At 43.2% G+C, this 288,358-nt stretch overlaps 1 protein-coding gene across 1 annotated transcript; it reads left to right on the plus strand.

Annotated features, from left to right (window-relative positions):
* The first annotated feature begins 38,663 nt into the window (after window positions 1-38,663).
* On the plus strand, window positions 38,664-187,897 carry ofcc1 (orofacial cleft 1 candidate 1). Its single transcript, XM_067977282.1, has 12 exons — window positions 38,664-38,935; window positions 40,427-40,544; window positions 43,654-43,893; window positions 65,430-65,693; window positions 73,680-73,911; window positions 92,183-92,271; window positions 98,281-98,405; window positions 145,679-145,894; window positions 147,699-147,951; window positions 153,911-154,074; window positions 164,166-164,325; window positions 187,655-187,897. The coding sequence occupies exons 1-12, from the start codon at window positions 38,664-38,666 to the stop codon at window positions 187,895-187,897; spliced, it is 2,376 nt and encodes a 791-aa protein (XP_067833383.1).
* The last annotated feature ends 100,461 nt before the right edge of the window (window positions 187,898-288,358 follow it).

Here is a 288,358-nt window from a genome sequence, read left to right on the forward strand (position 1 = left end):
TTTTGTAACTCACATTCTCTGGATTATTAGTCCAGGCCTCTGGATCAGTAGTAACACAACAACTACACTACAGTACCCTACATGTCTCTGGGCTGGTGCTTGATAAGGAAAGAGTGACGGTATGTGGTCTGATGCGCTGACAGGGCTGGATTCAGAGCGATCTGCTTCTTGTTTCTTCTCTGCTTCATTGGGCATAGGAGGAAAAGAAGAGAGGTTAGAATGGGTTGCTCGGAGCTGAGTTCTAATATCACTTTCAGTAAAAGGAATGACATGGGGATTTCATTATATAGTTTGCTGACATGTAATACGGGGAACAATAGGATGAGAAGGAATAGCAGCGAATTGCCATTGCAAACCTGCAGCAGTCACCTGCCCTCCTACTTTTAGCCTCTCCAACTCCCTCTGTTGCCTTCCTTACTGAGAGCTCCAGTGTTTGCTAGTTGCAGAAGGCAGATGTTTGGGGTCCTCCACCTGTCACCGTTCTCTCCCAGCTATCATAGGTTGTCTTGGTCAAGAAAATGAAAGGCAAAAGAACAGATTAGCTTTACTAACAATGAGTTGCAGTAAAACCCAGATACCTGCATGCAGTCCATAATCAGGGTGCTAACAGGAAAAGGCAACACGTTCTGACATCCCACGTGAGGCTTTTAGTAGGCTGACTGAATGTAAGGATGTGAGTGAAGGAACACTTGCAGGTGAAGGCTGAAGGTGTAAAGGGTACCGCGCTACCTCGAGGGCATCAAAGATAAGCTCTTAATGCCCTTTAACACAGTGAGAGCTAAGTAGTTATACGTCACAGATATGCTTAGTACAGTACATTATGCTGGCTCTTCTGACTCTGCCTAAGCTGGTAAGGTATTTCAGCTTTTTGTGGCATTGACTATAGCTGTACACCAAATATTGGAATTGGCACTGTTTCCCCTGGCAACCTCCTTCCACTTCTCTGCTACCTTGGGATGTTACAGGCACTATATAAAAGCAAGTTGTTGTTGTTGTTGCTACTCTTCTTTTGATCTACTGCCTGTCAGTATCAAAAAGTGTCTCTCTCCTGCCCTTGACTTTCTGTAGCAGCATTTTACATTAGCATTTTTGAAGCGTTGGTGGTGGGGTGGGTGGGGGTGGGGGGTAGTGTGTGGGGACGTGGGGTGCCTTTGTGCCCTGCAACAGACCTGTCTGACGTTTTCCAAAGCAATCAAACTCCTGGTTTGCAGCAAAAAACCTTCTCATGATGCCTGGCCTTTTACATTGCAGCACTCTGGCCCCAGAGTCAGAAGGTCGTGGGTTCAAGCCGCTCTCCAGGGACATGAGCTCAAAATCTAGGCTGGCACTCCAGTGCAGTACTGAGGCAGTGCTGCACTGTCGGAGGTGCCGCCTTTCGGGTGAAATGTTAAATCGAGGCCCCGTCTGCCCTCTCAGGTTGTTAGAAAAATATTCCATTGTACTAATGAAAGAAGAGCAGGGGAGTTCTCCTGCTGTCGAAACCAATATTTATCCCTCACCAACACCTCTTTAAAAAAAAAACATTATCTGGTCATTATCACATTTCTGTTTGTGGGACCTTGCTGTGCGCAAAATTGGCTGCCGCATTCCCTACATTACAACAGGGACTACACTTCAAAGTACTTCATAAATGCAAGTCTTTCTTTTCTTTACTTTTCTTTTCCATTCTATCATTTAAATCCTGCAGCAGCACATTGTTTCCTGCCCCTAACAGGTGAGCTCCCAATGTGAGCTGTTTTGGCCCACAATATTCTAATTAAGCTGACCCCGCAAATATGGTGGAGTTAGCACCCAGGTTAAGTAACATGACCAATTGGTAGTATTTTTAAAAGGCAACAGAAAGAATGGAGCAGATGGAGAGTTTCAGAAAAATGATTTGAAAGACATCTGCACCAAAGCTGAGCATGTATATCAGAATAAAACAAAATTTGCTTTCATTAACGTATGAAGCCTGAATAGATTTATTTATGGCCACTTGTTTGTAAATAACCCAAGCTGTCCTCAGGATTCACCAAATTGTTGTACAGTAATCACCGAGGTGCACTATAAGTATTCAGGGACTATAAGTCATGAAACTAATAAGGAAATCAGTTTTGACTTCAATCAAGACACTGTCGGGAATATAAACTGCTCTTTGGTTCCATATGTTGCCTCCGTTTTTGCGTCACAATATTCAGCATTCAAAAATTCATAGAAGAGTATGAGTTTTGTCAGTATTTTGCTACCAATTGCATATCTCAAAAGTTGCTGTGGGAATTCAGGATTGGAAATCCGTTCAATCCATCACTGTGTTGGATCTCTTCTCTTGTTTGCATTTATCTGCTAGTCCATGAGAACACCTCGAACTACTTGGGTAACAAATGGCGTTAGTCCTATGATACAATGGCCATGGAATTTGCTGTGGGGTAATTACAAATGCTTAATAGGGTTGTCTGAAATTGCTCTCTCTACTGCTATTGCTGAGGCATTTACCCATTTATATTAAACAGGTTAATGCCTCTGCTGAATAACGAAGAGTGGAATTTCAGATGACCATGTGGGAGGAGCCTCGTGTGGAGCATTAACGCCGGCATGGACCAGTTCGGCCAATGGCCTGTTTCTGTGCTTTAAAATTCTATGTGATTCTATGTAAAGCGTTCAAATGCAGTGATCCCACAATGCAGTTTCAAGGCCGATAACAGGAAATGTATTTTTTTTTAGCAAAAGTTAATACTGAATTTTTATTGTCATTTATTTCTACTAAAATGGCGCTTAAAAAAAACCCAATAGATACAAATGAATGTTTGTGCCTGAAAACCCACCCCTACGTTAACTCAGTAACGTGAGCACTCAGCATATGGTATAGACATAAGTACCATTTTAATTGAATGCAAGTATGCAAGGCTGACGTTGGGAGAGCAGACTGTTTTGTTTTGCTGCAGAGACAGCAAGGTCTGTTTCCTACTGGGAAGAACAGCAGTGCTAGATGTAATAGCTTAGTGGTGTTATTACAGTACATAAGCCTTTGATTAGAACACAGACTGAAGGAGTTCCCAGCTGGATCTAGCCGCCTGGCCTCTCAGTAGCACTTGTTACTCGCTGACAGATATAGAAATGAAGTTTAAAAACATTTGGATTTTCAGTTTGTTTTTCTTTATTGAGGCCTGATAGCAGAGTGACTTTTACAACCCTTATTTGCTGCTGTTATGTATTTTGTGACTGATGTCCAAAATGCAGCTGTGCAGGATAACAGATTTGATGCAATTTGCCTTCAAACCATCTATTGATATGTGAAAAGTGGTGGTTGTTTACATCTACCTGCTTTTGTACAATATTCGGAGGTCACTGCTTGGAAATTATACCTGTGTAGCATACATGCCCTGGTCGTCCCAGGCAACATTTTTCTGAATTTGCTCAAAGAGTCCTTTGCGAAAACAATAACTTTGTTGCATAATTTTAAAGTTCTGCCTTTTCGTTCCACGATTATCACCACCCAGTTCAGTGGATGTCTGGTCTGACATCAGAATTTGTCTTTGATCTGCCCTGCATGTCTCTAGGCAACAAGGGGAGACCAGTGTGGTGACTCAATGTCGTCATGCTGCTCCCCCTGCCCTGTGCCTGCGTGATTAGATTGAGAAACGTTTTGAGGTATGCAGTATGGTAAACACTACTGACCTTAGATCTCCAGCAGGCATCCAATATCAGAGCCACTCCATGGACACAATGTAAATGTAATATTAGGATGGTATTTGTACTGAAACCAGGCATTTATAGCATATGGGCAGAGCTGATCAATGGAGTTCCAGGGTGGATGATTTCATTTATAGTTCTTCCATTATGTAATTTTCATGCGTTCACTTCCTAGTACTTCAGCGTAGTCATAAAGGTCAAGGTATTGTTAGTCACAAAAATAATGGCTGCACTGTAGATACAAACCAGTCTTTTATGGTTTAAAATGTTTTGAAGATTAAAATCTTTTTGGACAAAAATTAACTTTGCAGCTGCGAAATAGAAATTTGTAACACCCGAGTCCCAAATACGTTCATTTTCCAGCACACGTTTTGGCTGAGCTTTTTGGGTTCAGAGTCTGGGAAAGATGCCCGTCACGAAATCAATGCATGAATCATGATGCTTATGCACTTCAAATGCAAAGCTCTCATATGTAGCAAACGTTCCTTTCAACTGGAATAATGCTAATCTCTGATAAGATCAACTTTAAATTGTCTTGGAGATAGAGGGAAAATTTGCTTGAAAAAGAATGTGTCATGAGAAATAATATGGAATGACTATAAATCAAAGCAAGGACACCAAAGTTGATCTAAGTACAGATGATATGTTTTCAGGGATATATCGAGTAGTATAGATTCTACTGAAAATCAGCGATCTTAGATAAATGTTAAAAATCTATAGCAATACACTAAACCTTTGAATCCCCTAGGTTTTAAGGCTTTTTTTTCATACCGCAAGTTACGATCTGGTTTCAAAGATTGTCTTCTCCTACCTTTCCTGTTTTGGTAACTGGGGCACTGAGTTTGAATGCAGTGTGAGAACCATTAAGTACAGAATCTAAAACTTACAAGGTAGCAAAACTGACATGCTGTACTGGTGTCAGTTTCAGAATTAACATTTTGGTTCATGTGCTTCTAATAATCAGTGACCCTTACTTCATGTGCTTTCCACAGGAAATGAATACAGCAGAAATTACTTTGACCTACAGATGTATGAGGGAATAGACCCAAGGCAGTATGGGATAGAGGTCAGCACAGAAGATGAGTGTGAATTAAGTATGTAATTTCTTGTCATTATATTCTCTTCAAATCACTTTAATGAGGTGGGAATGACCGTTTGTAGTCTAGCCTACTTTTACGGTTTTTGAATTATAACTTGTTTTCTTATTAGAAGTGGAACTGGATAGCGTTAATACTAAAAGTGCATTTCTAATGTGTTACTTCAGATGTGTAAAATATCTGAAAGCATTATGTGGCATGGCGTGTGTTAGCAGTTAGATATTAATACATTTAGTGTTAAACTAAACTGAGTATTAGTTTCATTTCTTGTTTTGAATTAAACTAAAGTGTTTGATGTCTTCATCTAAAACTCATTGTCCATTTTCTCGAGGCTCTTCTGGGACGTTTTTAGCAAACCGTGGTATTAAAAATGAATTAAATTGGCCCAAATTTTAATTCTTGTAACATCAGTTATCTGTAACACATCATCTCATTCTTCTAGGTTTAGAACAAAACCTGTAAATCCTCAGAGAAATTCATAAACATTTAGAAGATTTGAATTAATTTATAGGATCTAATAGGACAATTTCTTTAAGCCAAAAAAAAAATCTGGTTTGTTGGTTAATGGCACGGATCATCCTGCTTCTAAATCACACTGGATACACAATGTTCCCTGGTTGATTTTGAGATTTTGAAACTGAAGCCTAGGCCATTCGAAATAAGCTATAACTTTGTGATCATTGAAATTTGACTGTGCAAAAAATTACTAGCTTTGCTAAGGCATGACTAAAGACTATTTAGCTTAGGAACATAGGAATTGCGAGATGAAAAAAGACCAAGGTCCATCTAGTTTGCCATCCACCATCCTAGTAGTTGCTTGATACAACGATAATGGAGTTATTGACTAATCATAGTAATCAATCTCTATCAATTAGTCTACAGCAGACCCAGACATGAAGTGAGGAGATTCCCCAGGGGTGGAGAGAGCTGTGGGAACCATAGGTCCAAAGTCACCTGTTCCTGCCAAGCAATCTACACTTACCACATGTCATGTCTTCCTTAATTGCAGGAAATGCAAAATGGAGTACATTAGAGATGTGACACATCATCAGATGAAAAATATTTGAGCACAACATTAGTTGAATTAAATAACAGTCGTATACAATTTTTAGAAAGTTTTTCCGTCTCTAGTTTCATCTCTGTGTAGATCACTTGCCACACGTTTCCTCCTCCTGCTAGGGAAGACCGCTCTGCTGAATTCTGGATGGTGACCAGCCATGACACTTTGGCTCCAAATTTCGTCAGGGCTCCCGGCCTACTGGGGAGTTATGAGGGTGGGCAGAGGCTGGTGGGCACGAAAATTGAGGCAGGATGTGGTTAACTGGGTCTCTGCCCCTGTAGTCCTGTTCCTCAGATGCTTCTTGTATCTGTCCCCTTTCTAGCTAACATCAAGAAAAGAGGCAGGGTTGTCAGGATGATATCACCATCCAAAATTCCAGCCAGTCCTGCCTCTGGTGCCACTAATGTATTGTACATCTTCATGAAGCAGTGTACATACTTTGATATGGCAGATGTAAGGAGTTAACCAAGGTGGAAAAGGCCGGTTTCTTTACAGCAACCAATCCCAAAGTAGCCATTCTGAAAAAGGGCACGTTTCCCCTGCTTTCTTCCATCCTCGGCCGAACCAGTCGGCACTGGTCCCCAGAAGCTGCCGATTGCTACTATTCCTCCCTCCCCCCCCCCCCCCCCCCCCCCGCCCCTCGCCCACACCCTTCCCAAGTGGGCAGCCCAGCTATGCCGCTACTGACGTGGACAATCACCCACTTCATTTCAATAGCCTGACCCTGGGAAATTCGATGGGACCAGGCGTGTAAATGTTTGATGGAGAAGAAGTCTCACTCTGCCATTGTTACAGCAGCAGAGCGAAGTCATGGATTTTCAGCCTGTTTCTGTTTGGCTGGTAGGGGCTGTGGTACAAACAGGACAAAGTTTTCCTCCCTCAAGAAGGAGTACCTCTCTCCTGAATTGTACTTCTTCTAGCAGCTTGGCCATGAAGTGGCAGAACGCACTCAACCATGGCAGGGGGTTGGGAGTAACAGAGTATTCTGTACTGAAACACATATGCTTTGAAATCAAAGTGCTTGAATTGAGTTGCTTTGTTGCATGCCTGTAAATATAAATAGTTGTTTTCCTCTCTTCCAATGTTCTACCTTCACCCCATCACTCCTGACGGCAATAAGTCAGTCAGAAAGACATGCTTTATGTGTGAGCACAGACATTGACTACTGGCAGGTGATTTAACCATGGGGCCATAATCTTGCTTGATGTTGACAAATGCGTATGTGCAGATGGGCTCCTGGATATCATTCGGGAATGAGAATCATGGCTAGTTTCCCCACCTTCCTAGCCAACAGACATTGAGACCAATTGTAGAGCCCTACATCTGGCCCAGTTGACATCAAGTAAGTCAGGATAGACCAGAAACCGAACTCAGGATTGTCATGGTCTGTATGGATTAATACCACAATGTCATTCATTATATTTTCTCACTAAGATATCAAGGAACTCGTGTGTTCAGCAAGACATCCAACTCAGATCATGTATACTGAGAAAATGAATGAAAGCTATGTGATTCAGTTTCCTCTGTAAATCAAAACTAGACAATGACTATGCAAAAAAATGAAGCTAAACAGGGGTTGTGGATGAGTATTTTAATTTGTATATTTTTGAGTTTACATTTTTTGTACATACCGGGAATGTTTTCTAGTTTTGGTATCCAGTGTCAGAATCAAGCATTTCCAGGTCAGCGACAGCACAGATAAGATGCAGAATAAATCTCCCTCTACTGCACTTCCAAAATATGCACTATCCCCAAACTCAGTACAGCATCCTGTACTACACCAGCCCTGGAGGGGAATGGAGAATATGCAATCCCAATCCTTCACCCAGTTCTGTTTCCATATGTTTCAATGGACTGATTGCAGTCCTATATGGATCGGAGAGAAGTTCCATTAGATATTGGTAGTTCGAGGAGTAATACCTAGCATTATTAGATTAAGTATTGATGGGTTATATTGAAACTAGATATATTAGAAGCTGGCGTGTACTGGCATGGTGGTAGTGCAATAGCTGAGCTTTGATTTAAACATGCGATATATTTGAATAATAGTGGTTAAATAGTTTTAATAATTGCCTTGTACTTGCTGCATTGTCATGCTGTGGCTTGCGTGTTTTGCTCACAGTACTTATAAAGCTTAGAGGGAAATGGTTTGTTCTATGTGGACTTTATCCACCAACATGTTAGTTGTATGTACTTTAGTAATGAACATTGTAGTGTGTTCTTGGGATTACATCATAGTCTACTGCACTGTGTTTGTGTACTCTGTTACCAACGGATTCTGCAAAAAGGACATGTCTTTCATTATTCCATCTCTTTTGTGATAGCATAATTTATTGCACATTTTTCAGAGGTATTAGATTTCATTAGTATACTTCCTCTGTCCATTATTAAGTACAAAAATGCCCTGAGGGTAACTTCCCAGCCTGTCATGTCTATTAAATATTGTGCACCCACAAGTAAAAATGGTTGTGCATTACTCGAGCCAACAACAGGTTTGAAATACAAGTGTATAATTACATCATCCTGTTTTGAATATGATGATACATGGTAGCTTCTCATTTTAATTAAAGAACTCAAACCTCGACCTACGTGCGTCGACAGCCTAATTATATGGGGCTTGATTCTATAATTTTTTTGCAATTAATGCTAAACTGTGTGTTTGGATCATGAATGTATTTTAGTAAATAAAATTCGATATAAATTAATTTTACCTTGTCACTTAAAATGTACATTTGGGGAAGATAGCTGATTCTATGGGGTGAATTTTCATCTTCAGCACTCCTAATGAAGGAAAATTAAATTAGATTTAAACCTACTGCAACACCAATTGTTTTTTTTTAAAGTTCCCTTTTCATTATCTGCAAGCAAAAAACGTCATTTAAAATGAGTGGAATGAATGGCCCAGTGCTCCACTCTTGAGCTTTGAGAATAGTGCTGGCATGTGGAAATGTTTTAAGATAATGTTAGCATTAAAATGTTGTAACATTAAACTGTGTATGTATATCATAACAAATTTGAACTCCAAGGCAAAGAATTGCCATTAGTATTGTGCCAATGCTATTAGTGAAGATAAAATCAGACTCACACTATGTTTGACGTAGATGAAAGCAAATGCGTGTGGCTCTGCGTGGGGGGAGTGGGTGTTGCAAGAGCTTCTTTGATAATTTATTTTTGCTCTTCAGCACCTGACAAGAATGATGACATGGATTTCTATCTAAAACTACTGAAGCTTATAGAAGATGAAGAAGGAAACCTGGAAGACGGTATACCAGGTAAAATATCAATAGATGGCTCACCTGTTACTCAGCAATGTGCTGTTAAAAAGTTATGCCATGCTCACATTTTGCAGTCAGCTCTTAGCGTTGATTGTGGGGATTTTGTTTTTTCCCATGTTTATAGATCAGCTCTTGTGCATTGAGTCCTCAACATATTTTATGGGTGGCCCAGTGCAACATACAAAAAAGTGCACATGCGATACAAATACTGCTATGTAACAACAAACACAAAGAGGGTAATCAAAGTGAAATGTTTCAGAGGAGAATGCCCTATGATGCCTCATTCAGGAGTATTTGTGGGAAAAAATCTCGTCTGTCTCCAAATAGTTAAAAAGAAATCTTAAGGAGAATTTAAGGAAACCTCACGGGAATGGGGTTTAGTGAATGTTACTGCCCAAATGCATAGTGTCACAGAGCAGGGAGCAACATGGCGGGGAAGTGCTGAGCAGCAGCAGTGGCACGTCCTGGGAGACGGGTTGTGGGGGAGAAGGAATACCACAGCGGTGGCCTGTGATAACTGCAAGGGGGCCTGGAAGCAGATTTTATTTCTGTCCTCTCAGCTGTTGAGGTGTTGGGCCCAGGTGAATGGAGGAGACAAATTACATAAAAAGGTGAAAAAAATTACCGAAGGTAAAACAGAAGAAGGAAGTTTAATAAAAATCTCACTACACAGTGGCTGGATGCCCAATTGGGATCTGCCATCTTTATAATATCTGAGGCTGGATAAGGAAACACAGATTTCTTCACTTAGCAATAGCTCTCAGCAGCCACAGCTGTTCCACTACAATAGAAACAATAATTAAAAACATCCCAGCAAAATAGATACCAGTCTAGTGGTATTTTTCCCACAATACTCAAGGAAGCATGAGGTCATTGCTGGGCCTTATCGTGAAGTATTCCTTTAAAACAAGGCCATTATTTGTTTAGGAAATATTTCAACTGGTAAAAAAATAATCTCCAGTATAAGTGATTCTGTACGAGTATAAGTGCACAGTAGTGTATATAGGTTAGGTGGTAAAACTGCATTCCATCACACACAAGTCCAAATTCTTGTGTAATTGGAGTGTGGATTTGTAATATTGTTGCTGACAAATCATCCATCATTTTTTGTTTGTGAGAGGTGGGGGGAGGGGGGGAAGAAGGTCATAATCCTGTAATCTGAAAAGAACATTATATTTTGATATTATGCCAGATGTTGTGTTGAGCTCATTTTAAAGACTATCAGACAATTACTTTCTTTGAAATCCATTTCTAGTATAAATACAAATAATGTGACAAAATAACAGCTTGTGTTTGACATCTTGCAATAAGATTTAGCTTTCGATTGTGGAGGCACAGTCCACCGCAGTTCATCAGAATCAAATGCATGAATACATTTGGCCAATTTTGCTTGATAGGTATCATTGGATATTTTGTTAAAAAGCAGCTTAAAGATCATGAATGCAGAACATTAAATTGTCATTGCCAGTGTGCTTTATGCTGAAATAGGGAGCACGGCAGCTTGTTCTTTAATAAGCTCAAGGCCCTTTTATAACCAGAGTAAATGTGACTTATTGTTCCAGTAACCATCATAGGGCAATTCTCCAGTTTGTTCATAAAATGTGCCAGTGAGTGGGTTACACCTATTAAAGGCGTACTATCGTTATTTCTTCAAGGGAAAATCTTGTAGTGCTTGGTGTCATCTTCCTCATGACAGTGGGCCATATTTTCTCCTTTTAGGAGCAGTGGCATCAGTAACCTTTTATCTGGAATATTTTACGTTAACACTGTTCCGTGGAAATTTACTGTTTTTCCTCCAGGATAATCCATCGCTCATTTCTCCATTATCGTTGGCACCGGAAATCTGGTCAATCTAGATAACACTGGTCTCACACGCCTCAAGTGCTTTAGGAAAAAATAATGGCAAAGGCCATTAAACTCATCATTGAGAGTGGAAAAGAGAAAGCTGTGGCTATGGCAGTGGCTTGGCAAGTTCTGTCCCATCCATGGAGTATATATGCCTTCTGTTTGTTACTTCTAATATATAGATCCTTGCATTTGTCCATGTTAAACTTCATTTGTCACTGAGCAGCTCAGGTGCAAACCCTGCAATTGTCCTTAATATGTAGCGGGCGCAGACTGAAGATCCAGAATCTAACTGGAACTTAGTATTGTTTTGACACGGAATAAAGCTGTGAATAATGAATAGTGCCAGTAGATGCTGCTATGGTTTTTCCCCCAGTCCTCCACCCATCGCCATGGGCGCTAACAGTGGCAAACGTGGCCACACGTCACAAGTAAGCAGAACTGTGCACTGTGACATTGTCATCCCACTGTGCTTGTCTGTGACGTAAACTATGCCTTCACGATGTGACTATTTGTAAAAAGAGGGAAGAGGCTTATAGTATGACTTTCAAGTGACAGCGAGCCCCCTTTAATAAAGTATATTTCATTCGCTACGCTTAATTTAGGAATGCAGTTTTTAACCAAGCATTAAAAACATAAAAACATAAGAAATAGGAGCAGGAGTGGGCCATATGGCCCCTCGAGCCTGCTCCACCATTCAGTAAGATGATGGCTGATCTTCGACCTCAACTCCACTTTCCTGCCCGATCCCCATATCCCTTGATTCTCCTAGATTCCAAAAATCTATCTATCTCAGCCTTGAATGTACTCAACGACTGAACATCCACAGCCCTCTGGGGTAGAGAATTCCAAAGATTCACAACCCTCTGAATGAAGAAATTCCTCCTCATCTCAGTCTTAAATGGCCGACCCCTTATCCTGCGACTATGCCCCCCAGTTCTAGACTCTCCAGCCAGGGGAAACAGCTTCTCAGCATCTACCCTGTTAAGCCTTTTCAGAATCTTATATGTTTCAATGAGATCACCTCTCATTCTTCTAAACTCCAGAGAGTATGGGCCCATTATACTCAATCTCTCTTCATAGGACAACCCTCTCATCCCAGGAATCAATCTAGTAAACTTTCATTGCACCGCCTCTAAGGCAAGTATATCCTTCCTTAGATAAGGAGACCAAAACTGTACACAGTACTCCAGGTGTGGTTTCACCTAAGCCCTGTATAGTCGTGGAAGGACTTCCTTGCTCTTGTACTCTAAATCCTTTGCAATAAAGGCCAACATGCCATTTGCCTTCCAATTGCATGGTGTACCTGCATGCTAACTTTCTGTGTTTCTTGTACGAGGACACTCAAATCTCTCTGAATGCCAACATTTAATAGTTTCTCACCATTTAAAAAATATTCTGTTTTTCTATTCTTCCTACCAAAGTGAATAAACTCACATTTCCCCACATTATACTCCATCTGCCACCTTCTTGCCTACTCACTTAACCTGTCTATATCCCTTTGCAGACTCTTTGTGTCCTCCTCACAGCTTACTTTTCCACCTAGCAAACCTGGGTACATTACAATCCGAACCTTCATCTAAGTAATTAATATAGATTATAAATAGCTACGGCCCAAGCACTGATCCTTGAGGAACCCCACTAGTTACAGCCTGCCAACCTGAAAATTTCCCGTTTATCCCTACTCTGTTTTCTGTCCATTAACCAATTCTCTTTCCATGCTAGTATATTACCCCCAACCCCATGAGCCCTTATCTTGCATAACAACCTTTTATGTGGCACCTTATCGAATGCCTTTTGAAAATCCAAATATACTACATCTGCTGGTTCCCCTTTATCTACCCTGCTAGTTACATCCTCAAAAAACTATAGTAAATTTGTCAAACACGATTTTCCTTTCATAAAACCATATTGACTCTGCCTAATCATATTATGATTTTCTAAGTGCCCTGTTAACACTTCCTTAATAATGGATTCCAGCATTTTCCCTACTATTGATATCAGGCTAACTGGCCTATAGTTCTGTTTTCTCTCTCCCTCCTTGAATAGCGGGGTTACATTTGCTACCTTCCAATCCACTGGGACCATTCTAGAATCTAGGGAATTTTGAAAGATCACAACCAATGCATCCGCTATCTCTGCAGCCAAATCTTTTAGAACCCTCGGATGCAGGCCATCAGGTCCAGGGGATTTGTCGGCTTTTAGTCCATTAGTTTTTCTAGTACTTTTTCTCTACTGATATTAATTACTTTAAGTTTCTCGCTCTCATTAGCCCCTTGGTTCTCCACTATTTTTGCTATTTTTTTTGTGTCCTCTACTGTGAAGACAGATACAAAATCTTTGTTTAACATCTCTGCCATTTCCTTATTTCCCATTATAATTTCTCCTGTCTCAGCCTCTAAGAGACCAACATTTACTTTTGCTACTCTCATCCTTTTTACATACTTGTAGAAGCTGTTAAGAAGAAAGAAAGACTTACATTTATATAGCATCTTTCACGACCTCAGGACATCCCAAAGCGCTTTACAGCCCATGAAGTACTTTTGAAGTACAGTCACTGTTGTAATGTAGGAAACGCAGCAGCCAATTTGCACACAGCAAGGTCCCACAAACGGCAATGTGATGAGGACTAGATAATCTGATTTCGTGATGTTGGTTGAGGGATAAATATTGGTCAGGACACCAGGGAGAACTCCCCTGCTCTTCTTCAAATAGCACCATGGGATCTTTTACGTCCACCTGAGAGGGCAGATGGAGCCTCGGTTTAACGTCTCATCCAAAAGACGGCACCTCCGACAGTGCAGCACTCCCTCAGTACTGGGCACTGGACTGTCAGCCTAGATTTTGTGCTTAAGTATTTTGGGACTAGAATCCAACTCAGAGGCGAGAGTGCTACCAACTAAGCCATGGCTGACACTTGTGCCTATTTTCCTCTTCATTCAAAGAATGCTTCTTTTTACTGCTCGGTACTGATAGAACAGGTCCATATTGTTTCAGAAATATTTGGTGGAATATAATGGAAATTGTGTGAAGAAGTCAGATTTACTGAGGGAAAAACATAATGGCTGTTTTCGATAGGTGGAGTTATCGAGGCTACCAGTATTACTAAAGGTCAGCTTCATAAGGCACCCGTGGCGTAACATGTTCAGGAATAGTTTCTATGTATCTGCTGACAGAAATCACTGGAGCTTTCGTGGGGTGTGAAAGCCCTGGCGTTCACAGCAATATATTGGGCCTGCAGCAGGAGGTGGAGAGTGAGATGATCCCTCCTTATGTCGAACAGTTTGAGGAAAGCGTACAAGATGACATGATTCTGGTTGGCAGCCTTTCACTGGAGCAGGTCAGAGTTAAAAACTAAATAACAATGTCATGTTACTCCTCTCTGTTATTATGCTGTCATTTTCCTGCACCACCTAGCAAAATTATTCTTGCCGTCCTCAAATGACTTAGGCAAGCTCTATATCACAGAAATCATGCCTCAGCATTAGAAATAATTTGGAAAGGTGCTATTCATTTTTTAAAATTGGTTTAGTATATTGCAACTAGTGTTGTATTACTATATTTTTGTTGCTGGCTTTAATCAGAAATTATTAATGTGGTTCGTGTGTATTTAATGATTAATGATGTATTCATTAAAAAAATATTTGAGAGAATGCTAACAGGTGGATTCACAAATAATCTCTCTTTTGTCGTTTATAAAAATATCCCAATGAATTATCTATTTATTGAACATATAAGATAGCAGGGAGCAGCTTTCTGATTATGACATTTCAGGCTAACAAGGCTTTTTGGGAGGTAAAATACATTTTACATAGGGGCAGCTTACTAAGCTTAAAAAGAAAGGGGAAATAATGTACAGCTAAAGGTACGTATATTAAAAAAAAACGAACAATAGAATAATTACCCTTCTATCATCTTTGGTACTTAAGAGCATCATAATCTATAATTTTTCTGCCTGAATAGGCCCAAGATCAACGACAGAGGTTTCCTGATGCGCACATGGATTGTCGGTCGCAGGAGAAGCATCTGGCTCAGCAAGAAAAGCTGTCTGTCAAAACACAGGAGGAAGAAGCCAAGCAACGAGTGATGGCATTTGTGAGGAAAAAAACAAAGGTATCCAGATCCCTTGCTGTGCATGTTTCAACTGTAGATTACATGTCTGTCTGTGTCTGTCTGTGTACTGTCAGAAGATGTTTGCCATTAATTTATTAACAAATTAACAATTATTGGGTCATGAACTGTATTCATTTTTTTTAATGAATAATAAAGGCTTTTGAGGCAAGTCTCCTCACTTAATAACGATTCATAAACACAGTCCATCTATTCTTAGCACTGTTACTATCATGGTTATAAAATGACCATCATTACATTAATCGATTTTCAGTGTCTTTATTGACAATTTTCAATAATACATTTTTATTCAAGAGAAAATCCAGTTAAAATGTAAAACTCCGAAATCAGAATAATGGTTGTTTTAAATAACCAATGTGAAGCTAGCAATGTGTGCTTCTGATCAACGGGAAGCTTTGAGTTCTTGTATGCTTTTGAGTGGTTGTTACATAATGTAATAGTTTATTTTGTAATCCCAATAAGTAACAGTTTAAGCTCACTTGAGTGGTACTTTTTCCCCCAGTGGAACACATTTTGTTACAATCAAATAATTTCAACAAATAACTGCTATGTGGGCATTTTTTTAGCAACAGAAATGTGATTTGGTTACATATAGTTAAGCGATTATGTTAGAACAGCAAAGCTTAAATGGATTGTGTGCCCTGATTAAATTTGACAACTCTGACGTAGGTAGCTATTATGTTGCATGACTTTATTTGAAATGCGTTTGTTTATTTGCTTATTTTCAATCGAGAGAAAACTTTGCATTTTTTTTCTGCTCCGTCTCCTCGGGGCACCCACAACTTTAGCTGAGAAAGTGGGTGGGTGGGTGGGCGACCTGCTCTCAGACCTCCACTAATGTCGCTTTAGGGCAGTATGAGAGCAGTCCAAAGCTGACTCTGCCCGTACAGCTTTCCCTGTCTCCCTTGGGTGGGGGGGAGCTTGGCAGCACTAGGATCACACCTTGCAACCCGTGACACTGCACACTGGTTATTCCAATAAACTGCGGAGCCTTCTTGAACATGTCAGGATAGCTGATGAGTGAGTGGGAGTTTTGATTGCGAGAAAAGGTGCACCCGTTGCCAGGAAGAGCTGAGACTGGCGGATGTGATGATCTTCTCATTCGGAGCTGGGAAGGAGTTTTTGGAGCTTTTTTTTTTGGCTTTTCACCTAGACAGTGCTGGGCTTGCCTCTAATGGCTTGAGGGACTATGAGACCACAGGGATATTTTTGCCCCTACCCACATTTACAGGTTCTGAGGAGTAGGTATGGGCTTCCCAATGGTAATTTGTCCACCATTATACTATAGGAGGAGAAGCAGCAGCAGGAGAGGATGGAAGAAAGGAAAGTGGTATAGCATATAAGGAGGATGCAAGATTTCCACCCCCCCCACCAAAAAAAAAAGAATATACAGGCCATGCAGATCCTATGAAGACCTAGGAGAGGACTTCTGTGTTAGAAGAATGCTCTTGTCCAAGGTATTAGGAGAACTGTGCAGCCTACGGACCCGTGGCCAAGTTCACCTGCTTTCCGAGCTTTGCTGTGGCTGTGAAAGTCACGACTACACTCAGCATTTATGACACTGGGTGGTCAATTCAAGCAGCCACAGGACAATGGCTGTGCAATACCAGCCAGGGTGCCATCTGTGCATGTATTTGTCACGTGACTGACACACTTTTCAGGAGAGATGGGGGAGTTCATCAGGTCGGCATCGCAACAAGGCAGCAGCATGATAGGCCCATGCAGTTTCATGGTATAGCTGACTTTCTCAAAGTGCTGTGTGCAATAGATGGCACCCATGTACCATTCCAAGCTCCTGCAGTTAAGCCCCTCAACTTTCTTAGCAGAAAGGGCTCCAACCTGCCCACTGTTCAGATCGTATGTGACAATGTGAGAGAATCCTCCACCTCAGCGAGAGATTTTTTTTTCATTCATGGGATGTGGGCGTCGCTGGCGAGGCCGGCATTTATTACCCATCCCCAATTGCCCTTTGAGAAGGTGGTGGTGAGACACCTTCTTGAACTGCTGCAGTCCGTGTGGTGACTGTTAGGAAGGGAGTTCCAGGATTTTGACCCAGCGACAATGAAGGAACGGCGATATATTTCCAAGTCGGGATGGTGTGTGACTTTGAGGGGAACGTGCAGGTGGTGTTGTTCCCTTGTGCCTGCTGCTCTTGTCCTTCTAGGTGGTAGAGGTTGTGGGTTTGGGAGGTGCTGTCGAAGAAGCCTTGGCGAGTTGCTGCAGTGCGTCCTGTGGATGGTACACACTGCAGCCACTGTGTGCCGGTGGTGAAGGGAGTGAATGTTTAGGGTAGTGGATGGGGTGCTAATCAAGCGGGCTGCTTTGTCCTGGATGGTGTCGAGCTTCTTGAGTGTTGTTGGAGCTGCACTCATCCAAGCAAGTGGAGAGTATTCCATCACACTCCTGACTTGTGCCTTGTGGATGGTGGAAAGGCTTTGGGGAGTCAGGAGGTGAGTCACTCGCCGCAGAATACCTAGCCTCTGACCTGCTCTTGTCGCCACAGTATTTATATGGCTGGTCCAGTTAAGTTTCTGGTCGATGGTGACCCCCAGGATGTTGATGGCATGAAGCATTCATCCTCGGGAATTCTGCCCTCCCTTATCTCTTTAATTGTAAACAATTTTATTTTAAATTCACAAGCTTTCGGAGGCTTCCTCCTTCCTCAGGTGAACGTTGTTGGAAATGAAATCCTCGAAATGAAATCGCATTTATAAATCACAGAACAATGCTTGGTGATTACAGACAGTTTTTTCAACTGCCCGTTGCCAAGGCAATCAGTGTGCAGACAGACAGGTGTTACCTGCAAGGTCTCCGAATATACAAATCACCAAAAAAAAACAGAGATAGAGAGGTAGAAACATAGAAAAGACAGCAACTGACCCGTTATATTAAAAACAGATAACATTTGTTCGCTGGTGGGGTAACGTGTAGCGTGACATGAACCCAAGATCCCGGTTGAGGCCGTCCTCATGGGTGCAGAACTTGGCACACTGGACTCCTCCGGAGGGTCGCTGCCCTCAGCTGGACATGTATGCTCAAGCTGTCAGGAAATGCGTCAATGCCAGATTCATCAGCCGCACTCAGAAGACAGTCCAGAATGTCACCCGAGCTCAACGCAACGCCATCAACGCTCTCAAGACCAACCGCAACATCGTCATCAAACCAGCGGACCAAGGAGGAGCCATATTCATACAGAACAGAACGGACCATTGCAAAGAAACATACCGACAATTGGACAACCAGGAACACTACAGACGGTTACCCGCAGATCCGACCAAAGAACACACCCACCAGCTCAACAAACTGATCAAGACCTTCGATCCAGACCTTCAAAGCATCCTACGCACTCTCATCCCACGTACTCCCCGCATGGGAGACTTCTACTGCCTCCCAAAGATACACAAAGCCAACACACCCAGACGTCCTATCGTATCAGGCAACGGAACCCTGTGTGAGAACCTCTCTGGATACATTGAGGGCATCCTGAAACCCATCGTGCAGGGAACCCCCAGCTTCTGTCGCGACACTACAGACTTCCTACAAAAACTCAGTACCCACGGACCAGTTGAACCAGGAACACTTCTCTCCATGATGGACGTCTCGGCACTCTACACCAGTATCCCCCACAATGACGGCATCGCTGCGACAGCATCAATACTCAACACCAACAACAGCTAATCTCCAGACGCCATCCTACAACTCATCCGCTTCATCCTGGATCACCTTCGATAACCAGTTCTTTACCCAAACACACGGAACAGCCATGGGGACCAAATTCGCACCCCAATACTCCAACATTTTCATGCACAAGTTCGAGCAGGACTTCTTCACTGCACAGGACCTCCAACCAACACTATACACCAGATACATCGACGACATTTTCTTTCTATGGACCCATGGCGAGGAATCACTAAAGAGACTACATGATAACATCAACAAGTTCCATCCCACCATCAAGCTCACCATGGACTACTCCTCAGAATCAGTTTCTTTCTTGGACACACGAATCTTCATCAAAGACGGGCACCTCAGCACCTCACTCTACCGCAAGCCCACTGACAACCTCACGATGCTCCACTTTTCCAGCTTCCACCCTAACCACGTCAAAGAGGCCATCCCCTATGGACAGGCCCTGCGAATACACAGGGTCTGCTCAGACGAGGAGGAATGCGATGGACACCTACAGACGCTGAAAGACGCCCTAGTAAGAACGGGATATGACGCTCGACTCATCGATCGACAGTTCCGACAGGCCACAGCGAAAAATCGCATAGACCTCCTCAGGAGACTAACACGGGACGCAACCAACAGAGTACCCTTTGTCGTCCAGTACTTCCCTGGAGTGGAGAAACTACGCCGTGTTCTCCGCAGCCTTCAACATGTCATCAATGACGACGAACACCTCGCTATGGCCATCCCCACACCTCCACTACTCGCCTTTAAACAGCCACCCAACCTCAAACAGACCATCGTTCGCAGCAAATTACCTAGCTTTCAAGAGAACAGCGTCCACGACACCACACAACCCTGCCACGGTAACCTCTGCAAGACATGCCAGATCATCGACACAGATACCACCATCACACGAGAGGACACCACCCACCAGGTGCATGGTTCATACTCCTGTGACTCGGCCAACGTTGTCTACCTCATACGTTGCAGGAAAGGATGCCCCAGAGCATGGTACATTGGCGAGACCATGCAGACGCTGCGACAACGGATGAACGGACACCGCGCAACAATCACCAAACAGGAGGGTTCCCTCCCAGTCGGGGAACACTTCAGCAGTCAAGGACATTCAGCCACCGACCTTCGGGTAAGCGTACTCCAAGGTGGCCTTCGAGACACACGACAACGCAAAATCGTCGAGCAGAAATTGATAGCCAAGTTCCGCACCCATGAGGACGGCCTCAACCGGGATCCTGGGTTCATGTCACGCTACACGTTACCCCACCAGCGAACAAATGTTATCTGTTTTTAATATAACGGGTCAGTTGCTGTCTTTTCTATGTTTCTACCTCTCTATCTCTGTTTTTTTTTTTTTTTTTTTGGTGATTTGTATATTCGGAGACCTTGCAGGTAACACCTGTCTGTCTGCACACTGATTGCCTTGGCAACGGGCAGTTGAAAAAACTGTCTGTAATCACCAAGCATTGTTCTGTGATTTATAAATGCGATTTCATTTCGAGGATTTCATTTCCAACAACGTTCACCTGAGGAAGGAGGAAGCCTCCGAAAGCTTGTGAATTTAAAATAAAATTGCTGGACTATAACTTGGTGTTGTAAAATTGTTTACAATTGTCAACCCCAGTCCATCACCGGCATCTCCACATTATCTCTTTAAAGAAGGTAAGCATGTGAACACTTGGCTTGTGAGTGATGAGGCATATCCTTTGGTGCCATGGATAAATGACCCATCCATGAGTTGCAAGAATAGCAACAGAGAGCACTACCATGAGGCACATGTTTCCCCTGAAATGTGTGTCAGTCACCCGATGAATACCAGAGTGCTCATCGAGAAGGCCAATGGGGTGTTAAAGGGGTGCTTTCGCTGCTTTACTATGCCAGGAGGGGCTCTGCAATATGCTCCAGATCTTGCCTCCTGCATATTTGTAGCATGCTGTGCTCTGCACAACTTTGCCATTCAATTGCGACTTGAAGGCTGTTTCCAGTGGGTTTCCGCAGGGCTCAGTACTAGGTCCCTTGCTTTTTGTGGTATATATTAATGATTTGGACTTAAATGTAGGGGGCTTGATCAAGAAGTTTGCAGATCATACAAAAATTGGCCATGAGGTTGATAGTGAGGAGGAAAGCTGTAGACTGCAGGAAGATATCAATGGACTGGTCAGGTGGGCAGAAAAGTGGCAAATGGAATTCAATCCAGAGAAGTGTGATGTAATGCATTTGGGGAGGGCATACACAATAAATGGGAGGACACTGAGAGGTGTAGAGGAAATGTGGGACCTTGGAGTGCATGTCCACAGATCCCTGAAGGTAGCAGGGCAGGTAGATAAGATGGTTAAAAAGGCATATGGGATACTTTCCTTTATTAGCCGAGGCATAGAATATAAGAGCAGGGAGGTTATGCTAGAACTGTATAAAACATTGGTTAGGCCACAGCTTGAGTACTGTGTACAGTTCTGGTCACCACATTACAGGAAAGATGTGATTGTACTAGAGAGGGTACAGAGATGTTGCCAGGGCTGGAGAATTTTAGCTATGAGGAAAGATTGGATAGGCTGGGGTTGTTTTCTTTGGAACAAAGGAAGCTGAGGGGAGATTTAATTGAAGTATATAAAATTATGACAGGACTAGATAGAGTGGATAAGGAGGACCCATTTCCCTTAGCAGAGGGGTCAGTGACCAGGGGGCATAGATTTAAAGTAATTGGTAGAAGGATTAGAGGGGAGCTGAGGAGAAATTTTTTCACCCAGAGGGTGGTGGTGGTCTGGAACTCTGTCTGAAAGGGTGGTAGAGGCAGAAACCCTCAACTCATTTAAAAAGTACTTGGATATGCACTTGAGGTGCCCTAACCTACAGGGCTACGGACCAAGTGCCGGAAAGTGGGATTAAGCTGGATAGCTCTTTTTCGGCCGGCACGGACACGATGGGCTGAATGGCCTCCTTCTGTGCCATAACTTTCTGTGATTCTATGATAAGAAGGCCTGGACATGGGCATTCCTGGGGAAGTGGCTCCACCTGATTTAGATGCAGAACAACATGGTGGAGGAGAGGATCAGGATGACTGTCATTTGAAGACTCCTCGGTGACTGCTGCAAAGGGGCACCAGAGTACAGTTGATCATTGAAATCTTTCCATCTGTTTGACATAATGACATAAATCCTTCTCCCCCCCACCTTCAATCCAGTATCCATCCTGCTACTCATGTAACCTCACATCAAACCTCTTTGGCCCTACATGTCCAATCACCTGAATTACAACAACAACATGCATTTACAGAAGTCAGCATGAAATAAGTGCACCATTTTGCGTATGACTATAATCTCCGTGAATAACAAAGCATAACGGAGAGACACATTCTCCTCTAATACAGCACAGCCAAAGTGACCATAAGCCAACCTGCTCTTTCCTTGCATGGTGATTTCCCTGGTTATCTAAACATCTCCTTCCTTCTCCTATTCTACTGCTTCTTCTAGGTGCAGCCTAAACGCCAGTACCACAAGAGGTGTGCTACAGAAGGCTCGTAGGACTGAGGTGCTCCTCCACTCATGGCAGGTTGCTTGTTGGAGGGAGCCTGTGCTGGTTCTGTCACTTGAGCTCGTGCCAGGTTGTCGCAACCTATGTGCCGCCTGCGTGTTGGTCTGAGGGGACAACCGGATGCCTGGTGCGTGCTATTGCTCTGAGAACCAGCAGCCTCATGCAGGTTGCCTCTAGCTGTCATCGTTCCACTGGGTTGTGGATCTGTATCCTTACTGATCAGTAGGCTGGCTGACCTAATGGCAGCTATCCGATCTTCAAAGCCCCGAGAGACAGCAGTTTGCATCCTGGCCCAATGGTCTGAAATCTGGCATAAAGAGTGATGTTTAATCTGTCTCCTACTGCTACCAGGGCAGCAGTCTGTGTTTCTGTGGAGGTGGCATCAAGTAGTCCAGGGCTGCTTCTCAGGTGGGGTGTTGCTGCATATTCCAGTGAAACTACCATATGTTCCGTTGACTCCTGCAGTGAAGAGAAAGCTTTGCTCATGATCCTGCAAATGATAACTACAGACTGCAGAGCCGCAGTTGTCAGTTGCTGCACATCCTTGGAGGAGGGGGTGACGTTTCTGGAACGTCCTTCTTTGCAGGCGAGTACCCATGAGATCTGGGTCCCACGTCTCCAAAGCCACGAGCAACCTTCTCCTCGGCCTTTGTTGGGAAGATGGCACATCCTCAACCACTCCACAATCCTTTGGCGCCCTCGTGAACCAGCCTTTGTCTTAGTCTCATTGGCACTATATAATTTCCCCCGGTTGAAAGTATCTGAGCTGATGTATGGGAGTGAGAAAATAAGTGACGCTTGGGTGAGATTGAGGGGGTTATGGCAGAGGAACATGGGGTATGACCGTGTTCCAGGGACTCCTGTGTGGCCTTGTCCACTCCCTCATCATCGTCATTTTCAACATCATTGTCATAGTCCATGAGAAGAATATCCTTCTCTCGCCCTCTTCTTTGCCCTCTTCCTCTCAGTTTGCTGTGATGGATCTACAGGAAAAGAGGTCTAAGCTAAGAATGGATGAGCATAACCCCCTTGGGATGAAAGAGAGAGGGAAAGGCGTTGTTGCTATGTGCTGCTTTGCAAGGATGCAGCGGCAACCTTGTGATGCCCTGCCCCCTTTTTTGGGTACCTAATGCCGAGTCTTGAAGATCGTACAAAATCACAAATGAGCCAACCATTACAGCTAACTGACTCGCTGAGTCAGACACTTCCCTACTTAGCTGCTCCTCTCCCAGCCTGCTGCTGCAATCCTTAATCTATTCTTGACTTTTTATAGGCCGCACTCCCTATTTCCTAGCCCCCATCCCCAGCACGCTTCTCCTGTTTTAAACAGGATTTGTGCTCCTGAACTGCCAGTGAATATTTTAATGAGCTCAAATCATGATGGGGTAAATGCTGGAGAGGATCAGTCGGCGCAGGAGCCAGCTCAAGGGCGCAAAACTGGCATACATGGCCCCGTGGAACTTTGGGGCCATTATCTATATCGTGTAATGAAAAGTTTCACATCTGGCACATGCATGAGGCCAAAACCCTCTGTAGGGCAGAAAGTGTCCTTTGGGCAGAATGTGTTGGGTGTGAGGAAACTGGTCGTCTACAAAGCCTGTTGATAGGCTAAAATGCTTCATTAGCCAACAATGAAGATAAACGAACACCACTCTGCAAATTTTCATTCACAAAAAAAAAATCAATGAGTCAGCAACAACTGTAAAAGCAGTTAATCAAATCCATGATTTCCTTCAACTCCTTTGAGCGGCTATGTTGATTGCTCACTCTTCCCACTATGTAACTTTAAAGTATTACGTGTAACATACAAACATAGGCCCTGAAATTGCAAGTCACTCAATCTGCCTTCGTAAGTCCGGTGGAGTGGGACTTCACTCCGATTCTCACCCTGCCAGAAATTCCGGGGTCAGGGACTTTTAATATTGCTGGGCCAGACAAAGATGCAATTTCTGCCGGCAATTGGGAGACCCAGTAACATATGTGGGGTGTGGAGTAAGCACTTGAGGATGCAGCTGCAGCATTTGAAGCTGAACTGCTCTTCAAGCAGAAGCAGCAGGTCGCCAAGCTGAAGACGTGGATCCAAAAAGGAACCAGTAAGAAGAGATCCTCAAGCTTCTTGGACAGTGACGTAACTATTGTTCAAACTGAAATTAGGCAAGCGGGTAGGGCGGGGGGATGGAATAGTCGGGACGTGTGGCAAGAGAAGTGTCAATACAGCAGCCAAGACCATGTGGAAGGAAAGGGCACTGGTAGTGAGTAGTAACTCCCTAATCCCCAGGACCCCTCTCCAATGTAGAATGAGGTTTAATGATCTCACAAGGTCTGCAAAGGTAGGTGTTATGGCTGTAAGTGCTGTTAATGTATGTTTTGTACATTTCAGACTGATGATCTATATTCAACCTTAAAATGCATCGACAAATCTAGGGGTTTCAATCTGTGCATTAAGTGATCTGTGGTCACATCTGCACGTGGAAGACTTCAATTTAATGTACACAGTATCCTTGGGAATTGGGCACAACCTTTTCCTCCATGACACAAGAGTTCTCGCTATTGTCAGTCATAGACTGTTTAATTTGACACCTATTTGAAAATTTGCATCACTTCTCTTACGGAATTCCCACAGAAATAATGAGGATTCAACAGGCATTTATGCATTTCAGAAGGACATGCTACATGAGGAGGAAGAAGTGGAAAAGCTAATCCTCGGAACTCACTCAGCTAATACTTTCGGGGATGGCGACGTGGGAGGGCCTGCACTGTGTTAGCTGAGTGCTAATCATCAAAGACTAGAAATGGTTTCTCATTTTTGACGCTCATACTCTGAGGAGAACCATAGATGAGCTTAACAGGAAGGAAAAAGTGGACAGCAGGAAACTCATTACATTTCTCATTCTACTTATCGTCACAGAAACTGGAAGCAAGAAAGATGCTGCAGAGAGAGAGAGAGAGAGAGAAAGGGCCAATGCTAGAACCGTCAACATTTGGCATGGCCAGCAGAAATTGGCCCATTCTGTCATGAACTCTATCACTTGCACTTACTAGCCCAGATAGGTTAACTCCATGTGATGCCTGGATGAAGAGTTAACATAGGGTGAGTCACAACACATAAAGAAGCCAGAGGGTGACTTATTCGAGGTGGAGCATGATGTACCTAAGTGAAGGCTTAGGAGACGTAAGATTCTGCCTGTTGAGCATTCAGACGACGATCTTGGGTCCTGTGGTGAAAAGAAAAATGCTTGCAGTGCATTAGATTTGTATGAAGGCAGTGCAAAGACTCTCTGAAGATATGCAGCAAAGTCCAATGCCATCCTTTACAGTACCATCAGAGAGCGTTTCTCTACAGTGCAGAGCATCCTGGAGCAAGTGGCAGCTCCAGGAACTTCTGCGTACTTTCCACAGATTGCAGAGGTCTTCTAGCTCATAACTGTATGGATATATTGAGGAATGATCTTCTGAGGCTGTACATCTTGGGGGCTGGGTATCTATAGGAGGGTCTATATCTTCTACCTAATGTGTCTGACATCCCAGGTTTCCTGCTGTTCCTCCTCCTCTTTCTCTACCCACCAAGAATTGATAAAGAAGAGAATCTCCGTTCAAACAAGGCATCTATGACGTGCAGGATGCAATTGTGCATTGGTGGTTTTGTGATTTGATGGAGCTTGGTGGATTGAAAGGTCAAGGCAGCTGTTACCTTGACAGCCAGTGGTAGAAGTATATTCCAGATGTGACTTCAGCAGTGAACAGATTTATGTGGCGGCTTGTTTGGGAAGTGTACTCTCCTTGTGAAGGTGACTTCCTGCATGTGCAACTAGGAATGTCTGACCATGTAATGACATAATGACAGATGAAGCAGGTGCAGTGAAGGTGCCAATATACTTGTCTGGCACGCTTCCCCTGATCCTCCTTCTCAAAAATCTGTAAAAATGGAAGAATGTCAAAAGGACTTCCTATAGAGGCAGAATAGTATGAAGTATCCAGGACAAACAGTCTGCGGTAGTAGATGCAATGCAGCTTTATAAAGCTCACTGCACCGATTCAAGTCCCTCTGTGCCTGAGTAGCGAAAAAGCAACTACCCAGACTGAGAAAAGCAACTACCCAGTTTGTGAAGCTTTAGCAAGGGGAGATAGGGCAAGAAGCAAATGCAGGCACTGTTTAATAAAAAATATTTTACATAAATGATCATGGGTCCTCCATTGCAGCACCTGCTGATAACAGATACTGAACGCCTGGACCACTGACAGTGCATCTGAAATGTATTATATCACACTGTGCACATCGAGTGCTGAATAGACCTCAGGTGTTAATGCCTGATAATGCGGGACAATCGCCACCTGAAATGCTGCAGCACTTTGAGCGCCTTTGATCGCGTTGTTTTGACGTTTTTGTTTCTTATCTGTACATTGTCGTAATCTATGAAGGCCAGCTTTTATCCTGGAGATAAATATAGTCAAGCCATTTGGAATTTTAATTGAGCTCAGCTAATCTATCCAATGAACAGCTGAGCCATATACTCCAGGAAGAGCCAGATTTGATGCCCAGCCTGCACTGAGTTACCTGATCTCAGCCAGGATCACATTAGGGGCATGTCAATTGGCCTCAGCATCCCAGGGTTAGACAGAAGAATATCAGCGAGGGTTCCTACTCCTGGTCACTGTGACCGCTGCTGGAAGTGTATATGTGTGGACATTGTATGAGGAAAGGAAAAGGGTTGGTTGTGATGTTCTCTCTGGAGGTGAATAGTCTGCTAAGACTCACTGTCAAGACTTAGATGTCCATAATGGTCACTTGGACATTGGTGTATGTGGAACCATATCCTAGCAAGGAAGCAACACCTTCTGGAAAGGAGGGAAGATGAGGAAAAGACAAAGAAGCAAAAATCATTCTTGTATAAAATCCAGGTTTCTTTCAATGGAATACAGTGTTCTCAGATAGAACCTCATAATTCATATTAAAAAAGTTATTAAGATAACAAACATTTTAGTCTACACACCTTTTAGTCTAGTGGATCAACTGGCAGAATAACTTTCTGTTGCTCCAATTTGAAAATAACGGGAGTGTGAAACAATGCTGCCCTCACTCACCCATTGTCTTCAGTGGGAGAACATTTGCAGATAGATTAACTTGTCAAGGACTTAATTTAGTGTAGGATTTTTTATTTACTATTCTGATACATTGGTTATAATGCTTTGATTAGAAGTTGGCTTTGTGCATGTGTGCTTGGATGTGCTTTACTTAAATAATTAGCCATTGTATGGTAATCTTTGATTAATCACTGCTGCTCTACTTTAGTGAGATGAAACAAGAGTCTCAAATTTTGTAAAATATAGAGATGGACTTAAAAATATAAAACTTACCTACACTATGATTTTCCATGTGAATCATAGAAATGTCAGCACTGAAGGAGGCCAATAGACCTGTTCTGTCTGTGCCAATGCTTGCTGCACATTAAAGCTATCTACTCTAATCCCTTTTCCTCTCTCATCCTCCGTACCTTTTAATATTACTCCTCTTTGTATTTATCTAACTCCCCCTTAAATGCCACGATTGACTCAGCTTGATAATATATTCTGCATTTTAATAATCCTTTGTATGAGCAAAATCTCTTCTAACTTCCTCCTTCACGCTTGTAGTACTAATCCTAAATTTAGGTCCTTTGTTACCGATTCACTGACCAGTGGGAATAATCTTTCACTATTTGTCCTCTCATAAACCTTTCTAAATTTTGAGGTAATTGCAGTACAATTTAGAAAAAAAGAAACATTAAAGTAATAAATACCACATAAGTAAATTTTTCTTTATGAAAAGCCATGTTTAAAAATTCAGTTGAAGTATTGTTTAGGGGCAAATTCAGTTGTCCCGGACTCGCTGTGGGGAACGTGCTTGAAGGGACATTCGGCGCTGCAGTGTCATAGTGACCCCCGTTCTTCTTGAGTGTGACTGTACTGGGAGCAATGACCAGTGAATTTATCCAATAGAATGTAATTTTGAGACTTTTCCATGGACATGAAATCATCAAAAAAATTATTAATAACATTTGTGCAACGTAACATAGGAACATAGGTATAGGAGGAGGCCATTCAGCCCCTTGAGCCTGTTCCGCCATTCAATTAGATCATGGCTGATCTGTATCTTAACTGCATTTACCCGCCTTGAGTAGATTTAAGTAGCCTTAAAAGTGAATGATTTTATACAGTTTAAAAAATGCACAATATCTGGTAAGTAGGGTTAGTGTTTATCGCTTTATTTATTGCACGACAGGAAAAATAGGTTTAGAATTCATTCCTAGTCAGCACGTGTAATATGTGTTCTATTTTGTAGAAGCTGCCTGATTTAATAAGCACGCACCCATACAAATTATGTTAGATTACCAGTATTGTAGCTACTTTATTAAAACTGTTATGCTTTAATGTTGTGTATTATTTGCTTAAAGCAGCTTAGATATAAAGCTTTTCCTTAGATTGTACAGATTTGTAGTTACATTAAAATGTCACGATAAAGTATATTTACTGATTTTCTCATTACATCTCCGCTGTACTTTGCTGTATGTGGGTGGTTTTGATTTTGTCTTTTTAAGCATGTATGTAGGTATGTGCCTATGTTTCCATTTTTAAGAATTAGTATATATTGTGTATGTATTTTGTCATTTTTACTTTATTGTTTTGTTTATTTCATATGGAAATTCATTTGAAAATTTAAATAATTGCAGGATATGTCATGCTGTACAGCATTATATCTCTCTATTAATATATTAAAAAATCTTGTGCACATTTCCTGCCCACATTAACCTTACTTTCTGTGTCACAGTTTCTGCATATCACTTTTTATGTCAACATTTTTAAGGGAAAACCCGGCTCCAAGGTTGCAGAGACTGGCACTTACCTCAGGATTGCACCTGCCGGAGACTGAATTACCCTCCAGCACTGACCCTGCCGGAGTGTATGGGGTCAGAGGGAGTGCACCTAATTGGCATGGGGCCGGTGGCACCCTCACCACTAGGGGCACATCTCGAGTGCCATCCATCCACAAGCTGTCGGGAAATCTGGCCTCAGACTGCCTAGGCTGGAAATGGGGGGGGGGGGTGGTGGGAGGAAGGGGATATCGGGGCTCCTCCCTCCAGAAACATTCCAATTTTGCCCAAGCTGCCGTTTTGCAAAGAAACTACCAATCTTCATCAAACCTCCAGGAATTCAGGCCGCTTTCCTGGCCTGGACGCCACAGGATAGGCCTCATGCCTGGTGGGTTAGTGGCTGGTACACCTCTTTTAATTGGGGCAGGCTGGGGCCAAGGAAGGTCCCAGCCCCGGATTCCCCGGCCCTGCCCCTCTGATGTGATCGACCATCTTTGGGGTGGACAGGTTTTCCACTCAAGAAACCAGCATGCAGGCCGTGACCCATGTATCTGGGACCTGGCCTGTTTCCTGGTCCCTCTACTTGAGTTAACGTGGCAGTGCGCTAGAAGAGTTGCACGTTGTCGAGGCCCCTGTGTCAGTGTTGTCAACATTTTTATAATGGTAAAGCTCCATGTCAGCATTTGGCATCATGCTGTAATTGCTGACCTCCTGACATTAGGTGGTGCTACTGTACGAGTTGTCTAGCTCTGCTGCCTATTTGTTTTTTAAAATTGGGATCTCCCACCTTAACAGAATCTGTGGGGTAATTTTAACCTAACTCGCCGGGCGGGAAACCCACGGGATCGGGTGGAACACTGGTTTTACACCCCCCCCCCCCCCCCCAAATATTACTCTCCATTTAGTTCAGTGGAGAGTAAAATCAGGCGGGGTGTAAAACTTGTGTTGCACCCGATCCCGTTAGTTTCCCGACGGGCGGGTTAAGTTAAAATTGTTCCTTGTAAGTCTGCTGCTTTAGATCATGGTCCTGCTTCTCCAGCCTGTCCATCGGCCCCATTCCTGCTTTTGCCTTCGGCATCTCTGCTGCTTCTGGGCCACTTTAGGCCCTTTCCTTTCCCCCTTCCCTGCTACCTCTGTGCTGCTTTCCAGCTCTGCCCTCTGGCATATATATCCACCACCTCCCTCCCCAAAGAAAATAAGAAAACAAGGGAGAAAGCAGCAGAAGAGCACAGCGAGAGAAACAAATAAAGAAAGAAATGGAATTAGAAGAGGAGAGACACAGAAGGGAAACAGGAACATGAGCACGATGGAGTCAGGCAAGAGGGGTTTTCCTGGTCTGCATAGCTCAGTACACCATCGTGTGGTGTATTTACCCTTGAGGTAATCAAGAGTATAAGCAGCAATCCAAAGAGGGGATACAGTAATTTTAAATGTTTTCTATTCTAGGCACTAATGACTTCGTCTACTTCAATTTACAGATGCAAAGGGCAGAAATTCCATGGCGTCATTGCACCCGTGGAAGTGTGGTGAGATGGAACTTCCTTCCGTCACTGCGACCTGCCACCGGCCATGTCAAAATGCCGTGGGTGGGGCCAATTAAATATTCAAGGTGTGTGCCCACCCCTGAAGTGACACAACAGGGGTTCCTGTCCCATGGAGGAGGGGAAACTTGAGACAGCGAGGAAGGGGGGGGGCTTATATTGGGCTCAAGACAAAGATAGCTAAAAATTATATTTGATCCTTCTCTCCCATCTTCTGGAACTGATTGCTGTTTTCCTCTTTATGAAGGCCAGAAGGCAACCCACACCCGCTCTCAAGAGACGTAGGTCTTGCTGGGCCTATCAAGATGTGGAGATGCCGGTGATGGACTGGGGTTGACAATTGTAAACAATTTTACAACACCAAGTTATAGTCCAGCAATTTTATTTTAAATTCACAAGCTTTCGGAGAAAAATAGCTGCCCAATAAAGACACATCTGCAGTGATACTTTCATAGCCTCGATTCTAATCTGGGGTGGATATGAGGCGAGCGAGAGACCTCCATTGACTCGATGGTGTGAGACCTGGGCGATTTTAACTGCCGGGACTCATTTTAGGGACATAGGAACAGGAGTAGGTCATTCAGCCGCTCGAGCCTGTGCCACCATTCAATTAGATCATGGCTGATCTGTACCTTAACTCAATTTACCCGCCTTAGTTTCATATCCCTTAATTCCCTTACCAAACAAAAATCTATCGATCTCAGTTTTGAAATTTTCAATTGACAGCTTTTTGGGGGAGAGATTGCCCCTTTATGTGAAGAAGTGCTTCCTGACATCACACCTGAACGGTCTAGCTCTAATTTTAAGGCTATGTCCCCTTGTTGTAGACTCCCTCGTTAGAGAAAATAGTTTATCGCTACACTATCAATTCCTTTAATCATCTTAAACACCTCAATTAGATCATCCCTTAACCTTCTATACTGAAGGGAATACAAGCCCAGTCTATGCAACCTGTCCTCATAATTTAACCCTTTTAGTCCCTGTACTATTCTGGTGAATCTGCGCTGCACCCCCTCTCCAAGGTCAGTATATCCTTCCTGAGGTGTGGTGCCTATCAAGGGTGCTTTGGGTGGGATTCCCATCGAGCGCTGGAGTTAGCGCAGTTTGGCATGGGTATAAGGAGTGCCCATGACCCCCAGGAGACGACTTGCTGGCAATCATCAATGGGGTCTAAACCCAGTGGATTCCCACCTCCTCCCCAAATTACAACTCCCTCTCCCCCTGGAATTATGGCAGAATTCCATTCTTCGGCTATATGGAATTTCTACCCCTGCACATTTTGGGCAACAGTTTTTCTTCTGCCTGAGCTGGTAGCTTCACCCATGGAGATTTCTGTTTTCTTTAGAGAATAAAACCTCTGGAGGAGATTAACCGCGAACAGTCAGAGATTTTACAGGAGAGGCTTCATGCGGCCTTCCAGAAGTAAGTCTATTACAGTACGACACAAGCCTCTTTGGATCAATAGAGAATGTGTGTGCATTGACAGACATTAAAGGCAAGATAACAAGAAATGTACAGAATTTGTTTATTTCAGAAGCTCTTATTAAAACAATGAGCTCTTAAAAAAAAAAACTTAATTTTCATTGCAAGAAGTAAAAGACTTTAAAATACAAATGTTGTTAACTGCCGAATAATTGCAACTGCCCTGACTGCCTGCTTTATTGTTTCAGATTTTTTTTTCAGGAGCTAATTATTTTAATAAAGACTCTTGAAATAATCAATTAAAACAGTAGTGTCCTACAGCTTTCAGGTATATATTTTTTTATGGATCTAGGGCTAATTATTCAGACATTTTAGAAATGAACAAATTAAAACCAAGGTGGTAAGTTTGATCAATTTGTTTTCCAAAACTTTCTCACAAATCAAATGCGTTTGTATCAGTGAAAAATAGCTGCCCAATAAAGACACATCTGCAGTGATACTTTCATAGCCTCGATTCTAATCTGGGGTGGATATGAGGCGAGCGAGAGACCTCCATTGACTCGATGGTGTGAGACCTGGGCGATTTTAACTGCCGGGACTCATTTTAGGGACATAGGAACAGGAGTAGGTCATTCAGCCGCTCGAGCCTGTGCCACCATTCAATTAGATCATGGCTGATCTGTACCTTAACTCAATTTACCCGCCTTAGTTTCATATCCCTTAATTCCCTTACCAAACAAAAATCTATCGATCTCAGTTTTGAAATTTTCAATTGACAGCTTTTTGGGGGAGAGATTGCCCCTTTATGTGAAGAAGTGCTTCCTGACATCACACCTGAACGGTCTAGCTCTAATTTTAAGGCTATGTCCCCTTGTTGTAGACTCCCTCGTTAGAGAAAATAGTTTATCGCTACACTATCAATTCCTTTAATCATCTTAAACACCTCAATTAGATCATCCCTTAACCTTCTATACTGAAGGGAATACAAGCCCAGTCTATGCAACCTGTCCTCATAATTTAACCCTTTTAGTCCCTGCACTATTCTGGTGAATCTGCGCTGCACCCCCTCTCCAAGGTCAGTATATCCTTCCTGAGGTGTGGTGCCCAGAACTGATGCGATCTAACGAGAACTCATTTGAGAAGCCAGCGGGTATGACATCAAGGCGGGAGCGGGAATTTGGGCGGGAGCCGTACGCTGCCAGGGACTCAAGGGAACGGCCCCCGGCATTAGGTAGGCGCTAGGGGAGGGATTGCAGAGCCGATGCCAGCTGGGGAAGGGAGAGGAGAGGCAAGAACCCTGCAGGGGATGTCCAAGGATTTCCTTGCAAAAAATTGAAAAATTGAACTTACCTTGGACTCTCCTGGCCACACTGCTGCCTCACGTGAGGTTTGACTGGAGGATTTGGTGCTGTGTGGGCCTTCCGCAATTTGAAGTTAAAATTGCGTTGTGGCACCAATGACATCACCAGACCACGAAGTTCACATTTTAGTTAGGGATTAGCATGTCCTGCATGTTTAACATTATTCCTTTAAAGGTGCTCCACTTGGCCTCTAACAAAGTGCTGTTGAACATCCTCCTCCAATCCATTTGCTTTAGTTATCCCTCATTTTTTTGAAATTAGCCATTTTTTAAGTTACATACCTGACTCCCTGGTTTTTGGTATAACTGAATTCCAGACCCTATTAGTGTGTGATTACTGTCCCCTGGGGTTATTATTACTTTCATTTTAAGTACAGTTTTTGGGTCATTAATGAATATCATGTCAAGCTTAGCACTACCTCTTGTGCCTTCCTTGATTCATTGGGTCATGAAGCAGTCATGCATTACATTTACCAATTCTGACTCTAAACCACATAACCAGGTTATGTTTGGTTGATTGAAGTCTCCAATTAAAATAACTTTCCTGTTCTTGCATACCCATTTATCTCATCATAGAGCAAACCCCTAATATTAACTTGAATTTTTTTTTGCATTAGAGACGTCTAAAATGGTTTTCCCCTCTTCCACAGGATCAACTTCATTTACCTTCCAGGTGTTCTTGACACAGAGGGTTGTACAGCCTCCTTTTCTAGCCACTATCTTTTTTGAATACTTTATACCCTGAATGTTATGTAAACTTCCATCCTCTGGGTTTAAGAATGTTTCTAATATTCCCACTATCTCAAAATTTCCTACTGCCAAAACAGCTTCCAGTTCCGAAATCTAATTTCTAGTATGTCTAGGATTCATGTATATGTGTCCTATTATAGATTTGCCTTCTTTCATATCCCCCTGTGTCTGCCTCTTCTAATCTCTGGTACGTGTGTGTGTCTCTGGGTTAATGTGTCTACAGCCACTGGGTTGACTACCTTCTACCCTACGACCTTTACAGGTGTTTATCTTCACACTTTATTTGGATTAGGTTGTGATAATTGCTCGGGAACTGAAGTAACCAGAATGGGGATACTTTGAATTTATGTGTAAAGGCTTGAGTTTAGCCCAGCTGAGGGCACTTTGATTTGCATGTGGATGTCCCTTGGAAACACACCCCTTTTTGTGCTTTTACACAGTTTTTTAATAAACATTTTATTTTTAACTAGGCAGTGGATTTGAGGTAATAATCAGATCAGCCATGTTCTCATTAAATGGCGGAGCAGGCTCGAGGGGCCGAATGGCCTACTCCTGCTCCTACCTCTTATGGTCTTATGGTCTAGCAAATATAACAGATTTTTGGTGTCCTGTTTGGGGATGGTCTGTTAATGTTCTATAATGATATAGTGAAAGGGTGATTTGTTTGTCTTTCCTGGTTGGTTTTGGCTCATTATCTACTCAAATGTATGAGCTCAGAAGTTAAAGTCTAAAATCTTGTCCCTTAGTAGATAGTAAATAATAAGATGCGATAAACCTGCAGTTCCCCATAATCATTCAAATAATTTTTTACCTGGATTAGTAACGCATCAAATAAAAAAATCATCACAGACTTTTGCTACTTAGTCTGAACTGCTGATTGTGGATAATTTGTGTGCAGCAGGTGAGGAAATCTCAACAGCATCAAATTGCAGTGGCCAAGAACTAATGCACCTTTCGGATGAGATCTTAAATCGACAACCCTGTCTGCCCTCTCAGGCGGATGTAAAAGATCCCATGGCACTATTTGAAGAAAGGCAGGGCTGTTCTCCTGGTGTCCTGGCCAATATTGATCACTCAACCAACATCATCAAAACAGATTATCAGTTCATTTATCTAATTGTTATTTGTGGGACCTTGCTGTGCATAAATTGACTGTCGCATTTCCCTACATTCCACTTCAAAAGTACTTCATTGGCTGTGAACTGCTTTGGAACATAGGAACAGGAGTAGGCCATTCAGCCCCTCTAGCTCGTTCCACAATTCAGTTAGGTCATGGCTGATCTGTACCTCAACTTAATTTCTCTTGATACCCTTACCTAACAAAAATCTATTCATCTCAGATTTGAAAATGTCAATTGACCCAGCATCCACAGACTTAAGGGGGAGCGAGTTCCAGATTTCCACTACTCTTTGGGGGGGGAAAAAGTGCTTCCTGATTTCACTTCCAAATGTATTAGCTTTAATTTTAAGATTATGCCCTCTTGTTCTGGATTCCCCCACCAGAGGAAATATTTTCTCTGTACCTACCCTATCAAATTACTCCATTAAATCACCCCTCAACTTTCTAAACTCAAAGGAATACAAGGCAAGTTTATGTAGTTTGTCCTCAAAATTAAACCTTTAAGTCGTGGTTTAATTCTGGTGAATCTGCGCTGTACCTCCTCCAAGGCCAATATAACTTTCCTGAGGTTTGATGCCCCAAAACTGAACGCAGTACTGGAGACAGGGCCTGACCAAGGCTCTGTACAACTGAAGCATCACTTTCTCACTTTTGAATTACAGTCCCCTTGAGAGAAAGGCCAACATTCCATTAGCCTTTTTGATTACTTTCTGTACCTGTGCACCAGCTTTTAGTGATTTGTGTACGTGGACACCTAAATTCCTTTGCTCCATCACAGCTCCTAGTTTCTCCCCATTGAGAAAATATTCCGATTTTATTTTTCTCAGATCCAAAATGGATGCCTTCCAGTTCCCCACATTGAACTCCATCTGCCATAGTTTTTCCCATTCACTTAGTCTGTCTGTGTTCTTTTGTAACTTTCTGCTTCCATCTACACAACTTACTGTGCCTCCCAACTTAGTGTCGTCTGCAGATTTGGATGAAACAATAGAGAGTTGCATATCCAAGTTATTAATTTATATGGTGAAAAGCTGAGGCCCCAGTACAGATCCCTAGGAAACACCACTTGTCACATCCTGGCATTCAGAGAACATTCCCTTTATCTTTACTCTCTGTCTTCTACCTCTTAACCAATTACCTCCCATTCTGTGCGATCTCACTTTTGTTAATAATTTCTTGAGCGGAACCTTATCAAATGCTTTCTGGAAGTCTATACAGACAACATCCATAGACATTCCCCATCCACCATGCTAGTGATCTCGTCACAAAATTCAACTAGTTTAGTCAGACATGACCTACCCTTCACAAATCCAGGCTGATACTTGTCCAAGTCACTCTGCCTCTGATGATAGATTCCAGTAACTTCCCCACAATTGATGTTAAACTGACTGCTCTGTGATAATCTGGTTTCTCTGTCCCTCCCTTCTTAAATAATGGAGTGACATTCGCAATTTTCCAATCCAAAGGCACAATTCCTGAATCTAGGGAGCTGTGGAAAATCATGACTAACACATCTGTAATTTCCTCACCTATTTCTTTGAATACCCTGGAGTGGAAACCATTAGGTCCAGCAGATTTATCGATCTTAAGTCACGTTATTTTCTCCATTACCATTTTTTAAATTGATATTAAATCCACTAAGTTCCTTCCCTTAACTTATTTTTAGGTTCCCTAGTACCGCTGGTATTTTGCCCTTTTCCTCGACTGTGAAAACGGATGCAAAGTACTCATTTAACAAGTCTGCCATTTCCTTGTTATCCATTATAATCTCGCCTGCATCTGTTTTTAATGAGCCGTCAATTCATTTCTCACCCCTTCACAGTTTGACTTACTTAAATTTAAAAGCTTTGGGACATCCCGAGGTTGTGAAAGGTGCTTATATAAATGCAAGTTCTTTCCTTTCTTTCTATCTTTACCTGAATCTCCTCTGGTAGCTCAATCAATTTTTGTAGTGAGCCGCTGACACATACACAACTAGGAACGTCCCAGCTTAACCTTGGGCCTGTACCGAGTTAGTTGATCTCATCTGTGGCAGTTGTGGGGATGCTACAATTGGCCTTAATGCCCTTGGTTTAGAGAAGGGAAACTTATCCAGGGTTCCTACTCCTGATCACTGTCCCTCCACCCTTGCTGGAAGCGGATGTTGGATGAAGGCAGACTCAGCTGTGATGCCCCTGGGGATGAATATGCTGCTAACAATCATTGTCAAGGCTTACACATGTAATCGTGGCCACTTGGGGAGGTACAGGAGGTGGACTGGTGCCTGTGGGAATGTATATCAGCACCGAGTCACAACATTCAGGAAAAAGGGAGGGGACAAAAATTGGCATGGTTTAAAAAAAAAAGCATTGTTTCATTTTTCTAATTCCAGTTTCCAGCCCTATCCTGTTACTAAAATCTTTTGTAAGTAAACTTTAAAAGGGGTTGTAATGTTTATTTACACTAAGTCAAATTAAATATCACCCTGAACCTTCTTTACCCAGTTACAACTCTTGGCCTCCTTTTAGAGATGCCAGTTGATACATGGACAGCAGCTTAGTGAATTGGATAGATGGTGACATCAGCATGCCACTGACATTCCTGTGAATGACAGCAGGACCTTTGTTCCCAAAACATATATGGCACAAAAATGCAACTGCAAAAATCCACATTTGGTATACAAAGCTTGTTTGGTGCTTATTTTCAGAACTTTTAAAATGCAACAATGGTGATGCACTGCAGTTGTAAAATTGATAGGTTTAGCTGAACATTGAAAAGGTGAAAATTGGAACCATTAAAATGTTACATAGCTGTGTGTTGTGCTTATGAACTGGAAAGCTATGTGCTGAATGAAGCTGCCACATTTACTCCAGCCAGAGGAATCGACAATTGCCTCCAACCAATTGTCTGCTACAAGTTGCTCCTGACAGAAGAGAAACTCACTTTTTGACATGACTTCATGCTGGGATCAATTTAGAGGCAGTCCACTTTAGACAGATATTGGGTACGTTACCAGTTCTGCCAACGTAGCTGCTGTATTCTGCTGGTCACGTGCCTAATAAACACATTTTTTCTTTGTTTGGGCATGCAAGGAGCATCCAATTTAAGCAGCACCCATATGTATGTTTGCATGCATTATGCAAACAAAGTAAAAGAAAAACTCCCACATATAGAACTTCCCCCTCCCCACCAACCCCCCACGAGCCACCTCTGAAATGTCTTTGTAAGTGAATTTGACAGTACCTGAACAACAAGGGCGTGAAGCAGAGGCATCAGAGAGATGTGGAAAGAAAGCTAACAAAAGCCACAAGGAAGGGCAACGAAAAACACGAATGGTCGCAGTCGTGAATGGACAGTATCTTAGTCTACGTACACAGAGTGATGAAGCAGGTTCACTCTGACAGCACAATTTTCTCCACTGCCATGAACATTATGAATTCCTTTGTGAATAATGTTTGCGAATGCACGTCGAATGAAGCTTCTTGTCTGGCTCATTACAATCGCACGACCTTCACCTCGACGGAGATACAAACTGATGTACGTCTCCTACTACTGGGTGAGTTGGCCAAGCATGCTGTGTCGGAAAGAACAATGACTGTCGCCAAGTACACCAGTTCCAAGTAAAACTCCACAAACGTACTGAAAAAAAAACACTGGGAGCCTGCATTACAAATGGAACAACTCCATCAAACCTGGCCTTACAGATTCACTGACTGAGCCCAGATTGAGGCAGGAGAAGTAAAAACAAGTCATTATATATCTATTAGATTTGGCTTCCTCAGGAGATGGTACAGATAAGCTTGAGCTTTTAAAAGATGATCAGTGTAGTTCTCAGCATCCTCAGCACTCCCACACCAATCTTTTATGCATTGTGTAATAAGAATGGTCGTGGCGTAAAATCTTTTCACGATACTGGTTATTTAAATTTTTCGGTCCAGAGTTTGTTGAAAATATCACGGTTGGGTAATTTTCATCTTGGCCGCCTGGGCAGTAAACTGGCAGAGCGGATCGCCCGCCTGTGGTAGAACCCACCCGATTCTCGTTCCAGGGTACCGTCCATGCGGTGAAGTTGAATACTACCTCCTACAGCTTGTCCGATAATTTCCGCGTCCGCCTCGATGAACAGCTTTTTGATCCTGAAATAAGGTGCTGACTGAATCTGCAGTTTCCATGAGCAGAAATGAATCATAGAATCATACAGCACAGAAGGAGGACATTTGGCCCATCCAGCCTTTGCCAGCTCTTTGAAAGAACTATCCAATTAGTCCCATTCACCTGCTCTTTACCCATAGTGTGCCATATTTTTCTTTTTAAAAATACTGTTGTCAATCAAGTTGAGTGTTTTTTTTTAAAAGCATCTCCAGATTTGCAGGGTCAAACTTTCTATGACTTTTGAGCTAGAGTGTTGCATTTCTATTTTCTAAAAAAAATAATTATAGTAAAATAAAGTTCTCTCATAAAATAAGTGTCAGCTTGTCTCATTTGGTAGCACTTACTCCTCTGAATCAGGAAGTCTTGGGTTCAAGTCCCACTCAGTGCTTGAACACATAAACCAGGATGACACTTTATTATTAGCATTGATGAGATGTTAAAACTGAGGATACGTCTCCCTCTTCCTGTAGTTCAAGTGGACGTAAAACGCTACATGCATTATTTTAAAAAAAAAAGCAGGGAGTTCTTTTGGTGTTCTGGCCAACATTCTTTGTTCAGTCACACCACCAAAACAGATTAACTGGTGATTCATCTGACTGCTGTTTGTGGGATCTTGCTGTGTGCAAATTGGCTGCTATATTTGCCTACACAACAGTCACTACACTTCAAAATTAATGTTTCTGAGATCAGGTGTCACATATATGCATGTCTTCCCATTTTTAATGGTTGTGGATCAATATTTTTAAATTAGAAGTGCTGAGATACATAAATGCTCCCACAACAATATAACTTCAAGTTTTAAAAAACATTTTTTATATTAAAAGATGGTAAATAGAGACACTGTAATCCTCTCAAAGTTATTTTACTATATGGTATATATAGCACGTTAACCTATATAATTTTTTTAATAGAAATCATGGACTAATTGTAAAATGACAAGAAAATCTATTGCATTGCAGTGCAGAAAGCGAACTGCTGAAAGCATTAGAAACCCGCAAAGGTGAAGTAATGGCTATGTATGGTGACCTGACTGAAGTCAAACACCAATACAGTGGTATGCAAGGCCATCGCTGGAAGGTAAGGGCACACAACAAGTCTCCTCCTGCAGCTTTCCTTAAACTCTTTTTCCAAATGCAGTATCGGAGCTGGGTCGAGTGAAGTCTTTCAGCAAGTGATGAGCAGCTATGTCGCCATGCAAATGAGACAGGCCCGGAGATGTAATGAATCTTCTATCAACCTTTCCTACCAGGGTGACAGCTTGCTTTGAGGAAGGTTGTAAATGCAAGAGAGATTGTGGTATAATTCCTCAGACTGGCATTTCTGCCCCCCAGTCACCATTCGATTATCTTCCAAATTGCTGTGTTTCAGAGAGATAAAGATTTTTTATGGCTTGCTGACTTGAAACAACCAGTACAGCCAGAAAAGCAATGGCAATACTGCCATGCATAGCAATTTCATTGATATAAGACAAGATCTTCATTTATATATTTCAAAACTTACTTAGGACAAGGGGGGGGAACAATAATATAAAATATCATGTTTTGCCATGCAAAATTATCCAAATATATTTCTGTACAAAATTTGTTGGGGGTGTTTAATTTAGAATGTGTTTAATATCCAAGCCTGCCTGCATCAGTAATCCTGCCTAGAGGTTTTAAAAAGATTACCTCCATTTTTCATATAATGTTAATTTTGGGTTTCAGCAAGCAAAATATAAAATTTGGATTTTTTTTTTGTTAATTAAAATTTTGTAATTAGAATGAAAATAATTGTCATGCAGCTCAGTGCTTTAAAAATGATATTCCAAAAAATACAAAAGAATCTGGATGTTGATTCTTGCAGACTACTTCTTGCTAAAATTTACAGATCCCCAACTTTGTAACTTTTAAACGTGCTAAGTAGAATCATAGAATCTTACAGCACAGAAGGAGGCCATTTGGTCCGTTGTACCTGTGCCGGCTCTTTGAAAGTGCTGTCCAATTTAGTCCCACACTCCAGCTTTCTCCCCATAACCCTGCAAATTAGTCCTCTTCAAGTACATCTCCAATTGCTTTTTGAAAGGTCCTATGGAATCTGCTTCCACCACCCTTTCAGGCAGTGTGTTCCGGATCTTAACAACTCTCTGTGTGAAAAAGTTTCTCCACATTTTCCCTCCAGTTCTTTTGCCAATTATTTTAAATCTATGACCTCTGGTTACCAACCCACTTGCCAGAGGAAACAGTTTCCCCCTACTTGCTCTATCAAAACCCCTCATAATTTTGAATACCTCTATCAGGTCTCCCATTAACCTTCTCTGGTCTAAGGAGAACAATCACAGCTTCTCCACTCTCTCCACATATCTGAAGTCCCTCATCCCTGGTATCATCCTGGTAAACCTCCTCTGTACCCTCTCCAAGGCCTTGACATCCTTCTTAAAGTGTGGTGCCAGAATTGTACAGAATACTCCAGCTGAGGCCTAACCGGTGATTTATAAAGGTTTAGCATAACTTCCTTGTTTTTGTATTCAATGCCCCTATTTACAAAGCCAATTATCCCATCCGTTTTCTTAACCGCCTTATCAACTTGCCCTGCCATCTTCAAAGTAACGCTGCATAAAATCCAAATTACATTTGCAAAAATTACATGATTTGCCCATGAAGTCCTGGAAGGAAATGATTACGTAGTAAACATTGTTCTTCACACAATGTTTAAATCAGGAATGCTGGCTCAGTTTTACAAGAGCACATATTGCGATGCACATATTATTTCCAAAGGAAAGTAAGTGCCTGTTACACGTTTAGGGTCTTGCCTTAGATAAGCTGTTGGGTACAGTGGTACCAGTCACTCCCATTGGTAGTCTGAGCATCTTACATTGAGGAGTCTGCCCAATATCTTAATTGTGTGATGGTATTACCTGGGGGTGTAACAGTAGTATTTGAACTTGTGATCTGAACTGGATATTTGTCTGTTTTGCACATGTGCTTCCTCAATCTTTTTGAGTAAAACACTTGGTGAGTCAAGGCGAGATACGGATTTTTGAGCTGCATTATTGTATAGCGGGTAGACATATAGAGGAACAGTTATGATCAGATTCACTTAATTCAATCAATGCAACTTATCTTCACAAAATACTAGAAAATAATGAATACGCTATGCGTCCCCTCATTAGTGAGTTAACTTACTTAATGTAGACAGAAAGGGGGTGATAGTGGTCTTTGCCAGTAGCGTGAAACGGGCTCATAGAGAGTCGACACCATGCCCGATTTTCTTTTCCATTGAAGCTATGCTACTGGCATAGACTAAAGTTGCTAAACTTCTGAGCCTGGCCAAATTTGCCCTTCTGTTTAAAGACCTCACTACCTTTTTTGGACCTGACTGTGTGCCTGTTTCTCTGTCCCTGTGCTTTTTTTTAATCTCCCTTTATTCACAGGAAGGGAGAGATACAAAAGGGTCCAGAGGGGCAATTTTTTCACTCAAAGGGTGGTGAGTGTCTGGAACGAGCTGCCAGAGGCAGTAGTAGAGGCGGGTACAATTTTGTCTTTTAAAAAGCATTTGGACAGTTACATGGGTAAGATGGGTATAGAGGGATATGGGCCAAGTGCAGGCAATTGGGACTAGCTTAGTGGTATAAACTGGGCGACATGGACATGTTGGGCTGAAGGGCCTGTTTCCATGTTGTAAACTTCTATGATTCTAAGGATGGAAGGCCTTCCAGACCATCCTTGCTGAGCTCCTGGGACCATTTCTCAGCAATTTCCCAACTCAGGCTCATGAATTGCTTATTATTTACAGTCTATGGGAAGCAACATCAAAACATAGCCCATTAGCAGTTTAACCCACAATGATTTCAGTGCCATTTTTAAAAAATATATATTTTTGTGGAAGAATGGTATAAAAAAATCCTGAAATGTGACAGTGCCCCAGTGTCAGAGTTGGAACTTGAAGGCCTTAAAATTGTACTGTGGAATTATGGGCATGAACACTTAATGCATTCACCTGGAATTTCTTTCTCACCTATGTATAATGCTTCTGCTAAAATGATAGAGGAATTCCAGATGAATATATTTAGGATTTCTGCCTGTTATGCCACAGCGTATGTTCTTCTGTATAAGCTGTTTTTATAAGTGGGTTTTACTGTTCCTCCTAATGCAAGCAGTATTTAGTTCATTGCACTAAATAGTGTATTTACACAAAGTGTTCCACTTAGGTTGAATGGTCTGGCACACCTCGGCCTGTCCAAATCCAACTGAAGTGTCTGCGGGGAGTGAAGGACAAATTGCCCAAAGGACATTTCACCCTCAGGGTTTCCTTGTACAGCTGGCTTGGAGGACATTCTCTCCAGTGGTCGAATTCGAAGGATCAAGACTGGGCTGGGTCAACTCTACCAGTCTATCATGATGGGAACTTTTACAACATCGAGCTAAGTTTCAACCAAAGCATTGCTATGGTAAGCAACGTTATCATTTTAAAGCGCTTACTTTATGGAAGAGATAGAATCAACGGGGGAGGGAAATTTCAACCCTCCCCTCCCCCCCCCCCCCACGACGGGCAGGAGAGGGTCAAGGCGGGGGGGGGGGGGGGGGGGGGTGTTAAATTGTTAAAAATGTGGTACCTGACCCCAACCCTCCACAAACGTGCCCAATTCCGACTTTACCGCGGCAAGTTTGGGGGCATCCGAGTAACCCGCCCTGGAGAGGCAGGTCAGTGATTTTAATATTTAAATGAGGTTCTGTTCCTCAGATTTTGGGAGCCATTTGAATTTAACGGCTCAGGGCTCGGGAAACCCGGCAGTTGAAGGGAGGCGGGAGCTGCCGGATCTAGCAGTTAATTTAGTTCATTTAGGTTTTCCAGCACTGCTTGTGGCCAGGAGACGTAGGAGTACTTACCCCCCGGACCTCCAAGCAAACCTTATGCCGCGATCTCTCTCTCCCCATGAACTGCCGACCCTCCTCTCCCCCTCCCATGATCTCTATCTCTCCCCCCCTTCCCCCACGATCTCTCCCTCCCTCTCTCCTCGCTGCAACGCTCCGAGCCCTCTCCCCCCGCCCTCCCACCTTCCACTATCCCCTGATCATCTCCGGTTGTCGGGGACCGTCCCCAGGGGTCCCTGGCTGCTGCCTTCTACCACAGGCGTTCCCGCCCGGAAGCTGTCCAGCCTTTAATCTGGCTGGCTGCCAGGTGGGAAACGGAGTAAAAAAAAATTTAATGTGGTCCTGCCGTTAAATTCGCCTTCGCGGTATTTCCGGGTTTCCTGGCCGCAGACACCCGCCCCCGCGCCCTCCCCGCCTCCCCAGAAATATTGGGGTCAATATTTCAGCAACTATTTTAATTTCTGCTTTGCTGCTGTACAGACAGGGAGATATGTATTTGGAATATTCACACTCAGATGCCTCGCAAAAACAATGAGTTACTGATCTTGGTTGGGTGATCGGAGAAATCACCAAGTTCAGGCACTGTGCTTTAACTAGGGAAAGGAATGCCTATTTTGTGAGGTTTTGTCCTGGGTTGCACTTTCAGTGCTCTTCCACCATGTTAAAGGCAGAGGCTGTAGAGATGTTTGCAGTGCCTCTCCCTCTTCGTCTTCCCAACTAGACTTCTCAGTGAGTAGCTCAGGAGAATACAAAGAGGAGAAAATAGAGATAATACTTATAGAAGCAAAGCAAATCCTATTGCCTCAAAGCAGGCAGGCTTACGAAACCCCATTAGAGCATTCAAGACTTGAAAAATGGTCTATTATCTGGGATGGGTCTTTCCGCACCTCTTTCATATTCCTGGCAGGATGCAAGACAAAGCTTTGCCATTTGGGAGACGACCCCTTTCTAATCTCTAGCCTGCAATCTGTTTGCATTGCCCCCTTTCTTGTCTTTTGTCAAAAACACTATTGATCCTCTAAATGTGCCTCTGTGGCTCTTTCTAAGCTCTAAATTCGCTATTCCAATTCACTGTTCCTCCTCCCTATAACCCCACTGTGTTGAAATCAAGACTGATTGCACAGTCTGCTCCTCTCACTCATTTTTTAAGACCTCAAGACTTTGGAATTTCGCTCAATCTTTCCTTCCTCCTACAATTTTCAAGGCCTTGAAACCCAAGCTTGACATCACCTGATTTACCTTGAATTTCTCTTTGACTCTTCTTCCATTTTAGCGGTGCCCTGCAAATACAATTAGCTTGGAGGCTAAACACTGACATAGACTGGTTGGGCTGAATGGCCTGTTTCTGTATTGCAACTTCTTTGTATTTCTATGGTGGGCCTTGGCTCTTTGCTTGGATTTTCTTTTTGTTAATTGAGCAGTTTGAATTTTGGCCATCATGATTGACATTCATACAGACCCACCCTCATTGTGCCATGCAAAAGTTTGGCTAATTCTTGGCCAGGTTGATGGATTGTGCAGTGCACTGCAGAAAGATGATCACTGGCAAGGGAGGATTGAGTAGACCAGTCCTGCCCTGCAGAAGCACATCTGCTTTTTTTTTACATAATTACATGGCAAGATTGACAGTGGCTGTGCAGAAGCTCATGTCCTTATCTTTTTCTCTCAACTGAATGGATAAGTGTTGGAAGCGATAGAAGGCAGCAGTGAGGGATAAAAAGTGATCGAATGGAAACAATCCACAAATTGCAAGAACTGAACAGATGCTTAAGAGTAATTTTGCATTTTCTGGATTGTTGGAAATGGCAACAGTCAACAGCACCAATAAAGCACAAATGCCACAGCTCCTTCATGCAGCATTGTTTTTATAGACTTGTGAACCTCAGATTAAGCGAAGGAGACTAACCACTGGCTGATAAACTCTACAATCTGGTCTGCTGGCATCTTGCTTTAGGTAACGTCCACTGCTGAAAAGGCTATAACAAATTACAGACTTTTTTCAGTCTGTTGTTAAGAAATAAAAATTGCATCACCTCTTCACCCTGCCAGCTATTATAAGTGGGATTGTGATACTTGGAACCTCCTAAATCAGCCTCGTTTCTTAACCAGTAGTGACAGCATCCAGGTAATCTTGCTAGAACCATAACGATCTTTCCAGACAAGTGTAGATGCCAATGTAAGGATGTGCTCATGCTTTCTTAGTAATTGATGTCCATCTCCTTCAGTGCATGACAGAGACATTTTAAAGCGGATGTACTAAAGGCAGAGGCCCCAAGACTGCGGGGCAGCACATCTTGACAGAAGTGCAGCGACGAGCCAGTCCCAGCCCTCCCCTCACTGTTAGCCCCACCAAGGGTCATAGAATGATAGAATCTTAGAAATTTATGGCACAGAAGGAGGCCATTCAGCCCATCCTGTCCGTGCCGGCCGAAAAAGAGCCATCCAGCCTAATCCCACTTTCTAGCTCTTGGTCCGTAGCACTGTAGGTTACAGGACTTCAAGTGCACATTCAAGTACTTTTTAAATGCGATGAGAGTTTCTGCCTCTACTACCCTTTCAGGCGATGAGTTCCAGACCTCTACCACCCTCTGGGTGAAAAAATTTCTCCTCAACTCCCCTCTAATCCTTCTGCCAATTACTTTAAATCTATGCCCCCTGGTTATTGACCTCTCTGTTAAGGGAAATAGGTCCTTCCTATCCACTCTATCTAGGTCCCACATAATTTTATACACCTCAATTAAATCTCCCCTCAGCCTCCTTTGTGCCAAAGAAATCAACCCCAGCCTATCCAATCTTTTCTCATAGCTAAAATTCTCCAGTCCTGGCAACATCCTCGTAAATCTCCTCTGTTCCCTCTCCAGTGCAATCACATCTTTCCTGTAATGTGGTGACCAGAATAGACACAGTACTCAAGCTATGGCCTAACTAGTGTTTTATACAGTTCTAGCATAACCTCCCTACTCTTATATTCTATGCCTCGGCTAATAAAGGAAAGTATCCCGTATGCCTTATTTGTTATAAACTGGATAGCTAGGTGGTGAAGGATAGAATACTAGAGCCTAGTCTTCAGTTGCTTCCAAGCCTTTATTCACAGAGATCCACACACCCTGGATCAGCTCTCATATAAATGGATACAAGAGAGTCCCCAGCTGATACACACCACCTGAATACAATTAACACGAATTGATATAAATCAAATGGATACAATTAACATTCTTAACCACCTTATCTACCTGTTTTGCTACCTTCAGGGATCTGTGGATATGCACTCCAAGGTCCCTCACTTCCTCTACACTTTTCAGTATCCTCCCATTTATTGTGTATTCCCTTGCCTTGTTTGCCCTCCCCAAATGCATTACCTCTCACTTCTCCGGATTAAATCCTATTTGCCACTTTCTGCCCACCTGACCTGTCCATTGATATCTTCCTGTGGTCTACAGCTTTCCTCCTCACAATCAACCACACGGCCAATTTTTGTATCATCTGCAAACTTCTTAATCATGCCCCGTACATTTAAGTCTAAATCATTGATATATGCCACAAAAAGCAAGGGACCTGGTACTGAGCCCTGCAGAACCCCACTGGAAACAGCCTTGCAGTCACAAAAACACCCATTGACCATTACCCTTTGCTTCCTGCCACTGAGTCAATTTTGGATCCAACTTGCCACTTTCCCTTGGATCCCATGGGCTTTTACTTTTCTGACCAGTCTGCCATGTGGGACCTTGTCAAAAGCCTTGCTAAAATCCATGTAGACTACATCTAACGTGCTACCCTCATCAACTCTCCTTGGTACCGCCTCAAAAAATTCAATCAAGTTAGCCAGACATGACCTTCCCTTAACAAATCCATGCTGACTGTCCTTGATTAACCTGTGCCTTTCTAAATAATGATTAATACTGCCCCTCAGAATTTTTTCCAATAATTTGCCCGCCACTGAGGTTAGGCTGACTGGCCTGTAATTACTCAGTCTATGCATTTCTCCCTATTTAAACAACAGTACAACGTTAGCAGTCCTCTGGCACCATCCCTGTAGCCAGAGAGGAATTGAAAATGATGGTCAGAGCCTCCAATATTTCCTCCCTTGCTTCTCTTAACAGCCTTGGAGACATTTCATCCGGGCCTGGCGATTTATCTACTTTCAAAGATGCTAAACCCCTTTAATATTTCCTCTCTCACTAGGTTTATCCCATCCAATATTTCACACTCCTCCTACTTAACTACAATGTCTGCACCGTCCCCCTCTTTTGTGAAGACAGATGCAAAGTATTCATAAAGAACCATTCCCACGTCTGCTGCCTCGATACACACAAGGTAATAGGCAGGTCCTCTGATTTGCACGGCCGTGGTGAGCTGGGGCTGCCACCTGGGGTGTCTCCTCTCCCCCACCGAAGATGATGGAAAGACCGGCCTAAGTGCCTCCCAGAAGTTTCCTTAAGATGCCCCTGTGGCCTCCTTACATAGGGGGCTGCTTCAACACTTTAAAAAAAATAAAATTGCAGGACAGATCTTTGGCAGTTCAGGCCTCAACTCTGGACTGGACCCCTGGTGGGCCCCACAGCTACCACGGTGATGGCCGGTATGCTCGTTTTCATGAGACGTACCGCCTCCAAAGTTCCTTTGAGGGACTTGGCCGTGGCCCTGCCGCAAACATCTACCAGAGTTGCAGCGGGAATGCACTGGAAGAGTGGATGGTTTTTGGGTCCTGAATCTTGAGTTATTTAATGTCCAGATCTTGCTTGAACAATCGGTGTTTAAACATGTATTTATTGTCCATCCCTAATTGCCCTTGAGGAGGTTGTGGTGAGCCGCCTTCTTGAACCTCTGCAGTCTGTGTGGTGAAGGTTCTCCCACAGTGCTGTTAGGAAGGGAGTTCCAGGATTTTGACCCAGCAACGAAGAAGGAACGGCAATATATTTCCAGGTCAGGATGGTGTGTGACTTGGAGGGGAACGTGCAAGTGGTGGTGTTCCTATGCACCTGCTGCCCTTGTCTTTCTAGGTGGTAGAGGTTGCGGGTTTGGGAGGTGCTGTCGAAGAAGCCTTGGCGAGTTGCTGCAGTGCACCTTGTGGATGGTACACACTGCAGCCACGGTGCGTTGGTGGTGGAGGGTGTGAATGTTTAGGGTGGTGGATGGGGTGCCAATCAAGTGAACTGCTTTATCTTGGATGGTGTTGAGCTTCTTGAGTGTTGTCAGAGCTGCACTCATCCAGGCAAGTGGAGAGTATTCCATCACAATCCTGACTTGTGCCTTGTAGTTGGTGGAAAAGCTTGGAATAAGAAGGTTTGGAATAAGAACTCCAAACAGCTGGACTATTCATCATGAACTTTGTTGCAGTACTAGTGTAGCTTATACTAACAATTAATTATATTAAAAAATCATAGTTTATAGAGCTGCTGGAAAAATGGATCCTGATACTGATAAATGCTCAGGGTAAGTATTCATGAAATATCGTTAGTTTTAAAAGTCTTAGTTAGTCAAATTTATTGCAATAATAATTCTGTGGCCACCAGGTAAAAAAAAATCCCTATTAAAGTAGTTTTAATTGAAAAAGAAATAAGAGCAATTGAGAGTCATTTTAAATAAGGTGCTAATTTTTGTTTTTTTTTTCATTTTGCATTTCTGCCACTTTTGTACTTCAAATTCACCCTGAGGTCACACAAAGTGACAGATGTAAAACCATGTTACATTTGTAGCTGTACCACTTTACGATCAGGGAAAACCTGGTCATGCTTTAGAGGGAGTGCGTGGCCATTGAATCTCCAATGTAGTGTAGCACTGAGAACGTGATATGATAGCTAGACAGAAAGACTCAGTTTTGTCTGGTTGAAAAAATAATAGCTTTATTTTTTTTTATTCCATTGTTTCCTGGTCCTAGATACACTGCACTATCACCTTTCAACCAAGAGACTGAGGTAGGGTTGCCAACTCTGGTTGGACATATTCCTGGAGGTTTCATCACATGACCCCCTGCCTTCAACCATTCAGCCCCCACACTCCCTCCATTGGTCGCCCGAGATGTCCATCCTCACAATGCAGCACCTTCCCACGCCAATCGGAAAGTGAATAGACTCTTCGTTACCCAATTGGATGATTCTTGACTGTCAGTCAAACAGCCTTTTTTCCCCATCTCTGATTTTGTTTATAACTAATAAACAAAAGCGTTCAAAGAAAATTTTAAAAACACAATTTTTTAACGGCCCTATGATTTTTCTCCCGGGCTGCTCAGAGCAGTGTCCTGGAGATTAATCTTTTAATTCCTGGAGACTCCAGAGCAATCCTGGAGGGTTGTCAGCCCTAGGCTGAGATCTGTGCAACCAAGGCCTTCATTGTCGTCTGGCCATGGTACCGTGTGAGTGGCTGACAGTAGGTTCTTTTCCGGGGTTGGGTGGGTAGGCTGGCAGGCAGGCCGGCCTAACTTTGTTACCTAACTTTCTTTCTTGTGATGGAGTGCTCTACAGCCAGACAATACTCCACCTAATTGCCCATCCAAGAGCTGGTAAAGCTCATCCATTGAAGGCAGTCAAGTTAGAACAACAGTTAAGACTCTCCCTCTATTGTTAGAGCTCTATACTCTTTCCTTTTTATGCTACTTAAAGAATAAAGCACAGGTACATTAAAATAGTTAGTGGCAAAATCCTGGATTAGAATATTAGCAACTTTACATTTTTCGCAACTGAATTGCACCTTGAGGAGAGGATTATTGGATTTTATTTTTCTTGCTATAAAGCAATCAGTTCCTGGAATGTTGAAATCACACATTTCATTCCTCATAGCTATATTCTCGTTCATAAATGTCACTGTTAGATCCTTGACACACTACACACGCCACTACACAGATCTGCTCAGCTTCTGCAGCAATGCTTGGCTGCACACATGCTCATAATACCTAACAAATGTAGTATCCTCCATATGTTATTAATATATGAAAAATGTACTATTCTGGGAGCCATAGTGCTGTTTTTAGATTTCACTGGGCATTGAGGCAGGTGGGGGAGGGGGGGGGGGGTGGGGGGGGGGTGGAAGGTACAAAACTTGTCCAGAAACAACTTTGTGCACTCTAAAATTACGTCGACATATGAAGCTGATTGCATAACATAATTTTATGTTTTCACCATTGCATGACGCACAGTAAGTAGTGCGTAATTTGAAAACCTTAAAAAGGGTTCATAATTTGTGCCCCCTTTTAAAAAATCAAACATACAAATGAGTTAGAAGTTAATTTTAATATTCTTTTAATATTCTGTCTCTTGCAATTAATTTAAATAAATCAGAGAATACTAATGCTATCATTAGGTGAAAAAGGGTGGAATGGTATGATGGAGGTGGTCACTGTAACTATTGTTTTTTCAGGGACTTGGACACAGCAGTGAGGTTCATTTCTAGAAGGACAGAATTGAAAAGCAGGGAAGTCATGTTAAACTTGTATAGAACCTTGGTTAGACTACACTTGGAGTACTGTGCACAGTTCTGGTCTCCATATTATAAAAAAGATATAGAAGCACTGGAGAAGGTGCAAAAAAGATTCACAAGGATGATACCAGCATTGAGAGGTTATACCAATCAGGAAAGATTGAACAGGCTGGGACTCTTTTCTCTAGAAAAGAGAAGGCTGAGGGGTGACCTGATAGAGGCCTTTAGGATTATGAAAGGGTTTGATAGGATAGACGTAGAGAAGATGTTTCCATTTGTGGGGAGACCAAAACTAGGGGCCATAAATATAAGATAGTCACGAATAAATCCAATAGGGAATTCAGGAGAAACCTCTTTACCCAGAGAGTGGTTAGAATGGGGAATTTGCTACCACAAGGAGTAGTTGAGGCGAACAGCATAGATGTATTTAAGGGGAAGCGAGATAAGCACATGAGGGAGAAAGGAATAGAAGGGTATGCTGATAGGGTTAGATATAAATGGGTGGGAGGAGGCTCGTGTGGAGCATGAACACCGGCATAGATCTGTTGGGCCGAATGGCTTATTTCTTGTTGTACATTCTGTGTAATTCTATGCAAGTTTCATCTGTCATTGTTCTGCCTTTATGCGTATCGGCCTAGATTTCCTGTCTGCCCCTGTGTATTTTTGGACAGATCTGGGGCGTGAGGATAGAAAATTGTTTTGAGAAATACTCCACAATGTCCCTGCTCTCTGCTGTGACCCCACATTTTCAACTTCCCAGGTCCATCATCGTTCAGTATGCCTATTCATATGCAGGCGGTTGTACCAAAATGACATGCAAGTAAGGGATATACATCCTCTGACGTATTTCCTTCTGTTTATGTTGGTTGAACGCTGGAGGCAGTGGGTGTCTGTTAGGCCCAAGTCGCTAACATTATGAGGTTGGCGGTGCAGGGGTGGTGGGGGTTGGGGTAGAATTTTTCAGAGAGCGTTGTCTTGCGCAGGCTAAAGAGGAGGGCATAAAATCTAAAGGAAAATAGCTTCAATTTCGCTGGCAGCATAGAGGTGCCCAATGTCTGCTGCACCAAAACTCCACCTCCAATCTGGTGTGACTTCCCAATGGAGGCCAGGGAGCTCACATCCAAAATGTAGATGACCCCAGAAGATCAGCCTACATCATGTGTGCATCTTTCTGGTGGGCAGAGGTCCCACAATGACCCCTGCACATGAAGGAGAAATGATGTGGAGATGCCGGTGATGGACTGGGGTTGACAATTGTAAACAATTTTACAACACCAAGTTATAGTCCAACAAATTTATTTTAAATTCCACAAGCTTTCGGAGGCTTCCTCCTTCGTCAGGTGAACGGTGTGGAAAAATAGTTCACCTGAGGAAGGAGGAAGCCTCCGAAAGCTTGTGGAATTTAAAATAAATTTGTTGGACTATAACTTGGTGTTGTAAAATTGTTTACAAATGAAGGAGAAAGGAATAGAAGGTTATGCCGAGCTGTGCCTGAAAGGAGGGCAGAAGATCCGACGCACTTTGTCTCACTCATGTTGCAGTTCTTCCTGAGCTACCTCCTCAGATTCAGCTGTCCCTCCTCTCTTGGTATCTTCTTCAAATTTGATCAGTTTGCATTAAGGTTGGTCATACGGATTCTTCTCCTTCCAGCTGCACGCTGATTGCTGTTTGCTGAGTTTGCAACAGAGTTAGTCAACGAGGATGAAATAGTACATAATATGGCCCAGAGAAAAATGTAACTGCCAAGACGTGCCTACCAGAACCCTCTGCCACAGATCCCGACAAACCTCCCGGAGTCAGGGGAAGGCTTCCTAATTGACCTACCATAGGTGAGCCCTTGTGCCACTAGGGGTGCATCTAGGGTGCCTACTGTGTTAGAGGTCCCAGGAAGTCCGTCAGAAGTAACTGGTTTGAGGAAGGGAGTGTTGATTTTCCTCTCGTCCCCCTAGAAAGAAGTTATAGCTGCCCTCCCGCCCCCAACCCCTCCATTGGAACCCTGTGTAAGGAAGTTGATGGAAAATGTGTTTCATTTCATTTTTTTTTCTTTGTGAGTTCAAGCCACGATTCTGGCCTAGGCTCTAAGGTGGGCCCCAGTTCCAACCTTTGGTGGGTAGGTATGTAAGATCTAATCAGGCATACCTCCCCTGACTCTACGCCAGCTCCCCGTGAGGGCCGGGAAAGCGGGAGCCCCCAACCTAGGGAGTCCCTGCCCCTGACCTTACACCTCCTGTATTGATGGCCATGTTTGTGGTAAGTGGAAGCTGAGCCCCAAAGAGACATTCCGGGAAAGTTCAATGAAAGGCTGGGGCCCAGTGTAAATGGGTCTTTGCCTAATTTGTGGCCCTTCTTGCAAACTCCTGCTGCAAGAACTCAGCCTCGCTCCTCAAGATTGTTTCTTCCCCTTCCCCCGTCCCAATGGCCTCCAGCGTTGCTCCCCTCCTGACTGTCTCCCGTTGGATTGCCTGTCATTTGCCTGCTCAATCCCCCACCCACTCCCAAAGGTCTCTGCAAAAACGGATTTCTCCATGTTGCCCCTGATCCTGATTACTTTGGTGCGGGTCCAGTGGCCACTTCTCATGTTCGTTATTTAAACCTCGACTCCCGCTTAATGCCTTTCGTTGCGGCAGTCAGCGTGCTCTGTGCTCCCCACCTGTTGAAATTCACTCCTCTGCTTTCGGGAACTGCACTCTTTCCAGTAGCTCCTGCAGCCTGCTCCCTGGTGACCATCTTCCTCAGTAAAGTTTACTAGGCTCCAGACTGCGTATCAGAAGGTAAATGGCGTCATGTTAGGGAAGGGAATGTTAATGAGTGAGGGAGTTAGGGCTGGGGGGATAGACGGAAGGAGACATTTGCACCCCCCAAGGGAATATAATGTTGGCAGAGGATCCCAAAGGGATATTAGGGCCATATATTCTCATGTTAGGTAGGTGGGGCAGGCAGACAGCAATATTAGGGTATGCTATGAAAATGAGGGTGTTATGGGGGGAGTGGGCGGGAGAAGCAATAGGGGTTAGGAAGACCAGCAATAGGGAGAGAGTAACAGAGGGGTGAGGAACATCTTCGGCATTGAGGACTACCGGGATATTAAGGACAACCAGCTATTGGAGGGAGTAGAATGGGATATTACTGGCAACAGGGAAAAGGTAATTTTGGATGAGTAGACAGAGATGTTTAGTGCCCAAGTGGGGGCATGTGATCATATTCTGTAACCACATGCAGGAACAGCAGGACCACTGGCGGGAGGACATATTTATAGTTTGGCACGTTTGTGTCTGGAGGTTCCATTATAACTGCAGACATAGGAATTTATAATGGAAATATAAGAATAAGGACAGAATGGCTGTGCTCTTGATGGTGTGAGCACCAGCCCAAAATATTTACATGTGTCTGACCCTGGGAAGTGGTACAGGGTCACGGGTGCGATTGGCGAGCAGCCGGAATTCCTGCCCCACAATACTTACAGTGGCGGAACGGGACCAGAGGAGATTCTGGTAATCAGATGGCTTAGTGGAAAATGCACTTTAATGCAAATTAGCATCAAGTTGCTGCTCTGGTGTCCTCTGGTTTTCTCAGCACAAATTGTGTTTGGGCTGCTCTTTGCAATTAGAATTGTGTCAGATTGTCCACTTCGTACTTCTCATAGCCTTGGAGCAGCTTATTTGCTCCAATTGATACATTAATGAGAGGGCAGATCAAGGCTAATTGAAACACAGAGCTGGGATTTCCCTCTTGGTGGGTATTTTTGTGGTAAATTGGTAGAGACTGTTGATTTTATATGCTTTATCATCAAAAGGACCGAGGCAGCACTTTTACACTTTTGATATAGTAGTAGATTTGAGCATTTAATCAAACCTAAATTGCAATAATGAAATTAATGACCTTGACAAATCATGAATTAGGCACTTGGCCTCTCTAAATTAGCCTGGCGTTTCCACCAGCTTTGAGTTCCAGAAAATAATGGGGGTCTGGGAGAAGAAAGCCAACCATGCTTTACAGAAGCAGAAGCTGCTCACAGAAGTAGTATTGGAATAGCTTGAAACTATATTTAGGTGTTGGAAGCATGCATGCTCACCTAATGGCTGTCATTAGCCATGGACAAAAGTGCTAAACAAAAATGAGAGTGTATGACCACAGAAAGTCTCTGAATAGCATGAAAAGGTCCACCAAGAACAAGACCACTTTCAACTGTAAATCTTTAGATACAGTGTCAGCTGTGGCATAGTTGGTAGCACTCTTGCCTCTGGGTTAGAAGATTGTGGGTTCAAGTCCCACTCCAGAAACCTTGAGCACATAATGCAGGTTGACACTCCATTGCAGTACTGAGGGAGTGCTGCACTATTGAAGGTGCCATCTTTTGGATGAGACTTTAAACCGAGGCCCCGCCTGACCTGTCAGGTGGATGTAAAAGACCCATGGCACTATTCAAAGAAGAGCAGTGGAGTTCTCCCCAGTGTCCTGGCCAATATTTATCCCTCAACCAATATCACTAAAACAGATTATCTGGTCATTATCACATTGCTGTTCGTGGGACCTTGCTGTGAGCAAATTGGCTGCCATGCTTCCTACATTACAACAGTGATTATACTTCAAAAGTAAAGTAATTAGTTGCAAAGTGCTTTGGGGCGTCCTGAGGTCATGAAGGGCACTATATAAATGCAAATATTTCTTTCTTTCAGCTGGGGTGGAGGATTTCCACAGCACTGGAGGGCAGAGAGGAGAGGAGAGAAGGTGGGGACGGGGGACGGGGGACGGGGACGGGGACAAATGGCCTCAGGCTATAGTGAAAAGCTCAAGTAAGTTCTAAAGACTGCAGACAACAAGGAATCACTACTGTAGTTTTGGATGAGGAGAAGAAAAGAAAGAAGGACTTGCATTTATATAGCGCCTTTCATGACCTCAGGACATTGCAAAGTGCTTTACAGCCAATGAAGTACTTTTGAATTGTAGTCACTGTTGTGACTAGGAAACGCAGCAGCCAATTTACGCACAGCAGTTCCCACAAATCGCAATGTGAAAATGATCAGATAATCTGTTTTAATGATGTTGGTTGAGGGATAAATATTGGCCAGGACACTGGGGAGAACTCCCCTGTTCCTCTTCGAAATAGTGCCATGGGATCTTTTACGTCCACCTGAGAGGGCAGATGGGGCTCGGTTTAACGTCTCCGAAAGATGGCACCTCTGACAGTGCAGCACTCCCTCAGTACTACGCTGGAGTGTCAGCCTCGGTTATGTGCTCAAGTCTCTGGAGTGGGACTTGAACCCACAACCTTCTACTCAGACGAGAGTGCTACCCACTGAGCCATGGATGACACCCAAGAAGGAGAAGATCGGAGAGAAACAAAAAGAGTTAGGTAGAGAGAAACAGAAGAGAGAGTAGCAAAAGAGAGTAAACAAAGACAGCTGCCCCTAAAGCTGATAAATCAGTATCCATGGTAATACTAACACCTGTCTTCTTATAGAATCTCTAACTCACCGTGAGCAACGCCATAAGAGATTTGCACTTATACAAAATTATGTAGTTTCCATAAAAAAATTTAAATGCATATTGAAATATTTATGTCAAAATGACATTTATTTCTCCCCTTTGGGATCTCTAAATGCTTCAGTCACTTTTGGCTTACCTTTGGGTAATTTACCACTTCCACTTCCTTCTGTCTCCTCTGATGGATTAGTTAAATTTGCACGGGAAGCACTTCTTCTTGATCTGTGTATGTGCCTACACAAGAATGAGTTTCAGGTGAGAAATTACAGCTTCGTTTGAGATATGCCAGACCCATTCTCATTGTAATCAGCTAAAGTTAAGCAATTTTCAGGTGTGTTGATTAGCTGGGTGGTGGGCTGGAGCACAATTCCCAGAAAACATGGTAAGCTTTAGTGATGTGCAGCGTGCCACACAGTGTTGTTGTTTTATATGAGATTTTTGGGGGCTGTTCCAGAGGATGAATTAAATGCTTCCAATAACGTGGTAAGCATCACATATGTTTAGTTCAGTTTCTGATAGGGACACAGTGTGCAGGCTGAAATAATTTAGTAGCATTTTAATTAAACACAGGCATTTTAATTGTTTTAACCACATCCTGAAAACAAGCTCCAGATTAATACTATTAATGTAATCAAACATGCAACATTTAATTAATTCACTATTGCAAATATATTCGAAATAATGTCAGATTGGATGTTTTTACTGTCACGATGATAATCCAACTTTAATGAATTGTTGCTGTTTTTTTCAACAGCCCAACTAACTTAACAGAGGTCTGAACAGATATTAAAACTTGTTTCTTAAGGCAAATAGCTTGAAATGTTTGCTGCATTGGGTGCCTAAACAATCAATAATTTCCACTCTTTGGTGTTTATTTTTTCCTGAATTTAGTACTTTTAGTTTTTTTAGCTTCATTGAATTCATTGTTCTTATTCTCAATATTTCTAATGCTAAGTTGTAAAATTTATCCTTGCAATTTTGTAACAAAAAAAGCAAAATTGTTGCTTTCAAATGTTCCCCTTACCTGCCATCATGGTGATCTCTGGTACAGAGAGAGGATTCAATGCAAAAAGACACACAAGAGTGACTCGCATAAAGCAGTTGCACTTGGTGTTTTACTTATATTTTTAACGTAAACGCTAACTTTAAAATTTTACATCTATGGTATTTTAGATTTTACGACTTAAATCCAAAAATTGGGAATGCGAACAAGTTTCCTGGCTTGAATTTTGTTTAAAGACAATGATTGGGGAAAATTGGTAATTTCCAATGGCCTTTGTCGTGGATACAGCTTTGCATTTTTAATCATCACTATAATGCTTGTGGCAGCCTAAAAATAGTGCTAGCTACATTATGGGGTTAATTACATTCACTATTATAGGCCTAGGTTTCCAATGTGTTAAAATAGTTCACTCGTTTTAGTGTTAGCAGTAGTATTTTGTTGGGGTAGGAAAATCGTATATGGTGTATTTACCACTAATTTAAAGCACCTATGCATACTAGTGGTTGCTGATAATATTTTCTGTCACCATGATGAGATTCAAATAACATGGAGACAACGATGGTGAAATGCTCATTGGTGGTATTGAGTTCAAGTTGAAGTTGGATTTAACATCACAGGGGCAGTATAAATCTGCTCACAACATAGGTATTTTTCATACAGCTATTTGAGGTGATGGCTATTGTAGGGCCTTGTTGTGGAATAAATTTATTTACAATTTTATCCAGCAGCAGAGTCATTCAAGAAGCAGTTAGATGCTGCGATGGGGGGAGTTTTAGGTTTAGGTAACTTAGAGGGGCTGAATAGCCTCCCTCACCTGTACTCATCCTTTTGATCTTAGTGAATATCTGTCTCTGCATCGCCAAGGTTTAGTTTCCTAACCTTTTCTTTAACTAATTTTTTTCAAAAACTTACTGGCAGCAGAGACAATGGTAATTTGATTTACAAAGGAGGAGAATTATTAAGGGAGATAATAGATATAATTATGACATGGGCTGGATTGGATGGCTGAGTTTATTACTTATGGATCTACCATTATACTGAAAGCAGATCATACCTTGTCAATACATTGGCAGTAAATGCATTGATTACCAATGATTCACTACCAGAAAAACACTGGGACAAGATTTCTTGTTGTTGTGTGCAGTGAAATTGTAAAAACATTGAAGAAAATTTCTCCTGTTGAGAAATTGTAAACTCCTTGGCCTAGAAATTGGGTTTCACATGTGCAAATCGGGCGTAAGAGCCCAATACAGCATGTGATGTGTGTACGCTCATTCTGTGCCGGGCGTCCGTCACCCACTGTATTGGTTAGGGTTACTCAGTAGACGTGCAGGGCTTGCACCTGAAACTGAAACTGGCCTTGAGCCCATTGCATATGGAAACCGTGGGCCTAGCGCCTGCTTCAGGCCCCTTTGCCAAATTGGTTTGTGAATGACCGCAGCACGAGCCGCGCATGACACGGTCAGTTTCTTCAGGCGCTCAGCAACCAAACCAGCGGTCCTTAAAATGATCGCTGTAGGCTGCCACCCAAAAGGCGAGTTTTAAGTTTTTTACTTACTTAACTGTGGAGCTCCACATTGAAACTGCGGGCAGCCGCCGGCCATCACTCGCCCTTTCCCGCCCTCCCCCCACCAGGGTAGGTGAAAAATGGCACCAGAAATTGAGGAGCAGCCCCTTTCAAGTAATGGAAAAGGACCTGCAGCCTTTAGTACTACAGGTCAAAACGGACATGCAGTCAGGACTTTGGAGAAGTGGCTGAAATACGAATTTGATACCATGAGTCGTGCAGCAATCTCCACCCCAGGTCCCCAGTACCGCTAGGGATGATCCCCCAAGACAGAGCTTTCCACTCGCCTACACCAATTGGCAGGATGTTCTTCCGTGATGTGTCAAGGCAGAAGACAAGGACATTCAAGTGGAGAGTGTACAACATCCATCCCACTCTACTCCTATCCATTATGTCCCTTACTGTGGTTATCTTGTAGCAAGTGTTTCTCTCTCTCTCTCTCTCTCTCTCTCTCTCTCTCTCACTCTCTGTCTCTCTCTTTGTCTATCTGTCTCCTCCCTCTCTCTGCCTCCCACGTGATGCCAGAGATGAACATGTGTAGCTGGGGGTTCTGGAGGAGCAGCTCAGCGAGACGTTCTGTCCACTCTTTCGGGAGAGAGTCCCTGCTGGAGGCAAGCAAGTTCCATGCTTGCTTTTGCCATTCCCTTGGTGCTGGGCACTCCCTTAGCATTCTCAGTAATCTGTGTGGGAGGAGACCGGGGGCAGCAATGAGGTTATTGAAGACCTATGTTAGTTGGTTTTCCAACATGGTGAATCCAAAAAAGACAGACTGTAGGTTGGAGCCCAAGGTCCCGAGAACCCCACTCAGAGCTATGCCTGGCTCCAAGAGGAACTGGACTGTAGAAGGTCCTGAAGTGGCCACACTTTCGGTACTGAACAGATTTAGGTTGTGGACTTCTCTGTAGTTGCTCCCAAACTGTAAAGGGTGCTTGGCACTCTCTCCAATGGCTGCATGAACTACTGATACTGAGCTACCAAACTCCGTAAGCAGGTTCCGCGAGGTCTCAATCCATGAGCTCAGCAGCTGAAAGAGCCCTTGAACTGGTCCTCTGGCCAGCAGGCTTTTGCAGTTCCACCTGTGCTTGCTCCTCCTCACTCAAGCTCTGTGCTTCACCAAGTGCTCCCTTCTGCAACTCAATAACCGTCCTCCCCTGTTGTGGATAAACCTATGCTGGCACTTGCCACTGCAGGAGTGGGTGACGCAAGTGATAGTGGTTGAGGCTGGTCATTGCACTCAACCACCTCCTCCTCTTGGGAGCCTAGAGCAACAGATGAACATATTTTTAGAACACTAACAGGAAGACAACCCTTGAAACAGAGCTATACACTGTAAGACATTGTGGTGTGTTGCAGTGTATGCATATGTGTAGGGAAAGAATGAGAGAGTGAAGAAGGAAATAAAGAATGAAAAGCAAAGGATGGTACCAACCATGAGATTGGGGGAGGCCTTCGACCTTACCCCTAATGCCACAATTCCGCAGAGGTTCTACTGGTTTTCTGCCGTGACCTCGGTGGGAAACTTGAGAAACCCCCAAGAAATGGGGGAGATCTGGTTATGTTAGGTCTCCACCATTTCTGCCAGTTTCTGTATTGTCTTGTAAGGAGCGGAACTGCCACCTGCCCCTTATAAGGCAAATAATGGGGTGGGGGTTGGGGGGGGGGAGGAGATTCTGTATTTCAGTGGTGGTCCGGAATGCCGAGAGAAATGAGATGTACAGAGTTCACGATGGTGTATATGGGCCCCACTGATGGAGTCCAGGCCTGGGCAATCCCTCTTCAGTGGCATGCAACCACCCAGTTTCACCACACATGAGGCAGGTGAGCGCTAAAATAGCTCCTGTTGGCCCTGCAAACTCTGATGGGGGTCAATGTTGGAGAGCACTGGTTGGCACAATCCTGGCACAACTGCAGGGATTGCCACCTGAGTATTTTCTGGGCCATTGTGTCCACGAGCAGAGAAACACTTTGCCAGTTGAGGTTTTTTTTTGTTTTGCTGTAAAATTGTACTGCAGCGTTTTACAATATTGCATTAACATGTCGTAAAGGCTTACCATATGTATAAAAGAAGTGTTTCATGTCCAGTGTATGAAGATGATTCTCATATGGTACATAAATGTCAGCAGTGGTTTACTTAGAGGCTTTAAACAAATTTTAAACATTAACTTCTCGTAGTCTGGAAATTACACTGAGTGATACCATCAAATGAACACTTAACATCGGAGATTCCTCTGTTTGCTGTTTTAAGAGATGTTATTCTACATTTATTTTGATGCATTTAAGGGGAAGTTAGATAAGTACATGGGGGAGAAAGGAATAGAAGGATGTGCTGATAGGTTTAGATGAAGCATGGTGGGAGGAGGCTCGTGTGGAGCATAAACTCCGGCATAGACCAGTTGGGCTGAATGGCCTGTTTCTGTGCTGTACATTCTATGTAATATAAGTTTAGAAATTGCAACATGTAATTTCCAAACTCATGTTTTTGAATGTTCTATTCCTATGTTTCATTTTGGACTAAGTGAGTTTGGACTTTGGCTGTTACAGATAGAAGAACTGCTGCATTTAGAAAAAAATATCCAATAATTTAAGTTATTTTATATTTATATAAGGGATCTGAACAAACGCTGATGATCAGATTGTATTCAGATACTTCATGTGATTCACCCTAGGGGGTCCACCATGATTTAAACAGCAACTTTTCAAACTTGACATTTAATCCTTGTCTATAAATCACTCAAGACCTATTATTCATTATTATAAGGGCACGGTATTTTTTTATTATGAATAAAATGAAATACAAATACAGTGAAATATGTAATGTCATTTCTGCAGATTTCTCAACACTGCCTCCCATGTTTCCCCGGTCTCAGATAGCTTAAAAGTGCTAGAGACAGGACTGTAATATATCGGAACAAGAAAAAAGTCTTGTTGATTTACAAATTGGTAATTTTTTTAAAAAACAAAGCATATTAGTAGATGAGCATGTTTTTATTTTTGATTTATACTCCAGCAGTTGTATAATGCCTTTAGACAGCTATGTATAAATAATATAGTTCATTTCCTTGTAGTTATTTGTCATGCTCACTGTTCAAGCCCATGAAGAACTTTTGGAAAACTGCACTATCAAGAACTGATTAATATCTCCTCAGGTATTCATTCCCACAGTGTGATGAGTCCAACACTTTCCAGAAGGTTTTTCTCTCTCTATCTGTCAACGTCTGTTCTGCTGCACACTTTAGAATTTACAATAACTATTTGTCTCCAGTACCGCTAGGGATGACCCCTGAAGACAGGGCTTTCTGTGGGACTGCTCACCTACACCAGTTAGCAGGATGTTCTCACATGGTATATTTCTGACAAAGTAGACCAAATAGCCTTTTTAATAATAATAAGTTTTTAAAAAAATTCATTTTCTGGATGTGGACGTTGCTGGCAAGGCTGACATTTATTGCCCTTCTCTAATTGCCCTTGAGAAGATGGTGAGCCGTCTTCTTGAACTGCTGCAGTCCGTGTGGTGAAGGTTCTCCCACAGTGCTGCTAGGTAGGGAGTTCCAGGATTTTGACCTAGCAACGATGAAGGATATTTGTCCAAGTCAGGATAGTGTGTGACTTGGAGAGGAACTTGGGGGTGATGGTGTTCTTATGTGTCTGCTGCCCTTGCATACTACTGGTATCACTTAAGGAAATGTAAGTCAATGGAGTAGATTTACAGTAATCTGGTGGAGCGAATTGCAATATGCAACCAGCCTGGTTTTCATTCTATTGATTTCAGCAGAATGAAAATCAGGTGGCGTTCTATAATGGGCGATCTGCTCCATCAGATTACCGTCCAGTTGGTGAAGACATAAATCTACCCTGATGTGTCTAAGAATCAGCAAGGACTGCATACAACCAAGTGCAACAATTGCCCAGATTTTGCTGGAGCGTGCCCTGTTAGTCAGACTTGTTTGTGCACGTTTAGGTTTTAAAAATCTTTGCCCACAAAGTTGCTGGAAGCGCGAGCTGATAACGGCATAGCGAAGGAGGGTGAATTAGAGTGGGTGAATTCAATGTCAAATCAGTTACAGAAAGAAATAAAGAGAGGGAAGGAAAGATTGCATTAAGAGATAGAAGAAAAGAGACAGAAAGGAAAAGTAATAAATTTTTTTTCAAATTTGGCATTTTCAAAATCTCCAACACCAATTCACAACCTGAAGGAATGAGACGCAACACTTTTAATTGTTCAATTTATGGGCAAGAGAGGTTGATTGGCAGTTATTAACAATTATCATGCTGTTAAAAGGGTACCTACGCTGTTAATTACTAGACTTAACTTTCTGTGCGTCGGTCACATGCTGTTATTTTTCCAGCAAATTCTGGACCATTGTGTATCTCATAGCAGAGTAAATCCTGCCGCCAAACCCCTGCAGGAGAAAGATTTTATGTTTTAACATCCACCAAGTGCATTTGTTTTATATACAGCAGTCACTTATACACTGGGAGCACTTATCAAACATTTACTGACACTCCATTACATCTTCACTCACAGCATGTCGCTATAGAATATTCTATAGAACAGTATTAATGATAACCAAATTAGCAGGTTGTTCGTTAAGCAGGTACAGTGTGAGTCATTGCTTTGAATAATGTGCACATCAAAGTGAACTTTCTGCTGTTCATGGAATCAGATATGATGGCTGAATTTAATTTTCCCTCTTTCCTTCTCTTCATTGGACACAGAGTGCATTTCACCAACCACAAAAAAGGAAAGTGAATACTTGCAATTAAAATATCTTGTTTATTTCGTGGACTGTCATTGATAGGGACTAAGACTGAAGCTTTGATGTTTATGAAACATCAGATTGACAGTGTTTAAGAGCACAATAGTATTTGACATATAACGTTAATAAAGTCTGTGTTCTTGATTTCTGCTGAATTACTGAATAATGCACTATAGCTAATTTAGAAATCGATCTTTGTAATTAAAAGTCTCTTTGTGGGGTCACCCAGTGGCTAAAACATGAGAATTCCGGAATTCCAATTAGGAGTCCTGGGTTCACTGACATAGGCAATCCGTTTCTCCTGGGGATCGAGTTTGCCCGCCTTGCTCAAGTTGTCCGGGAAGGCAGGAGAAATCTAGCTCGGGAAGATTGCCTTCCTGCATTGCACATGTGTGCCTTCTGACATGGCAGTCAAGATGTTGCAATAACAGTATCTATGTACATCTCTGCAAAATGAATCATCGGAGCCCCTCCAACCAAAGAGGGCAGCCTGTGAAGAGGGGAGAAAATGCAGGGGAGGGGGGTGGGGGGAAATGTCAGAATCTCTTTGTTAAAATAGAAGTGAAGCTAGAGAGAGGATAGGAAAAATGCAAAGCAATTGCCTCCCATGGCTATAACCCCAAGTGTTGGGAAGGGGGGAGGAGAGGAGAGGGATTTTATTGTTTGTAAATGCAACCTTTGTATATGTGTTAATGATTTCACTGTGAATAAGGAGCAGTGGAAATCTTCTCCCCAGATGAATTGCACAATTTTAGTTTACCAGCCCATTGAAGTGAGCTTGTGCCTTGTTCCCTGCTTCAGACTTTTCCATAATGTCTTTAGAAGCAATTTTAACATAAACGTAAAGCTGGAGATTTGTAATTGCGTAATATTTTTTTCTCCCCCTAGGTTTTACCTTCTGAAAATGATGTTCAACCAGAAATGGCCCTAATCTTTGAACTCTTTCTGCTCCATGGAATGAGTAGCAGTATTGACCGGGCAGTGGGGTGGGGTGCATTTCCCATCTGCAACAGCCAGCTTGAGATTTTAGAAGGAAAATTTAAATGTCCCTTTTTAAGGGGTCACAGGGACTCCAAAATAGATGAATTCAGAAAAATCGAGATCCTTATATCATCGGATATAGACCACTGGCTGTGCAACCTCTATTTTCAGGTACAGAATTGTGAAAATGGTAATTGTGATTCTAATGGAGCTGCATTTCAGTAACAGTTATAACACCGTCACCTTTGGAGGTCTATCAACTGATGAGTTTCAGTTACTATTAACACATTACACTATTCCTTAAAGGGTGTCTTTCATTGCTTAATTAATCTGGTACTTTGTGTGTTTAATCTGGCACTTTGTGTGTTTAAAGTTTTCTTTAAAGTAGCAGTTACATAATCCATATTAATATTAAGTTAAAGCTAAAGGGGTAGAATTTCCTCTTCATTGTCCCTCAATTCCCCAGGTACAGCAAAGGGAAAATGGGGGCAGACACCAGTTGTGTCTGCTCCATGCCCCCACAACGCTGCCCCAGGAATTCCAGGGCTTTCCCAAAGTGACGCACCTGACCTGGGCCAGTGCTTGTGTGATAGGGATAGGCCCAGCCAGCAATATGATGCTAATGAGGCAGGAGGGGGCATTCCTATTTTCCTGCCTAACTTTCCTCTAACTGTATCCATGGGGTGTCCAAATGGAGGAGCATCATAAAACACCTGGCAGTGGGGCTTGTGCTGGTATCCTTTATAACATGGAAGATTACGGGGTCCCAGGAACACCCGAAGATTGGAAAATCACCACTTCAGTTCAGATACAGTCTGCCCCGCCCTCCTATAGCCATGGCTGATCTTCGGGCTTGGAGCCCAATTGCTGTCCTCCAGCAGCAGCCAGAGGGCCCTGTTGCCGGGGAATCTCAGAAGTGTACTGGAGAATGGGGGACCGCAATATCTGCCCGTAGTGGAGAATGGGGGACTGCAATATCTGCCCGTAGTGGAGAATGGGGGACCGCAATATCTGCCTGTAGTGGAGAATGGGGAACTGCAATATCTGCCCGTAGTGGAGAATGGGGGACCGCAATATCTCCCTGTAGTGGAGAATGGGGAACTGCAATATCTGCCCGTAGTGGAGAATGGGGAACTGCAATATCTGCCCGTAGTTTTTTTTATTTTTTTTAAATTTTATTCGTTCACGGGATGTGGGCGTCGCTGGCAAGGCCGGCATTTATTGCCCATCCCTAATTGCCCTCGAGAAGGTGGTGGTGAGCCGCCTTCTTGAACCGCTGCAGTCCGTGTGGAGAATGGGGGACCGCAATATCTCCCTGTAGTGGAGAATGGGGAACTGCAATATCTGCCCGTAGTGGAGAATGGGGAACTGCAATATCTGCCTGTAGTGGAGAATGGGGGACCGCAATATCTGCCTGTAGTTGAGAATGGGGAACCGCAATATCTGCCCGTAGTGGAGAATGGGGGACCGCAATATCTCCCTGTAGTGGAGAATGGGGGACCGCAATATCTGCCTGTAGTGGAGGATGGGGGACCGCAATATCTGCCTGTAGTGGAGAATGGGGAACTGCAATATCTGCCTGTAGTGGAGAATGGGGGACCGCAATATCTGCCCGTAGTGGAGAATGGGGGACCGCAATATCTGCCTGTAGTGAGCGCAGTGGGCAGACTTTCAGCTCTTCTTTCTCTTTGAGAGCTTGCTGAATGGCTGACAAAGCCAGCAATGGGATCTGATCCTCAGCTTCTTCAGCACTCCGAGAATGGTGGGGAGTGACTTACCGCCCTATTCCTACCGTCACTGTCACTGCCGCAGTGTCCCTTGAGTCTACCGCTGGCCGGCTGGAGGGTCCACATAAGAGTGGCGATAGGCCCTTTTAATGTGCAAATCGCACCTTCTGCCCAGTATCATTTGGTGGTCCAGCCATAGTGGAGATCACAGGTAAGTTTTGCTGCATTTTTGTCCAAGCTCTATAAAATCAGCCTGGGCATCTGTCACTCCCCCTCCTGACATCGGACATCCCCCCTATGGAACTACCTTCTTCTGGCCTGGTGTCTGGGTGGGCCCCCAAATATTGCGGTGGCCTGGAGTCAGTGGGATGCCCAGGGCGCTTGATTTCCACCCGCAGCTCATCGGCCAAATGCTAATGAGGCCCAGCCCTCAAAATGGACTGGGCCTCCTGCCGGGACTATTGGGTGGCTGGTGGGCATGCTCCCCCAACTGGCCACCTGAAGTCTGTACCGGGGGAAATCTACTCCTGAGCGTCTTTCTTTTCCAGGGCCTCTACGGTGAAGCCTCACTGCAGCAGATTACTATCATCCAGGGTGAAAGAGATGCATTGCGGACTTGCTTAATACATACATGGACAAATGGTTGGCTTATGTCATTGCTGTCCTCTGTGGCAGCTTAGAATGATTTCAAAGCATTAAAGTTAAGGGTGTTTGTGACCTTGACAGCCTGTGAAGGAGTTATCTGCAAACTACCATGCAGCATGTAGCACAATTCTGCCACAGTCTCCCTTGTGAATCTGATTTGCAGCCTCCACAAATTGAGGTATGTGTGCTTCTGTCTGTAAATGTGACTCTGTGGGTGTTCCTGTGGGTGTGTGCAAAGCACCTCTGATGCACCCTAACTTGAGTGGTATCCCGCCATTGGTCTTCCTCTTATTGTTCCAGAAAGCATGTGCTGCTGTGGTGGTTGTAAGTGGAAAAGCAACGTTGCTAATGCAATTGTCACAAAGACTACTGGCCATTTTAGTGACCTCAAGAGAAAACCAAACAATAGCAAGAAATAGCCTTCTGAAGCTCTTTGAATCTACTTCTGTGAACAGCACTGCTCGTAGCAACCCTAGACACCCATTTTATATGAGCAGGCACGTGAAATGGGGCTTTGCCAGCATGCAAGCTGCGACATTGCATGCCTAGGCCAAGATACAATTCATCCCTCATGTGCATGGATCCAACGGCAAACTAGCAGGTTATTTTTGCCAACTTTGAAAACTGCTATTGAGAACTTGGACATGGTATAAAAAGGGTGGAGGTCATACGCCATGTATCTCTGCTCCTTTTCCTGATTGGTTATGCCCACTTTATCAGGCACAACTAATCTGCAAATCAGCTAAAAATTTGTGATGTGGGTTTATGAGATTTATAAAAGAAAGATGGGGAGATGGGAAGTGAGAAAGACACTAGATTGAAATGTGAGAAATCTATAACAGTACAGCTAGCTGTTCTTTTATAGTTTACTAGAATGTAATATCTACTTGGTATTTAAACCTGGTTCACTGATCTAATTTTGGATTCTAATTCTAAAAATATTATGAGGCAAAATTGTCATTTATTGGGGGAGGGTTTGGTCCTGGATTTAGATTCATTTCACTTAAGATCCTTGAATCCATCAGTCTGACTTTAAACCCAGGTCTAGAGGTGAAAGGGCAGTATTCTAAACCATTGTGCCATCTGGTTCCTATAACTGTGATGATTAACATATAAAAAATGCAATAGTGTCACAATCCCAAATCAATACAAATATATTTAATACATCAGTATTACACAGAGGACATATGAGTTAGTTTAAATGAGATAATTATCATTGAAACAAATATGTAATCTATCAAATTTATATCTTACAAAGATTAAAGATTTTAATAATAAGAAATCAAATTAACATAATATAATACCCTCTATTGATCAGCGATGAACTGTATACCATAAAAGCTTGTGTATAGGTTCCACCGTAATAAAGATTGGCCATGTGAATTTATGGTGGAAGGCTGAGTGGCAAAAGATGGAATCGCACCTCCAATTTCACACATCATGACAATTTGGACTTTATGGTCTTTAAATTGTATCATATTTTCATCTTCCCGGGCTGCAGTGGAAGGCCATTGCTTTGAGTGTGCCACTTTCTTTGCAAAGGGAAAAAACACTACTAGGGTGGGGCATTAGTTAGACTTTTTCTGCATCCTTCAGCTCAACAATTTTTGCTTCCTAACTTGCTGGAAGTGCAAGCTGATAACAGTGCAGCGAGGGGCAACGGGGACCTTAGTGAACGACAGGACCAACAGTCTATCTGCTTACCCAATGAGAATTAAGGATTGAGAAAGAAACAGAGGGAATGATTAAGAAGGAGGGTGAATTCAATGTCAAATCAGGTACAGAAAGAGAAATGAAGAGAGGGAAAGAAAGATTGGATTAAGAGAGAGAGAAAAAAGAGCCAGCAAGGAAAAGTAAGAAAAAAATATAATAATTTGGCATTGCATTAACAACGTTTTAAAAAAGGTACTTACGCTGTTACTTACCAGACTTAACGTTCTGCGGCGAGTTTAATGTGAATAAACATGCAAATCCAGCAAGTTCTTAAAAATAGCGGGGAGGCTAAGGGTGAGATGCCGCTTGTGCGAAGCAAATGGTGGAGCATCGTGAATGGACCAGCAATTTCTGGAGATTCGCAATTCACGGCGTATCTCTTGATACCCTGAATTTGCTGGCCAATTTGCACATGAACAACAACGTGTGTCGTTAACACGCCGTTATTTTCGCAACAAGAGCCGGCCTACTGTGTTAGAAAACAACACTGGAGAAGGTCTGACTGTCCCACCCTCTGGGATAGATGATACAGCACAGTGTCAGGAGGCAGCAGTGGGTATGAAACTGAAGGACAGAAGCCCTCGCTACTGTTATTTATCTAAGAAGTCTAACATAAGGGCCCCGATGTTTGTGGGGAGGGTGCCGGGGTGGTTGAAAACGGCTGAAGAACCCGGCAAGGCAGGGGACACGGAGATCCTGCCGACCTTTAACGGCAGGATCTCATTATCATATTTTTGATCCATTTCCCGCTCGGCCACCAGCCAAACTGGCAGCCAGGCCGGTGGCCGAGAGGGAAAACTAGCAGCAGGAGGCTGGAAATCGGGTGGCGGGAAGGTTGGCAATCGGGGCTGGTTGGGTGGGGGGGGCGGGGGCGGCGATCGTGGGGAGGGGTGGGGTCGCGATGTGGATGGGGGAGAGAGGCCATGATGTGGAGCAGGGAACAAAGGTCGGCGATCGGGAAGCGGGAGGCTGAAGGCTCCTCATGGCCTACAGGGAGTGCTGAGAGAGTCGCTGACCTCGTGGAGCTGGCAGCTCCCACCTTCCTTTCACTGCCGGATTTCCTGACCCCGGGGAAACCTGCGCAGCAGCAGTGAATTTTAAATCGGGCTCCTAATTGCACTGCACTGGGAGCCCGATTTAAATATGTTAATGAGGCGTCTCACCTCTCCACGGTGGGAGACTCGGACGCCCTGATATCTGCCGCCGTAAAAAAGGCGGTGGGTGTGTGTGCGGCGTTTTGGAGGCGTGTTCCCCGTATTTAAGTCTTTCACCCCTCGTTGGGAGGGAGGTTAATATCGAGCCCAAGGTTGCCAAGACGGTATTGAAATGTTTGTACTATTTTTCCCTGTAAGAATCAAATTTCCTTATTCTTAGAAACTGAATAATGTTTCATTTCCGTAGAAATGTTGTTCAACATTTTTCACTACACAATGATTAGATTCAACACAGTTTCCTTCAGTGCAGAGAATGGGTGGATCAGACAGAGCAGGCTTCCATGTAACTGTTTATATTAGGGGAGATTTTCCACTCCGATGGGCCAGCATATGTGTGTATTCCAGACGTGGAGAAGGTGCAAAACCAGAAGCTGAGTTGGTGCATCGAAAATACAGTGGGATCATGCTGCCCACTATTTTCCGACCAGGCAGTGATGGAAGCTCAAGAGGCTCACTAGGATGCGCGAGCATCATTATAGCCTCAAAAGATATGTAAATTTGGATGGGCCCCCCCCCCCCGCCCCCCTCACTTGCATTTCCCAATCTTTTGCTCCTCAAACATTGCTGTATGCCTGTATATTACACCTACACTTACAAAATTACTTCCTGGTCTTCAGAACTTAGGTTCTTAAAGCCAAATATCCCTTGGTGTTGGGAGTGACCGTGAAGTTGCATTTGTATGGCCTTTTCTGGTTAATTTTTGCTGTCGTTTTTTTGGTCATTTCTTTTGTTGCCGATTTTGCAGTTTACTGCTGATTTCTCCTTTTCATTTGGTCACTATCTACCATTCATGGGAATTGCCTTTCAACATTAAAGCTCCCCCCCTCCCTGCCGACTCTATTGGATGGGCATTGCTTTGGAATTCCTCTTGCCTTCAGAGATCGATAATGCGGAATGTCCTACAGACTTGAGCAGAGGCAGGTGTACCTGGATCGTAGGAGGATCAGTGGGACCTGCGTCTATATGCAAGGAGGCAGGTTATACATGCAACAGCGCAGTTACTTGGCACATCCAAGAGCTCTTACTTCACCACCAATGCATCACCAGAGAAACATAAGAACATAAGAAATAGGAGCAGGAGTAGGCCATACGTCCCCTCGAGCCTGCTCCGCCATTCAATAAGATCATGGCTGATCTTCGACCTCAACTCCACTTTCCTGCCCGATCCCCATATCCCTTGATTCCCCTAGAGTCCAAAAATCTATCCATCTCAGCCTTGAATATATTCAACGACTGAGCATCCACAGCCCTCTGGGGTAGAGAATTCCAAATATTCACAACCCTCTGCGTGAAGAAATTCCTCCTCATCTCAGTCTTGAATGGCCGACCCCGTATCCTGCGATTACGCCCTCTAGTTCTAGACTCTTCAGCCAGGAGAAACAATCTCTCAGCATCTACCCTGTCAAGCCCCCTCATAATCTTATATGTTTCAATGAGATCACCTCTCATCTAAACTCCAGAGAGTATAGGCCCATTCTACTCAACAGTCTCGGAACTGGCCGACTCCTGCATCAGATATGCAAACCACTTCTTGAACTGGGATGGTTTTGTCTGAGACAGTAAATGTTACTACTGTCTTGAACATCTATGTAACTGGTTTCTTCCAAGCTGCCTTGGGGGACATGCTTTGGATTAGCATTGCATTCATCAGCTCACTGATATACCGTTTGCTAGGGAGAAGGACTTAATCACTTTTTCAGAAGATAATGGTCAGCAGCAAGAGAGGGCGCTTCACTTTTTCAGATTGGCTGGGTTTCCAAGAATGCCAGGCCTCATCAATGGAACGTAGGGACAGTAGGCTATTCAGCCACTCATACCTGTTCCACCATTCAATCAGATCATGGCTAAACTGTACCTCAACTCCATTTACCCACCTTTGATCCATATCCCTTGATAGCCTTACCTAACAAAAATCTATCGCTCTCAGTCTTGAACAATTCAATTAGCCCAGCAACCACAGTCTTTTTGGAGGAGAGAGTTCCAGATTTCCACTACCCTTTGTGTGAAAAAGTGCTTCCTGATCTCACTCCTAGCTCTAATTTTAACATTGTGCCCCATTGTTCTGGATTCCCCCACCACAGGAAATAGTTTCTCTGTATCCACCCTATCGAATCCCTTTATCATTTTAAACACCTCGATCAGATCACCCCTCAACCTTCCAAGTTCAAGCAATACAACCCAAGTTTATGCAACTTATCCTCATAATTTAGCCCTTTATGCCCTGACATCACTCCGGTAAATCTGCACTGTTGGCTCTGTATTAACAGAAGCAAAAAAAAGTTAACTTACCTTTTCATCGGCGACCTCCAGTGGTCTCTTTAATGGCCATTGGTTAAGGTGCTGTTGGCCCGGAAACACTGAGTGGAGCATTTGCGGCACATGCTTTGCCCAGTTTATGCCAATTTTGGGAGAGGGGTCCTCACACAGGCGTTACTTCCCATTGTTACGTTTTTGTCACATTTCAACTTTACGATTATAAATTCCTATGTCCATATTTATAATGGTAACTCCCTATGTAAACTTGTCAGGCTATAATTACCTCCACTGCAGCACCTCCACTGGGAGGTGGGTGTAATCACAGAGTGACGAGTTTACATAGGCAGTTTCCATTATAAATGAAGACAGGGCATTAATATATAATGCTATTCTATTAGGTTTTCCTGTACCTATTATAGTATAGTTGATGCAGTTTAATACATTTTTTCTTCAGTTGCATCAACAACTACTTGCATTTATATATTGCCTTCAATGTTGTAAAATGTCCCTAGGTGCTTCACAGAGGCATAATCAGAAAAAAATATTAAAGAGCATATGATAAACTTTCAGAAGGAAAGCTTTTATTTTAAATTCTTCCACAGGTAATAAAGCTCCCCAAATCTCTTGTTGGACAGAAGGAGTATGGAGTGGAACTTCAGCTCCCTTCGCACTTTCTCAGATCTCCCGATGGCTCTTATGCCTCTGAAAAGAATGAAACCAATGAGAACATCCTGGACACCAACTCTGGCCTAAAGGTGGCTGGTAGACAGCAGCCTGATGTAAGATGTCTCAGTCTGCAGTCTAACTGCAGACGCGCCTCTGTTTCAGCACAAGGTTGGTAACCACGTCTGATTTCTGTGTCTAATTCATTCTAAAGGAAAACATTGTGTATTGTGCCTTTGCCGGTAGCTTCACAAAAAGTTCCCTATGAAGCCATATAGATAGTGTGCATTGAGCCCTGTATTAGAGACCATATTACTTGTGGGAAGGTGCACGATGAATAATCCATCTGACCAATCTTTCCATCTGACTGCTAAATGCTACTTCATTTTTCAATTACTTTTGCACCCTGTGTTTAAAGTTTTAAGTGTAGCTATAAGGAGGCATGCCATAATTTATCAGTGTCTTGCATGAAATAGAGATGAGTTGTTCAGAAATTTAATAATGGCTAAACAAACACATATTAAGACGTGTTAATTTAATTCAAATTAAAATGTTATTAAATGTTTGGTTGATGAATTCTTATCATTAAAATGGTAAGATGCAACAAATATTTGAATTAGGGCTTACCCAATCTAACCTTTTTTGGTAAAATCTGAAATATAGGCTGTTCTTAAATGTGCACTACCCTTGCCAATAAAAAAAAATGATCCTAGCACTTATCATTCCATGAGAATGCACTCTAATTGTATTTAGGCCACAGTAATTAATTCTAGTACAATCATATAATTCTTGACAGTTTTATGTGTATTGGAATGTGGTCTCAAGTAATAAATAATGACCAGTAAGAAAGAGGCAGACTTGTTAAATGAGTACTTTGTATCCGATTTCACAGTGGAGGAAAAGGACAAAATACCAGCAGTGCAAGGGAACCTAAAAAATGTCAAAGATGGAACTTAGTGGATTTAGGTAAAACAATAGTAAAGGAGAAAATAATGGGACTTAAGATAGACAAATCACCAGGACCTGATGGTTTCCACCCCAGGGTATTTAAAGAAATAGGTGAGGAAATTGTAGGTACGTTAGTCCTAATTTCTCTAGATTCAAGAATTGTGCCTTTGGATTGGAAAATTGCAAATGTCATTCTATTATTTTAGAAGGGAGGGACAGAGACCAGTAAGTTTAACATCAATTGTGGGGAAGTTACTGGAATCTATCATCAGAGATGGAGGGGGGTAATTTAAACCTAACTTGCTGGGCGGGAAACCCACATCGGGTGTAACGCCAGTTTTATACCGGGTCCAATATTACTCTCCATTGACTTCAGTGGAGAGTAAAATCAGGTGGGGTGTAAAACCAGCGTTGCACCTGATCTCGTCAGTTTCCCGATGGGTATGTTAAATTAAAATTGCCCCCAGAGTGACTGAGCACTTGGACAAGTATCAGTTGATCAAAGATGGATTTCTGAAGGGTAGGTCATGCCTGACTAACCTAGTTCAGTTTTTTTGAGGAAATCACTAGCATGGTAGATAGGGGAGTGTAAATGAATGTTGAATATATGGACTTCCAGAAGGCATTTGATAAAGTTCTGGACAAGAGGTTATTAGCAAAAATGAGAGTGCACGGAATTGGAGGGAACCTTGTGAAATTGGTTGATAATTTGATTGGGAGGTAGGAGACAGAGAGCAGGGATAAAGGTTCATTCTCTGATTGGCGGGATGTGACAAGTGGCGTTCCCTAGGGATCTGTACTGTGGGCTCAGTTTTGCACATATATATTAATGACTTAGATGAAGGAATAGAGTTATATATCCAAGTTTGCAGATGATACCAAGTTAGGAGGCACAGTAAGTTGTGTGGCTGGGAACAGGAAGTAACAAAGGGACATATGACAAACTAAGTGAGTGGGCAAAACTATGGCAGGTGGAGTGCAATGTGGGGAAGTATGAGGTCATCCACTTTGGATCAGAGAAGGACAAATTGGAATATTTCTGTGATGGTGAGACTGGGGGTAGAAATTGGTATGCATTGTGTCCAATTTTCGAACGTAAAATGGATGCAATTTGTACCATTTTAGCCGCAGAACAGCCTGTGCCCTCTCTGAGCAGGCATTGGTCCCGCTGCCAACTTCGTGGGGCCCATTTTTTAATCATCCCGGGCGGACACCTAAAACAGGTGTTAGGCCTCCCGAATATATAAGTTGGGGCCTAACGCCTGTTAAAGGACTCACTTGACAAACTGGGCAGCGATGTGCTGGACAGACATCAAGGGTCTCTCTCAGAAATTGTCAACAGGAGCTGGAACTCCCCAGCACCCAAGCCCAGGTGAAATTTCCAACTTTTAGATTGAAACAGAAGTTGAGCCTTAGGCTCCAGAGAGAGTAGAGTAAACTTTTTAGAGCTATGTCTAAACTTAATTGACTAATTTTATGGATAAATTCAGTGATTTTTTTCAAAATTTTGCAATTATGTGTTTATTATATTATGCTATAAATGTTATTTTTAGCTGTATATAATGACCTGAATGAGAAAAGAAAATATTACTGATAGCAATTTATTTAGTTTTGTTATCGTTGCTGGTTCAGGATTGCTGGGTTTAAGAAAAAGAGTAATTTGATTAGATGGCTTTGCTGTGCTAGCTAATTGCTGGTTGGTAGCTTTTCCTATGAATTGTAAATGGAAGTGGTTTTTTTATTTGGGTCAATGGAATATTCAAGCCAATCAGCACGGTTAATTTACTAGCTAGTTAGCTGAGCTCGTCATGATATTTCCTTATTTTTCATTGTGTGTTGTTGAGGTATAACACTATATAGATGCACTAAAGGCAGGCCTTTTAAGCCCAATGGTAGATATGCACAGATGCCGAGATAGATAAAACAACCTTAGTTAAAATGTTCTGGATCACTGTTGCGTCTTTAGATGGGACCAAGCTACTTTCTCTACAAGCTGTAGTAGTGGCCAGTCAACTTGAAGCTGTTTATTAAATAGATTGTAGTGATCTGCCAGAGACTCTATAAGGATAATTTTCAAACTTTGTGCTGTCAGGAGGGTGTCCTGGCTCACTGGCAGCACATATGGGAAATTCGAGCACGTGTTCTACATGGTTTTCGAACGATTAAATGAAATGGCCTGGAAATCGTGGCCGGATTTTAGATGTGGTCAGCCGATGTGCCAGGCTTCCACCGGCAGCACAAGGTTGGAAATGACCCCATATATGCTTCCATGAAGTATACGCTTCTTCACAGATGATAACAAAGAGGAACTGTGCAGGGGGTTAGCTTGGATATTAAAATGTTACATACTATGTGTTAAGGATTGTTTGTTTAAATGATGTTGCCTATGTCAGGTACTGATTGGATTAGCTCTTGTTTAAAGTTCCTTTTAAGTGATTTGTCCAAAGGTTATAATGCAACAAATACTAACTTTAAGTCCCTGGCTATAAGTTGCAGAATTGATCTCTACTGAGAGTTTGGAAGAGTAATAATTTGTAATCTCATAGGAGAAGCATGAGCCCTTGCAATATTATGTTACGTAACTCTCAAATATAACTAAAGAAAATAGTGGGATACAAGGGGTTATAAAAATGTGATAATCATCATCGGATTACTTTGTAATTATTGTATTCCTGATTGGTTACAAGGGAAATCTAAAATTACTGCTGCAGTACAGCTGCATCACAGAACTTAAAGTTTTGTTAAACTCAGGACCTTTCCCAGATTAAAGCTTCTGCAGACCAGACTACCAGTCATTTATATTATGCGTAGGTCCACTTAGGGATCATTACACTGCCTCTGAGGTTCAGAGGTCTATGCTAACTTGAGTAAGATCCCATTAAGATATCAACAAGGAGCCTATGATGTGTGTGGTCACTTGACATGAATATTACTTACATCCTCATCTATTTCAGTGAGGTTACAAAGCTGCTTCTGGCTGTTGGCTTTTATTCTCAAAGGACAGTTTTTCATCTTGCAGTAGAACGCTTTTGTAGATTTTAAATGTAATACGATTTTAAAATTAAACCCAGGTATGGTCTAATCAAGAGATACTATATGAATATATTCCTTTGGGTAATCTCTTAGCAGTTTATTAGAAACAGATTATTTGGGTTGGAGCTAAACTGCATGTGTCCGAAATGCTTTTTCTATCTTTGCAAAGGATTGAAATCATGCCCATTTCTGTAATTCACCACCATACCAGGCACAGTATCTCATCTCTGGGATTTGATCAGATGTTGTATGGCTACAAACTGAATAAACTGTTTTAAATTTCAGAGAATTCCATCTTCAGAACAGTCAAAATAAAATGTAACTTTAAAAAAATGTTCACTGATATCTTGAGTATCAGGATGTGATGCAAGTCGAACAGTCAGGAGTAATTCAAATAAAGAGTTTTATTGACATCAGTAGTCTGCCAGCAGGGTATGCTCTATTATGACAATGTTTGCTTTGCAGTATGGAATGCAAAGTATTTTTTTTGCAGGCACAATCTGCTTGACAACAAGCTTCACCAATGATTTATATTAAACCAGTTTTTTCATTTAATTTTATTTTTATTTATAATATTTATGCCGTTAGTATCCCTATTCTGTTGCTTTCTTACATCCAAATTGTCCTTTGTAAGGCAGGAGGTTGAGTATTATGGAACATCTGTATGGCCATTGCCTACCTTGTCCTTAATCAGCCAATAGGATGTGTGCTCTCCAGAGGAAGTATTTATTCAGAGAATCATAGATCATACAGGACTGAAGGAGGCAATTCAGCCCAACATGTCTATGCTAGAAACATAGAAACATAGAAAATATGTAGGCCATTCAGCCCTTCGAGCCTGCTCTGCCATTCAATATGATCATGGCTGATCCTCTATCTCAATACCATATTCCCGCTCTCTCCCCATACCCCTTGATGCCTTTTGTGTCTAGAAATCTATCTAGCTCCTTCTTAAATATATTCAGTGACTTAGCCTCCACAGCCTTCTGTGGTAGTGAATTCCACAGGTTCACCACCCTCTGAGTGAAGAAATTTCTCCTCATCTCAGTCCTAAATGACCTACCCTGTATCCTGAGACTGTGACCCCTCGTTCTGGACCCCCAGCCAGGGGAAACATCCTCCCTGCATCCTGTCTGTCTAGCCCTGTCAGAATTTTATATGTTTCAATGAGATCCCCTATATTCGCTTGAGTTCTTCTAAACTCGAGTGAATACAGGCCTAGTCGACCCAATCTCTCCTCATATGACAGTCCTGCCATCCCAGGAATCAGTCTGGTGAACCTTCACTGCACTCCTGCTATGGCAAGTATATCCTTTCTTAGGTAAGGAGACCAAAACTGCACACAATACTGCAAGTGTGGTCTCACCAAGGCCCTGTATAACTGCAGTAAGACATCCTTGCTCCTCTACTCAAATCCTCTTGCAATGAAGGCCAACAAGCCATTTGTCTCCCTAACTGCTTGCTGCACCTGCATGTTTGCTTTCAGTGATTAGTGTACAAGGACACCCAGGTCTCTTTGTACATCAACATTCCCCGATCTATCACCATTTAAATAATGATGTGGAGATGCCGGTGATGGACTGGGGTTGACAATTGTAAACAATTTTACAACACCAAGTTATAGTCCAGCAATTTTATTTTAAATTCACAAGCTTTCGGAGACTTCCTCCTTCCTCAGGTAAATGTTCAGGATCTCCTTGAAGCCTACGCATTTATACATATAGAACAATACATGGTGTTTACAGACTGCCCCTGCAACTGCCCGTTGCCAAGGCAATCACCGTGTTCAGACAGAGAGGTGTCACCTGCAGAACCCCCAAATACACATTCAACAAAAAAACAAACAGGGAAAAAAAACAGAGAAGAAAAACAGAGAGAGGCAGAAACATCCGGAAGGCAGAGAGAGCCAGCAAATGACCCATTATATTAAAAACAGATAACATTTGTTCGCTGGTGGGGTAACGTGTAGCGTGACATGAACCCAAGATCCCGGTTGAGGCCGTCCTCATGGGTGCGGAACTTGGCTATCAATTTCTGCTCGACGATTTTGCGTTGTCGTGTGTCTCGAAGGCCGCCTTGGAGTACGCTTACCCGAAGGTCGGTGGATGAATGTCCATGACTGCTGAAGTGTTCCCCGACTGGGAGGGAACCCTCCTGTTTGGCGATTGTTGCGCGGTGTCCGTTCATCCGTTGTCGCAGCGTCTGCATGGTCTCGCCAATGTACCATGCTCTGGGGCATGGTACATTGGCGAGACCATGCAGACGCTGCGACAACGGATGAACGGACACCGCGCAACAATCGCCAAACAGGAGGGTTCCCTCCCAGTCGGGGAACACTTCAGCAGTCATGGACATTCATCCACCGACCTTCGGGTAAGCGTACTCCAAGGCGGCCTTCGAGACACACGACAACGCAAAATCGTCGAGCAGAAATTGATAGCCAAGTTCCGCACCCATGAGGACGGCCTCAACCGGGATCTTGGGTTCATGTCACGCTACACGTTACCCCACCAGCGAACAAATGTTATCTGTTTTTAATATAATGGGTCATTTGCTGGCTCTCTCTGCCTTCCGGATGTTTCTGCCTCTCTCTGTTTTTCTTCTCTGTTTTTTTTCCCTGTTTGTTTTTTTGTTGAATGTGTATTCGGGGGTTCTGCAGGTGACACCTCTCTGTCTGAACACGGTGATTGCCTTGGCAACGGGCAGTTGCAGGGGCAGTCTGTAAACACCATGTATTGTTCTATATGTATAAATGCGTAGGCTTCAAGGAGATCCTGAACATTTACCTGAGGAAGGAGGAAGTCTCCGAAAGCTTGTGAATTTAAAATAAAATTGCTGGACTATAACTTGGTGTTGTAAAATTGTTTACATTTAAATAATACTCTGCCTTTCTCTTTTTCCTTCTGAAGTGGATAACTTCACATTTATCCACATTATACTGCATCTGCCATGTATTTGCCCATGTATCTTTGAAAGAGCTATCCAATTAATCCCAATCTCCTGTTCTTTCCCCGTAGCCCTGCAAATTTTTCCTTTTTAGGTATAGATCATGCACTAACAACTTGGTAGATAACTACATCAAAGTAAATGGTTTACATGGTCCTGTGTTTCCATACAGGAATATCTATATGGGGCTTGTGATCATAGATGTAAACTGCTAGCATAAGCTCAATATATGATAACTGTATTAAGCAAAATGGTTCAGCACTAAATATGTATATATATATTCTACAAGTCATTTTTTTCTATCCTCAGATTAGGGTGCTCACTTACCATGTGATACTTAATCCACCGATTTGCACTAGAACTGGCACTGGTACAGTCAAATTTTAATGTACATCACAGCTGTAATTTGAAACCTGGTCTACACTACAGGAGAGCTACTATTTAGAGCTGAATCACTTTGCTTAATATCGTTATCATATATTGAGTTTATGCTAGCAGTTTACATCTATTATCACAAGTCCCATATAGATGTACCTGCATGGAAACACAGGACTATGTAAACCATTTAATTTGATGTTGTTATCTACCTAGTTGCCCGTGCATGCTGAGGTGGATCATCCTATTTAAAGTAAGATCTAAACCACATAAACCCATGACCATACCACAGGAGATTTCCTCTGTTGCGTTATGTGTAATGTGCAATGAAATTGTAAACCCATCTATAAAGAATGGGTTTACGATTTTGTTTTGCGTAGTGCACAGAGGAAATCTTTCCAAGTGCCTACAAAAAAATTGAAATGCTCACCCAGCCCATTTTGTTATGGTCTTTGTCTCCCTACATCTAGTTGTAGCAGCATGAAATCATGTCCATGTACTGTACTAAATTGTTGATAGTAATAAAGAGATGCTGAAGATTTCTATCTCTATATTATCAAAGGCATAGGTGCAGTAAATTATATGTTTAATTATGGCATTAAACATTAGAGTAGTATTATGGCAAAAGCTCAATACAACGGAACAAACTAGCTGATTGCCAGTTTTAAAGTTCTCTTAAGTATAGGGGACTTACCAATGTGTTTTGTTGAATATACTTGAAAGTAAGATGTGACTTAGCATGGGTTTTGCTTGTAATACTTTTGCTGCAATTACATTGCCCATCTGGTGAATTTAAAAGTTGTAACATTTTTGTGAGATGCATGGAGGTAGCATTACCTTCTTATGAGTGACTGTACAACGCACTAACAGCAACCTTTCTCCACGGAGTTCTTTTTAACATCTCCCACTATAAAATGCAAATATATGCGACAAGGTACTGAATAAGATTATTCTTTCATTCACCGCTCTGTCTCAAAGGAAGCAACTAGATTGATTTATATCCTGCAGTTAAATGTGATCCTTGTGTAAAATGAAAATTTATTTTCATGTTTAAACAACTTTGAAAGTTTTCAAAGCTAACTTCAAGCATGTTTCACTGATATATGTGGTATGTAGATGTAACCTACTGGAACGGTAAAACTTTATAACTAAATACAGCTACTCTAATTATAAATTGAATTTGACAGGCATGTTATGTTGTAACCTGGTCCATTTTAAAATGATGTTGGCTGACAACCCCATACTGCTTTCAGTGCATAGGAACATGTGGAAAAAATTGCTCTTTTACATTTCGCAGCTTGTCACTTCCTCTCCAGGGCAACCTTTGACCTCCCAAAGAGATCCTATCACCCACAAGGGAAGTATTCCCATTGGTGTAAAGGAAGCAGAGAAAGGTTTTCATGTTGTTGAGGGAGGAGAGCAAAGCAAACACAAAGAAAAAGCGAAAGAAAAAAAGGAAAAGATCTTAAAGTGCTTCCATCAGGTTGGACATCTGATTTTATTTTGTTGTCGTACATGTTACTACATTCCTTTGGACTCCAAAGGGCATAAAAATGAAATGTGATTAAATTAGCACTGTTTCCCCTTTTTCTTATTCTATTAGAAGCCAACAACAAGGAATAGTTTTCATAAGGATGGGGAAGAAAAGGTGAATTTGAACCTTAAAGGTATTGTCAGATGAATTATATGCCATGCATGTGTTGACATAATCATTCTTGTATACAGTATTCTAAATCTGTCAACTTCATATTTTATCTATTAGGGATAAAACAACTAGAGTTAAAACCACTTTTATGTAGATAAACAGTGAAAATCCAAGACAATTTTCTGTCTGCACATGTTTCAGCCACTCGAGTTAAATGAATAATTTTATCTCTGCTATGGGAATATTTTGTCCAGATGTTTACATCTGGAGTGAGAATATTCTGCAAAACATGTTGCACATTTTGCGATTTCTGCAGCATACAAAACGAAAGTAAATTGATTATTATAAGAGTAAGCATCAATTTATATTTTACAAAGTCTTCCATTGCAATTAAAATTACGCAAGAAATCGTGTGACAGAAAATTCTCACTAATCATCACTGTGAATTCCTGGCAAGTGAGTGTTCCTGACGTGTGAATCCAATTTTGTGGCAAACGACTTATTCAGCTAACAGGATTTAATTTTTTGCCTCACCACATTGATCTTTATAACACAGTAATGTTCTCAATACTTCACTATTTCACACTAAGGGGATTCAAGGGGATTGTGGCTTAATACTTCTTACAATTATTTTTTTCCCCTAACAATTGGCTATTCAAAGTTTTGATTGATTCAATAGGAATTGTAAATCATGTCAGAAATCTTGTGTTTGTGCCATTAGTTCTTGCATAAAAATAACACCTATGGTAACATTTAGCGAGGTTGCTTTGATAATATAGACAGTGATTCTTGCAGTCTGGAATGTGACTCTATCCTAACACTTTCAGTATGCTAGAACTCAAGTCTCTGTTTCCCATATATTTGAAAGGAGAATGGATTTTTTTTTTGAGAAGTGTATTTATAGCTGCTTATAATGATTGCTTTCTAATATGAAGACTCCAGCATGCCCATACGGTCATGAACAAAATGAAATTCTAGCTTCTCCAAGCACAGTCACAATCTGTGCTTACTGTTTTTATTCAGCTAAGAGGGTAAATTGTAAGACTTTGGAGGGATAAGTGTGCCGAGTACAGAGAGAGCTAATCATTCGCTTCTGGAATCCGAAAGAGCCACTGTAGATCCAATCTTCTTTTTTCATCAGGCCTTTCTTTTTTTCCCCATTTTTCCATTTCTAGATTTGACCACTGGCATGCACCTCATCCCTGCTTAGAGGACAGACTGATGATTGACTTCATGTTCTCTGCTTGTGTGGCTCTGTAGTGCCTGAGATTAGTCTGCGCTAACTCTTCTAATTCTGCCCTTTCTCTGTTGGGAAGCACTTGGCTTCTGCACATCACTTCCCCAGGAAGACACAGTGCACCTGTCGAGATCAGAAAGTCACGTATGGGGAAATGGCAGGTTTGAACCTGCATTGCACCATTCCACGACTTGGCGTGTTTGACCCCCAGTGCACTGTGCTACCATGCCATTAGGGTCCTCTTATTAGTAATGTACATGATAAGACAAGTTGCTTTGTTTAGGAACAATAAATATATTTGGAAGACAGAAACAATATGCCTTCAGTTTAAAAAATATTTTTGACGGAGTTGGTAATGTATTTATTATAATGATAATACTAGAAGCAACATGAGGAGAAACATTTTTTTAATGCAGAGAGCTGTTATGATCTGGAATACACTGCCTGAAAGGGCAGTGGAAGCAGATTCAATAGTAACTTTCAAAAGAGAATTGGATAAATACTTGAAGGGAAAAAATTTATAGGGCTGTAGGGAAACTGCAGGGGAGTGGCACGAATTGGATAGCTCTTCCAAAGAGCCGGCACAGGCATGATGGGCTGAATGGCCTCCTTCTGCGCTGTAACATACCATGATGCTACTATGATACTACATATGATAGTTATTGTATTCATATTGAATACTGTTTAGTATTATTATCTGTATCCTATCAATCATTTCAGAATGGGAACAATTTTCTTTCCTCCATTGCAATCCTTGCTATATTCATGCCCTGGAGGACTGTTTTATTGCAGACTGCAAGGGCTCGATTTTTGGACATTCGAGCTGGCGGGTTCGTGGCGGGGGGGGCTCCGAAAATCGGGGGTTCCTGGGGTGGGTCCGGAGCCCGGCTCCAACCCACCCACTTCCAGGTTCCCCAGTGACGCGCTTAGATGCGCACGCAGCCCTCGCATGCGGGACTCCCACCGGCAATTAAAGCCAGCGGGATCCCACGTAAGGCAATTAATGTGATAGTTCAGGTCAGTAGCAGACCTGATTTGTAGGATATTTTAGGAGGGGTGGGATTTTCATCTCAACTGAGCGTGTTTCCCCTACTGGGGGAAACACTCCCAGTTGAAATGGACGTGTTGCAGCCACCAGCCTGTGGCAGCTGCAAAGGTCCATTTGACAGGTGGTGGGGGGAGACCCTCACTCATTGCAGGAGGTCACTCTGTCACTTTGGACAAAGCTTGGCCTCCACCACCCTCCTCCTAACAATAAAATTCACCAACTTGGAACCTCAACCCCAGTGTGCAGACACATTTACCTACCTTGCTGACTCCCTCAAACGTACATCTTCTGGATGGGGGCCGCCATAGCTGCAGGCATGACCTCCTCGGAGGACGAACAGCATCACCAGCCTCGCCGGCCACGCCGTCCACCTCTGACCCGTGGAGCTCCACAACACAGTGCTGTGACACAGCCACCTGCACAGCAGGAGGGAGGGCAACCGCAGGGAGAGATGCAGAAGGCACTACCCTTGCCACAGGATCTACAGATCGAGGCTCAGCTTCCTGGATCTTTCTGAGCAGCAGTGCACACGGAGGCTCAGAGTCACTCGACATGTAGTCGTAGACATCTGCAGCCTTCTTCATGCCGAGCTGCTCCCGGCTGGCCCGAGCACCATCTTCTTACCTGTCGCTGTCAAAGTCACCACTGCCCTCAACAACCTCTCCTCTGCATCATTCCAGGGTGCCACCGGGGACATCGCCGACGTCTCTCAGTCGTCTGCACAAAAGAGCCCTGCAAATACACCTACACCCACTCTGCAGTGACACAATGGGTGGCATCAGTTGTGGGTCTTCATGGTGATCCTCAGGAAAGGGCATTATTGCACAAGATTTGCAAAGACGTGGCAGTAGTAGTGACAATATAATATGTAATGTGAGTTGATCAGAAATCAAATATAAGTAAAAACCATGACAAGATTTGCAAAGACGTGGCAGTAGTAGTGACAATATAATATGTAATGTGAGTTGATCAGAAATCAAATATAAGTAAAAACCATGACAAACCCTCAAACACCGTTGTGCATCCCCTTCATGCTCATGATACGTTTGCCTTACGCTTCCTACTGCACATATGTGATGCATGCCCTGTGGCTGCAGCACAGGTAGTGGCAGGTTGGGTGAGGCTGACCGTGAAAGAGATGCATGAGAGGGTGAGTATGAGACAGAGCCATGAGATTGTATGAGGATTGGGTTGAGTGGCAGTGGTGGGATGAGTATTGGCGAGGTGAGTAAGTGCAGGTAAGATGTGGATGAGCTTTGAGTGGGTGTGAAGAGTGATGTGATAGAGTAGTGTTGGCAGTGCAGAAGGAGATGTGGGGTGGGGGCGGTGATGTGGTAGACGGAGTGTAGGGGAATGAGTAAGTGTGTTCACTTCGGCTGACCTGCTTAGGTCATTGAATCGCCTCCTGCACTGTATGCAGGTGCGTGATATGTTGGTGGTGCTGCTGACCTCCTCTGCCACCTCGAGCCAGGCCTTCTTGGCGACAGAGGCAGGCCATTTCCTCCCGTCCATCGGGGAGAAGATCTCTGTCCTCCCCCTCCTCCTCACCCCATCTATTGAATACAGGAGTTGGGATGTCTTGTTGAAGTTGTACAGGACATTAGTAAGGCCACACTTGGAATACTGTGTACAGTTCTGGTCACCCTATTATAGAAAGGATATTATTAAACTAGAAAGAGTGCAGAAAAGATTTACTAGGATGCTACCGGGACTTGATGGTTTGACTTATAGGGAGAGGTTAGATAGACTGGGACTTTTTTCCCTGGAGAGTAGGAGGTTAAGGGGTGATCTTATAGAAGTCTATAAAATAATGAGGGGCATAGATAAGGTAGATAGTCAAAATCTTTTCCCAAAGGTAGGGGAGTCTATAACGAGGGGACATAGATTTAAGGTGAGAGGGGAGAGATACAAAAGGGTCCAGAGGGGCAATTTTTTCACTCAAAGGGTGGTGAGTGTCTGGAACAAGCTGCCAGAGGCAGTAGTAGAGGCGGGTACAATTTTGTCTTTTAAAAAGCATTTGGACAGTTACATGGGTAAGATGGGTATCGAGGGATATGGGCCAAGTGCAGGCAATTGGGACTAGCTTAGTGGTATAAACTGGGCGACATGGACATGTTGGGCCGGAGGGCCTGTTTCCATGTTGTAACTTCTATGATTCTATGATTCTATAATAATACCTGGAGTGAGGCATCATTAAACCTGGGATCATCCTTCCCCCTAGGCTGCTCCATGCTGTAATTTTGGCTCCTGTCTGCAGCATCAGTCAGTGGAGGATTGCCCCTTTAAATAAGGCTCCTCCAGCTGACAGTCCACGATGCTGGTGCGCAGTCCACCCGCTGCGCAGCTTTCCAGCGCGAAACCCGGAAGCCAAGGTAAGTGGCTTCGATTAGGCTGCGATAGCGTGCGGAGCACCCCAAATTCACTGGGCACGTTACCCACGCGCCCAGTCGACCCCCCGCTGTCAACCCGCCTCCCTCCTAATATCGAGCCCCAAGTCTCTGTCCAACCTCTATTCAGAAAAATGAGTAAGAATTTTAAATCTGAAAAACCACATTTTTGTGAGTGAGTTGTTCGGATAGATAAGTCAAAGATCTCTGGTACTTTACAAGAGAAATTGTAGCTTGAGTTTAAACGATGCAGTGCAGCAACTACCCGCACAAGAGCTCTCTGTTTCCTCTTAAATCAAATGAGAAGCAGATCCTTGTTATTTGCAGCATGCTGATTGTGTGATGACATTCCCAGCACACTGCGGGGATGTCCTAAGAGTGTTCCAGACAGTGTGAATTTAAACAAACCTTATTAATGAAATCAGCTTGTAAATATGTGCAGCTGAATGATGATTAAATGGGATCCAGGGTTATTGTCGTAGCGTTAACATCTCATCGACACAACATTTCTAAACTATTCATAGCTGTAAACTTCTATCATACTACTTTATTTTAATCTGATGAGAGCCTGAGTCTCTCTTTTTCTTCTGTTATTTTTCTCTTCTCCCTATCTCTGTAACATCCTCCAACCCTATAACCCTCCAAGGTCTTGGTGCTCCTCCAGTTCTGGCCTCTTGCACATCCCCGATTTTAATCGCTCCACCATTGGCGACCGTGCCTTCAGCTGCCTGGGCCCTAAGCTCTGGAATTCCCTCCCTAAACCTCTCCGCCTCACTACCTCTCCTTAAAACCTACCTCTTTGACCAAGCTTTTGGTCATCTGTCCTAATATCGCCTTATGTGGCTCAGTGTCAAATTTTGTTTGATAATCGCTCCTGTGAAGCGCCTTGGGGTGTTTTACTCCGTTAATGGCGCTGTAGAAATGCAAATTGTTGTTGTTGTTTTTTCCCTACTCTCCTTGGCCATGCATCAGACGCAGACAGGTGTGCAGACTGCTCTCAGGCCTCTGGTATTGAGTACTGCTAATGATTTTCCAATTTCGACTTGCCAGTTTCCCACAGCAATGTGGCTTAGACCAGGAACTGAGTGGTGTTGAGGAAGTGCAGTTTATTCCATTGGTGAGGATAAGTGTGGCAAAGTACTCATAAGTTATCAGACCTTCCTCACTCATGGAATAAACTGAAGGTTGGATAGCCTCTATTTATAATTTTAACTCTTGCAGTTTGCTGAAAACTCCAAAAACAAACGTAAAACATTCTTAGAGAAATGGTATTTTCCATTGTAAGTTTGGCTGCTGCATAAAATACTCCCCTTAATAATGCACAGTTAGAAATATTCAGCTAACAAAATATAAACAGTTGTTGATGACAGAATTGTTATTCCAGTTTGTGCTCATTTGTCAGACAAGAGTGATACTCTATCTGAAACATGAAATGTAGTTATTAAGTTTGTTTTTCCAATGTTCTCCCTCTTCTCCTGAAGGCACTGACTCATGCTGGGCTATGATGGGTGTTGTAAACAATTTACAACACCCATCACCTGACGAAGGAGGTAGCCTCCGAAAGCTTGTGAATTTAAAATAAAATTGCTGGACTATAACTTGGTGTTGTAAAATTGTTTACAATTGTCAACCCCAGTCCATCACCGGCATCTCCACATCATGATGGGTGTTGGCAGTCCTGCTGCACTTGGCCCAAATGGCCATTCTTCATGTATAAGCCTAGGCGGTGAGCGTATGTACCCATAGAGGCATCCACACTCGCTCTTTCTAGCAGATGGTTACAGAACAGTGATCAGGACTGGGAATCCTGGCTAATTTTCTTCCTTTCCTTAGCCCGGGGAGGCTGAAGGCACTGTGGTAATCATGACATCTCAGCTCAGATCAACTAAGTTGGCAAAGACAATAGATCAATCCTTGGATGTACCTGGTCTATACAGCTCATAAATACAACGTGCAGTATATTTACCCACTGATATATGGAAGAGCTTTTTTTTTAGCAGCCAATAAAGGTGGATAATATTGCACCTCCCTAAGTATTAGATTCCATAGGGTTCTGACGAAGGGTCATAGACCTGAAACATTAACCCTACTTTCCCCTCTCCACAAATGCATCCAGATCGGCTGATGCATTTTTGCTTTTTGTTAGATTCCGTTTATCATGCTTGTATTTTTTTTGTTGGCTGTCTGCTAATTAAGCTCTGAAGACTTTGCACCATAGCAGAAAATGCACAGCAAAGTTACACTATCATGCAAAGTTGAGATCTTTGGCAAGTACTAAAATGCCACAGATAACTAAGTTTAAACTTATGGTTTGTGAATACTGCGTGTGAAATGTGATATTCATTTACCATTACACAAAGTATGTGGATGTTAACCTAAGTGCTTTAGGTGTCTTGCTGATTGTGCGCCTTTATTCAGAGTAGCTGATTATAGTAGATATATTTGAATCCCGAAGCGAAAGAAAAATTATATCGGTTTAGAATTTTCCATATTTATTATATTGCTGTGACTGGCTGCAAAAGAAATTTCTTGTATTGCAATTTTTGCATGTATCAAGCAAAGGTTTACTTAATTAGAACCTCCAGGCAATGAAGAATTCTTTTTTACATTCTGTGGGTCTTAATATGCTAAATAATGCAAAGCTTCGACTCTTCAAGCATGAGACACACATCTGGTGGCTTAACATTTAAATTACAGAAAAAACACTTTGGTAGTAATTTTCTAGGAAGAGAAGAATGGAAGTTGTATTACAACTAAATTTAATTTCTTTTTAGATTTTTCATCTCCTCTAATTGCGAGTGTTTGACTGATTTTCCTTATATGTTTTATTCAGATCTTGGTGCAAATTATATTGAACTTCAATTTGAGTAGCTCCTCACTGTTGTTGCAGTAGAGAAATTATTGTTATTGCGTTTTATTTAGCAAATTATTACAAGATATTTGGAGAGTAGGAGTTGAAATGAATTCAGCCAGCCACAGTTGCAGCATTGGATAATATTATTGAATCTTGAGCAGAGACGAAAACAGAGGAAAAATTGAGCTGCCTTGGAAAGAAATTGGACTGACTTTGTGTTTTTTTTAATGCTTGAGAAAAAATAGAAAGGCTTTAAAAAAATTAAAAATACTCAAATATGTAAAATTCAGTTTGAAGTCTCCTATACTTTTAACAAATATTCTGTGTACTAACAGAACGTGGGTTCAGACCTTTAACTTAAAAAGCATATAACAGCAATAGCGCTGTACGTTTTTTGTGTGTACTGTATGGATGAAGTAATAATCACAAGCTGAACTACAATCACCTGCGCAAACGACATAGCAGCAAGACTTGTTATTTCTGTAGCAGTGCGGACCTATGATTTTATCAACACGTGCGCTGTCTGTGCAAAGTAAATGTATATAAAGCAAAACTGCGCACAAGAGCAGTAATTGTCTTGCATGTTAGTCTATATCGCTTTAAAAACATTTAAATGGGAGGCGACATCCTCCAATTTAAGTTTTATTACTGTAACGTTCTGGACTGGTGGGAACGATTTCATTGAAAAGCTGCATTATGAGACCAAAGCATGGCCATGCTGAACATTCATTACATTGCTATTCCTATCAAACCATAATACTATTAACTATTCATTTCAGCTTGTAGATCAAGACATACATTTAGAAACACTGTAAGTGAATAACTAATTATTGTTTGATTCATTGGTTTGGATTGTATCCTTCCCTGATCAATAAAGTAAGGTAGAAAACAAAGGGGAAAGATTTCCTCTGTGTGTTAACAAAATCACAAACCCATTTATAAAGAATTAATTTCGATGTTGTTACCATTACACACTGAGCAAATTTTCCCTTAATAAGAGAAAATTGTATCTCAAGGTCTAAAACAATATACGGTGAGATTTCTTCACTTTGTTTTTTTTTAATTGCTTGATTAACAGACCAGGTTAACTCTCTAGACACTAAATTTCCTCCATAGCTTTCAAAACACAAATATTTCACGTTTGCAAATGCTGTAAAGTAGCATTAAAGAAATCTGTATAATGGCCAATTTTTTTTATTATTTACAATAGTCTCGGAAATAAACTCAATGAAAATGTGATAGCATTTTATTGATACAGTGCTCCCAATGTAATCACTCCGAGTCTTGACTTTTACAACTACTAGAATTGATTACAGAACTATGAGGGGAGATTGCCTGTGGTTGCTTTTTCCAATGAAATCACCACTGTTTTCGAAAAGAATTTGTGTGTATGATTCTGTTAGAATACCAAACAGAGGAAATCTTCACAGATGCATTCACAGGGTCACTACACATAGTGACCAGAAGAATTCTTACTCCCTTGTGTAGTCCCTGTTTCAACAAAAATGGCTGACAATTGAGTAACATCAGAAAATAAGGAATAATGAATTGCCGCTCAGCCCATTGAATTCACACTTATAGGAACTTTATTCATCTTTGCTTTCCCCTCGTGTTGTCATATTTTCTGCTCTCACAGTTGTGCTTTCATCCCTTTTTAACACCTTAAGTCACTTCGGTTTGCCCATCAAATCCTGGTCTTTTTCGCCCTCTAATCCCTTCTGAGACAAGTACTTGTCCCACTGTTTTATCAATGTGTTATTGCACTAACTGCGCAGATGGCAGTTTACTCAAATTTTCTACGAGCATCCTGAAGAGAAAAAGCCATCGTGTCCTTTCATTCTGCTCCCTGAATCAATTCTGAATGGCCTCGTCATAACAATTTGATCGGTTGCAATGGAAAATTTGTCATTAACAGAACAATAGATAAAATGTCTTAACTGTGTTTTTGCTTATTTATTTTATATTGCAGCAGAGGATTCCTGTGGAATTGACACTGACTGTGAGAAGAAATTTGATGAGCTGATCACAGCGACTGGAGAGAGTGGAATGTACTACAAGGTGAGAGTGTTGTCCTGAATACTTTACGCTGTACAAGTGCACATGCCTGCAATTGTTAGGTAAGATTTGTCAAAATACATTTCACACCCAAAGGTATTTGCTGTCTTCAAAGCTGGATTTGATGTGTTTGACAAGCCAAAGCGAGTGACATTTTGTGAAATCAGCACTGCCAGCCAACCCTTTATTGTTGAGAACACACCTTCTCCTGAGATGTAAGAAGACTTTGATGAAATTAATCAAAGTCAGTAGTTAACCTGCCAGCCTTTGAAGTGGTAATCATATTTTTTTCTTACTGTGCCCCCTCAAAATATTTTTCTGTAAAGATTCAGATTTTGGCAAATAGTATGTCACCACTGTATTAAAAGAGACATAGCATTCAATGTAAAAAAAAATGAATAGCCGACTTTCATTCCTCCTAAGGGTGTGTGTGTCTTTTAAAAAAAAAATAGCTTTCCTTTTCCCCCCATTTTTCTGCCAAGTTTCTTCCCATCTCCTCTCTTTAGGTTGTTGCTTCTTCCTGGAGTACAGTACTGTCAGTACCTGATGCACATCAGTAACACACCCAAGCGGCCATTCTTCATACTTGATAGACAGTGAATTTGATCATAAAGTCATTTCAACTAAGCTTGATCCTATTTTTCAATTTTTTACTAAAGACATAGGCCTCGATTTGAACTCCACCTGCCTGGCAGAAATCAGGTGAGGGGGGCGGGGAGGGGGGTGCAATTTAAATAGGGTGGGGGGACTTACCCACTCCTTTCTCACCCTGATCTGGCCGACTCCAATTTTAATTTGCAGACGGCAAGCACACTTGCCCCTAGCCAGCGGGGTCCTCTCTAAATAAGCAAGTCTGCAATGTTAGCTAACAATCGCAGGCATGTGCACTTGACGCCACTGGGGCCCGATCTGCTATTTTAATCTGTGGCCTAAGCGGGGGAGCAGCTCCCGCCTGCTGGCCAGGCAGGCATTCCTGCCAGATTCGGGTGGGAGTCCAATCTTGCACATGTAAATGAAGCCCGGGAGCGAATATCTTTCCGGGACTCAGCATGCAAGCTTGTCGATCGCCCTACTCCCCAACCCCCCACCCTGAGCTAAAATCGAGGCCGTGTTTTTCATTCAATGTGTTGTTTTCTATTTGTTTTAATAGAAATCCCTCTCTGGCTGAGCATGCAAAAATTTAAGAATTACTTTTCAATGCACGCCACTTAACCAGACTCTGTGAAGGATCCTGAATTAAGATGTAGCCCTATTTCTGGAGGTCCATAGTATGGCCTGTGGACATGTGCAGCCAGTGTGTCCTGATAATACAACCCACAAAACCCAGGCAACTCATATTCTGTTGGTGCTTTTAAGAGAAAATATTGCAATGCTGGTTAGTTAAAATTGATGACCGGATAATCAGGAGCACTGCGAACTGGGCGTGCTGACTCCTATACTTGATTCTCTGATCCACACTTGCATCAAACAAAATTCCACACTGGGAGCCCAGCCTCGCAAAATTAGCCCTTTTTTTGTTAACTTGCTGGCTTGTACCCGTTGAGTTTCATGGGGTTGGAGGCCTGGAGAGTGCTGCTCTTAATGCTGTTGCCTCAGTGGTGGCTAAATCTTAATTCAGAACACCAGAATCTGTTGGTGTTCGCGGCTTGAGATATGTGAAAATTAATGGGAACATTCATTTAAACTTTATAGTCTAGAAATTACTGTCGGCAATATTAGCACATGAACGCTTAACTTATTCAATGACGTTCCTCAGGTTGTTATTTTATAACAGGCATTAACCCATTTATCTCTCCCTTTTCTAACTTTGGTTTTCTCTTTCTATAAGCCTCTTGTTCCCTTGTACTTCATACTTGCCTAACACTCACTTTCTGTTTCTCTGTCTGTATGTCTCTCTCTTTATGTCTATATGTCTTGGTTACTGTTTCTTTCTGTAAAACTCCCAATATGTCTCTCAACCATTTTCTATGCCTTCTACTCTGTATGTCTTTCTCCCTTTCTCTATCTCTGCTTTTAATACCCCTTCCCATGAATACCTGGAGTCAAACAACTCATGGCGCCCATCTTCTGACTGGCACAGAAATTATCTGTGGTCTCCCTGGCTATGCACAAGAGAGGTTTGGGGCAGAGAGGCCAGGCACAGAGAGAACGGGGAGGTTGAACGCTAGTTGGGCAGTCAGTGACTGGGCTGGGAAGGAGGGGAAAGACCAAGCAGTGTATCGGGAATAGTGAACAAGAACTGAGATGGGAACGTACAATCAGTGCCCGGTAATCATGTGCCCAATAATTCACCAGAAGTCAAATAAAAGGGAAGAAAAGTGCAAATGCTGAAAATCTGAAGCACACAGCAGGTCAGTCAGCATCCACTGAGAGAAAAGCGTAGGTTAACGTTTCAGTCAGTGTCTGTCTTCAGAACAGTCACTTGGGTGAGCACAGGACAATCAAATCTGTGGGACACGACAGTCAGTGAAGGGCACAATATTTTACACGTTAATACAATATTTTGGGCAGGAAAGGACCCATCCTTTACTTTACTTTACTTTTTGTCTGTCTGTCTATCTATCTAACTATCTTTATAGCTGTAATATATTAAAAATCTTACATCTGAATGCACTTTCTGTCAATTTTTTCTTAATATAAATTCCTATATTAACACTTATAATGGAAACGGTCTATGGAAACATGTCATCCTATGGAAACTTGTCATCCTATGGAAACTTGTCATCCTATGGAAACTTGTCATGCTATAATAATAAACTTGTCATGCTGTAACCTCCCCTTATAGAAGTGCTGCAGCTGATGACAACACTTGATAGTTTGTCCCCGTGTGCAGCACCATGAGTGATCAACTAGTTTCTTCTTTAAAATCTTGCATCTGCATGCAATTCCTCTCTGCATGACTTAACTTCCTATTGTCATGTTTTGTCCCATGTTTTGGACCTTTTCCCATTACAGATTCCAATGTCCAAATTTATAATGGGTTCTGCCTATGTAAACCCATCACTCTGACTGCACAATCCACAAATCACTCAAAATACTTTCTGAAATATTTTTCCATCCTCCATTTTTTCCTCACTATCTGAAATTTCTAATATTTAAAATAAAGGTTGAAACAAAATCTAAAATAAACCAATATTACATATTCCACAACAACATCGCAACGATGGGCCGAATAGTCTCCTTCTGTGCTGCATCATTCTATGAATTGTCTTTTGCATTTTTAATGCCTTCATTAAAATTTTCACTTGAAGTAAAAGTATCGACCTAGTCAATTGTATTGATGGAATATCTTTCTTTAGAATTTAACACTTACTGCTCAGTTACTTTTCTTCAAATAATTTTGTGAAACAAAGGGACAATTTTCAAAAGCTTTAGTGAGGCAAAATTTATGTCAGGATTTTTTAAAGAGAGGCTGTGCCTCTATGGGCTCGAATTTAGCAGGCCTGCGGGTTCCCAGCGGGTGGTCCTCCGGGAGCGTGGTCAACACGCTCGGCGAAATTAGTGGGTTGCCCACGCGATCGTAGCAGGCAACACACTAATAGGAATCAATTACCTGCTCCTCCGGGGTCCACGGCGCTGGCCTGCGCGTCGGTCGGGCTGCGCATGCGCAGTACGATCTGTCAGCTGGAGGCTCTCTAGTTAAAGGGGCAGTCCTCCACTGACAGATGCTGCAACCAATGGAACAAATTGCAGCATGGAGCAGCCCAGGGGGAAGGCTGCTCCCAGTTTAATGATGCCTCACCCCAGGTATCATCAGATGGGGTGAGGAGGAGGGGGAGGACACAGATCTTCCACCCGGCGGGCGGGAGGAAGCGGCCTGCCTCTGCCACCAAGAAGGCCTGGCTCGAGGTGGCAGAGGGGGTCACCTGCGCCACCAACATATGGCCCACCTGCTTACAGTGCAGGAGGCGCTGCAATGACCTCAGTAGGTCAGCCGCAGTGAGAACACGAAGTCTTTCCCCTACACTCCATCTGCCACAACACTGCCCCCACCCCACATCTCCTTCGGCACCGCCAACACTATTCTGTCACATCACCCTTCATACCCACTCAAACCCCATCCTCATCTTACCTCCACCTACTCACCTCGCCAGTACTCATCCTGCCACTAACACGCAACCCAATCCTCATACAATCTCATTGCTCCATCCCATACTCACCCTCTCGTGCATCTCCCTCACGGCCAGCCTCACTCAACCTGCCACCACCTGTGCTGCAGCCACAGGGCATGCATCACATATGTGCAGTAGGCAGCGTAAGGCAAACGTGTCGTGAGCATGAAGGGGGTGCACAAGGGTGTCTGAGGGTTTGTCATGGGTGTTACCTATATTGAATTTCAGAGCAACAAACAGCACACATTATATTGACACCACCACTGCCATGTCTCCGCGAATCCTGTCCGTTGTGTCCAATAATGCCCGCTCCCGGGTATCACTATGAGGACCCACCACTGATGCCACCCATCGTGTTACTGCAGAGTAGGTGCAGGTGTATTTGCAGGGCTCGTCCGCGCAGACGACTGAGAGACATCGGCAGTGTAGCAGGCTGCACCCTGGAAGGATGCGGAGGAGAAGGTGTGGAGGGCAGTGGTGACTTTGCCAGCGACAGGTAAGCAGTTGGTGCTGGGGCCAGCCAGGAGCAGCTCGGCATGAAGGAGGCTGCAGATCTCCACGACTACATGTCGAGCGAATCTGCACCTCCCTGTGCTCTGCTGCTCGGAGAGGTCCGGGGAGCTGCGCCTCGGTCTGTGGACCCTGTGGCGAGGGTAGTGCCCTCTGCGATGCGTCTCTCTCTGCGGTAGCCCTCCCTCCTGCTGTGCAGGTGGGCGTGCAACAACACTGTGTTGGGGGGCTCCACGTCTCTGCGGCGGACGGCGTGGACTGCGAGGCTGCTGGGGCTGGTCATGCTGTTCATCCTCCGAGGGTGTCCACGCACCACCCATCTGGCAGGTGTTGGTCTGAGGGGTTGTGCAGGCTAGGTGGGTGGTTCCTCGGACTGGGGCTGCGGTTTCGTGTCGGTCTGTCCTCTGGCTTGGCGGGGGGTGGTGGGGGGCAGGGGTTGCCCTATGTGACGCGGTGGCCTCCTGCGTGGGTGAGGGCTCTCCCCCGTGGAGCGCACCTTGGCACCTGCCACAGGCTGCTGGCTGCAACACGCCTGGTTGGAGAGAGACTGTTTCCCCCAGTGTGTGAAGCTCACTGCCTTGAACCTAAAATCCCACACTTCCTCTTTTGACAGCTGATTCAGCTCATTAACTGACCTCAACAAGCAAGGTAAGTACTCTCAAGTGGAACCCCGCTGGCTTTAATTGCCTGCGGGATTCCCACCAGCGGGGCTTGCGCGCACAGCCCCGCACGTCAGCGCAGTACCCAGAAGTGGCCGGGATTTCGTCGCGATCCGGTCACGTGACCGGACATCGGGATTTTCCGGGCCCCCCCGCTGGAAACCCGCCGGAAACCCGACGCCAAAATCGAGCCCTATGTCTCTGTGCAAAAACAGTGCAATGATTACACACTGGTTTTGTGTTCTATCCACTTCGGAAAGTGTATTAAGCTGAAGGGCAGTCAGAGGGGAAAAGGGTCTTTCTTCATTTAAGGTTTGTTTCCCAAAACACCAGTTGAAGCCAACTAAGTATCTCAGCTGTGTCGCTGCGTCTATTCTGCTAAAGTTACGGTCAGAGAGCAGGAGAACTCCCACGGAAATTCAACCCCCTGAACATCAATGCACTTTTCTTGCTTTCTTAAAACAAAATCAAAAAATACAAGTGTGCAGTTTGATTTTACTTTTCACCGTTATACTATCACAAACTAGGCCCTTCTTGGTATAAGAAAAACACAAAAAAAAAGATTGAAAACACTGTAGGGTAGATTTTCTGAGTACTCGCCTGTGGCAAGGTATCTGGCCCGTCACGGCCGAGAAGTTAACGCGCCCTCAGTTGCTCTTTGTGCAAAATGGTAGTGTTGCACCCGTAGTTTCATGGCAGATTGATAATCCTCATTTTGTTTTTGTTTACAGGCCATTCATCAGAATCTGCTTGAGTTTAATACCAAAGATAAGTGTCAAAGTCCTGCTGAAAAAAACAGATTTCCACAGGTGCCATCAAACCTGGAGGACCAGGGCCAGTACCGATTCTCTGTAATGTGAGTTCTGCTTTAAAACTCGCCATTCTTAAAAAATAGTCTGAACTTTACCATACGTGCTTCTCCACTCCAGAAATTCTTTCATTACTTTTACTTAAGTTATCCTTTTGGCACATACAACTATGTTTAATCGGTTCCTTTTTATCTGTTGGGAAGCTCAAAGCAGGGGGATTATGGTGCCTGTTCTTTGACTGACTTGTCTGTCATTGAAAGATCAGTTTTAAAAAAAAACATGTTAATTAGTTTAGCTAAATACAAGAGTGAAGAAGTTAAAGTGCCATTGTCAAAAAAGAGCAAATCCTCCCTTTAAATACTGATGATGTGAGAAAAATGCATATGTTCTTGGCTTAACAGTGTACAAACCAGGGTGACTTTAGAAAAAAATTGTACTGGTCTTAGATTTAACTTGTTATTTTTGGGTTTCATTTCAGACATTACCATTTAAGACCTCTCCTTGAATTTAAGTAGTTTTTATACATCGTAGCCTAACTTATGGTTTGGAACTGTAAAATCTTAAAGCCTTCCAATCGCAGTTTATCATGATACTATTATATGTAGCATTGCAGTAGAAGTAAAAATTCATGTTGAACCCAGGAAAGGCATCCTTTTTGTAATATGTAACACTGAAGCAACTGCAGCCAGCTCTTAATTGAAGTTGCCAAGTTTAAAACCTTCAGAAGTCTTTGGGAGTTGATTTTAACTCGGAAAAATCGTCGCCAACGGGGTGGTGACTGCCTCAAAATAGAGTGGGGAGACTTGCCGCCCGTTGACGATGACACTCTGCCTGCTGTCTACCACCGGGCGGCTGAAGCGCCCGCCAGTTTCAGGCGGTCGGTCCATTTCAATGCACAAATCGCAGTTCCCTGACTTATATTGGATCCCAGTTGTGTGCGTCGTGCAATCTCCGACCAGTTTCACTGACGATGGAGCCAAAGTGGCCCTGAATAGGTTAAGTTTTAAATTTATTTTTGTGGGGCCAGGGGGTGCAGGAATGCTCCTCCAGGTCCCACAAAAATAATTCGGGCTTCCCCTCCGTGCTTACGGTCCCCCTTCCCTGACTTACCTTGGCTGGGCAGCCTCTGGGCTGACCAAATCCAGCAAGCTGCAATGGGGCACTCATTTAAATGAGATCCAGTACTCAAATGGATGCTGACTCTTCCCCCACCCCCCCCCCACCCCGCCCCTGCCCAAAATTGGCCACCCAAGGGTTAAAATCGACCCCTTCGTCTTAAAGCACCTTATTAAAGTGTGTATAGAGTTTTGTGTTACAGGTAGGATATACCTATCTGTACATGACTTTATCCCGCTGCAAGAAGCTTTCAATCTGCAGAATATTCCTATGTGCTATACAAAGGGGGTGTCATTTCTCTGTGCATTAGAACACATGCGTATACTAAGTTTGCATTAAGGTGCAGTCGTTTTGTGCGTTAGCTTTAAGAAGAGTGGGCTCAAATCTTTACTCAAGCTGCTAAAATTGCTCCTGGGAATCAATTGGTTTAACCCATGCTGATGCACAGATCCAGTATTAACAAGTTTGTTGCTTGTTAAGGTCTTGTTTTGCAGCAATTAACAGGAAATGTATAGAATTACCATGCTTGCCTTCAAGTGCATAGTGCCTTGGATGCCTGCATGAAAGGTACAATTAAGGCAGTGGGGAAAGTCGGTAGATGTCCAGTGTGGAGCAGAGCAGGAGTCCTTTAAATGATTGATTCAGTTGCTTCAGTCCACAACATCAGCAAAACTCCCATTGTCGGACTTGCTGGAGAGCTATAAGAACAGCAGAGGTGGGGGTAGGGAGGTCAGACGCCATGGGAGGAAGACCAACAGGGCTTGCTACGATCCAAGGCAGCGTGTCTGCCATGGGCGGCTGAGCAACTTTGACTTCTTTGAGGAGCACCGTGTAGGGGAGGCTACGCCTCACCAGGGAAGTTATAGATGAATTGTACCATCTCCTGGAATCAGACCTGCAGCTACTGTCCTACTACTCATGGGAGAAGTGGGGTTGGCACTGAACTATTTTGTTACAGAATTCAGGAAACAATGGGAAACTTAGCAGCTGCTGTGCCACTGAGCTCATTGACCTCCCATTTTGCTAGTCTGGGTGATGTTAAATTAAACAATGCGATGTCGCAGTTGGATGAGTTGTATGAAATAAGTGACATTGCTGGGGTACATGACACAAATGAATGTCCCAGTGCAGCAATTTAAGCACTTCTGAACTATTCAATGGTGGTGTCGACAGAAAATGGATGTTACTTGAACATCCAAATATTGTGTGACCATTTCCAAAGAATTCTCCCCTGAATTACTACCTGCTTTGGGGACACAACCAATGTAAAATGTGTTCTTGAATGCTACCACCTGAAATCCGCCACAAAAACTGCATCTGCATTCCCCTCCCAGAAAGCTGCCAGTTCCCTTTAAGGCACTGCAGAGCCCACTCTGCCACATATAAATAGGGTTGAAGATGCATTGGCTAACCTCTCTGCTCCATTTCTGTCCCAAACCCGCCACAAATAATTATCACTACTATCTCAGTGGCAGCAAGAGCCACTGCAAGTACCTCTTAAACAGATATCGCACTGAGGAGACCATTTTGTGTGCTGCTCCTGAAGGTTGTGTTTCTTTGCCTGAATAACAATCTTTTCAATACTTTGGAGATTGAGTCAGGACTTTTACTCAGCTCTGCTCAAAGTACTACATTGCACTCCAGAGATAGATTTCCTAATGGGAATATTTGTATTTTGATGTTATGAAGAGGAGGAGGATGAAGAAGTCATGGAAGAGGCTAAGTTGGAGGCTCTTAGAGTCAGGCATCACTGAAAATTTCTCTTCCCTGCATATAGGCATTCAGTCACCAGTGTCAACAGATTAAGAAGGTCTTAATTAAGCAGCCCCAAAGCATGAGGAGGATCCACAAGAAGGACAGGAAGTGAAACAGGAGAGCTTGCTGCCAGAGCACAACTAATCACCCAGAACTCTCAAGAAATAAAAGATGATTCACCAAATAAAGTCATTTCATACCTGCCTCACCCCCCCCCCAACCCACCCACCACATCTTCACAAAGTCCCAAGACTTCTGCCAAAATTCTTTGTAAGATGAAAGTCTACATTTCCCCTGCTGTCATCCAATTCCCAAAAGTTCAAAGTGTCCACAGAAGTGAACTCTGAACTCTAATGTAACACCCTTATTTAAAAAGGGTAGTAGGCAGAAGGCTGGAAATTATAGACCAGTTAGCCTAACATCTGTGGTGGGTAAAATTTTGGAGTCTATTATTAAGGAGACAGTAGCAGAACATTTGGATAAACATAATTTAATAGGACAAAGTCAGCATGGCTTTACGAAGGGGAAGTCATGTCTGACAAATTTGCTTGAGTTCTTTGAGGACATAACGTACCGGGTGGATAAAGGGGAACCAGTGGACGTAGTGTATTTAGACTTCCAGAAGGCATTCGACAAGGTGCCACATAAAAGATTATTGCTCAAGATAAAGAATCACTGGATTGGGGGTAATATTCTGGCATGGGTGGAGGATTGGTTATCTAACAGGAAGCAGAGAGTTGGGATAAATGGTTCATTCTTGGACTGGCAACCAGTAGCCAGTGGTGTTCCGCAGGGGTCGGTGCTGGGTCCCCAACTCTTTACAATCTATATTAACGATTTGGAGGAGGGGACCGAGTGTAACATATCAAAGTTTGCAGACGATACAAAGATGGGAGGGAAAGTGGAGAGTGAGGAGGACATAAAAAACCTACAGGGGGATATAGACAGGCTGGGTGAGTGGACGGAGATTTGGCAGATGCAATACAATATTGGAAAATGTGAGGTTATGCACTTTGGCAGGAAAAATCAGAGAGCAAGTTATTATCTTAATGGCGAGAAACTGGAAAGTACTGCAGTACAAAGGGATCTGGGGGTCCTAGTGCAACAAAATCAAAAAGTTAGTATGCAGGTGCAGCAGGTGATCAAAAAGGCCAACGGAATGTTGGCTTTTATTGCGAGGGGGATAGAATATAAAAACAGGGAGGTATTGCTGCAGTTATATAAGGTATTGGTGAGACTGCACCTGAAATACTGCATACAGTTTTGGTGCCCATACTTAAGAAAAGACATACTTGCTCTCGAGGCAGTACAAAGAAGGTTCACTCGGTTAATCCCGGGGATGAGGGGGCGAACATATGAGGAGAGGTTGAGTAGATTGGGACTCTACTCATTGGAGTTCAGAAGAATGAGAGGCGATCTTATTGAAACATATAAGATTGTGAAGGGGCTTGATCGGGTGGATGCGGTAAGGATGTTCCCAAGGATGGGTGAAACTAGAACTAGGGGGCATAATCTTAGAATAAGGGGCTGCTCTTTCAAAACTGAGATGAGGAGAAACTTCTTCACTCAGAGGGTGGTAGGTCTGTGGAATTTGCTGCCCCAGGAAGCTGTGGAAGCTACATCATTAAATAAATTTAAAACAGAAATAGACAGTTTCCTAGAAGTAAAGGGAATTAGGGGTTACGGGGAGCGGGCAGGAAATTGGACATGAATTTAGATTTGAGGTTAGGATCAGATCAGCCATGATCTTATTGAATGGCGGAGCAGGCTCGAGGGGCTGATTGGCCTACTCCTGCTCCTATTTCTTATGTTCTTATGTTCTATGTGATCAAGCATTCTTTAATTTAAACAACATAATTTACCAGGAAGTGCCAGCCCAATCCATTGTCCCTTTCTACGGTTGCTTCTGAACACTGTGACAACCCTTTGTGCCAGCTTACTGTAGTTCTTAATCTATTCCTGCTATGAAGTGCCCCCCGAGTAAGATGTGCTTGAGCGATGGGTGGCTGGCATTGTCTTCCTGGAGCCTTTGAGGTGTGAGGTGACTCTCGTCTCAGGGTAGCTGTTGTCCTAGACGGACCAGCATCTGGCAGCCTTACATTTGCAGTAACAAGGGGTGCTGGGCCCATGTCTGAAGCTCCCTCCTGGTGAAGGCACTGAAGGGGGCATTAAGGAAGAAGGTTCATTGCCGTTCTCCAGAGAGACAGAGGCATCTGTGCTCACATCTTGTAGGCCAGTCGTACTGGGCACAAAGGGTAGTCACAGTGTTCAGAAGCAATCGTAGAAAGGGACAATGGTCAGTGTCACCACGGACTGAATTGTCCCAATGAGATCTTGAAAGCCCTGTACAAGTGTGGCATTTAGGCTCACCCTCAAGGCATTTATTGAAGCATTATAGCTGCTACTCTTCCCTTAGAAGCTCTTCCTGGCATCTTGATGCTGCAGAATTCTCCCAGGCTGTCAGAGTCTCCAGGTTGTTCTGCAGGTCGTGAGAAACTTCCTGCAATGTGTTGCAGATGTGGGTAATGGACTTGCTCCCACTTATTCATCATCTCAACCACATGTGTGGAAACCGTCTCCACATCCTCCACATGAGATTGATGCTGCCTAATCATAGTTTGTTTCAAGTCTGGGCCTCTGTGATCTGGGTCTCTAGGCTCTTCAGCACTCTCCCTCTCTTCCATTCCCAGGTCCTCATTCTCACTAGTGCTCAGTGACTTACCTGGTGACAATCCTGCAGACTAACTAATTCCTCACAAGTGCTGGTGCATGCACAGGTAAGATGGCAGGACATAGCTGGTGAGGATGTGGCAGCAGCTGTGGATGTGGAAGTGCTCAGGCAGTCATCGGAGTGACCGACCTCTTCTTCTAAGGCACCCCCCCATGATGTGAAAGACAGGAAAAGCTTGTTGAGCTGGGTGGACGGTGACATTTGCTTTTGAAGAAATAGTAGGTGAGGGCATTGCAACACTTTGAGAAAGCACTTGCAGCTGAAACTACTTATGATGACCATTGCTCATCCTTTACCAACCTTCTCTTGCCAGCTTGCCTCCAACCTTGCCCTCTGCTACATGTGTTCCTGCACATCTGCCTATTAAGTCTAACGCTTCGTGCGGAATCAGGATTTTGAGTGATGGTGGTCCTCTGCTGGTTATCTTTGTGTGGCACTGGTTGTATGCTGTTTTTCCTTTGGTGGGAAAGAAGAAAATATGGTTTATGACATTGCTATGCAACCGCACACCCCTCAGCAAAGAGCCTACATTGAAGTACGTGCAAGAGGCAGGAATCTCAATTCAACAGTCATTTAGCATACTAAAACAATCATTCCAGTGTTACCAGCGCTGCTTTGGTGTGGGTGCACAACATAGCCACGGAAAGAGACATTAACCTGTTTCTGAATTAGAAGCCGCAACAAGCCATGATTCAAGAGCAGAAGGAAGATGACAGGCTGCTAGGAGAAGCAAAGCAGCTACTATAGGAAGCAGCACTGGTTTGGCAGACTCTGAAGAGTTATTCCATTGCGGCCTGCTTTTCTGTAGAATTAGATATGTTTTCTCATTCCCTTTTGTGCACTATTTCTCCCTCTTACAGTTCACCCAGAAAATAGAAATTTCAAATAGAAACCTGCATTTGCTAGTTGTCTAACGACTAATTAGTTACTGTCTTTCTTGGGAGGAGCTAAACAAAGTCTCTTTGGGGTCAAGATGGCTTCAAGGTGACATGACCATTGATGGAAGATTACCCGGGCAATAAGGAGGTTAATGAAAAGTTGTGGTGTATGTGTGTGGATGGGACATGAGTGTGAGCAGCACGTGCGGTGACTATACCATCAGTTTGTTGGAGGTTGTTAAGGTGCACCATGGTATTGCATTATTTACATATATAGGGTGAATTTGCGAGTATCTGCTCCTGGCGTGGAGTCTGTTGTAGCCCTGACTCCAACCCACGCTCCTGTCTAGCAAGGTTCCCTATCGGGGGTGGAGTCTTGCTAAATTGCCCCCACACAATTTAATTTTTACATGTTAGGATTTTATTTCTGTTTTACAGGCTTGACTTCTCTAACCTTCTCCTTATTGGTCTCCAGAGTTTCACCCCACATAAACTTCAACTCGTGCAAAATTCCTCCACTCGCAGTTGATTCCTCACTAAGTCCCACTCGCCTGTCTCTCATTCCCACCTTTGCAACTTCCTACAGCCCTTCGTGCCAGCGTGTACCCTCTGCATTTCCAACTGCAATCTCTTATTGATGCTCGCTCTGCTCCAGTTTAGCCCGAGCAGTGGCTGGCAGTGCCTTTAGTAATTGCTCCTGTCCCATTGCCAGTCTGCTTTACGTGTAGCGATAATTACACAGGAGGATCAGCAAATGTGATGGAATCGCAACATGTTTATGAAGGAATAACCTGCAATGATATATTCCGTGTCCTATCCTTGTTTTCTCACTGTCTTTCATGGTTCTCCTCTGTCTCGGCTGCAGGTTACAGGAATTCAGACACACACAATGCAAACTGTGCTTCTTATGCGCAGCAGCAAACACTTTATGGAAGTCCTGTACACCACAAAATTAAGGATTGGTTACATTTATATCCTTTCATATCGTACTTTGTGCCTTGGCATAGGTTTGTACCCCCATCAAACAGTTTCTCTGGATTAATGAGCCTGTGGTTTCCTTCGGGCAACTGCGTTTGTTCCTAACATTTAAGTGATATTTACACACCAATTTGAAAAATTACTATGCTGTGAGGGCAATTTATTGACTAATATCATACTCTCCCAAATTCGTACCTCCTGTTGCATCTAAATCTTAGTACAACAGTTTGAACAATCAGTTAGAGGCACTGAACATGCATAGATGTGTGCAGCAGTTGCAAATGTTAATGAACACTTTTGTTATCCTAAAGGTTTTGTTACATTGTAAAATTTCATTCGTACAGTTCAAAACTGATTCCGTGAAGTCACAGAAATACATTAAAACCACAATACGGATGCCTGCAAAGAGAATCTAATAGACTGTGATTAAAAAGCTATTAGCATTCTTTTGAAATCTGTGCGTGTTAAATTAACACCGGTTTAATGATGTGAAATATTTGGAATGAATCTCAGGTCAGTTTTAATCCCCGGTGCCCGGTTAAATGGTCATTGCTTGTTAATTGTATGCAGAAACGGGGATGGGGAGGGCAAAAAGGGGAGGGAAGGAAAAGCAAGTGGTCTCAGGCCCTGAGAGTGACTTTTACACAGCTGTAGGCTCTAAATCTTACTCTGTATATTGTAGGCGCCCGCATTCTTCAAGGAAATAAAGCCTGTCAGTTTGAACATTTTTCTGTTCTAATACCAGTACCAGGGCCTTGGACGGAGCTTGTGGCAGCACAGTGATCATTAGAGATTTTGGCTAGCTGAACAAAGTCATATTGTTAGATATATGTAGTTCCCACACCCAATAACTAGGGGTCTGTTGTCCAGTCATAAAGAAAGCACAGATACAAGAGGCAGAGGGCCCAAAGTGCACAAACCATCTTCCATGTCCTCCTGAAAGAGGTGTGTATTTCAGATGCAAAGAATAATCTGGTCATTGAAGTTCTAGCCTTGACTGAATCCCATGGATTCACAGCACAATCAGCGAGACCTGATATAGTGAGACCTGAAAATACTCGCTATAAAGCAGCACTGTATGTCTGTCACTGTGTGCCTGTAATTTTTGAAGAACTAGCGTGTTAAGCAAAGTATTGGCTTAAAAACAAATGTAGATAACGCAAAATATAATTTTGCTTGATGCTTGTATTTCTAACACATAGAATACAGATTTAGAAGGATGATACCAGAACTGAGAGGTTATACTTATCAGGAAAGGATGAAGGCTGGGGCTCTTCTCTCTAGAAAAGAGAAGGCTGAGAGGTGACCTAATAGAGGTCTTTAAAATTATGAAGGGGTTTGATAGGATGGACGTAGAGAAGATGTTTCCACTTGCTGGGGAGTCCAAAACTAGGGGTCTTAAATATAAAATAGTCATTAATAAATCCAATAAGAAATTCAGGAGAAACTTCTTTACCCAGAGAGTGGTCAGAATGTGGAACTTGCGACCATATGGAGTGGTTGAAGCAAATAGCATTGATGCATTTAAGGGGAAGCGAGATAAACACATGAGGGAGCAGTGAATAGAAGGATTTGCCGATGGGGTTAGATGAAGTAGGTTGGGAAGAGGCTCGCGTGGAGCATAAACATTGGCATGGTTGGGCCAAATGGCCTGTTCCTGTGCTGTAAATTCTATGTAATATTGGCCCCAAAATCCTGCTGTAAATTTTGTGGTAGTCCACTGGAGTGGCCGCAAGTTTATCCAGGACCCGGATTCGCCGGGACTAGGCCTTAGCCACATTTTCCCAGATCGCTGTATGCTGCTGCCCTCCCCTACAAGGCCTTTGACGTAAGAGGGTTGGGGCCAGGTGGCACGGATTCCCTAAGCTGGGACTTCCTGCTCCCCTGCCCTCATTCAGGAACCAGTATCACATCAACACAGGTACACCTGGAAAGAAACCGGCAGAAGTGGGACCCAGGCTGGGGTCAGGGCCTGGGACCTTGAGAATTGGTGGGCAAAACTGGGGGAAGACTGCGAACTGCCACTTTCTGGGGAAGGAGGAGGAACCCAGTATCGGGATCATACCCCTGCAGATTTTTGGGGGTTGTTATAATATAAGTAAAATAATGCTGCAGTATATTTGGCAACTTATCCAATTTTTTTTGATTCAGTTCCAATATTCACTCCTTTGCTTGGAGTCCCTATTTCACCATGTTATGACTTGATTTTGAGATTTGTAAACATATTAAATGGCACTTCATCCTGCAACTGCAGTTCATTCAATTCTTTTGTGTGCCAATGATTTGCTTGATTACCAGCACGATCACCAACCCAAGAAGAAATTTTGTTAGCTATAGTATAAAATATTGGTTATAGTAATTTATGGCTGAAATGAGCAATTTAAAAAAATTTAGTAAAGTGTTATTTATTTCTCGCACCAAATCCTGTTCACCCATCATCTCTGTGCTCGCTACATTGGCTCCCGGTTCCCGAACGGTTTTCAGCGGTCTGTGGAGGTCGCTTCTAGATGGAGGGAACGAGAGCTGAGCTGAGTGGAGTAGAGTAGGAGTTGGAGAAGGGAGTGAGGGATGAGAAAAGTTGATAGTTGGGAGTGATACACCATAGAGCTGACAGTGGATTTTGAGGGGCACTTTAAGGTCTCTGGGGTAGGTTGTTGTCCATGATGATGCATTTCCATGGCTCAATCTGTCAGGACTGGAGTCTCTGGTTACACCATCCGTCACAATCCCCTTGTCAGACAGAATCCAGCCTTGAATTTCACATGGCAGATTCTGATGATACATGGTCATGGAGTGCTGTCTGAACTTTTCAAAACTGCAGACAGAAATATTGCACTTTGGCACTTTCCTGATCGGGATTACGCAAGTTCCACTTTAGCTTTCTTCATCATTATAGGGATGATAGTATTGCATTTGCTGTACGTCACAGAAATATACAGTGGATGTGTTGATTTTATGAATACTAATAACAATACACATAAAATGTTCATAACTAGACAGCATTACGTCACAATCACATTGCATTATGCTCTTTGGCAAATTTATGGAGAAAGGATCCACAGCAGTGTGTCACTGATGTCCACCACGCAGAAAATTCTGAAAACCATTGACCGCGTTGAGAAATCCTACAGAAATCTTTTTCACTTCAATGGTTTTGCTTTCAAAAATATTTTAATTGCAAATTGATATGATCAGATTTTTGTATGTGCTGAATAATAAATAAACATCAGGGTCTCCTGTCAATCATTGCGGTGTCAGAAACATGCTAATGCCACAGTGCATCGTGTTGCTAAAACATTTGTGCTGAAGTGGCATTTCATTTACTTGCTGCAAAAATGACCTTAGTGTCTTATTGATGTCATTGTGACTGATGGAACAACCGCATTTATGAATATTATTTACCCCTTGATTACAGATGTAACATAATTTAAATGAGCTTGATTAATAATAAAATATGCAGGAATTATTATCTGATGGTCAGCATTGTTTAAAAAATAGCATTGTTTCTGGGACAATTTGTGCCAAGATTAAAATGCAACATGGGGGCTCACATATTTGATTTCACTCCAGAACCAGATCCAAAATGTACAGCAGTGTGGTGCAAGTTATTCCAGCTGCTTCGCAAACTCGTTCTTAAAATGTAATGGTCTTATCTTTGCGGCATCCGAAGGCCAATTTGAGAGACATTGGTTTAAAGGCTGTATCCAGGTGTTCAGTTTGACAAAAGCAGCACTGGAAAATAAAGCTGCCACTTCAAATACCTACTACTCATCATCGGTTTAAGAGTAATGACTTTCTCGTGTAGTTATGAAACCATCTGTCTGACCCTTAATCCATGAGTCTGCTCGCTAGAATTAGAAAGCTTTAGAATTTAGTAAAGCCTGATCAATTTAATTGTCCAAACATGATAATGAAAGTGCTCTTCCAGGGCCTTTAACTAGCCTGTGATACAATTTGTTCTGCATTGTTTGCCTGTTGATGCAAAAAAAAAGTACGGATCCTTCTGATGAAGAAAGCAGCAGTGGATATGTTAATAGTGCATTACTAATAATTTTGAAAAGGAACATTACCTTACTCTATATGTGGGTTTTTGGTGCTTTCATTTTACTTGTCTGTTACAAAAAAAAATCAGTTCAGGGGTAGTAGCTGCATCTTGCTTAATCTCCGCTTTGCTGCTTGGCTTGTAGTTGGATTCCATTCCAATTGTAATAATTTCAAAACTGAAGCCAGGCCCTTTGGCGCAGGGATTAGTTATTTGTCTGCAGTGTTTGATTAATGTGAGACACGTTATTTTCCAGGCTGTGTATTGCAAATGCATGAATAAATCTTATGTGCAAAGAAAATATAAGAAAATGAGTAAAGTATTGTCAGCATAATTAATTTTTTCCCCCTGTCAAGACAGTAGTACAATGTCTCTTTGCACACTGATTGGTATTCATTACAGCACCCCGGGGCACATAGCTAATCCACACAGGTGTGCTCTTTTCGCAGAACTTTACTCATGATTTACAAATTTGTTTATTATACCATATTATAAATAACCAGCCACTTAGCAGCAGGGAATATATTCAGGTGCCCGAAACTCACCAAAATCATAATCCGTCAGGGGGTGCACCGCAATCCACTGACAGCAGAATAATTGTGTAATGTGACCATATGGTATTGTGACAACATCAGCGTCATTATCACCAGCCTTAACTTTGTTAAATCTATTACGCATTGAAATCTCTAATTCCGACAACATAGTATAAAACTAATAACTTTTTGACTTCAATCTCTACTGAGTCTGCTATGTCAGCATTTAATTAGCATTTACATATTACATAGAATTTACAGCACAGACCAGGCCATTCAGTCCAACTGGTCTATGCCGGTGCTTATGCTCCACATGAGCCTCCTCCCACCTTACTTCATCTCACCCTATCAGCATATCCTTGTAGTCCTTTCTCCCTCATGTACTTACCTCGCTTCCCCTAAAATTCATCTATGTTATTCGCCTCAACCACTCCTTGTGGTAGCATGTTCCACATTATAACCACTCTGTGGGTAAAGAAGTTTCTCCTGAATTCCTTATTGGATTTATTAGTGACTGTCTTACATTTATGACCCCTAGTTTTGGATTCCCCCACAAGTAGAAAATTTTCTTTACATCTACCCTATCAAACCCCTTCATAATTTTAAAGACTTCGATTAGGTCACTCCTCAGCCTTCTCTATTGTCTTATAATATATGCAAAGCATTTTGGATTGTATTTGCTTTAAAATAATTTCTCTGTAAACTGCATGTTCATGCATCAGCATACATTTATTTGTTGCTGTAAAGGGTGTAAGGATAAATCCAGCAACTACAGGCCAGTCAGTTTAACTTCAGCGGTGGGGAAACTTTTAGAAACGATAATCCGGGACAGAATTAGCGGTGACTTGGTGTGGATTGATTAGGGAAAGCCAGCACGGATTTGTTAAAGGCAAATCATGTTCAACTAACTTGATAGAGTTTTTTGATGAGGTAACAGAGAGGGTCGATGAGGGCAAAGCAGTTGATGTGGTGCATATGGACTTTCAAAAGGCGTTTGATAAAATGCCGCATAATAGGCTTGTCATCAAGATTGAAGCCCATGGTATAAAGGGGGCAGTAGCAGCATGGATACAAAATTGGCTAAGTAACAAGAAACAGAGAGTAGTGGTGAACGGTTGTTTTTCGGACTGGACGGAGGTGTACAGTGGTGTTCCCCAGAGGTTGGTGTTAGGACCACTGCTTTTCTTGATATATATTAACGACTTGGACTTGGGTGTACAGGGCACAATTTCCAAATTTGCAGATGATACAAAACTTGGAAGTGTAGTGAACAGTAAGGAGGATAGTGATAGACTTCAAGAGGATCTAGACAAGCTGATGAAATAGGCAGACACGTGGCAGGTGAAATTTAACGCAGAAAAACGCGAAGTGATACATTTCGGTAGGAAGAACGAGGAGAGGCAATAAAAACTAAAGGGCACAATTCCAAAAGGGGTACAGGAACAGAGCGATCTGGGGGTGTATGTTCACAAATCGTTGAAACTGGCAGGGCAGATTGAGAAAGGATACGGGATCCTGGGCTTTATAAGTAGATGCATAGAGTAAAAAAGCAAGGAAGTCATGATGAACCTTTATAAAACACTGGTTCGACCATAACTGGAGTACGGTGTCCAGTTCTGGGCACTGCACTTTAGGAAAGATATGAAGGCCTTAGAGAGGGTGCAGAAAAGATTTACTAGGGATAAGGGACTTTAGTTACGTGGATAGACTGAAGAAGCTGGGGTTGTTCTCCTTGGAACAGAGACGGTTGAGAGGAGATTTGATAGAAGTATTTAAAATCATGAAGGGTCTAGACAGAATAGATAGAGAGAAACTGTTCCCATTGGTGGAAGGGTCAAGAACCAGAGGACATAGATTTAAGGTGATTGGCAAAAGAACTTTTTTACACAGCGAGTGGTTATGATCTGGAATGCACTGCCCGAGGGGGTGGTGGAGGCAGATTCAATCATGGCTTTCAAAAGGGAACTGGATAAGTACTTGAAAGGAAAAAAATTGCAGGGCTATGGGGATAGGGCGGGAGAGTGGGACTAGCTAGATTGCTCTTGCATAGAGCTGGCACAGACTCGATGGGCCGAATGGCCTCCTTCCGTGCTGTAACCTTTCTATGATTCTAACTTTTGCACCTCTGATGTCAGGCATTGTGTTGCATTGATTATATCACACATTACCATTCAACAGCCTCCTCACCTGTGTAATTCACTCAACCAGACTTGCCACTGGCCATTTTTGTCACTTGCAGAAACAAGAGGAAACAAATACATTGTGCATATTACATAAAATAGCAACTGGTCAAGGGACGAATTTCAGACGCGTGTCGGGTCCCTTCTGGTTTTGGGCTTGTATGTGCACTCATGGTTTCATCACTTGTGGACGCAATGGCCCAAAGCCAACCAGGGACCTCACACATCTGTAATTCACACCTGACCCCCTGTTATTCTTTGTGCTTAGCAAGCAGGAATGATCACTAAAATGAATCCTTACGGGGAACGAATGAAACACATATTGGTTAGCTCACTTAGCAAACTATGGATATAAACATCAACTTTTCAAACCATAGCTTAAAGTAAAACACATGGAGTCAATACCTCAAATAGAAGTGATAATTCTAAGATATTCATTACCACTGCATACATATCAAAAAAATCAGATAGTTAGGACTGTGAACATTAAGCTGTTAGAAACATAAGAACATAAGAAATAGGAGCAGGAGTAGGCAAATCGGCCCCTCGAGCCTGCTACGCCATTTAATAAGATCATGGCTGATCTGATCCTAACCTCAAATCTAAATTCATGTCCAATTTCCTGCCCGCTCCCCATAAACTCAGCTGTTTAGACCAGTAGTGACCTGATAAAATAGCACAAAGGTCAAAAAACTCCAAAGTGATGGTCTGAGAAAAGACCAACACAACTTAACATAACCAAGGAAGGGGGAAAAACTCCAGCTCCAGTGCTTTGTGATTTAGTGTATGGATCCTACTTTTACATGAAAGCTATGCTTTTACTGTCATATTCATGATAAGTTTATGTCGAGCGGACAGACTTGTATTTCTGTGAAAGGGAGCTACCACACTCTGTCTAATGCTGGACAGCAACTGATACATATAAAATAATCTGATCGGTGCTAAGGATTGATAGGATATGGGTTTGTGATCAAGGTTACCTATGTAATAATCTCCCTATTTCCGAGATATGTTGACAGGGGAGGCACAGAGGTTTTGTTTTTTGATCAGCCGAGTGTTGGATCGGCAGAAACCCATCATCGAGCTTAAGAGACTTTGAACGAAGCTGAGAAATGCTCACAAGTGGATTTTTGTTTTTGATAGAGTGCACACATTCTCCACCTAGGAACACACCCAGTCACCAAAGTCCATAGGATTTAGGTGTGGGTTTTCAAGTGTCTGCAAGAGTCTGTCAGCATGGAGCATTGGTAAGCTTCCTGCTACTTGGCCAGCCAGGACCACCCTACTCCTTAGGACTTTGGCTTGCAGGGTTATCTGGAGCCGAGTGGGAAGGATTCTAGCCCCCAGCGACATGCCTATCCCTACAGGTTCCATTCAGGAGTTGGCTGGTCAACAGTGCTTTAGAATGATGGACCTGTCTGGCTCGGGGATCAGATCACTGAGTTGCCTTGGTTCCAAACTTCCATTGCCAGGTATGGCCTCCTGGGGCCACCTTTGCTCCCAAAGAGACCTATTTGCACCCCCTGAAGATAGTCACTAGTTGGTCATTAGACAACTGACTAATGTGGATTTGAGCCCTAGCTTGGCAGGCAGCAGTTATCAGAAGCTCCTTGTGAAAGAAAGAGAGACTTGCATTTATTTAGCGTCTTTCATGATCTCAGGACATCCCAAAGCACTTAACAGCCAATTAAGTACTTTTGAAGTGTAGTCACTATTGTAATGTAGGAAATATGGCAGCCAATTTGCACACAGCAAGGTCCCATAAACAGCAATGAGATAATGGCCAGATAATCTGTTTTTTTGTAAGTGTTGGTTGAGGGATAAATATTGGTCAGGACACCGGGGAGAACTCCACTGCTCTTGTTAGAAATCGAGCCATGGGATCTTTTATATCCACCTGAGAGAGCAGACTCATCCAATGTCTCATCCAAAAGACTGCACCCCCTCAGTAGTGCATTGAAACGTCAGCCTAAGATTTTGTGGTCAGATCCCTAGAATGGGTCTTGAACCCACAACCTTCTGGCATCAGAGGCAAGAGTGCTACCACTGAGCCACGGATGGCACCACAACAGCTCATCATAAAATGTGTGAGTGCCTTTCTGCCATCCATCTGACCACAGCGTCCATCTGACCATACTTCATTGAATTGTGACTCCTCCCATTTGGAGGTGCAGAGATTCAAGAGCAGTTGCTTGTCTCTCTATTACCCAATTATGGTAAACACTGAGTCCTGGATATATGAGTACATGCTTTCATACCCAGCCTTAGGTAACAACTCCCAGAGGGTGGAATCCCATACCATGAGCTACACATTGGACACAATGAAAAAAAAAGCCTTGCATTTATACAGCGCCTTTCACGTCTGAGTCCCAAAATGCTTTACAGCCAATGAAATACTTTTGAAGTGTAGTTACTCTTATAATGTAGGGAAATGCGGAAGCCAATTTGTGCACAGCAAGATCCCACGTTCAACAATGAGATAACGACCAGATAATCCCTTTTTGGTGATGTTGGTTGAGGGACAAATATTGGCCAGGACATCCGCCTTCAGCATGGTGGATAGACCTACGCAGAGCAGTTTGTGACATGCCAGTCACCTTTATGTTTTGGATGTCCAAGTGCAAAGTGCACACTGAACTTACTCGTTAATTTGAGTCCTCATGCTTTGACAAAGATACAACAACAATAACTTGCATTTATATAGCACCTTTACTGTTGTAAAATGTCCCCAGGCACTTCACAGAAGCGATTATCAAACAAAATTTGACACCGAGCCACACAAGGAGATATGAGGATAGGTGGCCAACAGCTTGGTCAAAGAGGTAGGTTTTAAGGAGCATCTTAAAGGAGGAGGGAGCGGTAGAGAGGCAAAGAGGTTTAGCGAGGGTGTTCCAGAGTTTAGGGCCTAGGCAGCTGAAGGCACGGCCGTCAATGGTGGAGCGAAGAAAATTGGGGATGCACCAGAGGCCAGAATTGGAGGAGCGTAGAGATCTCGGGGGGGTTGTAGGGCCGGAGGAGGTTACAGAGATAGGGAGGGGCGAGGCCATGGAGGGATTTGAAAACAAGGATGAGAATTTTAAAATCGAGAAGCTGCCATACCCTTTGTGAGGTAGACTCCTCCAGGATACTCATTCACAGACTAGTTCATGCTGGAGTCCACCCTACCTGCAACTCTTTCCCCTTATTGCCACAAATTCATCTGACAGCTTTGTTCTGGATGGACCAAAGAAAGCTGTCATATTTCAAAATCTGTTGACTGTTTTCTCACAGACAAGATTTGGAAAAATAGTTACTTTAAATGTTGTGTTTTAAAGCATGCAAGTTAAAATAAAGAGGTCAGGTTTGAGACAATAGGTAGTTAAGATGCTAATGAGGTAGCTTTGATAATGTTTTGTCATTGACTAAATAAAAAGTAATTTGTTAACCTGTTTTAGTAATCAAAAAACAGCTCATGCCCATTGTGTTGGGCAATCGCTGGATCAGGGCGCTCTGTGGGAGGTTCTGACATGCCTTCCTTGTCTGGCTCTGAACAAGAAGCGATAGAAAATGGACACAGGCAGTCACACAGAGGTTTATGAAACAGAATGCAGCAAGACAGTTAGGCTGCAAGAAGGTTGGAGTGAAGGAGACAGAAGTCAGAAATTAATTTTAAGTCAAGTGAGATAACTCACTGATGTGGGGAAGCATGGCATGCTCTTCATTTTGTGCTATTATGTGAAAGTAAGTAAATTTGGGTCCTCATGCTTCGACAAAAATACAACAACAACCTGCATTTATATAGCGCCTTTAATGTAGTAAAATGTCCCAAGGCGCTTCACAGGAGCGATTATCAATCAAAATTTGATACCGAGCCACATAAGGAGATATTAGTACAGGTAGGTTTTAAGGTGCGTCTTAAAGGAGGAGAGAGAGGTAGAGAGGCGGAGAGGTTCTGGCAGGAAATTCCAGAGTTTAGGGTCTAGGCAGCTGAAGGCACGACTGCCAATGGTGGAGTGATTAAAATCAGGAATGCACAAGAGTCTGATCATAACGGCTGTTCTGTATGTTCACCTTACTGTGAAATAAAGCAGCTTGGCGATTAGTATCTGGCCTCATTTCACTAAATCAACCTTGAATGGGAAGCGTGCCCTTTGATGTGGGAGCAGGAGGTTCCCGTGTTTCTGTCTCAGTTAAGTCCCCAATTATGCAAATGACATGAAATGACCCCCAGATCTTCAGATGTCACAAAGGCAACCACCTTCTCACAACAGCACAAAATACTTAAGACTGCACATAATAACCCTACCTTTGTTTACTAATTGACACTCCAAATTATTATCGTTGAGATATGATCCAGGCTGCTGCTAGACTTAGGTTGAGTAAAAGTGCTGTGTGCTGCCTAGGGAGTTAACCTCAACCATTACAGAAATATTGTAAGTTTAAAAAATTCAACTCAGGCAACATATACAAAATCCAAATACGTTCATTGGGATTTTGCTGTCACTGAAGAAAGACAAGATAGGCCAGAGCATTCTTCACCACTTTCCAGTCTGGTTCCAAAGAACTGTTTCTGAACTAAGCATTCACTAAAACTCCCAGGTACTGATATAAGTAACAACCGCGACAATGCTCCTTCTTTGTTCTAGTCAATGCCTTTGATGTTCTCTCTTGAGCCACAATAGCACAGGTCTAGAGTGGAAGCCAGGCATTCCCTGACAGAAGAAGCAAAATTGGAAGATGATTCACTCTAAGTCATGTTGTTTACAATTCCTGATGACTGGTTTCAGATAGAGTGGCAATGGCAAGGCATAGGGTACTTTGAAAACATTTGGAGATACTGATATAATACAACTCATGAGACATGAGAAAGTAAGAAGGCTTTGCTGAACAAGCTGGTATAGATAAAGTAAGGCCGTCCCTAATTTTCCATTGTTATTATTCAGCACTACTTCATCTTTTTCCAGCATTTTCAAAAATGTGTTAAAAATCCACTAAACGCTTTAACTGTTTCTTTGGGATAATAATTAGTATATTGCACTCTTGCCTTTTACCTGTCGTTTCCCTTCCTCTCTTCATTTTGTTCAGTTGTATAAAGGGATTTTCTTACCTCCCGATTTCTAGTTCTACCTGAAATGTTAAACCTCTCTTTTTTCAAATGCTAATTGACCTATATAATTCCAGCATCTCACGTTTTTATCTCTGATTTTCAAAGCCATGCACCCTTATGGTGAATGCAGACAACCAAATTGCTTCAAGTATGGAATCTAACTAAGAATGTGACAGTAAAAGTCAAGGTACCAGCTAAGGTAATAACTTAATGGGAGGAGCATTTTCAGAGAAGGGTAAGTTGTGCAATTGGAGCCAAGCCACTGAGCCGATTTGGCTCCAGTTATAATGTATTTTGCTTTCACAAGCCAAAGCTAGGGTTGTTGAATTGTCCCCATCAGTTAAAAATCTCATTTTTCATTCAGTGCCTGCAGGGCTTATGCTTCTGTGGCAACTTTTATATATTTACCATTGATGGATTGGGAGTTATTGCCACACCTTCTGATTATCTGTATGTAGTTTGAGTGGTGGTAAGGCCAATTTGAACCAGCCCTTAATACTGCTGTGAATATATTTACATTAATTTTTAAAAATGGCAGGCTCTGGGTTCAACCATCTCCTCCACCTTTGACAGGCTGGGAGACCAAACGGATAGAGACTTCAGGCAGATCATGGAAGTCCTACAGTTTGGTCTCCTGCAGATCAGTGAGAGTGCTGAGTCTCAGAGGCAGTTGTGCAATAAGAATGGATCATGTTGCCATCTCTCAGGATGGCAGCAGGCACTCATGACCCCCTGAACCAATGCCCGCCATGGCACCAGAGAGCCAGCTGGGTCAAACCGCCCTGGCAGCCGAGTTGCTGCAGTCTGCAGCCGGGCCCGAGCTCCTGGAGGTCGCTGTCCATGAACATTTTAAAAGCCTTTGACTGAGCCACAGCTGCCGTGGGCATCCTATGTTGCAGCCATTGATGGAGCACCTCATAGACCAGGTAAGAGAGCACTTCAGAGAACCACTGCGGGCTCACACCAGGGTGATAATCATGTTTAGGCATTTGTACAAGACATGAAAATTATAACCCTTTTTGAACTCTTTGTGTGTCATAGTTGGTGACCCTGGAATGTTAGGTGACATGAAAATTAATGTTGCTCTTTGGGCAGACCACAAACTCATTTGAGAGTGGACGGAAAGGGAGAGAAGTTGAACATGACTGTAGGGGAGTAGGGATTGTTCAGCTGAAGTGCTCTTCAAGGAGCTACTGATGCTGACAAGCTCTGGCTTTCTCACCATCCTCGGACATCAGTGTCGTTTCCCTCATCATACTGAAATTCCTTGTCCAATGGTAGCTCCATGCGTTGTCCCCATTGCAGAGCACAGTTGTGCAGAATTCAGCAAACCACTATCATACAGGACTCTCCTTATGGACTGTATTGCAGGACTCCACCAGATCTGTCCAGGCTTTGCAGTTGTTGCTTGGGGACTTCAATGGTCTGCTCAATGAGGGCTCTAATTAACCAATGGATCTGACTGTAGTGCAATTTGGCCACCGAACATGCATTTCTAAGAGGAGTCATGAGCCCAAATAGCCATCCTCTCACTTGCTGCACAAGGAACAAATAGTGAGGGGGGGTGGGGAATGATGGAGGATTGGTGTAATATACAAGCGTCATGGCAACTGCCAGGAAAGCAGACGCACACCTGCATGATGCGCTGCTGGTGATCACACACCAGTTACACATTAATGCGGTAGAAGCTCTTGAGATTCATGAAGGCAGTGGGGTGGTCCTACCCAGTTTGAATGGCAATAAATTCAAGATGTGGAGATGCCGGTGATGGACTGGGGTGGACAAATGTAAGGAATCTTACAACACCAGGTTATAGTCCAACAAATTTATTTTAAAATCACAAGCTTTCGGAGATTATTCCCTTCATCAGGTGAATGAGTGAAAGGTTCTCAAATCGCATATCTTATATTAGGCTGGGACACCATCACACCAATCAAAAGGTGTCATTGGTGTTCAGACAGATTAGCCACGGAGAACAGTATGTCCCAGTACAGTGAATATACATTGTGTCAAATTACACAGACAGTGAGAAAGAGACCCAAATGGCAGAGAGAGAGAGAGAGAGAGAGAGAGAATATTAAAAACAGATAACTTTTTTTTCCCCTTGCTGGTGGGGTTACGTGTAGCGTGACATGAACCCAAGATCCCGGTTGAGGCTGTCCTCATCTCTCTCTCTCTCTGCCATTTGGGTCTCTTTCTCTCTGTCTGTGTAATGTATATTCAGTGTACTGGGACGTACTGTTCTCCGTGGCTAATCTGTCTGAACACCAACGACACCTTTTGATTGGTGTGATGGTGTCCCAGCCTAATATAAGATATGCAATTTGAGAACCTTTCACTCATTCACCTGACGAAGGGGATAATCTCCGAAAGCTTGTGATTTTAAAATAAATTTGTTGGACTATAACCTGGTGTTGTAAGATTCCTTACAATAAATTCAAGTAATGCAATTTATGCAAGGCACCTGCTATGTGTAGTTGACAGGGGGAATCCCACATTTTATGAATCTTATGCAACTGGAGCATACCATTTTAAATCAGAATTTCATCAGTTAATAACTAAATTTGAAAAGGTTATTATCTATTTCCCTTCTTTGCCATTGTACCTTTTTAAAAAAGTATATATATATATATATATAGTACTTTTTACATGGATATTTTTCTGACAACTTGCATAGTTCTGCGGTATGATTTATTCACTTAAGTATGTTTGTCTGGTGGACACAGTGAGCTGAACAATACTTTCCTCTGGCAAAACTTGTACTGCTAATTTGCCCACCACTATTGATTTAGTCTTGGGAAACTTCATAAGAATATAGCTTCAAGGTGTGAGCTGATAGCAGTAAATATTTCTCTGACTGAACATCCAGCTATTAGTGGGTGTGAGGGTGTGTGTATATTGGGAGTTTTACCACGACAGTATTTGTTTTGACAGTTCTTCATTATTGCTGTTGGATCTCGATTTTTTTGAATGGTTAACTGGCACATGCTAATGATGAGACGGAGCAGTAGGATGGGGGAGCGATACAGTGCTCTTTGTTTCCTCATTACAACGATTGTATTGATTTCGCTGGTCACAAGATGGAACCTAATGAAGATATTTTTCAGCCCATTTGAGCTCCAATTTGCGTAAAAGGGAAAGATGGAGTTCAGTTGGCCCATGGTGCAGGCTCACCCGTGCTACCTGTGTAGAAGGCAGATTGTGCCGACTTTTGTACTGGGAGTCCCTCCCCCTAATTTTATACAGGCTATTGGTGCATCAACACCTTGCCCAGAGAGCTGGCACTGTAGTGCACTTGGATTGGGGGGGGGGGGGTATAAAATCTGGTGAGGCAGCAGTTTTTAAAGGGCTGCAGTTCACCGTTAAAGAGGGTGCTGTGGCGATGGCAAAAAAAGAGGACTAATTTTTCACTGTCGCATGTAGACAACGCTGCTTACTTTGAGCCATCGGTCTTGGCTGCTGGAGGTTCACCAAAGAAGGATGGACTTATTTGGAGGTGAAGGCCACAGTTGCAAGCTGCTTAGAAGAAGGTTGTCAGTGGGGTCAATGTAGTTATCCAGATCCCTCATGTCTGGCTGCAAATGAGGAAGAAGCTTGCTGGTATCAGAAGGAAGTATGCTCCTTTTGCATGTATTTTTTGTGGGGCCCATCAGACTTGGCACAAATCTAAGCTGGGAACTATTGTATTCTCCAGGAGTTACCGTCCAAGTATTGTACACAACTGTTGCCCTTTTGCACACACTTTCTCTTTGTGCTGAACGACACAGTTTTCTTCCAGGTGAAGATGGTGGCCAAGGAACAGCAAACATATGCTTGGACTTCCAGCCCGAGGCTCTCCTCTGCTGTTAGAATGCTTCTGAGTAGGTTCAGCCAACTGTATAATGATGGCTCAGTGGTTGCATTCTCGCCTCTGAGTCAGTAGGTTGTGGGTTGTATGGAAGGTTTTTTGAGTGGCTGTAACCTTTGCCATATGCACAGTGGTGGGGCGGGGGGTGGTGGGGGAAATGTGCAAATGCTCCCATCCCAGTACAGCAGTGGGTGTGGAATGCAGCAAGTTTTGTGTCCACTCATTTTACTATGGGCTGATCTTCCAGGCTTTTACAGAGATGGCCCTAGATTATTATTCGGCGTGAGTTCCCAGCCCACACGGTGCCTAGCGCCGAGAGCTCACTAAAGTGGTGATGAAGGTGTGAAACTTGCACGTCGGCTGCACTTAAGGAGCTGCTGCTAAAATTGAAAGGGACGTGGCTGCTTCAAGGTGTGACAAGGAAGATGTTACACGAAGTAAGTGTGACAGTTAGGGGAAGTTAATGCATTTACTAAACTTTTAATATGTCACAGATACTGCAGAATGTCCCATGGTATTGCTCATGGTAAGTCGTGGGGTGGATTTTAACTCGGAGTGAGTTTCCAGAAAACCGGCAAAGGTAAGTTTTTTAAAAATATTTTTACGGGGTCAGGAAGAGCAGAACGCTACTCCTGGCCCCACAAAAATCTTCCCACCCGCTGCACACCCTCCGTGCCCCCCTCCTGCAATTGCCTTCCCCTCCTTGAGTCATTACTTTTGGATCGGCTCCGGGTAGAATCTTCCGTATTTCCTGCCCCCTTCCCCCCCACCCCGCCAAATGGCGAGCTGCTTGTGAGCGCTGGTTCAGTGCTCGGAGCTCATCGTGCATGTTGAGTTGAGGCCCAACCATTAAAATGGCTCAGGCCTCTCGCCGAGTATATCGGGAGATTGCACCGCCTGCTCGATATCGTCCCAAAGTTATAATCAACCCCAAATGTCTTATTGTGCTACTAAAGTGTAATAATGTGTTACTTTAAGTCCGCAAAGTGCAATTGTTAATTAAACACTGAGTGAGTTCATACAGAAGTGAATTAAGAGACTGAAGTCAAACTGACTCTGGTATTTTGTGTTCCTGGAGAGTTTTCCTGTACAATCCACATGACTGCCGTTGTTTCTTTATTTCTTAAGAATGAGCCACAGAACTTTGCACCAGACAGTGTGTGACATCTGAAGTGTGATGGACAGAAAGTGTGCGCTAGTTCTCCCATTTTTAAAACGTATTTAGATAAATAATAGATTTTCATCTGCACTGAGATAGGACAAGCTACTCATTGGCTTAATCTATGCTGCCTGCATTACACAAAATAAGTAAAGAAAGAAAGCTCGATTGCGTGAGATGCCAACATGCTGCGGACTGCTGTGCATCCTCTGCACAGCCATGACTCTGCCTTACTGGCATTGGCATTGGTACTGGTGGAGGGGTGGAGTAGACTTTAAGTGCACAAAGAACGGTGATTGTTCATTGTTCTGAGAGGAAGGTTACAATATGGTTTATTAATCGAACAACTACTTAAGTAAAAAGCCCAATACCAGATTTACACAGTTCAATCAGTGTTAGAATTTCACAGATTATTCAATTTTCATTTGATGGCAAAAGCCACAGTTACATACTGTGCAATTATGATTAGTCATTGCACAGTCTTGTATGTTATCCCTGTTTTGCCATTTCCGGAATTGCATCTGGTGATCTATGGTGCTTAATAATTATTCTTGCCAATCATAGCAGAAAGCCTATGTGAAATATAATTGTGTTACTTCTGTTAATCTTTATAATTATGATTCATATTGATTTGTTTCATAAAGTACTGAAGAATGTGAGGGTTTTGTGTGTAAATTGAAAGCTATTGGGGTAGATTAGCACTCCCGATGCAGAGTTCAGCACAGCAGGAGTGTGTATGTGGATCTGCACCTGCATCCAAGGTGTTTCTGATGCAGACAAACATCGGTCCAAATAAATACATTTATGACATTATTAAATATTTCTTGTCCCAGACCAGAGAAATGTTTGAAACAGTGCCTCCTTAGAGCGATGCAAAGTTGGCAGGTTTAGGTTATACTGCTAGCTCGGTATTACTGTCTAGTCATGCTCACGTACAGAATTCCACTCACCAATGTTCAAATACCATAGAGTCGTGGAATGATACAGCACAGAAGGAGGCCATTCGGCCTGTCGTGCCTGTGCCTGCTCTTTGAAAGAGCTATCCAGTTCAGTCCCATACCCCAGCTTTTTCCCCATAACCCTGCAAATTAGTCCTCTTCAAGTACATGTCCAATCGCCTTTTGAAAGTTCCTGTGGAATCTGTTTCCACCACCCTTCCAGGCAGTGTGTTCCAGATCGTAACAATCCCTCCGTGTGAAAAAATTTCTCCTCATTTTCCCTCTAGTTCTTTTGTCAATTATTTTAAATCTGTGACCTCTGGTTACTGACCCACTTGCCAGAGAAAACAGTTTCTCCCTACTTGCTGTATCAAAACCTCTCATAATTCTGAATAGCTCTATCAGGTCTCCCCTTAACCTTCTCTGCTTTACGGTGAACAATCCCAGCTTCTCCAATCCCTCCACATAACTGAAGTCCCTCATTCCTGGTATCATCCTGGTAAACCTCCTCTGTACCCTCTCCAAGGCCTTGACATCCTTCCTAAAGTGTGGTGTCCAGAATTGTACACAGTACTCCAGCTGAGGCCTAACCAGTGATTTGTAAAGGTCTAGCATAACTTCCTTGTTTTTGTATTTAGTGCCCCTATTTACAAAGCCAATTATCCCATACGCTTTTATAACCACATTATCAACTTGTCCTGCCACCTTCAAAGATTTTTAATATTAGCAAAGAGATGATGGGATAGTTAACTTTTTGCTAACATTGAATCAGTTTAAAAATTAAATTTAAAAGGTTCCTCGGTGGTCTGTGCAATTATACTTCAGCTGATGCAAAAACTGAAAGCATGTAAGACTACCTCTTGTCTACCTCTTTCATCACATGCCAGAATTTGATCTGCTGACTTCACTTCCAAGTTATACTACGCAGTTTGCACTGATGTAAAGCTGAAACCACTTTGTATTAACACAGATACTGGTGTACACATATTAGTGAACACATCCAATAAGGGGGCCATTATATTGTTCCAAATTAAAGCACATTTGCAAAATGGTCACTAAATTGTTCTCAACCAGTAATAATGGTCTGCATTTGATTGAAACAAGATTCAATTAAAAGTCTATAGCAATTAAACAACAACAACTTGCATTTATATAGCACCTTTAATGTAGTAAAATGTCCCAAGGTGCTTCACAGGAGTGTTATCAGGCAACATATAAAGCCACGTATGAAGATATTAGGACAGGTAACCAAAAGCTTAGTCAAAGAGGTAGGATTTAAGGAGCATCTTAAAAGAGCAGGAGAGGTTTAGGGATGGAATTCCAGGGCCCACGCAGCTGAAAGCAGGAGAACTGTTGTATATTCTCTTGAGTGAGAAGTAACCATAAGCATCAGTAAGAAGGTAGGGTTACTAAGAGCTATTAGTCTTCAGGTATTTTTTTTCTGAAGTGAAATATTCAGCTGGTTCTCTGAAGAGAAAATTTAACAATCAATACAATGAGAACAATTGTAGTGACCATTTTGCAAATGTGCTTTAATTTGGAACAACATAATGGTCTCCTTATTGGATGTGTATTCTAAAAGGTGGCTGCCTAAAATGTCACTGCTATACAAGAGTGGAATTAATTAAAAAGCTTGTAATGCACTTGGAGAAGAGGTGTGAATTCAGGAGTACTTCTGATGACTTCCAGTGCTATAAGTTTATAACTTGCATTCATTTTTTCATATATGGTTTAAAAAATTGGGTGTGCTTTAAGGGAGCATTAGCACAGTGAATAATTTGAGTACATTTCATTTGAATCACGAACTAACAGTCATTCAAAGTGAATGCATTTCAAAGAAAGTAAATATGTGTGTAGTATGCACTAAATCCAGGATACTGCAGCTCTGGGTCTGATATAGTTACTAATGAGTGCCACAAATAAATTAATAGAAGATGCAATGCACAAAGGTTTGATGCATTGGTCATCTGTAAATGCAGGTTTCTATGGGGGAAGAGTAATGATTAGCTAAGTGGAGGAGGTCAGTTCAGTTGGGAATTATGCCATTCACCTCAGCTAAACTTGGTTTATTTGACAAGGAACTGTCACAGTTCTCTCATCTCTACAGGACCTTCCACATTTCATGGGTACCATGTCTATCAATATATAAAACTGTTGCGTTTACTACACGTTTTGTCCCATACACTCCAAAGGTCAGATGCCGCCTCTATACGTACAGATGCAAAACAATTTTAAGAAAAAGAAAAAATTCCCAGTCACTTAATGCTGGCTGCTTCTGACCTGGAGCCAGAAATTTACAAGCATTGTCCAACCTGCACCATTGTGTCACCAAGCAGCAATTAATCTCTGATTGGATGTTGTATTTAATTAATAACAATTACATTCAGTAGCCTTAAAGGAACAGAGTTCTACGTCAGCACAAAATAGTACATTGTGAATTACATGGTGTAACCCTTCTTTTCTTATAAAACTGCATATCATCCTACTTCCTATGAGCACTGCCATGAGAGATCATATATGTTACATCAACTTCCCATAGCACTGTGACCAACTGTAGTCTTCAGGTAAAGCGGGGTTGGAGGCGAGGGGATATTTGAGCTAGGATTTGCAGATGTAATTCAGTCCTATTTTAAAGTCAGAAATTCATCCCTTATTTTTATATTCATATTATAAATTCTTGATTCCACCTTTATACTCCATCTTCAATAAGGTACCTCATTGTAGACTCATGACTAAGGTTAGAACATGTCCGGGCTCCATTTTAGCACCCGCTATCGGGTGCGCTCCTGGCGGGGGGGGGGCTCCGAAAATCGGGGAATCCTGGAGCGGGTTGGGAGCCCGGCTCCAACCCGCCCACTTCCGGGTTCCCCACAGACGCGCCGACGTGCGCGTGCAGCCCCTGCATGTGGGACTCCCGCAGGCAATTAATGCCGGCAGGGTGCCACTTGACAATGTTTATCTTGCTATTTGAGGTCGTTAACAGACCTGATTAAGGGAATATGTGAGGAGGGGTGGGATTTTAGAAACAACTGGGACTGTTTCCCATACTGGGGGAAACACTCCCAGTTGAAATGGACGTGTTGCAGCTATCAGCCTGTGGCAGCTGCAAAGGTCCATTTGACAGGTGGGGGCGGGGGGGGGGGGGAGACCCTCACTCATTGCAGGAGGCAACTCTGTCACTTGGGACAAAGTTTGGTCTCCACCACCCTCCTCCTGACAATCAAATTCACCAACTTGCACACTTACCCAGGGTCCAGAGACATGTACCTACCTTGCAGACCCCCTCAGATGTACATCTTCCGGATGGGGGCTGCCATAGCTGCAGGCATAACCCCCTTCGGAGGGCGAACAGCATCACCAGCCTCGCCGGCCAAGCCGTCCACCTCTGACATGTGGAGCTCCACAACACAGTGCCGTGACACATCCACCTGCACAGCAGGAGGGACGGCAACCGCAGAGAGAGATGCGTCGCAGGGGGCACTACCCTCGCCACAGGGTCCACAGACCGAGGCTCAGCTTCCTGGACCTCTCTGAGCAGCAGTGCACAAGGAGGCTCAGAGTCACTCGACATGTAGTCATGGACATCTGCAGCCTCCTTCATGCCGAGCTGCTCCCGGCTGGCCCGAGCACCATCTTCTTACCTGTCGCTGTCAAAGTCACCACTGCCCTCAACAACTTCTCCTCCGCATCCTTCCAGGGTGCCACCGGGGACATCGCCGACGTCTCTCAGTCGTCTGCACAAAAGAGCCCTGCAAATACACCTATGCCCACTTTGCAGTGACACAATGGGTGGCATCAGGTGTGGGTCTTCATAGTGATCCTCAGGAAAGGGAATTATTGCACAAACCAGACAAGATTCGCAAAGACATGGCAGTAGTGGTGCCAATATAATATGTGATGTGAGTTGGTCAGAAATCAATAGAAGTAAAAACCATGACAAACCCTCAAACACCCTTGTGCATCCCCTTCATGCTCACAACATGTTTGCCTTACGCTTCCTACTGCACATATGTGATGCATGCCCTGTGGCTGCAGCACAGGTAGTGGTAGGTTGAGTGCGGCTGACCGTGAAAGAGATGCATGAGAGGGTGAGTAGGAGATAGAGCCATGAGATTGTATGAGGATTGGGTTGAGTGGTAGTGGCGGGATGAGTACTAGCGAGGTGAGTAAGTGCAGGTAAGATGAGGATGAGGTTTGAGTGGGTGTGAGGGGTGATGTGACAGAGTAGTGTTGGCAGTGCAGAAGGAGATGGGGGGTGGGGGCGGTGATGTGGCAGACGGAGTGTAGGGGAATGAGTAAGTGTACTCACTTTGGCTGACCTACTTCGGTTATTGTAGCGCCTCCTGCACTGTATACAGGTGGGCGATATGTTGGTGGCGCAGGTGACCTCCTCTGCCACCTCGAGCCAGGCGTTCTTGGTGGCAGAGGCAGGCCGCTTCCTCCCGCCCGCCGGGTGGAAGATCTCTGTCCTCCCCCTCCTCCTCACCCCATCCAATGATACCTGGAGTGAGGCATCATTAAACTGGGAGCAGCCTTCCCCCTGGGCTGCTCCACGCTGTATTTTTTCCTATTTGTTGCAACATCAGTCAGTGGAGGACTGCCCCTTTAAATAGAGCTCCTCCAGCTGACAGACCTTACTGCGCATGCGCAGCCCGCCCGACGCGCAGCTCAGCAGTGGGGAACCCGGAAGAGCAGGTAAGTGGATCCAATTAGGCTGCGATCGCGCGCGGGGCAAACTGATTTCACCGGGCGCGTTACTCATGCGCCCAATAGCCCCCCCCCCCGCCACGAACCCGCAGCCCTGGCAATATCGAGCCCGTGGAGTCGGGACAGGTAGCAGAATGGATAGCAAGTTGGCTACAAAACAGAAAATAGAGACTAGGGGTTAAGGGTAGCAACTCAGACTGGCAAAAGGTGGGAAGTGGTGTTCCACAGGGATCGGTGCTGGGACCACTGTTGTTTACAATTTACATCAACGATTTGGACTCGGGAATCGGCAGTACAATTTCAAAATTTGCAGACGGCACAAAATTGGAGGGTGTAGTTAATACAAAGGAAGAATGCGTTAAAATGCAAGAGGACATTAATAAACTGGCAGAATGGGCGTGTAATTGGCAAGTGTGGGGTGGTACATCTTGGTAGGAAGAATAAGGAAGCCTTGGATAATAAGGGTCTAAATGGGGTAAAGGAGCACAGGGATCTCGGGGTACAGATACACAAATCACAAAACGTAGCGACGCAGGTTAATACAGCCTTAAAAAAGGCACTGGGGTTCATTTCTGGAGGGATAGAGTTGAAAAGCGAAGAAGTTACGATAAACTTGTATAGAACCTTGGTTCGACCACATGGAGTACAGTGAACAATTCTGGTCTCCATATTATAAAAAGGATATAGAGGCATTGGAGAAGGTGCAAAAAAGATTCACAAAGATGACACCAGAACTAAGAAGATATACTCATCTGGAAAGTCTAAACAAGCGGGGGCTCTTTTCTCTAGAAAATAGAAGATTGAGGGGTAACCTGATAGAGTTCTTTAAGATAATGAAAGGGTTTGATAGGGTAACGTAGAGAAGATGTTTCCACATGTGGGGAGTCCAAAACTAGAGGTCATCAACATAAGATAGTCACTAATAAATCCAATAGGGAATTCAGGAGAAACTTCTTTACCCAGAGAGTGGTAAGAATGTGGAACGTGCTACCACAAGGAGTAGTTGAGGTGAATAGCATAGATGCATTTAAGAGGAAGCTAGATAAACACATGATGGAGAAAGAAATAGATGGGTATCCTGATAGGGGTAGATGAAGCAGGGAGGAAGGAGGCTTGTATGGAGCATAAACGCCGGCATAGACCATTTGGGCTGAATGGCCTGTTTCTGTGCTGTAGACTAATGGAACCTGCCTATGTAAACTTGTCACACTGTAATGGCACACCCCCACCAATAATGGTGCTGCAACAGCTCCATTTGGAAGAGTGTGTAATTATAACTTAACAAGTTTACATAGGCAGTTTCTGTTATAAACGTGGGCATAGAATTTATAATGGGAACGCTGACATAAGACTTTTAATATATTACTAGTATATCTTCAAGGTGTTGCTCAAGAGAATTTTCTGCTTAATAACATTAGAGGTGTTTATGCCATATAAGGGGATAACATCTGGGCCACTGATTTACAGTGATTGAATGAGTCAATGACCATTTTTATTCAGATGTTTTCCTCAGATTTTTGCTTTGGGAATTGAATTTTCTGTGAAAACTATATGTGAGTGATCTTTATTTTTAAATATATATTCCTTTATTTATATATTTAACTTTGTGACTATTTCAGGGTTCTCTGTAAACATTGCAGTAAGTGTTCTGTGATTGGTTCCTGGGAGATATGTATATCTGTCTGTCTGCGTATGTCTCTCTCTCTCTATCACACACATCGACAAGAAATATAAATGCTCTATTACTAAAACACTGGTGGTAATTAGAGCTTTCTAAATTTAACTTGTTTGTTAAATGAGGAAGGTCAATCTGTATGTCCCTGCCTTTGTGTCTCACAGCTGTATGCAATCAGACTATTTACATTTTCTAACTGTCAACAGAACATAGGTGATAATCAAGTAAGAAATTAGGACCCTTTTTGGTTCAAAATTTAACTGTTTTTTTCTGAAAAACAAACTAATTTACAATGAGGAAAGGCATTCTGCTGATTTCTAACTGAGCTTAATGCACTTTCTGAAGTTTATAGAAAAACACAGCATCTCTGTTTAAAAAATAGCATCTGTGTTTTAAAAAAAATACAAACTCAATTTTAGCTGAATGCAGGTTTTGGAAGTTGTCCACTAGTTTTTCTTCAAATAATTTTGGAAAACTTTTAAGTAGAAACTGCTAGCGCTAAAATAAAATATTCCGTTAGCACATCTGATGTAACTGTACTGATGCATGCTGGGAAATTAGTCACATGCTCAGATTGCACAGTCCAAATTCAGCTCAGAATCACAGCACTCGGGAAAAAATATCAAGGCCAAGCCCAGGCGTTTGGGAGAAGTTGAGGTCTTTTTATTTCAATGAAGGCACTAAAAGATACAGAAAACTATCAGTGTCATACCAGTGTGAAATATGTATTTTTTTTTAAAAAAAGTATTCTGTTTAAACCTTTATTTTGGACATTGGGGACTATTTTAATTTTCGACGGTGCAGTAAACTTCCGCTAGTGGATCAGCCGCCTGTTATACACCCCACTGATTTTCCATTCAATTGACTTCAGTCGAAAGGAAAATCAGGCGGGGTATATAACAAGTGGCCGATCTGCTACAGCCATTTAATCGTCCTCGCTGAAAGTGGAAACCTATCCCTAGAAATGTTATTTTCTGAAGGAAAAAAATTGGAGATGAAAATAATTTTCAGAAGGCGTTTTGAGCCATTTGTGGGAACCTGTTGGCCAGATTGTACGAGAGTGACAAGTTCACATTGGGAAAATCCATTATAAATGTCGACATAGGAATTTATAATGGGAAACAGTTGACTCAAGAATTGCAACAAAAGTACAACAGCAGCAAGTCAAAGTTTTGCAGACAGGAAGTGCACGCAGATGTATGGTTTTCAATAAGAGATATTAATATATTGAAAATCTTGCATCAGTGTGCATTTCCTGTCAAGTTTTACCGTTATTGATTCCTATATCCTACAATGGAAACTGCCTGTGTAACCTTGTTGAGCGCCACCACTGGCGGGAGGATGTAATAGAGCATGACAAGTTTACAGAGGCAATTTCCATTATAAATGTGGTCTAGAATTTATAAACTGAAAAACATAAAAGTGAGGACAGAATGTATGACTTTAAAATGGGGACTGAATTACATAGAGCACTGAGTTACAAGGGGGAGTGGGACTAGCTGGATTGCTCTTGCAGAGAGCCGGCACGAGCTCGATGGGCCGAATGGCCGCCTTCTGTGCTGTAACTATTCTATGATTCTATGATCTGCCTGCCCTGGTTCGATTATGCCCCATCCTCTAACCTTGCTTTATCTGAAGATGTCCCTTGGTTTTGACACCCAATGTACAATACCACAGGCAATCTATAGATATCTAACATCGAGTGTTTTTCACTGTCTGTCACATTTCAGGTGACACACAGTCACACATGAAAATTTCTGTGTCTTTCTTACAAAGAAAATATGGGGAACCGAGTGGCACTATTGTCTAGACACTGGCTTTTCACCTCTTGGACATGGGTTTAAATTTAACCCTGACTGATGGAATGAATGAATTCTGTTTTCTGACTTGTAAGGGTGCTATGTGAAAAGGGTTTGGGCAGTCTTAATCCAGTGGTAGCTGAGCATGGGGCTACAGCACAAAACTGCTGCTAATGGGTAATGTCACTCGGACAAGTCTAAGAATAGTCGATGTGAGCAAGTGCAAAAATACCACATTGGTGCAGTAGTGGGCGGTCTTCTGAGGTTGGGGTTGAAGCATATTGTTGGGGCTGAACAGAGGTAACGTTGCTATGCATGTAGCTGTGCAGTACCTGACTGGTAGTGCTTGACGCTGACTCTGGAAATGGAAAGTATTTTGTTCTTAACCACTGAAACCCTCACCTTGATCAGCGCAAAAAAGAAAGCCAGTCTGATCTCATCTTTGACCTGAGCATCTGTTACGACTAATTAGCCACTAATTAACCTAAGCAAGGAACAGCAATTACACCTTGTTGGCTCACGGGGACAGAGCAAGTTTTACACACCTGCCCCTTTAGCAGTAGAATAAATACATTGTGAGCTATAAGGTACAATGCTCCTGGCTTTATAAAACAGTGTATCCTCCAACCTTCTTGGAGCACTACAAAAGGAGATCTGGTAGTATACAGTTTTAAAAAAAAATTAGACATGAGCAAGAAATTCCCAAGAACATTTCCTGCTTATTTCAAGGTGGATAATTACAGACAGCAGCAAGTGAAGAAGAATAACTCAGTATTGTAGTAAGAGCTGTTAAAGCAATGGGCTGCAGAAAGGGTTGCCAATTCTGATTGGACTTATTCCTGGAGCTTTCATCGCATGACCTCCAGCCTCCAACCACCTCGCCCAGTCAAACAACCTTTTTTCCCCATCTCCAATATTTTTATAACTAATCAATGAAAGTGTTCAAATAAATGAGAAAAACACCATTTTTTATGAATGCCTGCATGATTTTTCTTCCAGGTTGCTCGCAGCAGTGTCCAGGAGATTAGTCTTAAATTTCTGAAGACTCAAGGACAACCCTGGAGGGTTGGCAACTCTAGCTGCAAATGGGGTAGCAAATGTAAAGGAATTTTCTGTTACAGTTTTATGACTAGTTTGTGAAAGCTTGTGCAAGAGAAATTGCAGGAAAGGAAACAGAGGAGGGGAACACCAGGGTGAAAGAAGAACACAGATTTATGTCTTAATTATTGTTGCAGGTTTAGTTATTTTACATGTTTATGGGTTTTAGGGATATTGGGGTAGAGTTTTCACTAGATTGTGCTGATTTTTTTCAGTGCAATCCGGCTGGATCAGCGCAAAAGTTTGAGGAATTTCGATGTACGGTGGGCGTAAATTATGTTCAGCGTAATTCGAGTTTCCGTGATCTTTTGCACTGGTTTAAAAATCATCGTGCTGAAGCAGCTATCAATGGAGTCTGGTTTCGACAGAGTCTATAATTGGGAATTTGGTGAGTGAGGAGATTCGGTGCGGTAAGGGGTAAGGTGCATTTAGTTAGTCAGCGGAGAGGAGCGTACTGAGAGAGGGTCACAGCAACAACAAAACAAAACTGCAGTGTGACGTCACAGGTAAGGCAGTTAGGTGATTTTTTTTTTTATTCGTTCACGGGATGTGGGCGTCGCTGGCAAGGCCGGCATTTATTGCCCATCCCTAATTGCCCTCGAGAAGGTGGTGGTGAGCCGCCTTCTTGAACCGCTGCAGTCCGTGTGGTGACGGTTCTCCCACAGTGCTGTTAGGAAGGGAGTTCCAGGATTTTGACCCAGCGACAATAAAGGAACGGCGATATATTTCCAAGTCGGGATGGTGTGTGACTTGGAGGGGAACGTGCAGGTGGTGTTGTTCCCATGCGCCTGCTGCCCTTGTCCTTCTAGGTGGTAGAGGTCGCGGGATTGGGAGGTGCTGTCGAAGAAGCCTTGGCGAGTTGCTGCAGTGCATCCTGTGGATGGTGCACACTGCAGCCACAGTGCGCCGGTGGTGAAGGGAGTGAATGTTTAGGGTGGTGGATGGGGTGCCAATCAAGCGGGCTGCTTTATCTTGGATGGTGTCGAGCTTCTTGAGTGTTGTTGGAGCTGCACTCATCCAGGCAAGTGGAGAGTATTCCATCACACTCCTGACTTGTGCCTTGTAGATGGTGGAAAGGCTTTGGGGAGTCAGGAGGTGAGTCACTCGCCGCAGAATACCCAGCCTCTGACCTGCTCTCGTAGTCACAGTATTTATATGGCTGGTCCAGTTAAGTTTCTGGTCAATGGTGACCCCCAGGATGTTGATGGTGGGGGATTCGGCGATGGTAATGCCGTTGAATGTCAAGGGGAGGTGGTTAGACTCTCTCTTGTTGGAGATTGTCATTGCCTGGCACTTATCTGGCGCGAATGTTACTTGCCACTTATCAGCCCAAGCCTGGATGTTGTCCAGGTCTTGCTGCATGCAGGCTCGGACTGCTTCATTATCTGAGGGGTTGCGAATGGAACTGAACACTGTGCAGTCATCAGCGAACATCCCCATTTCTGACCTTATGATGGAGGGAAGGTCATTGATGAAGCAGCTGAAGATGGTTGGGCCTAGGACACTGCCCTGAGGAACTCCTGCAGCAATGCCCTGGGGCTGAGATGATTGGCCTCCAACAACCACTACCATCTTCCTTTGTGCTAGGTATGACTCCAGCCACTGGAGAGTTTTCCCCCTGATTCCCTTCTGTTTTCTTCTTTCTTAGGACTGTGGGCTAAGTAGCTTATAGCATAAATCTTATAGCATAAATAAAAAAAACGAAACTTAATTTAGTTATAACAAGTCGCATTTTTTAGTGAATCAAGGTCCCTAGTGTAGTTAACATTCTCTAAATTAAGAGTAATTTAAAGGAGTAAACTCCTTAAAGGGAGTAACTAACGAGCTTAATCTAAGGCAAGTCATGGCAGCAGAGCTCGCACCCGTGCTATGCTCCTCCTGCGCTATGTGGGAAGTCATGGACACTACCGATGTCCCTGGCGACCATGTGTGCAGGAAGTGTGTCCAGCTGCAGCTACTGGCTAACCGCATTTCGGAGCTGGAGCTGCGGGTGGATTCAATGTGGAGCATCCGCGATGCTGAGACTATCGTGGATAGCACGTTCAGTGAGGTGGTCACACTGCAGGTAAAGATTACGCAGGCAGAAAGAAGAGTGATCATCAGGCAGAGTAAAAGGACTAGGCAGGTAGAGCAGGATTCCCCTGGGGCCATCTCCTTCTCAAACAGATATTCCGCTTTGGATATTGTTGGGGGAGATGGCTTATCAGAGGAATGCAGCAAGAGCCAAGACCATGGCACCACGAGTGACTCAGCTGCACAGGAGGGGAGGAAAAAGAACAGGAGAGCAATAGCGATAGGGGATTTCATCGTAAGGGGAACAGATAGGCGTTTCTGTGGCCGCAGACGTGACTCCAGGATGATATGTTGCCTCCCTGGTGCTAAGGTCAAGGATGTCACAGAGTGGCTGCAGGACATTCTGAAGGGGGAGGGTGAACAGCCAGAGGTCGTGGTCCATATCGGTACCAACAACATCGGTTAAAAAAAAGGGGATGAGGTCCTGCAAGCAGAATGTAGGGAGTTAGGAAATAAATTAAAAGGCAGGGCCTCTAACGTAGTAATCTCAGGATTACTCCCAGTGCCACGTGCTAGCGAGAGCAGAAATAGGAGAATAGACCAGATGACTGCATGGCTTGAGAGATGGTGTAGGAGGGAGGGGTTTAAATTCTTGAGGCATTGAGACTGATTCTGGGAAAGGTGGGACCTATACAAGCTGGACGGGTTGCACCCAAGCAGCACTGGGCCCAATATCCTTGTGGGGGCATTTGCTAGTTCTGTTGAGAAGGGTTTAAACTAGTATGGCAGGGGATGGGAACCAAAGGGCAGGTACAAATAGGACAAATTCAGACCAGGAAATGGGAAGTAGAAAAGCAATTAGTGATATCGTTAGCGACTCAAAAAGGCAAAAGAAGCAAAGGTTAAATAGTGTTCAGCACAGGAATCTGACGGGGTTAAAGGGTATATACTTCAATGCATGGAGTATTACAGACAAAGCGGATGAGCTAAGGGCACAGATAGACACATGGCAGCATGATATCAGTGCTATCATGGAAACCTGGCTTAAAGAGGGGGATAATTGGCAGCTCAATATCCCTGGATATAGAGTTTTCAGGCAGGATAGAGTGGGTGATAAAAAAGGAGGGGGGTAGCATTATTGGTTAAAGAACCAATTACAGTTGTGAGAAGGGATGATATGCTAAATGGATCATCAATCGAGGCCATATGGGTTGAGCTAAGAATTAAAAAAGGGGCAGTCACACTACTAGGAGTGTACTATAGACCCCCGAATAGCAAAAGGGAGATAGAAGAACAAATAGCTAGGCAAATTTCTGAGTGCAAATTTCTGAGTGCAAAAATAAGAGGGCAATAATACCCTAACATCAACTGGGATTCAAATAGTGTGAGGGGCACAGAGGGCGCAAAATTCTTGATCGGTGTCCAGGAGAACTTTTTTAGCCAGTACGTGACAAGCCCAACAAGAGGGGATGCAATTTTAGATTTAGTCCTGGGAAATGAAGATGGGCAAGTGGGTGAAGTGACAGTGGGTGACCATATTGGGGATAGTGACCTTTTAGCATTATTATGGAAAAGGACAGAGTTAAATCAGGAGTAAACGTTTTAAATTGGGGGAAGGCAAATTTTACAGAACTAAGAGGTGATTTGGCATAAGTGGACTGGACACAACTACTTGAGGAGAAATCAGTGGCAAGCCAGTGGGAGGCACTAAAAAGTGAAATTCTATGGGTACAATGCAAACATGTCCCCTCAAAGAAAAAGGGTGGCACTGCCAAATTTAGAGCACCCTGGTTGTCTAGAAGTATTCGGGGCAAGATAAAGCAGAAAAAGAAAGCTTATGACTGTCACAGAAAACTAAATACTGCAGAAAGCCTAAAGGAGTATAGAAAGTACAGGGATGACGTAAAAAAGGAAATAAGGAACGCAAAGAGCAGGCATGAAAAATATTAGCTAGTAAGATTAAAGAAAACCCAAAGATGTTTTATCAGTACATTAAGAACAAGAGGATAGCTAAGGAAAAGGTGGGATGTATCAGGGATGATAAGGGTAACTTGTTTGTAGAAGCAGAGGATGTGGGTAGGGTTTTAAATGAATATTTTGTCTCCGTATTCACAAAGGAAAGGGATGATCCAGACATAGTAGTTAAAGAGCAGAGGTGTGAAATATTGGATAAGGTAAACATAACGAGAGAGGAAGTACAAGAGGGACTGGAATCCTTGAAAGTTGATAAGTCATCAGGGCCGGATGGATTGTTTCCTAGGCTATTGATGGAAGTCAGGGAGGAAATAACGGATGCTCTGAGGATTATTTTCCAATCCTCACTAGATACAGGGGAGGTACCGGTGGACTGGAAGACTGCAAACTTAGTACCATTGTTTAAAAAAGGTACGAGGGAAAGGCCGAACAATTATAAGCCGGTCAGTCTTACCTCCGTGGTGGGCAAACTATTAGAATCAATACTGAGAGATAGGATAAACTGTCACTTGGAAAAGCATGGTTTAATCAGGGATAGTCAGCATGGATTTGTTCAGGGAAGGTCATGCCTTACAAATCTGATTGAATTCTTTGAGGAAGTGACAAGGAGGATTGATGAGGGTAGTGCAGTGGATGTTGTCTACATGGATTTTAGTAAGGCATTTGACAAGGTCCCATATGGCATACTGGTCAGAAAGGTAAAAACCCATGGGATACAGGGAAATGTAGCGAATTGGATCCAAAATTGGCTCAGTAACAGGAAACAAAGGGTAAAAGTAGATGGATGTCTTTGTGAATGGAAATCCATTTCCAGTGGTGTGCCAGAGGGCTCAGTGTTGGGTCCCTTGCTGTTTGTGTATATATTAATGATTTGGACTTGAATGTAGGGGGCATGATTGGCAAATTTGCAGACGAAACAAAAATTAGCCATGTAGTTGATAATGAAGAGGATAGCTGTAGACTCCAAGAAGATATCAATGGGTTGGTGGAGTGGGTGGAAAAGTGGCAAATGGAGTTCAACCCGGAGAAGTGTGAGGTAATGCAGTTAGGGAGGGCAAACAGTAAAAGGGAATACGCAGTAAACAGGAATATATTGAGAGGGGTGGAGGAAGTGAGAGACCTTGGAGTGCATGTGCACAGGTCCTTGAAGGTGGCAGTGCAGGTAGATAAGGTTGTGAAGAAGGCATACGGAATGCTCTCCGTTATTAGCCGAGCTATAGAATACACGGATGTAATGATGGAACTGTATAAAACGCTGGTAAGGCCACAGCTGGAGTATTGTGTGCAGTTCTGGTCACCACATTACAGGAAGGATGTAATTGCTCTGGAGAGAGTGCAGAGAAGATTTACAAGAATGTTGCCAGGGCTTGAATATTGCAGCTACGAGGAGAGATTGGATAGGCTGGGGTTGTTTTCCTTGGAGCAGAGGAGGCTGAGGGGAGACTTGATTGAGGTGTACAAAATTATGAGGGGCCTAGATAGAGTAGACAGGAAGTACCTATATCCCCTAGCGGAGAGTTCAAGAACTAGAGGGCATAGATTTAAGCTGATTGGTGGAAGGATTAGAGGGGACATGAGGAAAAACCTTTTTACCCAGAGGGTGGTGGGTTTATGGAATTCACTGCTCGAATTGGTGGTAGAGGCAGGGACCCTCAACTCTTTTAAAAAGTACCTGGACCTGCACCTAAAGTGCTGTAAGCTGCAGGGCTACGGACCGGATGCTGGAAGGTGGGATGAGAATGGGCACCTGGTTCAAAACCAATACGAAGAACTTTTATAGTTACATTAGGAAAAAGAGGGTGGTCAGGAGCAGTGTTGGCCCCTTAAAAACTGAAAGTGGGGATATTGTCATTGACAATGGGGAAATGGCGGACATGTTGAATAATTACTTTGCGTCAGTATTTACAATAGAAAAAGAGGATAGCATGCCGGAAATCCCAAGTAAACTAATATTGAATCGGGGACAGGGACTCGATAAAATTAATATAAGTAAAGCAACAATAATGAAGAAAATAATAGCACTAAAGAGTGACAAATCCCCAGGACCAGATGGTTTCCATCCCAGGGTTTTAAAGGAAGTAGGTGAGCACATTGCAGATGACCTAACTATAATCTTTCAAAGTTCTCTAGATTCAGGAACTGTCCCTCGAGATTGGAAAATTGCATATGTCACTCCGCTTTTTAAGAAAGGAGAGAGAGGGAAACCAGGGAATTATAGACCAGTTAGCCTAACATCTGTTGTGGGGAAAATGCTGGAGTCTATAATTAAGGATAGGGTGACTGAACACCTCAAGAATTTTCAGTTAATCAGAGAGAGCCAGCATGGATTTGTGAAAGGTAGGTCGTGCCTGACAAACCTGATTGAATTTTTTGAAGAGATGACTAAAGTAGTGGAGAGGGGAATGTCAATGGATGTTATTTATATGGACTTCCAGAAGGCATTTGATAAGGTTCCACATAAGAGACTGTTAGCTAAGATAGAAGCCCATGGAATCGAGGGAAAAGTACGGACTTGGTTAGGAAGTTGGCTGAGTGAAAGGCGACAGAGAGTAGGGATAATGGGTAGGTACTCACATTGGCAGGATGTGACTAGTGGAGTCCCGCATGGATCTGTCTTGGGGCCTCAATTATTCACAATATTTATTAACGATTTAGATAAAGGCATAGAAAGTGTCATATCTAAGTTTGCCGATGACACAAAGATTGGTGGCATTGTAAGCAGTGTAGATGAAAACATAAAATTACAAAGCGATATTGATAGATTAGGTGAATGGGCAAAACTGTGGCAAATGGAATTCAATGTAGATAAATGTGATGTCATCCACTTTGGATCAAAAAAGGATAGAACAGGGTACTTTCTAAATGGTAAAAAGTTAAAAACAGTGGATGTTCAAAGGGACTTAGGGGTTCAGGTACATAGATCATTGACGTGTCATGAACAGGTGCAGAAAATAATCAATAAGGCTAATGGAATGCTGGCCTTTATATCTGGAGGACTAGAGTACAAGGGGGCAGAAGTTATGCTGCAGCTATACAAAACCCTGGTTAGACCGCACCTGGAGTACTGTGAGCAGTTCTGGGCACTGCACCTTCGGAAGGACATATTGGCCTTGGAGGGAGTGCAGCGTAGGTTTACTGGAATGATACCCGGACTTCAAGGGTTAAGTTACAAGGAGAGATTACACAAATTGGGGTTGTATTCTCTGGAGTTTCGAAGGTTAAGGGGTGATCTGATCGAAGTTTATAAGATATTAAGGGGAACGGATAGGGTGGATAGAGAGAAACTATTTCTGCTGGTTGGGGATTCTAGGAGTAGGGGGCACAGTCTAAAAATTAGAGCCAGACCTTTCAGGAGCGAGATAAGAAAACATTTCTACACACAAAGGGTTGTAGAAGTTTGGAACTCTCTTCCGCAAACGGCAATTGATACTAGCTCAATTGCTAAATTTTAATGTGAGATAGATAGCTTTTTGGCAACCAAAGGTATTAAGGGATATGGGCCAAAGGCAGGTATATGGAGTTAGATCACAGATCAGCCATGATCTTATCAAATGGCGGAGCAGGCACGAGGGGCTGAATGGCCTACTCATGTTCCTACGTTCCTATGGTTGTTCTTCGAGTCGGAGCGGACACGATGGGCCGAATGGCCCCCTTCTGTGCTGTATCTTTTCTATGGTTCTATAGATTTCTAGACACAAAAGGCATCAAGGAGCATGGGGAGAGAACGGGAATATGGTATTGAGGTAGAGGATCAGCCACGATCATGTTGAATGGTGCAGCAGGCTCAAAAGGCTGGATGGCCTACTCCTGCTCCTGTTTTCTATGTTTCAATGTTTCTATTGCAAAAAAAAAATAAACGATTACGCTCTGTTAAGCTGCCGGATTGCGCTGATTCTTGGAAGATTTTACGTTTGTGATTATGTTTATGCATTTTAGCGGAAACTCGGAATGAAGCCCAGCCAACGCAATTTTCGTGTGCAATTTGCATCCAATTACCGATCGCGCCCAAAGCGGAAACTCTTCCCCCTTATTTTTAAATAAATGCACTCATATGACTCCTTTGTAATGACTACACGTGAATGTAGCCAAACTCTCATTGTGCATGAATACATTCCGAGCAGCAACCCATACATTTAGGCAATGCATTGCCCAGTTGAATGATCATGCTGAATTGTTGCACTTTTGATTTGAACAGTATTTTGTGGCCATGGCTCTGTTGTGACTCATTGAGGGAAGATCTCGTCCAGTTGTTATGTGCTTGCAATATTGTAAACACAACAGGAAGATTTCCTCTGACCTGTATTTGTTGGGAAATCATAAACCCGTTATTTGAGAATGTTTTTTTACGATTTTTCTAGAAATACTGAACAGAGGAAATTCTGTGTGAAATATGTGTTAAAGATATATCTTCTAAATAATCATATCATTTCTAAGCAATCAAGAGTGATGTTTTAAACCATTCTACAAAGTTAGTGGTGCAGAGAATTAAACAACACATTGCAGAACATATGTGTGTCCAACGGTAAGTATGCAAATTTTAACCTTGTGCAATGCGTCCTGGTAAAATATTTTCTATTCAAGTCTTATTCAGCAGCAGTCAATGAAATGTTTTCCATCAGTAATTAATTCATATTACAGTCTACCAACTGTGTGGGGGGAGGTAGTATTAAAATGATATATAAAAATTCACATGAGCGTTTGGAAAGTCTTGCTCAGAATTGATTTATAAACTTGCTGGTCTGTAACAGAATAAGTGTAATTAATTAATTTTGATCTTCAAAATGATTTAGAAGCTGCAATTGAGTACATTTTATTTCATATTATTACCTAAAGTTACTGAAAGAACCTGCCCAAATTGCAAGAGAGTCAATTTAATTAATAGTGTTGTTCTTGGTGATGATTTATAAAAACATTATACACGCAGTAGGAAGCCCATACCTCTTGCTTCATAGTACATGCTTTTGATTTTCACTCACACGATAGAACTGGCCAGCTAACATCTTGTGGTTCACTACGCTCTAAGGACCTCCTCCTGCACATCTTAGTATTTACTGGTCTCACTGACAACCTAATAACTTGACCTGCTTCTATGAAATATGTTCCCCAGGCAGTGCATGGTTTTGTGGATCACTTTTTTTTAAAAATAGGGAGCAAATATGAATCAGCTTTGCTGTAATAATATTTGTCAGCTTCCACAGAACCAAGCTGAATAGTCAGACGTGATTTAATTCACTTTAACCAGTACACAGGTTTAAGACCTGGTAAGGGAATTTGCTTGTTGGAACATAGGAACAGGAATAGGCCATTCAGCCCCTTGAGCCTGTTCCGCCATGGCTGATCTGTATCCTAACTCCATTTACCCACCTTCGCTGCATATCCCTTAATACTCTTGGCTAGCAAAAATCTGTTGATTCCAGATTTAAAATTATTAATTGAGCTAGCACCTATTGCTTTTTGTGGGAGAGAATTCCACACTTCTACCACGTTTTGCGTGGAGAAGGGTTTCCTAACTTCTCTCCTGACTGGCCTGGCTCTGATTTTAAGGTTATGTCCCTTTGTCCTAGACTCCCCGACTAGCGGGAAAAGGTTTCTCTCTATCTACCCTATCAATCAATTCCTTTCAAAATTCTAAAAACCTTAATCAAATCACCCCTTAACTTTCTATAATCCAGGGAATACAAGCCTAGTTTATGTAATCTTTCCTCATAATTTAATCCTTGGAGCCCTGGTAACCCTCAGATAATGAGGTGGTCCGTGCCCGCATGCAGCAAGACCTGGACAACATCCAGGCTTGGGCTGATAAGTGGCAAGTAACATTCGTACCAGATAAGTGCCAGGCAATGACCATCTCCAACAAGAGAGAGTCTAACCACTTCCCCTTGACATTCAATGGCATTACCATCGCCAAATCCCCCACCATCAATGTCCTGGGGGTCACTATTGACCAGAAACTTAACTGGACCAGCCACATAAATACTGCGGCTATAAGAGCAGGTCAGAGGCTGGGTATTCTGCGGCGAGTGACTCACCTCCTGACTCCCCAAAGTCTTTCCACCATCTACAAGGCACAAGTCAGGAGTGTGATGGAATACTCTCCATTTGCCTGGATGAGTGCAGCTCCAAAAACAATCAAGAAGCTCATTACCATCCAGGACAGAGCAGCCCGCTTGATTGGCATCCCATCCACTACCCTAAACATTCACTCCCTTCACCACCGGCGCACTGTTGCTGCAGTGTGTACCATCCACAGGATGCACTGCAGCAACTCGCCAAGGCTTCTTCGACAGCACCTCCCAAACCCGCGACCTCTACCACCTAGAAGGACAAGAGCAGCAGGCATATAGGAACAACACCACCTGCACATTCCCCTTAAGTCACACACCATCCCTACTTGGAAATATATTGCCGTTCCTTCATCGTCGCTGGGTCAAAATCCTGGAATTCCCTTCCTAACAGCACTGTGGGAGAACGTTCACCACACGGACTGCAGTGGTTCAAGAAGGTGGCTTACCACTACCTCTCAAGGGCAATTAGAGATGGGCAATAAATGCTGGCCTTGCCAGCGATGCCTACATCCCATGAACGAATAAAAAAAAATTCTGGTGAATCTGCGCTGCACTCCTCCAAGGCTAATATATGTTTTCTAAGGTGCGGTGCCCAGAACTATACACAGTTTTCCAGATGTGGTCTAACCAGGGCTTGGTATAGCTGTAGAAAAACTTCTTCCCTTTTATATTCTAACCGTCAAGATATAAAGGATAACATTCCATTAACCTTTTTGATTATTTCTTGTATCTGACCACTACATTTTAGTGATCTGTACACATGGACCCTTAAAACTCTTTGGACCTCCACTGTTCCTAGCTTTTCTCCATTTAAAAAATACTCTGATCTATCCTTTTTTTGGTCCAAAATGGATGACCTCACACTTACCTGCATTGAAATCCATCTGCCACAATTTTGCCCACTCACTTAATCTGTCAATGTCTCTTTGTAATTTTATGCTCCCACCTACGCAACTTGGAAGCTTGGATATATGGCTCTCTATTGTGTTATCTAAGTCAATAATAAATATCGTGAATTTTTGAGGCCCCAGAACAGACCCTTGTGGGATATCACCAGTCACTTCCTTCCAATTCAAGTACATACCCATTATCCCTACTCTCTGTCTTCCACCGCCTAACCAATCTCCTAACCAGGTCAATAATTTGCCTTCCATTCCATGAGCTATAATTTTAGCTAACAGACTCTTATGTGGAATCTTCTCGAATGTCTTCTGGAAGTCCATGTAAACTACATCCGTAGACATTCCCCTGTTGGGAACCTTGTTTAATAAATGATAGGAAATTATAATTAGGGTCAAGGACTTCTTTGCGTCACAATGACTATAAAAACACAAACAACCATCTTTAGAATCATAGAATCATAGAAGTTACAACATGGAAACAGGCCCTTCGGCCCAACATGTCCATGTCGCCCAGTTTATACCACTAAGCTAGTCCCAATTGCCTGCACTTGGCCCATATATCTTTGTTTGAGTATTGGTTAATTTCAGAATATTGGAAACTTTACCGCTAGGAGGATACAACACTAAATTGTAAAATGGTGCGAGTATTTACATCCTTTCAGAGGTAGACTATTAGGCTGGGAATTTCCTCGGGGGAGGGGGTTCTCCCGATCGGCGGAAGATCGGTGGAAACCGTGGGATACACGCGCAAATGCGGTTTCCGCCGATCTTCGATCGATGTTACGCCAACCGATCAGGCGAACCCCTGTGAAATTCCCAGCGTAAGCATTTTGGGAGGCAGTGGGGTATAGCTTCGCCGAGGCTTGGTTTTGAGCACAAAGGAGTCGATACGGCCGCAACACAGGCCCGAACCAGGAGGTCCGAGGCCGGTTTAAAGTTGGGCTTCGGGCCTCGTTAATATTAACTGACGGCGCCTGTCGCCCCTCCCCAGGCAGCTCGCCCACTTGAAGAAATGAATATCGGGCTGCTTGCCTTGCCAGCAGCGGCTGGAAGGTAAGTCCTGGGCAAGGGGTTGGAGCGGCAACAGGGGTCCGGCCGATCGGGATACTGTGGAGTCGGGGAGGGTGGTGACGCACTCCTGCTGGCTCCATAGCAATGATTTTTAGTGGTTGCTGAGCGACCGCTTAAGCAGGCGTGGTTCCTGCTCTGCTCTGCAATATCGAATTTAGTAGTGGAAGGCCTAAAACTTGTGTTAGGACTCTCATTAACATATGTAAGGGGCCTAGCACCTGTATTAGGCAGCTGCTAGGGACGCCTAAAAATGGACCTACCCCGTATCGAGTCGCAAGGTTTTCAGGCCTCCTTTCAGCCCGGGACGTTGGTCCCTGAAATTGGCCCTTCTTATCATCCGTTTTACGCCCATAAAATGGGCGCAGGGAGTCCAACTCCTACCAGTGAATCCCTTGACAGGCAGGGTATAAGGATATGTATACCTGAGCACCTTCAGAGGTAGGATCTGAGGGAGCCCTTAGCCGGGCTCATTCTGAGCTTTCAGAAAGAAGGAAATGTTTATCTGAGTCTCTTCACTTTTATAGGGGCTCATACCATTGCACAAATCCTTCCTTCTACCAGTGTAAAATTTGCTATCGTTTCCATTTTAGAATATCGGATATTATGGAGAAGGGAATAAAAAAATAAGAAATGGCAGAAAAAAAATAAAAATGGAATCACGACTTCTGTATGTGCAGTAAAGCATAAGAATACTTGATTTTTTTTTTTCTTTTCTTAATTTCCTGGGTCTGTGGTACAATGTTAAATGGCGAATTGTCTTTGTCATTTTCTAGGTCAGATTCTTCCCCTGAAGAAGCAGTGAAAACTCTTGCTACACACAGCCGGTTTGTATTTCGGATGTTCCTGGAGGAGCTTGGAGTATCACAGTGGTGCTCGTCGGAGGCCTGGCTCATTATGCTGCTCGTAGCTTTGATCTGGTTTGTGCGGCTTTACCTGCATTACTGCAGCCAGTGGCTCTACCTCCAGGCGATTGGTGTCCCCGTCAACAAGTAAGCTCGCTGGCCTTGATATTTATGTATGAGATGCTGGGAAGCAGCTCAAAGCAAACTTTTGCATCTTCAGTATCTAGTTTATTGCTCTTTATCGGAGGAATCAGAATGACATGACAAATGAGTTTGTGTAAAAAAATGACACAGGGAATCAATTTTATGTATTTATTATACCACATTGACCTCTGGAAGAGTTTATACTGAGAACTCTTATTTATTTTTGAAACGTAGTTAATAATCCACTGTAACACAATTGTAGGATAAAGTTAGGAAAGTAACTACTAAGCTTTAATGGAATTTTGAAAATGAGAGCTACTTGGTGTCACATGCCAATGCCATCTAATTATTGTCATATCATCAATCCCAAATAGTGTGTATCATACAGCTTTTGTTTAAAATTGCTCCAAAACAAGATTTTCATCCATCAACCATGCACCCTTCCTCCCCTTTTGGTCTTCCCATAATTTAGCATTCAAGCCTTAAAATAGTCATTTTAAAGGGGAACTGTCTTCATGAAAAAGTGTCTTCATTTCTTTTCAAATATGTGACACAATGGTATAAATCCCTTTGAAATGCATCATCCTGTCACTGGCACGTGACATTGGAACACAAATGATGCACAGCTCATTCTAGCTCCAATCTCATCCCAAATAAAATGAAAATGTTCCTGAAATACTCTTTCTTAAGATGTTTCTCCTTTCAATAAAAATAAATAAATAACAGCGACCTTGAAACTGCACCGTGGTGTGCTACTGTACGAATGCTAAACATATTCATCGAACGTTCTCAACTTCACTATTTTAGCAGAACCGTAAACAGGTCACTGCCTCCATTAAGATGGCGCAGAGAGGAACTTAAGGCCATCTCATAGCATAATTGTAGGTGCTGATTGTTCACATATTCAATTTGGCTTTGTATAAATGTAATCATAAAAAATAAAAATCTAAATTCCTAGACATTTTCAAATCCTTTCTAGCAACTTCCAATCCAATGAACGGGGTAAAAAATTGACAAGTAAAAAAAAAAGGCATTGATGCCCAAGATGGCAGCATTAGTTACGTTTGGGAGGTGCTGTGGTATAGAAGTTATTAAGTTTGTCATCTTGCTTCTCAACATGCCATCTCCAACTAATTACTGCTTAAAAATGAGATGAACATTGTTTCTGGTGAGGTCATGTAAAACAAATGCATAATTGTTATTTTTCTAATTATTCTATTGTACTAATTTAAAATATATATATATAATTACAAGAAAGCTGACCTCGACATGTGTAAGGATTGTAATAGCCTAGCCTAAAATCTCCAGTGCAGTGATGTTTTGATGATTTTTATTTATATTTTTACCCACATTTTTTTGTAATTTTTCCCTTGTGTCTCTTTTCCTCTGGGTCCCTGAAACCATTCTCTGGCTGAGAGAGACCATCTGCTACCAGACCACTATTAATGACGCTCTGTAACAGTCCTCTAGACAATGTCAGTGGGCTGAGGTGACTCCATCCACCCATTATTATCTTCCTTCATGTGGAAAAGTGCCTTGTTTGTTGTTTTGTCGATGACTCAACTAACTGTGCCCATGGGGGTGTCATGGGTACAAACTTACGGTGGCACATCAACTCACTGCACCATTTCACCATTAGAGGATGACTGTAATCACTGATGATTAACCATTGAAATATTTAAAGGCATAATGTATGATTGAAATATGGATGTGCCTTTGATTCTTTGAATATGTTAAGAGTATAGCAATGACATTGTGAGTACAGATTTAATCACATTAATTTTTCAAATTTTTTTTTGGCCTTAAGGTTCCATTTTTATCCACACACAGTCGAACTAAGCTACCAGAATTCTCTGCTGCACACTCACGAGGAGCTGACCATTGTAGCCCTGGGACCTCTGACCTTGAATGTAGCTATGCTTATTATGGCTATGATCAGATGGGTCTGTCATGTACTATTTGGCTCATTCCCTTCCTTCTTGTCAAGGTTTATCATGGCAATGGGACTTTGGACGGTGCTTGACCCTCTGGCAATATTTATAGTGGATGGCATCCTGGGGGTAAGTCAGTTAAAATAACTTGTACATGCAGACTATAAATAGATTCCACTGTATCCTGGAAAAGATTTGAAAGTGAATGGTACTGTGATGAAACAGACAGTTGCAGATGATTAATATTTTGTCAGTAGATGGGAGATAAGATCACTAACAATAAATGTACTCTGTGCTATTATTATTATTTGCATGTTTCATTGAAACTCAATGTGAACATACAAAACGGATGGACAGGAAAAGACCAGCTGGTCCATCGAGCCTTCCCAGTACAATCGTGATGCCTTAAGCATCGTGATTCACAATACCCCCCACCCACCAGCAGCCATGTAATCTCCCGGGAGCAGCAAAAAAAAGATTGAAAACCCAAGGCCAATTTAGGGCGGAAAAAATCTGGAAAATTCTGATACCCTTAGGTGATCAAAACTGGTCCAGGAGATCACAATGATCATGATTTATATTACTTAGTGTTCCACCTACCGTTTGTATTTCGTGATCTCCGCCCCAGCCAGGAACTGGTCCAGCTCTCTTTTGAAGCTTTACAAATCAGCAATCACTGCCAAGCTGGTAATTTGTTCCATAGGTCTGCTGTCCACTGGGAAAAGAACCACCTCCTGACATCTGAATCTAGTTCAGCCCTTGCATAACTTATATGCATGACCCGCGTGTCCTCCCCAATGTATGAAATAATCTGTCAATATGAACACACTCTAGTCCCATCATTATTTTAAACGCCCCTAATGTCTAAAACCTTTAAGTACCTGAGTCTATGCATCTCTAAAGTAAATAAACCATTCTAGAAAACTAAGGTGTTTTAAGCTGGGTTTCATTCTTGTGGCCCTTCTGTGAACCTCATTTAGAATACTGTGTCCCACCATGTGGGACACAGTATTCTAAATGAGGCCAACCAAAGTCTTATTACAAGGACAACATGGTGTACTCTGTATTGTATTGAATCATCCTGACAATGCAACCTAATTCCCTTATAATACCCTTTGACTAATGCTTGATGAGACTGGTTGTGCACCTTAAGAAAATTATTTAATATAGCATCAAGATGTTTTTCTTTCTCAACAGACTTCAGTTCTGTACCTAGTAGGGTGTAAGTATACTTGGTGTTGGTGCTGCCCAAGTGCATTTTTCTAAGTTAAATGCCATTGACTAAACACAGATCCATTCCCCCATTGCATCAAGATCTGCTTGCAGTAGTTTATTATCATCCACAGTCCTAACACTCGCACTAATCTTCCTATCATTGACAAATCTTTGTATCATTCAGAAACGTGTGGATTGTTCCCCCAGCACCGACATCCAGATCATTGGTAACCGGTCTTGAAGTAGATCCACAACCATTAATAACCACCTTCCGCCACGGGAATGATGCCAATTCTTAATCCACTGTAACAACTTCCCACCAATTCCACAAATTCTATCTTGTAGAATAACCTATCATAAGGTACCTTATCAAAGGCTTTCTGAAATTCCAAGTAGACAATGCCTACCGGGCTAACCATGTCCATCAACCTGGTAACTTCAAAAAATTCAATCAAATTAGTAAGACTGACCTTTTTTTCATTAAGCAGTGTTATTTGTCTCTGACAACTTCTCCTCTATCCAGAGCATCTCTTAAGATCCCCTCTAGCATCTTCCCTATAATTAGCCTATGGTTCCCTGGTTCTTGACTTCTCACCCTTTTTGAAAATCAGATCTACACAAGTATCCTTCCAGTCCAAGGGAACAAACCCCGATTCCAGCGAGCTGCTGAAGATATGGGCACGGTCATGTCCCATCTCTTTAAGCATCCTCGGCTGGAAATCTTCTGGACCAGCAGGAGGCTTACTTGGAGGCATACTCATCTCTCCCCTTCCTCCTCCTCTGCCTCCACCCAGGCTTTTAGGCTCGGATGAAGACCAATGACGTGCCAATGATTGGATCTAGCGGTAGGTCCATCCCATAGTTCACTAAACTTTGTTTGCAGACCCGTAACTTGATACCACACATTGGACACATACTTGTTTCCCTCAGTTACTAACGCTCAAATGCAGATCTGCTGCCAGGTGCTCTCCCTCACTATTAGACTGCCAATGACTAGAGCATGGCGGCATTTATTTACATTGGCACAATTTCAGTTATATATTTCTTATCTTTAATCTGAAGAAGCCAAATTTGGAACAGTGCTTGTTCACTCCTTGTGTTTACTATACATCCTACATCCACCGTCTCACATTCTTCATTCCATATGGGATTTATTGCGATGCTCAATGTCTCACTGTGTGTGCCTTGCTCGAGTCTCCTTACTACTTGCAGGTGGGCGAAATGGCTATGGTAGTGTGATTTGAAGGAATGCTTTAATATAATTGATGGTCAGTTACTGTGTTTATTCCTCCACTGTGGACCGTTAGCTGTTTTAGATTTTTAATTCAGATAAGAATACTTGCCTATTGCATAGTTTGTAGTGATTCAAAACGAAAATGCTTTAGGGCATCTCAGACTAAAAGGAGTTATGGTACAAGAAAAACCAATACATGTCATAGAATGGCTGGCAATATAATCATGTAATGCAGTATAAGATGAGTGAATAAAAATGAAAGTTGCATGTTGCCCAATTCAATGTACATTTTAATACAAAGTGATTATGGGTGAATTCTGAAAAAACCCAACAAAATGATATATGCTGACTTCTGCAGTTTGGCTGATGGAATGCCTGGAAAATTGAAAGGAATATTTTTGTTATCTGACTGCATTTCTTTTAGTGAAAGAAACAAATGCAATACTGATAATATAATAGACGGCTTACACTGTAAAAGCTCACCAGTTAAATAGAGAACATTATATACCTGGAAGTGGACACAAATCTGTAATCTAATCAAAAGGTTCAGATGACATTATAAGAATAAGAAAGAAAGATTTGCATTTATATAGCACCTTTCACAACCTCAAGATGTTCCAACGCGCTTTACAGCCAATGAAGTACTTTTGAAGTGTCGTCACTGTTGTAATGTAGGGAACGCAGCAGCCAATTTGCACCGAGAATTTTGCACGGTTTAAACAGTCTACGGAACACAGCACGTTTGCAACACAACCGACAGTAACCAAGGCAGCAATAAGGTTCTTATTCAGCTTTTGGCCCATAGGTGTCCTCATATCTTCCTGTTTTTATCACCTCATTTCCTTCCTTTTTGCTCCATTTAAGTTGGGTTGCTCCGTTTAAGTTAGGTTGATTACTAACCTTGTTTAAATGATATAATTAGAGAATTTAACTTGCACGAGTGCATGGGAGGTAGAGGAAACCATTGTCATGCATTGTATATAGCCAGAGGATAAGTACCTATCTGTCTGCCTTTTGCAATTTTATTCCGATTATCTTTCACTTGGGGAGCAATATTCAATTTTTTTTTAAGCAATGAAAGTCATGTGCATTTTGTTATAACAACAACCAGTGCATTTATATAGCGCCATTAATGTAGTGAAACATCCCAAGGCACTTCACAGGAACGTTATCAGACAAAATTTGACACCGAGCCACATAAGGAGATATTAGGATAGGTGGCCAAAAGCTTGGTCAAAGAGGTGGGTTTTAAGAGCGTGTTGAAAGAGTTAGAGAGGTTTATGGAGGGAATTTCAAAACTTAGTGCCTAGGCAACTGAAGACTGTCTAGGTGGAGCGTTGAAAATCAGGGATGCGCAAGAGGCCAGAATTGGAGGAAAGCAGAGATCTCGGAGGGTCGTAGGGCTGGAGGAGGTTACAGAGAAAGGGAGGGGCAAGGCCATGGAGGAAAGAGCTGTGGGATTTGCTCAAATTGCTGGATTTTTGCGGGTGCATCGTGTAACCCTACGTGTTCCCGATCAAGAACCAGCAATTTTCTACAACAGGAGGGGCTTCCAGTCCTTAAATGTCCAACTTGTCTGTGTGACCACAGGCAACGAATCGTGCAGGTCTATGCCCAGATTTCTGGCAGCAGTCACGATGTTTTCATCCTGTGCCGTTGCTTAATAACCCCCCTCTTCTGCCCAGACCATTGGGTGGCAGGCTGGCTGCTTGGGGACAAGGGCTATGCTCTCACCTCTTGGCTCATGACTGCTGTCAGGATCCTGGGCACAAATGCGGAGCTCCGTTATAATGAGAGCCTGGCAAGGACCGGAGCTCTGATAGACAATTGGTGTTTTAAAGCAAAGGTTCCTCTGCCTGGGCAGCTCTGGAGGCGTCCCTCAATACAGCCCAAGACTTGTGGTCGTTTTCTGCATGCTGCACAACTTCTCAATGCAAAGGGGGCAAACCTTGAAGCCACTGGAGGAGGAGCATCAAGAAGGGGACGAGGAAGCGGAGGCTGCAGAGGAAGAGCAAAGCCCAGCAGTGCTACCAGAGCTGTAAGGCAGCAAATTATTGAAGAGCGATTCTCTTGAAGAATCCCTCCCTTCCTAAATTTACCAACTGTCCCTCTTCCCACCTCATCCAGTTCTTACACCCACCATCTGAATGCCCTCAAACAGTAAAACTTCATGGTCTTAATATTGTTAGTGTTACATCGCTAACAATATTAAGACCAATAGCAATCCAAAAAAAAGGTTTACTGCTCCAACATACTTCATCATTCTTGATTTCACAACTGCTTATTTTGTTCATAGAGAACTAAAAATCACCCTTGTGCAAACCCCTTGTGCTTGTCTCCTGTGCTCCTTCACCTATTCTAGTGCTCCTATGAGGTGGTTCCTCAGTGGCAACAGTTTGGGAGGTGGGAGGCTGCTAAGCTTCCACTTGGGGCGCTTGAGATGGCCATGGTGGGTGACCTCAAGAAGGACTGGATATTGAGGTCCCGCCTGCAGACTGCAGTCTCTCATCATCAGCCAGGGCAGTCTGGCCCAGCTGGCTGTCTGGCACTAATAAGGGGACTGGTTAAGAGGCTGGTGGAGGATCTGGCATGCTGTCCTCCAGAGAAAGGACAGCATATGCCTCTCCCATGGAGCCAATGCCACTTCCATTGGGGCTGCACCTCAGCAACTGAAAAAGATGGAGTGAAGTGTGCTGCAGTGATTGGAGAAGAGCGATGGGAATTGGGGGAGGAGAAGTGTTGTGAGTGCTAGGGGGTACAGGAAGTGCAGGGCTAAGCAGAGATTAATGAGAAAAATGAGTTGGGAATCTTACCTTAGCCAGCCTTGTCAGGTCATTTAACAACTTCTGCATTGCAGCCAGTACCTCGGTGCAATGCTTCCGGTGCTCACGCACTCTACCACCTCTGTCCACTTATGCTAGACGGCTTGCCCATAGATCTGGTGGAAAGAGGACACCCCTCCTCCTGCCGACCTCCTCCCCCAATACCTTCAAGGCAGCGTCTGAAAACTGCGGGGGGAGGCCCTTGCAGCTTCTCCATTTGCCTGCCATTTTCAGAAATCTTGAATTCTAGTTGTCTGTAGCCGAAGTGCACCTTCCCTTTACGAGGTTCAGGCTGCCGTCAAATGGTATCAGGGACACCGAATTTTCCTGCCCCCATAAGGTGAACTGCCAATCAACAGTTCAAGTCGTGCTAGCAGCCTGCCTTCTCCATTCAAATGAGGCACGGGGACCGATGTGGGGCCTTACTTGCGCCCATATGATCGGGTGCATGCACCGACCATTTTGTGCCCAAAAATGGGCCTAAACCAATTTCTCCCCCATTGTGTTTTAAGCAAATGTAAGATATTGGTTGTGTGGCATGATTTAACATTAGCAAGTGAAACAACATTTTTTGTTTAACGTTATATAATTCATGTAAAGACGGTGCAGAAATACAAATGCTATCTACAAATTTCCGTAAGTTAGTAACTTTGCAACAGCAGCATTGCGTGTAACTATATAATTAGGTAGAAATATCTGGATTGTAATATTACCCACCATTCCTGTGCAATTGTTTATGTGCCAATGACTAGGTGTGAACTGAAAAGCACACAGAAGTTGTTTCATGAAATACTGATTGGTGTATTTTGCTTTTCAGCGCCTGGCTTACAGTACAGATAGTCCAATAGCAGATGCAGCCAAGCTTTATTGGCTGTTTTACAGAATGGAACATTCTGGAATCCCTGGCATACTGATTACAGTCATCTTGTACATTGTGATTTCCGTTTGTTCCCTTACAATACTGTATGTATATTTCTTAAGGTAAGATTACTTCATTAACTTCTCAAATATTTTTTAGGAGGAGGTGATTGGGGCTATTTAATTGTGTTTAACTCATTTGTATTAACCCCCCCCGCCCCCCTGACAGCTGCTAAAATTCAGTGAGAACACAGTAGCAGAAAGCATCTGGGAGGGGTGGGAAAATAGGCTGTAGAATTCCCTGTGACTAGGTGCTTGTGAGGTTATTTACACGACAGCAGTGTGTTTGGCTTTGCGCAAACATGAATGTATGTCAAAGTATTAGCAATTATTTTAAAATCCTACGGTAGGGAGAGATAATTTACGAATATATCAACATACTTTGATATTTCTGCAGTCTGTATTTCAACAGAAGGTTGGGTTCACATGTGAGGGGGATGAAGTCTGTCAAAGTGCTTTGCACTGCTTTGAGCTCCAAGGCTGTCTGCCCTATCAAGCTGGTACTTCATGGCTCCTGTTTAACATTACTCCTTCATTGTGCCTTTCCTACCTTTCTACGGGCATTTTGATCTTGTTCCTTGTTTTCTCTGTCCCTTTCTGGATCTTCTTAAAGATCACTTTTCACCTTTATTTGTCCCTCTCCTTGGTATCTTTCCCACTTTGTCCGGGGTAACATTTAACTTTTAAACTGTGTGCTCATTTGTCCGGTAACACTAATTGGAGTTTCATTGGTAGCGCAGGTCCCTTCACATACTCTGCGGAACAATAGCCAGAAAATTCACCAAAACACTAGAGTTGTTCAGTATTGCTTTTAACTAGTCAGTGAAGGATTAATGCAACGTCCACAGGTAACCTCAACCCAGTATCAGCCTAGGTAGGGTTGCCAGCATTCCAAGGATTGTTCTGGAGTCTCAGGAATTAAAGATTCATCTCCAGGACATTGCCACGAGCAACTCAGGAGAAAAATCAGCGGGGCATAAAAAATTTTGGGCTTTCAAAATTTTCTTTTGAACGCTTTTATTGGTTATAAAAAAAAGTCATACATGGGGAAAAAAAGGTTGCTTGATTGACAGTCAAGAATCATCCAGTCGGGTGATTCGCTTTCCAATTAGCGTGGGAAGGCGGTGCACCGCGAGGATGGACATGTCGGGCGACCAATGGCAGGAGTGTGCGGGCGGGGCGGTTGGGGGCAGGAGGTCATGTGATGAAACCTCCAGGAATACGTCCAAGAGTCGGCAACCCTAAGCGTGAGGTACCACAGGAACCAGAGCCAAAAGTCAACTCCCGTCTTAGGAAATCGCACTTGGCTTTTTGAATTTAAAATGAACACAGCACGCCTCTTTTCTGGGGCTCAGCAGTGCGGGCCGTGCAGGATTTGCTGTTGCTATTGTTTGCCTAGGCCCTGGAATTATGTCCTGGTCGTATAGGATGTCTTAACACACTTGTCTGAAATTCCTCTCTCTCTGCTATTTTAGTGGAGACGTTAACCCATTTTATTTAAGCAGGTTGGAGCCGATTTTCGTTTCCGTACACACTCCGCCTGCCCAGTGACGTCAGCAGGAGGCCCAATCACTTTTCATGGTCAGGCCTCGTTTAAATGCAACCAACGAGCTGCCAGCGCTAATCACGCCTCTTATAGGCAGCTTGCTGATTGGCTACCCCACCTGATGTCCCGCCCTCCCAATTAACAAGGGCCTGTGGCAGCACCTTTAAAGGTGGCGGGGGGGTGTAGAAGCGCAGGAGTGAAAAGCAGCAAGAAGATTAAATATGGAATCCTTTAAGGCTTAAACCACTCAAGGGACTGCTGAAAAGATTAGTGCCAGACCTGCTTTCAGCTTTCCCTGACTTCAGCTAAGGATCCCTTTAAATATCACATACCATCCTGCCTGTGTCACCCATGGTTTGTGGGTAGGTTAAGGAACCAGAGGTAGCAATGCGGGTAGAAATGAAAATGGTGGGGTCGTGACAATGTCGGCTGACCACGATTTTCAGGCGGTAGTTCTGGCCGCCCATATCGAAGTCCGCCTGCAAATCAGAATGGGCAGACCTCCAGCGGTAACTCTGGACTTCAGACCCCAGAGTTTCTCCAATTTTAGTCAGGCTGCCGTCCAATTTTTAGGCATAAACAGAGCCATAGCGAGACGAAATTAGGCTGAGTAAACTCCTCCACTAAAATAGCAAGGAGAAGAACTTTAGTCACCTGCGTAGTCATTATTCATTGATACGTGTGGCTCGGCCTCTTGTGCCTGCTGCATGTGGCTTGGCCTCTGTTACTTTTATTTGCCTCCTGCTCCATCCCCCACAACATCAAAGAAATGGTATCACTAATGTTTAGTTTAAATCTATCTGGATCTGGAATTTCATTCTTTCACACCTCTTCTGGTTCATCCTAAAACTCTTTATCGCCTGTTCAGTGCTTCAGCCTCAGCCCCCCATGATCGAGGTCTCCCGTGGCTACCAGAACCGCCCGTGATTGATGGTTTCGTTTCGTGCACCCCAACCTCCCCCACCCACCCAAACTGCCTTCCCCTCCCCCCCCCCCCCCCCCCCCCAAACTGCCTTCCCCTCCCCCCAAATTCTGTGAGCTATGCCTCCTACAATTGATACCACCTGCAGCTCGCCAAGCCCACCCCTGGTCGCTCTCTCGGTCTCCCGTGGCTACTCACGATTGATGACTGCATCATGTGTGTGAATAAAGCCACCCTCCTTCCCAGCTCAGGTTTTCCATCGTTTGAAAGGGTTTGTCATGTGAATTTTTTAAAAAAATTAATGAAAAGGAACTTGGTTCAAGTTGAGAGAGAAATTTAGACCTGCATTCCTCCTTAAAAACTTTAAAACAAGTGAATAATTGATCTAAATTTCCTATCAAAACCCAAGGATACACTTCTCTTTCTTAGCTCTTCCAGTAAAGTATAAGAAGGTCCAAACTGTATTTTTAGCTATTTAAGGATCATGGCCCGGATTCTCCTCTGTGATGCCACCCAAAACTGCTCGGGATTGTGGCGGAGAACAAAAGAAAATTTGGGGAGTGAGGCTACACCGCCCCCATCCTGCCCTGACTGGAGTCTCCCTGCTCCCGCCAGGATCTCCTCAGGCTGCTCCTTCCCCGCCTGCCATGTGTGAATGGTGGCGGTGGGATCGGCCCAGGTACCCGGAGGATTTCCCTCCCGTTTGCCTCACTGACCGCTACTTCCCGGGGCCACTATGTGGAAAGCACCTATCAGGAAAGGGGCTTTTTTCTCTAGAAAAGAGAAGACTGAGGGGTGACCTGATAGAGGTCTTTAAGATTATGAAAAGGTTTGATAGGGTAGACGTAGAGAAAATGTTTCCACTTGTGGGGGAGACCAGAACTAGGGGCCATAAATATAAGATGGTCGCCAATAAATCCAATAGAGAATTCAGGAGAAACTTCTTTACCCAGAGAGTGGTTGGAATGTGGAACTCGCTGCCACAGCGAATAGTTGAGGCGACTAGCATAGATGTATTTCAAGGGAAGCTACATGAACACATGGGGGAGAAAGGAATAGAAGGATATGTTGATAGGGTGAGATGAAGAAGGATGGGAGGAGGCTTGTGTGGAGCATAAACGCCGGCACAGACCAGTTGAGCCGAATGGCCTGTTTCTGTGTTGTAAATTCTATGTAATTCTATGTAGGATGGCAGTAGCCCTGCGGAAGGCAGTGGTGAAGGGCTCCAATGCATGAAAAGGGCCTTGTAGCGGTCTCCTCTCTCTCTCCAAGTAGGGTTGCCAACTCTGGTTGGACGTATTCCTGGAGGTTTCATCACATGACCCCCCACCTCCACCCACCCCACCCCAGTTAAACAGCTTCTCCCCCCCCCACCCCCAGCCAATCTCCAATATTTTTATAATTAATAAATGAAAGTGTTCAAAAAAATGAAAACACCATTTTTATTAATGCCCCTATGATTTTTCTCCTGGTTTGCTCGCAGCAGTGTCCTGGTGATTAATCTTTAATTCCTGGAGACTCCAGGACAATCCTGGGGGGTTGGCAACCCTACCCTCAAGTCAGGCTCAGCACTTACCTGCCAAAGGCCTTGGTATTGGTGCCCCACCCCTAGTAAATGTTTCTTTTAAAAGGCTCTGCTGTTAAAATAACAGTGAGGCTAATGGCACTTGCCATTATTTATGTGTAAATGTTACAACAACGTCAGATGAGGGGCAGACGCGCGGTTAAATGCCAATATCCAAAAATTGCTGTCCGAGTTATGCCACTCGCCCGTTAGCTTTGCGAAAACGGCATCTCACTGTATGCCTCACCGTTGAAATGCATTGAACGGCGTGAAGTTGCTGTATTTTCACAAAAGATACGAACTAAACCTGACACAGATATTTAGGTATAGGAATATAGGAACAGGAGTAGGCCATTCAGCCCCTCGTGCCTGCTCCGCCATTTGATAAGATCATGGCTGATCTGTGATCTAACTCCATTTCCCTGCCTTTGGCCCATATCCCTTAATACCTTTGGTTGCCAAAAAGCTATCTATCTCAGATTTAAATTTAGCAATTGAGCTAGTATCAATTGCCGTTTGCGGAAGAGAGTTCCAAACTTCTACCACCCTTTGTGTGTAGAAATGTTTTCTAATCTCGCTCCTGAAATGTCTGGCTCTAATTTTTTAGACTGTGCCCCCTACTCCTAGAATCCCCAACCAGCGGAAATAGTTTCTCTCTATCCACCCTATCCGTTCCCCTTAATAGATCATAAACTTCGATCAGATCACCCCTTAACCTTCTAAACTCTAGAGAATACAACCCCAATTTGTGTAATCTCTCCTCGTAACTTAACCCTTGAAGTCCGGGTATCATTCTAGTAAACCTACGCTGCACTCCCTCCAAGGCCAATATGTCCTTCCGAAGGTGCGGTGCCCAAAACTGCTCACAATACTCCAGGTGCGGTCTAACCAGGGTTTTGTATGGCTGCAGCATAACTTCTGCCCCCTTGTACTCTAGTCCTCCAGATATAAAGGCCAGCATTCCATTAGCCTTCTTGATTTTTTTCTGCACCTGTTCATAACACTTCAATGATCTATGTACCTGAACCCCTAAGTCCCTTTGGACATCCACAGTTTTAACTTTTTACCATTTAGAAAGTACCTTGTTCTATCCTTTTTTGATCCAAAGTGGATGACCTCTCATTTGTCTACATTGAATTCCATTTGCCACAATTTTGCCCATTCACCTAATCTATCAATATCGCTAGTTCGGGCTAGTAATTATAAGTGTAAGCACCTTTTAACGATGTGGTAATTGTTAATTACCGCCAATCAACTTCTCTGGCACTGAAACTATTACAAGCATGGAGTCTCATTTCCTTCAGATTTTGAACTTTTTGGGGAAATTTTAAAAATGTCAAATTTTAATTTTTTTTTCTTTTTCTCTCTCTCTTAATCGAATCTTTCTTTCCCTCTTTATTTCTCTTTCTGTACCTGATTTGACATTGAATTCACCTCCTTTAGTTCATCCTACTTCTCAGTCCTTCCTGTGTTTATTTCCCAATCTTTAAATCTCACTGGTTAAGGAGATACACTGTTACTTGCCCTGTTCACTCAGGTCCCAGACGCACTGTTTCCCTCGCTGCACTTTCAGCAACTTTGTGCGCTAAAATGTTTTGAGCAAGGGCAAGTTTAACTAATGGCAGATGCCGTTAGATGCCCTGTTGCAGCAAATTCTGGCCCAACGATTCAAAGTGGGGAAAGGTTCGAAATATTCATTTACACTAACCTAATCCTACAGCAACATTCGAATTGACCAGGCCAAAAGGTTCTTTATCTGTTTGAACATTTCTTATTTAAGCAATAATGAAGAAAAGATCATTTATATTTTACAACCTGGCTGAATTATTATAAAAACAAAGTTGAATATGATTGGTTCTTATCTTTGTCTAGTCAGACTCTTTTGCATTTTGCTGAACTGCTCCCCATGTTCCTTGTAAGTTTGGCTTTTCAACCCTCTGTACCTCCAGTCACTCAGTAAATGTCACAGTAAGGAGGCATTATGTCTTTTTTGTTACTAAATTGTGTGTATTTCCCTAGGAGCTTCCATCTAATTTAGTCCATTAGGTATGGATTCACATGCCCATATGTCTGTGTTGTTATTAGCATAGTTAGTGGTTGTCTCCTTGTGAACAAGCAATTGGAAATCACTCAGCTCTCTAGCTTTTCTTCCTAGCCAGTTGCTTTTGGCCTGTAAATATGAGTAAGAGGTGTGGAGCTTTACAACTCCCCAGTTAGTCCCTTTAGCCAGAGGCTCTTTACAGGTGAATGTGAGATTAGAGCCAGGGAAAAATGTAGAATTTCCCAGTTTCTGTGTTGGCAGTGTTAAAAAATAAATACTTCATCTATGACTGGGGATTTAAGCCTTCACTTAGCCTTTATTAGTGACACATGGTTTCTGTTAACGCTGACATTGAATGAACTTGCATTTATATAGCGTCTTTCACAACCTCAGGACGTCCCAAAGCGCTTTACAGCCAATGAAGTACTTTTGAAGTGTAGTCACTGTTGTAATGTAGGAAACGCAGCAGCCAATTTGCAAACAGCAAGCTCCCACAAACAGCAATGAGATTAATGACCAGATAATCTGTTTTCGTGATGTAGGTTGAGGGATAAATCTGGGGACTTGTGTATAACTTTCACAACTGCCAAACGTGCCACTCTATTAAAACGTCCAAATCTGTTCAACTCTGGGCAGAAAGGAAGTGGGTGAGCCATTTTGAAGGTTTGATTTAAAATCCCTTTGTTTATATAATCAGTCATAAATATTGTTATCAGTCCATACTTCTTTCTACATTACTGCAGGAGGATGATAGCTGTTGAAAAATATGCAGAAAGAGGGTATGGCTACGGTGCTGGTAGATTATGGAAGCTCTTTCATTGTCATGAAAGGCCCACAAGCCACAAGTGCCGTAGTATTAAATGATTTTTGACAATCTTTAACATTAGTTCCAGAACGTCTGTAATGCACAAATATTGGCACAACATTCAATTTTTGAGCAGGGACTGAGATCCACAATGGCCCATCAGCCCCGGGCTACCAAAATATTAGTTGGGCTACCAAATTTTAGACCTTGGAAGGATAGGGGGTGAGATGCATTTTTCCCACTTGGAAGTTGTCACTGTGATAGTGATTGTCTATTCTGATATATGCCAAATGTAGCACTTGAAACAAACTCCTGCTAAGAATTAATTGGATATTAATGTGTGATTCTGATAGTACTGTGTGTTGCCTGCAACTGGCATTTATGTAGTGTATGCAGGTTACACAGAATGGCAAAATGGGCTTGGTCAGCCAGGATTTCATCTGGCCAGCAATCTCGTGGAGCTTGGGCCTAAGAAGACCTGGCTGCCAACTATAGCACCTCGGCTGCTGTTCAGACAGTCCGGCCCAGCTGACTTTGTGGCACCAGGACTGGTACTGGACGAGGGGCTGGCGGGGAAGCAGGTGTGTTGTCATCCTGAGAGAGGACAGCCTGCACCTCTCCCATGGTGCCACTGCCAGGTGCATGGAGTGGCACCTCAGCACCATCACTGATCTACAAGCGAGAAGACTGTAAGAGTGCTTTGACATCTTGGGAGCTCCGAGTAAGCTGTAGGAAATGGTAGAGCCCAGAGCCTGTATGGTCTCTGTATGTGCATCCCTGAGAGATGCTGCCATCGGTGCCTGAGACTCCTGGAGAAAAGGCCGAACTGCACTCTGCATAGAGGTCAAGATATGCTCCATGGTAGACTGCAGTGACTCATAAGTGCCACACATAAGTTGGAAGTAGACTCTTCCACACTCTCCACCATGCTGCATAGCCCCTCTAACAGACAGTCCACTGCACCTGACAATTTCTGTTTTTTGAAAGCTGGGCCCTGGAAATCATTACCTCTGGTCTCTACATCAAGGCTGGGACGCGAGCTGTGTCCTGAGCTGTCCTCCTGCCCTTGCTCGTGGACACTTGTGCTTATTGCATCACCCAGTGCTGACTCCTCTAAGTCACTACCTAACAGTTACAGGGTTCCAATTTCTGAGCCGGTGCTTGCAAGGGTAAGAGTGAGTGATGTACACCTCCAGTTGCAGATTCTTCCTCCTCCTCCTCTACTGTCAAAGGGCCCTGGAACTTTCTCAGGACCTGGAAAGAGGGAATAGAGAAAATGGTTGGTAACTAAAGGCAATGGGATATTGTTGACAAAGAGTGTTTGCTCAATGAAGCACCTGGCTGTAATGTAGACTGAGTGAGGTAGGTAGCTAAGTGATAAGAGAAATGGATGATTATGGGGCCAAGCACCCTGTGGCACACTTCCTCCTGCCTTGCTCTCCACAACAGCTTTGGCTCTCCCTCTGCCTAGCATTACCATAGCAACCTCTTCAGCAGATAAGAGCATGTGAGAGGGTGGAGACCCTCCTCCTGTGCGGCACCTCTCCCTAGCAGTGTGCACTAGTTTGTCCTGGCATAGTGGCGGGACACACTTCTCCCATCTGCTGGAAAGGAGACCCTCCTCCTCCTCCTCCTCCTCCTCCTCCTCCTCCTTCTCCTTCTCCTTCCTCACTTCATGCACTAAAGCCTCCTGGGCATTGTTGGAGAATCTGGGCATTTTCTGGCTTCTAGTGCACAGAAGCCAGCTTCAGCTCAGCTCCACAATGAACACTGCACCTCCCCTTTATAAGTTGTAGGCCACCAGCAACTGACTTCGGGCCCACCTATAGCCCCTCCCTCCAATGGACGAGCTGTCCAATTACCAGCGCCAATCGGGCTGACATTCATCCACAAATTTAAAGGAGGCACGAGTGCCATCCCCCATCCTACTTATTGCCTGTGTTGAAAGTCTCCTCCCCAATATTTTTCTTTTAACCATATGTCCAAACAGTACCAATTGTATGTTTGTGGCTAATGGTTAAATGTCAACTATGTCACTGTGCAGAAATTATATAAATCCATTAAAAAAATTTAAAAATCATTCTGGCCACAATTGTAGCCCTAATGCTATATTCTTTCACTTGTTATTAACTTAAATAGATTTCTAATTTTGCTAGGGAACCCATTTAATTCAGGATTTAGCATTTCTCTTCACAAATAGCATTTTTTTCTGGTGTTGACCCAAACACTCAATCAGATAAAGCAATTAAAGGGTTACAGGCAGGCTCCTTGCTGTGAAGATATGTTTGATGCACAAATGGAATATATATACAGCATTTTAATAAGGATTGCTGTGTCCTTCTTCGATTTAGTGTGCAATCACTTATTATGATCAAAAATATAAAAGCAGCATAATAGACAACTAGAGATAACCATTGGTCATTTTAGATCACCGAATTCACTGGCTTACTTCTAAAGTGATTTCCTGTAACAACCCTTAATTAACAATGAGATCCAGGATAAAAGTCCTTAACCCTATTTGTCCTCACCAAGCAAGCTGACAAGTGCAGAGGATTAATAAACAACAAAAAAAAAACATCTGAAGCATCCAGAATCGGTGCAGAATTACCTCTGGGCTTCAGTGTTTGAATGTATATCTTTGCCGTTCTTTTAATATCAGTCTCAGGCATTATATAGCTGAGCCCAGTCATCTCCCCATTAATATCAATAGCACATAGTTGCTGCATAATATCTGGTTTAACTAAGTGACCAATATTAAAACACGAGCCAAAAATAATGGTTTCTGCCACTCACAGTGCAGTGAATTGTTGCAAATGTAGGGCATTGAGGCGTCTTGGCTTCAGAAACTGCCGTTTCCTATTGGCTATTAGTGGAGCTTGTGACATAGCGTCTGACCTATTTCTAAAAAATAAATGCCTCCGGCAATATACATAGATGGGCTGTGCTGTTATCCCCGTTTTAATTACATATTAAAGAGGTACAGTATTTTTTTTAAACATTGCATTGATTTAATAGTCACTCCTTAAAAACAAAGTGATACGAGACCCATGTAGACTGTCAGGAGCCCATCATGAAAGATAATAACTTTGTCTGATTAGAATTTCTTTCCTTATATATGATCTAATGTCCAGCTACTGGTATATTGTCAGTCCATTGCCCAGGAGCCCTGAGGAATGCAGGGCTGGAGGTGAAACTGTATTCTGCTCATTAGTGTGCATAATATCAAATACAAGATTGTTAGATGAATAACTTTAACATATTTTTGTCACTTTAAAGGCTGCACCACAGTGGACGCCTGCTAGATGTCTTCTACCGACTGCACTGTACCGAGGAGAGATTTCTTGTTCCACTGGACTTGGAGCTGTCCAATCAGGAGCTAAACTATATAGTGAAAAAGGCAGAGCAATGGAGGGGGATTAATGGTGAGAGAAGGAAGGTGAGTGAACATACCAGTGAGCTGACCTGGGATCATTTTAGATCATTGAAACCTAATAGTACAGTGGACACTCCATTAGAGAAGAAGACATACCCTCCCCTCCACTCCACCACCCTCCCCCCCCCGCCCCCCGATGGACAATGGAAATTCAGCAGATAATCAAGATTCCCCAGGAGCTCTTCGCTCCATTGCTCTGCTAAAGGTATTAAGATGAATTGTTGCTGGAACAGATGATCTACCAGCTGATCTGCCACTTTACAGCACCTTACAAATCCACCTGCGACTCCAGCTGTTGGCACCCAGAGCTCCCCTGTTGAAACCCCAGCTACATAGGTGATCCTCAAAGCCAGCATCTAGTCACCTCCACAATCCCATTGACCGACTCCGCCGAGATCAGCGCTGCAGAATCTGGCAGCTTTAAAATCCACTTTCAAAGTGGGACATGTGTTGAATGTAACATCAGTCGCACTGTATGAGCTAATATTACATTTGAAACATGCTCCACTCACTGACACAACAGTCAGGCTCTCTGCTGAATATTAAGTCAGCAGCTCCACGGTGATCAGTGTTGGGGAGGCTAGCGACAGGATTGCTGAATGTGAGTGCATGCTGCTGTTAATACTCATCTCTGAAGCCTTGGTCCCCATGGTGCCTGCGGAGGAGCATTTCTGGCCAGCTCTCTCAGGCCCAAGGCCTGCAATTGTGGGCGGGTAACGGAGGGAGGTTTGAGCCACGAGATCAGCTGTTCTAGTGCCACCTGATCTTGCCTTAGGGAGCAGGTCAATTGAAACGTGTGACAGCGAACAAAATTGTTGGCAGGTCCGAACCCCACTGGTCTCCCATCATCTATGAGAATATACCATTATCTGGGGAAGTTTTTCCCAGATAATCAAGAACACGGATAATGCCAGTGGATGACTGAGTTGGGATTGCAGGTAAAATATTCAAGAAGTTAATTCATAATTATGTTTTAATTAAGTAGTCATGCTGAATCATTTCAGTAACAAACACGTTCAAATGAAATTCTCTGGTTGCTGTTTTAATCAAGGTGTATAACCCATTTAATGTTTCCGACATTACATCAGTGACTAATCATTTATGACTATGACACTCATGACTTGTGGGCCTTTCACTCCAATGAAAGAGCTTCCATAATCTACCAGCACTGGAGCCATACCCTCTTTCTGCCCATTTTTTAACAGCTATCATCTTCCTGCAGAAATGTAGAAAGAAGTAGGGACTGATAACGATATTTGTGACTGATTATAGAAACAAAGGGAATTTAAATCAAACGTTGAAAATCGCTCACCCACTTCCTTTCTGCCCAGAATTGAACAGATTTAGACATTTTAATAGAATGGCACATTTTGTAGTTGTGAAAGCTATACACAAGTCCCCTGCAATGTCCTGGTCAAGATTTATCCCTCAACCAACATCACTAAAACAGATTATCTGATGATTACTCTTATTGCTATTTGTGGGACCTTGCTGTGTGCAAATTGGCTGCCGCGTTTCCTACATTACAACAATGACTACACTTCAAACGTGCTTCATTGACTCTAAAGCACTTTGGGATGACCTGAGGTCGTGGAAGGTGCTATATAAATGCAAGCCTTTCTTTTTTTCTTTCTTTAAAATAGGACGAAGGGATTTGCTATTGTTTGTTACTATTAACATACAGAACAATTTTCACCCACAGTATTTTATGTTTTATAAATGAGTTTAGAGTATTTTGAGCTTTAATAGTTATAGAATCATGGAAATCTCAGCACAGGAAGAGGCCATTAAGCTCATGGTGCCTGTGCCAGTGTTAGCTCGATATCAGAATTAGCTATTCAGATCCCAGTTCCCTGTTTTTTTGTCCATGTGATAATGACCTGACTTTAATTTTCATTAATCAGCTATGTAATGTAGCAATGTTATTGCATTTTTGTCTTTGAGATGTAGGCAGGTGTGTCCTTTTTGTAGTTCAGTGTGTCGTCACCCAAATTGCTATTCTAGGGTTGCGATATAATACACAGCACCCATTTAATTCTTTAGATCAAATCAGAACAATCCACCTAAGATAAAGTAACTTACTTACAACCAGATTTATATATTATTGTAACAAATTAAGGTTCGGTAACATTGAATTCTGGAAATATGATAGCTGCCGTGTTTTTCCAGCATTTTCTGTTTATATTTTGGACTTTATGAGATCTTACCAAGAATTTGCTTACACTGTATTGGAGATGTATATGCAGAATGTGAGTTTCATTATACATGATGAGCATATTTTTTTGCTTTTTATTATTATTTGAAATTAATGATATGTGCAGAAATCATTGATAAATACAAGTTCACATGCTGAGATACAATAGTTGAGCTTAAACTCCATTAACTTTTAATTATGAAAAGTAACAATATTGTGGCCAAATGTAGAATTTTCCCCAATTTAATACCCACCAATTCAGTGATCATACTACTTAAAGCCTGTATCATAATCCTTATTAGCCTTATGTACAAATGAAATAATGCAGTGTTTCAGAATTAGCGAATAATGACGATAGCCTCGTCAATAATCTTGGATCTCCATTAATAATCCTGTCCTGCCGTGAAAGAATGAGCTAAGTGATTTGTTTTTTTAATCATCCCTCTTCTTCCTCAACTAATAGTGTTCCCTCATCACCACACTGGTCTGTCAGACTGTAATGTGATACCTTCTTCAAGGCAGTGTGTTGCTGTTTTCTGCTGCCTCACTGCATAATAGTACTGTTCTTTCCATATGCCAAGGACTTCTATGTGCCTTACTTTTAGTAACAGTGAGCTGTGAATACTACAAGGTGCCTCTATTACTGGCAGGTTTCAAGTGAGAGCCTTTACAAATCTGATCTCATCATTTGATATGACATGTGTGCTGATTTAGCAGAGAAAATATCATTCCTTGAAGGTGGATGGAATAAAATAGAAGAAAATTCACTGGAAGATGTTAAAAGTAAGATTGGAATTCAAAGTGAAAATGGAACAAAATGCATATTTTCAAATGGGTGCTTCTGAAGTGATTTAGAAGCTATTAGTGGCTGCATTTACACTGAAATAAGTTAAGCAGTAAGCAATTCAAATGGCTTGTTAGCGATTGGATGATTTGCTACGTTATTTCTATAGATGTTGTGCTTTTTATCTTCTAGAATATTAAGATTTCCTGTCACCCTGACAATAAACTAGCTAATAAATTGCAGGTATCCATTTGGAAAATATCACAGCACAGAGTCGGTTTCAAAATGCACTTTGATGCATGGGAGATGCACACATCCAGAGACTTTAAAGCAGGTTGCTGTGCTGTTTATGCCCATACATTAAGCAACTGAAGAGCACACTCAGTGCGCCCAGATGGTAATGGGTCTGCCTGTCACTGCCTGGGACTATATTTTACCAGCCCTCACCTGAGTTACTGGATATAAAACCTAAATGTACTATGTGGAATGCATCATTGTAAGAGAGGAGGAAGTTAACAGACTGTAAGTGTGCTTTAAATTGATCACAGAGTAACATCAATGCTAATTCAGAGTAGTGCATAGCCTAGATTGTCCCCACCCTCCTGAATGACAGGGATTGTTTGGCTGTGAGAAGCTTTTGTTAGAAGCATACTGAGGAAGAATAGTGAAGAAAACAAACTATTAAAAACAAATACTTGCAAGTTACTGATTTGCCTCTATGTTAGAAAAGGAAGAGAAAGGAAGAAAGATGTTCAACAATTAGAAGAGTAGTTCATTCAGCTCAGTATGTTTAATAATGAATTTATAGTTATACAGTGCCGTTTAAGAATGACTTCCGTTTTGATTTTATAAAGACCTACAAGCCTATATTCAAATTAAACTTGCATTAGAAATGGAGCAGCTTTAAAGTATTGCAGCATTTATTTTAAGAAACAAAATGAAACACATTAAAGCCAAACCATAGTCTTTTACTTTGCCAAGATTCCCTGGGGCTGATAGTGTATCCTCTCCAAAAGCTGAATCGGATCCATTTAAGGTGCATTCAAGTTTCTGATAGAGTGTAGCACTAGGACTTTTAAATGATCTTATCGGCTTGATACAACTTAAAGAGTATAAATTAAGAAGGCAGATATTTTGCAAAGGGTTCTTAATATTGTTTGCATTTTTATAATTTTGGGAAGCTGATTAGGTAATAAATGCAAAACAGTGGCAATAAATCTTGTAGCTACTTGTAAAACCTGCTTTGCTTACTGTAGGATGTGAATGGCCCATTGTCATAGCATGTTTTATTTTAGCTTTAATTTGCTGCCAGCAGACTGATAAAATATATTCAAATTTAAATACTTTTGGCATTATGATGAAAATGCAATTTTATTTCACTTCAGTCTTTTCTTTCACGAGCTTGAGATATGGCATTGTTCACTTGGCCATAAAGAGTCTTGCCTTCTGTTCATAATTGTTTTAGCCATTTTTTTTTGCCAGGGAAAAGGTCACTTTCTCGAGTCAAACAAGTCATCTTCCTATTAAACTAATTTGCCTACATGCAAATTTTGTCATTTTTACCTCATTAACTATTTATCATGGAATAAAAAAAATTTATATTCATGAAGGAGAGGCTAGCAGCTTGATGTAGCTGGAACTAATATTTTGCAACTGTAATGATTTTTGCATCCTTAATTAGGTAGAATAAGGTTGATATGATTAGGTCACGATGTAGTATTTTTCATTAAAAATACATTTCACACACTGTATTCATAATATGTCCTTGCAATTAAAATAAAGGAGCAAATGTGATTCATAATATGTTCCTTGATTAATGCCAGTACAGGAAACTGTATCATTTTCATTCACAGCCAGAGGAAGCTGCTTTAGTAGAATACAGGTGTAGTGGTGAATGTTTTGTTTCAGGTAAAATATACCAATCAATTCAAGTTCATAATGAACACATTAATTATTTAAAAGCACCCATGCAGATGGATCTAATTAATTGTCTCATGTCATCCTCGTGATTATTGTCCCTGTAATGGGGGGGGGGGGGGGTTGTAAATTCTATAATGCTTGTGCAGATATGCAAACTGTTTTGTTGGAATATTTGGACAGTGATGGAAAAGCTATGTGGCTATCTGTAATTTTTGTAGTAATTCATATGAAGCTTCCCTGACATGTGTTAATAGCACTTGATTGCCCTCAAGATGTTTTCACAACAGAAATCTGTAAGTGCCACATCAAAGTTTGCTCAGCCAAATAGTTTTTTCTTCACATCCAGATAATTTGTGACCACAGGCAAACATTTGAAATCCAAGGTGGTTTGCAACTATTCTTTTGGGCAAATCTGTCATCAGTTAGATGGCACAGATTGGCTCCCTAATGAAGAGTAAGTACTCATGGTTCTTGTCATTCTTATGCAAGCAATTCTTCTCCATGATTCTAAGCTGGCATTGTACTTATATCTGTCCCATCCCGTGTAATCTGTCTCGTAGCAGAATCTTATCCATGCACATTCTTTCCACAGAGATTTTCTTTTTAGATGATGTGGAGTCAGGAAGCAAGAATATGATAATTGGGTTACCGTGCTTTCCTAACATTTCACTCCAGAGTCACTAAGCTCACTATTTTAGGTGGATTGTTTGGTTTAATAAGAACGTACAATAATTGCCAAATTGTTCCTTCTGTGGAAACTATTTTTAATTCAAAATGATACCATGAAACATGCACTGTTGGGCTGACTTTATGTGGGCTTCTTAACACAGGTACAAATCTGAAGCATCTTGATTGTTGGAACTGACATAAAGTTTGCCACAAAAGGAAGGTTGTTTTTTAGAACAGGTTTTGTAATTTCGTTGGAAGCCAGCATTTATTAAAATAAATAATTATCTAAGTCGTTTGGTTTATAATGTTATATACATCTTTTAAAAATAGGCCTCACGGTATCTTTACAAATGCAAGGGTCTCTCAAGCAAAGGTAATGTTGAGACAGTTTTTTTTCTGGCTGTGCTTTTATTTGAAGCTTCAAGCTCAAAGTGCCAATATTTTGCAAGCGATTGAATCTTGGGAGTTTATTAAACCAGTCAACACGGGTAACAAAAGGTACATTGGTTTTTTGACCTACTTAGTCTGTTTCCATTTGCTCAGTATCACAGGAGCAATACAGAGCATTCACAAGGCAGATAGATGCACGCTTTCTGTTGCAAAAGTAGCTTTCGTTTACAAAGAGAACTGAGAGGAACAACACAAAGGCAGATCGAACAATGCGATTATAAGAGCTCAGGCTGCATTGTTGAAATGTAAAGCAACATGCTAAGAAAGAAAATCAAATGAATCAAAGATTAAACTTCACTAGTGGCTGCAGACATGATTTTTAGTAGCTTAGCAGGAGAACAGTATGATGCAAACCTGCCCTATTCCAGTATAAGTGGTGCAGTTTGTCTTGTTTCAAATTCTAATTGTAAATGTAAAACACACTTTGGATTTTTTTTTTCGATTTTTGTCTTACCAGTTTTGATTTTGTACTGTAGCCCCTTTACATGTTATAAAATGCAGTCCAAATGTGCTATTGCCTGGTGGACTGGTGCACGGATATTATGTTTTCTTCTGCATTCCTAGAACTCATCTTTCGATCAACAGGCTTCAAGCAAATGCTTATTTTTTAACAGAAAATAATGAACCATGAGAACCAGCAGCTGAACAGACTTCCAAATGTGTTAAATTGAAATATACAATATTGGTGCCCAGTGAGGCCTGTCTAAATATCTGCTGGTTTCTTCGGAATGGCATTGTCGTTCTCACAAAATCATAGCAGAATCTCTTAAATGTTGCTACACTGTTTTCATTTCACCATCCAAATGATTAGGTATGTTTGACTGTGCTTTATTTTAACAGAGTGTCTGTGCCCTTCAAAAAATATTTTCCTTACCAGTCATTTGCTTGCGGCCCTTATGTGAACGACGTTTAATTTTAAATCGAGCAGGAATCCTCGAAAGGAACATTTCCAAAAACAGCAACACCCTGTCTATCTTCACATTTCAGCAACAGATTTCACCAGGGTCCACTTTTCCACGACACAAAATCAGGGCAGAAGCAGGCAGGGGGAATTGTGAGAGTCCCAATCTTGTTTGCAGTGTGCGCATTTTTTGCAAAGTACATTTGAAGAGGCTGACAGAGGTCAAAATCAGGGGATTAGTTGCAGAATTTAATGTGGGTGAAGTCTGCTGTCCATCTTGACGGCCAGACCGTTCTGTTAGAATGACACATAAATAACCTATTATGTCCCCCACCCATGGAAATTCAAATGCACCTGTCAACTTGACAAAGCACTAGCCCAGAGGGAAGCATTGTTTACATTTTCACTCTAGTCTTCTGAAAAGTGAGATCCTAATTATTTTTTCCCTTGAAAATTAATGCCGGGTGTGATTGAAGTGCAAAAAAAAACTGTTGAGAGTCATCCATAAATGGCGAATAATGTATTGCAGATTGGGTTTTTTGTGTGTTTTAATGAGACCTGTAATGTTTACACTGTGGACTCATTACTTTCTTAATGTGTAGCAGTTAGTTCATTGACTACAACGCAAAAGGTTAAAGGAAAGAAGCTGATAGTGTTGTGCCTTTGTGTGACATAGATGAGTAGAGAAAAGCACATACATAAACTCAAATGCACATACAGACACTATATATATTTAAACATGCTTGCAATACATATCTACACATGGTTATATACACATTCAGATGCATAATACACACACTTCATACACACATAAAACATACACATAACATATACACATATCCATAGATATACATAATAAAATATTTGTATCTTGAATTTTACTTTCTTTGCTACAGAACTTTCTAAATGGGGATATAATCTATTAACTATCAAAAACGAGAGAGGATTTCTTTCTGGAAGTATCAGAATCCATTAATTTCCCCCTTTGTCTTTCAATCAAATTTGGTTGTCCTTTGTAACTTCCTTTTCTCATCCATCACCTGTAATACTGAGAATAGCTATGGGGGGGGGGGGTAGATTTCACACCACATCTAGATGTTGGACTGAGTACAATACCTCTGCCTCAAGACATTTTTATTAATCTGGCTAGTTCAAGCTCAGAAAACAAAGTCATGCTGAATTCATTATCAGACAATTTATTGGAATTATTGCACTTCATAGTTACCCTTCAGAGAATGACTGTAGCTCTCAGTATTGAGTTTAGCAAGATTGCCCAGTCAGTGAGCAGCACAGTTACAGAATAACTGTTACAGTTTTTATAATAGTGGATCTCCCTTGGGATTGCTCATGGCAAGTTGTATGAAACTCTGATGTTTTATAATGACAGGAACATTATACTATGTATTATTCTGTTGCTGAAGTGGAGATGTATCTAAGCAGTCCTGTTCCTTTAGGCTCCAAAGTCTAATTCCTGCAAATAAAAACAATCAGAACTCAATTGTTGTTTGGTAAGGAAGGTTTGCAGATTGGAAGGCACTTGTAAATTTCTGAATCCAGGTCAGAAAAGAAACAGCTTGAAAATGTGTAATAGATGGATAGATAGGAGCGTAGCTGATGGAAGGTATATGAGTAAATGTGGTTGGGGAGTAAATATATTGCAGCAGCATGAAAATGTAGATCTATGAACGTACAAATTTCTTTCCTTTCTAAGGCCCTTGAAAACATCATTGCTTTCCAGCTCCATGCCCATCTCTCCAAAATCTCCCTATTTGAATCCCTCCACCCTTTCGCATAGCACCAGAGCAGCCCTAGCCAAAGTCATGAATGACATCCTGGATGACTGTGACTATCCCTCCTCATCCTCTCCACATCATTCAATATGGATGACAGCACAATGCCCTCTTCTGTTGTCCAGCTCCATGGGACTGCCCTTGGATAGTTCCATTTCTATATATCCAAACGCAATCAGTACATCTTCAACAATCGCTTCCCTTCCCTTCCTGCATTATCACCTCTGGGGTCTGCAAAGGATCTCAATACAATCATCAGAGGTTCCCTCTGTTTATTTTACTGAAGCCAGCTCCCTTAAACTAATGATACAACAATTTCCATTTACATAGCCCCTTCAACATAAACAATACCTTCACGAATAGGCATACTGAAAAAGGAGGGAAGAAATTGTTGGGGATGACTGAAGGCTGGGTTGAAGGAATGGGTTTTGAAGAGATTTTTAATAATAGAGAGAGAGTGATATAGAGGCAAGGAGGTTTAGGAAAGAATTTCTCGAGAGTAGGACTAAGGTGGCTCAAGGCTCTGTAAGTAATAGTGGGTCGAAGGGAGAGGGGGATGCACAGAAAGTGGAGATGCACAGGAGGCCAGAATCAAAGGATTCAGGAGGGGATACAAGGCTGGAGGAGACCGAGGCCATGGAGGGATCTATAAATGAGGACAGGGATTTTGCATTGAATAAATTGGGGGATGGAAAGCTATTGTAGGTCAGCAAGTCGGAAGTGATTAGCGAGTGGGACAAGATACATGCAGTGGAGTTTTGGACAACCTGAAGTTTATGGAGGGTGGAGGATACAAGGCCAGCAACAAAAAAATGTTAAGAGAAGTTGAATTTGGAAATGGAAAAGGTATGTATATGAGTTTCAGCTGCGGAGGGGCTGAGGTAGGTAGCTAGTGTTCTAAGGGTGTTATAAGCACTATTCCTGATGGATAGAACGTGGGGTTTAAAGCTCTGCTAAACAGAATTTCAAGATTGAAAAGTCTGGTTTAACCTGAGAGAGTGGCAAGGCCAAAGACAATAGTTTCATTCTTCCCCATCTTGCGCTGAAGGAGGTCGTTACTCACCCAGGATCAAGCTGTCTGACAGCACAGAGGCAGTCGAGGTGCCAAGTGAAGTGGTGGAGAAGTAAAGCTAAGGATCATCTGTCTACATGTGAAAGGTGACCCTGCTGCTTGCAGATGATGTCTTCTAGGGGCAGCGTGGAGATAAGGAAACTTGGACAGTAGGCAATACCTAGCCCCTTACCAAAGCCTCCCCAGCTGGCGATAATTTCCAACCACCTGCCCTGCCCAAACTGTCCATGGGGGTAATTTTAACCCTCGAGAATGGGTGGGTTGGGGCCAGGTGGGAGGTTAAAGTAGCAGCTTTTTAGAGCGGGATTGCATCCCGGCTCCAATGCGCCCACATCCGGGTTTAATCCAGACGCATTAGGATGCGTGCGCGCACAACCGAAACCCGGAAATCCCGTCCCCACTTAAAGCTGGCGGGCCGATATTTAAAGGGCTAGTTCAGGTAGTTGAAACACTTTAGGTACTTAACTTTTTGTGGATTCTGCAACAGAAATGGATTTAACTACTCCTGAACACGTCTCCCGTGGCTTCTGAAACACGCCATTGAAATGGAGGCGAGTTGCAGCCGAAGCTCATTTGGCCCTTTAAACCAGTGATTGACACAGCTCAATAAAAGGTGAGGTATTGCAGCTGGGCACTCAGTTCTCTCAGACAAACGTTTGGCTGGGAGTTCTTTGTGTTTAGATTGAGATTTCTTTGTTGAGACTGAGAATTCTTGTGTTCAGACAAATTTACCAACATTTTGGAGCCCCTCAAACTGACAAGGTCAGGATGAGGGGCGCAATGGATCTATCCCACAGTACATTTGGGGATGAGGCACATCACCATCTGCGGCAGGCCTGTCGTGCAGTTCTGGGATCTGCAGTTGCACAAGACAGAGGTGCGCAACAAGGATCCGGAGAAGAGCAGAGAGGAGACCAATTGAGGGGCCAAGGTCACTGGAGGCACTACCCATGTGAGAGGGTCTACAGGCAGAGGCTGAGCTTCCTGGACCTCTCTGAGGAGCAGTGCCTACGAAGGCTCAGATGGAGTCGCCAGGTGGTCGCAGACATTTGCAGGCTCCTTCATGCAGAGCTGCTCCCGGCTGGGCCTGGTGGCCATGCACTGCCCGTCGCAGTTAAAGTCACCGCTGCCCTCAATTTCTTCACCTCCAGATCCTTCCAGGGCGCCATGGTGACATCACCAGGATCTCTCAGTCATCCACACATAAGTGTACACGACAGGTCACGGATGGATTGTTTTCCAGGGCATCCGACTATGTCAACTTCCCCATCTATGTCATCAGCCACACTGAGAGGGCAGTGGGTTTCCACACTCTGGCTGGCATCCCACGGATACAGGGCGCAATTGATTGCACACATGTAGCAATCCAAGCACCTCCACATGAGCCAGGACTGTTCATAAACTGAAAGGGAGATCACTCCATCAATGCGCAGCTGGTGTGCGACCACCGGAAGAGATTTCTGCAGGTGTGCGCCAGATTCCCTGGCAGCTGTCATGATTCATTCATTTTGCGCGAGTCCAACATCCCAGCCCTCTTCCACACAGAAGACAGATGTACGGGCTGGCTCCTTCGAGACAAGGGCTACCCCCTGCAGACGTGACTCATGACACCTGTGAGAAACCCCACCCAGAGGCACAACAGCGGTACAACGACAGTCACATCACCACCAGGTGTGTCATTGAGCAAGCCATTGGAATGTTGAAGATGCGCTTCAGGTGCCTGGATTGATCTAGGGGAGCACTCCTCGCCAGGGAGGGTGGGCAGAATAATCGTCGTGTGTTGCGTCCGGCACAACATCGCTTAGCAGAGAGGGTTACCGGTGGAGGAGCTCAAATGCGCTCATCAAGTATCCTCATCTGGCGGCAATATTGAGGAAGGAGAGGAGGAAGAAAATGAAGATGGGACTCCCATTGCCAGAGCAGCGGCACATATTGATGCCAGGGAGTCATTAATCTCGAACAGGTTCCCATAATGTGATGTGCAAATTGAAGACTTTGAAATACTCAGGCCGCCTGGCACAACCACCAACAACACCCCCCCTCCCTTTGCACAAAACAGTCCTTCAACCACGCATGCACCCATTGCACACGCGTCCAATGGGTGGCATCATGTCTTGGCATTCATGATGAAGCACATGAAAGGGCAAATTCACAAAAGGGACTCAATAATGGCCAAGATGTGGCACTGGTGGTGATAATTTTTTAATTTTTATGTGCCATGACAAAAAAAATATATAAATTAACATGACTGCTCATCAAACACCCTTGTGCATACCCCTGGCGAATTAGAATTGCTTAACCTTTTTCTTTCTACCGCTACTACATGGTGCATCCTGTGTGGCTTCAACAGAGGTAATGGCAGGTTGCTCAGATCCCTGCCTTGACTGCTAAGATTCCCTTGGTCTACGACCTCTGGGTTTTGGAGCCCGTGAGGGCCCCACCAAAGATTGCTCCACCTGTGCCTGAGCAGGGGCAGATTTGGCCATCGGGAGAGGAGGCAGCATTGTGGGTACTGGTTGAGGAGGGGGCAACGGATGAGTCGTGGGAGCGCTATGAGTGGAGACCCCACTTCCAAGTCCCCTTTCGCCAACAGCCCTCTTCCGGGCCAGCGAAATATCACTCCCACCACTCTGCTGGCCAGCTGCGTTGGATAAGGTATCTGTCAGCCTATTTAAGGCGGCAGACATGTTGGCATCCAGAGTCTGCACGGCCGTTGTCATGGCCTGAATGGACTCATTTGAGAGCCATGCTTGAAGCTCAATGGAAGCTACCATTCTCTCCATCGCAGACATTCCCGTACTTGTGCCACTAATCCACTAGTGATGGAGTTGAACTCCTCCATACTCTGCTATTGTGGAGTGTGTGCGTAGCACGTTTTCCAGTATGTCGCAAAGGTACAGCTGCACCTCTACCATTCTCATTCTCAACGATGGCCCCCGGGGTTCAGCATCTATGTCCGGCTAAGCAGAGCTTGGAGAGGAGTGCGTCCCCCGACGCGGACTCTCCACAGCTGCCCCTGCAACCAGTGTCTGCTCGTGCTCACTTGTGAGTGTGGAATCACCAGGTGACAACTCAACTATCTGCCCCACCAAAGTGCCAGTACCTGCACTGGTGCATGGCTGTATGCCATGTCACGGTGCACCCTCAGGAGGAATGAGATCCTCTGAGGAATCGCTTTCTTATATTTTGGCTCTTTTCTCTTGAAGGCCCTGGAAGACACAGAAGCCGATATTAATTATTCATCGGAAAAGTGACAATCTTTCCACTGACCATACTGAGGTCTGGAACAGTTCAATCATTGATAAAATCAATTCATCCAGTGTGTGAAAGATGTTAAAGTTCTGTCACCAGCCATCTGCGGGTTGCCAGTCTCTCCATCTCCGATGAATAGGCATGCAACGGTCCGACTTATCTCCGTGGCCTCCTCTTTTGCATCTGTCAGCTGGGTTATGTGTGGAGGCTCCCCCCTCCAGTCCTGGTCCTCTCCCTTGCATTTTGCGCTCCCTTCTCCTACAAGGGGAGAAAGAACAGACCTGTGAGTGCCTGAAGGTGACGTGGTCACCCGATGGATGCGTGGCTCTGGGTGAGGCAGACGATGAAACTGATGCAGCGGAGGGTGGCTATCAGATAGATGCATCACGTTGCATCAGGATTGGGGTGAGTGAGAGTGGTGGGCACATAAATGGGTAGGTGAGGTAGTGCATAGAAAGTGAAGGATGGTTGATGCTGAAACTCAAGTGAGTGTGAGGAGTGATGGAGTAGGCATGCCAAGACCGAGTGAGAGGGGGGTGTTGCATTTCACAGGATATGGGTGAATCAGCAAATGTACTCATTTTTCCTGACCTGGTTAGGTCATTAAACCACTTTCTGCCTTGCAGCCAAGACCTGGGCACCGTGCTCCTGCTGCTCGCCTCTTCTGCCACCTCCAGCCACGCCTTCTTGGTAGCAGAGTCAGGATTTTTCCTCCCATCGCTTGGGTAAATTACCTCCTTCCTGGTTCTCACTGCACCCAACAGTACTTCCAGTGAACCATCAGTAAACCTGGGTACTGCCTTTGCTCTCCTTGAATCCATTCCTGTATTTCCTCCTTCCTGCTCCAAAATCCATTTTTGCATTCGGCCTTTAAATCATGGACTTCAGATTGGATCATGCGGGTGCACAGTACGCCCGCTGCGCAGCTTAGAGATGCGAAACCCAGAAGTAAAATTAAGTGCCTTCAATTTAATTACAATCACAGATTCCAACGCGCTCACTTTACTTCTGGGCTTCCCACGCGATTATCTACCCACCCACTGAGTTCCCGGCTCCACGTAAAAATCATGCCCCATCTCTCTCTCAATCAGGTTTCCTTCCCTCACACAGCATCAAAACGGCCCTAAACAAAGTCACAAATAACGTTCTCTTTTGTTGAGCAGGCTATTCTCCCCTCAGATGGGTCAATCCTGTCCCACCTGATATCTACATACGTGCACTTTCCAGCAGGAGTCATTAAATAGCAATCAGCAGCAAGTACTCTGCCATCTTCTTTTCTTCCTAGTCTGGGGTGCTGAGGCCAAATTTAGCACCGCTACTAGGAAGTTACAAAGAGACATAGAAAGACTAAGTCAGTGGACAGAACTATGGCAGGTGGAGTTCAATATAGGAAATGAGAGGTCATCCACTTTGGATCTGCGAAAAACAAATCAGAATATTTTCTTAATGGTGAGATACCAGGAGCTGTGGAGGAGCAAAGGGATTTAGGTGTCCATGTGCACAAATCACTAAACGTTAGTGCACAGGTAGAAAAAGTAATAAAAAAGCCGAATGACATGATGGCCTTTATCTCAAGAGGATTGGAATTCAAAAGTGAGGAAGTGATGCTTCAGTTGTGTAGGTCCTTGTTCAGACCCTATCTGGAGTACTAAGTTCAGTTGTGGACACTGAACCTCAGGAAAGATGTACTGGCCTTGGAAAAGGTACAGCAAAGATTCACCAGAATGATAAACAAAGACTTGCATTTATATCACACTTTTCACAACCTCAGGACATCCCAAGCGCTTTACAACCAATTAAGTATTTTTGAAGTGTAGTCACTGTTGTAATGTAGGAAACACCAAAGCCAATTTGCACACGGCAAGCTCCCACAAACAGCAATTTGATAATGACCAGATAATCTGTTTTTGTGATGTTGGTTGAGGAATAAATATTAGCCAGCACACACAGGGAGAACTCCCCTCCTTCAAAATAGTGCTTTGGGATCTTTTACATCCACCTGAGAGGGCAGACAGGGCCTCAGTTTAATATCTCATCTGAAAGACAGCACCTCCAGCAATGTAGCACTCCCTCAGTACCACACTGGAGTATCAGCCTAGATTTTGGGCTCAAATCTCTGAAGTAGGACTTGAACCCATAACCTTCTGTAAGTCAGAGACAAGAGTGCTACCAAGTGAGCCACAGCGCATAGCAGGTCTTAAAGAATTATGAAGACAGGTTGCATAAACTCGGTTTGTCTTCCCTTGATTTTCGATGATTGAGGGGTGAGCTAATCGAGGTATTTAAAATGATAAAGGAATTCAATAGTGTAGATAAGGCGAAGCTACTTGCTCTGGTAGGGGAATCTAGAACAAGGTGGCATGATCTTTAAATTAGGTCATTTAGGAGTGAAATCAGGAAGCACTTTTTCACTTAAAGGGTAGTCAAAATCTGGAATATTCTCCCCCAAAAGGCTATGGCTGCTGTGTCAATTAAAATTTTCAAGACTGAGATAGATAGATTTTTGTTAGGTGAGGGCATCAAGGAATATGGAACAAAGATGGATAATGGAGTTGAGGTGAAGATCAGCCACGATTTAATTGAATGACGGAACAGGCTCAAGGGGCTGAATGGCTGACTCCTGTTTCTATGTTCATACTACTGTTGCTCCAGATGAGTCCAGCACAGATCAGGGATTGACCCTGTGACCTACCTAATCAGCATGGTTCAGCACTATGGCATATGATGCATTTACTCACTAAATTATCGGGAAGCTTGAGGTTTGGCTCTACATAGAGGTCTAACATGGTGGCTGATAGATCAGTTGTCTGAAACGGCTAGATTGAGTGTATTATGCTGAGCCAGAAAAGTCAAACACACCAAAACCTGACCAGTTGGGTTGGAATGGCTTACAACTGGCTTTGATTGGATGGATTCACTTTGGGTTTTGTATTGTTTGTAAAAAGACAGATTTCTTTTTTCAAAAATTCTTAACCGACAATTTGGGAAATTAATGAATGATACACATTTTATTGGTTCGAATGAATTTGTCTGCACGGTTCCTATCTTTTTGATTTGGCTTTCAGTGGTCAGTTTGGGTCAAATTGAACTGAAATTCTATATTAAGGCCAATATATTTTGCTTACTGTCTATCTGCTGTAACAACAAAATAAAGGATTGGTTATAGTCCATTAATGTTACCCCTTAGTTTTATTTTTTACTCTTATTCAATACTGATAACATCCTTCAATTTTACAAGGACATCAATGAAAACAAAAGCTTTTGGCATTAATATCAGATATAATTCTTTATTTGCATTTTAAAATATTGTCGAGATGTTTTACATTAACGATCAATAATACATAGTGTCCTTTACTTAAATATACGTTCTCTTTTGAATTCACAAAACTGGTGTGTCTAATCCCTTGAACCATCATAGAATTTATCACTTTTACTTATAAGCTTTGAGCCCCAACAATCAAGATGCATTGCTGATGGCCATTGACTAAGTAGATGTAATAATTACTGATTTGTACCATTGATTAGTAGTAAACCATAACGGATTTGTTTGTTCAATACATATTCAGATGACTTGCTTTTGGCTATTTTCCTTTCAGTAGTTTTACTAAGTTCATGATTGTGTTCAGATGATCTTTAAAAATTTGAACATCCTAATATTTGTGAGTATTTTAATGCTCTTATCTCCCTAAATAACCTCACCATTGGAATTTATAGAGGATATTGTAGTGTGCAGCATGCCCAGAGTATCCGCTGCACTTCCAACGACGTTATGTTAAGAGAGGGCCATGAAATCCCTCGGATCAGTCGCTCTCATCTTACAGTACTAAGTATTTGGTGACCAGTTTAAAAAGAAAGGGCTCCAAAAGACAATTTCCAAAGTTCATTATGTCTGGGATTATTCTGAGATTTCAACAATTATTCTTGAAAATACCCATATATATGTCTCTATCTTTCTATATTATAGATGACTTTTGACCTCAAAAAGTTGATCCTCTCTCCTCATATAATTAGGACCTCTTCTGGTATTCATACTGATGAGTTCCAGTGTCTTCCTTCCAGCAGTAGTTGGTTACAGTTATCTAATGGCGTGGCCCCAGAGCACAGCACTGACAAATGAGCCAAGCCTTTTTTTTGACGTATGACAAAACAGGAGAAAATTAGAGGTGAGGCTGAGACACTTTAGGGGTAATTTTAACCCCCACCCCCTCACGAGGGGCGGGAGAAGGTCGGGGGTGGGGGGGGGGGGGTCGTTAAATTGGTAAAAATGTGAAACCCGACCCCAACCCTGCCACGGGCACGCCTGCTTCCGGTTTAACCGAGTAATCCGCTCTGGAGAGGCAGGTCCGTCGTTATAATATTTAAATGAGGCTCCCTTCCTCTGATTTTGGGAGCTATTTGAATTTAATGGCTGCGGGCTGGGTTTCCTAGGGTTCGGGAAACCTGGCAGCTAAAGGAAGGCGGGAGCTGCTGGATCCAGCAGGTAAGTGCTTTACCAGCACTGGCTGTGGGCCAGGAGGAGCAGGAGTGCTTCCCCCCGGTCCCTCAAGCAAATGCTCTGCTGCAATCTCTCCCTCCCCGCGATCAGATGACCCCCCCCCCACGATCTTCAGATACCCCCGCGATCTCTCTCTCCCCCCCGCAATCGACTGACCCCTCTCCCCGCGATTTTTAAACTCTCTCCCCCCATGATTTTCAGACCCCCCCGTGATCTCCCTCATTCTCTCCCCCTCCCCCCCCCCCCCCGCATTCTTCAGACTCCTCCCCCGCGATCTCTCTCCCCCCGGCGCAATCTCTCCCTTGCCGTGATCTCTCCCTCCATCCTCGCTGCCGAGCTCCGAGCCCCCCCCCCAACCAAACCCCAATCTTCTCTGATTGCCGGGGACCGTCCACAGCGGTCCCCACCTGTGGCCTTCTACCATAGGCTTTCCTGCCCGGCAGCCAGCCAGCCTCTTAATTTGGCCGGCTGCCGGGCGAGAAACGGAGTGAAAAAATTTTAATGAGGTCCTGCAGTTCAATTCCGCAGGTCCTCTGCCTTCCCGGTATTTCCGGGTTTCACGGCCGCTGACACCCTCCCTCCCCGCATCCCCGTAAGTATCGGGGCCTATCGGTTGTCAGGGCTTTTCCTGTGGACCAGGAATCAAACTGAAACTTATAAAAAGATGAGCAAATCCTAAGTTCACAGGGCAGAGGCAGAAAGTGCCATTTGTAACTAAATCATAAAGGGGGCTCAGGCCTTCAGTTTAGACACAGTACTGTGATTTAAATGTAAAACCTGTTAATTGAGTTCTCTTTTTTTTTGCTCTCCAACACTAAACGCCATTTCCAGCCAACAAAATATCCTGGCGGTTTTCTCCTCGGCCTTCGTTATCGCTGCCCTGTAGCTGGCCACTAAGACCTGCTTATGAGCAGGCTGAAGTTACTGACCCCTTAGCTTTGCTTACCCTTTCCCTTTGGGAAAATACAGGGCCTCTGCTTGGTTAGTACCCGTAACGATACAGCTGATATAGGAACACTCACTGTAAGGGGAACTGCAGGCTCAAACATGTAACCAGTCACTTTATGAAGCAGCCATTTGAAGCTCCGATGTGCTGCACCACCAGACTTTCCCAATAGCACCGATTGGCGAAGGAGAGATATTACTCAAGGAGATCCAGATAATGCCTCTTACCGTGGGTGCTTTCATCCACTGAGGAAAAAACAACAAACCTCATTACAGATGATTAATCCACAATCTGCCAGTTACTGAATCAATCAAGGAGACCCAGATAGGTTTTCCCTTCTCTTTCGAGGTTTAAAATAGATAACCCCAGGTTAGGTTCAGACTTGACATACCGGGCCTTTCTGCAGCTTAGAATTCAACTCTGGGCTTTTTAGCTCTACATAGAGTGAAAGGAACTGGACAGTATCATTCTTCATCTTGATAAATGAAATGCAGACTTGTGGATGAGTGAGTGTTCATATATATCCAGTAGCTCATAGTTCTGAACAAACATCATAGACAAATCTAGGTACTCACACCGTTATATTTAGAGATATACACAGTACCTGCCCAAATAATTACTGGGAATGACCAGGAAGTAGAAGTAATAATTTAGTATATGTCCTACACTATACTGCAGTGCAACTAATAGTGCAGTATTGGGTAGCAGACAAATTTCTTCCCATGATTTAGTCCAGTTTATCTTTCAGTAAGCATGTTTGTTCTATGCCATTTCCTTCAGCTAGAAAGACAGGGTTACCCAGGATGTGAATTTCTCTCTGATGACTCAGTGATTTGCCAATTAGGAGCAAGTTGTAGCAGGATGAGATGGCTTTCTTCAGCCATGTGTGCATCCTGTTCTGACCACTCCTCGTGCCAAACCCCAAGCTAAAAACATTTACTGCAAAATATGGAATGGATCAATCACAGTGCATAGGATAAATCAATCATAAAACATGGAGTGGGTATGTGTTACTAGACTTTCTTCTGTCTTTCGGATGAGATGTTAAACCGAGGCTCTGTCTGCTCTTTCAGGCGGATATAAAAGATCCCGTGACACTACAAGAACATAAGAAATAGGAACAGGAGTAGGCCATACGGCCTCTCGAGCCTGCTCCACCATTTAATAAGATTATGGCTGTTCTTCGACCTCAACTCCATTTTCCCCGCCCGATCCCCATATCCCTTGATTCCCTCAGAGTCCAAAAATCTACCTATCTCAGCCTTGAATATAATCAAAGACTGAGCATCCACAGCCCTCTGGGGAGGAGGATTCCACAGATTAACAACCGTCTGAGTGAAGAAATTTCTTCTCATCTCAGTCCTAAATGGCTCACCCCTTATCCTGAGACTATGCCCCCTAGTTCTAGACTCTCCAGCCTGGAGAAACAGCCTCTCTGCATCTACCCTGTCAAACTCACCTAAGAATTTTATACGTTTCAATGAAATCACCTCTCATACTTCTAAACTCCAGAGAATATAGGCCCATTCTTCTTAATCTCTCCTCAAAGGACAACCCTCTCATCCCAGGAATCAATCTAGTGAACCTCTAAGGCAAGTATATCCTTCCTTAGGTAAGGAGACCAAAACTCTACACAGTACTCCAGGTGTGGTCTCACCAAAGCCCTGTACAATTGTAGCAAGACTTCCTTACTCATGTACTCTAACCCCCATACAATAAAGGCCAACATACCATTTGCCTTCCTAATTGCTTGCTGTACCTGCATGCTAATTTTCTGTGTTTCATGGTCAAGGACACCCAAATCCCTCTGAACACCAACATTTAATAGTTTCAAGAAGAAGAAGAGCAGGGAGCAGGGGGAGTTCTCCCCAGGGTACTGGCCAGTGTTTATCCCTCAACCAACACCTAAAAACAAATGATCTAGTCATTTATCCCATTGCTATTTTATCCCTTGCTCTGCGCAAATTGGCTGCCGCATTTCCTACGTTACAACAGTGACTACACTTCAAACTACTTTATTGGCTGTAAAGTGCTTTGGGACGTCCTGAGGTCGTGAAAGGCGCTATGGAAGTGCATTCTTTCTTTCTTTCTCAAGAGAGTTTTATTTTGTTTTTCCAGGTTCAATAGTTTCAGACATTGTTATTATAGCCCTTCAAATGAATAACCATGGATAAATACAGGATGTGTATAAAGATTGGCATCAGTTAGGGTGTACTGATTAAATATACTTGGATCTTACCAGTTTGCTTGTATCTGTAGTAATAAAACAAATGAATCCTTCTGGATATTTAACTCACTTCCTGCTAAGATTTCTGAAGAGAGTTTCCTTTTGCTTTATTCTTCTGTTAAATAATCTTTTAACTGATTACATCAAAAGTTGAATATAAACGTGGGTGCTGTTAACCCTTAGACTGCCAGCAACGCTAAGGAATTCCAGTCATGGCAACCCATTATTTTAAGTAATAAAAACGGAAAATGCTGGAAACACTCAGCAGATCAGGCAGCATCTTTATTTCAGATTTCCAGCATCCGCAGTATTTTGCTATTATATTAAGTATTCAGCTCACACTGCAATGCTCAAACACCTCTAATTGTACAGCAATAAAAGGCAATGGATAGTCAAAAGTAGCTTTATATACTACAAAATTAAAACCCTTTTTAAAAAAAAAAGTTAAAATCTTTCCTTATTGCCCTCTCTTCTCCCATTCTCCCTCTTCTATTTTTATTATTTTAAGTTTATTTTTTTACTTTACTTCTAAATAGCATACTGTATTCTAACTACTCTACATCTTTTTTTCTTCTTTTTATTAAAATGCAAAATACTTTACGTAGCCTTTATCTCTGTCTCCCGGGTTGCACAAACCTTTTTGGAGTTGGGGCCCACATCGCAAAAATTGGGTGGAAATGAAGCATCAAGCTAAGAGTGCTGCTGCTCATCTGTGGTGCTTGCAGGCTGCTCACGTCTGGATGAGGTCACTCAAAAATTGCAAGTGAGAGAAAAACAAAAACGTAGGAAGGAGCAATTGTGAAAATTTGTTTTTAATGATCAAAAATGTTGGGAGCTTTCATTTGCAGGGTTTTTAATACTGTGCAGTCAATGACCTGAGTAGGTGCTGAGTAGGCAAAACTGTTCAGCTTAGCACTGATCTCTTGCCTGTCCCAACTTGTTGTGCTATCCTGAACCATCATCTGAACCAAGCAGTAAAACTCTGCTGCTATTGCACTGGGTGTACACATATATGTATGGTTCTATCATCGCAGATCCCTACTCTCCATAGGGCTCTTTCATTACTTCCAACTATCTTTGTATGTTCATGTTAGCGTATAGAATCGTAGAATCATACAGCGCAGAAGGAGGCCATTCGGCCCATCGAGCTTGTGCCAGCTCTCTGAAAGAGCTACCAAATAGTCTCACTCCCCTGCTCTTTCCCCACAACCTTTCAAATTATTCCTTTTTAAGTTATATATCCAATTCCCTTTTGGAAGTTACTACAGAATCTGCTCGCTGAGTAAAAAATAGTGTATATTAATGAGCCTTGTCACGACTCTGATATCTCATCCAATTGAATGAAATTTGCACCATCACGGAAATCAGTCATAAATTAAATTTCATTGGGAATGCTTAAAGATAAATTCTGTAAGAGTTAGTGGATCTTGAGTGCAATTTGGCATGTTTAAGGTCTGTCCCACTGCATGACAACATTGCAGTGCCAAACAGCCACCTCCATAGCTTTATGCTGGTGTACCACATTATATTACTGCGACCTTTTCCTACACCTATTTAACCGCACAGTCTGATAATCCTCGGAGAGTAACGAACAATTTTTAAAACACAGGCGAGAAATTCAGTCGAGACACTTCTGTTCAAAGGCCCCACGGACATGATATTTTATTTTTGAACAAGAATGCGGAAAGACCAAGATTCATATCGAAGGACAATCCATTTTCAGCATTTTATTTATTTATGCATTTTTGTAGTAGGTGAAATCAATTTCATTGATTCCACTTTTTATTCACTCCACACTACTACTTCCTGCTAATCACAGCAGCAGGAGGTAGGTGCGGGATGTGGAGGCTTCCAGCATTTGTAAACAAAGAGTACCATCAAGGAGCCCAACCTTGCCCTACACAAACAATGGAATCCTGTAAATGTATTATCATTGAAATGAGAGTTCTGACAAGTAGTACCCTTCAGTGCTAATCTTTGAAAATAGAAAATGTCTAAAGAAGTGCAGTATATTAAAAAAAACTTATGAGGAATATTAGGAGGCATGACTACATCAAACAAACTCTCCAAAACTTGCAGTGTGCTAACCTGTCGCTACTTGTCTTTATTGTCAGTTTTCATATAATTTTTTTGTACTAAAGGATGATTTTCAGCGGTGTGTCACCGTTCACTAAGAAAGTATTTTGTGGTTTCTTGTCAGCTAAGTCGTTGGAGCCTAGCCATGTGTAGTTCATATGGTTGACACATCCTGTGTAGAAAACCTTTGACTCTTAATTAACTGAGCTAGGCCTCACTATTTAATACCTCCTTTTTTTCCTTTTAAAAATGTGCCACGCTCTGCATATCCACTAAACTTGTGAGTTAACGATATGCTACACTCAAATTAGAAAAGCCATTGCGTTCAGCATCCCCAACTTCCCTGTTTTACATAAATACATGGCATGCATGCCAAGTGCTTTAAGCTGTCTTGACTGAATGAAATACTAAATAACAATGATTTGATGCAGGTATGTGCCACAACCTTTCTGGGTTGGCTGTGAGCTGTTTAGATAGGATGAGTCTTTGAACAATGACTAATCAAACTCATATGGGGGGGGGGGGTTTGTTGGGGGGGTCTTTCTTATCTCACTAGGTGGCAGTGTACGACTACATCTGGAATGATGAGCCCACCACAAACTCGTCCTGTAGCTGTGGACCCCAGGAGCGCAATCAAACCTCTGGATCAGAGGCTGGCTGCAGAGAGATCACCACTCATGTGTCTATCTACATCATACACCTCAGTGGCTTGCAAGAGCTGTACAGGCATTTCCTTCGGCTGCCTGATGGTGCCATCGTTGAGGTATTTAAAGAAAATATATTTTATAGACTCGTTTAAGGGTGTTACAAACTGGAACTTTAACCGATTAAGCCTCAAATATGTTGTGTGCATTTAGGTACGGACTGGTTTAATCAGACGTGTATTTATTTTTTCTCTTTGCACTGACACAACATGATAAAATATAATTTACATGAAAATAGGATGGTTGTCAAATGACATAAGTCAGACTCGGTCCTTACGAGCTCAAAAGAATATCTCCAGCAATCCATATTGTAGTTTCCCACCATTCATCTTCATTTTTTTACTGAACAGTAATGTGTTCCCATTGATTCTCTTTTCTTCCAAATTGTCATCAGTTTTGTGTTACACTTTTATTACTATCGATGAAACGTTGTGACATTGTTTCACCCAGTAGGCTACAGTAAAATGTTTTATCATGCGCAGTAAAATGCAAGTAATTTGTAACCTGAATTTTACGATCAGGAAAATGTATGAGGGTCATTATCCAATTGCAAATAAATATTTCTTTAAATTTATTCAGCTACAGAAGAGAGATTCTGGACATTTAAAGAAAAGGGACTGCTCTGTAATTTTAGGAGTAATAGAAATTATTAATTTCACATACGACTTTAATATCGGTGACCTGCTTAACACAACAATAAGGATAGTTCTTGCGTTCTGTAAGTGCAAGAGAAAAATAGATTGGATTTAGTAACACACTACAGTCCAGAACAGCATTTATATGAAAACCTGGGACAGTACAAACCACAGCATCTGCACTTATCCAAAGCATTTGTGATGCTCATTTCACAGATGCAACACATTTACCCTTTAATGCACTTTCACTCATGCAATTGAATGACTTGTACTGAGTTAAAAAATTGCACCATGTTACAAAAACGAGTGCAAAGACTTGTGCATTTCCCAAGGGATGGGTGGGGTGGGGGTGCGGGGTGGTTTCTGTGCAAACCCACTGCATCCAATTCCATTCCGGTTCATGGAACAGAATCATAGAATGGTTATTGTTAAACAACATTTTCCAGCAAATTGCAGAGATAAGACAAACTGAGTGACACTGGCTTTAAAAGTTGGCAGAAGTGTTAATGAAGTCTGAAACTAAAGATTTATAGCAATAATAAGTCACGTTCCTCATATGAAAACAGTCCCAGCAACGTTACAAGATCATTTTCATTACTCCTGGCATTTTTTTATGTGAGTTTTAACAATGTCCAGCACAGTCTCCTACAACTGGCACCTGCTGATCTGTTGCCCCAGATTGCACTGCACTATATGGGAAGGACCTGCTCTGAAACTAACGGAAATCTGGTCCTTAATCATAGAATTATAGAAAGGTTACAGCACGGAAGGAGGCCATTTGGCCCATCGAGTCCGCGCCAGCTCTATGCAAGAGCAATCCAGCTAGTCCCGCTCCCCTGCCCTTTCCTCGTAGCCCTGCAAATTTTTTCCTTTCAAGTACTTATCCAGTTCCCTTTTGAAGACCATGATTGAATCTGCCTCCACCACCCCCTCAGGCAGTGCATTCCAGATCCTAATCACTCGCTGTGTAAAAAAGTTTTTCCTCATGTCACCTTTGGTTCTTTTGTCAATCACCTTAAATCTATGTCCTCTGGTTCTTGACCCTTCCGCCAATAGGAACAGTTTCTCTCTATCTACTCTGTCTAGATCCTTCATGATTTTAAATACTTCTATCAAATCTCCTCTCAACCTTCTCTGTTCCAAGGAGACCAACCCCAGCTTCTCCAGTCCATCCACATAACTAAAGTCCCTCATCCCTGGAATCATTCTAGTAAATCTTTTCTGCACCCTCTCTGAGGCCTTCACATCTTTCCTAAAGTCCGGTGCCCAGAACTGGACACAATACTCCAGTTGAGGCCAGACCAGTGTTTTATAAAGGTTCATCATGACTTCCTTGCTTTTCTACTCTATGGCTCTATTTATAAAGCCCAGGATCCTGTATCCTTCTTTAAACGCTTTCTCAACCTGCCCTACCATCTTCAACAATTTGTGAACATATACCCCCAGATCTCTCTGTTCCTGTACCCCTTTTAGAATTTTACCCTTTATTTTATATTGCCTCTCCTCATTCTTCCTACTGAAATGTATCACCTCGCATTTTTCTGCATTAAATTTCATCTGCATTAAATTTCTCTGCCCAGCCTGTCTATATCCTCTTGAAGTCTATTAACGTGTCACACAGTACAACTATTATGGTTTCATCACAAACTGGGCATAATGAGAGCAAACAAAAAACAGTCCATTGTGTTGAATGCCATCTGGTTTGGTCTGGACCCCAAAAGATCTTCACCTGCCTTCTGGCCTGATCAAACCTCTGCAAAGGGGGACGACAGGTCCATTGAAAGTTTTTTTTGTTTTGGTGAGGATCGCTATAATCGAGCCAACAGCTGCCCTCTGCTGCTCTTCTGGCCTTACCCGTTTAGAGGGCACCCAAGATCCACGCATATTGGTTTAAAATGTGCCTAACCTGCTCCTGACCCGCAGATACTCTGCTGAAGTCAGCAGATCCTGGCGTTTACCCCAGGATCAAAGGCCTGCACATTACCAGGCCCACAAGCTTTTCAAATCCAATCTAAATGCTGTTACTCTTTAAAGTTCTGTGCTGCATTTTCTCAAAACATTGTCTCTTGCGCAAACTCATCTATAAAATTAAAAATGTTGCACTTTACCACGTGTCAGTAGGGTTGGCAAACTCTATTTGGATGTATAGCATTGACTGGCCACCACCGACCACCCCGCCCCCACGCTCCTGCCATTGGTCACCCCACGCGTTCATCCTTGCGAATACACTGTCTTCCCACGCCAATTGGATAGCGATCAGACTTTTTGTTATCCGATTGGATGATTCATGGCTCTCAGTCAAGCAGCTATTTTTACAATCTCTGACTTTTTTTTCATGCCCCCTCTGATTTTTCATCCGGGCTATTATCTTTAATTCCTGGAGACTCCAGGCCAATCCGGTAGGGTTAGCAACCGTATGTGTCAGCCACATCATACCTTTAAAGTCTCACACTTTAAAAGTGTTACACTTAGCATAACACATCTCAGGCCATCTCTTTCTGTAGGGAAAAAAATAGGAATTGGCTGAAATGAGGAATTAACTAATTACAATCTATTTCAATGACTTAGATGAGGGGACCGAGTGTAATGTATCCAAGTTTGCTGACAGTACAAAGCTAGGTGGGAAAGTAAGCTGTGGGGAGGATGCAAGAGGCTACAGAGGGATATAGACAGGTTAAGTGATTGGTCAAGAAGGTGGCAAATGGAGTATAATGTGGGGAAATATGAAATTATCCACTTTGGTAGGAAGAATAGAAAAACAGAATATTTTTTAAAAGGTGATAGACTATTAAATGTTGGTAATCAGAGGGATTTGGGTGTCCGTGTACACAAATCACAAAAAGTTAAGCAATTAGGAAAGCAAATGGTATGTCAGTCTTTATTGCAAGTGGGTTGGAGTATAAGAGTAAGGAGGTCTTGCTGCAATTATATAGGGCTTTGGTGAGACCACACTTGGAGTACTGTGTACAGTTTTGGTCTCCTTACCTAAGGAAGGATATACTTGCCTTAGACGCAGTGCAAAGTAGGTTCACTAGATTGATTGCTGGGATGAGAGGGTTGACCTATGAGGAGAGATTGAGAAGAATGGGCCTATACTCTGGAATTTAGAAGAATGAGAGATGATCTCATTGAAACATATAAAATTCTTAGAGGGCTTGACAGGGTAGATGCTGAGAGGCTGTTTCCCCTGGCTGGAGAGTCTAGAACTAGGGGGCATAGTCTCTGGATAAGGGGTCGGCCCATTTAGGACTGAGATGAGGAAAAATTTCTTCATTCAGAGGGTTGTGAACCTTTGGAATTCTCTACCCCAGAGGGCTGTGGATGCTCAGTCGCTGAGTATATTCAAGACTGAGATCGATAGATTTTTGGACTCTAAGGGAATTAAGGGATATGGGGATCGGGCAGGAAAGTGGAGTTGAGGTTGAAGATCAGCCATGATCTTATTGAATGGTGGAGCAGGTTCGAGGGGTTGTATGACCTACTCCTGCTCCTATTTCTTATATTCTTATGTTCTTATTACCAAACAAGTAATATCTCATTGACTAAATATGAAGAAAGCAAAAGTGGTTCAATTTAGTCAGTGATTACCAATGAAGAATAGGTAAACTGGAGAAAATCAATCAATTTTTCCTTAAAACTCCCATTGACTAAAGAGCAAAATGAATCATAATACCAAACAAATTGTCCAAATAATTTCTTCAGATAGTTTCCATTAGCAACTGTTAGAATTTTTAGCATCTGTTGACGAATTATGTATGTGTGTGTGAGAGAGAAAGAGAAAGACAGACGGACAGAGAAAGAGGCAACATGGAAGTAAAACCCAGAGTATACCACAATCCAGGCAGAAAACGTACAAGTGACAACTGTGAGGGCCAGCTTTTCCTAGAGTTTAAGCAGTTAAGTAAAAAAATTCTCAATAAATGCTGCTCTCTGGGATGAGTTTATTTTTTTTGTTGCGGAGACGGGCTGATCTTTGTGCCAGGGTCAGAGGGAGATATATCAAATGTTTTGACACTGACCTTGGACAATGTGGCCCCAGTCACTCAGTCAGACCTGGACTATGGCAACTGACCACTTGGTCAGCTGCTGGCCGTTAGAGACTTGACAATGGGACAACCGCCCTGAGCTGTGCTGGATCCGGAGTTTCAGCAAGAGCAACAAATCCACCATGAGAAGCAAGAGGGAGAAAAAAATATCTTTTATAATCATATAAATAACTCAGAAAAAGAACAAACATTCTGAAAAAGGTGGAGGGTAAAAATAGTGTAAATGCTGCAAATGCTCGCGGGAGGTAGAACTAAAATTAATACTTAATAATGTAAATAACTAGAAAGTTGGGGAGGGAATGCAAATCACCTGCATCTTAAGCAAGTTTTGTAGAGCAGTAGGTAAGTATTGCACAAATATTACACTGTGAGGCCTTTATGTTTCAGTATCAGCAAGTTATGTAGTACTTTTACTTCCGATTAGTCATGTGATGAGTTGCTTCAGTAACTTTACTGTGTAACAATGAGGGGTAATCTACTGTCAGGCTTAGGCTGCACCAGGGCTTCAATAAACATCAGAAAATTGGACTCTAAGGGAATCAAAGGATATGGGGATAGGGCAGGAAAGTGGAGTTGAGGTCGAAGATCAGCCATGATCTTACTGAATGGCGGAGCAGGCTCGAGGGGCCGTATGGCCTACTCCTGCTCCTATTTCTTATCTTCTTCTGTTCTTAAATGCATCCTGGTCTAGCTATTAGCACTGCCACGGGAGACCTAACAGTAAATGTTTGAAAAGCATCTGTAATATAGTTTGCACAAAGACAATTCGATCGCCCTCTCTTCTTTGGCCTGTGATATGTTCATCCTTTACAGGGAAAGCAGAAATGTTTATCAATTGGACTGTACAAAGCATGGGCGCTAACTTGGGCCGTGTAGCGCCCGTTGTTTCGGCGCTACACGGTCTCTCCGACATCCAAGATGGCGTCTTGGATGCGCCCGCACGTTTCCTGCGTGACGTGCACCAGACGCCATCTTGGTATAGGAGTTAGCGCAGGCGCTAATACCGGACGCTGCAAGTATGTAAAGTAGGGAGAAAATGGCTGCAGTCAGTGTGCAAAGCTGATTTAAAGTGATACACACCATTTTCAACCTTAAAGCTCAACTCAACGCACAGTCTCATCCCCAACCATCAAAACGTTTCTTACAGTGCCTGAAGGAACCCCCACCAGCACCATTTAAAGGGCCATGCAGGTGTTGCAGGTTAGTTGCTGGATTATTGCTTCTGGCTGCTGGAGGAGTAGGAAGTGTTTTTTGAAGCTCCCTATTCTTATTGATTGTTCCTACTCTACTTTTGAGAGTGCTTTGGCAGGTACTGCCTTACGTGTCGGAAAGTTACAATCCTGGTGGAACAACATTCCTGCCAATCATGGGCAGTCTGCTAGGGCTCCTGCTGGGCATTGAGCATGACTGGGAGCCTGCAAAGAGGCCACATGCAGCAGGTCAAGCTGCGAGGAGACGGAGGACAAGGAGGCGCAGGGCACTGAGCGAGAGGCCCCACCCAATGAGGGCCTTCCGGGATCAATTCTCTTACCTCAACATGACCAAGGAGAATTACATCCGACGCCTGAGGTTCACCAAGGAAGCTGTCACCGAGATCTGTCAACTGGTGCGGCCACAACTGCAGCCTCAGAGCAGGGCGAGGACAGCATCACCTGTGGCTGTGAAGGTCACCGTGGTGCTGAATTTCTACGGCTCAGGATCATTTCAGGCATCACCTGGCGACATGTGCAACATCTCGCAATATGCAGTGCAGTGCTGCATAAGGGAGGTCACAGACGCACTGTACCACATGAGGAACAGCTTCATCATCTTCCCTCTCAAGAGAACAAGCGAGTACAGGGGTTCGCCCGCATTGCTGGTTTCCCCATGGTGCAGGGTGCCATTGACTGCACACATATTGCCCTGCATGCCCCGCACAGCAACTCGGCTGTCTTCATCAACCGACAGGGCTTCCATTCCCTCAACATGCAGCTGGTGTGCGATCACACGCATCGAATCATGGAGGTCGATGCCCGCTACCTTGGGAGTAGTCACGACGCCTTCGTTATGCGGCAGTCCAACGTGCCAGCTATCTTTCACCCGACTCGGCCAGTCAAAGGCTGGCTACTGGGCAACAAGGGCTATCCCCTCACGCTGTGGTTCATGACACCGGTCAGGAACCCACACACACGTGCACAGCAGGCCTACAATGAGAGCCATGCTGCCACACGCAACATCGTGGAGCACACCATAGGCCTCCTCAAACAACGTTTCCGCTGCCTAGACCAGTCTGGAGGAGCCCTGCAGTACTCCCCTGAACAGATTTGTGGTGGTCTGCTGCACGCTGCACAACCTCGCCATCATGAGGGACCAGCCTTTGCCACCAATGACGCAGAAGATCCTGAACCAGATGTGGAGGAGGAAGAGGAGGAGGAAGAGGCTGAGGAGCAGGAGGAGGAGGGGGTGGAGCCAGAAAAAGAAGAGGAGGAAGACGCAAGGGTGCAACAGGAACCACACGCCTTGTCTGCAAGGGCTCTGTGTGCTCACCTGATCCGTGCCCGCTATCAATAATTTGAACTACATCTCCCAACTCACCAACAGTCCTACACTCCCCACCTTTCCGGTCCCACAAGACAATCAAATCGGCTTCCATCTGATTACACATTGGTATCCCTCTCAGCTCAACGGATAAATAAAAACCACCACCAAATGCAAAATCAAACTCTCATTTATGGATGAATAAATGAAATTATGCAAACATAACAGAACTATTCACCCTTGTGCATTCCCTTAGTGCCTGTTGTTCGTGTGCCTTTACCTATCCTAGTGCTCCTATGAGGTGCTTCCCCAGTGGCTGGAGCATGGGTGGTGGGAGGCTGCTGGCCTTCAATGGAGGAACATGCAGATGGCCTTGGAGGACGACCTCGAGCAGCTCTGGGCCTGGAGGGCCCGGCTTCAGACTGCACCGTCTCAACATGGGTTGCAGCAGTCTTGCCTGGCTGGCTGAGAGGCAACAACAGGGGTACTGGTGGAGTGGCAGGGGTGGGAGCAGGAATGCTGTCATCTTGAGAGAGGACAGCAGGTCCGACTGCCATGTCGCCACTACCACTCTCCCGGGGTGGCGCCTCAGCAATCCTGGTGACCGACTGGAGAACGGATTGCTGGAGTGCTGTGATGCCCTGGTAGCTCCGTTCCACAGTGGTCCCCAGAGCCATGATAGCAGCAATCTGAGCTACCAAGGCAGCAGTCTGAGCTGCAAATGCAGCAGTCAGACCTTGGATGGCAGATGTTTGTGCTGCAATGGATGCTGTGACATTCGTCATCAGACGCTGCATCATGGTGGGTGCCACAGGTACGCTGATGGAGGTGACCACCCGTTCCATGTTGGAAAGGATGGGCTCCAAGCTCTGCACAAATCCCTCTGCCAAGTTGCAGCTGCACTCCTCCACGCCTGTTCTCATTGTGCGCAGGCTTTCTGGCAGGTTTTCCAGTGCCCCAAGCATTTGTTGGTGTACGCCCATCAGCCGTCTTCTGTTGCCTGGCCCATCAAAGTCCTCATCTGACTCCTCTGCAGCAGAACTAGTGAGCGACCTCACCCTCCAGTGAGCTGGCACCTGTGGTATCCGTTCCCCCGCCCTGGCTCCTGCGCACTTGTGCTCGGTGTCTCACCACGTGCAGATCCCTCCTCTAACCTAACCTCTAAAGGACGTGCAGTGTCAGTCTCTGAGCTGGTGGAAGCAAGTGTCAGATCAAGTGATGATGTGGCTTCAGTGTCCTCCTCCTCCTCCTCCTCCTTCTCCTCGGAGGGTGTCGTCACGTGTTCTTGGGTATCTGCAATGACAAAGGGAAACAGGTTGAGTTGTGGAGTGGGGAGAGGAGCAAGTAAGAGGTGCGTGCTGATAGCATGCGCAGCACGTGAGTCAGAAAAGATTATGGGAGGAGGGAGATGTGGAAAAGGAGAAGGAGCATATACAGAGACTCCCTTGACCAGGACCTCCAGCGCGGCACGTTGTGACGGCTGCAGCGACGGTCCACCCAATGATCCGCAGCACCGTCTCCTCTAGGGGGGTGAGGACGTGTAAACGTGCCCGTCCAGCCTCAGGTCCCTCCTGCTGCCGGGTGTCATACGCCACCTTCACCTGCAAGACAGAGGACAGTGTGTCAGTGAGTTCCTGCAAGATCTGTGGATGATGTGCCTGTCATAGTCAAATAGCTGCCAGTTTGTGTGACTTGTGAGTGGTGGTTGTGTGGCCTGCAAGTGTGGTACTATGTGTGGGTGAGATGCAGCATTGCGTATGGATGGGCAGTGTTTGATGGTGGGTGGGTGGGTGACAGGAGGTGTTGTACATGGAGCATTGGTGTAGTTGGTCGGATGTGCCACTTGACACTTGCATTCACTCACCTTGACCACTCGTGTCAAATCATTAAACTTCTTCCGGCACTGCCCCCACGTGCGTGGTGCAATGCTCCTAGCATTCACCTCCTGCGCCACAGCCTGCCAATGCCTGTGCAGCTGTAGTCTGGAGGGTCGCTGGCCACCCTGGGAGCACATGCTTGCCCTTCTTTGGTCCACACCTTCCACCAGGGTCTCGAAAGCATTGTCGGAGAATCGTGGAGCCCTCTCTCTTGCCGGTGCAGCTACTCGCAATGCCTTCTCCTAGTTAGTTGTGTACCTGCCATTTGAAATGTGCCTGCACCTTTAAATAGTGCAGGCTGCTGATGACGTGCGCTGTGCACACCCTATTTACAACTTCCTCATTCTCTGTGCAGCTTCTCAGCAGCGAGGGCTGCGCTTGCTGCACGGAGATTTAATGGTAAGTTTCAGACAGCACGAAGTTCACGTGCTGCCTGCGCAGGGTCTGTCGAACGCGGGGTGGTAGCATCGCCCAGAACGGACCCTTGTCCAATATTTCCTCCTATATCTCTTGGTAAAAATGGAAACATTGAAAGTGAGGCACTTACAAACGTTGGGGTAAGAAATTATCTATTCATAATATGTACCAACATCGTAAATGTGTTAATGAATAATCCTGTTCATTCCTTCTAGTGAAATCACAAACATGTTTTTTTAGAAAGTGTCCATGATTTCCTTAGAAATACCGAACAGGAAATCTTTGTGAACACATTTACAATGATGCTGCCCATTGTAGAATCTCTGACCCGATTGAATTAAAAATGCATTTGCTAATTGAACCATCTGTTTAAATCGGCATGCTTGTAAGAAATAAGCTCACTGGAAAGAACTATGATTCATTCTAGTATTCTTTCCTTAGGTCAATTTTTCTAAATATATATATATATTTTTATTCCAAGGCATGAATTCTGATGCCATCATCAAAGAATCAGTTTTGAGGAATTTAGTGAAGCTGATAGGATGAAGAAGCCAAATTAACACGGACATTTGAAGCGTCAAGCTCACCCAAGTTTAGCCTAGATAAATTACTTTCTCCTGATGTTCATTCACTTCCTTAACATGGTCAGATCTTGCAGCTCCTCTCAGCCAATTCCCCTGTCAGGCAACCTGCAGTGACTATCAGTTCTTAAAAATAAAAATGAATTCAACTCATCTGGACAGAATTCTCCCTCTCAGGAGTTGAGGGTCTGTTTTTTGAGGACCCGGATGATGGCAATTTTGAAAGGGAGGAGGGACAGTACCTGAGGAGAGGGAACCATTTAGAATATCAGCTAGAATTGGGGGCCAGGAAGGGGAGTTGGCTGGTCAGCATTTATAATGCAGGAGGTGGGTCTCATAGACAAGATGAGCTTGGAGATGGCATGAGGGATGATAGGAGAGAAACTAGAGAAAGTTTCAGGTTCAAGGCTAGGGCAGGGGGGAGCCAGTGGGAAGGATTAGCTTGCGAGTAAGGGAAATGAGGGGAAGCAGCAGAGGCAGCTGAATGGATATTCTCAAACTTAATGACAAATAAGTCCATGAGCCTCTCGCACATGTGAGGGTAGAGAGGGCGGGGGAGATGGTTGGTAGTTGAAAAAAGAAGCTGGGGTTATGTTTGCTCTGCAGGATGATCCTGGAGTAGTTGGTGGTTTTGGCAGAGAAGAATGAGATCTAATAGTGTTTGATTGGGCTATAAGAGGGGGAATGACTGGGATAGGAGAGAGTAAGACCTTGCTGAGGACAAGGGCACCAAAGGTAGTGGTCAGGGAGTGGTTGAGTTGATCGATGGCTACAGAAGTATCGTGGAAAATGGAGGGCCAAGGACTAGGCAGTGAGAGTTTGAAAGTGCAGTTGTTAGAGACTTGGAAGAGAATTGTTTTCCAGGGGTGGACACAGAAGGAAGTAGATTTGGAAGGGAGTAGGGGGATGAGGGTGTTGACTGATGCAAACAAATGGTTGGAGATGGCCATATCTGCAATTGATACCGTGAGAGTAGAGAGGCCATGGAAGAAAGCAAGATCTCATAGGGGTTGCCTTGAATATGAGTAGGAGAGTTTATAAGGAGGGAAAGGTTTAGGCAGGACAGGAGGGCAATGAATTCAGAGAAAAGAGGGCAAGGGGAGATGAGATGGAGATTGAAATCACTGAGGATGTGGAGTCACAGGGCAGATGCTGAGGGAGGATATTTCATTGAGAAACTCAGTAGAGCTTGAGGAAGCAGTAGACGATGAGGATTTTAAAGGAGAGGTGAGAGGCGGAACTAGGTGAGGTGCTTGAAGTTGTGATTTGGTGATAAAGTGCATACCACCACTGCGGCAGTTTGGGCGAGGTAGGTGGTGGAAAGTATAGCCAGGAAGAGAGGTGTCGGGAACAGAAAAGGTGCCTTTACCCATTAGTCAGGATATCAATGCAATGCAATCGTTCACAATAAGGTTGTGGATAGCAAGAACCTTGTTCACTTGTGAATGGGCATTCTGGAGGGAAATGTGGAGAGAAGCAGTGATTGTTGATCAGCTGGCAGAGTCCAAGGTGGGTGGGATGAGTGGAACAGGAAGGAGGTTTACAAGGTTAGCCCCCGGCGGTCATGCTGGGTGGAAAGGTTGGTAAGGGAGGAGAGCGTTTTTGCAGAGCCCCGAGCTGTTTTGGCCTCACATGGAACAATTTATGGAGTCCAGTCAGTTTTTTGTTTCCTGTAGTGCAAAGAAACAAAAGTCCCACTTTGATATGGGGTGTGGGCAGAATGCAGAATAAAGAAAAAGGTAGATTAACTACATGATTCTTCATTCTTCACTCCTACAATCTTATCCATCTTTCCCCAGAACCCCTGCAGCGGTACATTTAGGGGGAGGTTAGTGTTAAATGGTTAGTTAATTTCAGTTTAGCTTTAGGCTAAACCAAACTGGAAAATCTGCTCTATTCCATGAGTTTCATACTAGAACGTGGGAGTAGGATTGTATTATGTGTCGGACTGCTTATTTGCAATGTCATTATGAGATTTTTATATAACGTAACCACACTGAAGAGCACATGTGCTGCTGTCTTCAGGTGAAATTTGGCAGTGAATTGACTATAAGAAACAGATCATTGGAGGCATTTCATGTCCGCACCAAGATTTCTCTATTTGCCTATATTTTCATGTCAAGTATCAGCCTATAGCAGAATAAATTTGTTGTGAAAGCAGTGGTATAGAACAGAGGAAATCTCACTCCGATTTTGGCTGCTCTGGCTCTGCTGAGACCTTTTGATGCCTGTGTAGTGCTGTGTGACCGGGCACAGAATCCAATGCACAACACCTCATCCCTCCCATTCTACAGTTGTGTCAGTAAGCAGATGCTACTTGTTGTGGTCAAATGAGATGGGCCATCAAGAATGGGCAGTCAGACTTAGACTGATGAAATGGGCAGATGAAATTTAACGCAGAGAAGTGTGAAGTGATACATTTTGGGAGGAGGAATGAGGAGAGGCAATGTAAACTAATATTACAAGTTTAAAGGGAGTGCAGGAACAGAGAGACCTGGGAGTGTATGCACAACAAAACAACACTTGCATTTATATAGCGCCTTTAACGTAGTGAAACATCCCAAGGTGCTTCACAGGAACGTTATCAAACAAAATTTGACAACGAGCCACATAAGGAGATATTAGGACAGGTGACCAAAAGCTTGGTAAAGGAGGTAGGTTTTAAGGGGCATCTTAAAGGAGGAGAGAGAGGTAGAGAGATGGAGAGGTTTAGGGAGGGAATTCCAGAGCTTAGGGCCTAGGCGGCTGAAGGCATGGCCGCCAATGGTGGAGCGATTAAAATCCTGGATGCGCAAGAGGCAGGAATTGGAGGAGCGCAGAGATCTCAGAGGGTTGTAGGGCTGGAAGAGGTTACAGAGATGGGGAGGGTCGAGGACATGGAGGGATTTGAAAACAAGGATGAGAATTTTAAAATCGAGGCATTCGGGACTGGAAACCAATGTAGGTCAGCGAACACAGAGGTGCAAATTCACAAATCTTTGAAGGTGGTAGGACAAATTGAAAACGTTGTTAAAAAAACTTATGGAATCTTTGGCTTTATAAATAGAAGCATAGAATACAAAAGCAAGGAAGTTATGCTAAATCCTTATGAAACACTGGAGTATTGTGTCCAATTCTGGGTACCACACTTTCAGAAGAATGTCAAGACCTTAGAAAGGGTGCAGAAGAGATTTACTAGAATGGTACCGGGGTGAGGGACTTCAGTTATGTGGAGAGACTGGAGTAGCCGGGATTGTTCTCCTTAGAGCAGAGAAGGTTAAGAGGAGATTTGATAGAGGTATTCAAAACCATGAACAGTTTTGATAGAGTAAGTAAGGTGAAACTGTTTCCAGTTGCAGAAGGGTTGGTAACCAGAGGACACAGATTTAAGATGACTGGCAAAAGAACCAGAGGCGACATGAGGAAACATTTTTTTACGCAGCGAGTTGTTATGATGTGGAATGCACAGCCTGAAAGGGCGGCGGAAGCAGTGGGACTAATTGGATAGCTCTTTCAAAGAGCCAGATGGCCTCCTTCTGTGCTGCACCATACTATGATACTGTGAGTCACGTGTGCGCATTGGTACTGGAGCACCATTCTTTGGCCGTTAAAATTTGGCCAGTTCCAGTGAGTTGGCATTCAGTCAGCCAGATAATAGTAACAAGGGCATTAGTATTACACTTGGATTAGGAATTCTATACAGTTGGTTTTAATGAGAAGCGGTTTGGTACACTGGAATTCAGTACATGGATCAGATAATGTATTTATGTGGCTCTGCATGTAGGTGAAATGTGACCTGAAGAGAACAAGTTACTTGAGAAAACCAGGAAAATAATGGGCCGGATTTTGCTGTGAGCAGCGAATCAATGGCTTGCACTTGCCCATAGACTTCTCATTGGCTTTTTCATGGCATATTCCTCTCATCGAACGCTCAATCCAGCACGGCCCCCTCTACAGGGCATCTGGGACCTGTGTGAACAGGGCAAGCAACTGTCTATCTCCTTAACCAATCAGATTGAAGCATAGTTAAAAGCAGTGCAGTCAGAACCAGGAAGTGTAAATTAGAATAGTGAATTCAATGTCAAATCAGTTCCAGAAAGAGAAATAAAGAGAGGGAAAGAAATATTGAATTAAGAGAGAGAGATAAAAGAGACAGAAAGAAAAAGTAAAAAAAAAGTTTTTTTAAATGTCCAACAACAATTAAAATCTGAAGGAATGAGGCTCTACACTTGTAAAAGTTAATTTTCAGTGTCAGAGAGGTTTTTGGCGGTCATTAAGATTTACCACGCCGTTAAAAGGGTAGTTAGACTTGAAATGACTTGCCCTACCATTTTTTAGCGAGATTAGCTCGAATCCATCAGGTCAGTGCAGGAACTTCACGCCGTTCCGTTCATTTGAATGGAGAACCAGACAGCGAGATGTCGCTCTCGAGGAGTTTACAGAGGAGGGTCATATCTGGTATAGCAACCTCCGGATTGCCCCATTTAACTGCGCCCGCGTGGTCGCCGAAAGTTACAGTCCGATTTGCACATAAATAACGGTGAGCGTTGTTAGCCTCGCTGTTACTTTCACCGCAAAATCCGGCCCATTAACTACTGAACTGAGCCAGAATTATCTGTGATGAATGGCAAAAAGCAATTGTAACATTGCAATGACGATGATTAAATAATTTGAATTTACAATAGGCCCTAAATTTGCTTAAAAATAGAAAATCTGTGAAGGATTAAACCAATTTGTTGAAACTGACTCAAGGAGTAGTCTTTCTAATGACAAATAATATGATTGACAAGAGGTTACAGAACAGCATACCACAGTGAATATATTTTAAATGTTTTAAATTCGGTCAAAAATTATTATTAAAAATAACCAATGTTTGTAAAAATGATATACAGGAAACAAGTGAATTTTGAAATATTACTAACACTATGATATGCCACAATTAAATCATACACTTCAGTGGAATAACTTCCAATATAAAAAAAGGTATCTTGGCATTTTTTTTCTATAAACTTATCTAATAATCTCCTTGATTAGCAGTGACAGGTTGCATGCTGTGACGTGGCCAACTGTCTCCTTTTAAGCAATACAGCTACAGTCGAGGCCAAAACAAGGCCATATAAGGCTCACTGTCAGTTGCTTCTAGGCCAGCTTGTGATGTCTAAAGAGGCAAACATACACAAATACGAAGAACATGATACCTGAAGCAAACCAGTCGACATTCCGAGCAGCTAATTGCGTCACCACCATTAAAAGATACATTCACTTAAAGTAAGTTCCATCTAAAATTACACATTTATCGAGTCCAAAAAGAATAACTTCAATAATATCTAAATAAAAAAGTGACACACAATTGCACCAGAAGTACACTTCTGTCCACTTAAACATTTCTTTTCATTTCCTGAAATGAAATGAAAATCCTGGTTCAGGAAATTAAAATATAATAATACATTTAAATTTGATGGCCTGGTTATTATAACCTCATGTGATCTTATACTGTAGTTCTCATTAGGGGTGTATTGTATCGAGCTACTGAAGCTTTACCTAATACTGCTTATATGGGAGCTTTGTAATCTCGGGGGGCAGGAGGAGTGAGGGGAGATTTCCCCTGTGCACTATATGAGTAATGAAATTATAACCCCATCCTTTATAAACAGGCTCACGATTTCATACACATAGGGGAAATCTTCCTCCCAGGTTTGTTACAACAGGATCTAGTGGTATTGAATGCTGTTTAAAGTTGGTGAAATGCCACAAACAGTTAGAAAAATTTCAGCTACAACAACCACTAGTTTCTACTCAATATGGTTAATGTTCGCAGATTACTATGTGAGCACTTTTTGAATGACGTTTCCCATAATGCTGCAGATAATCACACAATTGATTAATGCTAATTATTTATGGATTTGTGTCCCAGATAGGCTCGGCAGCTATGCTATAGTTCCTTAAACGAAAATTGCCCACGAAATCTGAAGGTGCATATAAGCTTATCCTGGATACAAAATAGGATACGATATGCTGAGTGACACTTCAGGGAATAAAACCGCAGCTCCAACCCATCTTCCGAAGCGATCGTGACATTTCTGTTTTATTATAACTGAGAAACATCCAACGTTTTTGCAGTTTTGAGAAGAGACTTTTTTTTTTTTACATATTTAACACAATTTCAGAAAATATACGTACTTGTTTTATCTATAAAGATTTGTCTAACCAAAAGGCACTAACAGTCCACTCAGTGGAATACTACAAAATGATCTTATTGCAGTTTGGTGTCATTTTTAAAGAGTATATAAAATGAAGACAGCAAAAAAGAAACTGGCTTTTAGATCAGAATTGACAGATGCTCATTGGAAGACAACATTCAGATTTTCTTTTGGTCTATTGAGCACTGTGTTTTATACACCGATAATGAAGTGATATACTTCTGTTATATAAGGAATAACTTGTTGAGTCGGATAAGGAAGAAAAGTAATTTTGCACTGAACAAAACAGTCTGACGCTCATGATGTGCCCTCTAATGTGCAACTTTGTACCATTTACACTTTGCAGCTCAGGGTATACATATGAACATACGAATTAAGAGCAGGAATAGGCCATTCGGCCCCTCGAGCCTGCTCTGCCATTTGATAAGATCATAGCTGATCTGGTTGTGACCTCAACCCTACTTTCCCGTCTACCTGCTATAACCTTTGACTCCCTTGTTAATCAGGAATCTATCTGACTCAGCCTTAAAAATATTCAATGACCCTGCCTCCCCCGCTCTCTGGGGAAGGGAGTTCCACAGACTCACGACCCTCTGACTGAAAAAAATTCTCCTCATTTCCATCTTAAATGGGAGACCCCTTATTTTTAAACTGTGTCCCCTAGTTCTAATCTCTCCCACAAGAGGAAACATCCTCTCAGCATCTACCCTTTCAAGTTCCCTCAGGATCTTATATGTTTCAATAAAATCACCTCTCATTCTTCTAAACTCCAGTGTATATAGGCCCAACTTGTCCAACCTTTCCTCATAAGGGCAGTGTCCTAGGCCCAACCATCTTCAGCTGCTTCATCAATGACCTTCCCTCCATCATTAGGTCAGAAATTGAGATGTTCGCTGATGATTGCACAGTGTTCAGTTCCATTCGCAACCCCTCGGATAATGAAGCAGTCCGAGCCCGCATGCAGCAAGATCTGGACAATGTCCAGGCTTGGCTGATGAGTGGCAAGTAACATTCACACCAGACAAGTGCCAGGCAATGACCACCTCCCCTTGACATTCAACAACATTACCATTGCTCAATCCCCCACTATCAACATCCTGGGGGTCACCATTGACCAGAAACTTAACTGGACCAGCCATATAAATACTGTGGCTACAAGAGCAGGTCAGAGGCTGGGTATTCTGCGGTGAGTGACTCACCTCCTGACTCCCCAAAGCCTTTCCACCATCTACAAGGTACAAATCAGGAGTGTGATGGAATACTCTCCACTTGCCTGGATGAGTGCAGCTGCAACAATACTCAAGAAGCTCAACACCATCCAGGACAAAGCAGCCAGCTTGATTGGCACCCCATCCACCACCCTAAACATTCACTCCCTTCACCACTGGCGCACTGTGGCTGCAGTGTGTACCATCCACAGGATGCACTGCAGCAACTCGCCAAGGCTTCTTTGACAGCACCTCCCAAACCCACGACCTCTATCACCTAGATAGACAAGAGCAGCTGGCACATGGGAACAACACCACCTGCACGTTGCCCTCCAAGTCACTCACCATCCCGACTTGGAAATATATCGCTGTTCCTTCATTGTCACTGGGTCAAAATCCTGGAACTCCCTTCCTAACAGCACTGTGGGAGAACCTTCACCACACGGACTGCAGCAGTTCAGGAAGGCGGCTCACCACCACCTTCTCAAGGGCAATTAGGGATGGGCAATAAATGCTGGCCTCGCCAGCGACGCCCACATCCCATGAACGAATAAAAGAAAATAACCCCCTCATCCCAGGAATCAGTCGAGCGAACCTTCTCTGAACCGCCTTTAAAGCAATTATGTCCTTTCTTAAATAAGGAGACCCAAACTGCACACAGTATTCTAGATGTGGTCTCACCAATGCCCTGTTCAGCTGTAGCAAAACATCTCTACTTTTATATTCCATTCCCCTTGCAATAAATGACAACATTCCATTTGCCTTCCTAATCACTTGCTGTACCTGCATACTAACTTTTTGTGATTCATGTACTAGGGCACCCAGATCCCTCTGTACCTCAGAGGGGAAACATGCTTTATACGCCTGCTACCTTTCTCACTAACATTTGTGAGTGGAAGAAAACATATACCCCCTTGCCTTTTGAGTGAAAAGTTTGAATCATGATTCACGTATACATTTGTAGAAACATTCCAAGAGTTTTCCACGAAACAACATTTTTTTTTCTCTCCTGATTTGGTCCACTCCTCCCTCATTTGCTGATGGCGGTCCCATTCTTCATGTGTGAGCTTGGAGAGTGAGCATCAGTGGCCTATTTAGCTGTGGTGGCCATCAAAACCAAGCTGAGATCCTCGCACAACTGTAGCAAAACATTATAGTGATCAGGAGCAGAAAGAATGGCTGTTCATTTTTCCCTCTCTGGGAACACTGTAACCATAGAATCATCCCATCGTGCCTTTGCCAGCTCTTTGATAGAACTATCCAAGTAGTCCCACTCCCCTGCTCTTTCCCCATAGTCCTGGCTGAGCTTGATTAACTCAGCAGAAACCAGGAACTGAACCTGGGACCTGCCTGATTGGTGTAGCTGACTGCTTATACCATTTACCCACTGAGACACCAACCCTCTAGTTCTTTTATTTCGCATCTATTTCAAAAATGATCTATGGAGCTGGTTTGGTACAATCAGAATATTTTAATATTAGACACGGGGGAAAAAAATAATATAAAGGATAAAGGGAGAGAAAACTTCAGGTCATGGCATTTCAGAATATTAGATTACTCTTTTTGGAAGAATGGAATTGGAAGCGAAGTGTTAGAACCAGAGAATCATAGAATGGTTACAACACAGAAGGAGGCCATTCGGCCCATCGAGCCCATGCCGGCTCTTTGTAAGAGTAATCCAGTTAGACCCATTCCCCCACTCTTTCCCCGTAACCCTGCAAATTTTTTCCCTTCAAGTATTTATCCAATTCCTTTTTGAAAGCCCCGATTGAATCTGCTTCCACCACCCTTTCAGGCAGCGCATTCCAGATCATAACTACTCGCTGCGTAAAAAAGTTTTTCCTCATGTCACCTTTGGTTCTTTTGCCAATCACCTTAAATCTGTGTCCTCTGGTTCTCAACCCTTCTGCCAATGGGAACAGTTTCTCTTTATTTACTTTATCTAAACCTTTCATGGTCCTGAAAACTTCTATCAAATCTCCTCTTAACCTTCTCTGCTCTAAGGAGAACAACCCCAGCTTCTTCAGTCTATCCACGTAACTGAAGTCCCTCATCACTGGAACCATTCTAGTAAATCTTTTCTGCCCCCTCTCTAAGGCCTTCACATCCTTGTTTGCTTGTGAACTGTAAATTTGTTTGGAGGGGGCTGTAAGAAGATGGCAGCCAAAACAACCTGGGTTGCTTATCAAGCTCTCAATATTTGACTATTTTCCAGTAATTTAACAGTAGTTCTGCATTTCTTTCTCAATCTGTGAAAATGTTAAGCCCCACCAATGTTAAGCCCCATACAATTCTTGTCCTTTTTTTAAAATTGAAATCAACAGGTTGACAATAGTTGGGTAAAACTTTATCAGAATAGTTTACACTTCCTCTGCGTTTAGTGTAGTTGTAGAGAGAAACTGTTCCCATTGGTGGAAGGGTCAAGAACCAGAGGACATAGATTTAAGGTGATTGACAAAAGAACCAAAGGTGACATGAGGAAAAACTTTTTTACACAGCGAGTGGTTAGGATCTGGAATGCACTGCCCAAGAGGGTGGTGGAGGCAGATTCAATTACAGCTTTCAAAAGGTGAACTGGATAAGTACTTGAAAGGAAAAAATTTGCAGGGCTATGGGATAGGGCGGGGGAGTGGGACTAACTGGATTGTTCTTGCATAGAACTGGCCTGGACTCAATGGGCCAAATGGCCTCCTTCCGTGCTGTAAACTTTCTACGATTCTATGTGATGTGAGCTCAAGGGGCCATATGGCCTACTCCTGCTCCTATTTCTTATGTTCTTTTGCTTTATGCACAAATCATAGTCAATGTTCTGATGTTTTACACCTAACTTGGAGGTCCCATTGTTGAGCAGTACTTCATGTTCAGATTGCAGAAGGTATTTCTCAATTGTTTCCTCATTATCACACAAACAAGTTGTTTTATTCATGTATCCCCATTGAAGTCATAATCACTCTTGTAGAAAAAAACAACACTTTGAATCCTATTTTTGAATGATATAGAGTGAAACTAGCCCATTATGACCTCCCACCGTTGCTGTGATGGTGTGTGGGGGTAATCTTATGGATGGGTGATCTCCTTATCACAGGGTTCCTATTTGAATTAGTAATTTATCATCCAGATCAATAGTAAACGTTCACTATAGACAGGTACTTTTTAAGATGTACTTCTGGTATATACATCCCTGCCCTAATGTAATCCCTGCCTCTGCCCTAATAAACAAAGTAGGAAGGAGCTCAGATCCGAACAATTCCTAACTGTTCGGGCCTCATTAAAGTAAAATTGGTGAGCGGCCAGCTCTAAACAATCACTGAGAGACTTGGTGGGGGAGGGGGGTAGGGGGGAGGGGAGATCCAGTGGCTTCTCCCCTGACCCAAACCAGAAGTTGTAATTTAGAGGACAAAGCCAGGCAATCGCAAATGGGGAATGGAACATCCGCCAGTAGGCAGGAAGATTTTTGTGGAGACACAGGAAAAGCATTCATGCACCTCGTGGCCTCCCAATGATCCTTAAAAACACTTAACCTGCAGCAGTTTCAGAACAGCCTCCAGCGCTCCCTTTAAGGATCGTTGGTTGGCTGCTTTGCGCACTGCTGAGAGGGTAGGGCTTTCACAGCACAGACACCTTTGTATTTCTGTTCAAAAATTACATTGGGATCCTGTGTACATCAGTTAGCACAGACCTACACGATGCATTGCTGGTGATCACACACCAGCTGTACATTAATGGAATGGAAGCCCTTGTGGTTCACGAAGGCAGTGAGTTTATTTTCAGGAGCCCTCATGGCGATGTGAGTCCAGTCAATGATGTCCTGAACTTGGGGGAAGCCAGTACCAGGGCCCCATCGTACTGTTTCTGGTTGTTCCATGAGGAACAGCCAAAAGGATTCCTTTCTCCTTGAGTAGCTGCTATCTCCTTGAGCTTCCTCAAGGTTGGGCAGCCACTACAATGAACAAAAAAATGATTTTTCACCAAAAATGAAAACAAAATGCAAGTATGATGTCTACAAAATGATCCCAGTGCTCTAAATGAGAGCAGGAGAGTACTCCTTTAAGTGGTGCTCGAACTGGCTGCATCCTGCCCTTCCTTACCATGATTTGAGGGCGGGTTGAAGAAGCAGCAGTGGTATCTCTGACGCACCTGAAAATGGTGTAGGGGTTCTAAAGACATCATGGGACCCTGATTTAAATATATTCATAAGGCTCCCATCTGTTTCTGGCAGGACCGTGGCTGCCTAAATTGAGACCCACTTGAAGATTGCACCGGACGCGCCTTAGGGGCTGTCCACTTTCCTGAGCAAGAATTGCTTATGATGGCAATTTCTCTGTAACCTACAGACTGCATCGTAGTCCAAGCTGTCCTCCCATCTTCTAGCTGTCTACTTCTGAGACCATTTTCCCCTCTGTATTAATGGACACAGCCTGGTATCTTTTCATTGTTGTAATTTCATACGTAGCTTCATTGGCTTTCTTACTTTTCCTCCTACTTTTGCCACCCTTACTCCACCCATTATCTCTATTTCCTTAGCTTTCCTCACGACTTTGTTTCATGGCAACTCTGTTCCTGATTGTGTTGTTCCCCAACTCTGATCCCTGATGGTTTGCTCTTGAGGTCTGGTGTTAGCTTGGACATTCCACTGAGCTGTGATGACTCATTTACCAAATCCAATATTATCCATTCACCCTCAAAAATCCCCTCACTTTTGACTACCCTTAAGTACCTCTACTTTCCTCACAAATCCTCTCATTTAGCTTGTTAATCAATAGACAATTTTCACATTTTTTCACCATTGTGTTAAACCTGACTTTCTCCTTGGTAAACGTCCCACGGCATCTTACCAGTCCCTTCTGTTCTCCTTTAAAATGTATTTTTTTCATTTGCCCCTTTTTGCTTTAACATCTCATGGGTTCCCTTTATTGCCTATGTTGCTCCCGTTTGCCCCCTTTTAGTATAACTTTGCACAGGTGTTCACTTTTATGATTTTCCTTCATTCTTTGTTCCCTTTGCACTCGGATGGTTTCCCCAAAACTTCAAATTATCACAGATGCTCCCCTTTAATTTAAATTTCCTCCACTGTTTCCCTTGGACCTTGATTTCTCTGTAATTCTCTGAGATAGCGGTCTCTTTATAATCGTGCCTCTCCACTTTGAGCTAACTTAGTCCCACTGAAGCCCGTGAAGAATTGAGTTCTCCCAGCAGCTAATTATTCCCTTTTTTGAAGAAATTACCTCAAGACCCCAATTTGGATAGAGAGCTTGTGATGGAGTCTATCAACTGTCTACCCAGGTAATCTATCTTCTGTGTCTGCCCGCCCTAATCTTGGTGGGTTGCTTTGTTTGGCAGTAGGATTGTGGGAGTCCTCCCGAAGGGAAGCTGTTCCACTGCACTCTATATGTCTTCTCGGAACTCATATTATTCACAGCTCCTGGTGGAGTTTGTGATATTGTTACTGTCCTCTGTTGGTATAAAGTTCTTCAGCATCTGTGAGCCACTGAGCCAAACCCCATATCCCAATCCCCAGAGCGTTTTTCAAGTCTGTTACTGAAACCAAGTCAAATTTATTCAGAAATTTCCAAATGAACACATAATGTACCTATCCCTTTAAGAAAATGACAGCAAAGCCAAACCAGCATGGCCGCGGTTATGCAGGGCCTCTTCCCCGGTCCCCAGACCTAACTAACACCCAAAAATCAAGACCAAACAAGTTGCATCAATCCTTTGGCCCACTGTGCTTCCAGTGCAAGCCCAGTCATGCCAAGAATCCAGGATGTATACCTGCATTCCTCTGGCAAGCACTCTGCAATCAAAATGCACAGTGCCTTCATAAAACATATATGTGAATGTACATTTTTCAGTTAAAAAAATTGGCAGTGCACAAGCCCATGTGTTGTGTAACATTATGCCATTTTGTTTTGTCTGTTCTGCAATTGTGTGACTCCATATTGACGACGACATGCATATTTTCTAGGCACTTCTGTAAGTGGAATCTGGAAAGTAAGGTTAAAATAAACAGTACGTAAAACGTTTTTTTTGTTCTGTACATTCATTCCAGCAGTTTAATATCAGGTGGCAATTCCATCCAGTCTGAACCATTCGGTTCCCTAATGATTGGGAGAGGGAGCCATCGATTTCCCTGGTGTTTTAAGGATACTGTCCTTTCTGACCCCCACTGAATTAAACATGACTTCTCGATCCTGCTACCAGCTACATTAACTAAAGGAATGTACATTCTACATTCAAAAAGTGCACTTCAATTAATAAGTGCCCCAGATAATAAGAACAATTCTTAGGTGTGGAGGGGCGGGGTGGGGTGGGGTGGGGGGAGGTAGAATGCCACATTCCATTAATCCCCCCTGCTGCTCTTCAACAATACACAGGTGGTGGTAGAGAGGAAGTAACAAAAACAGCAATTGGTTGGCGTGCTAAAAAGGAAGGAGCAAGCAGCAGATGGTTTCCTTTTAAAGGCAGACCTTGCAACCTTTCAGAGTGTTTTTAGGAGGGTGTGTAGAGATTAAGCTAGTGCTGTGTTACACCACTTTGATTACTGAATACTGTAAAACAGATGTGTTTGGAGAAAAAGAAAAGGAAATAAGATTCTTATGTCGACAAACATGTTTGTACTATCTCCAGCTTTTTTTCCCACTGTTAACTTCAGCCTGAAAACCGGGGGCAAGTAGGCAATTTCTGGAGCAGAGCAATTATCCTGTTTTTTGCATTATAGTGTTTACAGGTAGAGAGCTGTTATGAAATTAGGGTGATTATTAAGAACATAAAGGTGAGGGAGAACAGAGCAGCAGGTAAATTAGAAAGTTTGTAAAAGGGAGTTAGGAATCAAGAGCTGATTAGTGTAATAAGGTGTTTGCCCCTATTTAATTTCAACCAAATGTTAACAGTTTCACTGGCTTTCCTATGTACACGTGCTAGAGCCATTTCAGCAGTGTGTTAGCTGTGGCTCAGTTGGTAGCACTCTTGACTCTGAGTCAGACAGCTGTGGGTTCAGAGTCCTACTCCAGAGACTTAAGCACAAAATTCTAGGCTGGTACTCCCAGTGCAGTACTGAGGGCGTGCTGTACTGTCGGAGATGGCGTCTTTCGGATCAGATGTTAAACCGAGGCCCTGTCTGCTGTATAAGTTGGGCTTAAAAGATCCTGTAGCACTATCCAAAGAAGAGCAGGGGAGTTCTCCCCAGTGTCCTGGCCAATATTTATCCCTCTACTAACATCACCAAAACAGATAATCTGGTCGTTATTACATTGCTGAATGTGGGATCTTGCTATGCGCAAATTGGCTGCCGTGTTTCCTACATTATAGCGGTGACTACACTTCAAAAGTACTTCATTGGTTGTAAAGCACTTTGGGACATTGTGAAAGATGCTATGTGAATAAAAGTCTTTTTTTATTGGATGCTGGGGAGTAAGTGGCACAGCTGGTGCAAAGGGAAGCTTGAGTTGGGAGAGCGGGCACAGTGCCAATGTCTTTTCGGGCCTGCAGCTTTGTGCCCTTTTGCTTGCGCCCGCTTTCTATGCAAGACTCATTAAGATCTCAGATTTAATGCAAAAATATTGAAGTGCACACCCAGCACAATTCAGCCACATTTGTGCTGGTCTGCACTTTTTCCTTTGTGCGCCCATTTGGAATGGCAGCAAGGCCATGGTAGTTTATTGTGATATTCCCTTTACCTTTATGGTGCAGTGTTTTTTATTGGATGTTCTTTTCATATTTTTGAACTTGTTATTGATTATATTTAATGACTTGAAGGGGAAATTGGCAGTCCTTTTTTTCACCCTTTTAAGATCTGCTTGTTTTTAAAGTGCTTCAAAGTATTTCATTGTGAGATGGTGCAAAATCAATGCATTCCACAGAGGTCATCAGGCCCCAGAATCTTCTGCAGACTCCGGCACACATACCTTGCCAGTGGCTCGGGGCAACTGGCTCCGCTTGCTACCTGTCAGCAGGATACAGCTTTGTCAGTCGCAGCAAGGGTACCTGCAGCAAATTTGCAATATAGGGACAGCACCATCAGTGCTTGTGAAGATCATGACAGCCCTCATGGTTCAGTGCCAGCTGGTACTGCAATATCAAGTACTGCATGGATGAAAAAGATGTGTTGGTCAGCATGATCAATACTTTTATCTCCCTTCCCACTTAATACCACGACACTCGTGCCCAATGTCACCACATCGGTGCATTTCCCAAAGCGCAGGGGGTGACTGATGGCTTTTTAAAAAATTTGTTCATGGCATGTGGGTGTTGCTGGCAAGGCCAGCATTTATTGCCCATCCTTAATTGCCCTTGAGAAGGTGGTGGTGAGCCGCATTCTTGAACCGCTGCAGTCCCACAGTACTGTTAGGTAGGGAGTTCCAGAATTTTGATCCAGCGACGATGAAGGACTGGCGTTTTTTTTCCAAGTCAGGATGGTGTGTGACTTGGAGGGGAACGTGCAGGTGGCGGTGTTCCCATGCACCTGCTGCCTTTGTCCTTCTAGGTGGTAGAGGTCGCGGGTTCGGGAGGTGCTGTCGACGAAGCCTTGGCGAGTTGCTGCAGTGCATCCTGTGTATGGTACACACTGCAGCCACAGTGCACCGGTGGTGAAGGGAGTGAATGTTTCGGGTGGTGGATGGGGTGCCAATCAAGCGGGCTGCTTTGTCCTGGATGGTGTCGGGCTTCTTGAGTGTGGTTGGAGCTGCACTCATCCAGGCAAGTGGAGAGTATTCCATCACACTGCTGACTTGTGCCTTGTAGATGGTGGAAAGGCTGCCGTATAGCCAACCTGCAGCCCGTGGAAAATGTGAGTGCAGCACAGCTTTCAATTGTACATCGCATCTTGACTGTCTGCCCTGCTGAGGTATGGGCATGCATGAGATGCAGTGAAAGAGCTGAAAGGTTAGCAGAAGGCTTGGCGTGAGCAATGAATAAATGTGGACTAGGCTGACAGGCTACACTTTGTGGCATGTGCCATCTATCTGGTATATGGTACTGTTGGTTAGTCTTACCGTGCCAGATTCCTTAAAGTGTTCCGTCTTCCGCATCTGTTTCCAGGTTCTGTGGGTACTATACTTTCAATCTGACTACCACCTCCTACCAGTCATGGTACACTGGTACACTGCCATTCTCTGAACAGGATTACCTATAGTTTCAAAAAGGGTAAGCTCACACAGCAGAATATCTCTTCACCAGCTATAAAACAGTGCTGCTCTACGATTTGCCCACAGATTCCATTTAATGCTTACACATTGTGTTGACTGCCCGTTCAACCCCTCCTGTCTGTGCTCCCCCCATACAGCCTTCGCAAAGGCTCAAATTACTCAGACCATTTTTGAGCCTCGAAAAAGGCTCCAATGTTTTTATTTCCCGCTATGCAGCCACTTACCATCAAGTGGTGGCATCTCTTTAACATTGAGCAGCAGCTAGCAAGGGCTGCATGCTGTGGATTCAATGGGCCTCTTTTCATTCTGGTCCTTATCCAAGGCTCAAGTTGCACAGGGTGCACGTGTAAACTGTTACAATCTGGTGAGGTGGGTTCCTCAGTCTAGTTGCTCGTGCATGCAATCACCCTGCCGCCATTTTCCCCAAGATCACAGAATCAGTCCTTTATTAAACCTCATCTCTTATGTTCAGGGAAGAGGATTTATTGGATTGTGGCCTTGAGGGATGGGGTTGCGTTGTCACAAAACCAATGTCTGACCCTATTTGTTTATACCTTCAGACTGCATATTTTCAGAACTTGATGGGCTACCACATCTCGATTTCCTTATGCCCTTCCATGGTGTGGTGAAGATCTTCTTTCTTTCATTTCTTCAAACGTATAGGCCTAGAAATTGGATTGTGCTCAAATCGGGGCAAGGTCTGGGTGCAGGATCACGGCAAATTAGTTTGCTGGCCTCGTTAAGATAAGGAGGCACCTCGCGCGGTCACAATGTTGGGTGGGGGGGTGGGTGGGGGGGAGTAGCACACATTTGGCCGACTGGAATGCCAGCCGAGGACCTAAGGTGAGGCCACGTCAGGAGCTAATCGAGAAGGGGGAGAACACCCTGCTCCTTCTGGCCCCACAAGGAAAGTTAAAAAAACAAAAGGTAAAGTTACCATTTTGGGCCTCTTCTGGCCCTGGTCCATTTCCTCGCTGAGTTGTCCTGGCGGGAAAATCACTGCCGCTTCCCTCTCAGGCCTCCTAGTAAAAGTTGCAGTCAGGTCCCGATGGCTTTGAGTGGGTGTCCTTGCTGCCTGCTCAGTGAAGCAAGTTAAAATGGATGTAGGTCACCTCCTGGTATTTTAATCACCACCTGAGTGATTTTAACTGTCAACCTGCCAGGTTTCCGCTGGGCGGGTAGGGTTAAAATAGCCCCTGTTATTGTCTCTATCTTATCAATGCTGCTCTGAACTTTACTCTCTTATTCTTCCTTAGCTGCAAATATGCCATCCTCCAATCTCTTCCTCCCTCTTACATTCGCACTATATTGAAAACAAGTATCATTGTACAGTCTCTTATTCTCATTCTTTCCCAGGATTCCTCACCTTCCCTCAGTCTTTTCTTCCTCCTGCAACGCTCAGGCTTTTGACAGTCAAAATTTGACATCACCCAAGTACTGTCTCTTGATTTATCTCATCTACTCTCTCACTTTATTTTAGCCTTTGTGGAATTCTGCACTGTGGTCCTTGCTTGAAATCAATCAAAATTCATAATGTGTGCAATGCGTCAGCTTGGCTCATTTGGTAGCACACTTGCATCTGAGTCAGAAGGTTGTGAGTTCAAGTTCCATGTAATCTAGACCGATAGTCCAGTGAAGTATTCAGGGAGTGCTGCAATGATAGTGCTGGACGGGATGGTAAACTGAAGTCTATTAATTTAGGTGAATGTTAACAGTCCCATGGTATGATTGAAACAAGAACAATGTACTTCCAACATTCCTCCCTTAACCAATACTACCAAAATCAAATTAACTACTCATTCGCCTCATTGTTGCTTGTGGGATCTTGCTATGCACAAAACAGCTGCAATTCTAAGTAATTGATTATAGGGTAAAATTCATGAATTTGCACTCCTGCACAGGAGAACAAATTCATAAAATACCCATTGTATGTGAAGTGCTTTAAGATGTTTCTGAGAGACGTACTAAGGCACTGGCAAGCTTATTGTAAACTTAGTAAACAAGAATAACTGAAACCCAGGTTAGGTGGTTGTGTCCATTGCCGCTGAACCCTATCCTGATATAAAGACTGAAGATTTGTGTATTCATCACAGATTCAGTATCAGGATTGTGAAACCAGGACTTAATATGAGCAAAGTATAACCTTTAGAGCGTAACATTTTATTTTCAAATTAAAACAAAGATAAAAGACAGACACCAGGGGTGCTGCTTAATTCTAATTTATCACCTCAGAAACAACATAGGCAAAGACACACTTCTCAGAATTTCAATATTCAGCACAACATAAGGCGACAGCAATGAACTACTCATGCTGTGATAAATATTAAAGGCTGTTCAGTTTATAGTCTCACAATATCAGAAAAGGACAATATTTCTGGAGCCCATTCTTGTTGTTGTTCCAAAAGGAATACATTTATTTCACTTATCTAACTTGCTCCGGAATGATTGCACACTAAATATTTTACTTGTTTATCGTTACCAACAACAACTTGCATTTATATAGTGCCTTCAATGCAAAAAAAAATCCCTAAAGCACTTCAAAGAGACACCAAGCCAAAGAAGGAACTATTGGGAGAGATGACCAAAAGCTTGGTCAATGAAATGGGTTTTGAGAGCCTTAAAGGAGGAGAGGCAGAGTGGGGCTTAGGGAGGGAATTCCAGAGTGTGGGGTCTAGGCCGCTGAAGGTACAGCAGCCAATGGTGGGGCAAAAAGGGAGGGATGCACTAGAGGCCAGAGTTGGAGGAACAGAGAGTTCAGGCAGGAGAGAAGGTGGTTATAGGACTATCGAAGGTTATAGCGATAAGGAGGGGCGAGACCATAAGGGGATCTAAACATGAGAATGAGATTTTGAATTTGAGGCATTGGGGGGGACAAGGGGCCAATGTAGGTCAGTGAGGACAGGGGTGATGGGCAAGGGAGACCTGGTGCGGCAGCAGAGTTTTTGGATGAGCTGAAGTTTTGTGAGAGTGTAGGATGGCAGGCTGGCCAGGAGAGCATTGGAATAGTTGAGTATGGAGGTGACAAAGGCAGGGATGAGACTTTTGTCAGTATATGGGCTGAGGTAGGGGCATTGGTGGGTGAGTTGTCTGCTGCCAGTGGTTAAAGTGGGCCAGAATTTTCCAGTAAAGCAGTCCAACTATAAGCAACCCAACTCCTAATCTGCCACCTCCCAAATATTGAATCCTGATCTACTGCTTCATGACGTGCCACCTAAATCCCAATCTGTCACTTTCCATCTGAGTCCCAAGTCTATTGCTATGAAGTATAAGTAACAGCATCCGAGATCTCTTTGTATCCTCTCCATTACCAAGACCACCCACTTCCACCTCCATAACATCGCCCATCTCCGTCCCTGCCTCAGCTCAACTACTGCTGAAATCCTCATTCATGCCTTTGTTACCTCTGGACTCGACTATTCCAATGCTCCCCTGGCCGGCCTCCCACCTTGCACCCTCTGTAAACTTGAGCTCATCCAAAATTCTACTGCCCGTATCCTAACTCGCACCAAATCCTGTTCACCCATCACCCCTGTGCTCGCTGACCTACATTAGCTCCTGGTCCGAGAATGGCTCGATTTTAAAATTCTCATCCTTGTTTTCAAATCCCCCCATGGCCTCATCCCTCCCTATCTCTGTAACCTCCTCCAACCCTAAAACCCTCCGAGATCTCTGCGCTTCTCCATTTCTGACCCCTTGTTCATCCCTGATTTTCATCGCTCCACCATTGCCGGCCGTGCCTTCAGCTGTCTGGGTCCTAAAATCTGGAATTCCTTTCCTAAACCTCTCCGCCTCTCGACCTCACTCTCCTCCTTTAAGGTGCTCCTTAAAACCTACCTCTTTGACCAAGCTTTTGCTCACCTGTCCTAATATCTCCTTAAGTGGCTCGGTGTCAAATTTTGCTTGATAACGCCTCCTGTGAAGCACCTTGGGATGCTTTACTACGTCAAAGGCGCTATATAAATGCAAGTTGTTGTTGCGTATATGGGCAACATGTTGTTGTATCATAGGTGTAACCTCTAAACGGGACATGTCCTGCTCCCAATTTTTTTTTTGAGTTTTGTTTGCTCATTCCTCCCGCTCCAAATCCCAGAATTCCCTGGATGGCTCTCTCACTGCGTCGATGGGACATGTTTCACTTCATTCAGTGTTACTAATTTTGATTTTTTTTAAAAATTAAAGTTGGAGTGAATATTTCTTACAGTTTCTTTTTAAATGAAGCTTTATTATTGAAATGATATTGGAGAGCTTTTAAATACCTTAAAGGGGTATTTTATCATTTGGGCGTCCGGGAGTTACAGCGAGAGGCCCGGGCCATTTTGAAGACAGCTCGCTGGCTTAGGACCAGTGCAATATTAGGGATCCCGGTCAGCAGCACTTCCCAGTAGGCCGTAATAATGACTTCAGAATCCTATCTACAGAATTCTATGCCTGGATTCACTTTATTATCATCATCTTATCTCTCCTGTATGATGCAGGTGCTAATATTTCCCTCAAAATAGGTGCTGGGATCACAATATCCATTAGACTGCAGTGGCAGTGACTGATTTATTTTAAAGTGCTTGTGCTGTATTTGAACACTTGAATGCTTCTCTTGAGGAAAGCTACATCAAATTGCAGTGAAACCCTCTATCTCTTCAAGTATTAGAAGCAGTTTACGATTGAATTCAAAGGTAAATGGCATGAAGAGCAGTTTGATTCCTGGAATCCACGTGTTGTCCACAGCCCTCAGTATGAACAATGGCAAAGCCCATTTCACTTGAACAACTGGCCAAGTTTAATTTGTGGCTTTTGAAGTGTTTTAAAAAGGGGGCGAAACTCGTCTTTTCATGAGAAACAGGAGAATGCTTGTTTTTCTCTGTAATGACAGACCCGCAAATGGCATCTTAGGAACGCACAGCTTCAAAACATGCAGTTTCTGAAAATGTTAGGGTTCGTTGGTTACAAAGAGAAGCAGTCGCTCCCCTGTTCTATTTTGTTAAACATTTATTTTACATTTTAAAATAACCTAATTCTGAAAGGTCCGCCCATTGAGAACAGGCTGGTTCTCCACTCAGAATGAGCAAGGCTATTATTGCCACTTCCTGCTTCTTGTCAAGTGACAGTGGACCAGATATTCAAACTGTCGGCCGTAAGACAATGTTCTTGTGGTAAGTCCACACATTTATCACCCAGCCGTGAATGCTGCACCTTCTGATTCACTACATCTGCGCTTGATGCAAGTTGACTGTATATTAGCTGAAAATATTCAAATTTACCATTTTAACAAGCAGAAATAAGGCAATTGAATTAACAAATATGACAAGTAATGCTGGATTGCAAAATTATGAGGACAGGTTGCATAAATTATGAGGACAGGTTGCATAGACTAGGCTTGTATTCCCTTGAGTATCGAAGATTAAGGGGTGATCAAATTGAGGTGTTTAAGATGATTAAAGGATTCGATAGGGTAGAGAGAGAGAACAAAGGGGCATAACCTTCAAATTAGAGCTAGGCCGTTCGGGGGTGATGTCAGGAAGCACTTCTTCACATAAAGGGCAATGGAAATCTGGAACTCTCTCCCCCAAAAAGCTGTTGAGGCTGGGGGTCAATTGAAAATTTCAAAACTGAGATTGATAGATATTTGTTAGACAAGGGTGTTAAGGGTTATGGAACCAAGGTGGAGTTAAGATACCGATCCGCCATGATCTAATTGCATGGCGGAACAGGCTTAAGGGGCTGAATGAACTCCTGTCCCTATGTTCCTATTGATGACGCTCCCACCTGAGTTGGACGGGAGCCTCAGACGCCTATTAACCAGTGGCAGGAAGATGGCGATGGGGCGGTAAGTCTATTGCTTTGATATCAACACCCATCCCGACTTGGTTTCCGCTGGAGTGAGTTAAAATCCCCCCCTTTAGTGTTTTAAAAATGCACTAAAAATTCCTATTTAAAAAGTTGATGCTATTTTTAAAATAGAACTCTTTCCACATTTTAAAAAGCCTTTTATTTAAAAAAAAATCTCTAATGACAGGTAGGGGATTGGAATGATCTTATAGATAATAAGATTATTCACCATTGGGGAATTTGCTTTAAAGAAAATTAATTAACACTTCTTTCTCCCACTAATAGATTATCTGTTGCTAGTGGGAGAAAGAAGTTTTAGAATTTTTTAAAAAAGCAAATAGGGATTGAATCCCAAGTGCACTGAGGTGCAGGGTTCACATCTTTTACTTGCTACTAAAGAATTAAATTCTAATTTTAAAAGTTCCCTCCCCAGTAATAATAAGTAATTACTGGGGAAGGAAGTTTTAAGATTAAAAGAGTAGAAACACAGTTAAGATAACAAAAAAACGGAAAATAATAAATTGCAACAGATTTTATCTTACTAATTGAAAAATATCCCTGAGTGACAAATCAGTGATTCAAACTATCTGAGCGTCCGAGACCGACAGGATTTGAATCCCCCATCTATCATCAGTACACCAAGGGAAGAATGCAAGCATTTGATCACAGGAAGTCGATTGTCCCACCACATTCAAACTTATTCTTTCTCTCAGCCTTTTCCTTTTGCCATCTCTGGCACCTTAACCCCCTCTCTCTCCCTTTGCCATCTCTGGAAACTTTCCCCTTTCTCCTTTGCCATTTCTGGTGCCTGCTTTCCTTTCTTCCCTCTCTCTGGTGCCTGCTTTCCTTTCCTTCCCCTCTCTGGTGCCTGCTTTCCTTTCATTCCCCTCTCTGGTGCCTGCTTTCCTTTCATTCCCTCTCTCTGGTGCCTGCTTTCCTTTCCTTCCCCTCTCTGGTGCCTGCTTTCCTTTCATTCCTCTCTCTGGTGCCTGCTTTCCTTTCTTCCCCCTCTCTGGTGCCTGCTTTCCTTTCCTTCCCCTCTCTGGTGCCTGCTTTCCTTTCATTCCTCTCTCTGGTGCCTGCTTTCCTTTCTTCCCCCTCTCTGGTGCCTGCTTTCCTTTCCTTCCCCTCTCTGGTGCCTGCTTTCCTTTCATTCCCCTCTCTGGTGCCTGCTTTCCTTTCATTCCCTCTCTCTGGTGCCTGCTTTCCTTTCCTTCCCCTCTCTGGTGCCTGCTTTCCTTTCATTCCTCTCTCTGGTGCCTGCTTTCCTTTCTTCCCCCTCTCTGGTGCCTGCTTTCCTTTCCTTCCCCTCTCTGGTGCCTGCTTTCCTTTCATTCCTCTCTCTGGTGCCTGCTTTCCTTTCTTCCCCCTCTCTGGTGCCTGCTTTCCTTTCCTTCCCCTCTCTGGTGCCTGCTTTCCTTTCATTCCCCTCTCTGGTGCCTGCTTTCTTTTCCTTCCCCTCTTTGGTGCCTGCTTTCCTTTCATTCCTCTCTCTGCCTTGCTGTCCACTGCACAAAGTTGGTAGGCATTACAGTAATTGAACAATGGGAGGTCTTCATGAAGGAGTTGGTTCAGGTACAGAGTAGACACATTCCCATGAGGGGGAAAGGAAGGGCATCCAAAGCTAGAGCTCCCTGGATGACTAAAGATATAGAGATTAAAATGAAACAGAAAAAGGAGGCTTTTTTTTTTATTCGTTCACGGGATGCGGGCGTCGCTGGCAAGGCCGGCATTTATTGCCCATCCCTAATTGCCCTCGAGAAGGTGGTGGTGAGCCGCCTTCTTGAACCGCTGCAGTCCGTGTGGTGACGGTTCTCCCACAGTGCTGTTAGGAAGGGAGTTCCAGGATTTTGACCCAGCGACAATGAAGGAACGGCGATATATTTCCAAGTCGGGATGGTGTGTGACTTGGAGGGGAACGTGCAGGTGGTGTTGTTCCCATGCGCCTGCTGCCCTTGTCCTTCTAGGTGGTAGAGGTCGCGGGTTTGGGAGGTGCTGTCGAAGAAGCCTTGGTGAGTTGCTGCAGTGCATCCTGTGGATGGTGCACACTGCAGCCACAGTGCGCCGGTGGTGAAGGGAGTGAATGTTTAGGGTGGTGGATGGGGTGCCAATCAAGCGGGCTGCTTTATCTTGGATGGTGTCGAGCTTCTTGAGTGTTGTTGGAGCTGCACTCATCCAGGCAAGTGGAGAGTATTCCATCACACTCCTGACTTGTGCCTTGTAGATGGTGGAAAGGCTTTGGGGAGTCAGGAGGTGAGTCACTCGCCGCAGAATACCCAGCCTCTGACCTGCTCTCGTAGCCACAGTATTTATATGGCTGGTCCAGTTAAGTTTCTGGTCAATGGTGACCCCCAGGATGTTGATGGTGGGGGATTCGGCGATGGTAATGCCGTTGAATGTCAAGGGGAGGTGGTTAGACTCTCTCTTGTTGGAGATTGTCATTGCCTGGCACTTGTCTGGCGCGAATGTTACTTGCCACTTATCAGCCCAAGCCTTTATGATGAATGTAAGCTTCATAATACAGTAGAGAACCAGGCTGAATACAGAAAGTACAGAGGAGATCTAGAAAAGGGAATAAGAGGGGCAAAGAGACAGTATGAGAATAGATTAGCGTCTAACATAAAAGGGAACCCAAAAGTCTTCCATTAACATATAAATATTAAAAGGGTAGTCACAGGAAGGGTGGGACCGATTAGGGAAAAAAATGGAGATCTTCTTGTGGAGGCAGAGGGCATGACTGAGGTACTAGATAAATACTTCGCATTGGTCTTCACTAGAGAAGAGGATGCTGCCATTGTAGCAGTAAAGGAGGAGGTCATAGCGATATTGGATAGGATAAAAATAGATAAAGAGGAGGTGCTTAAAAGGTTGGCAGTACTCAAAACACAAAAGTCACCCGGTCCCAATGGGATACATCCTAGGTTACGGAGGGAAGTAAAGGTGGAAATTACGGAGACTCTGGCCACAATCTTCCAATCCAACGTAGATATGGGGATGGTGCCAGAGGACTGGACGATTGCAAATGTTACACTTCTGTTCCAAAAAGGGGAGTCAGCCTAACATCGGTGGTGGGGAAACTTTTAGAGATATTAATCTGGGACAAAATTAATTGGCACTTGGAAAAGTATGAGCTAATAAATGAAAGTCAGCATGGATTTGTTAAAGGAAAATCGTGTTTGACTAACTTGATTGAGTAATAGAGAGGGTTGATGAGGGAGTGCTGTTGATGTTGTGTATGTGGACTTTCAAAAGGCATTTGATAAAGTACCACATAATAGACTTGTTAGCAAAATTAAAGCCCATGGGATAAAAGGGACAGTGGCAGCGTGGATACAAAATTGGCTAAGGGACAGAAAGCAGAGAGTAGTGGCGAACAGTTGCTTTTCAGACAGGAGGGAAGTATAGAGTGTTGTTCCCCAGAGGTCAGTATTAGGACCACTGCTCTTTTTGATGTATATTAATGACCTGGATTTGGGTATACAGGGTATAATTTCAAAGTTTGCAGATGACACAAAACTCAGAAATGTAATAAACAATGTGGAGGAGGACATAGACAGACTGGTGAAGTGGGCAGACACATGGCAGATGAAATTTGACGCAGAGAAGTGTAAAGTGATACATTTTGGTAGGAAGAATGAGGAGAGGCAATATAAAGAGCAGGGGAATGGGACTAATTGGATAGCTCTTTCAAAGAGGCACGATGGTCCGAATGGCCTCTTTCTGTGCTGTACCATACTATGATACATCCAGCATACTGATCTCAAGGACTATCGAAATTGGAGCAATAATAAGTGAATGATAAATACTATCTTACTGTAAAACAAATGATTTCCACTTGCCAATATTCTGCTGTCCCTGCGAGTTCAATACTCCCATTCTTCGAAACTCAAGATCTCCAGATATAAGAATATATTTTTTAATCCCATAATGGTAAATAGGGAATAACCTGCATGTGTAGCAGACCGTGACTCAAATCCTCTATTTGCCATTTGGGGATTCTTTTAACATCAGTATAAAATGGTACATTGAAAAAATATATAAAACTTTCCCCTAAAGTAACAGTAAATGAGCTATTACATGGATTTTAATGTTTTTTTTCTTTTTAATCTTTATTTCATAGTAATAGCTCATGTGCTGGTGGAAGTAGCGTTTAAAATATAATAAGAAATTAAAATCCCAACTTGAAAAAAAAGCCATATACATTTGAATGGATTGGATTATGCCTGGATATTTTGGCCGTCATAAATGGCTGCCCAATTTATTCTTCAAGGCACACAAACACAGAAACTTAACCATGAATGCCAAGCTCAGCTGCAGTACACTGGCAGTATCAGCTGTAGAAACAGTTATAGTACACTGGGAGTATCAGCTGTAGAAACAGCTATAGCACACTGGCAGTATCAGCTGTAGGAACAACTGCAGTACACTGGCAGTATCAGCTGTAGAAACAGCTATAGCACACTGGCAGTATCAGCTGTAGGAACAACTGCAGTACACTGGCAGTATCAGCTGTAGAAACAGCTATAGCACACTGGCAGTATCAGCTGTAGGAACAGCTGTAGCACACTGGTAGTATCAGCTGTCGGAACAGCTGTAGCACACTGGCAGTATCAGCTGTAGTATCAGCTATAGAAACAGCTGTAGCAGACTGGCAGGAACAGCTGTAAGAATGAAATCAAAGTCTATGATCTTTCTTGCTGGACATCTTCGACTCCTTTATCATTTGAATGGTTAAACAATATTTGCTTTCCTCAGAGTCTGCTGCTTTTCTCATGCATAGTCCAGCACAATGATAAATAAAAAGGGTGCCTCTGTATCTCCTTGAAGAACTCCTGATTTAATCTGAAAAGGCTGTGTACCACATAGATTGTACTATTGCTGTAATATTGACATACATCACTGAGATGGCTACTGTGATTTTCACAGAATCATACAGCACAGAAAGGGGCCATTTGGCCCATCGTGCCTGTGCCGGCTCTTTGAAAGAGCTATCCAATTAGTCCCACTCCCCCTGCTCTTTCCCTGTAGACCTGCAGATTTTTCCTTTTCAAGTATTGATCCAATTTCCTTTTGAAAGTTACTATTGAATTTGCTTCCACCACTCTTTCAGGCAGTGCATTCCAGATCGTTACAACATGCTGCGTAAAAAAAATTCTCTTCATCTCCCCCCTTGCATTTTTGCCTGTGTCCTCTGGTTACTGATCCTCCTGCCAGTGGAAACAGTTTCTCACTATCAACACTGTCAAAACCCTTCATATATTTGAACACCTCCATTAAAGTCTTCTATTAAGTCCCGTCTTCGCACTGAGGACACCATCCAATGTGTTGAGTGGCACTACCACCGTGCTAAATGGGATAGATTCAGAACAAATCTAGCAGCTCAAAACTGGGCATTCATGAGGCCATCAGCAGCAGAATTGTATTTCAGCACAATCTGTAAATTCATGGCCAGCATATCCCTCACTCCACCATCAGCAACAAGCCAGGGGATCAACCCTGGTTCAATGAGGAGTGTAGAAGAGCATGCCAGGAGCAGCACCAGGTGTACCTAAAAATGAGGTGCCAACCTGGTGAAGCTACAACACGGGACTACATGCATGCTAAACAGCGGAAGCAACATGCTATAGACAGAGATAAGCGATTCCACAACCAACGGATCAGATCAAAGCTCTGCAGTCCTGCCACATCCAGTTGTGAATGGTGGTGGACAATTAAACAGCTAGCGGGAGGAGATGGCTCCATGAACATCCCCATCCTCAATGATGGCGGAGTCCAGCACGTGAGTGCAAAAGACAAGGCTGAAGCGTTTGCAACCATCTTCAGCCAGAAGTGCCAAGTGGATGATCCCCATCTCAGCCTCCTCCCGAGATCCCCACCATCACAGAAGCCAGTCTTCAGCCAATTCGATTCACTCCACGTGATATCAAGAATCAGCTGAGTGCACTGGATACAGCAAAGGCTATGGGCCCCGACAACATCCTGGCCATAGTGCTGAAGACTTGTGCTCCAGAACTAGCTGCGCCTCTAGCCAAGCTGTTCCAGTACAGCTACAAGACTGGCATCTACCCGACAATGTGGAAAATTGCCCAGGTATGTCCTGTCCACAAAAAGCAGGACAAATCCAATCCGGCAAATTACCGCCCCATCAATCTACTCTCAATCATCGGGAAAGTGATGGAAAGTGTCACCGACAGTGCTATCAAGCGGCACTTACTCACCAATAACCTGCTCACCGATGCTCAGTTTGGGTTCCGCCAGGACCACTCGGCTCCAGACCTCATTACAGCCTTGGTCCAAACATGGACAAAAGAGCTGAATTCTAGAGGTGAGGTGAGAGTGACTGCCCTTGTCATCAAGGCAGCATTTGACCGAGTGTGGCACCAAGGAGCCCTAGTAAAATTGAAGTCAATGGGAATCAGGGGAAAAACTCTCCCATGGCTGGAGTCATATCTAGCACAAAGAAAGATGGTAGTGGTTGTTGGAGGCCAACCATCTCAGCCCCAGGACATTGCTGCAGGAGTTCCTCAGGGCAGTGTCCTAGGCCCAACCATCTTCAGCTGCTTCATCAATGACCTTCCCTCCACCATAAGGTCAGAAACGGGGATGTTTGCTGATGATTGCACAGTGTTCACTTCCATTCGCAACCCCTCAGATAATGAAGCTGTCTGTGCCCGCATGCAGCAAGACCTGGACAACATCCAGGCTCGGGCTGATAAGTGGCAAGAAACATTTGCGCCAGATAAGTGCCAGGCAATGACCATCTCCAACAAGAGAGAGTCTAACCACCTCCCCTTGACATTCAACAGCATTACCATCGCCGAATCCTCCACCATCAACATCCTGGGGGCCATCATTGACCAGAAACTTAACTGGACCAGCCATATAAATACTGTGGCGACAAGAGCAGGTCAGAGGCTGGGTATTCTGCGGCGAGTGACTCACCTCCTGACTCCCCAAAGCCTTTCCACCATCTACAAGGCACAAGTCAGGAGTGTGATGGAATACTCTCCACTTGCCTGGATGAATGCAGCTCCAACAACACTCAAGAAGCTTGACTTCATCCAGGTCAAAGCAGCCCGCTTGATTGGCACCTCATCCACCACCCTAAACATTCACTCCCTTCACCACAGGCACACAGTGGCTGCAGTGTGCACTGCAGCAACTCGCCAAGGCTTCTTCGACAGCACCTCCAAAACCCGCGACCTCTACCACCTAGAAGGACAAGAGCAGCAGGCACATGGGAACAACACCACCTGCACGTTCCCCTCCAAGTCACACATCATCCTGACTTGGAAATATATCGCTGTTCCTTCATTGTCGCTGGGTCAAAATCCTGGAACTCCCTTCCTAACAGCACTGTGGGAGAACCTTCACCACACGGACTGCAGCGGTTCAAGAAGGCGTCTCACCACCACCTTCTCAAGGGCAATTAGGGATGGGCAATAAATGCCGGCCTTGCCAGCGACGCCCACATCCCATGAACGAATAAAAAAAATCTCTATTTTATCTAGAATTCCGTGTGCCCTCAAAAGTGTGAGCGTTTGACCGTGATGTATAGTGTCGAAGGACATCGTACCGAGTTCAAACAAAACCAGAACTCAAGTAAGCAAGTAAATCGCTCAGCTTCTATTGCCGTTCCTGTCAACTCTATGTGAAGCAAATTTTTAAAAAGTCTTTGACTTCCCACTCATTGAATTTGCGATTAATGTTTTCTTAAGTCCCCATGATACAATGGGCTGGAAATTGTTCACATCGGCGTGGCAACGCTCGTAGCAGCTCCTACGAGTAAAATGTACCAATTTATTTACCGCGGATCAGTGGCACAGGCTTGCGTGATTTTGAAGCTGTGAAAAAAATCACAACATCAGCCGAGCCTCTGAACAGCGAGGATTGGTTCGCATGGGAAATGTCTGTGGGAATGAAAGCCATGCCCACAAGCAGGCAAGTACAGATCATTCATTTAAAGTAAACTTCTGTATGTCAGTAAAAATAAAAATTTAACATCTTCTTATAAAAAGCCAAGCAAATGAAATGATTTAATTTAATGAAACAGGCAGAAGTTAAAAGTAAAAAAAAAATTTAATTTTGAATTTTAATTTTTTTTTAAACTATCAAAAAATATTAAAATAAGAGCAATATGACATTCCACATTTTTAAAATTTATTTTTTTGTATTTTCGCAGTAATTAGGAATCATCCGGTTTTAAAAAGTAGTGTAGAGCTGGTATTTTCCAGCGTACCTTTTGGTGGCGTACGTATTTATGTTCCAGCTGGGCAGATGGGCATGTTTACGATTTTTGAATGATTTCAGTGATTGTAACGTACCGTGCCCCTTTAATTCACAGCTGTCAAACCGCCAGTGAACCAATGGGAACAAGTTTACGATTTCCGGGTTTTAGTGCGCACGTGTGCATTTGTGAACTTGCTTCCTGATTTGCCGGCGGAGGGAGAGGACGCCGTTATGGAATGGCGACCGGAGGTGAGAGATTTCTGGCCCAGTGTTTTCTTTATACACGATCCAGTTCTATCATCAGCTGGCTTCCCAGGAAATGCATTACGTGTTGTCATGTTTTGAGATTTTTGACTTTTTGGCCTAGGAGTAATTTGGGGTTAATTTATTTCAAGATGCTGCTATTAAATTAAATTCTACACGCATGGGGTTAAATCCACATAATGTACAAGCTACCTGAGAAAGCACTTTCACCCCAGTAGCTGGGACTAGATGAAATGGCTAGAAGAATTGTATTCCTCACATACCAATTCACTGTGAGACATTGGGGTTTGTTATTACATTCGAGTGACGTCCAAGGTAATGATTTCAATGGAAAGAAAACCGGGCAGGTTGTATAAAGGGCAGGGGATCCGCTCTGCCAGGTTACTGCCCAGGAGAAGATGATAATCTACCCTACTGTGCTGTCAAGAATGACTTACTCGCAAAGACATGGTAGCACATATTCTCACTAAACATTGCCTAATGCTGTAGTTTACTGTATGCAATCATGTCACACTAGCACAATCTGTTCCACAGAATATAATGAATAGTTAAAGGAACCGTCTCACCAGGCATTACTGGCCAGTCACAAAGCAGTCTTTAAAATGGCAATGGAAAATCTGGTCAGACACATTTCTGCAACGTATTTCATTTCAGAGACTCTGAATGGTGATACTGATATAAACCTTTATTGTACAAATGCTGTCAGACCTAACCTGCTGCTGCCATGCTCAACTTTACTGCATGGATTGCTCTAAAGGGCCAGTAAGTATTTCATGTTTGCAATGTTTGTCAATGGGAATTACTTGCTTGCAATCCATTAATGATTGGCAGAATGGCGCCATTATCTGTTCATTATATTCTGTAGAACAGAGAGCATCGGTGTCACGTGATTATATAAACTTCAGCGTTATGCAATATTTAATATGCTACAAATATTGAGGCGGAAATCCATTGTGGCTTGTTTTCAGGCCTGAAATAGGCGGGCCAGACGCCAGAGGACCGAGGCCCACCTGAAATTGGGCCTCGGGCCTCATCAGCATATTGCTGGCGAACTGCGGACGCCAATCGGGCATCCAGGGGCAGCTTTCCAGTTCCACAGGGAGGAAGTTGGGCCGCTGCCCCCCTGGCAGAGGCCCTCAGGCAGATCCTGGGCGGGGGGGGGGGGGGTGGATGGGAAGGGGAGGAGGACTCCTGCTCCTCTCGGCTCTACATTTGGATAAGTATTTTTTTTTTAAATGTACCTTTTTGGTGGCTGCCTCCTTTAAGGTTCGCTGGTTAGGCCGCACATAGACCTGGTTATCCTGAGCACAGCTGGCCCTGTTCTGGTGCTTTTACCAATATGGTGGGTGGCGCACTTCCGGAGCGGAATGTGCACATGCACACCGCTCACCATATTGAACACGTTGGCGCCCGTGGTGGCATCAACGAATTTCTAAGCCATTAAATTTTGACATAAGGATAGATTTGTCAAATTTGCAGTTCTGCCGCAGAGCTTTGCACGCTGAGAGTGCATAGCGGGAATCCGACCACTGAGGTCAGAGGGCCCTGCAGGATTTTCCATCACTGCTATTAATCCTGCGGTGTGTGCTGACCTCAATTCCCAAAATTCCCGCCATGCGCTCCTACTTGAATTTATTAAAACCGCCTTATAATATGAAAAACAGAATGGGGCAATCAAGACAAAAATGAAGAGAACATAATTTTAAAAGAGTAACATTTAATCAAATAGAAGGAAAATATCTGGGAGAAAATGGAAGAAGAACAAATGAAGAACGATAGAGAGAAAGCACTTTAAAAATAATAGTTACAGGAAAAAATAAAAACAACGAGAAGTGTTTGTAATTGTGCCTTGTTGATCATTAAAATTGATTTTTTATCGATCTCCGCTATACATTTACAGATTTTGGTGGGTAGGTGGAATGGTAAAAACCAATTCTCTCCTGACTTTAGAATAACAATCCCTGAATTCTCCCTGTTCTTTGTACTGAATCTCTTGAGGCGAGTTCAGATTTCAGATTTACCTATAAGCATTATTTTGCGGGGTCATATAGAATCATAGAAATTTACGGCACAGAAGGAGGCCATTCGGCCCATCGTGTCTGTACCGGCCGAAAAAGAGCTATCCAGCCTAATCCTACTTTCCAGCTCTTGGTCCGTAGCCCTGTAGGTTACGGCACTTCATGTGCACATCCAAGTACTTTTTAAATGCAATGAGGGTTTCTGCCTCTACCACCCTTTCAGCCAGTGAGTTCCAGACCCCCACCATCCTCTGGGTGAAAAAATTTCTCCTCAGCTCCCGTCTAATCCTTTTACCAATTACTTTGAATCTATGCCCCCTGGTTATTGACCTCTCTGCTAAGGGAAATAGGTCCTCCCTATCCACTCTATCTAGGCCCCTCATAATTTTATACGCCTCAATTAAATCTCCCCTCAGCCTTCTCTGTTCCAAGGAAAACAACCCAAGCCTATCCAATCTTTCATCATAACTATAATTCTCCAGTCCTGGCAACATCCTCGTAAATCTCCTCTGTACCTTGTCTAGTGCAATCACATCTTTCCTGTAATGTGGTGACCAGAACTGTATGCAGTTGGTCTGTATTGGCCTACGTTATTGTATGGGTATTAGCGAGTGCTATTTTTGAGGTATTTGCGTGTGTTATGTTGTGTGTTAAATGTTATGGCTATCAGTGTATGTTCAAAATAAAAACTGAGTTTTGCTGATTTTGTCCAGATTTTCCCAGTTTTTTTTAAGGTTCCATTTCTTCCCCTTGATTTTCTCTCAGTTTTTGATGCTAGGAATAAAACATGAAAATTACCCAAACAAAACAGGTTTTTAAAATGGCAGTAAACCCAACTTTCATGATTCTTAGTCATTTTTGAACCTTGAACACTAGTCTGCTGAGTGAAGTGCAAACTGGACTAGCTCACAGTGTGCAAATGAGCAACAGAGAGAACTGAACTAGGACTCTGACTTGCATGTTAAAAGGGGCCTACCACCTGAAACAAGGGTAGGTTGGGCTCTTTAACAGCCCACCTAGGACACGGTACTCCGATGATAAAAACTGTGAGGAAGGCACCAGGAAACCACTTTGGTTACTTTTCCCTGGTAAGTTTGGGAGGTGTCAGCTGTGGCTCAGTTAGTAGCATTCACGCTTCTGAGTCAGAAAGTCATTAGTTCAAGTCCCACTGCAGAGACTTGAGCACAAAATCTACACTGACTCTCCAGTGCAGCACCGAGGGAGTTCCACACTGTTGGAGGTGCCGTCTTTTGGACGAGACATTAAACCGAGGCCCTGTCTGCCCTCTCAGGTGGACGTAAAAGATTCCATAGCACTATTCAAAGAAAAGCAGTGGAGTTCTCCCAGGTGTCCTGGCCAATATTTATCCCTCAACCAACATCACTAAAACAGATTATCAGGTCATTATCACATTGCTGTTTGTGGGATATTGCTGTGCGCAAAATTGGCTGCCATGTTTCCTGCACTTCAGAAGTACTTAATTGGCTGTAAAGCGCTTGGGACGTCCTAAGGTCGTGAAAGGCGCTATATAAATGGAAGTCTTTCTTTTAAGTGGCTCAGGAATCTCATGTGTGAGACTTCAATTAGAACCTTCAAAATGACATTGGGCTTTGCTAAATTTGATTCTGATAAGTTGTTCAGATTGATCAAGGGTTCAGGAAGTATGGGACACCATATAAAAATTAGGACATTCAGAATATGGAATTCAGGCAGAACTATTTCATACATAGGGTAATAGATATATCAAGTAAGTTGGCAGGGAAGGCCTTTGAAGCAAATAGTTTAAATGGGCTCAAGAGACAACCAAATAAGGTGAGAAGAGAAAAGCCAAGTCAATCAAAAAGGAATGGCTTGTTAGGCCAATTGCTTTTTTCTATTCCTAAGGTTTCCTCTGTTTTTTTGCACTGTTTTACTTTCCCTTGTGCGCATGTTCCCAGGCCAGTTTCTCAGATGCAAAGTTCACCAATAATTATTGTGCCAGTATGGACAAGTAAGTAAGCTCCTCCATTAAACTGCACACTGCTGCTAGTCGGAAATTTCCAATTTACTCTGTCTGAAACAAATCTCTTATTTTGTCGTGAACCAATTCAGAATCTAATCCCATGTGGGTGTGAGCATAAAACCAAATAAGACATGTCCACTTACAATAGCCGAGCCCAATTCTGAGTTGGTAATCTGAATGTGGTATATGGAAACCTAGTCAGGTTGTTTATTGATACCACTAACTACTATTATATTACTGCTGGGATACAACCAATGATTTATGCCACCAAGTCTATGACCACACACATAGTAGAAAAGCACTAAGAAAAGGAATTCATTTTTGATATAAGAGCAATTTAAAAATGTTCTAATTATCCACTGCATCACATCCTAGATGTTGAAAACACCTGTTTCTACCAACATATTTCCTAGTTTGAATTCTTCTCCGTTAAACAGCTCTGCAGATTGATAAACAGTGTTGCTTGCCTGTGCATGCTATTCATCAGCTGAATCTGAGGTGGGATAATTTAATAACAACACTAGACGATTTGGCAGTGGTTGAAGAAAAGTTACCCTTTTATTGGCCATTTTTAGTTTATATTTTAAAACAAAACAATGAAACTGTACATCAGCACCTTTAAACAGATGGCAGCTTCCACACAGCATATTGCATTTAATTTTATATAAATAAATTTAATTCTATGGCACACATTTTCTGGCTTTTGGAAAAATAGATTCCTTTTCTATTATTACCACCACCACCACCACCACCCAGAAAGAATTTACAAGGAGGCTTGTTCATTTAAAACACTTCCGATCAAGAACCAAAATTAGAAACCTGAATTTTCCACAGGGACATGATCCCCACTGGACATGGGGTGGGGTGGGATGGGATGGGATGTGATGGGATGGGACTTCCCGCCTGCCGACAGCATCAGCACTAAACCGCCTGTCATTTCTGGACCGAACTGCAGATGTTCAAAATGCATCTCATTTGGGAACTTGACTGATTCTGGTAGGGAAACATCACCCTTCTGCTGCTCTATAAGGCCTGTCACAGCTTTTTAAGATTTTTGTGCTCAACAAGATGAGGGATGTCAGAGCTGAGACAGAACCTGTTCATTATAGTTAATTGTGGGACTAAGCAAATTGCCCGAAATTCACAGATGGGAGCTTCATTGAGAAGCTGAATTAGAAGCCTCTGATTCTGATTCCCACCCCAACTCCCTAAAAGGCCAGGGTAGCCTAGTACATGATACTGTACTAGCAACTCAGTGGAAGTGGGGTAGATTTTCCGCTCGTTTCCACAAGTAATATCAGCGCAAAAGATCGGGGAATTTTAAGCGTAAGTGAGTTACGCCCAAAACCACTGACGTTCATGTTTCATGCTGGTTTAAGATTCAGTTCACCCGGATCACACCCCACCCACAAAGCTGGCCATGACTCCAGGTCGGAATTGCGAGATTCCACCGATTGCGCTGGTTCGGGAAGGCTCTTCAAATTGTGCACATTTTCTTCAGCACACAGGCACTAGTAGGCATGTTTCAAAAGTTTGTTCACATCAAAAAATATTTAATTTACTAAGAAACTGACTAGTGTACACCAATAAAACTACGAAATGGTTCTGTATAGTGTCTTAAAGTCATTTTCAGTGATTTAAAATCCGGTTACTCACAGGTGCAGGACTGGACACTCTTATTAAAAATACTTATTTTTGGTGATAAACCCATTTTTAGCTGTATTAATAAAACTGCACCAAGTTACCACTCTAAAATACATCAAGGAATATTTTTTAATGACAGGAAAGAAAAGAAACAATTACGTTCTATTACGCTGCCCAATTGCACTGCTTCATTGAAGATTTTACGTTTGTGATTATGCAAATGAATTTTATTGGAAACTTGAACTGTAACCTAACCAGCGCAATTTCGAGTGCATTTTGGGTGCAATTTCCCGATTGCACCCAAAGCAGAAACTCTACCCGATTGAGTTTAAATCCCATCATGGCAATTTGTGAAAATGAATTCAGTAAATCTGGTAATTTGTGGGCTAGCACCAAAAAAATGACCATTAAAACTGCCAGATTGTCATAAAAACGTATCAGGTTCACTGATGCCAACAACAACAACTTGCATTTATATAGCGCCTTTAACATAGTGAAATGTCCCAAGGCGCTTCGCAGGAGCATTATCATACATAATTTGACACCAAGCCATTTAAGGAGATATTAGGACAGGTGACCAAAAGCTTGGTCAAAGAGATAGGTTTTGAGGCCCTTCAAGGAAAGGAGCTTGCCACCCCTTGGTCTACTTTTGCCGCCAGTCCCAAACTATATGCCCTCAGGGATGGGTAATAAAGATTGCGTTGCCATTGTTGCCCTTATGCCAAGACCAAATGAAAAAAACGGGTTGTTTCTCCGTGGAAAGATTTCAACAAATAAAGCCCATGCTCTTATATTTTCACAGCACTGTCCCTCTTACAAGCTAGATACACATTATTGTTGGGTTGCACATTATCACCTGTGGAGATTCTGGATTATTGTATAATCTAACGTACGCCTTATTGTAGTGTACATTTGAATTCCAAGCTTTCACCGTGACTATATGTAAGTTGCATCTATCTGAACAAGCCTATTACTCAGATGAAAATACAGTTTAACATGAAATCCTGACCCGAATAAGCAGCCTCCAATTCCCGTTTGACTTTTCTACATAGTTGTAATTCAGTGGCTGGAATAAGGAATCGCTGGATTAAGTGGGCACTAAATGGAGAACTCCTATTGACTTGTATTAGTTGTTGGTCAGGAACATGAAGTGGGTCTGTCATGCACAGGTGACCGCATTATAAAGGTGACTGGAAGTAAAGGTTCCTCTTTATAAAACAGCTAAAGGCAGAATAAACCTCTTCTAACTCAGCCCCAACGATGGTCTCAGAAGAGTACTCCTACCTCATGTGAACATTATTTCCATTTGCCACACGAGGTGTCCGGTGGTCTCTCTGGGTAAGATTGCCAGTTTAGTGCCAGTCAGAGCTGAATACTGGCAGTTTTATATAGTGGACTTTGCCTGCTAGGAACTGGGTTAAGTCGGTTGAAACTCATTTCATGTAGGACTTTAAAGTCTAGGGAGAAAAAGCCTTACCTCATCAGTTTTGGGTTGGATTCCAAACCCAAATTCCAGTGATTAAAGGCCAGTGTTCTAACCTGCAGTTTCAACCAGTCTCCTCCCTTATTATTTTCTTCTCCTCTTCAAGTCTTTCCATACTCGAGCTGCGCGAGCAATAGGGAGAACTGATATGCTCATACCTTTTACCCCTATGCGTGACTTCCTGGCCTCTTGTCAGCACGCTCCCCAGACAACACACAGCTGGGCCTGTGTCCTATCACACCATGGCACGGCATGTTGGATTATCATTGGGGTTTTTTTCAAAAAATATACTTTATTCATAAAATTTGTAGCAAAAAACATACAATACAGTTGTCATATCACATTCCAAACATACACAATACAGATTATACAATTTGCAGGTTACATCAGGTATAGTTCAGTGAACACATTGTACATAATTACAGTTCATCACACTCTAGGGTGCCTCATTGCATCACACTCAACACAGATTATTGCTTACAGATTCATTTCAGGTACATTACAGATTCATTACAGGTACATTACAGCAATTTGAATTTTACATTCTGCCCGAGGGGGTTTTTTCCCTGATTGCATCCCCTCGGTTTACAATGGCGGGAAGGCTCTAAACGGTTGCCTTTCCCCACAGAGCCTTTGCGGCGGCTGCACCCATCCTCAGTGCGTCCCTGAGCACGTAGTCCTGGACCTTGGAATGTGCCAGTCTGCAACACTCGGTCGAGGACAGCTCTGTGCACTGGAAGACCATCAAGTTTCGGGCAGACCAAAGGGCGTCTTTCACCGAGTTGATGGTCTTCCAGCTGCAGATGATGTCTGTCTCGGTGTGCGTCCCCGGGAACAGCCCATAGAGCACAGAGTCCTGTGTTACGAAACTGCTCGGGACGAACCTGGACAGATACCACTGCATCTCTCTCCAGACCTTCTTTGCAAAGGCGCATTCCAGAAGGAGATGGGTGACAGTCTCGTCCCCACTGCAGCCTCCTCGGGGACAGCAAATCTTTGTGCTGTCCTTAAGACAATGGTGTTTACCAGCAAAACCAAATGGCTAGACTGGCATATTCCAAGCACCAACACAGTCGCTCAGTGTTTAAAATCTGCAAACCCAAACCTGCTTCAGAGTATTGAACATATTCATATTTGAATACAAATAACCTTTTTAAGTAAGATACAGAATCGCTTGAAGCTACAGCGATTGGCAGAAAATGTATAAATTATTTGTGCCTTTATTATTTACCCTTTAATTATACACGCCAATGACATGGAAAGGAAACCTCAATATATATTTCATTAACTGTAAGGTCATTAGAAAATTATGCTGTTCAGAAAATCCATATTATACTGTATTTTGGAGGACTTGTGAACATGTTTTATTAAATACAATTGATCATGCAGAATTACTAAATTACTTACTGGTTGCTGTTCATTTCATGGGAGGGGGGTAAGGTGAACTCCGTCGTTTTATCAATATTGTTTAATTTATTTGATTTATTAAATAAGTACGCCTGAATTTTTAAATGGAAGTTAATCTGTAGAAGTAATTGGATATTTGTTATTTCATCTACATTGCAACGTCATCCAAATGTGGAAATCTTACACGTTTCATTATTAGAAATACTTTGTCCACCTTATAATGTTTTCTTCATATTAGCATGATAGCAAAGTGTAAATCGCTTTAAAACACTTTGAGGGAAGAATAGCTACATATAGCGACGCCACAAATCTGTCCTTTCTGAAAGCCTTTTACAACATTGCTACACACAGCCACCAGAGTAATGCTTCCTTCCTCCCTTGTTATATTCTAATCTTCCGACACATCATTTTAGCGCTAAATATTATAATAAACCCTAGTGTGTCGTTAGTTAAAGTTAAAAAAAAACACAAACACTCCAGATCATTATGTGACACCAGTTTTGGGTCATTTACTCACCTCACTGAACTAAATGTTTTTTTGTGAAGGTGGGGGGGGGGGCTTATTGAAAGTGACATTCACTAATCAATGATTTATTTTATGGTAAAGCTAGAAAGCTGCATACTTAAAATTTGTTAAATGTTAAATCTGCATTTTGTGTGTGTTTCTATCAGGATAATCAATAGAGTCAAATAAGACAGCTGATAACATTGGCTCATACCAATCCATTGTATAATGTTTTAAATTATATATATAAACAATGAATGATAATAGATCCATACTCGGAAACATGCTAGATGTTTTATTAGGGAAACCTGCTGTTTATACCAGTATTTTATATGAATTGATTATATCAGAATCTCCTTACTATCCAAATATTTCAATCTGTTTGTTGTTACAGAATTTGAAAATATTGGTGTGCTCCCTATCAGTTTTCATATATTTCAATTTATGTTGCAAAAGGGACTGTTACAAACGTTTTTCTAGGTTAAGCTAACCTCAGCAAGTCACATCTGAATCCTTCTATATCCAGCCTTGGTCTGACTGGTCCTGTATCAAGTCTCCCCACACGTGTTTGGCAATATTTATAAAAAAAAACACCTTTTACCTCTTTGTAACATTCCTGCCTTTTTAAATTTTCCTAAACATTTTCTTTTCAGCTGTGCTCCTACCTGGCTTAATTTGTATTTTTTCCCAATATATGAATTCTCCCACCCTCACCCCATGTTGTCCTACCCAATTGGGAAGGCAGAGTAGTCCAGCTACGCAGCCATCCCCGGGGATCCTGGACACTGGTATCCATTGGCGTATTTGAGTGGTGTAGAAAGGAACCCTCTTCACCAGACCATGTCCCTTCCCTCCCACACAGGACCAAGGAGAGGCCGGTGAAAGTCAGCCTCATGGGGATGCGAACGACTGGGGTTGGAACTCCATTGCTCTGTTCTCTGTTGCTCGTTTGTTTTTATAAAGTCCACTTCACATTGTTGTTGATCGAATAATAAGTTTGCTCAGTATTAGGAAGTAACTCTACAAAATTCAGTATTTGTGCTCTTGTTAATAGTGTATTTTATTTCTCTAAATATTATGAAAAGAAAGACATTCTATGCCAGTGACATTATTAGTTGTCCTCTAAAGTGCCCCAGCAGTAATGCAATCTAAATTCCAACTTCAGAGGAGCACTATGTATTGAAGTGTGTGACATTTCCATTCTCCACACATTATAATCAGAGGCGATACCTAAGAAGTATTTTAGCATTTTTTTTTGCACCATGAACTTTATTCATACTTACATAACATAAAAATGACAATAAATTAACAGCCTTCAGTGCAGTGTGGCCATCATTTCCATTTGTGTGCCAAATTTAATAATATGTCTGCAAGTGAGACAGTGCTTAGAACATTTTCTCAGCGCTATGTCTTCCAGTCATGACCTGATACATTGGCACTGATATTTACAGGGTGGGAGGGTGCGTGGGAGGCCGTAATCGGCCAAAGAACCCGACAAGGCCGGGGTCGTGGAGGCCCTGCCAATCTCAACGGCAGGGCTTCATTTAAATAAAATGAAGCAGCCTCTCGCCCGGCAGCTGGCCAGATCGACAGCCTGGGGGAGGGGACGAGGGTCATACCGCGGTCGGGGGGGGGGGGGGGGAGGAGGGGGGGTGGTAGCCCAGTTTGATGGAGGCCCTGGGCTTCCTTTTGAGGCCCGGAGAAGCACGCCCGCCCCTCCTGGCCCACAAGAAAACCTGAAAAATTCATTTTAAACTTACCTGCTGAGCTCCTTGTGGCCCAGGATCCGGCTCCAGGCAGGTTTTGCCTGACGGGGGGGGGGGGGGGGGGAGGGGGGGGGTCGCCACCCCCACCCCCACCCCCGCTCAGACCTCTGGTTGATGTCACAGATCAAGTCCTGAGGACATCATCGGACCTGATGGGCATATTTAAAACAGGATCCTGCTTCCTTCCTGCAGGTGACCTGCTCGCCTGCTCAGAAGAGCAGGTTAATATGGGGACACGCTGGGAAGGAAGTGGGGTAACTGACACCCCTTATTTTAACTGACCGTCCCCCCCTTCCCCTGTCTGGTTTCGCCAGGTGAGGGCAGTTAAAATCAGGGCCATTATTGCCAGTATTTTAGAGAATACAAAACAAAGTGATTTTTTTCTTTCTTCTTCTATAACTGTCTCAGGTGTTTGGTGCTATAAGTAGCACATGTTTTGCACACTGTGAGCTAGGCTCACTGTTACAGAAGCAGGTGAACGACATGGACAATGTGCTACAATCCTCTGCCCCGTCTGAACCCCGAGAAAGGCAGAGGAAGACGTAAGTATCCATACTAGAAAGTAAATAGCAAATGCAAATGTGTTGAGTGTAATTGAAATGACAAACTAACTTGCGTTCATATGTGGCGTGAATTTGTATTGCCATATATATTTTTAACCTTTTAGTTAATGGAATATTTTTGATTTGGTAGTACGCTTTTTTTGCATTTTCCTTTACTTTTCATAAATGTCACTCACCACTGCCCAATCTGCTTCATCTGTGAGAGTTACAAAGGCCTACCAGCAATTACTACTGCTAGTTCCCGTCATACATTAATGCCCGCAGTATTGTGAATTACTCTATAATTTTGTTTAATTCCTTGTGAAATTTTATTAACACAACACCTTTCAGTAGTTTATTTTTTTAGCAAAAGTAAACGCGTAAATTAAAACAGAACAAGAAAGTGTAATTAGAGTCTAAAGATTATCACTCCTGTAAAAGCCTGTAGCATACACCTGTCTGTATACAACTAGTAAATGATGCAAGCTGCTTTCATACAGTGTGAGACCCGTGCTAGCACTGCTGGTTCCTGACACATGGGGGTAGAAATTGGACCTCATTGCGGCTGTATTACCGCCCCATCTTCAACCTCCCTTTCCTCTCCAAAGTCCTTGAACGTGTTGTCGCCTCCCAAATCCGTGCCAATCTTTGCCGTAGCTCCATGTTTGAATCCCTCCAAATCAGGTTTCCGCCCCTGCCACAGTACTGAAACGGCCCTTATCAAAGTCACAAATGACATCCTATGTGACCGTGGTAAACTATCTCTCCTCATCCTTCTCAACCTGTCTGCAGCCTTTGACAACGATGACCGCACCATCCTCCTCCAACGCCTCTCCTTTGTCGTCCAGCTGGGTGGGACTGCCCTCTCCTGGTTCCATTCTTATCTATCCAGTCGTAGTCAGAGAATCACCTGCAATGGCTTCTCTTCCCACTCCCGCACTGTTACCTCTGGAATCTCCCAAGGATCTATCCTTGGCCTCCTCCTATTTCTCATCTACATGCTGCCCCTCGGCGACATCATCCGAAAACACATCGTCAGGTTCCACATGTACACACCCGGCTCTACCTCACCACCACCTCCCTCGACCCATCCACCGTCTCTCATTTGTCAGGCTGCTTGTCCGCCGTCCAGTACTAGATGAGCAGAAATTTCCTCCCAACTAAATATTGGGAAGACCGAAACCATTGTCTACGGTCCTGCCACAAGCTTCGTTCCCTACCCACCGACTCCGTCCCTCTCCCTGGCCATTGTCTGAGGCTGAACCGGACTTTTTGCAATCTTGGCATCCTATTTGACCCTGAGATGAGCTCCGGACTCCGGGCCTGTTCCGCTCAGGTTTGGTTGGCGCGGATGCGGCCTCCACCAAAAAGGCAAATTCATTTTTTTTATAAAGGCTTAATGTGGAGCCAGGAGGAGCAAGAATGCCCCTTCATCCTCCTCGCTCCCCACCCGGCACTTACCTGAGGGCCTGTGCCGGTGAGGCAGGTGACCTAATATTGTATCCCATGACCTGTGTGTGCTGCCAGCACCCGTAAATATTGAGATGGGGCCTGAGGACCAATTTTGGGTGGTCTTCGGGCTGGCCTTTTCTGGCTTGTGCATTTTGTGCGCTACCTGGTTCACGCTTGAAAATGGGCACAAACCGATTAATTCCCCACGGTCTCACACAACCAGCTGTAATGTGATCTAAATTCCAATTCTAATTCAAAGGAGCACCATGTATTGAAGCGTACGACATTTCCATTCTCCTCACATTATACCGAAGGAGTATTTTAGCATTTTTTTTTAGATTAAGTGGGCGCTAAATGGAGAATTTTTATTGATTTGTATTAGCTTTTGGTCAGGAACGTGAAGTGCAGTGTGGCTGTTATAGACAGGTGACTGTGTTTTAAAGGTGACTAGAAGTATAGGTTCCTCTGTATAACAGCTAGATGCAGAATAAACCACTTTTTACTCAGCCCCATGGATGGGTCTCAGAAGAGTACCTGAGCATTATTCCCATTTGCCAGACCAGGCGTCCCATGATCTCTCTGGGTAAGATTGCCAATTTAGTGCCAGGAGGAGCTGAACAACTGGCAGTTTTATATAGTGGATTGTGCCTGCTAGGAGTTTACAAAAAATAATTTCATGTAGATACCCAGAGAAAGGCCTCATCAGTTATGGGTTGGATTCAAACGAAGACCAGTGATTTACGGTCAGTGTTATAACCTACTGTTCCAACCAGGCTCCTCCCTTATTATCTTCTGCAACTTCAAGGCAAACATTCTGGGATTCAGTAAGGTTGATGGCCAGGAAGATCCATTTTGTTTTACTGGGTCTTCCTGCAATTAACCAGTGCCGACGGAATATAGGGAAATCGTTCTGGTTGGGCTGTCATCTCATTTTTTTTACATAGAATTTACAGCACAGAAACAGGCCATTCAGCCCAACAGGTCTATGCCGGTGTTTATGCTCCACACGAGCCTCCTCCCATCCTGGTTCATCTCACCCTATCAGCATGACCTTCTATTCCTTTCTCCCTCATGTACTTATCTAGCTTCCCCTTAAATGCATCTATCCTTTTCGCCTCAACTACTCCATGTGGTAGTGAGTTCCACTTTCTAACCACTCCATAGATATTACTGTGAAATGGATTGAGATTCAGTGTTATATCTGTAACAGCATTGTGTAATTACATGTAATCAATTGTATGGGAGTAATTTTCAACTTGCCGGACATGCCTGCCCATTGTAGAACCTGCCCGATTTTCAACCCATTGAGATCAACGGAATGAAAACTGGGTGGGCGATTGCCTCCACCAGGTTACTGCGCAGGTAGGGAAGTTTATAATTACCCCTGTATTCCATGTATATGAGAGAACAGCCCAGTAATCATATACTGTTATTGCCTACATGTGCTGATCATGTGTGCGTGCATGTGCGTGTGCGAGAAAGAAAAACAGGGAGAGAATTTATCTTACTGCTTAGCTTCAATCCATACGATGTTGTATGATCCCTGATTGCATTGCATTTCTTCTGCAGTACTACCTATGAGTGATTGATCAGTGCAGTTTTTTTAGCGGTCTGATGAAATTTTGTTCTGTTCCTGGTTAGTACAGTCCTAATCCAGGTCTGGGAAAGTGGTACTGATATTACTGTGGAGTCTGCCCCCTTTCCCCATTGTCTCCATTGTTTTATTACTCTGCGTTGCGTGGCCGCACATGTTCCATCCTCCACGTTCTGTAGTTAAGAGGGGACATTGGCTAGTACAACCCCAGCGGTGTTCTGTCGACTCACTAACTGCATCACTGCACCAATTTATCTGCTCTTTACATTTTGATTCCAAACAGCTTCTGCAATGTTGGAAAACATTTATTCCAAACAAGTCTTTTGCCTACATAACAACAGTCACTACACTCCAAAAGTAATTAAAGTGTGACACTCTTTGAGATGTTTCAATATGAATAGGCATTATATAAGTGCAAGTATTATTCGCTATATTATTGCTAAACACTGCAAACAGAATTGTGCCAAATAATGCAGAATTAATTTTATTCCCTCTTTGTCCTTATTATTCTTTTCTTTCAAAATACTTTTATTTTCGTATAATTAAAGGCACAGAAATGTGTCTGCTTGTTTTCTTTTAGATTGTGAACGTTAGACAAAGGAGCAAGATTACTTTAAACCAAATATTTCTTGATTAAAATTTAAATGCCAGGGTTATATATCATGAATTATAGTTTACTTGGAGCGTGAAGTGTGAAAAATTTATCTTGCCCTTTTCTCTTTTGTTATCTAAATGATGAAATCTGAAGCCTCCAATCCTGTGCTACCAGCAACAGAACATGTTCTCAAACATAGCAAAAATGCTGGGGTTATTTTGAAGGATAATTACAGCAGTGTCCCCGAGGCCCTAGTACCAACTTGCTTGGTATACCAAACAGGTCATTAGGACTAATCTATACAGCACTGATCTGAATTTAAAGATGCCCAATGCTTGATCTGGCATAAACTATTCTTGGATTTGAGGCAGTGCTGTTAAAAATAGTTGCCATGCAAAAAGACTGATGTATTAAAGTTTGAACTAATCAGGTTCTGTAATTGGAAACAAAGGGGGCAATTTTCAACCCCCTGCATCCGACAGCTGGGAGGACAGTTAAACCACAGCAGGGGACTTACTCCCCTGGATACCCAACCCGATCTACCCCACTGCAATTTTAATTTGCAGGAGACAAGAACACCAACTGAAGCCGGCCGGGTCCTTCTTTAAATATGCATCGGGGCCCGACTGCAATATTAACCTGAAACCTGAGCAGGGGAGCAGTGGTGGCTACTTCATCAGGTCAAAGCTGTCAGGAAGTGGATCCAGGGCCAAGAGAGGCCCAAAAAGCTATGTTTTAAAAAAAATATTTGTTAAGTTTCCTTGTGGAGCAGGAGTGCTCCTCCAGGCCCCACAAGGTTACCTCGGGCCTCCCTTGTGCTGGGTTTCCTACCCCATCCGTGACTGTGATCCCTGTCGGGCCCCCCACCTGATCACCTGACCACATTCTTTCTGGTCTGGATGTCAGCCGGTGGCATGCTAATGAGGGCTGGCCGTTAAAATCGGGTGGGTCTCCCCGCTGCCACTCCCGAGCAGGCCAGCCACGTCACTAGGCCGCGTTCCAACCCAGGGCTTAAAATCTTCCCCGAAGCTTCAATTATCATTTACAAATTCATAAAAATGAATTGAAATATTATTGTTCAAAAGAACACAAGAAATAGGAGCAGGAGTAGGCCATACGTCCCCTCGAGCCTGCTCCTCCATTCAATAAGATCATGGCTGATCTTCGACCTCAACTCCACTTTCCCGCCCAATCCCCATATCCCTTGATTCCCTTAGAGTCGAAAAATCTATCGACCTCAGTCTTGAAAATATTCAACGACTGAGCATCCACAGCCCTCTGGGATAGAGAATTCCAGATATTCACAACCCTCTGAGTGAAGAAGTTTCTCCTCATCTCAGCCCTAAATGGCTGACCCCTTATCCTGAGACTATGTCCCCTAGTTCTAGATCTCCAGCCAGGGGAAACAGCCTCTCAGCATCTACCCTGTCAAGCCCTCTCAGAATCTTATGTGTTTCAGTGAGATCACCTCTCATTCTTCTAAGCTCCAGAGAGTATAGGCCCATTCTACTCAACCTCTCCTCATAATACAACCCTCTCATCCCAGGAATCAATCTAGTGAACCTTTGTTGCACTGCCTCTAAGGCAAGTATATCCTTAGGTAAGGAGACCAGAACTGTACACAGTACTCCAGGTGTGGTCGCACCAGAGCCCTTTATAATTGCAGCAAAACATCCTTATTCTTGTACTCCAACCCCCTTGCAATAAAGGCCAATATGCCATTTGCCTTCCTAATTGCTTGTTGTACCTGCATGCTAACTTTCTGTGCTTAATGTATGAGGTCACCCAAATCTCTCCGAACACCAACATTTAACAGTTTCTCACCATTTAAAAAAAATTTGGTTTTCTATTTTTCCTACCAAAGTGAATAACCTCACAAAAGGTTATCTCCATCACTTCTCAGGCGTCCCCATAAATAATTATCGTTTCATTTCTTTCTTCTTAAAAATAGTGTTAAGTTTGCTACAATGTTTGTTAAAAAAACAATTGATTTCCCATGGTGTTGCTCACAGGCAAAAATATTTAAAATTAGGGACATCATTTTAAAATATATAAAACACAGTATTAAATATAACGTACTTTTGTGCATAATCATTTGTATTCGGTGTGCCTTCCATATGAATTTATCTTTAATTTTTTCTTCTGTAATATTTTGCTTGACAACCTCAGTTGACTTTTGATCTTAATGTAATTATCCTTCTTTTGTGATTCTTTCCATTGCTGAAAATATGTAAAATTATATTTATTTTTTGTACTTCACAAGCTGTGCTTGTGTTTTTAAATTATTAATATAAGCAATAGTTAATTCTCTACTTTTTTAAAATTAAAGCAATCAATATGTCCACAGTATATCATTTTTTAAAAAGGGAAGGAAGGGGTCAAGGGTCAGAAGGGGTCAAGGGTCAAAGTCCAGATCTGGAGTGGGAACCGAAGCTAGTTGGGGGAATGGGTTTGAGGCAGAGATACCAGGAGTCCCAGAGATGAGGGTAAGGGAGTTGGAGGGAGACTGGCAGAGAGAAAACCAGCATTTGAAGTGATTTTTGTGGGACCAGAAGGAGAAAGAGCGCTCCTCCTGGCCCTACAAGAATCTTCCCGCCCGCTTCCATACCCTCAGTGCCTCCCCTGAGATTGCCTCTCCCCTCACCCCCCCCCCCCCACCAACGAATAACTTCCTACTTGGTCCATGGGAGGATCCGGCACATTCGCTGCCCACCTTCCCCCTGATGGGCAAGCTGCCTATCAGCATGGGCAGCTCACCGCACATATTGAAATGAGGCCCAATCGCTACAATGGTTGGGATTTGCACTGATTTCACCAGGGGGGGCTCGGACTGAATTCACCAGGGGGGCTCGGACTGATTTCACCAGGGGGGCTCGGACTGAATTCACCAGGGGGGGGCTCGGACCAAATTCACCAGGGGGGCTCGGACTTATTTCACCAGCAGAGCTCGGACCAAATTCACCAGGGGGGCTCGGACTGAATTCACCAGGGGGGGGCTCGGACCAAATTCACCAGGGGGGCTCGGACCAAATTCACCAGGGGGGCTCGGACTGAATTCACCAGGGGGGCTCGGACTGAATTCACCAGGGGGGCTCGGACTGAATTCACCAGGGGGGGGCTCGGACCAAATTCACCAGGGGGGCTCGGACCAAATTCACCAGGGGGGGCTCGGACCAAATTCACCAGGGGGGCTCGGACTGAATTCACCAGGGGGGGGCTCGGACCAAATTCACCAGGGGGGCTCGGACCAAATTCACCAGGGGGGCTCGGACTGAATTCACCAGGGGGGCTCGGACTGAATTCACCAGGGGGGCTCGGACTTATTTCACCAGCAGAGCTCGGACCAAATTCACCAGGGGGGCTTACGCTGATTTCACCAGTGGGGCTCGGACCGAACTCACCAGGGGAGCTTGGACCGAATTCACCGGGGGGAGGCTCGGACCGAATTCACCGGGGGGAGGCTCGGACCGAATTCACCGGGGGGAGGCTCGGACCGAATTCACCGGGGGGGCTCACATTGATTTCACCAGGGAGGCTCACATCGATTTCAGCAGGGGGGCTCACATCGATTTAACTGGGGGGCTCTGACCAAATTCACCAGAGGGGCTCGGACCGAATTCACCAGGGGGGGCTTACATCAATTTCACCAGGGGGGCTTACATCAATTTCACCAGGGGGGCTCACACTGGTTTCATCAGGGGGGCTCACACTGATTTCACCAGGGGGGCTCACACTGGTTTCACCAGGAGGGCTCACATATCCTTTTGTTTATTTAGGAGAAGTTCAGAGTGAAACATTAATAAAAAAAATTAATTCTCTGTTGTACAATTTCTTCCGCACTTTCAATTGTACTATAATCTATTGGGACAAATTTTAGACACAGTGCAAGTTGGTTTATACAGATGGTGACCTTGTGTACATTGGGATGGAAACATGGTCAGTATGTAAAATGAGGGCAAAAAAAGGAGTATAGCATTCCCAGTATTCACACATTTTGGGAAAACAAAACTAGGGGCCATTAATATAAGATAGTCACCAATAAATCCAGTAAGTAATTCAGGAGAAACTTCTCTATGCGGAGAGTGGTTAGAATGTGGAAACTGCTACCACAAGGAGTAGTTGAGGCGAATGGCATGGATGCATTTGAGGGGAAGCTAGATAAGTACATGAGGGAGAAAGGAATAGAAGGATATGCTGATAGGTGAGTTAAAGTAAGGTGGCGTGTGGAGCTTAAACACCGGCATAGACCTGTTGGGCCGAATGGCCTGTTTCTGTGCTGTAAATTCTGTGTAATTCTATGTAAAAGATTATTCAGGCAATAGGAGGAAATACGATGGACATGAATAATAATTCTGAATGTTCAATTTCTATTCACTTAACAGAAATAATTCTTTGCAGGAATTCGCAATATGGCACGGCATCAAGTGAAAAATATTACTGATGATTGGTAAATGTGCTCACCATGGTTTGCATAGGAAATTGCCAATCATTGAAGAGAGGAGTTGAAGCTTGAGTCAAAAAAATCGAGTGCGCTCTCATAGTGTCTCTAATCAGAAAGAGTATGGCAAGTAGGTGTATTCGTACACAGTCAACTCAGCATATAACTAACACTAGTTTGCCACACGTAATACTTGTTATACGTGGGTGTTTGCTCAATGGTGGGTTTCATGTCATTTTTTTCTCAGTGCCTCAGATTTCCTGTCACATTCCCTTCAAGATATGATCCACACTTCTGCAATGACTTCTTTTAGCTGCCGATAAACCCAACATAACATTTGTGACTGCTGTTTCCTCATATTGGAATGCAGGTCATATTGGGAAGTCAACATGAGACTGTGAAGGCGTCCCGAGTGAGAGAGCCTGGCACTTAAATCCCCTGAATGCAAACGGGGAAATAGCAGCTGCTGCCCAGAGTTAGTAACAGCCTCCTCTTTGCAGCCAGCTTCTCTTTCACCAGACTCTTTAACTTGTGTAAAAAATGCAGCATGAATGTGTTGATTTGCACATTAATGGTGCTTGCCTATAACATTGTAAATGGCAATCCATTCATTACTGAACGGTTTAACACAGAGCTAGATTCGAATTGGGACATTTCAAGCTGTGCCTTATAGGTAGGGATTAGTCATAACTAGATATACATGAAGCAGGGACCATTGTATATTGGCAAAACTGGTTTGTTTTTCACAGATTTAAAATAGGTTAACAAATAGAGATTTTTTGAAAAATCTGTGTCTTTATCTCTCTCCTTTTTGATTCTCTTCCTCTCCAGAGAGGGCTAACTTCTTCAGCTCAGCAAAGCACAGGTTGACAGTTTCCTACATAAAGAGTGATGAGTACCCTTCCTAAATAACAATGAGCTATATTGATTTGAATTGTGATTCATTTTCCACCCTCCGAGATCTCTGCGCTCCTCCAATTCTGGCATCTTGCGCATCCCGAATTTTCATTGGTCCACCATTGGCGGCCGTGCCTTCAGCTGCCTAGGCCCTAAGCTCTGGAATTCCCTCCCTAAACCTCTCCGCCTCTCTACCTCTCTCTCTTCCTTTTAGACGCTCCTTAAAACCTACCTCTTTGACCAAGCTTTTGGTCACCTGTCCGAACACCTCCTTATGCGGCTTAGTGTCAAATTTTGCCTGATAACGCTCCTGTGAAGCGCCTTGGGAAGCTTCTCAACGTTAAAGGCGTTATATAAATGTAAGTTGTTGTATTAATTTGGATTGATGTCCAAAGTCAATAAGAAAAAGCATGGGGGTGCGGAGGGTCGGGGGGGGGGTGCCGGGTTTCTGCTTTGTGCATTGATGGGAGCCTCCATTAACTTGGCAGTAGATTGTAAAAAACGATCACTCTATTGGATGGTTTAAATTTCCATTTTCAGTAAATGATCAGAACTAAAATTTGGCTGGTTTGGATCTCTTGATTCTAAAATGGAGTTTTGGTGCTAACTATAGGCCAATTAGCCTAACATCTGTCATTGGGAAAATGCTAGAGTCGATTATTAAGGAAATAGTAGCAGGACATTTAGAGACTCAAAATAAAATCAAGAAGAGTCAACATGGTTTTATGGAAGGGAAATCGTGTTTGACAAATTTATTAGAGTTCTTTGGGGAAGTAACAAGCAGGGTGGATAAAGGGGAACCAGTAGATGTAGTGTACGGTAGCATAGTGGTTATGTTACAGGACGAGTAATCCTGAGTCATGAGTTCAAATCCTGCCACAGCAGCTGCAGAATTTAAATTCAATTAAATAAAAATCTGGAATAAAAAAAAACTATTATCGGTAATGGTGGCCATGAAACTACCGGATTGTCGTAAAAACCCATCTGGCTCACTAATGCCCTTTAGGGAAGCAAACCTGCCGTCCCTACCCGGTCTGGTCTTTATGTGACTCCAGACCCACAGCAATGTGGTTGATTCTTGAATTGCCCTCTGAAATGGCCTAGCAAGCCACTCAGTTGTACAATCCCGCTACAAAAAGTCCCGGACCACTAGGCACCAGACACGACTAAGGCAAACCAAGTCCAGTCGACCCTGCAAAGTCCTTCTCACTAACATCTGGGGTCTTGTGCCAAAATTGGGAGAGCTGTCCCACAGACTAGTCAAGCAACAGCCTGACATAGCCATACTCACAGAATCATACCTTTCAACCAACGTCCCAGACTCTTCCATCACCATCCCTGGGTATGTCCTGTCCCACTGGCAGGACAGACCAACCAGAGGTAGTGGTATACAGTCAGGAGGGAGTGTCCCTGGGAGTCCTCAACATTGACTCTGGACCCCATGAAATCTCATGGCATCAGGTCAAACATGGGCAAGGAAACCTCCTGCTGATTACCACCTGCCGCCCTCCCTCAGCTGATGAATCAGTCCTCCTCCATGTTGAACACCACTTGGAGGAAGCACTGAGGGTATCAAGGGCACAGAAAGTACTCTGGGTGGGGGACTTCAATGCCCATCACCAAGAGTGGCTCTGTAGCACCACTTCTGACCGAGCTGGCCGAGTCCTGAGGAATAGCTGCCAGACTGGGCCTGTGGCAGATGGTGAGCGAACCAACATGAGGGAAAAACCTACTTGTACTCACCAATTTACCTGTCGCAGATGCATCTGTCCATGACAATATTGGTAGGACTGACCACCGCACAGTCCTTGTGGAGACGAAGTCCCATCCTCACACTGAGGACACCATCCAATGTGTTGTGTGGCACTACCACCGTACTAAATGGGATAGATTCAGAACAGATTTAGCAGCTCAAAACTGGGCATCCATGAGGTGCTGTGGGCCATCAGCAGCAGCAGAATTGTATTCCAGCACAATCTGTAACCTCATGGCCCGGCATATTCCTCACTCTGCCATTACCAACAAGCCCGGGGATCAACCCTGGTTCAATGAGGAGTGTAGAAGAGCATGCCAGGAGCAGCACCAGTCGTACCTAAAATTGAGGTGCCAACCTGATGAAGTTAAAACACAGGACTACATGCATGCTAAACAGCGAAAGCAACATGCTATAGACAGGGCTAAACTATTCCACAACCAACGGATCAGATCAAAGCTCTGCAGTCCTGCCACATCCAGTTGCGAATGGTGGTGGACAATTAAACAAGTAACGGGAGGAGGAGGCTCCGTGAACATCCCCATCCTCAATGATGGCAGAGTCCGACATGTGAGTGCAAAAGACAAGGCTGAAGCGTTTGCAACCATCTTCAGCCAGAAGTGCTGAGTGGATGATCTGTCTCGGCCTCCTCCCGATGTCCCCACCATCACAGAAGCCAGTCTTCAGCCAATTCGATTCACTCCACGTGACATTAAGTTACGGCTGAGTGCACTGGATACAGCAAAGACAATGGGCCCTGACAACATCCCGGCTATAGTGTTGACGACTTGTGCTCCAGAACTAGCCATGACTCTAGCCAAGCTGTTCCAGTACAGCTACAACATTGGCATCTACCCGACAATGTGGAAAATTGCCCGGGTACATCCTGTCCACAAAAAGCAGGACAAATCCAATCCAGCCAATTACGGCCCCGGAGCCTACTCTCAATCATCAGCAAAGTGATGGAAGGTGCCGTCGACAGTGCTATCAAGCGGCACTTACCAATAACCTGCTCACTAACAGAAAACAGTCGGGATAAAGGGGTCATTTACAGGATGGCAATCTGTAACTAGTGGGGTATTGCAGGGATCAGTGCTGGGGCCTCAACTATTTACAATCCATATCAATGACTTGGATGAAGGAAGTGAGTGTCCTTTGGCCAAATTTGCTGATGATACAAAGATAGGTGGAAAAGTAAATTGTGAGGAGGACACAAAGTGTCTGCAAAGGGATATAGATAGGTTAAGCAAGTGGGCAAAAATTTGGCAGATGGAATATAATGTGGGAAAATGTGAAGTCATTCACTTTGTAGGAAGAACAAAAAAGCAAAATATTATATAAATGGAGAAAGACTACAGAACGTTGCGGTACAGAGGGATTTGGGTGTCCTCGTACATGAAACACAAAAAGTTAGTGTACAGATGCAGCAGGTAATTGGGAAGGCAAATGGAATATTGGTCTTTTTTCAAGGGGGATGGAGTATAAAAGCAGGGAAGTCTTGCTACAACTGTACAGGGTGCTGGTGAGACCACACTGGAGTACTGCGTACAGTTTTGGTCCCCTTATTTAAGGAAGGATATACCTGCATTGGAGACGGTTCAGAGAAGGTTCACTAGGTTGATTCCGGCTATGGAAGGGTTTTCTTATGAGGAAAGATTGAACAGGTTGGGCCTGTACTCACTGGAGTTTAGAAGAATGAGAGGAGATCTTATTGAAACATATAAGATTCTGAGGGGGCTTGACAGGGCAAATGCTGAGATGATGTTTCCCCTCCTGGGGGGAATCTAAAACTAGGGGGCATAGTCTCAGAATAAGGGGTCGCCCATTTAAGACGGAGATGAGGTGAAATTTCTTCTCTCGGAGGGTTGTGAACCTTTGGAATTCTTTGCCCGAAAGAGCGGTGAAGGCTGAGTCATTGAATATATTCAAGGCTGAGTTAGACAAATTTTTGATCAGCAAGGGAGTCAAAGGATATGGGGAAAGGGCGGGAAAGTGGAGCTGAGGTAAAAATCAGATCAGCCATGATCTCATTGAATGGCGGAGCAGGCTCGAAGGGCCGAATGGCCTACTCCTGCTCTTATCTCTTATAAGAACATAAGAAATAGGAGCAGGAGTAGGCCAATCGGCCCCTCGAGCCTGCTCCGCCATTCAATAAGATCATGGCTGATCTGATCCTAACCTCAAATCTAAATTCATGTCCAATTTCCTGCCTGCTCCCCGTAACCCCTAATTCCCTTTACTTCTAGGAAACTGTCTATTTCTGTTTTAAATTTATTTAATGATGTAGCTTCCACAGCTTCCTGGGGCAGCAAATTCCACAGACCTACCACCCTCTGAGTGAAGAAGTTTCTCCTCATCTCAGTTTTGAAAGAGCAGCCCCTTATTCTAAGATTATGCCCCCTAGTTCTAGTTTCACCCATCCTTGGGAACATCCTTACCGCATCCACCCGATCAAGCCCCTTCACAATCTTATATGTTTCAATAAGATCGCGTCTCATTCTTCTGAACTCCAATGAGTAGAGTCCCAATCTACTCAACCTCTCCTCATATGTCCGCCCCCTCATCCCCGGGATTAACCGAGTGAACCTTCTTTGTACTGCCTCGAGAGCAAGTATGTCTTTTCTTAAGTATGGACACCAAAACTGTATGCAGTATTCCAGGTGCGGTCTCACCAATACCTTATATAACTGCAGCTATAACTATGTTCTTATGGTGTCAGGTTAAGCAGCTGCAGACTTCTGTCAGTTTTTCCCCTATTTAGAAACTCGAGCACAAAATCTAGGCTGACACCCCAGTGCAGTACTGAAGGAATGCTGCACTGTTGAAGGTGCCATTTTTCAGATGAGATGTTAAACTGAAGACTCGTTTGCCCTCAGGTGGACGTAAAAGATCCAGTGGCACTATTTTGAAGAAGAGTTGGGGCGTTCTCCCCGCTGTCCTGGCCAATATTTATCCCTCAACCAACATCACTAAAATAGATTATCTGGTCATTGTCACATTGCTGTTTGCGGGACCTTGCTGTGCACAAATTGGCTGCCGCGTTTCCTACATTACAACAGTGACTACACTTCAAAAATACTTCATTGGTTGTAAAGCGTTTTGGGACATCCTGAGGTCGTGAAAAGTGCTATATAAATGCAAGTCTTTCGTTCGGTGGGGACCATGAGCATCAGTGGCTGGCTGAGGCCCAATAACTCTTGTCATATTAAATCTAGGTGGGGTGGAATATTGGTCTTAGTAAATACCTCAAATATGGAAGGCATTTTTTGGGGCGGTGGGAGTGTTGAATTTTGGGAGCCTTGCTAAATATTTTCAGATCCTCTCTGTTTTGGTTAGCTTGACTATAGGGTAAATTGCCAGCAGGTAGCCATGCTCGAAAGGGGCAAGGGTCAGAGGCAAGGGCACAGTGCTGTGGCACCAATTCTCCAACCCGTGCTCTAATCAAACAGGGCTCCTTGCTGGGAGTGTGGGATCAGTGAATTCACCCATCTATGTTACTGTCATTTTCTTGTGGCCCATAAGGTACTCACTTAGGTCGTTAAGGGTATATTGGTTCTGATAAGCTTTAAATGTTGCCCTCGTTCTGTTGGTAAGTGAAATGTTTACTTTGAAGTTTTCATTCTGTAAACTGAGAATTCTGGGATAAGACACTTGATAATACTTCGACCTCTTGCTACTGCTGTGCACGTTAATTGATGCCATGTGATGCTAATCAACATCAGTCAGCAAAATACAAAATAGCTCTTGTATGAACTATACAAATGGACTTCTCTAACCAAAGGAGATTAGATTATATCATCTACTCTATCATGGTTGTAACCAAACAAATTTAAACCACCTCCAGGAAGTTAAATTATTTACATATAATTTAGCAATGCAATACTTTAATTTGCCAACAAATGGGTTTTAAATGCTTAGCGCAGCTTAATTCAATTAAGATTAGTGGTTTTATCTTTCCTTTTGGGGTAATAAATTGTTGGATTCCAATACTAAAAAAACTCACAAAGCGTATTAATGGTTAATGAAGTACAATTGATGGTATGGGTCATTTGTAATGAAGAGGGGTACTGTGCAGAACTGTGGAAGTACAAACAGTCTCATTCTGGATCTGGCAAATCCATAGATCACATGGTACACAGCACAAACAAATAAATGTCACAGCTGTTTTATTATCAAAGACAATTTTAAAAAAACTGTGCGTGCTTCTACTTTGTACTTTTAGTAGAGGCATGCAATATTTGCAAAACGTGATGCAATATAAGTGTTTCTACACAGATTGAATTAGCCTATATTTATCACAAAATTATTCCATTGATTTAGATTCAAGTGATAGGACTGAGATGGGGAGAGAGATGAAGATTTGAGGCAGTGTTGTAACCCTTTGTTAACTCTCCTTAGAGCAGAGAAGGATAAGGGGAGATTTAACAGAGGTGTTCAAAATTATGGACGGTTTTGATAGGGTAAATAGGGAGAAATTGTTTTCACTGGCAGGAGGTTCCAGTAACCCGAGGACTCAGATTTAAGGTAATTGGCAAAAGAACCAGAGGGGAGATGAGGAGAATCTTTTTTTACCCAGTGAGTCGTAGTGATCTGGAATTCACTGCCTGAAAGGGTGGTGGAAGCAGATTCCATATTAACTTTCAAAAGGGAATTGGATAAATACTTGAAATGGAAAAATTTGCAGGTCTACGGGGAAAGTGTAGGGGAGTGGGATTAATTGGATAGCTCTTTCAAAGAGCCGGCACAGGCACGATGGGCCGAATGGCCTCCTTCTGTGCTATATGATCCTATGATAACTCACACCACCTTATGACCCATCCCAGCTTCCATGGTCTTTAAAGTGGGGCTGGGTTGGTGAATGGGTGCTGTACTGTTGTGGCCCTGAGTCTGACCCACGCTCCCTTTGAGCTTGGCTCCCTGCTGGGAGTGCGGGGTCGGATCATTAGACGATCATATTCTTAGGAAACAGTTTGAATTATTTTTTATAAACTTAGTCTCAGAATGAAAGATGGCAAGGAAAAATGAGAACAGCACAGTACAAAAAAGGCTAGTAAAGGCTGAACAAGCTATTTCACCTTGTCCAGAGCAGTAGAATCCGAGGACACGGCCTGCGCTTGAAGGGGGTAAATTCAAAACTAATCTGCGGAAACATATTTCAGTGAGTGAGTGGTCAATCTATGGAACAGGCCCCCTAGGGTGATGGTGGAAACAGTTAGCATTGATTCATTCAAATGCAAATTAGATAGATTTCTTTCAGAAAATAACATTTTGGGATACAGTATATGAGTAATTGGAGACATGACCTGTGGTTAGTGTAACATGCTTCGGAGGAACAGTTGACTTTGGACCTATGGTTCCCGAAGCTCTCCATCACTGGGGTTTTCTTTGTGTCATTTCTGGGTCTGTTGTAGACTAATTGATAGAGATTGATTGCTATGATCAGCCAAGAACTTCAATGTCATTATATCATACGAGTACCAGGATGGTAGGAGGCGAACCAGATGGACCTTGGTCTTTTTTCGATTAGCAATTCCTATGTTCTAACTAAAAGCAGGAAAAGACAAAGGAGTACATTCAACGTGCTATAGTGGCTCACATCTATGTCACACTTTAAAAAGTTTGCCTGAGGAAGGCAGTTTGAGTTGCAAGTGCTTACAGTTGAGATGTTGGTATATGTTGTTCTTGGAAGGATGCCTCAAGTTTGGGGTGTGGACCGTATACAGGGGTGGCCTGTATGTATGTCAATACAGTAAGGAGAAAGTGAATTAAAGGAAAAGAGGACAGAAAATAAAAGATTCCTTTTGTTAGACTAAGGGAGTGAAATTTCTGTTTGGTAATTGTAGATTAAAAGTCGGCATGGGTACAACAGGGGATTTTATGCTGCTGCTGACTTTTTCACTAAAATTATCAACAAGACGAATTTCCTGGCTCACTGTCTTACCAAATTGGATGTAGCACTTTTGTCAGAATACAGACAAAATATGGCAGATAGCTAGGAGAAGCTACAGGTAGCACTAGCAGAAGTGTTCCAGTAACCTCGTAGATCATGAGGGTTAATTATAAATAAGAACGGAAAATGCTGCGATCAGTCAGCAAGCAGGGGGGTCAGTCAGCATCTGTGGAGAGAACGGACAAGTTAACGTTTCAGGTATGGATCCTGAGACATTAACTCACCTGTTCTCTCCACAGATGCTGACGGACCTGCTGAATGCTTCCAGCATTTTCTGTTTTTGTTTCAGTTTTCCAGTATCTGCAGTTTTTTTTGCCGTTTTTTAATACAAGGTGAATCTTAAACAGTTTATTCATGTTATCTGAACCCCACAATTGCTTTGCTCTTTTCCACTTTATACCTTTCTACTACCTTTTTGAAAGTGTAGGGGTTTCACTTTTATTCTTATAAGATGTAAGTTTCCAATCATCTGCCGGTTATTCAGTGCTACCTCTGGTCTTGGTAGAGTGCTATAACCTGCTCACCGATACTCAGTTTGGGTTCCGCCAGGACCACTCAGCTCCAGACCTCATTACAGCCTTGGTCCAAACATGGACAAAAGAGCTGAATTCTAGAGGTGAGGAGAGAGTGACTGCCCTTGACATCAAGGCAGCATTTGACCGAGTGTGGCACCAAGGAGCCCTAGTAAAGTTGAAGTCACTGGGAATCGGGGAAAATTCTCCAGTGCCTGGAGTCATACCTAGCACAAAGGAAGATGGTAGTGGTTGTTGGAGGCCGATCATCTCAGCCCCAGGACATTGCTGCAGGAGTTCCTCAGGGCAGTGTCCTAGGCCCAACCATCTTCAGCTGCTTCATCAATGACCTTCCCTCCATTATAAGGTCAGATTTTCGCTGATAATTGCACAGTGTTCAGTTCCATTCGCAACCCCTCAGATAATGAAGCAGTCCATGCCCACATGCAGCAAGACCTGGACAACATCCAGGCTTGGGCTGATAAGTGGCAAGTAACATTCGTGCCAGACAAGTGCCAGGCAATGACTATCTCCAACAAGAGAGAGTCTAACCACCTCCCTTTGACATTCAATGGCATTAACATCGCCAAATCCCCCACCATCAACATCCTAGGGGTCACCATTGACCAAAAACTTAACTGGACCAGCCACACAAATACTGTGGCTACAAGAGCAGGTCAGAGGCTGGGTATTCTGCAATGAGTGACTCACCTCCGGACTCCCCAACGCCTTTCCACCATCTACAAGGCACAAATCAGGAGTGTGATGGAATACTCTCCACTTGCCTGGATAAGTGCAGCTCCAACAACAGTCAAGAAGCTCGACACCATCCAAGATAAAGCAGCCCGCTTGATCCAGGACTCCATCCACCACCCTAAACATTCACTCCCTTCACCACAGGCGCACAGTGGCTGCAGTGTGTACCATCCACAGGATGCACTGCAGCAACTCGCCAAGGCTTCTTCGACAGCACCTCCCAAACCCGCAATCTCTACCACCTAGAAGGACAAGGGCAGCAGACACATGGGAACAATACCACCTGCACGTTCCCCTCCAAGTCACACACCATTCCAACTGGGAAATATATCGCCGTTCCTTCATCATTGCCGGGTCAAAATCCTGGAACTCCCTTCCTAACAGCACTGTGGGAGAACCTTCACCACATGGACTGCAGTGGTTCAAGAAGGCGGCTCACCACCACCTCCTCAAGGGCAATTAGGGACGGGCAATAAATGCTGGCCTCGCCAGCGACGCCCACATCCCATGAACGAATAAAAAAAGAATCAAAGAAGGCACGTTGAAAACATTCAGCATTGGCAAGTGCCTGACACTGATCGTGTGCTTAGTAGAACAGTATCGCAAGTTGTTTTTTGAAAGTCCTAGTTATGCTTTCCTTGTGGACTAGGATAGACTAAAACCCCGTCTTCTTTTGTCAATTTGCTCTTCTCTTTTAAAGGTGTGGACTCATGCCCTGGTACCTGGGCCAAGTGTCCATCTGTTAGGTGTTGAAAGCTTTATAGTCATTGGGAGTAAAATTATGTTCATCGCCAACATTTTTCAGCTGCAGCGACAGCCATAGTCATCTGGCATCAAATACCCTGCTCTGCTTTCCAAACAAAAATACATTTTTTAATTAGTGGCGTGATTGGGGCTATCATGGTTCCACATCAAGTTTTTAACACTTCCAATCAATATCAGTTAAACTCTAATAAAATCAAGGAATATCATGGCAGCTATCGAGAATCATTTAAATTAGATAGGCTGATGGGGGGAAGAGGATGAGAACGTAATTGGATCCCGAACAAGACTGATCGAGGAGTAAAAAATAGTCCATGGATGAGTTCAAACACTAGCTCAGAGAGACTCGTGCAAGGACCAGATAGCAGTAACAAGCAGATTTTGGGGGTTAACAGAGGAGATAAATCTACAATAAACACCAGCAACATAAGGAATAAGATTTCTGAACTGGAAGTTATTGTGGCATCAGCAACAACTTGCATTTATATAGCGCCTTTAACATAGTAAAACGCCCCAAGGTGCTTCACAGGAGTGTTATCAGACAAAATTTGACATAAAGAAATATTAGGACAGGTGACCAAAAGCTTGTTCAAAGAGGTAGGTTTTAAGGATTGTCTTAAAGGAGAAGAGAGAGAGGTAGAGAGTCGGAGAGGTTTAGGGAGGGAATTCCAGCGCTTAGGGGCTAGGCAGCTGAAGGCACGGTCGCCAATGGTGGGGCGATGGAAATCGGCGATGTGCAAGAGGCCAGAATTGGAGGAGCGCAGAGATCTCGCAGGGTTGCAGTGGCAGTAGGAAACTAGGGAGTGGATTTTAATTCCAGGCATGGAATGGGCAGGCAGTGGGCAGAATGTCCACCCATTCCTGCCGGCAAGAGACCCATTCCATTTCAGGGGCGACAGCGGCCCACACTACTCTTACGGAGCCCGAGGAGCACTCCTGCTTCTCCTAGCCCCACGAAAAATAATTATTTACTTACGTTTTTGGGGTGTCTTCCTCTTCACCGCCAGGTTCAGCCTGGCGGAGTGTTCAGATTGCATGCTCCTCACAGTCGCCCCTCTAAATTGCACCGGTGTCCTATCTGCAACATAGGACCCTGATTCGCATGCTATAATGAGGCTCCCATCTGATTCAGGTGGGCACCTGGGCCACCCAGCAAAAGGCCCCAGTGAATATGGCGGCAGAGCAGGAACTGGACGATAAGTGGTGCACAGCGATTTTAATTCCGCTACTGGCCTGTTTCCACGTGGCGGGTCGAGTTAAAATCACCCTCATGAGATGGTAGGAATATTGAAACATGGCTGATCCCAGAGGATGGTAAGGAATACAACGTACAGGGGCAAAGTGTGCTCCAGAAAGCTAGGCAGGAAATGAGGTGGTATCGCCCTATACGTCAGGGACAACTGAAGGCTTGAAGAAGTTCATCCCATGGGAGGTGGAAAGTTACACAGTGAGCTGCTGGACATCCTTAATGTAAAAAAGGTAAAACTAACACCAGGAAAATGCAACAACCTGCCAGGCCAGAATAAGAAGGAAGACAATTAGTTTCATGAAGAGACAGGAAGGCTATGTGAAGACAGAATGGATATTTTAATGAGACATTTCAGTCATCAAATTTAAATTGGGAAAATCCAAGTAATTTGGAATCTGAGTTGGTAAACTTAATGCATAAGTAGAATCATAGAATCATAGAAGTTACAACATGGAAACAGGCCCTTCGGCCCAACATGTCCATGTCGCCCAGTTTATACCACTAAGCTCGTCCCAATTGCCTGCACTTGGCCCATATCCCTCTATACCCATCTTACCCATGTAACTGTCCAAATGCTTTTTAAAAGACAAAATTATAGAGCGCATCAGGGAACCCATGAGAAGCAGTACAGAGGGTACGGTAGCATAGTGGTTATGTTACTGGACTAGTAATCCAGAGGCCTGGACTAAAATCCAAGAGTCATGAGTTCAAATCCCGCCACGGCAGCTGGCGAATTTAAATTCAATTAATTAATTAAATTCAATTAATTAAATAAAAATCTGGAATTAAAATACTAGTATCAGTAATGATGGCCATGAAACTACCAGATTGTCGTTAAAAACCCATCTGGTTCACTAACATCCTTTAGGGAAGGAAACCTGCCATCCTTACCCGGTCTGGCCTATATGTGACTCCAGACCCACAGCAATGTGGTTGATTCTTAATTGCCCTCTGAAATGGCCTAGCAAGCCACTCAGTTGTAAAATCTCGCTGCGAAAAGTCATAATAAGAATAAAACCGGACGGACCACCCGGCATCGGACCACTAGGCACCGGACACAACAACAGCAAAACACCAAGCCCAGTCGACCCTGCAAGGTCCTCCTTACTAACATCTGGGGACTTGACCACCTAGAAGGACAAGAGCAGCAGGCACATGGGAACAACACCACCTGCACGTTCCCCTCCAAGTCACACACCATCCCGACTTGGAAATATATCGCCGTTCCTTCATTGTCGCTGGGTCAAAATCCTGGAACTCCCTTCCTAACAGCACTGTGGGAGAACCGTCACCACACGGACTGCAGCGGTTCAAAAAGGTGGCTCACCACCACCTTCTCGAGGGCAATTAGGGATGGGCAATAAATGCTGGCCTCGCCAGCGACGCCCACATCCCGTGAACGAATTTTTTAAAAAAATCTTGATTTGCCACCCAAGTGGGAAGCCCTTTGAATGCAGTGAACCTTGCCATCCAAAAAACATCTGACATGTTCTCCCTCCATCTGAGGACTTCAGGGCCTTCTCGCTGCTACCTCAGAGACGATCACCTGGAACCATATGGGAACAGGGGCAGACAGAAAGGAAATGGTCTGGGAACCCAGCCCCCTCCTCCGGGCATTTGCATACGACAGGTGGGGAAGGAGTGGCCAGAGACGATCCTGGCAGGGGGAGGGAAATTCAGGTTGGAGCAGTGTAGTGGCAATGGGCCTCACCACCCAGTTTTGTTCCCCTTTCCAATTTTGGGGTGGGATAATGGAGGAAAAATCCAGCCTCAAGTTGGAAAATGCTTCACACTTAAAGCAGCAAAAGTCTTGTCTTCCTACAGAAAGAGTGAACAAAATCCTACTTCTCAATGTACCTTCCATAGGCAACTTAAATATGGATCATTTGTGCTACATCTTCCCAGGATGACTTGTTACAGAGTCTATAGTGGTTTGTGAGCGAACTTAGGGCCAGAGTCAAACCGGTGTGAGTGGCCATCTAGAAGGGTCTCACCTTTTAGGCATTTAGTGCATTCTGTAGCCCTCTGTGTTATACTGCCACTTTTGCACTGATACACCCCCTAAATCGTTTTTGCATCAATGTTAAACTGGCGTTATAGTTGTAACTTCAGCTACTCTTATCCCTAGAAGTATCAAGAATCACTTAGAAGAAAACTCCGTTAACCTCTTTCATTGTTTTCCAAAGTTCGAAATAAAATTCTTGGTCCTGCCAGCACAGTCCCATCATAACTCTGGTGAGAGAGAGAGCAACGGAAGGTCTGCAAAGTAGACCCAGACCCACCCCAAACAAGATGCATATGGAGTGCTGCCAGGGATGGGAATTCCCTACGCTGGGAATTCCCGTATCCTTGGCCTCTTAAAGGCCTAGTAGATGTTCAGAGGACAGTACATCGAGATGGTGGTTTGAGAACCATCATGGCAGCCCAGGCCGAGGACTGCCATAGCCTGGGCCTCCGAAGGAATAGAATTTCGGCAGGTATTCTCCCAATTGTCTGCCATAACTTCAGCAGAGGATCCACGGAAAACCCAGAGAAACGTACCGTTTCGAAGCTATGGCTGACAATGGGGAGAACCCCTGCGGAAGTTAATATGCAAGTCCATTATTTTACATAATCCACAGGAAAAATGTTAATTTTTTTTTGTATTTGTTGAAAGAGCCAGTGCCATTCTTTGTACTTTGCCATTTATTTTTTCAGAGTTGGGAATGCCTTTTATGTTTTCCAGATTCAGTGCCGTGAGACCTTAAAACCTGAAGACTTCAAGGAATAGGGTTGACAATCACTTGCGAATATCTGGATTTATCCTAGGAAACATTTTGTTCACCTTTGTAATTTTCTCTGCCTGTTATGTGAAGCTGTGAGTTGTTTGATATAAACATTTGAGCAAGTATGTTCATGCTAATCACTACTAGAACAGACATCAAACACATTTCAATAGAGATCAAAGCTCTGGAGAATTCAGAATGAACGAGGTTATGTTATTCTGTTTACAAACAACTCAGAATGCAATGTACTGGGAAGCTATCTTTCACCATTTGGTTTATAACACTTTATTTAGAATTTGATTTTGGAAGAGTTTTCAAACTTTGTGCATAATTTCAGTTTGTCATGTCCCGAGTTCTTACAGGCTCTTGTTTCATCACAATCAGTTGAATACATCAATGATACCTTTTTTTGAGATGGAGTGTCATTACAAAGTACAATACCTGAAGTGAAATTTAATCCATATTTAAGCAGCAACTATGAACGTGAATATGACAATACCGCCAGTCAGTATTTTGACATATGGTCGAGCAGCAATAATTTATTTATGTGTGTACTATGGTAGGGAATTGAAGTCTAGTTGATGGCGATAACTAGATGACTGAGCCGTGCCTTAGTTGGTAGCACTCTCTCTTCTGGGTCAAAAGGTCGTGGGTTCAAATCCCACTCCTAGAAGCTTGAGCACATAAACCAGGCTGACACTCCACCACAGTACTGAGGGAACACAGCACTGTCTGATGGTGCTGTTCTCAGATGAAATGTTAAACTGAGGCCCTGTCTGCCCTCACAAGTGGATGTAAATGGCACCATCTCGAAGAAGAGCAGGGGAGTTACCTCCAATGTCCTGGGAAATATTTATCCATGAACCAACATCACTAAAACAGATTATCTGGGCATTATCACATTGCTGTTTGTGGGACCTAGTTGTGCACAAATTGGCTGCTGTGTTTCCTACATTACAACAGCAACTTCACTTCAAAAGTGCTTCATTGGCTGTAAAATGCTTTGGGAGGTCTTGAGGTTGTGAAAAGTGCTAAATGAATGTAAGTTTGTTTGTTCATTTGTCATTCCCACATTTGGATGAAAAGCTGAGTGCAAGGCATAGAAAAACAGTAAAATGTACTGATCATAGAATCATAGAAAATTCACGCTGCAGAAGGAGGCCATTCGGCCCATCGTGCCTGCGCCGGCTGAAAAAGAGCTATCCAGCCTAATCCCACTTTCCTGCATTTGGTCCGTAGCCCTGTAGGTTATGGCTCTTCAAGTGCATATCCAAGTACTTTTTAAATGTGATGAGGGTTTCTGCCTCTACCACCCTTTCAGGCAGTGAGACCTCCACTTCTGAGTGAAAATTTTTTCCTCAGCTCCCCTCTAATCCTTCTACCAATCACTTTAAATCTATGCCCCCTGGGTATTGACCTCTCTGCTAAGGGAAATAGATCCTTCCTATCCACTCTATCTAGGCCCTTCATAATTTTGTACACCTCAATTAAATCACCCCTCAGCCTCCACTGTTCCAAGAAAAACAACCCCAGCCTATCCAATCTTTCATCATAGCTAAAATTCTCCAGCCCTGGCAACATCGTCTGTACCCTCTCTAGTGCAATTACATCCTTCCTGTAATGTGGTGACCAGAACTGTACGCAGTGCTCAAGCTGTGGCCTAACTAGTATTTTATACAGTTCTAGCATTACCTCCCTGCTTTTATATTCTATGCCTCGGCTAATAAAGGAAAGTATCCTGTATGCCTTCTTAACCACCTTATCTACCTGTCCTGCTACCTTCAGGGATCTGTGAACATGCACTCCAAGGTCCCTCATTTCCTCTACACCTCTCAGTATCATTCCATTTATTCCCTTGCCTTGTTGCCCTCCCCAAATGCATTACCTCACACTTCTCCGGATTGAATTCCATTTCCACTTTTCTGCCCACCTAGCCAGTCCATCGATATCTTCCTGCGGTCTACAGCTTTCCTCCGCACTATCAACCACACGGCCAATTTTTGTATCATCTGCAAACTTCTTAATCATGCCCCCTATATTTAAGTCCAAATCATTAATATGTACCACAAAAAGCAAGGGACCTAGTACTGAGTCCTGCGGAAACAGTCCTCCAGTCGCAAAAACACCCGTCAACCATTACCTTTTGCTTCCTGCCACTGAGACAATTTTGGATCCAACTTACCACTTTCCCTTAGATCCCATGGGCTTGTACTTTTTTGGCCAATCTGCCATGTGGGACCTTTTCAAAAGCCTTGCTAAAATCCATGTAGACTACATCAAATGCACTATCATCATCGACTCTCCTTGTTACCTCCTCAAAAAATTCAATCAAGTTAGTCAGACACGACCTTCTCTTAACAAATCCATGCTGACTGTCCTTGATTACTCCATGCCTTTCTAAATGACGGTTTATCCTATCCCTCAGAATTGATTCCAATAATTTGTCCACCACTGAGGTTAGACTGACTGGCCTGTAATTACTTGGTCTATCCCCCTCTTCCCTTTTAAACAACGGTACAAGGTTAGCAGTCCTCCAGTCCTCTGGCACCACGCCTGTATCCAGTGAGGATTTGAAAATGATGGTCAGAGCCTTCGTTATTTCCTCCCTTGCTTCTTTTAACAGTCTGGGATACATTTCATCTGGGCCTGGTGATTTATCTGCTTTCAAAGATGCTAAACCGCTAAATACTTCCTCTTTCACTATGTTTATTCCATCCACTATTTCACACTCCTCCTCCTTAACTACAATGTCTACATCGTCCCTCTCTTTTGTGAAGACAGAAGCAAAATATTCATTAAGAACCATGCCAACATCTTCCGCCTCCATACTTAGGTTACCTTTTTGGTCTGTAATAGGCCCTACTCTTGCTCTTAATGTATTTATAAAACATATTTGGATTTTATTTGCCAATATCTTTTCATGCCTTCTCTTTGCTTTCCTAATTTTCTTTTTAATTTCACCCCTGCACTTTTTATACTCCTCTAGGCTTTCTCTCATATTGAGCTTTCAGTATCTGACATAAGATTTCCTTTTTTGCCTTATCTTACCCTGTATGCCCCTTGACATCCAGGGGGCTCTAGAATTGGCTGTCCCACCCTTTTTCTTTGTGGGAACATGTTTAATCTGAACCCCTTGAATCTCCCCCTTAAATGCCTCCCACTGCTCTGATGTTGATTTACCTTCAAGTTTCTGTTTCCAGTCCACTTTTGCTAAATCACTTTTGTAAAATTAGTCCTTTCCCCAATTGAGAACTTTAACACCTGTTCTATCTTTGTCCTTTTCCGTAACTATGCTAAATCTAACTGAGTTATGATCACTACCATCAAAATGCTCTCCCACTGATACTCCTTCCACCTGCCTAGCTTCATTTCCTAATCTATTGGGTTTCTGCTGCTGTCCTCTCAACCTACAGTGAGAAGTGTAAACAATTTTACAACACCAAGTTATAGTCCAACAATAACTATTTATAGTCATTGTCCAACAATAATTATAGTCCAACAATAATTGGACTATAACTTGGTGTTGTAAAATTGTTTACAATTGTCAACCCCAGTCCATCACCGGCATCTCCACATTACAGTGAGAAGGATTGAGACAAAAGAGAAAGGAAAAGAAACAACCAGAGAAAAACAAAGTTAGTTGTCGATGTGATTAAAATAACCGGTCGACTGATTCCAACCTATTCTTGGTGCTTGCTGATACAAAAAAAAGCCTTTAAGAAAGAATGGAAATAAGAATAACTACAAGAAAAGTCCACGCACGATCTGGGATCATTAGAAGTAGCTCAATCTTAGTTCATTGGTACAATACATGCAGTCATAAATTACTTATTTATTGTATTATATTATTTCTGCTACTGTACCTCTGCATTTAAAATTTAGCAGATAAACAAGTAGGATCTTATTGAAAAAGAAATGGCTTTTTAATGCTGTAATTATATAACCTTTTGAGCCTGAAGGATGAATTACTAGAAAATTAGTCCTGTGTCTTGAAGGTGGTTTACTTTCCAGGCATCTCCCTAGTAGTTTATCTAACAATTTAGCATGTTTGTGCAATATTTCGACAGAATTAATTTATTGTTTTGAATAACTTAGAATTAATTTTTAGCTGTTTTGACTCTCATGATATTGGGTGAACTGAGGTCACATGTTGTCACCTAACAGACCTCTAGGGTGTGCAAAATAATCACGGGTATATAGGGCAAAATTTTCCAAGACTCACATGACACCAGACGGGCCTCTCACGTAGAGGGTGGCTTATTGCAAAATAGTGGACGCACCTCCCATCATTCTCTGTCCATTGAAATCGATGGACAGAAAATCGCAGAGAGTGTGCTTGTGATTTCCCGATACCTGCTGCATGGGTAAAGCTCCAATAATGGTGTGGGAGTCTCAGAAAACTTTGCCTATAATCCCTTGGATAAACCAGCAGACAAGATCTAAGTAAGAAGGACTTGTATTTGTGTAGCAAATGCTCTCAGAAATACTTAGAATGCCTCACCTGCAATGAATCATTTTTGATGCGTAGCAGCTGCTGTTATGTGGATAAATGTTGCAGTCAATTTGTGCACAGCAAGATCCCACAAGTGGCAATGACCAGACAATCTGCTTTTGGCACTGTTAGCTGAGGCTGAGGGAAGAACGTTGGCCAGGATTCTCTGATCATCGAATGCTGCCATAAGATCATTACTGTCCATCTGAACCAGAAGAATAGGCAGATGAGGTCTTGGTTTAATGGTTCAAACTCCCTCAATGTGCTCAAGTCTTGGTCTGGTGACATTGGACGATGTGTTTATTTCTTAGTTGAAGATTTTGTGAAACTTTTATAGCTAGGATATATTTGAATAGTTGTGTGTAAAAAAAAATCAGCATTTGGATGGTAATGCATAATGCAATCAATTAATAAAATGTTAATTGTATGTATCCTTCATCAGGCCTGGTTTTATTTTAAAAGCTCACTTCAGGAGATAATCACAGTGCTTTTAATAATTTCCTACATTACAACAGTGACTCCACTTCAAAAGTACTTCATTGGCTGAAGCCCTTTGGGACGTCCTGAGGTCGTGAAAGGCGCTATATAAATGCAAGTTCTTTCTTTCTAAACTACACTTCCTGTTACAGTTGCCTTGTTTACATTCAGGCATTAAAGCATGGATAATAATTAACCCTCATTATTACAAGTGCAGCCATAGGCTAAAAGTGGGTGGTAAACCAGTATGGAATCTTTGAGTCCCTGAGTGCAGCAACGGAGAATCCAAACCAACGATTTCATGAAAAGTAACTGTCACAATTTCTCCTTCATCTTTGAACCAATAACAGAACAAACAAAGGCTGCTAAAACCACCAATCAGTGAGAGGGAAGAAATATCAATAATCTACTCAATGGGCATACTTGAAACTGACTAATATTCCAGCTGCTTGATTAGTATTGAGCACTTGCCTGATGGCTGGAGCACAGTCTAATGAACTATCCCACAAATCACAGTTTAATGTGAATCTGCTTATACATATTGCTTAATTAAAAGTTGTGATCTTATTAACATGTGCTTTGGCACTGAACACTGCAGATATAATCTTCCAGTCTCATCTGTGTGAATAGAACTAGGTAGTAAAAGTTTTATAGATGGCCTTGCCTATTAAATCGTACCTCTTAAGAAGCTGTCATTTCTCTTTCTCCATGGCTAATGTCTTTGAAATGAGGGGGTGGGGGCATGTAGATGAACCAGGACCTGTGTGGCACCGTGCTCCACACAATCAACTGTGACAAGTTCAATTCCCAATTACAGGAGCTTCCAATGTTCCATTCTCTTTGTTGGTGAAATTTTACTCACTTTTTTTGTTTGGAAGGAGGTGGATAATTTTGACTTTGTGCGACGGTGTAAAACGGGTGACAGAGAATCGGCAGCCCCGTTTTACATCTCTCCCCATTTTTAATTACCCTTGACGTCAATGGAAATAAAAATGGGGAGAGATGTAAAACAGGCTGTCGATTCCTTATCACCCATTTACTTTATTACACAAAGTCAAAATTACCGCCCGAAGAGCTACTTTGAAAGTTTTTAAGGAGTTTGCTCTCTGGGTTTAGCACAGACTGATCAAATTAGTGTGTACCCTCCGCAGAATGCACTGCAGCAACTCGTCAAGGCTTCTTCGACAGCACCTCCCAAACCCGCGACCTCTACCACCTAGAAGGACAAGGGCAGTAGGCGCATGGGAACAACACCACCTTCACGTTCCCCTCCAAGTCACACACCATCCCGACTTGGAAATATATCGCCGTTCCTTCATCATCGCTGGGTCAAAATCCTGGAACTCCCTTACTAACAGCACTGTGGGAGAACCTTCACCACACGGACTACAGCAGTTCAAGAAGGCGGCTCACCACCATCTCAAGGACAATTAGGGATGTGTAATAAATGCTGGCCTTGCCAGCGACGGCCACATCCCACGAACAAATTAAAAAAAAACCCTCCCCAGCAGGCTGTTAGGGTCCTAAGACAACGGGTTCAATTTTCGCTTTCGGGGGGGAGGCAGAAAGCTGGCAGTAGGGGATCAGCCACCCGTTATACACATGGCCCAATTTTACTGTCCATTGAAGTCAATGGACGAAGTAGATGCGCCATTATAATGGTGAATGTTCCCAGGAAAATCTGGGCCAATAAGTATTGTACCGAAAAAACTAAACACCAGCTCTGGTAGGGCAGCAGGATTTCCACTTAACTGGAAATTATTTTATTCAAATAATGTTTTCTTAAATTATGTATTTTTCAGATTGTTGATAGAATCACAACATTAGTGAGTTTACTGCCATGAGCACCAAATTAAAGTACACCATTGTGTGTGAGTATGGTACCCAATGCAATACTTTTACATATTGTTTCTCAAACCAGCCAAATAATGAAATGCACATGCCACTCACAGCAACTCATACACTACAAAGGGAAAGTCTTTATTTAGTACAAGAATGACCAACCTTTTTCCAGAGGCTTGGATAAATAGAAGGAAAGAACTTGCATTTACACAGCACCTCTCATGACCTCAGGACGTCCCAAAGCGCTTTACAGCCCATGAAGTACTTTTGAAGTGTAGTTACTATTGTGATCCAGAGAATAGGGGGGCCATTTTAACCCCCAAGAATGGGTTGATAGTGGGTGGGTGGGCAGTCAAAATAGTAGATATTTGGAGCGAGACCACTTTCCTGCTCCAACACGCCTACTTCTGGGTTTAACCCAGGCAGGTTTATGTGTGTGCACAGCAGACACCAGGAAGTCCCGCCCCTACTTATAGCCGGCGGGCGGATACTTAAAGGGGCAATGTACCTCATTGAAATACTTGAGGTACTTAATATTTTGTGCATTGTAAAACTTAAATTAATTTAACCTTACCTGTTTGGGTTTCCTATCGCTTCTGATTGACGTCAGGTGAAAGCAGGCGGAAGGGGCTGCATCCATGAGGTGAGTGCCTTCATTACACTGCTTGTGGGCTCGGAGGAGCAAGAGTGCTTCATCCAGGCTCAACAAGCTCACAGAACCCTGCGATCGGCCTCCCCCACCCCCCGCCTCCCCCCCAATGCTGGACCCACCCCCAATGCCCGATGCTGGCTGAGCCCCCACCCCACCCCACCGATGTCGTCGCTGGCTGACCCCCTGATCCCCCATGCTGGCTGCATCCTCCCGATGTCGTCCACGTCCCCTCCTCCCCCCTCCAATTTTTTCCAAGCCCGATGTTCTCTCTCTCCCTCCTGACCCCCTCTCTGATTTGCAGTTCCTTTCACTGCCGATAGGCAGCCAGCCTGTCAAAAAACCCGAAATCTCAAATACTCACCTTCAATTGAGTTGTGATCGCAGATTGCGACGCACTCAATGCGCTTCTGGGTTCCCCGTGCAAATACCTGTAGATTTGTGGGGTATCCGGCTCTGAGTAAAAATCACGCCCTATGAGTTCAAATCGCACCATGGCAGTTTGAGGATTTGAATTCAACTTTAAAAACCTGGAAATAAAAAGCTGTTATCAGCAAAAGTGACTGTGAAGCTGTCGGCTTGTTGTAAAAACCCAACTGGTTCACTAATGTCCTTTAGGGAAGGAAACCTGCCCTGTCCTTACCTGGTCTGGCCCATATGTGACTCCAGTCCTGCACCAACGTGGTTGACCCTTAACTGACCTCTGAAGTCTAGCAAGCCACTCAGTTGTATCAAACCGCTTGCAGTGGTTAAAGAAGAAAGAGGCCCAGAACCACCTTCTCAGGGCAACTTGGGATGGGCAATGAAAGCTGGGCTTGCCAGCGATGCTCACATCCCTAGAATGATTTAAAAGGAAATAATGACTGGAAAATGTTCTTCACATTATGTCCATAGGCCGTGCCACTGCAGGCCTCAAATCTGTGGCCACACAGAAAAGATGCAGCAGCACCTAGCTAGACACATTCTACTAGTTTGAATAGAAAGACGCTGCTTGTATGCTCCCTTGTAAGGATGGTATCTTTTTTTAATCACTTTTAAGTTCCATGTCGAATATAATGCATTCTCAAGTATGTAACTGGCTGCAAATTACATTCATGTGTCTTAGCTTTCACCAGTTAGTGCATTTTAAATAAACACATAAAGAATGAATTGGCATGAACCACAACTGAATCAATTACTGGCAGTCATGTCTGCTACAATCCACCAACTGTTAAGTAAACACCCAGGTTGCAATCATATAAAAAAAACAGTTTGATTTATTTTGCTTCAAGTATATGAACATAATGGTTCAAACTAGTTAACATTCTTTCATCAATGTGTCTGTATAATGTAAGTAGGGCAAGGCATTGATTTATTTGCATGATCCCCGCTATAGCTGCTAATTCATGGACAAATGTCAGTGTTCATATGGGCATTTGTTAATTACAAAAAGCATACTCAGTATTTCACAGTGAAAGTGTTTTACTCACCGATATACTTTTTCAGGAGGTGTACAAGTGTCATGTGAAATGATTAGTAATCAATAAATAAGGAGATACTTTGCTCGTTTGTTGAGAAGAGATTAAGCAGGAGCTTTCAACGTGGTACATTACTGCTCTCAGGCCAATTATGAACATGTGTGTACCTTTTATTTCCTTTGGTGTGACCAACAGCCCATTTTACACACGTTACTGCTTGATGACATTCCTATGTTTTAATGAGGTACGTTTGATTTCGTTAAACGTTTCCGCAGAGGCAAGATGGATTGAGCCCTTTCTCTTTGTGGAGTTAATCCATACTAATACTGCCACTGTGGTGGAGGCTTTATTCACAAATGGGCAGTAATATAAAACAAAGAGACAAACTGGGGATCAAGAGAACGATGCCACAGCGTGGAACGGTTGAGGCGGTGGAAGCTCCATGGAAACAGCTGTGTGATAAAAAATACATTCGAATTAAATACTGATCTGGGAACTGGAGAGCTTTTTATTTTCTAAAGCTATGGATTACAATTAATTTTAAGTGTGCAGACTTTCGGAACTATCATGAGGCGGTAGTTTTCACAGCTATACAGATGATTAAAAAGTCATTTTCTCAAATGTTCTCACTGGAGTTTTTTGGAAGAAAAACATTTAATTGCGTCTATAAAGCACATATGCTTTCTGCACAAAGTGTAATTTGTACGATGGTGTGACATGGTGTGTGGTTATTTGTCATATTTCAATTCATGTAATTCCCGATTGTATTTACACAGTGCTATCATTATGAGCAACTGTTTAGAAAGGCAAGGCAACAATTTATCACCACTTAATGCATCAAAGCGAGTACACGAGTCGCCACCTCTTAAAGGAGGTCAGGCCGCAGTATTTTAAGCAGAGGTTAACTTCGGTGGGAAGACGGCATTGTTGCACACTCGACAGCTGTTTCCAGATGGTAGTAAGATCACATTTCTGCAATGCTTCATCTTGACTGCAAAAGAGGTTTATTATAAAACGGGGATGATGCAAAAATGGGCATGTTGTACTCTGGCAACCACTGATGCAGCACACGTTTCTTTTTGTATCCTGATCATTTCTCTGAGGGTCAACATGAAGCATGAATGAGGAAGATTTCATCTGCTCAATGTTTCTAGCAAAATCATAAAAGTGTTCCATAAGAACCGGCTCTACAATTTCACTGGAAATACCAACCAAGGAAGCATTCTCACTGTGTTTACTGTGTCATTAACACACAGCAACCAGACAAAATCTTTCTCTATAATTACTATTCTACCTACAATTAGAGAAAAAAAATCAGTACACACACAAAGAATATACATGCAGAATATATTTATATATACATATATGGAATGTATGCAGAATGTTTATGTGCAAAATACATATACACATTTAAATAGTTTTAAGGTTTTAACATTACCATTACAAGTTTTTTCCAAATTTGTCCAATTTGACTTTCTTCCTACAGTATAGTAGGAATGTGCAGTAATCAAGGGCCAATCAATGCCCTGGTATTTATATATAAGATTGGTTTGATAGTTAAGAATGAATATGACTTTAAGTACTGACTATTATTTGGAATTTTTCTGCTTTTCAGGAAAATTTCAAGCACTGCTGACAGAGTAAAAGTGCATGAAAGCTTTCCCGTTTAGCCTTGAAGTACACTTTGCACAATTTAAACTGCATTTGATGGAAGGATGCTTAGGTTGTATGCTGAAATAGAGAACAGCGGGGGTAATTTTGACTTTGGGCGATAGTGTAAAATGGGTGATATAGGATCAGTCAATATTCATCTCTCCCAATTTTGAAGTCAATAGAACTGAAAATGGGGCAAGATGTATATCGCCCATTTTACACTATCACCCAAAGTCAAAATGAACACCTGTGAGTTAATTGCAGCACAAGACATAGCCATTCCAGAATAAAACCAGTGCACTCTTTCACTAGGCATTAGCAGACAATTTGATGGCAGGTTACTTTAAGAGCAGGTGAAGTAACATTTTTGAAATTTTAATTGCACTCTTAAAAGGTACCATTCAGCTGAAGGCAGGTGGCCATACATCAGATATGTTATTTTAATAAACATTCTTCCACTGCATAGTTAGGAAATTTAATAAAATATACAGCTGTTTGCTTTTGTTGATTGATGTCAAAAGTGTAAACATTATTATTACAGCTTTAATACAAGTGCTGTGGACCTAGAATGTGACAGCCACTTGGCTATGTGCTGTAAAAGTCCCAGATACTGGTCTGTCGTTCAGATGAGTTGTTAATCTCTGCCCTCTCAAGTGGATGTAAAAGATCCCGCTGCATTATTTCGAAGAAGAGCAGGACAATATCCCTCAACCAACATCACTAAAACAGATGATCTGGCCATTTATCTCATTGCTGTTTGTGGGACCTTGCTGTGTGCAAATTGGCTGCGTGTTCCCTACATTACAACAGTGACTACACTTCAAAAGCTCTTCATTGACTGTAAAGCGCTTTGGGACGTCCTGAGGTTGTAAAAGGCGCTACATAAATACAAATTCTTTCTTTCAGTATATACACCAGTAAAGGCGTAAGATTCTTTATCATGAGGATGAAACAATTAGAAGCTCCACAAATATCCCATAAAACTGGAAGAGTTGGCCTTTCTCACACAATTTAATGTAAAAATTGAAAAGATAACTTAGCTTCTAGCTCATTAAAAAAGTCACCTGGTGCCAACTAGTTTGCACTTTCTTTAAATTGAGAAAAAAGACAGAACTTGTATTTATATAGCATCTTTCACAACCTCAGGATATCCCAAAATGCACAGCAAGATCTCACAAATATCAATTAAATAAATGACCAAATCAAAACCAGATTTCAAAATTATGAAGGGTTTTGATAGAGTAAATAAGGAGAAGCTGTTCCCAGTGACTGAAGGGTTCGTAACTGGACTGCACAGATCTGACATAATTGGCAAAAAAACCAGAGGGGAGTAGAGGATAAATTTATGTTGTTATGAACTGGAATGCACTGCCTGAAAGGTGGAAGCAGATTCAATAGTAACTTTCAAAAGGGAACTGGATATGTGCTTGAAAAGGAACACTTTGCATGGGGAATGGGGCTAATTGGTAGCTCATTAAAAGAGCTGGCACACGCACAATGGGCCGAATGGCCTCTTTCTGTGCTGTATGATTCTTCTATCATTTGTGATGCTGGCTGAGGGATAAATATTGGCCAGGACACTTGGGAGAACTTCCCTGCTCTTCTATCAAATAGTGCCATGGGATCTTTTAACATCCACCTGAGAGGGCAGATGGGGCCTTGATTTAACATCTTCATTTGAAATACAGCACCTCCAACAGTGCAGCACTCCCTCAATTCTGTACTGACAGCCTAGGTTGTGTGGTCAAATCCTGGAGTAGGGCTTGAACCCACGACCTACTGACTCAGAGGCAAGAATGGTATCATTGAGCCAAGGCTGACACCTAGGTGAAGAGTCAAGGTGCATTTTGTGGGACACCAGTGATGTTGAAAAGAAGAGACGATGAGGCAAATTAAGAAATAGTGGGGGTCATTTTAACTGTTAACGCCAGGCAAAAAACGAGTGATAGTGAATCAGCTGCCCATTTTATACCTTGCTCTTGTTTTCTTTTCCATCAATGGAAGTTAAAATTACCCCTAGTGAGTGGTTAGGTAACACCAAGCTTGGGTTTGAAAAGCTTGTAAATTGTAGGAGGAAAGGAGGACTGAGAGAGGTCAGAAGTTCCACAGCCTCAAGATCCTGGAAGAGAATGGATTAGAGTAGGAGTCAATTTGATGAGTCCCGACTTCAACACAGTGAGGAGGGACAGTGTGTAAGATTTGTAAGTGTAAAAGTAAAATGTAAACAAGTTTCTCAGTTCTTTTAGCTTTTAAAAGAACAAAATAAAGACACCCCAGCTTCCTTTGCTTCAGTTGTTTACTCTAACCTAGTTAGACACTTGCTATTTATGAATTCCTCTTTGTTTGCCAACTCTCCTCCTATCTTTATTATACCTGTATTATTCTAAACTAAAACATTGCTTATCTCAAGGTGTCTTGTCAACCGTTGTCACGATCATTCTACCCACAGTACATATGTATGTAGATGAGGGCAGAATAATCGCGAGAATTCACTTCTCTTCTGGGCCTGGTGATGCCCTCCACAATTTATCTCGGCTTCTCATTTAGGTTTCTCAATTTAAAAAATGTTGGAAAACTAGCGGGCACCAGCCGACCTTTTTTTAGTGTGGGCTCCAGGAACTCTCCTTCCCAGTGGACCGACAGTTTTACACTTTGGCCGAGCATTACAACAGACAGAAGCCTAGATTTTCAGCTCACATGAAAGCCTGAGTGGGTAAATGATATAGTGCTGTTAGTGTCTGCTTGCCAAGAAGTGGATCGACTGCACCAGAGGGGGCAATGTTAACCTAACCCACCCATTGAGAAACTGACGAGATCGGGTGCGATGCAGGTTTTACACCCTGCCCGATTTTACTCTCCATTGAAGTCAGCAGAGAGTAATATTGGGCGGGGTGTGAAACTGGCGTTTCATCCGATCCCGTGGTTTTCCGCCCTGTGAGTTAGATTAAAATTACCTCCAGAGTCTCTGGGGCTCAGCTGAATTTACACAACGATGACGAGCTCTCAGCATCAGGACTCCAGTCATTGGGAGCTTACTGGAGTGAGGGGTGGAAACTTGCATACTGCGGCAGCATTTAAAGGACTGCAGCAGCTTAAAGGGGCAACACACCAAAAAAGATGGATTTGTAGCAGCTCTTCCACAGAAGGATGTCTGCTAGGTCTGCAGGACACATAAGAGCTGCAGGTTCATTGATGAGGCTGTGGATGTGCTTCTCAATGAAGTTAGGCAGAGGAGGCAGGCATTGCTGCAAACCCCATAAGACTGAACCACAAGGAGAGCAGCACACCAGCGGTGGCAGAAAGGGGGTCAGGGCAGTCAGTGCCAACTCAACAACCCCACGCATGGCAACTCAGTGCCAGTAAAAGTTTAATAACCTTACCCGGTCTGGCAAAGTAAAAGAAGCTAGTCCACCTTCCAAACAAGTTACAATCACCTCCCTCTCACTGTGCTAAAATACTTGAATAGCTTACCATCAATGCTCGTGAAGTAGTGGAGGCCCTTTACACCCACAGACTTACCCTGCACGTTTTCTTTCACTTACCTCTTTACCTGCTTTGACCCCACTAAAAGCCTCACCTGATATGTAATTGCTTGATTCATACAGCTATCATTACGGTTTGTATGCTAACACCTGGGTTTGACTGCATCTCATGCCAACGAGCGGTTATTCTCACTGTTTGCTTTCTTTCTATCTTTTCATTGGAGTACGTTGTTATGATCTGGAATGCACTGCCTGAAAGGGCGGGGGCAGCAAATTCAACAGTAACTTTCAATAGGGAGTTGGATAGACATTTAAAAAGGGAACATTTGCAGGGCTACGGGGAAAGTGCAGGCGAGCGGGATTAATCAGATAGCTGTTCAAAGAGCCGACACAGACACGATGGGCTGAAAGGACTCCTTCTGTGCTATATGATTCTATGGCAAGACTGCCCATAACAGCAGAGAAACGATGCCACAGATCATGTATCATTTGCTTGTAAGGAAAAATAAGTGAAACTCCTGAGATATTTCAGCTCCAACATACCCACTTAATGTAACTGTGCATAAAGCAATTAAGCTGTTCATTTCGGGAGTGTTCCATATCATTCGGTGGTTGAAACTATGAGACAGGTGGACAGATAGATAGATTTATTAGATAAATAGATATTTTATTCGTGTAAGTCAAGTAGATTAGCAGAGACAGAGAGAACTGTAGACAATACCATTTGAGGAATCGATTTATCTGTTGGTTTGTATTTTTTGATTGATAGCCGAAAACAATGATGTTTGTGGAAATTATAAGCTGAAAATTTAAAAGGGAAGGCATAAAATCAAAGGATACAACAGAAATATCTCCTGTATTTCTATGTAGTGTTTTGAAAACAGTGAATTTTATAATTTTGAAAATACTATGAATACTTTCTTCATGGGTTATACATTAATTAGATTTCATACATGTCAAACGTTATCATGTGGGACGGGATGAAGCTGCTGTTTGGTGTTTCAGGATGCCGGATGGCTGTGCAGAATCCAACATGTTAAACTCCTTAGTGGTCTCTTGTAATTAAATGCAAGATCTGCAGTCGTAACATGTAGTCCTGATCAACATTAGGTATGGTCTGCTACAACATCAAGAAGGAAGTAACCCCTATTTTATTTGCCTGTAGATAGCACAGAATCAAACACCCATCATTTTAATGAAGTACTGTTCACAATATTTCTAATTTGAGCGTTTTTCCTGAACTTCTCACCTATTTGCATTTCAGTGAAGAAGCGCAAACATTCATCATGGTATAACCGTGAGCTACTTGGATCTAAATTACCCTAATCTGGCACCACTCCAATACACTATAAATGGAGTAATTGTCCTTGACTATAAAATTTGCATTTTTCGCCTTTAATTGCTATCATTATATTTTTGTAATTCTATTAATTTACCCTATGAGAAATTTTGCTTTTAATACTTAGAATTTGCATAGAGAAGTGTTGGGTTCGAAACTGATTTTCACATTTTGTTTGATTTCTGCTGTTGCGTGAACATTTCTTGACTATAAGGCACTGAAGCTATAATTAATCAGATGAACAATTCTACACCCCCATTGAACTTCATTTCCTGCTTTGGAGCCGACATTGCATTTTCCTACTCTGTTTTATTTATGTGCACATTTGAGGCTTTTATTACTCTTCTGTACTTCAAATCAGCACTAAGCATTATTAGGTCAGTGACAACGCTTGGCCCCTGTCCCTTCTGACTATAGCCTCAGCCATAACATGAGTAACATCTGCTGCTGCAAATTCTCCATTTGTTAAACTCAGAGCCTTTCTAAACAGGAATGTTGTCAAATACGGAGCTGGACTGCGATGCAGACTGTGACTCACTGGAACTATTAGACTGTGACTGAAGCTGAGGTTGCCAGAACTCATTTTACATCTGAAACATCCTGGCCTTCAGAGGGAGCTGCCCTTCATCCCTTATCTATCAACTAGATTTAAGACATGGGGAATATTGCGGACAGTTTGTATCCTCAGGAATTGTTATCTTCCAAGACAACAGTTGAAGTAGAAAACTTCCCAGTGTGATGAGATTATTGGGGAGCGCTGGTGTCGTTAGTGCACATGTTCTGCTGCCGATCCTACAAGCAAGGTGAGCTTTGCGAGCAGCCATGGGTGGGGCAGGGAGAGGTAGCTTGGGAGGAATAAGAGCCTTGTAAAACGTCCCTGGTGTAACATATAGCAGTTAACAAACGCCAGCCATCTTAAGTGTTATGGATACGCTCAACTGTTAGCTGACCCGTCACATTGATCTGTGCAATCAATTGGATGTCACTAGAAACTATCCTGTTTTTTTTTTATTCGTTCATGGGATGTGGGCGTCGCTGGCGAGGCCAGCATTTATTGCCCATCCCTAATTGCCCTTGAGAAGGTGGTGATGAGCCGCCTTCTTGAACTGCTGCAGTCCGTGTGGTGAAGGTTCTCCCACAGTGCTGTTAGGAAGGGAGTTCCAGGATTTTGACCCAACGACGATGAAGGAACGGTGATATATTTCCATATTTCTATATTTTTCTGTATAGTTTCACAAATACACCCTCAATAGCTGCTTGAATGACATCTTTTATAAAGGAAAAGGTGACAGGAGGGAATAATACGTTCAGTGTAAGAAAAGAAAGTTGAAGCAAGACTAATTTTGAAACCGCCTTTCATGACCTTAGGATGTCTGAAAGCATTTCAGCATTAATTATTCTAAAGTGCGACTGCGGTTGTTTTTCTGTGGGCAGACACAACTAATATGCTGATAGCAAAGTCGTACAAGCATTAAGATCAGTGACTAGTTCATCTGTTTTGGCGGTGTTGGTTGAGTGATGAATGTTGGCCAGGACACTGGAAGAACCCCCTGCTCTTTTTCGATCTTTTACGTACACCTGAACGGGCAGAGGGGGCCCCAGCTTAATGTCTATCTGAAAAACAGCACCTTTAGACAATGCAGCAACAATGGATCCCTTAGTATTGTGCGTAAATGTCGGCCTAGATTTGCGTGCTCAAGTCCTGGAGTGGGGCTTGAACCCACAGTCTAGGACTCAAAGGTGAGAGTGCTACCACCGAATCTGTAAATGTCAAATACTTATCCCATTTAATGTTCCAAGCTCTTTATTTTTAAGTACTATTTATATTTCCACAGTAGAAGGGCTCCTCCATTCAGCCAGAATGCACCATTGGAATTGAGAGGAGACAATGGAATGGTAATTGTATCAATGTCATGTAATGTTGTATTGATAGTTAAATACAGGAAGTTCTCTGATTGTTCCCACTGACATAGAAATGGTCGTATGATTGACAGCTGTATGCAATTTACTAAAATGACCGATCACATCAGAGCCCCAAAGATGGCAGCACTTCCAAAGTACTTCAGGCTGAGGTGGGAATCTGCCAGAAGGGCCGGAAACTAGGCCTCGACCCGGATAGTGTTACATTAATCCCCAGTATTCCCAATTGGGTGGTCACATGCAATTTGTGCAAGCTCTTTCTTGTGCAGCAGGCTGGCCAACTGTTCACACTACTTTAGCAGCTGATGACTTAGGCAGCTCTTTGACTTGATTTGCTGAGGTGCATGGAAATTAGAGGTCAGCCATTGAAAAGACAGTTCTGGCTAAAGATTGTAGCAGCAGGCTGGGGGAAACAGCGGATCAGTAAGGAACAGTGCTTGGCTCAGTCAGCTGACTTGTCAGCTAGCTTGACTGGATGTTTCATGACTGGTTTTGTGCCACTTTACGAGAATGTCTAATAAAAGGTAACCTGTGCAGAGGCAGCCAAGGAAGGGACAAGGACACGGCAAAGAGGCAGAAAAGAAAATGACATAATTTTTTTTTATTCGTTCATGGGATGTGGGAGTCGCTGGCAAGGCCAGCATTTATTGCCCATCCCTAATTGCCCTTGAGAAGGTGGTGGTGAGCCACCTTCTTGAACCGCTGCAGTCCGTGTGGTGACGGTTCTCCCACAGTGCTGTTAGGAAGGGAGTTCCAGGATTTTGACCCAGTGACGATGAAGGAACGGCGATATATTTCCAAGTCGGGATGGTGTGTGACTTGGAGGGGAACGTGCAGGTGGTGTTGTTCACATGTGCCTGCTGTCCTTGTCCTTCTAGGTGATAGAGGTCGTGGGTTTGGGAGGTGCTGTCGAAGAAGCCTTGGCGAGTTGCTGCAGTGCATCCTGTGGATGGTACACACTGCAACCACTGTGTGCCGGTGGTGAAGGGAGTGAATGTTTAGGGTGGTGACTGGGGTGCCAATCAAGTGGGCTGCTTTGTCCTGGATGGTGTCGAGCTTCTTGAGTGTTGTTGGAGCTACATTCATCCAAGCAAGTGGAGAGTATTCCATCACACTCCTGACTTGTGCCTTGTAGATGGTGGAAAGGCTTTGGGGAGTCAGGAGATGAGTCACTCGTCACAGAATACCCAGCCTCTGATCTGCCCTTATAGCCACCGTGTTTATGTGGCTGGTCCAGTTAAGTTTCTGGTCAATGGTGACCTCCAGGTTGTTGATGGTGGGGGATTCGGCGATGGTAATGCCGTTGAATGTCAAGGGGAGGTAATTAGACTCTCTCTTGTTGGAGATGGTCATTGCCTGGCACTTGTCTGGTGTGAATGTTACTTGCCACTTACCAGCCCAAGCCTGGATGTTGTCCAGGTCTTGCTGCATGGGGGCACGGACTGCTCCATTATCTGAGGGGTTGCGAATAGAACTGAACACTGTGCAATCATCAGCGAACAACAGCATTTCTGACCTTATGATGGAGGGAAGGTAATTGATGAAGCAGCTGAAGATGGTTGGGCCTAGGACACTGCCCTGAAGAACTCCTGCAGCAATGTCTTGGGGCTGAGATGATTGGCCTCCAACAACCTCATGGAATACTTATCACTATTTTTTTTCTATCCTTGTGGAGTACTTTACCTGGTAAATTTCACCTCCCATCGTTCCATCCAATATATATTTCGTATAAACTTACACATTTTATGATTTCCAAGCTGCCCCTCCTAGTTGGCGAATTTAACATTGAGCTTCTGAATCCAAGTCACTAATGGAAATTAGAAACAGTAGGGATTCCCACAACGATCCCCAGGGGATCCCTGTCACCATTCCAACCCCCACACATAACTCCTTAAGCTTCCTACATTTCAGCCAATTTCTTATCCAATCCCAGTTTCTACTCCGAATCCCCACCACTTTAAGTTTAACTAGTGGTTTTCCATGTGGATCTTTGTCAAATGCTTGTTGGAAGTCAAGGTACACTGCGTTACTGGGCTTTCCAAAGAGATCGGTCAGGCAACATCATCCCTTTCTCTACCCATGCTGGCTGCTATTTACAAGGTAATAGTCAAGTTTACTCATTATAATGCCCAGCAAAGTGAATGTGGGCATTATAATTAACAGGTTCCTGTTTCATCAGGTTAGAAAAACTTAAAAGGAGGCCAATAAGATACTAAGTAGAAACTGCTAATCCTGAGCATTCTTTCAAGTGAAACCATGTCTATAAGGATACAAACTGGCAAAAGGCATGCTCATGATTTGGTCTTGAATGTGGAGGGCTTGATCAAGAATTTTGCAGATGATACAAAAATTGGCCATGTGGTTGATAGTGAGGAGGAAAGCTGTAGACTGCAGAACCTGGACTGGTCAGGTGGGCAGAAAAGTGGCAAATGGAATTCAATCCAGAGAAGTGTGAGGTAATGCATTTGGGGAGAGAAAACAAGGCGATGGAGTACACAATAAATGGGAGGATACTGAGAGGTGTAGAGGAACAGAGGGATCTTGGAGTGCATGTCCACAGATCCCTGAAGGTAGCAGGACAGGTAGATATGGTGGTTAAAAAGGCATACGGTATACTTTCCTTTATTAACCGAGGCATAGAATATAAGAGCAGGGAGGTTATGCTAGAACTGTATAAAACACAGGTTAGGCCACAGCTTGAGTACTGCGTACAGTTCTGGTCACCACTTTACAGGAAAGATGTGATAGCACTAGAGAGAGTACAGAGGAGATTTACGAGGATGTTGCCAGGGCTGGAGAATTTTAGCTATGAGAAAAGATTGGATAGACTGGGGTTGTTTTCTTTGGAACAAAGGAGGCTGAGGGGAGATTTAATAGAGGTATATAAAATTATGATGGGACTAGATAGGGAGAACCTATTTCCCTTAGCAGAGAGGTGAGTGACCAGGGGCATAGATTTAAAGTAATTGGTAGAAGGATTGGAGCAGAACCGAGGAGAATTTTTTTCACCCAGAGGATGGTGGGGGTCTGGAACTCACTGCCTGCAAGGATGGTAGAGGCAGAAACCCTCAACTCATTTAAAAAGTACTTGGATATGCACTTGAGGTGCCGTAACCTACAGGACTACAGACCAAGTGCTGGAAAGTGGGATTAAGCTGGATAGCTCTTTTTCGGCCGGCTTGGACACGATGGGCTGAATGGCCTCCTTCTGTGCCGTAACTTTCTATGACTCCCTGATAAGATTAATGTCAAGGAGCACTTCTTCACACAAAAAGTCTTAGCACTTGGATTGGTCTTCTGGGTGGGGTTATTTTGGAATCATTCAAGAGGTAGTTAAATGATGTTGTAGGTGGACTGTAGGTTTCCATTGGAGGGTGAGCTAGATGAACTGAATGCTCTCCCCCACCTGAACTTAAAATCTTTGTGGTAATTAATTCCATTATTTTGCCTGGTGTCAATGTAAGGCTAATGCATCTGTAATTGCCTTAGTCAGTTTATTTGCCCTTTTTGAAAATGGAGACATTTTCCATTCTACTGGGACCTCTCCAGTTTTCATTGGCTCCATCATAATGACTGTCAATGCCTCACAGATCTCATCCTTGCCTCTCTTAGTATTTGGAGATAAATAAACATCCATCCCCAGGGATTTATTTGCTTTGAGCCCTATGAGCCTGTCGAGGACTTGCATCTCATTTATGTCAAGATCATCAATTCTACTTTGGGAAGCCATGGTGTTCATGAAAACTTGGAGGAAGTAATCTTGTAGTATAATAACTGTATTAAAGGGGATAACTAGATCACCTGGGTGCAGCAAATATTGGAGGTTTGGAGTGCATGCCTATAAAAGAACCCGCCTGATATTTCATTATGCGCTGTGCCCAGGTGATCCAGTGCACCTAGATACAGACCCAGGAAAATCTCCTCTCATGTTTCCTCAGTTTCAGCCCATTACCCTTTATTTCTAATGGTCCTCACTTCATCTCTGACTGCCCTGCTACTGAAAGAATTTATGTTTGACATCTGCATCTAGGCTGTGTTCCAGGTTTCTCTTTGCCCCGTTGACCATCCTTTTAACTTGTTCCTGTGTGTTTCTACATTCCTACCCGGTGAATCCTTCCACCTGCCTGAGTGCCAGTTCTCGCCTGAAGCATTACATTTTCTTTTTAGCAGGTGCTGAATGGCTCGTACACCTCCGGTATTATTTTCTGTTTTTATCATATTAGCCCCAAAAGTCCGCAAGGTTTCTGCCGGACTCCCACTGTACGTGCAGCAGAATATTGGGAACGATATCCATGATGGTAAATTTTCCGACCGTACGCTGGCAGCAGATAACCTTGCCCACTGGCAGCGCTTATCAGAAAATCATAGACTCCCCATAAAATAGGTACCAAGTGTGGCAGTAAAAAGGAATGCTTGTGTCTTCAGCAGCTATGCCACTGATTACCACAAGTGTAGTGCAGCGGTAAAAATCCTGGAGTGTTGCCACTGCTCAGCACTTCCAATATATAAATAGCAAAGCAAACCTGATCAAACATCAAACATGTTGTTTGGGATAAAAAAAATAATAGGGCTCCACAAACGAGGCAAGAATATGACGGAGAATTCTTTTATTAAAGGCAAAATATCGATCGGTAAACGTCTGGTATTCTATTATCACGCAGTGACAGCTTAAAATCAAACTCCTAATTAAGACGTGCTTCCGTATACAGATTTGAAAAACAAATACAATTTTATAATATTGCAAAGTTCCAAGAATATAGCACTATTTTAGAATCGAGCGGGAGGAGGGGATGATGGCGGTTGGGAAGGCTAAACTGTTTTTGAAGATTATAGTAGTTTTTTAAAAACATTATTCTGACAACACTGAGTTCAGCCGATAGAATTATCACAGCTTCATGGATATAAACAAGACAGAAATACATTAGCCTTCATTTTACATGAATATCTGACCTTTAATGCATTATTCTCCAATTATGTTGCTAAATGTTGCAAATGTGCCAAAACGTATTAATCTCATTAATGTCTACAGCTCATTTAAAAGGAAATAATGGGGTATATGTTAGATAATGTCACGTTCTGAAATGTGAATAAATGTGGGGGGAGGTGTGAGTTATTGGAAGTGTCAGGTTGAAGAAAACCTTTTTTTTCCTTAAATCTGATGTTTGGTTTGATGAGATGACGCAAAATGTTAAGAGGTATAGTTCTTCCTGTTGGCCCTGGTTAAATTGCAGCTGAACACTTTGAGGAGTGTGGTACCTCTCTGAACCAAAGGTTTATTTCATGAATGCTGCAATTTAAGAAATGTTCTATGGATGCTGTTGCAACAATGCACTGAATTCTGAATATATTGCTTCACAAAGTGATAAAAATGGGTTCTTGCCCATATTTCCTTGCATGGTAAGTTCATTATCTCAGTTAGACCATGGTGAGTAGGTGCTGAGTTTCCCCTCACAAGAAGGAAACATATGTCCTAACTCACACCCAGTCCCGTTCACCCATCACCCCTGTGCTCACTGACCTACATTGGCTCCTGGTCCGGCAATGCCTCTAATTTAAAATTCTCATCCTTGTGTTCAAATCCCTCCATGGCCTCACCCCTCCCTATCTCTGTAACCCCCTCCAGCCCTACAAACTTCTGAGATCTCTGTATTCCTCCAATTCTGGTCTCTTGTGCATCCCCCATTTCCATCACCCCACCATTAGCTAATCCACTAATCCTCTCCTCCTCTCTATCTCTCTCTCCTCCTTTAAAACGCTCCTTAAAACCTACCTCTTTAACCAAACTTTTGGACACCTGTTCTAATATCTCTTTATGTGGCTCAGTGCCAAATTTTGTTTGGTAACGCTCCAGTGAAGCACCTCGGGATGTTTTACTACATTAAAGGCGCTATATAAATGCAAGTTGGTGCTGTTGTTGTTGTGTCATTTTCATGTAACTTGACTTAGTTGATAGTATTTTTACCTCAGAAGGTTGTGAGTTGAGACCAACACCACAGCTTAAGCATACAATCTAGGCTGACAAAAATGAACTGCAACTATCTAACTTTGTGTAATTTTACTGCGAAATTTTGTTTGAATGCTGCCGACACATTTTCACTGCTTGTTCTGCCACTAATTCCATTGTCTTAATTCCATTTAACATGCACCATTAATGCAATCAACAGGGTCAGAAAGAAGAAAGTTGCATGGATTCACAGCAGGGTGATTTCTTAGAATTTTTGGACTTGCTCCAGGTTCAATCTGTGAGTTAGCTGATCTCAGCTGAGGCAACAGTACAGGCCCTACAACTGATCTCATCGCTGCTGGGTTAGGGAGGAGATAAATTAACTGAGGTTCCCACTCCTGAGTGCTGGTACTGCTCACATGGAGCATCAGATAAGGGCGGCAGACTTGTGTGTTACACCCTTCTCCCACAGCGGATCACTACTTAGGCTCACACATGAAGAATGTCTACTTAGGTGGGAATACCAAGAGTACAGCTGTGGAACTGTACCCCAATAAGGTACCTTCAGGAGAGAAGTGTGTGTACGGAGGGGAGGGGGAGAGGCGGGGGGAGGAGGAAGAGGAAGGCTGAGGGGTGGGAGAAAATTGATGGAGAAGAGGAGGGGCAAAAAAAGAATTTTTGGAGTTGCTGACTCTTATCTGGATTAGCTCTTGTGAAAAGCCTACTCAGCATTTTACCTCCTTAAAGCCTGCCCTTAAGTAAAATAATAACATTCATTGGTAACAAGACAGAGAACTGTGCTGAGATCACCTAGTGTTTACATCACAAGTATAACAAACTTCTAACATGTTCAATGGCAGAGCGAGCCATGCAGAAAATTATATTAAAGAGTATATTTTCCGATGTAGTGAAACTGTTGTACAAGTGCACAATCAGCATGGGGGGGGGAGTCCCTAAACTGGGTGAGTAGGTGTTAAGCCTGATGTGCGCCCAGAAAGTCAACGCAGCATTTTCCAGCTGGCCAGTTTTAAATTATTGGAGGCTTTCATTACTGGCAACTGCGAATCTGATTAAAACTCCTAAAATTATTGAAATGCAAAGAGCCTGCAATCTCTCAACAATTGTAGTGCTCCAGGTCTTAAAAAAAATGGTCGCAGTGGAAGCTCATTCCTAGTCTTTGAGTTTTTCTGGTTTAAAGCTGCGTTATGCTGTTTAGGGATTGTTTCAGAGATTACTCCTTTTTTGAATTTTTGGAGGAAGCTTTTGGATTTTCTTTACTTCATTTTGCATTTTTTGCCTTTTTTTGTTTATGCACAGTGCTACATTTGAGATGGAGGTTGCGGTGAAAATATGGCCTTCAGTGGCTCTCTTCCCATCCTCTCCCCAAGTCACTCATGTTTCCATTACCTTTCACTCCCATTAACCCTACTCTTTCCCTGTCCTACCACCTCTCATTTCCATTACTGTAGTTACACATTCCCACAAATGCCCTATCTCTTCCCCTTTGAACTAGCACTCAACCTCTGTATCCTCCCTTCCCCCATGCTCCATTTTTACTCACCTCTGTTACTCCCTCCCCCATAGGGCAGGTGGTGAGAGGCCAGAGGCTCCATCAACCAAGACTTGTTTCTCTCCTCTGCTCCCTTCCTAACCTCTCATCCTATCTGTTTCCCTTAAAGTGGCTTTGTTTCCTTTCAAAATCTACCTTTTCAAAAAAAAGAGATCAAATTAGAATGTGGAAAGAAGCTGTCTGCCTTTCTCTCAATTTGTCTTTTTTTTCTCTCTGTCTCATGGATGTTAGAAATTAGAACCTCTGTCTCACAGGTGTAAGCAATTAGCATTGACCAACAAAACACAGATGAGTTGGGTTCAAAATTCAACTTTAAAATGAACAAATGTTAAATGAAGAAAACTCTCCTTCTCTCACTGACCCTAGTCACTTTCTCGTCCTTTCTCGCAGTCTCTCTCTCTCTCTGTGACTCCAATCTCTTGTTCTTTTATCTCAGCTTACTATACAGTCTATTTACAACAATTTACAATCTATATCAATGATTTGGATGAAGGGACCGAATGTATGGTTGCTAAATTTACTGATGATACAAAGGTAGGTAGGAAAGTAAATAGGTAGCAAAGGGATATAGATAGGTTAAGTGAATGGGCAAAAAATTGGCAGATGGAGTATAGCGTGGGAAGATGTGAACTTGTCCATTTTGGCAGGAGGAATAGAAAAGCAGTATATTATTTAAATGGAGAGAGATTGCAGAACTCTGAGGTTCAGATGGATCTGGGTGT

The sequence above is a fragment of the Heptranchias perlo genome, chromosome 3 (assembly GCF_035084215.1).
Source record: "Heptranchias perlo isolate sHepPer1 chromosome 3, sHepPer1.hap1, whole genome shotgun sequence".
In the NCBI taxonomy this organism is placed as follows: Eukaryota; Metazoa; Chordata; class Chondrichthyes; order Hexanchiformes; family Hexanchidae; genus Heptranchias; species Heptranchias perlo.

Excerpts from the sequence above, each read along its gene's own strand:
- ofcc1 (XM_067977282.1), top strand. The coding sequence starts at position 38,664 with ATGGACAGTATCTTAGTCTACGTACACAGAGTGATGAAGCAGGTTCAC. Across the intron at positions 92,272-98,280 it reads AGAGTGGAATGTACTACAAG|GCCATTCATCAGAATCTGCT; the intron begins GTGAGAGTGTTG and ends TTTTGTTTACAG. Across the intron at positions 145,895-147,698 it reads ATTGGTGTCCCCGTCAACAA|GTTCCATTTTTATCCACACA; the intron begins GTAAGCTCGCTG and ends TTTGGCCTTAAG.